Source organism: Zootoca vivipara, chromosome 4, assembly GCF_965207765.1.
Source record: "Zootoca vivipara chromosome 4, rZooViv2.hap1.1, whole genome shotgun sequence".
Taxonomy (NCBI): Eukaryota; Metazoa; Chordata; class Lepidosauria; order Squamata; family Lacertidae; genus Zootoca; species Zootoca vivipara.
The window spans coordinates 98,184,419-98,445,162 of record NC_142587.1 but is presented as its reverse complement, the minus strand read 5'-3'; the positions used below and the strand labels follow the sequence as shown (position 1 = coordinate 98,445,162).

General features: G+C 47.0%; 9 protein-coding genes and 1 long non-coding RNA gene across 25 annotated transcripts; 5 read left to right on the top strand and 5 right to left on the bottom strand.

The window, feature by feature from the left end:
• The first annotated feature begins 9,703 nt into the window (after positions 1 to 9,703).
• Positions 9,704 to 47,643, top strand: P4HA3 (prolyl 4-hydroxylase subunit alpha 3). Of its 2 annotated transcripts, XM_060274043.2 has the most exons (13): positions 9,704 to 10,334; positions 15,656 to 15,798; positions 19,932 to 20,155; positions 21,674 to 21,823; positions 24,271 to 24,322; positions 27,664 to 27,827; positions 29,472 to 29,648; positions 33,635 to 33,699; positions 37,998 to 38,157; positions 39,034 to 39,096; positions 40,263 to 40,331; positions 41,203 to 41,299; positions 46,474 to 47,643. In XM_060274043.2, the coding sequence occupies exons 1-13, from the start codon at positions 9,976 to 9,978 to the stop codon at positions 46,542 to 46,544; spliced, it is 1,794 nt and encodes a 597-aa protein (XP_060130026.2). In that variant the 5' UTR covers positions 9,704 to 9,975; the 3' UTR covers positions 46,545 to 47,643. The 2 variants fall into 2 exon arrangements, with proteins under 2 accessions (XP_060130026.2, XP_088525010.1); XM_088668884.1 differs by lacking the exons at positions 40,263 to 40,331; positions 41,203 to 41,299; positions 46,474 to 47,643 and having other exon boundaries at positions 39,034 to 39,565.
• Positions 47,644 to 57,168: 9,525 nt separating this feature from the next.
• On the bottom strand, positions 57,169 to 91,560 carry PPME1 (protein phosphatase methylesterase 1). The gene is made up of 14 exons (XM_060274048.2): positions 90,888 to 91,560; positions 87,816 to 87,909; positions 87,364 to 87,456; positions 80,786 to 80,843; positions 80,261 to 80,312; positions 76,211 to 76,365; positions 74,219 to 74,309; positions 71,893 to 71,958; positions 70,753 to 70,882; positions 68,774 to 68,903; positions 66,116 to 66,160; positions 64,332 to 64,396; positions 61,677 to 61,744; positions 57,169 to 59,842 (listed from the first exon to the last, which is right to left on the bottom strand). The coding sequence occupies exons 1-14, from the start codon at positions 91,121 to 91,123 to the stop codon at positions 59,824 to 59,826; spliced, it is 1,302 nt and encodes a 433-aa protein (XP_060130031.2). The 5' UTR covers positions 91,124 to 91,560; the 3' UTR covers positions 57,169 to 59,823.
• Positions 91,561 to 91,967: 407 nt separating this feature from the next.
• On the top strand, positions 91,968 to 145,956 carry C2CD3 (C2 domain containing 3 centriole elongation regulator). Of its 3 annotated transcripts, none has more exons than XM_035115747.3 (33): positions 91,968 to 92,121; positions 93,348 to 93,617; positions 94,390 to 94,547; positions 94,762 to 94,976; positions 96,368 to 96,606; positions 98,114 to 98,243; positions 99,073 to 99,195; positions 99,442 to 99,586; positions 101,783 to 101,943; positions 103,808 to 104,026; positions 104,427 to 104,539; positions 105,536 to 105,654; positions 107,149 to 107,271; positions 108,917 to 109,402; positions 110,349 to 110,500; positions 112,419 to 112,662; positions 113,653 to 113,836; positions 114,523 to 114,706; positions 115,190 to 115,362; positions 116,349 to 116,472; positions 116,690 to 116,958; positions 118,535 to 118,624; positions 118,771 to 119,397; positions 120,019 to 120,318; positions 122,249 to 122,387; positions 123,631 to 123,695; positions 126,270 to 126,475; positions 126,849 to 126,979; positions 128,017 to 128,178; positions 129,279 to 129,487; positions 132,233 to 133,262; positions 135,381 to 135,492; positions 144,501 to 145,956. In XM_035115747.3, the coding sequence occupies exons 1-33, from the start codon at positions 92,058 to 92,060 to the stop codon at positions 144,660 to 144,662; spliced, it is 7,128 nt and encodes a 2,375-aa protein (XP_034971638.3). In that variant the 5' UTR covers positions 91,968 to 92,057; the 3' UTR covers positions 144,663 to 145,956. The 3 variants fall into 3 exon arrangements, with proteins under 3 accessions (XP_034971638.3, XP_060130011.2, XP_060130012.2); XM_060274028.2 differs by having other exon boundaries at positions 128,014 to 128,178; XM_060274029.2 differs by lacking the exon at positions 99,073 to 99,195 and having other exon boundaries at positions 128,014 to 128,178.
• Positions 143,085 to 145,157, bottom strand: LOC148686065 (uncharacterized). Its single transcript, XR_015949808.1, has 2 exons — positions 145,000 to 145,157; positions 143,085 to 144,921 (listed from the first exon to the last, which is right to left on the bottom strand). It is a non-coding gene; the product is annotated as an uncharacterized LOC148686065 (long non-coding RNA).
• Positions 145,957 to 152,332: 6,376 nt separating the features above from the next.
• UCP3 (uncoupling protein 3) lies at positions 152,333 to 169,640 on the top strand. 2 transcript variants are annotated; one of them, XM_088668877.1, is made up of 8 exons: positions 152,333 to 152,518; positions 156,699 to 156,915; positions 159,536 to 159,746; positions 162,437 to 162,634; positions 163,493 to 163,594; positions 165,867 to 166,047; positions 168,112 to 168,595; positions 169,447 to 169,640. In XM_088668877.1, the coding sequence occupies exons 2-7, from the start codon at positions 156,790 to 156,792 to the stop codon at positions 168,224 to 168,226; spliced, it is 933 nt and encodes a 310-aa protein (XP_088525003.1). In that variant the 5' UTR covers positions 152,333 to 152,518; positions 156,699 to 156,789; the 3' UTR covers positions 168,227 to 168,595; positions 169,447 to 169,640. The 2 variants fall into 2 exon arrangements, with proteins under 2 accessions (XP_088525003.1, XP_088525004.1); XM_088668878.1 differs by lacking the exon at positions 152,333 to 152,518 and adding an exon at positions 153,480 to 153,875.
• Positions 169,641 to 177,019: 7,379 nt separating this feature from the next.
• Positions 177,020 to 198,012, top strand: LOC118085311 (dicarboxylate carrier UCP2). 2 transcript variants are annotated; one of them, XM_035115843.3, is made up of 8 exons: positions 177,020 to 177,145; positions 180,023 to 180,177; positions 186,509 to 186,740; positions 188,973 to 189,180; positions 190,683 to 190,877; positions 191,669 to 191,770; positions 193,865 to 194,045; positions 196,184 to 198,012. In XM_035115843.3, the coding sequence occupies exons 3-8, from the start codon at positions 186,615 to 186,617 to the stop codon at positions 196,296 to 196,298; spliced, it is 927 nt and encodes a 308-aa protein (XP_034971734.1). In that variant the 5' UTR covers positions 177,020 to 177,145; positions 180,023 to 180,177; positions 186,509 to 186,614; the 3' UTR covers positions 196,299 to 198,012. The 2 variants fall into 2 exon arrangements, with proteins under 2 accessions (XP_034971734.1, XP_034971733.1); XM_035115842.3 differs by having other exon boundaries at positions 186,505 to 186,740.
• A 1,456-nt stretch (positions 198,013 to 199,468) lies between these two features.
• On the bottom strand, positions 199,469 to 212,050 carry DNAJB13 (DnaJ heat shock protein family (Hsp40) member B13). 3 transcript variants are annotated; one of them, XM_060274049.2, is made up of 8 exons: positions 211,912 to 212,050; positions 210,391 to 210,494; positions 207,475 to 207,636; positions 205,055 to 205,212; positions 203,863 to 203,976; positions 202,957 to 203,070; positions 201,692 to 201,768; positions 199,469 to 199,714 (listed from the first exon to the last, which is right to left on the bottom strand). In XM_060274049.2, exons 1-8 carry the CDS (start codon positions 211,977 to 211,979, stop codon positions 199,561 to 199,563), a joined length of 951 nt encoding a protein of 316 aa, XP_060130032.1. In that variant the 5' UTR covers positions 211,980 to 212,050; the 3' UTR covers positions 199,469 to 199,560. The 3 variants fall into 3 exon arrangements, with proteins under 3 accessions (XP_060130032.1, XP_088525002.1, XP_060130033.1); XM_088668876.1 differs by lacking the exon at positions 203,863 to 203,976; XM_060274050.2 differs by lacking the exon at positions 207,475 to 207,636.
• A 3,121-nt stretch (positions 212,051 to 215,171) lies between these two features.
• PAAF1 (proteasomal ATPase associated factor 1) lies at positions 215,172 to 230,182 on the bottom strand. 6 transcript variants are annotated; one of them, XM_035115186.3, is made up of 12 exons: positions 229,915 to 230,182; positions 228,637 to 228,717; positions 227,835 to 227,938; positions 227,097 to 227,186; positions 225,737 to 225,835; positions 224,607 to 224,757; positions 222,009 to 222,203; positions 220,410 to 220,501; positions 220,041 to 220,156; positions 219,596 to 219,678; positions 218,917 to 218,999; positions 215,172 to 215,836 (listed from the first exon to the last, which is right to left on the bottom strand). In XM_035115186.3, exons 5-12 carry the CDS (start codon positions 225,770 to 225,772, stop codon positions 215,759 to 215,761), a joined length of 834 nt encoding a protein of 277 aa, XP_034971077.1. In that variant the 5' UTR covers positions 225,773 to 225,835; positions 227,097 to 227,186; positions 227,835 to 227,938; positions 228,637 to 228,717; positions 229,915 to 230,182; the 3' UTR covers positions 215,172 to 215,758. The 6 variants fall into 6 exon arrangements, with proteins under 6 accessions (XP_034971077.1, XP_034971076.1, XP_088524999.1 ...); XM_035115185.3 differs by having other exon boundaries at positions 228,677 to 228,717; XM_088668873.1 differs by having other exon boundaries at positions 228,677 to 228,717; positions 229,923 to 230,182.
• A 38-nt stretch (positions 230,183 to 230,220) lies between these two features.
• COA4 (cytochrome c oxidase assembly factor 4 homolog) lies at positions 230,221 to 232,306 on the top strand. Of its 3 annotated transcripts, none has more exons than XM_035115188.3 (2): positions 230,221 to 230,360; positions 231,805 to 232,306. In XM_035115188.3, exon 2 carries the CDS (start codon positions 231,815 to 231,817, stop codon positions 232,076 to 232,078), a length of 264 nt encoding a protein of 87 aa, XP_034971079.1. In that variant the 5' UTR covers positions 230,221 to 230,360; positions 231,805 to 231,814; the 3' UTR covers positions 232,079 to 232,306. The 3 variants fall into 3 exon arrangements, with proteins under 3 accessions (XP_034971079.1, XP_060130048.1, XP_034971080.1); XM_060274065.2 differs by lacking the exon at positions 230,221 to 230,360 and adding an exon at positions 230,367 to 230,506; XM_035115189.3 differs by lacking the exon at positions 230,221 to 230,360 and adding an exon at positions 230,408 to 230,548.
• A 728-nt stretch (positions 232,307 to 233,034) lies between these two features.
• Positions 233,035 to 260,376, bottom strand: MRPL48 (mitochondrial ribosomal protein L48). 2 transcript variants are annotated; one of them, XM_035115187.3, is made up of 8 exons: positions 260,275 to 260,376; positions 256,276 to 256,328; positions 254,393 to 254,436; positions 253,414 to 253,499; positions 250,565 to 250,737; positions 240,506 to 240,608; positions 236,695 to 236,784; positions 233,035 to 233,275 (listed from the first exon to the last, which is right to left on the bottom strand). In XM_035115187.3, the coding sequence occupies exons 1-8, from the start codon at positions 260,293 to 260,295 to the stop codon at positions 233,201 to 233,203; spliced, it is 645 nt and encodes a 214-aa protein (XP_034971078.1). In that variant the 5' UTR covers positions 260,296 to 260,376; the 3' UTR covers positions 233,035 to 233,200. The 2 variants fall into 2 exon arrangements, with proteins under 2 accessions (XP_034971078.1, XP_088525005.1); XM_088668879.1 differs by lacking the exon at positions 260,275 to 260,376 and adding an exon at positions 259,165 to 260,029.
• Between the last annotated feature and the right edge of the window lie 368 nt (positions 260,377 to 260,744).

Sequence of the window (260,744 nt, the reverse complement as noted above, 5' to 3'; positions counted from 1 at the left end):
AGACGCCAGACGAACTTCCCTGGGGAGAGCATTCTACAGACAGGGAGCCACTGCAGAGAAGGCCCCGTTCTCATGTTGCCACCCTCCCTACTGACCATTTGCAATACTGTATTAAGCCCTCGCCTGGAGCCACCTTGTGTGGCATCCCAAGGAAATATTCAGTGTAACTCAACACCATCCAATATTCTGCCCTGAGAGGTACCGCTGCTTGATGGTTGAGCCTGGCACGCAAAAGGTTGCAGGCTCGGTCCAAAACACTTTGCGTAGCAGCGCAGTGGGTCTGCCTTAAAAAAAAAAAAGCTTTGGTTCCTCCAGAAACACACACCCAAATCTCCATGCCCTGCTAATCCTCTGGCAGAAATCCTTCATGTTTCAAGGTGGGCTTTAAACATATAAACTTCTCTATTCCTTCAGGCTTATGCAGACAATTGGCAATACATCTACCGGTAGTTAGTTGTTTTCTGGTGTGTGTGTGTGTGTGTGTGTACAGGTGAAACTCGGAAAATTAGAATATCGTCAAAAAGTGCATTCATTTCAGTAATGCAACTTTTTATTTTAATTTTAATTTTTACAAATGCTTTCTTTTGGAAATTCCACAGTAATACAACAAATAGTTACAATAATACGAAAATAAACATCGCTATTACATTTCATTAATTACATTTCATTAATTACATTTCATTAATTACATTCCATTTATAATTGACCCGCCTAAAGACAAATAATTACAGTTACAACAAATAAATATCCTGCTTTGCATGTCATGCATCGATCTCATATATTGGTTTCACCTTTTAAGTTGCATTACTGAAATAAATGCACTTTTCGAAGATATTCTAATTTTCCGAGTTTCACCTGTATATGCTCTTGCATTCTATGATTTTATGCAGTGCTTTTTTTCTTTAAAAAAATGTTTAGGGGTACTCCCATTTTCCTACTCCTGTTGAAATACTGCCCCTCAATGAGGCCAAACTTAGATTCACAAAATGTTTAGGGGTTTGCGTACCCCTGCCCCCCCCCCAGAAAAAACCCACACTGGTTTTATGTAAAATTGATGGAAACGGCTCTATTTTATTATTATTGAATAGTGGCAACCCAGCCAGATGGTGGGTATAAATAAAATAATAATAAAACTTTAGTAAATATTAAGTTGTCTTCTTAATTAATTAATTAATTGAATTTGTACACTGCCCTTTATCCAACCATCCCGCGGCAGTGCACAACAGAAAGATACAAAATAGCTTGGTACAAATGCCTTGCACCGATTCGGATCGTTGCTCCATCTTTTTCAGCGTTGTCAATCCTAGCCAGGGCCAGATTTTAGGTTTGATGAGACCCTTTATATGTCCAGCCAGGCCCGTCTTCAGCATACCTGGCGCCCTGGTGCAATGGATCCCCCCGGCACCCCCCAGCCTGGCTCGCGCGGCGGAGACCTGGAAACTACAGCTAATCCAGAATGCGACAGCTAGACTGGTGACTGGGAGCAGCCACCGAGACCACATAACACTGGTCCTGAAAGACCTACATTGGCTCCCAGTACGTTTCCGAGCACAATTCAAAGTGTTGGTGCTGACCTTTAAAGCCCTAAATTTAATGATACAGTCCAGTATACCTGAAGGAGCATCTCCACCCCCATCGTTCTGCCCGGACACTGCGGTCCAGCGCCGAGGGCCTTCTGGCGGTTCCCTCCCTGCGAGAAGCGAGGTTACAGGGAACCAGGCAGAGGGCCTTCTTGGTAGTGACACCTGCCCTGTGGAACGCCCTCCCATCAGATGTCAAAGAGAAAAAGAACTGACTTTTAGAAGACATCTGAAGGCAGCCCTGTTTAGGGAAGCTTTTAATGTTTAATAGATTATTGTATTTAATGTTTTGTTGGAAGCCGCCCAGAGTGGCTGGGGTATAAATGATATATTATTATTATTATTATTATTATTATTATTATTATTATTTCAACAAGGACTATTTCTCCCATGACAAGTTGAGATATTTCCTTGCAAAACAGACCTCCGTTTGCATCTGGTCAATGGAAGATACTTACCGATGAATGCCAGTAGCGCCAGCAAGAGAAGCAGCTTTGGTCCGAACGCTTTCATGATTCTGCATAGATCGGGTGCTAATATTTCTGCCAGCTCCCGTCCACCCGTCCCGGCTGCCTGGACATTTAGCCTTTGGGGCCCCCTCTGCAAAAAGGTGGGCTTTGGCACACACTTTGGCCGCATCGTGACTCAGGCCCGGATTTAGGAATTAGCTACAGCATTGTGTACAGCCTGACCGTATGCATGTTTACTCCAAACTCAATTCTGCTGAATTCATCGGTGCCCACACCCAAGCGGGCAAGCAGAGGTCAGCCATGAAACTTACTAGATGACCCTGCAGCCAGTCGCTGCCACTCAGTTTCACCTACCTCGCAGGGTTGTTGGGAGGATATGGAGAGGGAGACCCAGGCCACCTTGAGCTCCTTGGAGCGGTGGCATACGAAACGTCATAATAAAAACACGAGGGGAACCCCAGGTTGGCAATGTCTGGTTTCAAACACTGCTGTCTGGGCATGCGCGAGCCCTTATTATAGCACAAAGCAGAAATCTAGCAAATCAGCAAAACTGTACTCTATTCACGCTTTTCTCTCCCCTTTTCTGGCCTTGGGCACATCCCATGACCTTCGTTGTAGAAAAGTCTGCTTGCCTTGTCATTGCCAGGCTTATTTGATTCATTAAGAGGGTTCGTCACCATCACCATCATCAATTTATTATTTATACCCTGCCCACCTGGTTAGGTTTCCCCAGCCACTCTGGGCGTCTCCCAACAGAATATTAAAAACATGATAAAACATCAAACATTAAAAAACTTCCCCAAACAGGGCTGCCTTCAGATGTCTTTTATCATTATACATGATAAAGCTTTCTTTAGCACCTCACCCCTTGTTTTTCCTGCAAGACCAATTGCAGTCGTTAACAGTTGTTAACAGTCATCAACAGGTTTACCACTCCTATCAGCCAATCACCCATTCCCACCACCCTTCTGAGTAATAACCCCACCCCCACCCTCTGACTATACATAAGGGTCTGGTGACTTCTTTTTCAGTGTATCTGAAGAAGTGTGCATGCACACGAAAGCTCATACCTATGACAAACTTAGTTGGTCTCTAAGGTGCTACTGGAAGGATTTTTTAAATTTTGTTTTAAAAGTAAGATAGTTGTTTATTTCCTTGACATCTGCTGGGAGGGCGTTCCACAGGGCAGAAGCCACTACCAAGAAGACCCTCTGTCTGGTTCCCTGTAACCTCCCTTCTTGCAGGGAGGGAACCGCCAGAAGACCCTCGGAGCTGGACCTCAGTGTCCGGGCAGAACAATGGGGGTGGAGACGCTCCTTCAGGTATACTGGACTGAGGCCGTTTAGGGCTTTCAAGGTTGGCACCAACACTTTGAATTGTGCTCGGAGGCGTACTGGGAGCCAGTGTAGGTCTTTCAGGACCAGTGTTATATGGTCCCGGCAGCCGTTCCCAGTCACCCATCTAGCTGCCGCAGTCTGGATTAGTTGTAGTTTACATGTCACCTTTAAAGGTAGCCCTACATAGAACACATTGCAGTAGTCCAAGCGGGAGATAACCAGAGCATGCACCACTCTGGGGAGACTGCCTGCGGTCAGAGAGCTATAAAAGAGGAGACTGAGAGGAGATATGATAGCTGTATTTAAATACAGTGGACCCTCAGGTTGCGAACTTTTGGGTTGCGAATGTGGCAAACCCGGAAGTGTATTCTTCTGGGTTTCACGGTGCGCGCATGCGCAGAGGTGCTCTGCGCACCACGCACATGCGCAGAAGTGCTCTATCGCACTGTGCACGTGCACAGAAGCAGCACCTCTGCTTACGGAATTTTCAGGGTGCAGACGAACCCCCAAAACGAATTACAGTACATTCATATCCAGAGGGTCCACTGAATCTGAAAAATATTATTATTATCAGAAGCAGTCCAACATTTTAGGAAATATTTGTTTATACTCTAAAAGGCAGCCTAGTAATTCTGATGGTGAGCAGAGATTTAGGGGACAGCGGCGGAATCTTTCACACCTCTGGAAACCCAAAGGCCCCCCCAAAATGCACATACATACATTCATCCCTGGCCTAGCAGATATGCTCTGCTTGTTATGCAAGAGCTTCCCACGAGGGGGCACCATAGGCATTCATGTTCGGATCCCAAGGATAACTGCCTGCAAAGCTCAGGGATTTTTTTGCTGAGAATTTCAGGGCATCGCCTCCATCGTTGGCACACAGGCTTCTGACGGTGTTTACCTCTCAGAAACGTAGAGCAAATGAAAGCAGCTGGCAGGATAGAATCTCCAGCAAGAAATTACTGGGTCAAACCAATGACCTATCAAGTTCTGCTCCTCCTGTTCCGGAGGGTAGGACTCGAACCCATGGCTTCAAGTTACAAGAAAGGAGATTCCAACTAAAAGTTAGGAAGAACTTTCAGATGGTAAGAGCTGTTTGACAGTGGAACGATCTCCCTCCGGAGGTGGTGGGCTCTCCTTCCTTGGAGGTTCTTAAGCAGAGGCTGGATGTCCACCTGTCACGGATGATTCAGCCGAGATTCCTGCCTTGCAGGGGGTTGGACTAGATGACCCTCGGGGTCCCTTCCAACTCCTAAGATTCTATGGTTCTAAGTCCAGAATCCTCTTCCCAAAGTGGCCAACAAGATGCCCCCAAGGGAAACCTGCAAATAGGCTTTGAGCACAACACTCTCCCCTCCTGCGGTCAGGGCCGGATTTAGGTTTGATGAGGCCCTCAGCTACTGAAGGTAATGGGGCCCTTTATATGTCCAAATGGTCGTTGCTTTTTGTGTTGAATAGATGCTATATGGTAATTTATGGACCTAATAGGTATCTAGAGCCATCTGCACCTAACAAAATATGTATTTTACCAAAGTAATTGTTGAACTGAAATACAATTAAGAAGCATATTAATAGTGAAATACAATTAAGAAGTATATTTTTTTGGGGGGGGCCAAGAGAGTGGGGCCCTAAGCTATCGTTTGTTTAGCTTATACCACTGAGCCTAGGGCTTGCCGATCAGAAGGTCGGTGGTTTGAATCCCCATGATGGGGTGAGCTCCCGTTGCTCGGTCCCAGCTCCTGCCAACCTAGCAGTCTGAAAGCACAAAGTGCAAGTAGATAACTAGGTACCGCTCTGGCGGGAAGGTAAACGGCGTTTCCGTGTGCTGCTCTGGTTCATCAGAAGCGGCTTAGTCCTGCTGGCCACATGACCTGGAAGCTGTACGCCGGCTCCCTCGGCCAATAACGCGAGATGAGCGCCACAACCCCAGAGTCGTCCATGACTGGACCTAATGGTCAGGGGTCCCTTTACCTTTAAATCCGTCACTGCCTGTGGTTTCCAGCAATTGCGATTCAGAAGCATGCACCTTGTACGCCTCCTTCCGGCAAGTGCTGCAGACAAGCTGGTGCCAAATGTCTTGCTCTGCTTTCCCTTGGACCCCCATCAGCGAGGCCGAGAGGGGGGTCTTGTCGTCTGGGCAGCCCAGGATCTCCAGACACACGGACCAGGCTGCCTTATCCACCTAGCTCCCTATTTAGGTTCCCAATTAGCTAAGTAGCGCAGAGCCCCTGTTTTTCAAAAGCCAAGCCACGGACCCCCTCCTTTCGGAAATGTTGATATCTCTGTGGTAGTTTTTGTTATGTGAATGGTGCCATGGAGACCTCCTGGGATCCACGGACCACCAATTGGGATCTACCGCTCTACACTGTTGGCAGCAGCATGCAGAATCTAAGGAGCACCTGCTGAATCCATGGCCCAATGTAGTCCAGCATCCCAGTCTCACAGAGCCTGTCGGAAACTGTCAAGGCAGAATTCGAACACGAGCCTTTCCCCCTTGCTGGTGTTTTCCAGCATAGCTCTGTTGGTAGGGCGTGAGACTCTTTTAATAATAATAATAATAATAATAATAATAATAATAATAATAATAATAAATAATAATAAATAAATAATAATAAATAAATTGAGGAACAGGTTTAAGGATTTAGATTTGGTGGACAGAGTGCCTGAAGAACTATGGATGGAGGCTCGTAACATTATACAGGAGGCAGCAACGAAAACCATCCCAAGGAAAAGGAAATGCAAGAAAGCAAAATGGCTGTCCAACGAGGCCTTACAAATAGCGGAGGAGAGGAGGCAAGCAAAATGCAAGGGAGATAGGGAAAGATACAGGAAACTGAATGCAGATTTCCAAAAAACAGCAAGGAGAGACAAGAGGGTCTTCTTAAATGAGCAATGCAAAGAAATAGAGGAAAACAATAGAATGGGGAAAACCAGAGATCTGTTCAAGAAAATTGGAGATATGAAAGGAACATTTCGTACAAAGATTACCATAATCAAGGACAAAAGTGGTAAGGACCTAACAGAAGCAGAAGACATCAAGAAGAGGTGGCAAGAATACACAGAGGAATTATACCAGAAAGATATGGAGGTCTCGTACACCCCAGGTAGTGTGGTTGCTGACCTTGAGCCAGACATCTTGGAGAGTGAAGTCAAATGGGCCTTAGAAAGCACTGCTAATAACAAGGCCAGTGGAAGTGATGATATTCCAGCTGAACTATTTAAAATTTTAAAAGATGGTGCTGTTAAGGTGCTACACCCAATATGCCAGCAAGTTTGGAAAACTCAGCAATGGCCAGAGGATTGGAGAAGATCAGTCTACATCCCAATTCCAAAGAAGGGCAGTGCCAAAGAATGCTCCAACTACCGCACAATTGCGCTCATTTCACACGCTAGCAAGGTTATGCTTAAAATTCTACAAGGCAGGCTTAGGCAGTATGTGGACCGAGAACTCCCAGAAGTGCAAGCTGGATTTCGAAAGGGCAGAGGAACCAGAGACCAAATAGCAAACATGCGCTGGATTATGGAGAAAGCTAGAGAGTTCCAGAAAAACGTCTACTTCTGCTTCATTGACTATGCAAAAGCCTTTGACTGTGTCGACCACAGCAAACTATGGCAAGTTCTTAAAGAAATGGGAGTGCCTGATCACCTCATCTGTCTCCTGAGAAATCTCTATGTGGGACAAGAAGCTACAGTTAGAACTGGATATGGAACAACTGAGTGGTTCAAAATTGGGAAAGGAGTACGACAAGGTTGTATATTGTCTCCCTGCTTATTTAACTTATATGCAGAATTCATCATGCGAAAGGCTGGACTAGATGAATCCCAAGCCAGAATTAAGATTGCCGGAAGAAATATCAACAACCTCAGATATGCAGATGACACAACCTTGATGGCAGAAAGCGAGGAGGAATTAAAGAACCTTTTAATGAGGGTGAAAGAGGAGAGCGCAAAATATGGTCTGAAGCTCAACATCAAAAAAACCAAGATCATGGCCACTGGTCCCATCACCTCCTGGCAAATAGAAGGGGAAGAAATGGAGGCAGTGAGAGATTTTACTTTCTTGGGCTCCTTGATCACTGCAGATGGTGACAGCAGTCACGAAATTAAAAGACGCCTGCTTCTTGGGAGAAAAGCAATGACAAACCTAGACAGCATCTTAAAAAGCAGAGACATCACCTTGCCGACAAAGGTCCGTATAGTTAAAGCTATGGTTTTCCCAGTAGTGATGTATGGAAGTGAGAGCTGGACCATAAAGAAGGCTGATCGCCGAAGAATTGATGCTTTTGAATTATGGTGCTGGAGGAGACTCTTGAGAGTCCCATGGACTGCAAGAAGATCAAACCTATCCATTCTTAAGGAAATCAGCCCTGAGTGCTCCCTGGAAGGACAGATCGTGAAGCTGAGGCTCCAATACTTTGGCCACCTCATGAGAAGAGAAGAATCCTTGGAAAAGACCCTGATGTTGGGAAAGATTGAGGGCACTAGGAGAAGGGGACGACAGAGGACAAGATGGTTGGACAGTGTTCTCGAAGCTACGAACATGAGTTTGACCAAATTGCGGGAGGCAGTGCAAGACAGGAGTGCCTGGCGTGCTATGGTCCATGGGGTCACGAAGAGTCGGACACGACTAAACGACTAAACAACAACAAAATAATAAATAAATAAAGTATAAGTTTTCAAATCTACAGAGAAAATACAATACAATTAATTAACCAATACACCAAATTATTTCTTGTTACTTGACTAAACCTTCCATGGTTTCCTCAAATTATCTCTTACTGCTGCATATTATAATAATTGCAATCCTTCTTCCAACCATTTTATTCTCATAACAATCTTTTACTGCCGAGCTTACTCCAAACCAACTCGCATTTTAACATGTTTACAGTATTATTATTATTTTTAAAATAATCTACAAATAGTTTCCAATCCTATTCGAGGATGGCCTCTTCTTGTTCTCTGAAGAGCATGAGACTTCAGGGTCGCGGGTTCGAGCCTCATTTTGGGCGAAAGATTTCTGCCCTGCAGGGGGTTGGACTAGATGATCCTCAGGTTCCCCCTTCCAACGCTACAATTCTGTGATTTTCTGAACTGGAATTCAGAAGCATTGCTGCTGCCTCCAGTATTGGCATCATGGCTAGGAACCAGCCATACCCTTCTCCTTCATGATTTCATGTGGGAGCCTTGAATTCATCAAGGATCAAACCTCCTGCATGCCAAGCCCTGTTTAGGGAAGCTTTATAATATTACCTGTATTATTATTACCTAGAATCATAGAATCATAGAGTTGGAAGAGACCACAAGGGCCATCCAGTCCAACCCCCTGCCAAGCAGGAAACACCATCAAAGCATTCTTGACATATGGCTGTCAAGGCTCTGCTTAAAGACCTCCAAAGAAGGAGACTGCACCACACTCCTTGGCAGCAAATTCCACTGCCGAACAGCTCTTACTGTCAGGAAGTTCTTCCTAATGTTTAGGTGGCATCTTCTTTCTTGTAGTTTGAATCCGTTGCTCCGTGTCCGCTTCTCTGGAGCAGCAGAAAACAATCTTTCTCCCTCCTCTATATGACATCCTTTTATATATTTGAACATGGCTATCATATCACCTTGGAAAATCCTTGGAAAAGACCCTGATGTTGGGAAAGATTGAGGGCACTAGGAGAAGGGGACGACAGAGGACAAGATGGTTGGACAGTGTTCTCGAAGCTACGAACATGAGTTTGACCAAACTGCGGGAGGCAGTGCAAGACAGGAGTGCCTGGCGTGCTATGGTCCATGGGGTCACGAAGAGTGGACACGACTAAACGACTAAACAATAACAACATCATATCACCCCTTAACCTTCTCTTCTCCAGGCTAAACATGCCCAGCTCCCTAAGCCGTTCCTCATAGGGCATCGTTTCCAGGCCTTTGACCATTTTGGTTGCCCTCTTCTGGACACGTTCCAGCTTGTCTGTATCCTTCTTGAACTGTGGTGCCCAGAACTAGACACAGTACTCCAGGTGAGGTCTGACCAGAGCAGAATACAGTGGTACTGTTACTTCCCTTGATCTAGATGCTATACTCCTATTGATGCAGCCCAGAATTGCATTGGCTTTTTTAGCTGCTGCATCACCCTGTTGACTCATGTCAAGTTTGTGGTCTACCTGTCTTGTTTTTGTTGTTGTTTTTGTTGTTGTTGTTTTTGTTGTTGTTAAAGCACATTCTCTGCCTCTGAACCAAGGGAGGGCTTCCCCGTCTCCCCTCCCACCCCATTTTCAATCCTGGAGTAGACAGGGAGAGAGACAAATTGCTGAGCAGCCAGCCAGCCATCCTTGCCAGAGCTTCGCAGAGGCTGGAGAGGGAGAGGAAAACGCACAGCCAGCCTTGGCTTCCAGCGGCTTTTACTGCCTCTTTCCCCATCTGGTTTCCATTCAGCTCATTCCTGCTGCTGCTGCTGCTGCGAGAAAAAGAGAGAGAGATTCAAGTCGGTGCCTTTTTGGCTTTCGCAGCTCAGGGCGAGATTCCAGAGGAGGAGGAGGTGGAGGTGGAGGAGGACCGAGGCGAGGGCGCGCAGCAACAGCGCCAAGGGATGCTGTGGTTGCGCCCATGACACCACCGACGGTCCCTGCTGGCTTCGGGAGAGGGGCTGCTGGGTGGCACTGGGGGAGCCGGCTGGGTGCAGCAGGAGGGGGGAGATTTTGGATCCCAGCCTACGGGAGAGGAAGGGAGGAAAGGAAGGCGGAGGCGAGCGACAGGGGCATTGTCCAGAAGAGCAAGGCGATGCTGTGGCTCGCAGCGGCGGCTGCAGTGGCTGCTCTCTTGGCCGGTCTCTCGCAGCGTGTCCAGGCGGAGACGTACACTTCCATGCTGAGCATCCACCAGGCGCTCAGGACCGAGAGGGAGCTCCTCCGCTTTTTGCACACCTACCTCGAAGAGGAAGCCAAGAGGCTGGAGGACCTCCGGAGGTAAGGGCCGGGGGCTCTGTTGGCGGGGATCAAGCACGGGAGGGTGGAATCGTAGAGCTGCAAGGGACCCCCAAGGGTCGTGTAGTCCGACCCCCTGCAACGCAGGGAATCGCAGCTGGATAATCCCTGCCAGGTATAGAATTATAGGGTTGGAGGGACCTCCGAGTCCATCCTCTGCAATGCAAGGATAACAGATCCCTAACAGTTACAGGTAGGTCGCCGTGTTGGTCTGACGTAGTCAAAACAAAATTTAAAAAATTCATTCCAGTAGCACCTTAGAGACCAACTAAGTTTGTCATAGGTATGAGCTTTCGTGTGCATGCACACTTCTTCAGATACCTATCTGATACCTATTCTTCAGATACCGTATCTGAAGAAGTGTGCATGCACACGAAAGCTCATACCTGTGACAAACTTAGTTGGTCTCTAAGGTGCTACTGGAAGGATTTTTTTTTTTAAGATCCCTACCAGATGGCCTTCCAACCTCTGGTTCGAAAACTCCATTCTGCTGTCAAAGAGTTCTTACTACCCTAGTGCTTAGCCAGAATCTCCTTTCTTGTCATTTGAATGAATTGGTTTGGGTCCCACCCACCCTCTGGGGCAGAAGGAAACAAGCTTGCTCCATCCTCCATGGGACAGCCCGTCAAGATATTTAAAAACGGCTGTCATATCCCCTCTCAGTCTCCTCTTTTCCAAGCTAAACATACTCAGCTCCTTCAACCGTTCCTCATACGGCCCAGTTTCCAGATTTCTGCACACCTTCCAGTCAGTCAATATAATAATAATAATAATAATAATAATAATAATAATAATAATAATATATCCCACACATCTAGCTAGGTTTCCCCAGCCACTCTGGGTGGCTCCCAACAGAATATAAAAAAACACACACGATAAAACATCAAACATTAAAAACTTCCCTAAACAGGGCTGCCTTCAGATGTCTTCTGAAAGTCAGATAGTTGTTTATTTCCTTGACATCTGATGGGAGGGCGTTCCACAGGGCGGGCGCCACCACTGAGAAGGCCCTCTGCTTGGTTCCCTGTAACTTTGCTTCTCGCAGGGAGGGAACTGCCAGAAATCCCTTGGCGCTGGACCTCAGTGTCTGGGCTGAACGATGGGGGTGGAGACGCTCCTCAGGTATACTGGGCTGAGGCCGTTTAGGGCTTTCAAGGTCAGCACCAACCCTTTGAATTGTGCTCGGAAATGTGGTACCCAGAACTGGGCACAGGACTCCAGGTGTGGTCTGGCCAAGGCAGAACAGAGTGGGACTATTATGTCCCTTGATCTGGACAATAGACTTCTGTTGATGCAGCCTAGAATAGCATTTGCTTTTGTTGCTGCTGCATCACACTGGGGACTCACATTCGGCTTGTGATCCACCAACACCCCTAGATCCTTTCCACATGTACTGCTGTCAAGTCTTATATTTGTGCACCTGGTTACTCCTGCCTAAATGCAGAACCTGACATTTGTTCCTGTTGAAATCCATTTTGCCAGTTTCGTTAGTTTTGTGTTAGTGCTATTCTGGGTGTCTGCTGTGCCCTCCGAACATCCTAGGTTCAATCCCTGCCATCTCTAGTTAAAACGGGAATGGGGAACCTCTGATTCTCCAGCCGTTGGCAAACTCCTGTTGGCACCTGCCAGCATGTCCGAAGATCTGGAGAGGGGGAGACAGAGATTTGGAGGAGCAACTGATAAAGACAAAGGAGAATGAATGGAGGTGCAAAAACTATCCACATTCATCGGCAGTATGAGGGAGCCCGATATTGACTCAAAGCAAACGTTATCCCATGATTCCCAGCACATTTTCTCACTGCTTTCCGGATCACCAAGTCTGGTATTTGGGGGATAATAATAATAATAATAATAATAATAATAATAATAATAATAATAATTTATTTATACACCGCCCTCCCCAGTCAAGACCAGGCTCAGGGCAGCTGACACCAATCAAATTACAATAAAATGTAAAAGAAAGAACAACAATTAATTAGTTACAGGTAGGTAGCCGTGTTGGTCTGAGTCGAAACAAAATAAAAAAAATAAAAAAATTCCTTCGGTAGCACCTTAAAGACCAACTAAGTTTTTGTTTTGGTATGAGCTTTCGTGTGCATGCACACTTCGTCAGATACACTGAAACAGAAGCAACAAGATCCTTATGTATATTCAGAGGGTGGGGGGTGGGAGTGATGGGAATGGGTGATGGGCTGATAGGAGTGGTAAACCTGTTGATGACTGTTAACGACTGTTAATGACTGCAATTGGTCTTGCGGGGGGGGGGGGGAAGCAAGGGCTGAGGTGCTAAGGAAAGCTTGATCATGTATAATGAGATAAGAATCCTATGTCTTTGTTCATTCCAGGTGGCTCCATGGTTTTAAGCTTGCTAATGAGTTGCAATTCATCAACTTCTCTTTCCAGTCTGTTTCTGAATTTTTTCTGTAATAAAACAGCTGCTTTGAGATCTTGTATAGAATGTCCTGGGAGATTGAAGTGTTCTCCTACTGGTTTCTCTGTCTTGTGGTTCCTGATGTCAGATTTATGTCCATTTATCCTTCATAGCTGCCAAGTTATCCCTTTTTTTAAAGGGATTTTCCATTATGCTGAATAGGCTTCCTCGTGAGAAAAGGGAAAACTTGGCAGCTATGTTATCCTTTGGCGTAGGGTTTGGCCTGTTTGTCCAATATAGAGAGCTGAAGGGCACTGTTGGCATTTGATGGCATACACAATGTTAGAAGATGAGCAATTAAATAGTCCTGAGATGGTATGTTGGATGTTGTTGGGGCCAGTAATGTGTTGTCCGGGTGTATGTGGCAGCAAAGTTGGTATCTGGGGATTATTGCAGGCTCTGGTACCAGTGTCCATGTTAAGTCTGGTGGTTGTATTATTGTGGGTGAGGAGTTGCTTAAGATTGGGCGGCTGTCTGTAGGCAATGAAAGGTCTTCCTCCCAGAGCTTGAGAAAGGGAGCTGTCATTGTTGTATCTGACGAAGTGTGCATGCACACGAAAGCTCATACCAAAATAAAAACTTATTTGGTCTTTAAGGTGCTACTGAAACAATTAATTAAAATACGAGTTAAAAGACAGTTTCAAATTTAAAATGCATCCTCGTTTTAAAGTAGCCCATAAATCGATAGCTGGTTTGTTGCACAAGAGCTCCAAAACACATTTATTTGAAGGACCTGAATTTGCCAGTATGTGATGGAATCCCACCCGAAACAACAACAGTCTGGAGGCTTCCCAGAAGGCACTCTCCCAACTATTCCTTGCTAGTTGTTTCCTACTTCCATCTTCTATGCCTTCAAAGATTGAGGGCACAAGGAGAAGGGGACGACAGAGGACGAGATGGTTGGACAGTGTTCTCGAAGCTACCAACATGAGTCTGACCAAACTGCGGGAGGCGGTGCAAGACAGGAGTGCCTGGCGTGCTATGGTCCATGGGGTCACGAAGAGTCGGACACGACTAAACAACAACATATATTTTTTTAAACCCAGATCCACCGGAACAGGTGCCCAGAATCTGCCGCTTGAGGCAGCCACCTTGCCCAGCTCCACGCCAGAACCAGCCACAAACACGTCACTTTCCAAACAGCCCCTCTTCATTTGAGGTTTTCGCTATGCAGTTTTCTGGGGATGGGTGTGGAGGGAAATCAACCCTTCTCCACCAAACTTCTGGACGGCAAAATTGGCAAGAGAACATTGCAATTGGAAACAGCATTTTGGCAAATATTCCCCTGCCCTTTTGTAGGTGTTGGCTGTGTATGCTAGAATGTGAACCAGAAGGGCTGGGGTTTTTTTGTTTGTTTGTTTCTTTTGAAAGGGAAAGGGAGTACAACCTCCCCCCACGAAAAAACCCTTACTGGGTTTTCACAAGTAAAAACATATTTGATATATATTTCCATTGGAAAAGGTTCAGAAAATTAAAATGACCCTGGGGATGAAACGATGCCCGTATGAAGAAAGTTTGCAGTATTTGGGACTTTTCAGTTTAGGAAATATAGGAAGAGCCTACTGGATCAGGCCAATAGCCCATCAAGTCCAGGATCCTGTTCTCACAGTTCGCCAACCAGAGGCTTGTGGGAAACCCGCAAGCAGGAATCGAACACAAAGGAAACTCTCCACTCCTGCAGTTTCCAGCAACTGGGATTCATCATCATCATCATCATCATCATCATCATCATCATCATCATTTATACCCCGCCCATTTGTCTGGGTTTCCCCAGCCACTCTGGGTGGCTTCAAACAAAAGATTAAAAATACATTAAAACACCAGTCATTAAAAACTTCCCTAAACAGGGCTGCCTTCAGATGTCTTCTAAAAGTCAGACAGTTGTTTATTTCCTTGACATCTGATGGAAGGGCACCACCACCGAGAAGGCCCTCTGCCTGGTTCCCTGCAACCTCACCTCTTGCTGCTTTGCAAAATGGGCAGAACTGATCTTCACTACCATTAAAGTCAGATACTGTAGTTGTTTATTCCCTTGACATCTGCTGGGAGGGCGTTCCACAGGGCGGGTGCCACCACCGAGAAGGCCCTCTGCCTGGTTCCCTGTAACTTTGCTTCTCGCAGGGAGGGAACAGCCAGAAGGCCCTCGGCGCTGGACCTCAGTGTCCGGGCAGAACGATGGGGATGGAGACGCTCCTTCAGGTATACTGGGCCGAGGCCGTTTAGGGCTTTCAAGGTCAGCACCAACACTTTGAATTGTGCTTGGAGGCGTGCTGGGAGCCAATGTAGGTCTTTCAGGACCGGTGTTATATGGTCCCGGCAGCCGCTCCCAGTCACCAGTCTGGCTGCCGTATTCTGGATTAGTTGTAGTTTCCGGGTCACCTTCAAAGGTAGCCCCACGTAGAGCGCATTGCAGTAGTCCAAGCGAGAGATAACTAGAGCATGCACCACTCTGGCAAGACAGTCTACAGGCAGGTAAGGTCTCATCCTGCGTACCAGCTGGAGCTGGTAGACAGCTGCCCTGGACACAGAATTGAGCTGGCCTCCATGGACAGCTGTGAGTCCAGACGGGACTCCCAGGCTGCACACCTGGTTCTTGAAAGCCCTGGTTTAGGGCTTTCAAGGGCAGCACCAACACTTTGAATTGTGCCTGGAAACATACTGGGAGCCAACGTAGGTCTTTCAGGACCGGTGTTATACAGTCTCAACGGCCGCTCCCAGCCACTAGTCTAGCTGCCACAACTAGACTGGTATCACTGCCCCCAACTGTGGAGGCAGAGCTGAGCCATTCTGGCTAGTATCCTTCGATAGCCCTCTCCCTCAATTTTGTCTAATTGCGAATCATGTCGTTCTTCATGCCTCCCTCCCCAACCAGATTCTACAGGAAGATCCAGGCCTTGCATCAAGGAGCGGGCAGCACCGTGGTTAACCCTTTACTGGCCTACACACTTATCAAGAGGTTGCAGTCGGACTGGCTGAACGTGGTGTACAGCACGGAAGCCAGCGAGAACGCCCAAGGTACGTTGGCTGAAGGCTGAGCATCGTGTTTAGCTGGAGGAAATTTAATAGTGATAGCAATGGCCGTTTTGGGCAGAGAAGGTTCGTTGCATCGTGGTAGGGCATCTGCTTGGCATGCAGAAGGTCCCAGGTTCAAGCCACAGTAGGGAAGCTTTTAATGTTTAATAGATTTTTTTAAATTTATTTGTAATTCTCACACATTCAGAAACAAACATTTCGACATACACACAAAATACATACTCTCAATCCAAAATTTCTCCAATACATTGCTATTACATCAATTTGCAAATCCATGAATAAACTATTACCCCCTCCCCTTCCTAATGTTTAATAGATTATTGTATTTTAATATTCTGTTGGAAGCCGCCCAGAGTAGCTGGGGAAACCCAGCCAGATGGGCGGGGTATAAATAATAAATTCATAGAATCATAGAGTTGGAAGAGACCACAAGGGCCATCCAGTCCAACCCCCTGCCAAGCAGGAAACACCATCAAAGCATTCTTGACATATGCCTGTCAAGCCTCTGCTTAAAGACCTCCAAAGAAGGAGACTCCACCACACTCCTTGGTAGCAAATTCCACTGCCGAACAGCTCTTACTGTCAGGAAGTTCCTCCTAATGTTTAGGTGGAATCTTCTTTCTTGTAGTTTTAATCCATTGCTCCGTGTCCGCTTCTCTGGAGCAGCAGAAAACAACCTTTCTCCCTCCTCTATATGACATCCTTTTATATATTTGAACATGGCTATCATATCACTCCTTAACCTTCTCTTCTCCAGGCTAAACATACCCAGCTCCCTAAGCCGTTCCTCATAAGGCATCGTTTCCAGGCCTTTGACCATTTTGGTTGCCCTCTTCTGGACACGTTCCAGCTTATCAGTATCCTTCTTGAACTGTGGTGCCCAGAACTGGGCACAGTACTCCAGGTGAGGTCTGACCAGAGCAGAATACAGTGGTACTATTACTTCCCTTGATCTAGATGCTATACTCCTATTGATGCAGCCCAGAATTGCATTGGCTTTTTTAGCTGCTGCATCACACTGCACTTACAGGCACTTCCAAAGAAAACCAGTGTCCTTTTTGTTGGGGATAATTCAGAGGGAAATTCCCAGGTGTCAGAAAAAGGTTATTTATTTATGTATGACACTACTGCGGCCCGTGTTTTGTTAGCCCCAAAATGGAAAAGGAGCGAGGTCCCAGCTAAGGAAGAATGGCAACTTAAACTGATGGAATACGCGCGGCTTGCAGATTTAACATATAGAATAAGAGAACGAGGAAGAACATACATTTAAAGAAGACTGGGGAATGTTTACTGAATATATAGGCGGAAATTGTGTCCATTTAAAAACGCTGGCAGCATTAAGATAAATTCAACCGTGCAAATAAGTTTTGATGGATGTAACGATGGAATACTGAATGGTTCAGTTAATGTAAAATATGCAGGGATGTTACGGCATGCAAAATGAACCACGGAAGAAGGGAAGTCGTTGATTTAAGGGTGTTCAAATGAATAGTTTGAAATGCAAAATAGAAAAAATAATAATAAACATTATTTATTACGAAGGCTGCTCCCTGTGTTCCTATTGTTAAGGCTAAGCGCCAGGGGGGGATCAGACAGCTGTAAGCTGTAAGCAGGAGGAGGAGAGGACGGACGTGAAACTTTTGCTGCCTGCTTTGCCTTGCTGCTGCTTCTACCTGAAGGAAGAGGACAGTTGTCTGGCCATCCCTGGAAGAGGACGTGGGGCTCCCATCCACCAACAGCTGCCCTGACCCCAGGCTTTTGGGTCAAGTGGGGAGCAGGGCTGAGCGATGTCTGGTTTTTGACCTTGTGCTACATCACCAACTAAACATCCCAATATACCGATATATCACCCTGCTTGAAATAAGGAATGGAACTATATAGAGGTGAATAGGGTAAAGTCCTGGCAACTTAGGGGCCTAAAACTGGCGCATTTCTACTTATTGTACCTTTAACATATTGTTACAACTGTTCATTTATAGGACAGAGAAACAGGGGCAGCAGGAATCAGGAGAGACGTGATAAGCACTTCACGGTTTCCCCCAAATTGTAATTTTTTATTTTTCCATTTTTTTTTTATTTTTCCAATTTTTCATTTTACAATGCTTCCACAACAAAAATTAAAACTAAACAAAAACCAACATTTTCTTCGACTCCCCCCCCCCCACTCTGCGGTTCCTTATTCTTTATCACAGTCTTACTGCATAACCTATTTATAAATTTAATATTTTTACTCTCTATAAGTTATTTTTTTACTGCTCATGTTTATGTCAATCCTGCTAAAAGTTTTTAATTGTTTACAATTTGTCTTCATATACTCAATAAATTTTCCCCATTCTGTTAGAAAAAGGCTCTCATCTTGATCTCTTATTCTTCCGGTAGGTTTCGCCATCTCTGCATATTCCATCAGTTTTAACTGCCAATCTTCTTTCATTGGGATTGTTTCTTTCCATCTTTGGGAATATACCATTTGGGCAGCCGTGGTAGCAAAAATAAATAGTTTCCCCTCCTGATCTTTGGGTACTTCTTCTCTGATTATACCTCAAAGAAAAGCTTCTGATTTTTTAACAAAAGTTATTTTCAACATTTCCCCGTAAATTCATTATCAATCATTTCCCAGAATGTTTTACTATCTTACACGACCACCTCAAATGAAAAAAGGTACCTTCCTTCTCTTTCTTTTTCCAACAGGTGTTTGATTCAGTCTTATGCATTTTAGCTAACTTGCTAGGAGTCAAACACCACATCACTATTTTTTACTTAGAACACACACACACACATCATGATTTGCGATATATCACCATGTTATGAAACGGTTACCACAATGTGGACTTCAAACCGATCTCGGATGATGTATCAATTCAGCGCCCAGCCCTAGTGGGGAGGTTAAAAGGGGTGTGTGGGGGAGAGTTGTTTATCTGCTAATTAGCAGGTGGAATTATTCCATGTTCATTATCCGAGTGCAGTTGGTATTGTTCTCAGCAGGAACGCGGGTGGCTCTGTGGTCGAAACCACTGAGCCTCTTGGGCTTGTCGATTGGAAGGTCGGCGGTTCGAATCCCCACGACGGAGTGAGCTCCCGTTGCTCTGTCCCAGCTCCTGCCAACCTAGCAGTTCGAAAGCACGCCAGTGCAAGTAGATAAATAGGTACCACTGCGGTGGGAAGGTAAATGGTGTTTCTGTGTGCTCTGGCTTCCGTCATGGTACCAGAAGCGGTTTAGTCCTGCTGGCTGCATGACCCGGAAAGCTGTCTGTGGACAAACGCCGGCTCCCTCGGCCTGAAAGCGAGATGAGCACCACAACCCCATAGTTGTTGTTGACTGGACTTTACCATACAGGGGTCCTTTACCTTTTACCTTTACCTTGATAGGGATGCGGGTGGCACTGTGGCCTAAACCACTGAGCCTCTTGGGCTTGCCGATCAGAACGTCGGTGGTTCGAATCCCTGTGACGGGGTGAGCTCCCTTCGCTCTGTGACTGTCCCAGCTCCTGCCAACCTAGCAGTTCGAAAGCACACCAAAGTGCAAGTAGATAAATAGGTACCACTGTGGGGGGAAGGTAAAACGGTGTTTCCGTGCACTCTGGTTTCTGTCACGGTGTTCGGTTGCACCAGAAGTGGTTTAGTCCTGCTGGCCACATGACCTGGAAAGCTGTCTGCTGAAAGCAAGATGAGCGCCGTAGTAGTAGTAGTAGTAGTAGAAGAAGAAGAAGAAGAAGAAGAAGAAGAAGAAGAAGAAGAAGAAGACGAGGAAGAGGAGGAGGAGGAGGAAGAAGAGGAGGAGGAGGAGGAGGAGGAGGAGTAGTTTGGATTTGATATCCCGCTTTATCACTACCCGAAGGAGTCTCAAAGCGGCTAACATTCTCCTTTCCCTTCCTCCCCCACAACAAACACTCTGTGAGGTGGGTGGGGCTGAGAGACTTCAGAGAAGTGTGACTAGCCCAAGGTCACCCAGCAGCTGCATGTGGAGGAGCGGAGACGCGAACCCGGTTCCCTAGATTACGAGTCTACCGCTCGTAGCACTACACCACACTGGCCGTAACCCCAGAGTTGTCTGTGACTGGACTTAACCATCCAGGGATCCTTCACCTTTTTTTTATAAAAAAAACTTTTGTTCTCAGCACTGAAGAATGGCTACCAGCGGCTGGAGGAGGACTTGCCCCTCTTTGAGGACCTGGAAGGAGCTGCCCGGGGGGTAATGCGCTTGCAAGATGTCTACTCCCTGAGCGTGAAGGGCTTGGCCAAAGGGAAGTTCCAGAGGGTTAGCAACGCTCCACTTCCAGACGTCTACAACCCCAGCCAGGATTTCTCACTGTCCGACGACGACTGTTTCCATATTGGCAAGGTGAGGGGGCAGGTCAGGGGTTCCCAAAGGGGGCAATAACAGACCCCCTGGAGGTCAGTGGGATTACCTGAAAGGCATGCTAAGAGGCAGAGGGCTGGCAGGGTTGTGATCAGCAAGCTATATTCTTACCTTCCAAGTCCCGGACTGCAGAATCCGGGACCAGCAGCCGTGTGACACCGGAAGTTGCATCGACGTAACTTCCGGTGTCGCTTTGCCCTTCTATGGGCACCAAAAATGGCCGCCGCCGGCTTCGAAAGTCGCTTCTACGCATGTCAGGAAGTGTGTCGATGCAACTTCCAGTGTCGCTCTGTCCATCTACGGGTACCAAAAATGGCTGCCACCGACACCGGAAGTAGCGTCTATGCACTTCCGGACATGTGTAGGTGCGACTTTTGAAGCCGGCGACGGCCATTTTTGGTGCCCATAGAAGGGCAAATCAGAAAGGAAAAAATGGCCACCGGCAGGAGAAAATAATGGAGAAAAACGGGAGACGAAGTGATACGGGGGACCACCGGGAAAAGGTAAGTAAAAACGGGGGTTTCCCAGGGAAAACGGGGTACTTGGCAGCTATGTATATTAATTGCAATTTATCCCTCCAGGCACCCAAGTGTGTAGGTTAAAAACCCCATACTTGCCAACAAATTAAAAGCGTGGGAATTAGGCTGCAAAATTAGGAATTAGCTACAAAGTAAACCGGTTCTCCTTTTTTCGCCCTGGTTAACAAAGAATCAGGCAGCAACTTGGGGATTCAGTTTAAAAAATATATTTTACAGTGGTACATTGGTTCTCAAATGTTTTTTGGAAGCTGAACGTCCGATGCTGCTGTCAGCCATTGTTTCCGGGGCACCTGCACCAATCAGAAGCTGCGCCTTGGTTTTTGAGCATTTCGGAAGTCAAATGGACTTCTGGAATGGATTAAGTTTGGTGCTTTTGTTTTTGCTATTTATTTTGCATTTTTGTTTTTGAGGGGTTTTTTTTTGGATAATTTGTTTTTGTGACTGTGTGGAACCCAGTTCAGCTACTGATTGATTGTGTGCCTGCAGAAATGGATAAAAGCCCCCCATCCAAACAATGACTATCATCGGTGCAGGTAAGAAGAAAAATACTTTTAATTTCTATCATCTACAATACTGTCTTATTTATTTCACAGTACAGTACATTGATTATTGCTTTAATTTTATGGATCAGTGGTCTCATTAGATAGTAAAATTCATGTTAAATTGCTGTTTTAGGACTTGTTTTTAAAAGTCTGGAACGGATTAATCCCTTTTGCATTACTTTCTATGGGAAAGCGCGCCTTGGTTTTGGAACGCTTTGGTTCTGGAATAGACTTCCGGAACGGATTAAGTTTGAGAACCAAGGGACCACTGTACTTACTTAGAATCTTGCATTGGTTCACAGGAACGGCAGCAGTAAAAATTATGCAGGCAAAACTCCTCATCTAGCCAGTGCTTTTGCAGGTAAAGTGGTCCCAAGTTGCTAAGGCCTTTCTCTCTTACCATTCCTGGTTTCTTCCAGGTCGCCTACGACATGGAAGATTATTATCACTCCATTCTGTGGTTGGAGGAAGCCGTGAGCCTCTTCCGCGTTTCCTACGGGAGCTGGAACACAGAGGATGAGGGGAGCCTTGAAGATGCCCTAGACCACCTGGCTTTTTCTTATTTCAAGGTAAGACGGGATGTTGCAGGAGGACACAGGGAACTGATGCCTTTACTGAGTCGGACTCTCAATCCATCTCTTCTTCTTTGGCGATCCCTCGTAGCCGAGTAAGATTGTCTTCCATAAACACGGTTTTAACAATGAGTCTGTAAGTGACTGTGGAGGCCAATTCTGGATCCGCAAGTCCTTCCACAGTGGGGACATTGGTTTCTGGGCGGGAGTTGATCACGGTGTGGATTTGCCAAGCGCGCCTTCCTCTTAGCACGTTTCTCCCTTGCGTCCTGAGTTCGAGTGTCTTCAAAGTCCATGACACCTTTGGTAAAGGCTGTTCCCCAATTGGAGTGCTCGCAGGCCAGGGTTTCCCAGTTGTCAGTGTTTATACAGTGGTACCTCGACTCATTAAGACGATCCGTTCCGCGGCCGTCTTTGTAAGTCAAGGTTTTCAGATGTTGAAGCGCCGCTACGGCGCATGCGCGAAGCGCGCTTCCACACTTCAGCGCATGCGCCGATCGCGCGCACAGCTCTGCGCAGGTGCAGAACACACACGCCCGGCGCATGCGACGAAAGAACTTCCGGGGGTTGTCGACTTCGGAAGTCGGAAGCTTCGGAAGTCGAAGCGTTCGGATGTCGAGGTATGACTGTACTACATTTTTTTAGCTTAGCCTTGAGACAGTCTTTGAACCTCTTTTGTTGACCACCGGCATTACGCTTTCCATTTTAAAGTTCGGAATAGAGTAGTTGCTTTGGAAGACGGTCATCAGGCATCCGCACAACATGACCAGTCCAACAAAGTTGATGTTGAAGAACCATTGCGTCAACACTGGTGATCTTTGCTTCTTAAAGTACACTGGCATTAGTTCGCCTGTCTTCCCAAGTGTCCATCTAGCTCAGTACTGTCTGCACAGACAGGCAGCAGCTCTCTAGGCAGGGGAGATGCCACTGCAGATTGAACATGGAGCCTGTCTCATGAAAACAGATGCTGTGACACTGAGCTACAGTCCTTCTGCGCAACTTCCGCTCGTCCAGCATAACTTTCACGCATATTCTGTGTGGGAATGTTCAGGGAGGCAGGGAGAGGATATATTGTTTATTAAGATCCTTCCTAACTTGCGTTAGCAAGTCCCTTTACTTAGAATAGTTTTACATTCCCCTTTTTAACGCACAGCGGGTAGCTGGTTGCAGGCTTGTGTAAGCCTCTCACTATCATACAATTCAGTATTGAATTGTATGTTCCTGATAAGTTCCCTTATTGTCTCTCTTAAAAAGAATAAACACACGACAATCTTATTTAAAGTATATAAAATATATTTACTCACATCATCAGTTTACAGTGGATCCCTGAAGGCAGACTTAATTACAAAGTATATACACGTGGAATGGGACACGGGTGGTGCTGTGGGTTAAAACCACAGAGCCTAGGGCTTGCCGATCAGAAGGTCGGCGGTTCGAATCCCTGCAACGGGGTGAGCTCCCGTTGCTCGATCCCAGCTCCTGCCAACCTAGCAGTTCGAAAGCACGTCAAAGTCAAGTAGATAAATAGGTAGCGCTCCAGCGGGAAGGTAAAACGGCATTTCCATGTGCTGCTCTGGTTCGCCAGAAGCGGCTTTGTCATGCTGGCCACATGACCTGGAAGCTGTACGCCGGCTCCCTCGGCCAATAAAGCGAGATGAGCGCCGCAACCCCAGAATCGGTCACGACTGGACCTAATGGTCAGGGGTCCCTTTACCTTTACCTATATACATGTGTATATATAGTCCCTTTGTCCTCTGTTGGCTGAAAGCATGAGAGATGGCTAAAAGCCGACAGAGCATCTCTAGCTAAAAAGCTGCTGTTTCTACGACGAATGGAGTCAAAGAGAGAGAGAGAGTGCTGCGTGCCTAGAGCTTTTGTTACCTGCACAGGTACGGTCACGCCCACCTCTAGTCACATGCAAAGGAAGTATGCCCCTGTCAGGAGGAAACAGGAAGTTTTCGACTGGCTGGAACAAACATCCCCTTGCATGTCCACTCTAGGAAAACAAGGAATGTTGTACTTGACTGCGACTTAAGTATCACATCCCACATTCTGCACAAGATGATTCACTCGAGGAGGTGAGGAGGGTGGGAACCTGAGAGAGAGCATTTTCTGCTGCTCCTGTAAAACTGGTGGAACTCCCTAAAGGGGGCATTCAGCTTGCCTGGCAATGGAAGACTGAATTGTTCACTTGGGACCCTGGGTGACACTTGACAGCATGCCCTGCCTCCCTATGAACCATCTTTCATCTTTCTCTCCTTAAGTCTAAAGCAGGTGTTCCTCTGAGCATGTGTAGAGTGCAACCCTCCCCATTCGCTGAGTTAGAATAGCCCCCCCCCCACAGAGAGAGACACACACACTTTACTTTCATGTCAGCTAGAGTGTCTCTCTATTTCCCCCAGAAATTTAACGTTTTGCTCTCTCCTCTCTTCATTTTTTTAAAGGCAGGAAACATCTCTCATGCCTTAAGCCTTTCCCAAGAATTTCTTCACTACGGTACGTGCTTCTTGTCCAGATCCTGTCAGACAGAAGAATGTTACTTACTTAGTCACTCCAAATATCAAGCTTTAAAGGATTAGACGCGCTACTCATAAATTGCACAATCATCAGGGGGTCTTCATAACTAGGGGGGGGGACAGTTTCTGTTCAAACCAGCCAGGACAATTTCCCCCCAGGGAGTAAGGGATTCCTGGTTGAACATGGGGAAGTAAATATCAGAGGAACATTAAAATGAGGTGGGCACGTGATGCAGCAGCTAAAAAAGCCAATGCAATTCTGGGCTGCATCAATAGGAGTATAGCATCTGGATCGAGGGAAGTAATAGTACCACTCTATTCTGCTCTGGTCAGACCTCACCTGGAATACTGTGTCCAGTTCTGGGCACCACAGTTCAAGAAGGATACTGACAAGCTGGAACGTGTCCAGAGGAGGGCAACCAAAATGGTCAAAGGCCTGGAAACGATGCCTTATGAGGAACGGCTTAGGGAGCTGGGTATGTTAAGCCTGGAGAAGAGAAGATTAAGGGGTGATATGATAGCCATGTTCAAATATATAAAAGGATGTCATACAGAGGAGGGAGAAAGGTTGTTTTCTGCTGCTCCAGAGAAGCGGACACGGAGCAATGGATTCAAGCTACAAGAAAGAAGATTCCACCTAAACATTAGGAAGAACTTCCTGACAGTAAGAGCTGTTCGGCAGTGGAATTTGCTACCAAGGAGTGTGGTGGAGCCTCCTTCTTTGGAGGTCTTTAAGCAGAGGCTTGACAGACATATGTCAGGAATGCTTTGATGGTGTTTCCTGCTTGGCAGGGGGTTGGACTGGATGGCCCTTGTGGTCTCTTCCAACTCTATGATTCTATGTCTTTTTTAAACAGCTACATTTTCACAGCTGTGAAAATGGACTTTCAGCAGATATGGTTTGTTTCCTACTGAAATTCCCTACACAACTAAGAACCCTCCATTCGAAAAAGGAGCAGTAGTCCCACATTTATTCTGGGTTACCTAACTGGAAAGTAATGCTGTCTCCTGGTATGATTTCATGTATCAGTAACGGACATTGAAATCATCTCTCTCTCTATTGCGGAGTTTCTCAAATAACTTATGATCCGTAGAATCAGAAGGTAAAGGGAGCTGGCTGCCGCGGGACCCACCTAATTCTACCTGCATATAAACCACCAGGGCTGCTAGCTTTTGAACCACAGCCTCTTAACTAACAGCCATTCAGTTAGCAGGTGATTGTGTTCAGTTTCTCGCCATGAAGCTTTTCAGGCCGAATCCAGCTGCTATTAAAAGTACAAGAGCATGAAGGACTTGCTCACAAATTTATTGACAGCTGCACGCGTTATTATAGCCAGGAAGTGGAAGGGGCAAGCAGGATATAAAATGGAAGAATGGTATAAAGAGGTGTGGGATGTAGCTATGAATGATAAATTAACAAGCGCCATTAAGGTAAGATGGGGGATATGCAGGAGAAATGATTTTGAGGCGATATGGAGGGTGCTTGTATCATTTTGTACTGTTTAAGGATCAAACCAGGCCTAGGCAAACTCCAGCCCTCTAGATGTTTGGGACTACAATTCCCATCATCCCTAGCTAACAGGACCAGTGGTCAGGGATGATGGGAATTGTAGTCCCAAACCTCTGGAGGGCCGGAGTTTGCCTATGTCTGGGTCAAACCATGGCAAGAGGTGTTGACATTTTGGGAGGTTGGATAGTTGCAACGGAATGGTCTCGGTGGTGACATTTTTATTTTATTTATTACTTTGCCAAGATAAAATAAAATAAATAATGGTGCGGGGGGTACAAGAGCAGGCCAGGACATTTTTACGGTCAGTTGGCAACCCACCCTTTGGTTTACACAAAGTGATCAAAGAACAAGAACAACTCAAACAACAACACAAAGCAACAGCTTCCCCTCCACCTTTGTTTCAATGTCTTCTTCATTCCTTATCCTGCTTCCGTACTGCTCTGCATAGGTGCCAACTCCCTGGGGCTCTGGGTGCCCAAGCACAGGGGCGTAGCAAGGGGGGAGCGGAGGAGGCGGCCCGCTTCCAGCTCCGTCTTTTGGGGGCAGCGCAAGCGGCGGCGGCGACACCCCGCTACGTAGCGCGCATGCGTCATACATAGTGACGCTGCTCATGCGCGCTACGTAGTGACGCCCCACCCCCGGTTGCATGTCATGTTTGCCGCTCCGGGTGCCCGAGCGGCTCCCTATGCCACTGCCCAAGCACCCACAAAATTCCCCATGAAGGGGCTGGGCACCCACAATTTTCTATGCCAGCGATATTCACGCTGCATGGCCCCTCATGGCCCCGGGCCCCCACAGTCGCAGGGCCAAGTTGGCACGGTCACGGGGCCAAGTTGAAAAAACTACAAAGAATTAAAACCGGGTTGCTAACTTTTCCTTACTGGCTCTGCTCCTTTGCCTTCAATGGCACCCTGGCACATGAGGCGAGCTTTCCCGGACATGGGTGACGACCGCTTCATTTCTGCATACAGTGGTACCTCGGTTTATGAACACAATTGGTTCCGGAAGTCTGTTCATAAACGGAAGCGTTCATAAACTGAAGCGAACTTTCCCATTGAAAAAGTGGATTAATCTGTTCCAGACGGTCCGCGGAGTACTTAAACTGAAGTGTTCATAAACTGAAGCGAACTTTCCCATTGAAAGTAATAGAAAGTGGATTAATCCGTTCCAGATTACTCAACCTGAAGCGTACTTAACCCAAAACATGGGTGTAATTGGTTCCGGAATTCTGTTCATAAACTGAAGCGAACTTTCCCATTGAAGGTAATGGAAAGTGAATTAATCCGTTCTAGATGGGTCTGCGGTGTTCATAAACCGAAAATTCGTAAACCGCGGTGTTCATAAACCGAGGTTCCACTGTACTAGATTGCTATTAATAATAATAATTTATTTTTTATACCACACCCATCTGGCCGGGTTCCCCCAGCCACTCTGGGCGGCTTCCAACAAAACATTAAAATACAGAAATCCATCAAACATTAAAAGCTTCCCTAAACAGGGCTGCCTTAAGATGCCTTCTAAAGGTCTGGTAATTGTTATTCTCTTTGACCTCTGGTGGGAGGGCATTCCACAGGGTGGGTGCCACTACCGAGAAGGCCCTCTGCCTGGTTCCCTGTAACTTGGCTTCTCGTAGCGAGGGAACCGCCAGAAGGCCCTCGGCACTAGATCTCAGTGTCCGGGCAGAACGATGGGGGAGGAGACGCTCCTTCAGGTATACTGGACCGAGGCCGTGTAAAGGGGCAAGGGAGCAGGGGGGGCTTTTAAAAAAGTATATCCCGGTTTGGATTCAGACAACCTGTTATCTCGACCAGATCCGAGCAACAAGAGGGTGGCGAGGAATGTCCTCAAGTACGAGAATCTGCTGCTGGTGAATCCCGAGAGTGGCGACGAAGGGGGGTCCCTGCAGAGGCCAAACGTGACCCAGCTGGAAACCAGAGATATTTATGAGAAGCTGTGCCAGACTCTTGGCTCTCAGGTGGGGCCACAGAACAGGCACGGAATCCGACCTTGGTGTTTTGTTTTTATGAAATAGTGACAGGGCTGAACTTCAGACGTCTTCTAAAAGTCAGGTAGTTCTTTATCTCCTTGACATCTGATGGGAGGGCGTTCCACAGGGCGGGCGCCACCACCGAGAAGGCCCTCTGCCTGGTTCCCTGTAACCTCGCTTCTCACAACGAGGGAACCGCCAGAAGGCCCTCGGAGCTGGATCTCAGTGTCTGGGCAGAACAATGTGGGTGGAGACGCTCCTTCAGGTATACTGGGCCGAGGCCGTTTGGGGTTTAAAGGTCAGCACCAACACTTTGAATTGTGCTCGGAGACATACTGGGAGCCAATGTAGGTCTTTCAGGACCGTTGTTATATGGTCCCGGAAGCCGCTCCCACTCACCAGTCTAGCTGCCGCATTCTGGATTAGTTGTAGTTTCCGGGTCACCTTCAAAGGTAGCCCCACGTAGAGGCGCATTGCAGTAGTCCAGGCAGGAGATAACTAGAGCATGCACCACTCTGGCAGGTCTGCGGGCAGGGAGGGTCTCAGCCGAACTACCAGATGGAGCTGATAGACAGCTGCCCCTGGACACAGAATTGACCTGTGCCTCCATGGACAGCTGCGAGTCCAAAATGACTCCCAGGCTGCGCCTCTGGTCGTTCAGGGGCACAGTTACCCCATTCAGGACCAGAGAGTGCTCCACACCTGCCCGCCCCCTGTTCCCCCCAAAAGAGTACTTCTATCTTGTCAGGATTCAACCTCAATATGTTGGCCATCATCCATCTTCATCCGCCTACAGGCACTCACACAGGACCTTCACTGCCAGGGCTGTCTTAAGCGAATCTAGCGCTGTGGCGCAAAGGTTCCTCCGGCGCCCTCTCCCTTTCCCCAAGCTGCTCTCTCTCACCCTGGCTCAGGGTCCCCAGCACCACCAGCCCAGGCTTCCCACCGCCCCTCACCAGCTGCGCGGTGTCCCACTGCCAGGTCACACCGCCGACCCCTCTCTGCCCCAGCCAGGGCGCGGGCAGCTCCCCAGCTCCCGCCACCTCCCTGGCCCGGAGGCCACATGGCCCAGCAGCCACCATCTGCACCGGAGGAAACAAACGTGAGCGTTGAATTCCGGGTCCTGCAGTGCACCGCTTGTTCCCCGGCTGGCTGACCGGTCCACCGCTGTCTCCGCCTGCGCTCCCAGTGGCCGGAAGAGCAGGAGGTGGTTGCCACGCTGCCGCCTGTGCCCCAGGAGTGGTGGTCGTGGGGTGGCGGATGTGGAGGAGACCCCCTTGGGAGCCGCTCCCGCCACCACCGCTCCCGGAGGCGACAGCGGCTTGGCGGGCAGTGGCTGAGGGGATTCCCGCGGCCAAAGAAGAGGTGGTGGTGGCGGCAGCGGAGCCATAGGGCTCAGACACCAGCTGTCTGGCGGGTACAACAGCACCCCTGGTAGCCAGGCGCCCTGACACATTGCACCACTCAGCCCAGGCCTAGAGACGGCCCTGTTCACTGCGTTCACTGGTTCTAACTACTGGGCTAGGGCCTTTCGCCTATAACTTGGTGCAATAGACATTGGTCTATTGATGGCTGGTTTGCAGGTAGGTTCCCTTGCATCACCCTCTCTCTCTCTCTCTGGTCCTCCTCCAGCCATCCCAGTATCAGCAACAACACCTCTACTGCTCCTATGAGACCAATGGGAGCCCCTTCCTCATGCTCCAGCCTCTCAAGAGGGAGATTGTCCACCGGCAGCCCCACATCGCACTCTACCACGACTTCGTCAGCGATGCCGAAGCAGAGAAGATCAAAGAGCTTGCCGCTCCCCGGGTAAGCAGCTTGGGGGTATTGGGGCGGCAGGAAATGGGGTCTTGCAGGGCCGGCCCGTCCACGAGGCAGACGGAGGCAGGCACTTCAGGCGATGGAACCGAAGGGGCAGGCCTGCTGCGGAAGCGGCTGCGGCAGTGACTTCCAGGTTCTGGCAGGACCTTGCAAAAGCCCTGAGAGATCTTGCGGGGCTCTTGCCATATCTTGCCAGAGTCTGGAAGCCATGTTATGTGGGGTCGCAGGGCAGCACCTTCCAGCTTCCTCTCAGGTGGCGAAACAGGACGGGTCACTCCTGGGCTCTCGCATCGTTGCGCACTCTCCCTGGGTCAGCCCCGATCTTGCTAAGAGGTTATCTGTCAAGCATGGAGAGCTCCCCTCCCTCTTCAGTAGCTTCACAGTTCAACGAGCAGTTGATCGATTTAAAGTCCTTTTATTACAGCATCATGTTGCAAGCACAAATACTCCTCTCTCCGCAAGGAGAGCAGTTGCCTGGTCTAAACCCTCCTTCCGACTTCTGCAGCAAGAAGGGCACCAATGGGAAGTCTCTCCCCTCCTCTGCCTCTTTTGTTCTCTGATCTGTTTGGACCTCCGAGTCCGGGGTGAGGTGGGTTCCCCCACACTCTTGATTGATGTCTCGCCCAGCTGCCCCCTCCCTTCTGGCTCCCTTGACATTATCTCGTAGCTGGGTAACTCCTCTCTGAGCTGTTCAGCTTCTGTGTCTGTCTTTATCTCTGCTTCTGGAAACACTGGAGGGGGTGGGGAGGGGGGTTGAATATTCTCCCTCCTCTTCCGAGAGGAGCTGATCTGCCTGTAACTGCATTCCCCAATCTTCAGATCGAGACCATTCCCTAACATTAATATTACAAATACCAAAAGTACATTCTAACCAGGTTAGTCTGCTGGAAAAAATTTCCCCCTCCATATTATATTATACAGTGGTACCTCGGTTTATGAACACAATTGGTTCCGGAAGTCTGTTCATAAACTGAAGCGTTCATAAACTGAAGCGAACTTTCCCATTGAAAGTAATGGAAAGTGGATTAATCCGTTTCAGACAGTCCGCGGAGTAACCGTTCATAAACTGAAGCGAACTTTTCCATTGAAAGTAATGGAAAGTGGATTAATCCGTTCCAGACGGGTCCGTGAAGTACTTAAACTGAAGCGTTCATAAACTGAAACATGGGTGTAATTGGTTCCAGAAGTCTGTTCATAAACTGAAGCGTTCATAAACTGAAGCGAACTTTCCCATTAAAAGTAATGGAAAGTGAATTAATCCGTTCCAGATGGGTCCGCGGCGTTCATAAACCGAAAATTCATAAACCGAGGTGTTCATAAACCGAGGTTCCACTGTACTAGCAAACTCTCCCCCCCAAAAGGGACCACCCCAGTTTGCATCCCCAACCCTGCTTTGAACAAGAGGGCGGAAAACTTCCTTTTTGGTTATTGGGGTTCCTTCAGCAGACGAGAAAATTAAGCTTAGAACAGGCTTCCTCAAACTTGGTCCTCCAGCTGTTTTGACCACTGGTCCTGCTAGCTAGGGATCATGGGAGTTGTAGGCCAAAAACATCTGGAGGGCCGAGTTTGAGGAAGCCTGGCTTAGAAGTTGCCACCTCGAGACAGGATCGAGGAGGAGGAGGAGGAGGCGAGCCTGCGGTTCAGCCAAAACGATTTCTTCTCCATCCAACATCCCAGCCGGTTGCCTCGGCAACCGCACAAACAGGCCCACATGGAGATTATTAACCTAATCCACGGCACGGACAGGACATCGGTTTTGTGGTTCTCCTCCTTCCCAAGCCCAGACAGCACTTGGCTCTGGCTGCCGATCCATCACATTTCCTCCTGGCAGCTTCTAGACAGCCTGGCATCTTGGCCGAGTGTGTCATCATCGCCGCGATTCTCCGGGCTAGACGCATTTCCACTGGGTGGTTTGCGCCTAACAACTGCCGAGGGCTGTTTTCCTTAACTAAATGCAAAAGGCAAAGGCAGACAATAGCTTTTCAAGGCAGCTGAAAAGCGTCTTGAGAGTGCTTCTGGTTGCCAGGAGAAACAGGTGGCTCCTTCACCTTTAACAGGTGTGGGGCCTTGTCAGAGCATCTGTTAGGAAGGCCCCCAGGTTCAATCTCCAATGGCAACTCCAGGCACAGCTATGGGGATGTTGTGGGTAGTAGGAGAGGATATATTGATTAAATATTATCCTTCCTAACTCGCGCTAGTGAGTCACACGTCTATAGCAGAGCTCATTCCCCTTTACACAGCAAGAAACTAGTTGCAGATTCGTTTGAATTTTGTTAGTTAAGCAACCCATTCTGGCATTGGGGTATATTCCTGGTAAGACCCCTGAGATTCCCTCCTAAAAGAATAAAGACACAAGAGTCTTCCTTATAAGTAATGGAAAGGTTACTCATATTCAGTAGGGTGGGTCATAAAAAATTTTCCCCCGAAAATGTTTCCTCCCTTGATCTTATAATCAAGGCATAATTTTATTAATTACACAAAATGTAAGCATTTAATACAATTTATACCAAGTAATTAAGTATAATGTGATGTTTTGACGCAACACATAATATGAGTGGCGTTTTATTGTTTACGTTTACTTGTTTAGTACACCGTTTGCTTAATTGTTCCATATACTTTTTTCAAAACCATTGGTTTTTCATGTAAATTATCAACATGTTTTATCTTAAATAAATAAATATTGCAGGAAATAATAGTATGCAGCTATTATTGCTCTACATAAAACCTAAAATTTGTTTATTAGTTCACAATTTAACATATGGGGAATTAAATGAGTCAAATTCCCTTGTTTTTATCACTCGTAGTGAGGCACAATTTCATTACAATTCTTCAGATAATCCTGCTAGTGATGTTAATTGCTTACAATAGTCTTTCAGATATCGTATAAATTTACTCCAGTCCTTTTGCAGTACTCGATCGTCCTGGTTTCGGATTTTTCCTGTCAGCTTCACCAATTCTGCAAAGTCCACCATCTTCAGCTGCCACTCTTTAATTAACTATTATTTTTTAAATACTTTAATGAGCTGTGCTTCTTTGTTTCTCAATTTGACCCTTTTACATGGTTTTGTATGTTTTATGGTATTTTATGCGTTGTGAGTTGCTGTTTCTTTTACTGATTATAGATTGGTAATTCTTTGTTGTTTAGTTATTATTTGCTGGTGTTTAATTTTACTGTTTACTATTCAGTTCTGGTGGATTGTTGAATGTTGCTTTGTTTGATATAAGCTGTTTATTTTAAAGTTATTGTGACTTTTATATCGGATCAGATAGTTGCTACTAATGTTTGATGTTTTATTATGTTTTTATGTCTCGGAAGCCACCCAGAGTGGCTTAGGGGACTCAGCCAGAGGGGCGGGGTATAAATGAAATATTATTATTATTATTATATATTTTTATAATTCAGTCAAATATCAGAAGCAAAGCCTCTCCTGCAGGGCCGTCCCTAGGCCCGGGCTAGGTGGTGCAAGGCGCCAGGGCGCCTGGCCATCAGGGGCGCAGAAGGCGCGCAGAACGCTGGTGTCTGCCTCCGCGCGCCTCTGCTGTTGAGCGGCTTCAGGCCGCTCTCCAGAGGCGCACTGGCCTGGGGCCGCCTGAACAGCTGAGAGGCGCAGCGCGGCGGCCCCAGGCTCGCGCTCCTCACACGCCTCCGGAGAGCTGCCTGAAGCCGCTCAACAGCTGAGAGGCGCGGAGGAGGCAGCCCCACGCTCACGCTCCCCGCGCGCCTCCTGAGCTTTTGAGTGGCTTCAGGCCGCTCTCCGGAGGCACACAGGGAGCGCGAGCCTGAGGCTGCCTCCTCCACGCCTCTCAGCTCCCCGCGAGCCCCTCCTGCCCGCCTCACTCACGGGGGGCGCTGGAGGGATCTTAGCACCAGGGTGCCAGATATGGTTAAGACGGCCCTGCCCTCCTGTCTCCTCTCTGCTCCAGATTTGCCACTGCAACCTCTTGCGTTTCTCTCTGTGTCCCCCCCACTCCAGTTGCAGAGGTCGGTGGTCGCCTCGGGAGAAAAGCAGCAGAAAGCAGACTACCGGATTAGCAAAAGGTAAAGTCTGTTGTCTGTTGTTAAACCACAGAGCCTAGGGCTTGCCGATCAGAAGGTCAGCCGTTCGAATCTCCCGTTGCTCGGTCCCAGCTCCTGCCCACTTAGCAGTTTGAAAGCACGTCAAAGTGCAAGTAGATAAATAGGGACTGCTACAGCGGGAAGGTAAACAGTGTTTCTGTGCGCTGCTCTGGTTGCCAGAAGCAGCTTAGTCATGCTGGCCACATGACCTGGAAGCTCTCTCCGGACAAACGCTGGCTCCTTCAGCCTTTAGAGTGAGATGAGCACCGCAACCCCAGCGTTGTCCGTGACTGTACCTAACGGTTAGGGGTCCCTTTACCTTTTAAAGTCTGTTGCTAGCCACACACAGAGATCACGGAGAGCATTGCTTGATGCGCCAACGGATGTGCAAGGAGCTGGCTTGCATGAAATTTTGGGGTGCCTCCAGGGATCCCCCATACCGCAGGGTTAATGTTTCCTACCTTCTTGTCACGTTTGCAGACTAAATAAATAAAAACATTTTATGCCCTAAATTTTCTTCAGCCCACTGTTTTTGTTAGTAAGAATGCAATATTCTTTGCTGAATAATAATAATAATAATAATAATAATAATAATAATAATAATAATAATAATGTAATTTGTCACTGAGAATCAACACACACACACACACACACACCCTACATCCCAAATAAACTTCTTACAATCCCTAGGCTTTGAAAAAACCAATCTTCTAGTTAAAATCTGCCTGCTGAGTCTCCTAAACTGTTTGCTGCAGGATCAATCCATGCAAATCTTTGCTGGTGTAGTTTATTGAAAACCATTTATAAACCACTTGGTGCTTTTAAAGAATCTTCTCTGCACTGTGCCCAATGCAAAAGATAATAAGCAATAAAACTAAAGTACAACAGTAAAATAGCGGCATAGATGCATGTTTTATATTTTATGTTTTATAGAAGAATTTTATCGTGTTGCAAACTTCCTCTATGAGTCGTGCAAACTGCTCTTCTGAATGATGCTTTTTATAGGGTAGGCTGGGCGTGAGGCTGGGGATGGGTTTACAGAACCATTGGGACAGTGGTCCAAAAAGTTTGGAGGCTGCTACTAAATGTACATGGGCTTCCCCCAAGATCCTTTTTTCTAACTGGAGAGGCTGGGGAGTGGACTGTTTGGTGAAGCATTTTTTCTGCTGCTCCAGAGAAGCGGACACAGAGCAATGGATTAAAACTTCAAGAAAGAAGATTCCACCTAAACATTAGGAAGAACTTCCTGACAGCAAGAGCTGTTCGGCAGTGGAATTTGCTACCAAGGAGTGTGGTGGAGTCTCCTTCTTTGGAGATCTTTAAGCAGAGGCTTGACAGCCATATGTCAAGAATGCTTTGATGGTGTTTCCTGCTTGGCAGGGGGTTGGACTGGATGGCCCTTGTGGTCTCTTCCAACTCTATGATTCTATGATTCTATGAAGCTGGCCCCTTCTGCATGCCAACCAGGTGCTCTGCCACTAAGCAAAGGCATTTCCCCTGGAATCTGAGCAAGCAATCTAGAGGTGAATAGGTCAGGATCAGGCCTCCCCATCTCCCTATAGTATGCTATAATCCAGGTTTCTATTCTTCTGCAAACTGCCAGAGGGCAGGATTTATAGCCAACAGCTGCGTTTATCATTCCAGGCTTCCTAGGCTGGGAAAAAATGACTTCACGAGTCTTCTTGCAACGCAGAGCTAGATATGGAATTTCCACACAAAGGATGGCGGAGACATAGGCTGCGGTTGCAGAGCAAATATTTTCCGAGATGATCTCAGCGCTGGGTTTTGCAATCTCGGTTTGAGAGACCCCCACTGACCGCCGGAATTCCATTCTCTGCAGGGTGGGGGGGCTTTGAATTATGCTTGGATGAACGAGCGATTAACTCTTCCATCACCTCTGGCCCCGCTGGGAAAAACAGAAGGAACTTGGCTTGAAACGCAGCGGTAAAATGAACAGAATCGGACGCCAGTGAAGATATTTTAAATCGATTAATACTCTGGCCTCATCTGCGCTATGCATTTAAGAGCAGCGCTGTAACACTTTAAACCAGGCACCCCCAAACTCGACCCTCCAGATGTTTGGGGACTACAATTCCCATCATCCCTGACGACTGGTCCTGTTAGCTAGGGATGATAGGAGTTGTAGTCCCAAAACATCTGGAGTTTGGGGGTGCCTGCTTTAAACAGCCGTGCCGCCCCCCCCCCCAGGAATCCTGGGAGCTGTAGTTTGTTTTGGGTTCTGAGCAGGCGCGCTGACTCCTAGGGGGCCAAGGCACTTTTGGGCCCCTCCAAGTAGTTTTGTGGGCCCCCTCGATATTCAGGGGGCGTTGGGCTCTTTGCGGCATTGCTCTCATAAGGTCACGGCATCGTGCAGCATCGCGCGGGGAAGCGGGACATTCTGGGATCAAATCAGAAACCAGAAACAGGGGGTGGGGGGCGGGACCTGCTATAAATAAGTCGTTCATTAGATCGTTATAACAAAAGGGGGGGGGGAGCTATGTAAAAATCACATAGAAAAGTTTTGTGCTCTACAGCACCACCTGGTGTCGCGTGTTTATAACACATTTAAAACGCTGGTTTGTTTGTTTTTTACTAATGTAGCTGAGTCCCAGAATAGCTTCTGTGAATCTGTGGCTGCCCCTGGAAAATAGGGACACTAGGAGGGTCTAAGATTCATTGGATTTATAGGAGATCCATCCCTGGCCCTGACCCCCCCTCCCCTCTCTCTCCCCCTCCCTCCCTCCTTCCCTCTCCCTCTCCCTCTCTCTCCCTCCCCACCCCTACCCCGCCACAACTACACTTCTTTTTTTCCTTTTTTAAAAGTCGTGGTAATTCTATTCTATTCTATTCTGACAAAGTAATAATCATACATAAATTAGAATGAAAATGTGCACCCCACCACTGGGACTATTCCATTGCGAACTATCCAGCCTCCCAAAATGCAACACCTCTTTTCATGGTTTGACTTGCCTTTCCATTTTAACAGTACAGTCGTACCTCATGTTACGTCTGCTGCGGGTTACGTCTTTTCAGGTTATGGATGTGCCGAACCCGGAAGTCCTGGAACGGGTTTACCTCTGGGTTTGGCGCGCGCGCATGCGCAGAAACACCGAATTGTGTCACGCGCGTGCGCAGACACAGCGCTTCAGGATGCGGCCTTTTCATGTTGCGAACGGGCCTCCGGAATGGATCCCGTTCGCAACTAGAGGTACCACTGTACAAATTCTACAAATATCTCCTCAAAATGCACATTCCCAGTCTTATCTTAATGGCACATGTTAATTTATCATTAATAGCTATATCTCACACCTCTTTATACCATTCTTCCATTTTATATTCTGCTTGCCCCTTCCACTTCCTAGCTATCGTAATTCGTGCAGCTGTCAATGAATTTGTGAGCAACTCCATCATAGCCTGCGAACCTTCCACCCCATCATAAATTGATAATAACGCTACCTCTGGACTTTGCTCAGCTTTCAGCCAGGGATTTCTGTTATCTCCTTAAATACCCAGAAAAATTGTACATATTTACACGACTGCGCTTCTGAGCTCAACTACAAGGCACAAATACAGGATGGGAGACACCTGGCTTGAGAGCAGTACATGTGAAAAGGATCTAGGAGTCCTGGTAGACCACAAACTTGACATGAGTCAACAGTGTGATGCAGCAGCTAAAAAAGCCAAGGGATCAAGGGAAGTAATACGGTAGTACCACTGTATTCCGCCCTGGTCATACCTCACCTGGAGTACTGTGTCCAGTTCTGGGCACCACAGTTCAAGAAGGATACTGACAAGCTGGAACGTGTCCAGAAGAGGGCAACCAAAATGGTCAAAGGCCTGGAAACGATGCCTTATGAGGAACGGCTTAGGGAGCTGGGTATGTTTAGCCTGGAGAAGAGAAGGTTAAGGGGTGATATGATAGCCATGTTCAAATATATCAAAGGATGTCATATAGAGGAGGGAGAAAGGTTGTTTTCTGCTGCTCCAGAGAAGTGGACACGGAGCAATGGATTCAAACTACAAGAAAGAAGATTCCACCTAAACATTAGGAAGAACTTCCTGACAGTAAGAGCTGTTCGACAGTGGAATTTGCTGCCAAGGAGTGTGGTGGAGTCTCCTTCTTAGGAGGTCTTTAAGCAGAGGCTTGACAGGCATATGTCAAGAATGCTTTGATGGTGTTTCCTGCTTGTCAGGGGGTTGGACTGGATGGCCCTTGTGGTCTCTTCCAACCCTATGATTCTATGATTCTAACTCTTTCCTCCTCGCTGTGACTTGTTTAGTGCCTGGCTGAAAGACAGCTTGGATCCAGCAATTGTGGCCTTAGATCGACGGGTCACGGCCCTGACCGGCCTCAACACCCAGCCCCCTTACGCAGAATACCTGCAGGTGGTAAACTATGGATTGGGTGGGCACTACGAACCCCATTTTGACCACGCGACGGTGAGTAAACCTGCTGATACAAAGTCCGGCGGGCATGAAAGCAGTTTGATATTTTCCGAGAATGAATGAATGAATGAATGAATGAATCTTTATTTGCGTCAGCCATCGGCCATAGCAATAAAACAACAATACAATAAACAAAGAATAGAAATAAAAAGTCAATTATATAAAATACATTTTAGGGTTTTGAATCAATAGTCAAAGAGTGGATCTTATTCTGAATGCCCCAGCTAAAAACCTTCCAACTTTTGCTTGATCTGCCAAGAGAAAGGGCACTGTGGCAGTGGCTGGGCGACCCGGAATGGACAATAAAAGAGGGGTGATAATCTCATTCCTCAAGTCTTTATAAAGAGTGCGAGGCAGAAGGGCATGCGCCACCAATTCGGTACTGCCAAAACATAAGTGTTTTTCATGTGGAATCTGTTGGAATCGTCCCTCAAGTCCAGCCGAGGGCAATACATTCAATCTTCCGAGAGTAAAAGCGCGCCTATATTTTAGAATTGCTAGGTTATGCAGATAGGGTGCCAGAGAGTCAAAATGGGAAGGTCTGAGATGGAACCACCTGCATTTTTCTTTGGAAGCAATCAGAGTCTTTCTCTTTTTCTAAATGTCTCTGATTATAAGCATGCATTTCCTGCCTCCCCTTGCCACGAATTGTACATATACATATATACTTGATTTCTTTACAGCATAGATTCTTAACTGAATACTTGTTTTCCCGTACAAATCTTTTTCCACCCATGAATTCCCACCAGGACAATTTCTAGTTATCCTCAGGTCTTGTGGTAAATAATCCCAGTTCTGGAAGTCCTAAAACTTGATGAATGCGACCACCTGGTGTTTCATAATCAAGGAATTCTTTCCCCCCCAATGCAGTCGAGAAAAAGCCCCCTTTACAGGATGAAATCCGGAAACCGAATTGCCACGTTGATGGTCTATGTGAGTCTTCTTCTCTTTGCTGGGATCTGTGAAGAATTTTGTGATTTTGCCAGGGAACTCTGTATATGTTTCAAGAAGGGTAGGGTGTTTTTTTGGTCTTTCCATGGCGAAATGTACAGTTCCAAGCTTCAAACAGCTGGCCCAGTATTTCTCCTCCAGCTAGATTTCTGCAGTGTAAAAGTTAGGACAAGCATGATTTCAAGATGCTTTTGCAGGAAGGAAGTGTCACTGGGGCGAAGGGTGATTTGGAGACGGAAAAACAGGGTTAAGGAGATCTCCCCTGATATTTCTAAATGCTCATCACACAAGCCAAAGCAGCTATTATGTTTAGTTTCTTTAATGGTAGTGAAGATCAGTTCTGCCCATTTTGCAATGCAGCAAGAGGTGAGGTTGCAGGGAACCAGGCAGAGGGCCTTCTCGGTGGTGGCAACGCCCTCCCATCAGATGTCAAGGAAATAAACAACTATCTGACTTTTAGAATAAAAAAATCCTTCAGTAGCACCTTAAAGACCAACTAAGTTTATATTTTGGTATGAGCTTTTGTGTGCATGCACACTTCTTCAGATAGAAGAAGTGTGAAGAAGTGTGCATGCACACGAAAGCTCATACCAAAATATAAACTTAGTTGGTCTTTAAGGTGCTACTGAAGGAATTTTTTTATTTTGCTTCGACTCAGACCAACATGGCTACCTACCTGTGACTTTTAGAAGATATCTGAAGGCAGCCCTGTTTAAGGAAGTTTTTAATGTTTGGTGTTTTCTTGTATTTTTAATATTCTGTTGAGAGCCACCCAGAGTGGCTGGGGAAACCGAGCCAGATGCGTGGGGTATTAATAATAATAATAATAATAATAATAATAATAATAATAATAATAATAATTCATTGCATGGGGCTCAAACCCACGACCCTGACATTAAGAGTCTCATGCTTTATATCCTAGGGCTGCCATACGTCTGGCAACCAACATCAGAAGTGTAGATTTTGGTGAATTTCCTTGAAAATAGCTCCAAAACTTTCTTTTTCTGTCGGGGGGGGGGAGCTCAACATGGTTCTCCCTGTCCTCTTTTAAACTCCACAACAACCTTGTGAGGTAGTTAGATAGTGGAGAACCACGTACGCCACCTTGAGCCGAAGGATAATGTTGTCTCGTTTCTTTTCCTGCTCAGCTGAGTTTGGTGGAAGCCGGAGGGTCCACAGCCTTCATCTATGCAAACCTCAGCATTCCTGTTGTCAAGGTGAGGTGTGTGTTGTGAAATGCAGAAAGATGGGTTCCCCAGGGAGTGAAAAGAGGTATCAAAGGTAACAAGAGAAAAAGAGAGGAACAAGTCATCAACTTCCTCGCACAAATAAAATACTGTACTGTAGAGGCACTTGGGGCTGAAATTTACCTGAATTTATCATCCACCCACCCTTTGGCAGCTGTGCCAAAACACCCCTTTGTGTGCAAGGGGCTGTCTTTTTTCAGCAACTGTTTTTGGGAAACTGCCCCTCTGTGCATGCTGAAAGGAACGGGATTTGTGCATTCAGCTGGGGCCTGGGTTATTTATCTGCAGACATGCCATGAAAGTTCTTGTTCATTGGGGACGCGGGTGGCGCTGTGGCCTAAACCACTGAGCCTCTTGGGCTTGCCCATCGGAAGGCTGGCGGTTCGAATCCCCACGACGGAGTGAGCTCCCGTTGCTCTGTCCCAGCTCCTGCCAACCTAGCAGTTCGAAAGCACACCAGGGCAAGTAGATAAATAGGTACCGCTGCGGCAGGAAGGTAAACGGCATTTCCATGCGCTCTGGCTTCTGTCACGGTGTCCTGTTGCGCCAGAAACGATTTAGTCCTGCTGGCCGCATGACCCGGAAAGCTGCCTGAGGACAAACGCCAGCTCCCTCAGCCTGAAAGCAAGATGAGCGCCTTTGACTGGACTTAACCGTCCGAGGGTCCTTCACCTTTACCTGTTTTCAGCACGTTTTTTCAGGGAAACCGCCCCCTGTATATGCTCAAAGGAACGGGATTTGTGCACTCAGCTGGGCGCCTGCCGCGCTGCAAAATCTGGAGCCTGGGTTATTTCTCTGCAGACACGCCATGAACATTTTTATTCTCTGGTCCCCTTTCCAGAATGCGGCTCTCTTTTGGTGGAACCTTCGCAGGAACGGGGAAGGGGACGACGACACGCTGCATGCTGGCTGCCCGGTCCTTGCCGGAGACAAATGGGGTAAGGAGCACAGCTTAGCCGTGCCATGCAATGGCACATCACTTCCTGGTGCAAGAAGGAAGGAAGCGACAGGGTTATCGCAAATACCACTGCTCTGGTAAAGAAGGCCCAGCAGAGAATATATTTCCTCAGACTTTTAAAAAAGGGCAAGCTGAGAGAGAGACTGCTGGTGTCCTTCTACCGAGGCTCCATAGAGAGCATTCTTACATACGGTATCTGTACTTGGTTTTCCAGCTGCACAGCCATGGATACATAGCTGCCAAGTCTGGGTCGTAAAGATCCGGGATCGGCAGCGCGCGCATGACCGGAAGTTGCGTGACGCAACTTCCGGTGGCGCTTTGCCCTTCTATGGGCACCAGAAAATGGTGGCGCCGGCGCCGGAAGTCGCTTCCACGCATGACCGGAAACGCGTAAAAGCGACTTCCGGCGCCGGCGCCGCCATTTTCTGATGCCCATAGAAGGGCAAGCGCTACCGGAAGTCGCGTCACGCAACTTCCGGTCATGCACGGAAGCGACTTCTGGCGCCGGCGCCGGCATTTTCTGGTGCCCATAGAAGGGCAAAGCGGCCCCAGAAAAATGGCCGCCGGGCAGAAGCCAATTAAAGGGAAAATACCAGGATTTTCCACCAAACGGGAGATCGCCGGGAAACGGTAAGAAAAAAGGGGTTTTCCCGGCGGATACGGGATACTTGGCAGCTATGTGGATAGGAAAGTGCTCCAGAAGGTCATAACCGCAGCCTGAAAGATTATCGGTCATCCTCTCTGTTATGTACTGAGCTGAATCCTAGAACAATAGGATTCAGAATCAGCAGTCTGATTGGTCCGCAGGAGCTACCCAATCCAACTCCAGGCCAATCAGGTTGCAGATTCACTTCTGCCAGCCGCCTGATTGGCTGCTCCTGCAGGCCAATCAGGTTGCGGATTCACTTCCACCTGGAGTTGGATTGGGTAGCTCCTGCGGACCAATCAGACTGCTGATTCTGAATCCTATTGTTCTAGGATTCAGCTCAGTACATAACACTCTCCCGTCTCTGGAAGAACTATAGAATTCCCGTTGCCTTAAAAAAAGCAAATAATATTTTACAAGATTCATCTTACTGTATAGTCTTTTTGCACCGTTGCCTTCGGGCAAGAGAAACAGAACAATTAAATCAAGAACAAATAGATTAAAAAACAGTTTCTATCCAAGAACTATAACCCTCTTGAATGCTGTAACGAAATAATATGATCCTGGAGAGTTGTGATGGGTGGGTGGGGGCTGTAATTGTGTTTTTGCTTAGTTTTTTATGGGATGGCATTCAATTTCGTTGTACTATGTACAATAACAATGAAGTATCTAGAATAAAAAATAAAAATTAATTCAGCCGTCAAGTTTCCACGAGGGTAGGGGGCTCACACAAAAAAGGCCTTGCCGAGGAGCTCGGTCAATTTCACTGCTGTGCCATCTAAAGCTGGGATGTGAGATTGACATGATTAAAGAATAAACAATAAATTACTATTATAGAACAATAAAGTATTGTTCTGTTGTTACACAGTTTTGCCTTCAAGCGTGGCGAGCGATGCCTAAAAAGAGGCAAATGTCCTGCTATCCAAAATGCGACTCCTGGGCAGTGTTAAGATAAATTCAACAGTGTAAATAAGTTTTGATGGATGGAATAATGGTATAGTTTTTGTAGAATATGCAGGGATTTATGATATGTCAAATGAGCCATGGAAAGAGAAGAAGGGAAGTCATTGATATCTGAAGGGTGTAAAAATGAGTACTGTACTTTAAATTGTAAAACAGAATATATATATATATATATATATATATATATATATATATATATATATATATAATGTAATGTGACCCCTGTTGCCCTCTCTTCAAAATCAGGCCAGGAGAAAACCCAGGCAGGGGGATTGCTATTATTTGCATGTGTTTGCATGGCACAGGGCAATCGTTTCCTTTTTATATAAAAAAAAATATTCTTAAAAGTCTTTATTTCAATTCTTAAAAAAACAGTAACAGAACATATAAAATCTTATCAAATAACTTGAGCCAATACTACAAACAAAAAAGAATCAAAATCAGAATTTACAAAAAAAGAAAGAAAGAAAAAAAGAGAACAGACAAATAAAATAGAAATGGACTCCCTACTGTTTATACACCGCTTCCCTTTTGGTTAACTTTCACTTATCTTGCATTATCTGAGTTGTTATAAACATACATTCTCTAAACCTCTTGCATATCTTTCAATTCAAACAGATCATCAATTCGGTATTAATGTTTTCTTTGATCCAGTGGTTCCCAACAGGTGGTCCGGGGACCCCCAGGGGTCCGCGAGCTATGCCAGAGGGGTCCGCAAAATGCTATTAGAATAAAAAAAATATTAAATATATTTTGTATGATAACAGATTTTTTTGTTTTGGCCGCTTCCTGCATGAGCAGAGTCTAGCGCAAAACTAGAATTAGATAGAGGCAGTAGTTCTGCTGTATGCCGTTAGGTGGCGCTTTACAAACACTACTGTTTTGCAAAGAGGCAGCGCGCGCATTCTACTAACGCTCACCTCCCCAAGATGCTTTGCGCGCGCCGGCTTCATTTGTGCGCTACTGCGCAGACACCCTGTCTTCTCCATTCCCCTCCCTCCTCCCTGGTGCGCGCTGCCTCTTTGCAAAACAGTAGTGTTTGTAAACAAAGCGTTTTTTGCGGAAGCTACAGTTCGCGTAGTTAAAAATGGACCGTTGGTTAAAAAGTGGTTCATCTCATTAAGAACTGAAAATTAAAACTAACTGTATACTGATGGAGTACTCTGTTGTAACTGTAAAAAATGTATAAATATAAAATATAAAAAGACTCTTAATTTGGCTCTCACTTTTTAATTTTAGGATTAGGAATTAATGGGGGTCCTTGTCACAATAGCGGCTCGATGAGGGGTCCTCGAGAAAATTTTGTTGGGAACCCCTGCTTTGATCAAATAGTCCTCAACATATTTCCATTTGATTTTACCTTTCTCCTCAGGGATATTCCTAATTGCTGCAGTCATTTTGGCTAGGTTCATAAATTCCACCAGTTTTTCCTGCCATTCAAGAACCCCCGGAATCTTTTCTCCCTTCCAATTCTGAGCAATGAGGAACCTAGCTGCTGCACAGGCAAGAAGACTATATTCTTTTCATCTTCTGGAATATTTTCCGGCACCATGCTTAACAAAAATAATTCTGGTTTCTTTTCAAACGTTATTTTTAGCATCTTTTTTGTTTTTCATAAATTGTATTCCAAAATTTATGAATTTTCACGCATTGCCACCAGCAATGATAATAGCTGCCAATTTTTTCCTGGCATTTCCAGCATTTGTTTGAATTATTTTTATATACTTTGGCAATTTTTTCTGGAGTCAGATGCTACCTCTAGACTAGCTTTAGCGTGTTCTCCTTTATCCCTGCACATGCTTTAATCTCATCCCCTCCCTCCATAATTTGTCCCACTGATTGCTAAATATAGGCCTCCCAATGTCTTAAGCCCATTTTATCATAGTGGCCTTCACTACTTCATAAATTAACTCCCACTCTTAGGGCAATCGTTTCCAGTTTGCCGATATGTGGCAAGAAAAAGCAACGAATAAATGTAATAATAATAACTTTGCCTGACTGAGCTGCAGCTGGATTTCCGACTGGGGGTGGTTATGGCAAGCAGATGATTCCCATGATAAAGCAGGTATTTTTTCCAGGAACAATTCAAAGGGCTGGTTATCTCTCTATATATAAATGGTGAAGGTCCATGTGTGTTATTCCCCACTTTTCTCCCACAAGCACTTACCCGATCGTCCTGAAATTTGGCCACAACATCAGAGTCACATGTGAGCAGGTAATCATGCACTTACACTGACCAGCTGACACACCTAACACAGGTAAAAACCTGGATTTGTGGTCAAAAAAATTGCGCCATCCAGTGGACATTCAACGAACAACGGACAAACATACTCCAGGATGGGGACAATCACAGGGATTAGCCACAGCAACGCGTGGCAGGGCCAGCTAATAACTTATAAAGCCCAATATGGCTTAGGTCCAGGTTATCTGTATTTCCCCATAAGAACCTGCCTGATTTTTGAGATCTTCAGGGATACCCTTCAGGGAAGACGGGGTCTTCTCAGCATAGCTGCCAAGTTTTCCCTTTTCTTGCGAGGAAGCCTATTCAGCATAAGGGAAAATCCCTTTAAAAAAGGGATAACTTGGCAGCTATGCTTCTCAGCTGTGACTTCTCCCAGGCAACTTTGGAACTCCCTGCCTGGAGAACTCAGACCGGCTCCCCTTCTTGCTGTCCTCCTGCTGGCAAGTGAAGACCAACAGGCTTTGGGGAACTGACTGTTTTGAATGAAAACAGTGTGGTGGGTATCATCCTAATGATAATTTTTTTATTATTTATACCCTGCCCATCTGGCTGGGTTTCCCCAGCCACTCTGGGCGGCTTCCAACAAAATATTAAAAATACAAGAAAACATCACACATTAAAAACTTCCGTAAACAGGGCTGCCTTCAGATGTCTTCTAAAAGTCAGTTGTTTATTTCCTTGACATCGGATGGGAGGGCGTTCCACAGAGAGGGCGCCACCACCGAGAAGGCCCTCTGCCTGGTTCCCTATAACCTCACTTCTCGCAGGGAGGGAACCACCAGAAGGCCCTCGGAGCTGGACCTCAGTGTCCGGCCTGGACGATGGTGGTGGAGGCGATCCTACCATGCTACTTTTATCGTATTGCTCTGTATATTTTACAATATCTCATATCTATATCTATATATAATTGCTTTTCTATTTAACTTGAAAACATCCAGCTAGAAGTAATAATAAAAACAGCCATAAGAGCAGGAAGAATAAAAGCGCAAGATAATAGAATAATAATTATAATAATTAAAAAATGCTTGAAAAGGAATGAGCGGTGTAAAATACATTCGACAGTGGAATGCAAGGTTCCTATTTGTACCAAACATATCAAATAATCATGAAAGTTGCCAAATAGACTCATATTTAATTCTTTTTTTAGTTACTGCCTTTTCCTCTCTGTGTTTTTAGCTGTTTCTGTTTTAACTGTAAGCTGCCTTTAGTAGTTCCTGTGGAGGGGAAAGGCGGGATATTATTATTATTATTATTATTATTATTATTATTATTATTATTATTAATCCCAACCTCTCTTTAATAGTGGCCAACAAGTGGTTCCATGAACACGGACAGGAATTTCGGAGGCCGTGTGGCACCAGCCCGGAAGACTAAAAAGTTCAAGTGCTCTCAGCTGGGTTTGGCGAATGCCAGAGTTTCATGGCGGGCGAAGTGTGGGGAGAGAATCTGAACTGACTCCCTAACCTAACATAGCCTAGTCTGGAAAGACCACCTTGGAGTGAAGCACGGCCAAACCACCTCTTGGCAAAGGTTTTCTCAGGCATCTGAGAAATAAAGGACTTGATGTAGGACATAGTTAAACTATGGAACTCCTGGCCACAGGGCGCAGTGATTGGCCACCAACTCGGACGGCTTTAAGAGGATGGGGCAAATTCATGGAGGAGAGGGCTGTCGGTGGTCTCTAGCCACAGTGGAACCACAGTTGCGGCTTCTGAATCCCAGTTGCTGGAAGCCACAGGAGGGGGGATAGTTGCTCTTGTATTCGAATGCTGCTTGCAGGTTCCCTATGAGGATTTGGCTGTGGCCATCTTGGCTGTGAGTCTTGGAAGACCTGCTTCCCGCCTTGCAGGGCCTGGACTGACTCCAGCTGCAAAAGCTGAGGCTGAACAAACAGGGTACTGTTTTTTTTTGTTGCCGATACAGTGGTGCCTTGGTTCTCAAACACCTTGGTGCTCAAACAACTTGGAACCCAAACACTGCAAACCCGGAAGTAAGTGTTCCAAGTTTGTGAACTTTTTCCAGAAGTTGAACATGCTCCGTTTTGGGTGCCACACTTCTGTTTTGAGGTCTGCCCGTTTTTGCTATTTATTTTGTGTTTTTGTTTTTGCAGCTTTTTTGCTTTGTTTTTGGGCTGTATGGAACCCAGTTGTTACTGATGGATTGATTGTGTGACTGCAGTACATTGTTTATTGCTTTCATTTTTATGGATCGATGGTCTCGTTAGATAGTAAAATTCATGTTCAATTGCTGTTTTAGGGGTTGTTTTTAAAAGTCTGGAACGGATTAATCCATTTTGGATTACTTTCTATCGGAAAGCGCGCCTTGGTTTTGGAACGCTTTGGTTTTGGAACGGACTTCCGGAACGGATTAAGTTTGAGAACCAATGTACCACTGTATTAACTTTTTTTGTATTTTTCTTCTTAGATCTTGTTATGATTTATGTGAAAATAGTCCCATTTGTTTTTGTATTTTTTGGATGCCTTTTATTTATTGTTCATGACAACTTTAGCGAGGTTTGTGATGGCATAAATCTTTTTGCCTCGCAAGCCACCTTGAGCTCTGGGAAGATAGCGTAAAATGAAATCATGACAGCGATGATCTGCTTGGCCACCGCGAGACTAGATCCAGCAGCCTTTTTTATATTCTCATTTTATTTAATTTGTGGCCTGTCGGGTGTGGGGCAGGGAGTATAAAGCTCTGCGGAGGAGGAGAGATGGGAGCAACCAGGCAATCTATATAGGCACACAGCCCAGGCTTGCAACCCAGAGATGTCACACTGCTGCTGCTCGCCAGAGTGGTGCATGCTCTGGTTATCTCTCGCTTGGACTACTGCAATGCGCTCTCTGTGGGGCTACCTTTGAAGGTGACTCAGAAACTGCAACTAATCCAGAATGTGGCAGCTAGACTGGTGACTGGGAGCGGCCGTCGAGACCATATAACACCAGTCCTGAAACATTGGCTCCCAGTATGTTTCCAAGCACAATTCAAAGTGTTGGTGCTGACCTTGAAAGCCCTAAACAGCCTCAGCCCAGTATACCTGCAGGAGCGTCTCAACCCCCATCGTTCAGCCCAGACACTGAGGTCCAGCGCCGAGGGCCTTCTGGCGGTTCCCTCCCTGCAAGAAGTGAGGTTACAGGGAACCAGGCAGAGGGCCTTCTCGGTGGTGGCGCCCGCCCTGTGGAACGGCCTCCCACCAGATGTCAAGGAAATAAACAACTATCCTGCTTTTAAACGACATCTGAAGGCAGCCCTGTTTAGGGAAGTTTTTGATGTTTAATGCTGTATTGCGTTTTTAATATTCGATTGGGAGCCGCCCGATAAACCGAGGTACCTCGGTTTACAAACACAATTGGTTCCGGAAGTCTGTACTTAACCTGAAGCGTACTTAACCTGAAGCGACCTTTCCCATTGAAAGTAATGGAAAGTGGATTAATCCGTTCCAGACGGTCCGTGGAGTACTTAAACTGAAGCGTACTTAACCTGAAGCGAACTTTCCCATTGAAAGTAATGGAAAGTGGATTAATCCGTTCCAGACGGTCCGCGGAGTACTTAAACTGAAAATACTCAAACCGAGGCGTACTACTTAAACCGAGGTATGACTGTATCATCATCATCATCATCATTATGCTTTTGCAATCTGAAGGTCTAGACCTTTGATTTCTTTCATGAATGGAAGCTGAAACCATGAAAACATACAGTACACATGTCCTTGCTCAGAAACTCCCCGGCGCCACAATGTGAAGTTTTTCCCGACACAGGGAAGCACTGATGGGAACAGCTTCACCGGTTGATTTCTGCCTGCTCTGCAGCTATTAAAGGCACCCAACCCGTCAAAAGGCGGAAGCTCTCCATGGCAATCAAACTGGTGCAGCATGCGTGGGGGGGGGGGGAAGAAGGCTGCTTTCTTCCCAAGGAGCTGTGGGTCCTCGTGGCCTGAGGCCAGCAGCCGAGTCAATATTTGAAAAAGTGAAATTGTGGTTAACTGGAGCAGAAACCGAGTCTGCCTGTCCTTTCAGAGAGAGCCTCCTGGGAGACAAAAGAATGATACACGGTCTCTCCATCCCACACAAGCCCCCTCTCTTTCCCTCTCCCGCCTGTATCTCACACGTCCAACCATCCCAGACATCGATGGAATTTCCCCCACTAAGAGCTTAAAAAGGTGAGTGTCTCTTTTAGAACCAAAAAAGTTGATTAAAAGTAAAAATAAACAAAACAGTTAAGGGCTTTGTTGGAGCAGACTGAGATTCATCTAGTCCAAGGCTGGGGAATATTTGGTTCTCCAAATGTTTATTATTATTATTATTATTATTATTATTATTATTATTATTATTATATTAAATTAAATTTTTATACCACCCTTCACCCAAAGATTGCAGGTGGTGCACAACATAAAAAATACAGAATGAGGATCGACAATAAAATAAAAACAAACATCGCACCCTCCCACAAGCACGTTTGAAAGGCCGTAAAATGTCGGACTACAGATCCCATCAGCCTTGACTATTGGCCGGTGCTGATGGGAGACCTGCTTTAGCTGGCCTGTCGAAGCCGTTTCCTGGGATTGTGGCCACTGCCATATGCTGACTGCTCTAAGGAGCCACAGGTGAAAGATGACAGGGAAAATGAGTGTTGGTCTGACGCAGTCAAAACAAGATAAACAAAAACCTTCCAGTAGCACCTTAGAGACCTATGCTGAGACAGACAGAAGTCTTAAAGTGTGGGAGAACTTTATTTTATTTATATGTAACATTTATTTATTGGCAACATCTTTCTTACTAGGTAACCTATTTTTGCTAACTTACGGGTAGTGTGTTTCCTTTTTTTTACCTTTGTGAAGCAATATTTAAAATTGGTGCTGAGTGCAGGGTGGGGGCCAAAGATGGACCAACTACCTCAGAAGGTGTGTGATGTGTCCCACACCAGAGCTACCCCCCCCAACACCCCAGTAGAGGAATATAAATTTTAGAATACGCAAACATCTGCAAATATCAAAGGTTTAGCAAGTACAACATCAGAGTGGGCAACAACTTTGGACCATATACCAGTTGTTGTTGTTTAGTCGCTTAGTCGTGTCCGACTCTTCGTGACCCCATGGACGCCAGGCACTCCTGTCTTCCACTGCCTCCCGCAGTTTGGTCAAACTCATGTTCGTAGCTTCGAGAACACTGTCCAACCATCTTGTCCTCTGTCGTCCCCTTCTCCTAGTGCCCTCAATCTTTCCCAACATCAGGGTCTTTTCCAGGGAGTCTTCTCTTCTCATGAGGTGGCCAAAGTATTGGAGCCTCAGCTTCAGGATCTGTCCTTCCAGTGAGCGCTCAGGGCTGATTTCCTTCAGAATGGATAGGTTTGATCTTCTTGCAGTCCATGGGACTCTCAAGAGTCTCCTCCAGCACCATAATTCAAAAGCATCAATTCTTCGGCGATCAGCCTTCTTTATGGTCCAGCTCTCACTTCCATACATAACTACTGGAAAAACCCTTGGGCAAAAAAAATGAAAGGCACAAGTACAGGATGGGTGACACTTGGCTTGAGAGCAGTACATGGGAAAAGGATCTAGGAGTCTTGGTAGACCACAAACTTGACATGAGTCAGCAGTGTGATGCAGCAGCTAAAAAAGCCAATGCAATTCTGGGCTGCATCAATAGGAGTGTAGCATCTAGATCTAGGGAAGTAATAGTACCCCTGTATTCTGCTCTGGTCAGACCTCACCTGGAGTACTGTGTCCAGTTCTGGGCACCACAGTTCAAGAAGGATACTGACAAGCTGGAACGTGTCCAGAAGAGGGCAACCAAAATGGTCAAAGGCCTGGAAACGATGCCTTATGAGGAACGGCTTAGGGAGCTGGGTATGTTTAGCCTGGAGAAGAGAAGGTTAAGGGGTGATATGATAACCATGTTCAAATATATCAAAAGATGTAATGTAAAGGAAGGAGACATCTTGGAGAGTGAAGTCAAATGGGCCTTAGAAAGCACTGCTAATAACAAGGCCAGTGGAAGTGATGATATTCCAGCTGAACTATTTAAAATTTTAAAAGATGATGCTGTTAAGGTGCTACACCCAATATGCCAGCAAGTTTGGAAAACTCAGCAATGGCCAGAGGATTGGAGAAGATCAGTCTACATCCCAATTCCAAAGAAGGGCAGTGCCAAAGAATGCTCCAACTACCGCACAATTGCCCTCATTTCACACGCTAGCAAGGTTATGCTTAAAATTCTACAAGGCAGGCTTAGGCAGTATGTGGACCGAGAACTCCCAGAAGTGCAAGCTGGATTTCGAAAGGGCAGAGGAACCAGAGACCAAATAGCAAACATGCGCTGGATTATGGAGAAAGCTAGAGAGTTCCAGAAAAACGTCTACTTCTGCTTCATTGACTATGCAAAAGCCTTTGACTGTGTCGACCACAGCAAACTATGGCAAGTTCTTAAAGAAATGGGAGTGCCTGATCACCTCATCTGTCTCCTGAGAAATCTCTATGTGGGACAAGAAGCTACAGTTAGAACTGGATATGGAACAACGGATTGGTTCAAAATTGGGAAAGGAGTACGACAAGGTTGTATATTGTCTCCCTGCTTATTTAACTTATATGCAGAATTCATCATGCGAAAGGCTGGACTAGATGAATCCCAAGCAGGAATTAAGATTGCCGGAAGAAATATCAACAACCTCAGATATGCAGATGACACAACCTTGATGGCAGAAAGTGAGGAGGAATTAAAGAACCTTTTAATGAGGGTGAAAGAGGAGAGCGCAAAATATGGTCTGAAGCTCAACATCAAAAAAACCAAGATCATGGCCACTGGTCCCATCACCTCCTGGCAAATAGAAGGGGAAGAAATGGAGGCAGTGAGAGATTTTACTTTCTTGGGCTCCTTGATCACTGCAGATGGTGACAGCAGTCACGAAATTAAAAGACGCCTGCTTCTTGGGAGAAAAGCAATGACAAACCTAGACAGCATCTTAAAAAGCAGAGACATCACCTTGCCGACAAAGGTCCGTATAGTTAAAGCTATGGTTTTCCCAGTAGTGATGTATGGAAGTGAGAGCTGGACCATCAAGAAGGCTGATCGCCGAAGAATTGATGCTTTTGAATTATGGTGCTGGAGGAGACTCTTGAGAGTCCCATGGACTGCTAGAAGATCAAACCTATCCATTCTTAAGGAAATCAGCCCTGAGTGCTCCCTGGAAGGACAGATCGTGAAGCTGAGGCTCCAATACTTTGGCCACCTCATGAGAAGAGAAGAATCCTTGGAAAAGACCCTGATGTTGGGAAAGATTGAGGGCACTAGGAGAAGGGGACGACAGAGGACAAGATGGTTGGACAGTGTTCTCGAAGCTACGAACATGAGTTTGACCAAACTACGGGAGGCAGTGGAAGACAGGAGTGCCTGGCGTGCTATGGTCCATGGGGTCACGAAGAGTCGGACACGACTAAACGACTAAACAACAACAAAGGAAGGAGAAAGGTTGTTTTCTGCTGCTCCAGAGAAGCGAACACGGAGCAATGGATTCAAACTACAAGAAAGAAGATTCCACCTAAACATTAGGAAGAACTTCCTGACAGTAAGAGCTGTTCGGCAGTGGAATTTGCTACCAAGGAGTGTGGTGGAGTCTCCTTCTTTGGAGGTCTTTAAGCAGAGGCTTGACAGGCATATGTCAAGAATGCTTTGATGGCGTTTCCTGCTTGGACTGGATGGCCCTTGTGGTCTCTTCCAATTCTATGATTCTAACCATAGCTTTAACTATACGGACGTTTGTAGGCAAGGTGATGTCTCTGCTTTTTAAGATGCTGTCTAGGTTTGTCATTGCTTTTCTCCCAAGAAGCAGGCGTCTTTTAATTTCATGACTGCTGTCACCATCTGCAGTGATCAAGGAGCCCAAGAAAGTAAAATCTCTCACTGCCTCCATTTCTTCCCCTTCCATATACCGGTATAATGATATAAATGACCATATGATACAATGACCATATAAAATTATATATATATATATAATTATATATATATAATGGGACATATCCACGTTGTATGTCTGCAATGGTGATTTAAGAAAAATACAGAAACCATCAAGATTATTAGCAAACCTGAAAACCGGAAGCAATAAAATTGCTTTTCGCCAGCTGCTTCCAAAGAGGCTCCCCTGTTTAGGGAAGGCAAAGCTGTTTACCAAGTTGTGCATTTGAGAGAACAGAAAACTGTCCTTCTTCAGCAGACCCGGGTGTCTCTGCACACTTGTGCAGTTTTTGCAAGGAGGTGTGATAAATCTCTCTGCCAAGGGAGACACACGGATCCCTATTCTGCGCCCAGATTCCCAGAGTTGTTAATTATTACTCTTTCCTTCCCCAAACAAGCAAGCGAGTTCTCAGGGAAGGCGGGGTTTGAGTACGGGGAGACAGCAATACTGACCCACCTTACAGGGTTGTTGTGGGGAGCGATAACGGATCCGACACAGTATTATGCGCTAGAAATGCTAAGCATCTTGCATTGAAATCTCCGCAGTGCGTAACTGAGAGTACATCTCTTTTATAAGAGCACATTTCATGTAAAAATAAAAGAAGCAAATGCAGGGTTCTAATTAATTGAACTTATTGTTTGCTATACACACAGCTTCCCTCCTAATGACTGGAAGGTTTTTGTACAAACATAAAAGCATGAAAATAAAAATGCACTATAATAAAAATCTATGAGAGTTACAGACAGACCCCAGCAAGACAGCAGCAAAAGCTTTGGCAAATCTACAAATTATCGGAAGGCATAAGGCTGATAAAACCTCATTTAGAAAATATGCACGAGCAGAGACGTTTCAGTGAGTCTAAGATATTGGGTGCTCCTGCCACCCAGCGGCCCCTTGCCTGTAGCGCAGAAAGAACGATAGACACATAGCATTGTAGTGTTGGAAGGGTCCCCCCCAAAGGACATCTAGCCCAACCCCCTGCAGCTCAGGAAATACAGCTAATATCACAGGTGACCACCCAACCTGTTATATAGATCTCCTGCAACGATGAAGTCTGCCACCTTCCAAGGAAGCCCGTTTTCCGCTTTCTAAATGGCTCTTGCTGTCAGAAAGTTCTTAGTCAGAAGACAAAAATATTGCCCTCCAATGAAGCTGAATGTTGGAAGCTTCAGGACAGACCAAATAAAGGCCTTCTTTATACAGCGTAGAATAAAAATGGTGGGGTTTGCTATGCAGTGCATCCGTCCTGTGTTCCTGCCTCCCTGATATTTGACCTTGAGATGCATTCGTGCCCCTGTGCTTGCCTGGACAGAGAGAACTCTCTCGGTGTGTTGTTACGCCATTCCAAAAGGGACGCGGGTGAACCTTTGAGCCTCTTAGGCTTGCCGATCAAAAGGTCAGCAGTTCGAATACCCGCAACTGAGGGCCCGTTGCTCGGTCCCAGCTCCTGCCAACCTAGCAGTTCGAAAGCACACCAGTGCAAGTAGATAAATAGGTACCACTGCGGTGGGAAGGTAAACAGCGCACACTCTGGCTTCCTTCATAGTGTCCCGTTGCGCCAGAAGCTGTTTAGTCCTGCTGGCCACATGACCCGGAAAGCTGTCTGTGGACAAACGCCAGCTCCCTTGGCCTGAAAGCGAGATGAGCACCGCAACCCCATAGTCGCCTTTGACTGGACTTAACCATCCAGGGGTCCTTTACCTTTCACCTTATGCCACCCCAAGCTCAAGAGGGGTGAGATGCCAGCAGCTTGCCCAGAGTTTGGTCCCCTTGGAATTAAGATCGGCGGAGATTTGTGGTGTCTTTAGGATACCTGGTTTTATTTATGCGTATTATAGGGTGATGACTTGAACAAATGGATGAACTTTTGCCTATTAATGACTAAAACGAGGTATATTCCATTGAAATATTTTAAAAAGTCACACATAAACAGTTTTTAATGTTTTTATATGCCGTTTTACCATTTCATAAAATTGTATTGACAATTCTATATATATTTCGTATCAAATTTGGGCACAACCCCACATTCCACAATGGGGAGCGTTCTTAGCAACATAGGGTATACAAATGTCACACCTGCGCAAGGTAAAAGCCCCTTTTTGGGACCTCAAAACTCAGCCAGCAGACCCTGCCGGACATGCTGGGAAAAGAACCTACAGGAGAGGTAGCAAAACATCGTCCTCTAGCGGTGTCTATACAGTTACTGCAGCTAAAAAAAGCTTCCTTGTGTGTTTGATGGCCCTATATAATGTTGTGTATATATGTGACTCTAAAGCTTGGGTTAAATTTCATATCTGCTTACAGTGACTTCAAAAATGGTCAAAAAACTGGTAATTTTTAAAAAATCATTTTGTGCGTGAGGTTTTTTTAAAATCAAATCTCTTTGAAAGTAAGATTTTATCTAATCTTTAATGAAAGCTCATCAAATTACGATACAGGGAAATGAGGTGGTACAAAAGTGATTACCCTAATGCGTATAAGCAGAGTATTAATTTCATCTCGGAGCATTAATACCACCAAAGATCTCGCTTCTGCATTAAATCACAGCTTTGGCTCCAGCATGGAGCAAGCAGGTCTCTCTGTCTCCAGCTTCCGTGTTTCTCAACCTTGGTGCCCTGGCTGTCACTGATCCTGCCAGCTAGGGATGATGGGAGTTGTAGTCCGACAACAGCCAGAGACCCAAGGTTGAGAAACACCGATTACTGTATTGTTGTTGTTTAGTCGTTTAGTCGTGTCCGACTCTTCGTGACCCCATGGACCATAGCACGCCAGGCACTCCTGTCTTCCACTGCCTCCCGCAGTTTGGTCAAACTCATGATCGTAGCTTCGAGAACACTGTCCAACCATCTCGTCCTCTGTCGTCCCCTTCTCCTAGTGCCCTCAATCTTTCCCAACATCAGGGTCTTTTCCAAGGATTCTTCTCTTCTCATGAGGTGGCCAAAGTATTGGAGCCTCAGCTTCACGATCTGTCCTTCCAGGGAGCACTCAGGGCTGATTTCCTTAAGAATGGATAGGTTTGATCTTCTTGCAGTCCATGGGACTCTCAAGAGCAGGCACCCCCAAACTGCGGCCCTCCAGATGTTTTGGCCTACAACTCCCATGATCCCTAGCTAACAAAACCAGTGGTTGGGGAAGATGGGAATTGTAGTCTAAAACATCTGGAGGGCCAAAGTTTGGGGATGCCTGCTCAAGAGTCTCCTCCAGCACCATAATTCAAAAGCATCAATTCTTCGGCGATCAGCCTTCTTTATGGTCCAGCTCTCACTTCCCTACATCACTACTGGGAAAACCATAGCTTTAAGTATACGGACCTTTGTCTGTATATCCCTGCGTATAAGACTACTTTTTAACCCAGGAAAATCTTCTCAAAAGTCGGGGGTCGTCTTATATGACGGGTCGTATTTCTTATACGGCGAGTATATCCCAAGCTCTGTATTTTAACTGGAAAAGTTGGGGGTCGTCTTTTACACCCAGTCATCTTATACGCAGGAATATATGGTAATTTAGGTGGTTGTGGCCTAAATGCCCACCCATTCGTTGTATGGCACTGAGCAACTTCTTTAGTTATGCTAATTGCGGTGCTTAATTGGCCAGCCAAAGCAATTAAAAGGGCTGCTTTGGCAAAGTTGCTCTTATACTAGTTTCCCAAACTTGGGTCTTCAGCTGTTTTGGGACTCCAATTCCTACCGTCCTTAGCTAGCAGCCCCAGTGGTCAGGGATGATGGAAGCTGTAGTCCGATAACAGCTGGACTTGGGAAACCTTGTGACTCATCCATTCCACCTCCAGAGAGACAGGATCCCCAAGAATTGGCAGGGACTCAGGGCATCATCCAATCTGACCCCCATCTCTGAAACCCGTAGCAATATATATTTTGCCTGAACCTTGCCTCTGTTGCCCCGCACACTTCTGCTCCTGACCCCACCCACCCCCAGGTGACCCCCCAGGTGAAAAGAGGCCCTGCGCCCTTTAACCTCTATCGCCTCGCCCATTTCCCACTATATACAAAGAACCATTAAACACACACACACAAACACACAAAGCCGAACCACGGCAGGTAGCGAAATATTTATTTTCATAAAACAAGGGTGGTCGTCATCATCGGCAGGGAGTTGACAAAAAAAAAATCTCTCCCCCCCCCCACAAAAAAATGCCAACAGTACAGTATGTGTTATTTAAAGGGGGAGAGGCTAAACGAGGACTCTAGTCTTTGTTGAACCAGATAAGGTTTGCCTCCCTCCCCAGAAAAAGGGGAAAAATTTATGCTGAAGTTTCAGAGTTTGGGGTGGGGTGGGGGAGAGTTTTTGTGGGGTGTGCGAGAGAATCTAGGGATGCTTCCCGGCCCCCAAATGTAGCAAGTGACCCACAGACAGAGTACCTAACCGAAGGGGGGTTTTCACCTGGCGACTCTGCGTTGCGTGTCGTGATAGATATATACGCATACGCCATGGGAGAGGAAGCGATCCTTTTTCAAATTGGACTCTGGTTCAAAGAAAACTGGCAAACGGAACCGGCAAACGGGCCCCTCTTTCCAAGGGCCACCGGGGCAGCTCATTCAAAAGCCAGGAGAACAGGGGGAAGGAAGAAGACCCCCCCACACACACACAACCCAATGGAAGCACCATCATCTGAGTGAGTGGGGATTATCCCCCAGAAAAAAATATGAGCTCTCCCTGCCAGAACAAAGGACGCAGCTGGGAGGGTTCCTCCTCTCCTGGCTCCACGCCCCCAGCTGGTGTTTGGAGTCTGAGTGCCATTTCTGGAGATTGGGCAGCAACTGTGCGAGTTTGGGGTTTCCCCCTCCAGCCCACTGAGCAGAGGGCAGGCAGGGGAGACCTATTGGGGGGCTCCCATCTTAGATGCGAGGGCCACTGTGGCCAAGAGGGCAAGAGAGACACTGGGAAGGGCATAAAAGAGCTGACCGCAAGGGCAGGCTGCTGCTCCAACACAGATTTATGGTTTTGGCAGGGCTGTGAATACGCATTAAATTCCCGAAACTTTCCCAACCGGAAAACATTCAGGGCAGTAATGCGCACGGTGTGTCTTCCAACATGCCTCGCTCGTCTTTCTTGTGTGAGGAAGAAGTCAGACCCCCTTCCTCAGCTGGGGACATAGGCACAAAACCAGGCACCCCCAAACTGCGGCCCTCCAGATGTTTTGGCCTACAACTCCCATGATCCCTAGCTAACAGGACCAGTGGTCGGGGAAGATGGGAATTGTAGTCCAAAACATCTGGAGGGCCGAAGTTTGGGGGTGCCTGCTCGAAACCAACCCCACCCATCGGGCAAAGGGTTCGGGGTTTTCTGGACCTGACAGGGCCCAATCCACCAGGAAGGTCTCTGGCCAACACCTCTCTGAATTGAACAGGAGCTGCACAAGGAGTTTGCAAGAGAACTTCCCAGGGCATGGCTGGGGATATTCCCCTAAGTCTCTCCTCCTTGCTTGTTGCATATTATTTCACATTGCTTCTCTTTACTTTTTTTTGCTTGTTTTTTGCAAGAGGATGGAGCACCCTGTGAAAACTATCAAGACTCCTGACACAGCCTCTATCCCGGCCTCCAAGAGTCATGGACCCCAAACCCCAATGCAAATATGCTCCTCTCTCCCCCCCAGTATTGAAAATATTGCTCGGGGGGCAACTCTCCTGTTCTCAACCGGGGCTTGGAAGTGCGAACACACAAGAAACACCTCCTCAAATACACACAGGTCTGGGCTCTAGGATGTTATCCCAACCAGAGCCCCAGAACTCACAAGGACCATAACAGTGCTTTAAATCTAGGGGTTGCTTCACTGAAATTTAGCTGAAGGTTGCACAAACCGTCATTTGCAGCCCTGAAGCAAAGGAATGACCTGCTCCCTCATTTCTGTAATCCTAAAACAACACACACACCCCATGCCCTCTTCCTGCTTGCTGCTGGTTGGCGCGACTGTGCAGCGCCGTGTGAATCTGAACCACACAATTCTGGCAGCTGTTTCAATGCCATCGGCCAGCAGAGAACATCTGGAGAACATCTGGGAACATCAGGCTTGGGGAAACCTCAGAACCCCCCCCCCCCGCTTTTCAGCCCTCTTCTGGAATCTTCACATCTGCGACCCCCCTTGGCGGACGCAGGGTGTGTCAACCAAACCGAAACCCAGCCTCTGTTTGCTGGGGAACGCAAATGCAGGAGGTCGGTCAAAGAGGCGACGGGCCCCGATGCGTTTCAGATTTCCACATATCGTGGCGGCCTGCGCTACTGAGAACTCGCCAGGAGGAAGAGGGGGTGGGAGGAACATTGGCCTAAGCAACCCGAGAATGAAAGCCCTGCTCTGGAGGAGCGAAGCGGAGAGCCCACCTCCGAGATGGCAGAATCTTGCATGCTTAAGAAAAATCAAGGGGGGGGGATGGCTTTGATGGGGTCCTTCCGGGCCAAGGATTTCCTAAAACTTCCAGGAGGCCAGGAGGGGCCGCGCAGAGAATCCTTCGCATCCACCCGTGATTTCGCAGGGAGCCAGCTTACTTCCTTCAGGGCGGCGGGAAGGAGCCCCCCCGTGATCCGGGGACGGACCAGGTTGGGGGTATGGCAGCAGAAGGTCTGGCCATTCTCGCGCCAGCTGGTCCGAGTTGACAACTGAAAGGGAAGGCCGAGGAGGAGACAGAAGACACCACAGCCCTCTGGTGCAGGTTTATTTACAAGGAGAGTCGGCGTCGGGAGGAGTGTCGGGGCATTAACAAGCAGGAAAAACACTGTGGAGGAAGAGAAGAAAAAGAGAGGTGAAATCAGAGCAGAATTACAGTGCGATGTTGCCCAAGCCAAACAGCCAGCCCTCGAGCTCTCAAGTAACGGGTCGCAGGAACCACGTAATACTGGCTCTGCGTTTGGAAGAATGAGATGGGCCAGTCCTGGTTTCGCTCAGTCGCCCATGAGCGAGAGGTGTACAAATCTGATGAAATAAATTAAATAAAGAGGGCAAAGGTGAGCACCTAGACTAGGACTTGCTAGCTGGGGCCTCCTTTGCTTGTTGGTTCCGAAGGCCAGTTGTCAAACGACAGGTGAAACTCGGAAAATTGGAATATCGTCGAAAAGTGCATTTATTTCAGTACAGTGGTACCTCGGGTTACAAACACGATCCGTTCCGGGATGCAGTTTGTAACCCGAAATGGCCGCAACCCGAAGCGCCATTTTTGCGCATGCGCAAAGTGCAATTTTCGCGCTTTGCGCATGCGCAGAACGCGCGTGCGGGGCGAAAATACCTCCGGGTTTGCGGTGTTCGTAACCCAAGGTACGACTGTAACGCAACTTAAAAGGTGAAACCAATATATGAGACAGATGCATGACATGCAAAGCAAGATATGTCAAGCCTTTATTTGTTTTAATTGCAATTATTTGTCGTTAGGCGGGTCAATTATAAATGGAATATAATTAATGAAATGTAATAGCGATGTTTATTTTTGTATCATTGTAACTATTTGTTTTATTACTGTGGAATTTCCAAAAGAAAGCATTTGTAAAAATTAAAGGAAAAACAAACAAAAAATAAGTTGGGTTACTGAAGTAAATGCACTTTTTGACGATATTCTAATTTTCCGAGTTTCACCTGTATGAAGCCCAAGAACCAGGGTGGATAAAAATCAATGGTTTTTTAAAATAAATAAATAAATAAATAAGGATTTTTTTAAAAATCTAAATCGGATTTTTAAAATAAAATGCTTTTGGAGGAAAAAATCTTTCAAAATATAGTTTTCTCTTTAAGTTACATTAAAGTCCAAAGGCTATTCACCAGGAAATGATTTTCATGTGTGCTAAAACTCTGCCTAAGTTTTTTTCTAAACAGAAATCGTTTAACCACATCAGTTAACAAACATGGATACATATGCTATAACGTTATTGTTTTAGTTAAATAAATTGCTTAAATTGATATTAAGGAAATGATTATTTTTTTCTCCTCCCAATAAAGTACAGCAGAGAAGTTGCCCAAGCAGAAACAGTAAATTCAAAATTACCTCTCCTTTGTATTTCTAATAGGTATAACCAAACCAGTAATTTTTGATATAACTGTAAAAACTACTCTGAAAAGTTATTATTCCAAAAACGAAACCTTCCCCTGGTTGTAAATATTAAAATTATACCAGCAAGAATGAGTCTTTCTGGGAAAAAAATGATTTACAAAAGAAATCAAGTCTTACTCCTGCCGCGGCAAGTCTTCTCCTGCCGCGGGCAGGAGAAAATAACAGAGAAAAACGGGAGACAAAGTGATATGGGAAAAGGTAAGTAAAAACGGGGGTTTCCTGGGGAAAACGGGGTACTTGGCAGCTATGCATCCAACCTGTTTGAAAACCTCCAATGAAGGAGATGGGGAGCAAGTTTGGGCTGGGGTGCTGGGAGGGGGGGGGGAAGAGAGAGGGGGAGATGCCCATTGGACTACCTCTCCCATTATCTGTGGCTACTGGCCACACCGTCTGGGGCTGATGGGAATTATAGTCCACTAACATCTTGGGAGGGGAGGAGCGACGCCACGCAGGCGACTTTTGTGCAAGGGAGGAGGCCGGCCTGGGGCTGCTTTTGCCCGACGAGCCTCACCATTGGAATCCACCGATGGGCTCTGTAAACCTGTGACGGATCAGGAACGTCGCGACAGCTTCGGCAACCTGGAAGAGAGCGGCCGGAGGTGTTAAAAGAGAGAGCTTCTCCCCCACGAGAACAGAAAGGCTTGCCTGCGAAGGGAGCCCTGAAAAAGCTCTGCCTCCCTGCAGACTATCGGGGCACCGCATAAATAAATTTATCGATTAATTGATTAATATTCTAGGGTCTTTTAAATGTGTTTGCAGGAGGGAGGATGCTATTGTTTTGCTGTTTTAGTTTCTGCTGTCTATGCGCTCTACGTGGGGCTACCTTTGAAGGTGACCCGGAAACTGCAATTAATCCAGAATGCGGCAGCTAGACTAGTGACTGGGAGTGGCCGCCGGGACCACATAACACCGGTCCTGAGAGATCTACACTGACTCCCAGTATGTTTCCGAGCACAATTCAAAGTGTTGGTACTGACCTTTAAAGCCCTAAACAGCCTCGGTCCTGTATAACTGAAGGAACGTCTCCACCCCCATCGTTCTGCCCGGGCACTGAGGTCCAGCACCGAGGGCCTTCTGGCGGTTCCCTCATTGCGAGAAGTGAGGTTGCAGGGAACCAGACAGAGGGCCTTCTCGGTAGTGGCACCCGCCCTGTGGAACACCCTCCCATCAGATGTCAAGGCAATAAGTAACTATTTTACTTTTAGAAGACAACTAGGGAAGTTTTTAATGTTTGATGCTGTACTGTTTTTAATATTCGGTTGGAAGCCGCCCAGAGTGGCTGGGGAAACCCAGCCAGATGGGCGGGGTATAAATAATAAATTGTTGTTGTTGTTGTTGCTGTGTTTTCATCTTGTATTTTTATCTCGTGAACCACGCGATGAAGATTGGTTTATAAATCTAAACAAACAGGCAAATATTCTGCACCCCTCCTCTTAACCCTTCCGCTTGGTGCAAACAGCGGCACATGCTCAACGGAAGCAACCGCTCAGTTGAATGGATGTGGCCTCCATTCAGAGATCGCTACAGGGCCAGGTTTAAGGTGTTGCTCTTAGCAGACAAAACCCTTAACAACCTGGGATCAGTTTACCTGCAAGATCGCCTTGCCCCATGTGCCCACCTGACTGCTTCAATCGGCGCTGCTACAGGTGTCCCATAATACCTGCTCTGTATTTGTAAGAACTCAATGTTTTGGTGCGGCTGCTCTTACACATTGGAACTCCCTGCCTTTTGATATTAGGCAGGAGCTTTCACTGTACAGACGTACCTTCGAAATCGAACGGAATCCATTCCGGAAGTCCGTTCGACTTCCAAAACGTTCAGGACCCAAGGCACGGCTTCCGATTGGCTGCAGGAAGCTCCTGCAGCCAATCGGAAACTGTGTCGGACATTCGGGTTCCAAGGAACGTTTGAAAATCAGACTCACTTCCAGTTTTCAATCGTTCGGGAGCCAAAATGTTCTGACTCCCAAGGCGTTTGAAAACCAAGGTACGACTGCACTGTTTTTGGCACCTGCTGAGAACAAGCTTATCCGGCTGCTTAGAAGGTTGACCCCAGTCGTAATAATAATTTTATAATAATATTTTATTATTTATACCCCGCCCATCTGGCTGGGTTTTGTGATCCATTAACTTTTTCCGAATGTCTTTAATTGCAATTGGCTTAGTCTAAATTAAAAACTCCACAGGTAAACTGATTGTCTCTCCACAAAGTTTAAAATGATTACAGACAACCAAAGATATGAGACTATCGGAACCGTATAGTACAGGCTTCCTCAAACTCCAGATGTTTTGAGACTACAATTCCCATCATCCCTTACCACTGGTCCTGCTAGCTAGGGATCATGGGAGTTGTGGGCCAAAAACATCTGGAGGGCCGAGTTTGAAGAAGCCAGGTATAGTAGTTGAAGGGAGTCAATCTTCTTTTGATATTTTTATTTTTTTCTCTACCTTTTCTTTTTTGTATTTTTCTTTTTATTATTCATTTTTTGGTACATGTTAGTTGAGGTCATTTATATTACTTGTATAACTGTATTCCTTTTTGTATGTATGTAATATCAAAATTAAGGGACCCAGGTGGCGCTGTGGTTAAACCACTGAGCCTAGGGCTTGCTGATCAGAAGGTCCGCGGTTCGGATCCCTGTGACGGGGTGAGCTCCTGTTGCTCGGTCCCAGCTCCTGCCCACCTAGCAGTTCGAAAGCACGTCAAAATGCAAGTAGATAAATAGGAACCGCTACAGCGGGAAGGTAAACGGCGTTTCCATGTGCTGCTCTGGTTTGCCAGAAGCGGCTTTGTCATGCTGGCCACATGACCTGGAAGCTATACGCCGGCTCCCTCGGCCAATAATGCGAGATGAGCGCGCAACCCCAGAGTCGGTCACGACTGGACCTAATGGTCAGGGGTCCCTTTACCTTTACCTAATATCAAAATTGCAAATAAAATTACCATTGCTGATATTTCTCAGGGATCATTTTACGGGTTTATCTTTTTTTTCATTACCCGCTTTGAGGTTGCTGGGGCTATTTTTTTTTTAAAAAAAACCCATTTATAAATAATAAATAAATACATTTTGGGAGGGGGAACACCAAGGGGGAGAACCGTAATTCTGGAGCCTGACATCGAGAGACACCTGCCCTCGAAGCCACAGCTGCTCCAAAAAGTCACTCACCTTGTCCGGAGCATCTTCGTGGACCGCGTGGCCGCACTGCGGAAGGACTTGCATCTGGAATTTGCCTACAAGGGGCAAGAGAGGGTGAGGCAGGACTCCCAGAATCCTTTGCTCCCGGCCTTCTGCTTTTGACTCCATGGTTCATAGGCAGGGAGCAAGTGGCAGCAGCCCAAGACATGTGTTTCCCCCCCCCTCCTGAAGCAAAGTACAAGACGCCACTCCACATTCCACATACAAAAGCTGACTGTACCAGCAGTGGACCCCACTAGCAATGGGATAGTATCTTCCACCAGCACACCCCACCACTTACCTTCCAAGTCCCGGACTGCAGAATCCGGGACCGGCAGCCGTGTGACACCGGAAGTTGCGTCGCCGTAACTGCCGGTGTTGCTTTGCCCTTCTATGGGCACCCAAAATGGCCACCGCTGGCTTCAAAAGTAGCTTCTACGCATGACCGGAAGTGCGCCGACGCAACTTCCGGTGTCGCCCCGCCCATCTATGGGCACCAAAATGGCCGACGACGACACCGGAAGTCGCACCTACGCACGTCCGGTCATGCGTAGATGCGACTTTTGAAGCCGCCGGCGGCCATTTTTTGTGCCCATAGAAGGGCAAATCAGAAAGAAAAATGGGCGCCGGCAGGAGAAAATAACGGAGAAAAACGGGAGACGAAGTGATACAGGGGGCCACCGGGAAAAGGTAAGGAAAAACGGGGGTTTCCCGGGGAAAACGGGAGACTTGGCAGCTATGCCCCACCAGCAGCTTAGCTGAGGAATCTCACTCTGCACACGAGGCGGATTGAATTCCGCAAACCCAAAAAGAAGATTGGCAAAATAAATTACTGAACTGTGCAGGACAAATCATTATGAAAAGGGGCAATTGTTTAATGCATATTTTAAAAGCTTTGTGTCTAGATTTTTACATTACACTCGTACCTCGGGTTACGAACACCTCGGGTTACGAACTCCGCAAACCCGGAAGTATTTCCGCCCCGCGTGTGTTCTGCGCATGCGCAGAAGCGGCGCGTGCGGTTTGCACATGCGCAAAGCGTGGCGCTTCGGGTTATGACCATTTCGGGTTACAAACTGCATCCCGGAACGGATCATGTTCGTAACCCGAGGTACCACTGTAGTATAACTTTTAAGTCACTTGTAATGAGATGAAGAAGTTTTTAAAACTGGATTGTTAACTATATAATATTTTATGGACAAGTATAGTAGAATGGAACGAAGAGGGGGAGTGGAGGGAAGTCGACCAAAAATTATGGTTTAATTTGGTTCTGGTTCCCCCCCCCATTTTGTTAATTTGGAAAATCAATAAAATGTTATCCCCCCTTCCCCAAAAAATCCGCAAACCCAAATGCGACAACTGTCTACATGCAAGTTACGGGGATTTGCATTTTGGGTGGGGGCAAGCACCCAGATGGAATGTCAAAGCCTACCCACAACCAATGGAAATTTCAGTGCCGCTTCCCCTCCGGCTTCTGGGATTAAATGCACTTTCAAACGTACCCAGGCAGGCTTAAGGACTAGGAACTTGTTTCGATCCTTTAAATCTCAATTAAAAAACAACAGCACTTTGGAACGACAGCCTGCGTGTAGACACACCCCAGCTTTAAGAACTCTAATCGCCAAGCAAAGGGCCGATCTATCGGAGGTCATTTTTAGGATGACATTATCCAGAACCTGCTACCACCATCCCTGCCTCCTGTTAGATCCCTCGAAAGCCAATCCCTGTGGATCCTCTTGGAAACCAATCGAAGCCCAGGACGTCAGCATATTTACCTTGCATCTGGCCAATGGTTAGATCTTTATCCAGTCTGTCAACACCTAAAAAACGATTCCAGGGCATGGGGAAAGAGAGAGAAGGACGAGAATGTTTTTTTTTTAAAAAAAGTTATTTTGCCCTGCTAGAAATCCTGCAAAGGGGGTGGGGAGGAGAAGAAAATCATAGAGTTGGAAGAGACCACAAGGGCCATCCAGTCCAACCCCCTGCCACGCAGGAAACACCATCAAAGCATTCTTGACATATGCCTGTCAAGCCTCTGCTTAAAGACCTCCAAAGAAGGAGACTCCACCACACTCCTTGGCAGCAAATTCCACTGCCGAACAGCTCTTACTGTTTGGGCGAAGCATAATCCAGAACTTGCTGGAATTGCTGTTTTATTAAGGACGGGGGGGGGACAATTGGCAGGGCTCAGGGATGTTCTCTCTGCCCATCAACTTCAAAAAAAGACGCCGTAAGCCAAATTAGAATACGCAAAACGTTTTTGTACAACCCCCCTCCTTTACAACAGCTGTGGTGGCTGATGGGAGTTGTAGTCCAAGACCAGTTAGCTTTTTTCTTTTTAGTTGTTGCTTCGTTAACAGTGTTTTATGGACAGTAACGTTTTCGCAATGACTTTTTAAAATTTATTCTACGTTATTTATGCTGCATTTGCAATGATCTGTCGTGTTCCGTCACACTATATTTATTTAATGCATGTCAGCCGCTTTGCGATTCATTTGAATAAAAAACAGCGTAGAAATAGAATAAATCAAATCTATTGGCAGAATTGGCACAGCCTTTTGTAAGAACCTGGCCGTTTACCGTGAGTCAGCACCCGAACTTTGGAACTCCCTGCCTATGGAGATCAAGCAGGAGCCCTATCTGTACTCTTTTCGGAGCCTGCTAAAAACATTAAGGCAAGCCTACCATGATGCTTCGAAACCCATGGCGATTTTATTGTTTTTCTGTGTGCTTTAAATTGCTGTAGTGATTTCCCCCCTTGATTTTCTTGTTTTATTCTTCTGGCAAACCGCTTTGATTGTGGGTTTTTCTTTTCCTTTTTAGAAAAGCGGTGTGTCAATTTTATGAAATACAGTGGGACCTCGGTTTCCAAACAGCTTAGTTCTCCATCTACTTGGAGCCCGTACACTGAAAACCTGGAAGTGAGTGTTTCGGTTTTCGAACTTTGTTTTGGAAGTCGAACATGCTCCGTTTTGTGTCCTGAGCTTCCGTTTCTAGTGTTGCGCTGCTAATTTGCGTCCTACCATTTCAACAGAAGTCTTCCATTTCTGACTGCAGTGTTCTGAGGTGATGTTTGGAGCTTATATTTCGTGCTTTTGTTTTTGCATTTTTTTGCGGTTTTGTTTGTGCGCCTTTTTTGTTTCTGCAACTGTGTGGAACCCAGTTCAGCTACTGATTGATTGATTGATTGTGCGACTTCGGAAATGGATAGAAGCAGCGAAGGCAAGAGAACCATTAACATTGTTTCTTGCTTTCATTATAGGGATCTATGGTTTTGTAAGATAGTAAAATTCATGTCAGATTTCTGTTTTAGGGTTTGTTTTTAATCGCTTTTGCATGGCTTTCTATGGCAAAGCGCAACTTAGTTTTGGAAAGCTTTGGTTTTGGAACGGACTTCCGGAACGGATTAAGTTTGAGAACCAAGGTACCACTGTAAATGCTGAATAAATAAAACAGGAGAAGAGCCAGCCATCTAGATGTGACCCTCCGAGTGCTGGCCTGAGAGCAGCCATTCCTCCCTACTCAAAAGGTGATTGGTACCTGGCTGCAAAATGCTACCTGGAAAACAAAAAAACCCTTCCTCCCTCACAGGGCAGACAAAGCCAGGGCAATCTGACCTGTGAACAACACTGCCAAGGAGACTTTCCACAAGGAATTGGGGGGCAGAGTGTCTTTGTTGCAGGAAACCAGGCAGAGGGCCTTCTCGGTGGTGGCGCCCGTCCTGTGGAACACCCTCCCATCAGATGTCAAAGAAAAAAACAGCTACCAGATTTTTAGGAGACATCTAATCGTCAAAAATCCTCCACTCCTTTTTTATTTTTTGCTTTGTTTGACCTCTAATTTTTCCAGTAATTTTAGCTAGCTGTGAATATTATTTCATTAGAATTTGCCAATCTGTTTTTTTTGACGATTATATAACTTTGATCAAAATAGCCAAATCCTGAAAGCAGATCAGAATTGAACCATGTTGAAACTTAAAGGGATAAGGAAATATTGATGCAAAATTTAAGTGTGAATTTAAATAGATGTATATAACTTACACAGGATATGATTGGAAGATTGCTTTTTTCCCCTTCTTCCCCCCCCCATTTTTTCTTTCTTTTTGCTTTTTATCTTTTTCTGTTTTACTCTTCTTTTTTGATTGTGGAATTCTTTATATGTAAAAATGAAATGTCTCAATTTCCTTCACGTTTTTGTAAATTTGTATGGTTTTTAAAGATTGACATAAATAAAAAACATAAAAAAAGATTTTTAGAAGACATCTGAAGGCAGCCCTGTTTAGGGAGGCTTTTAATGTTTAATAGATTGTTTTATTTCATTTTTCTGTGGTAAGCCGCCCAGAGTGGCTGGGGAAGCCCAGCCAGATGGGCGGGGTATAAATAATAAATTATTATTATTATTAATTGTGGGGCTTGCAGAAGAAATACACCTACCAGCCAAAAGCAGCAGCTTGGGAACAGCGCAGTTGAGGAAGAGGTTCGAGAGACCCCGGAACCAGCCATCCCAGTACGTCTCCGTTTTCGCCAGCTCAATCCGCCATGTGTATGCCACATCCTTCTTGGTCTTTTTTTCGGGAGGTGGGGGGGTGGGGTAGGGGAGAGAGAAGACGTCCGCTTTAAAATGCCAGAAAAGCAACACACAAGCGTTGGGATAGCAGTCCTACAGATCCCGGAGGACTACAATTCCCATCATCCCTGACCGTTGGGGCAAGGCTGATGGGAGATGGAGTCCGGAAGAGTGGGAAGGCCGCAATGTTTAACCCAGCCCTGAAGTATCCCAGCCCGGATCCATGGAAGCGTAAGAGGAGGGGAAGCTGGCATTAATATTATTCCAAGCACAACTCAAAGTGTTGGTGTTGACCTATAAAAGGTAAAAGGTAAAGGACTCCTGGACGGTTAAGTCCAGTCAAAGGTGGCTATGGGGTTGTGGCTCTCATCTTGCTTTCAGGCTGAAGGAGCCGGTGTTTGTCTACAGACAGCTTTCCAAGGTCATGTGGCCAGCAGGACTAAACCGCTTCTGGTGCAGCACAACACTGTGACAGAAACCAGAGCGCACGGAAATGCCGTTTACCTTCCCGCCGCAGCAGTACCTATTTATCTACTTGCACTGGTGTGCTTTCGAACTGCTAGGTTCGAACTGCTAGCTGAGACAGAGCAACAGGAGCTCACCCCGTTGCGGGGATTTGAAACTATAAACCGCTAAACCGCTTATGCATCTCCACCCCCATCGCTCAGCCCAGACACTGAGATCCAGCGCCGAGGGCCTTCTGGCGGTGCCCTCCTTGCGAGAAGCAATGTTGCAGGGAACCAGCCAGAGGGCCTTCTCAGTAGTGGCACCCACCCTGTTGAACGCCCTCCTATCAGACATCAAGGAAATAAACAACTACCGTGTTTCTCATAAAATAAGACACCGTCTTATTTTTTTTCCCTCAAAAAACCCCACGGTGGCTTATTTTCGGGGGGTGTCTTATTTTTTCGAGCAGGACCTGGCAACAGCGCGCTGCGCCGAGCCCCAACCCAGCGGGACCCGGTGAGAGCCAGCAGCACGCGCCGTGCAGGACCCGGGGAGAGCCAGGGAGCAGAAAATAAAAACAGCAAGGCTGCCCTCCCCATTTGCAGGAGCAGAAGAAACACCGTGATCCAAGGAGCACGGCCATGTTGGCGGAGCAGGAAGCAGCCGCGGAGGTGGCTGTGAGAGAAGCGGCGGCGGAGGGCCCGGCAAGAGGCGGCTGCACGGGAGCTGCTTCGGGGAGCGCATCGCAAAGAGCCTGGTGAGAGGCAGCTGCGGCTGCAGGTGAAGCCCGTGATCTCCGTGGGCAAGTGCTCTGAGCGCTGCGGCGGCGGCAAAGAGGCGCCCGATCAGCCCGCCTCTCAGCTGATCGTCAGGAAGCCTCCGCCCCCACAAAACACAGTGAGGTGGCCGCGGGGGAAGCACCGAGAGCGCCCAGTAGCGTGGCTACAGCGACAGTGATCCCAGCAGCTGCGGAGGTGGATGTGGGCACGCGCCTAGCGCCAAAGCACGGAGGCGGCCACTGCGAGTGGCATGAAAAGAAGGCTGCCAGCAAGCACGCCGTTGCCTCTTGCCGGCTCTTCCGAAGGCGCTTAAACGCCTTCATTTCCTTGCCAGACCTGGCCCCCCCACTACGGCTTATTTTGGGGGTGTGTTTTATATTTAATCAACTTGTGAAAAGCCTGCCATGTCTTATTTTGTAGGTGCGTCTTATTTTATGAGAAACACGGTATCTGACTTTTAGAAGACATCTGAAGGCAGCCCTGTTTAGGGACGTTTTTAATGTTTGATGGGATTCTCTAGATGTTGCTATACTCTGACCCCATCACCCCTGCCTGTACACCCCAACAACAGCCAGAGGCCCGCGGTTATTCTTCCAATCCTGACAAGACGCCTTCCTCACCTCTGTGTCATCATCCTTCTTCCTTTTGTTCACGGATTCTCCATTTTCGTCTTCCTCCTCCTCCTCTTCCTCCTCTATGATCCCCTCCACAATGGTTTTGTGACCCCCGGGGCTGGCGACACCTTCACACCTGGTTCGAAAGAACAACAAGGATTGATGGAGATCTGGACGACAAGACTCCCAGGTCGATTTGAAACACTCCACCTCGGCATTAACGGGAGGGGGAGAAATACCAGCGTGTTACACAGGAAACTGAAGCTATCGTACCCAATGTAGCTCCCAGAATTTTTAGTTTTGGTTTCCAGGATTCCAGGGGCAGAATGCACTGCTTCCTTCCCTCGGCGAGGATGTGGGATTTCTGTAAAACTCACTGTCTGCGAGTCCAGCGTCATGGACGCAAGACGGGGAGTCTGATCACACAAAACTGGTAAAAGCCAGTTGAGCGGGGAACCTAATAGCAGAATGCTAGAGGCAGGGGTCCCCAGACTTACCTCGCTGAGGGCCGGTGCCGCCAGCGCCGATCGTGCTGTGGGCCGGAGCACGCGCCCATGCACACACGCGATTTCCGGTGCACTTCTGGGTTGTCAGAACACCGGAAATAGCTGGCGACCTAGAAGTGGGCAGCCACGCCACACCAGTGAGAGTGGGCAGCGGGCGGTGGGGGTTGCAGGGGGCCGCATAAATGAGCCTCACGGGCCGCATCCGGCCCGCGGGCCTTAGTTTGGGAAACCCTGTGCTAGAGTAAAAAAACAACTTCAGGGAGGGTTCTAACAAGTACAGTCATACCTTGGATTTCAAACTTATTGGCTCCTGAACAAATCCGCTCCCGGAACCACAAACCCGGAAGTGAGTGTTCCGGTTTGCGAACTATTTTTGGAAGCTGAATGTCTGATGGGGCTTCCGATGGTGTCATGAAGTGCCAAAACCTTGGTTCTTTCGCAAGGCATGCTGGGAAACATTGCAAAGAACTTTGGGAAACTGTTGTGGGAATCTGCCCCTTTTACCTTACAGAAACTGGCCTGAGAACGGAATTCGCACTCCCCTATCCCTCCCTTTGACGTGAATGTTAATTGTGGATTACTGCAGCTGAAATGGGGCAGAAAGAGATGGTGAAAGGCAATTGAAGGAGGCGCAACTTACTGTTTGACTTGGCCAACCATAGAAACCCTGGCAGATTCAAGATTCCGTATCTGTCCGCTCTTTACGCTAGAGAAAGAGAAAAGGAAACAGCCATTAGATGGGGGTTAGTTACTGGCCAAAGAATCGCTTTCCCTACCGGGGGGGGGGGAGGAGAGACACCCAAAATTAAACCAATGGAAAATCTAAGGAACCAAGTTATGGATTGTTTGCAGTATCACCAGTTACATAATATGTTTAAATTAGATAGAAAGAATGGATTTTTGGACCAAAGTTCCCAATTTGAAAAAGAACTCCTGCAAAATAAGAATAAACTTTTGTCTAAAATGTATAATTTTTTTTATTGGAATGGGAAACAAAAGATGAGCTTGTTAAAAACTTCCAGTGACATACTGGGCAATAGATATAGGTCACAATTTAGATCTTAATCTCTGGGAGAAACTCAGGGAAAGCGACCAGAAATTTACAGCATGCTCTTCCTTGAAAGAGAACTACAGTGGTGCTTCGCTAGACGAATTTAATTCGTTCCACGGGTCTTTTCTTATAACGAAAAATTCGTCTAGCGAATCCCATAGGAATGCATTGGAATTTTTTTTTTTTGAATTTCAATGCATTCCTATGGGAAACCGCGATTCGCTAGACAAATTTTTCATAAAACGAATTCGTCTAGCGAGGCAACCTCCGCTCGAAAAATCCTTTCGTTAAGCGGAAATTTCGTTAAGCAGGGCATTCGTTAAGTGAGGCACCACTGCATTTGAAAATGATTCATAGATGGTACTTAACTCCGAGTAGGTTGGCTAAGATTTATAAAACAGAATCAGAAAAGTGTTGGAAGTGTAAAGAAACTTAACATGTAGAATAAGAGAGCAAGAATATACATTTAAAGAAGACTGGAAAACATTTATTGAATATCTGGAAAATAATTGTATGCAGTTGAAAACGCTAGCAGCATTAAGATAAATTCAAAAGAGTAAATAATTTTTCATGGATATAAAAGTGGAAAACTGATTTGAATGGCACCTTAGAGACCAACTAAGTTTGTCATAGGTATGAGCTTTCGTGTGCATGCACACTTCTTCAGAAACACTGAAACAGAAGTCACCAGACGAAAGCTCATACCTATGACAAACTTAGTTGGTCTCTACGGTGCTACTGGAAGGATTTTTTTAATTTTTGTTTTGACTACGTCAGACCAACACGGCTACCTACCTGTAACTGATTTGAATGGTTAGAGTAAAATACTCAGGGATGTATGATATGTAAAATGAACCATGGAAAGAGATGAAGGGAAGTTGGAGGAAGTTTGCTAAATGTTTACTTGAAATGGTAAATAGGGAATTTAATAATAATAATAATAATTTTTATTTATACCCCGCCCTCCCCAGTCAAAAACCGGGCTCAGGGCGGCTCACACCAATAAAATTACAATAAAACATAAAAAGCAATTAATTAAAATACAGATTAAAATACAGTATTAAAATTTAAAATGCAGCCTCATTTTAAGTAATCCATAAATCCAAGCCATGAGGGAGGAAAAACACAGGGGTCAGACTAAGTCCAACCCAAAGGCCAGGCGGAACAGCTCTGTCTTGCAAGCCCTGTGGAAAGATGACAAATCCCGCAGGGCCCTGGTCTCCTGTGAAAGAGTGTTTCACCAAGTTGGGGCCAATACTGAAAAGGCCCTGGCCCTAGTTGAGGCCAATCTAGCCACCTTATGGCTCGGGATCTCCAGAGTATTGTTGTTTGTGGACCTTAAGGTCCTCCGCGGGGCATACCAGGAGAGACGGTCCCATAGGTACGAGGGTCCCAAGCAGCATAGGGCTTTAAAGGTCAAAACCAGCACCTTAAACCTTATCCTGTACTCCACCGGGAGCCAGTGCAGCTGGTAAAGCACTGGATGAATGTGATCCCGCGGCCGGGACCCCGTAAGGAGCCTCGCCGCGGCATTCTGCACCCGCTGGAGTTTCTGGGTCAGCTTCAAGGGCAGCCCCGCGTAGAGCGAGTTACAATAATCAAGCCTGGAGGTGACCGTCGCATGGATCACTGTGGCCAGATCAGGGTGAGAGAGGTAAGGGACCAACTGCTTGATACGGCGGAGATGGAAAAATGCCACCTTAGCTGTGGCTGCAACCTGCGCCTCCATGGAAAGGGAGGCGTCGAAGGTTACACCCAAGCTCTTGACAGAAGGCGCTGGCACTAATTGAGCCCCTGCAAGAGATGGGAGTATATATATATATAGAGAGAGAATCATTTTCCTAGTAGAGGAGAATGTAAATGGGCTCCCTTTGTGATGGGCTGCGTAAGATGCCTGCGTAAGATTCCCCTTTACCTCCATTCGATGGCATTCTCCAGAGATTTGAATGTCTTCGGGCGACTCCGAAGGAAATTCTGCATGCTGTTGAGGGCATCCATGGCCGTGCCTACGAACAAGAAGGGGTGGTGGTGAAGCAAACCAGTGTTTCGCAGAGCATAGGATGTCCAAACCTGCATAACTGTGACTGGGATGAAATCAAGGGAGCCGATTCGTACTCCTCCTATCCTTATACCCCCCATAGCAGTTTTTCTTTTTGAATCATGAGGTCTAGAAACTTACTTAGCTTTCTTAAAGAAGGGTGGCAACTTAAGCTGACTGAATACGCACAGCTTGTGGACCTAACATATAGAAGAAGAGAACAAGAACATACGTCTAAAGAACATTGGAAAACGTTTACTGAATATATTGGAACGCTGGCAGCATTAAGACAAATTCAACAGTGTAAACAAGTTTTGATGGGTATATTAATGGAATACCGAATGGTTGAGCGCAGGCACGTCCAACCTCAAGTTGCCTACGATCTACCAACAAGTATCAAAAACTGGCAGTGATCTACCACCCTCCAAAGTCATTTAAGTTTATGAAACAAATAAATGGATCTTTATTTCACAGATACAGTAGTGATGTTTGGATATCGTTATGACAGATCCAAATAGCTACTAAATGGAGAAGTAACTAAACAAGTGAGAAAAGTCAAACTATATTTTTTATATTAGTTTGCACAGATCCGAGGAGCCAGCTTCTCTCTCTCTGTTAATTCTTTCCCTTCCAACTTGCTTCCTTCCTTCCTTTTCTCCTCCATCAAAGGGAGCTGCACTGCTGTTCCTGATTCTGATCCCCATCGGGAAAGCTAAGCTGGTTGTACATTGCTGGTTTAGTGTATGTCAGACATGTTCAACCTGTCTACCGCGATCGACAGGCAGATCGCCGGGGTGCTCAAGATCGGTCGCGGGATTACAAAAAGAGATCGCCTGTGTTCTCCTGATCGGCCGCGCCACCCCCCCCCCCGCAATGTCCCATCGCAGCCGCAGCTGAGAAAGCCTGTCTTCCCTGCAGCGGTTGCAGAGTGTTGGAAGGAGGTAGGGCGGGCGGCTGACTGTTGCATGAGCGATTTTATGCACCCTCCCTCAAAAAAGCTCAACAACTCTTGCCAATCCTGCCCCCCCCCAAAAGCTGAACAATTCTGGGCAATCCCCCCCCCCAAAAAAAGTTCGACAATGGGTAGATCACTGGCAGTTTTATTATACTGGGAGTAGATAACAGTATCAAGAGAATTGGACATGCCTAGAATCATAGAATCGTAGAGTTGGAAGAGACCACAAGGGCCATCCAGTCCAACCCCCTGCCAAGCAGGAAACACCATCAAAGCATTCTTGACATATGGCTGTCAAGCCTCTGCTTAAAGACCTCCAAAGAAGGAGACTCCACCACACTCCTTGGTAGCAAATTCCACTGTCGAACAGCTCTTACTGTCAGGAAGTTCTTCCTAATGTTTAGGTGGAATCTTCTTTCTTGTAGTTTGAATCCATTGCTCAGTGTCTGCTTCTCTGGAGCAGCAGAAAACAACCTTTCTCCCTCCTCTATATGACATCCTTTTATATATTTGAACATGGCTATCATATCACCCCTTAACCTTCTCTTCTCCAGGCTAAACCTTCTCTTCTCCTGGTGTATGTAAAATTTGCAGGGGTTTACGAAATGCAAATTGAACCACGGAAAGAGAAGGGGGGAAGTCATTGACATTTAAAGGTTGTTTAATGACTATTTTAAATTGCCAAGTAGAAAACTTAATAAAAAATAATACACAAAAAGAAGAAAAACTGCTATGGGCATGTCTGGAGGTTAGCTTTAGTGGAAATAAAAGAGAATGGGAGGCGGATGGTGTTTTCCCAGGTGGCCAGCCTATATAGAGGCAAATGCTGGCCTATTATGCCCGGCAGCGAGACTAATGGCCGAGAAAGAGGAATGGAACCAAGGGAACGAGTGCTAAGTGACGCCGACTCTTACCTTCCACTACGTCAATCACGCAGAGGCCCAGCAAACTGGGCACCAGGTTGGACGCTGCCGAGTGCACGGCAATAGCCCCGCCCATGCTGTGGCCAATCAGCATAATGGGCGGGGCGAGGTCCCCGTACATGGCTTCCACCACGCTTCCGACGTCCCTGCAAACAGAAAGGCACAAGCTGGTTGGCTCCTTCCTGCGCACGGGATAATACTTGGAATCACAGAATTGTCGAACCGGAAGGGACCCCGAGGGCCATCTAGTCCAACCCGCTGCAATGCAGGAATCTTTCGCCCAAGGCAGCGCTTGAACCCACGACCCCGAGATTAAGAGTCTCCTGCTCAACCCCCTGAGCGATCCCTTATTTACTCGCATGGGCAAGAGCTCAGAGGCGGAGCATCTGCTTGGCACACAGAAGCTCCCAGGTTTAATCCTTCGCGTCTCCCGGTAGGCGTGTCTGAAACTATGGGGAGCTGCTGCCAGTCAGTGTTGGAGACACAGAACGAGATTGGCTAACGGTTTGCTTTTGTTCTCTATCTTCCAGTGCGAGGGCAGAGGACCATGCCATGCATGTCACCTTGAGCTCCTTGGAGAAAAAGGTGGGAGCCACTGTTTCAGCTCAGCTGGTTGCAGCAAGGCACTGGCAATGCCAAGGTTGCGGGTTCGATTCCTGCCTATTCTACCTGCCTATTCTTGTACCGGTATTGCAGGGGGTTGGACTAGATGACTCTTCCAACTCTATGATTCATTCATATAAATTAGCATACAAATACAATGGTACCTTGGTTCTCAAACGCCTTGGTTCCCAAACACTGAAAACCTGGAGGTGTTCCGGTTTTTAAACGTTTTTTGGAAGCCGAACATCTGATGCGGCTGTTGGCTATTGTTTCCAGGGCGCCTGCACAAATCAGAAGCTGCGGCTTGGTTTTTGGACATTTCGAAAGTCAAACGGACTTCTGGAACGGATTAAGTTTGGTGCTTTTGTTTTTGCTATTTATTTTGCATTTTTGTTTTTGAGGCTTTTTTGGATAATTTGTTTTTGTGACTGTGTGGAAACCGGTTCAGCTACTGACTGAGTGATTATGTGACTGCAGAAATGGATAAAAGCCCCCCCCCCATCCAAACAATGACTATCACCAGTGCAGGTAAGGGGGGGGGAAACAATTTTTATTTTTATCATCTACAATATTGTCTTATTTATTTCACAATACGGTACATTTATTATTGCTTTCATTTTATGGATCAATGGTCTCATTAGATAGTAAAATTCATGTTCAATTGCTGTTTTAGGGGTTGCTTTAAAAAGTCTGGAACGGATTAATGCATTTTGCATTACTTTCTAAGGGAAAACATGCCTTGGTTTTGGAACGCTTTGGTCTTGGAACAGACTTCCGGAACGGATTAAGTTTGAGAACCAAGGTACCACTGTAATTCTTTTTTGTTTGGCTGCTTTCAAGGAGGCAGAAGCGAGGGCCTGTTTGTTGTCACCCAAAAACGACAGTCATTTTCCAAAGTCTGCACCGTATAATACTAAGGCAGAGCCTGCCAGGAGAGGCAAGCGGGGGCACCCACATTTTCTGTCCTGGGGTGCAAATTGTCCCTGAGCACCTATGCTTCCGAGGGAGAAGAGGAACCACACCAGCTTTCCCTCACATTCCTCAGGAGCTTGACACCTGTGAAAAGTTGGAAGGCGATCTCCTCGCACTTTGGTTTTGGAGCGGACTTCCAGAACAGATTAAGTTTGAGAACCAAGGTACCACTGCACAGAAAACTCCCATTTTAGGCATGATCAAGGCAGATCACTGAACCCAGAAGTGACCCAGAAACATCATAAAGACATCACTGAAACAACAATAAACGGCCGAATGGGATGTTTGCAGGCTTTTTTAAAATGGATTTCCGGTTTCATGCAAATGTGCGATGGCATGGAACGCAACCCCTGTGCCGGCTGGGAGTTACCTGTAATTCATAAAGTACTATATAAGTACAAACAATCCTCACCCATTTTGATCTTTCAAATAAGTTGGCAAAAAGCAGTATTGTCTTCCTAAAGGTAAAAAGGTAAAGGGACCCCTGACCATTAGGTCCAGTCGTGACCGACTCTGGGGTTGCGGCGCTCATCTCGCATTATTGGCTGAGGGAGCCGGCGTATAGCTTCCAGGTCATTTGCCACTTCTGGCAAAGCAGAGCAGCACACAAAAATGTTGTTTACCTTCCTGCTGGAGCGGTACCTATTTATCTACTTGCACTTTGACATGCTTTCGAACTGCTAGGTTGGCAGGAGCTGGGACCAAGCAATGGGAGCTCACCCCGTCGCAGGGATTCGAACCGCCAACCTTCTGATCAGCAAGCCCTAGGCTCAGTGGTTTAACCCACAGCGCCACCTGCGTCCCTAAAGGTAAAGCTTCCTAAAGGTAAAGGACCCCTGACAGTTAAGTCCAGTCGAGACCGACTCTGGGGTTGTGGCGCTCATCTCGCTTTATTGGCCGAGGGAGCTGGCGTACAGCTTCCGGGTCATGTGGCCAGCATGACTAAGACGCTTCTGGTGAAACCAGAGCAGCGCACGGAAATGCCGTTTACCTTCCCGCTGTAGCGGTACCTATTTATCTACTTGCACTTTGACGTGCTTTCGAACTGCTAGGTTGGCAGCAGCTAGGACCGAGCAATGGGAGCTCACCCCGTCGTGGGGATTCGAACCACCGGCCTTGCAATCGGCCAGCCCAAGAGGCTCAGTGGTTTAGACCCAGCGTGTCCCCATAAGCCTGTACCACGGTGAAGATACTGCATTGGTCTCTCTTAAACAAAACCCGCTTTGCTGTTGGAAAACAGATGCCTAGATTTAGTCCAGAAAGATGCTCGGATGAAAGGTAGGCTAGATTATTTTTATTTATTTTTTAAAAGCGAGTTAGCAACAGCAATTTGTCAAAATCTCTCGCTCCAGGCCATTATCAGGGGGAAGTCTTTACAGAATGGCTCTCTCCAAGACCCCGGCGCTGACGCACGAACGTCGCAGACTGCTGTGTTGGGCAGAGCTACTGCTTTAAGACCAAAAGGGAGCAGGTGGCTGCCGCTGGTTTCACAGATGGCTGCCCTGCAAAGTGGCAAATGTCCCTGACAGCGTGAAGGACTCTGTCACCTTCGCAAGGCAGCTATGCCAAGCTGGAGACTCAAGAAAATAAATTTGCAGGGTGGGTAAGATGACCGAATTTCAAAGAGCCTTCCCCAAGAACGGCTGGGCTACACTAAGGGCAAGGTAAGGTAAAAAGTAAAGGACCCCTGGACGATTAAGTCCAGTCAAAGGTGACTCTGGGGTTGCGGCTCTCATCTTGCTTTTAGGCTGAGGGAGCCAGCGTTTGTCCACAGACAGTTTTCCAGCTCAGGTGGCCAGCAAGACGAAACCGCTACTGGCCCACAGAAGACCGTGGCGATTGCCAGGGCGCACGGATACGCCGTTTGCCTTCCCGCCGGAGCGGTACCTATTTATTTACTTGCACTGGTGTGCTTTCAAACTGCTAGGTTGGCAGGAGCTGGGACGGAGCAAAGCGAGCTCACCCCGTCGTGGGGATTCGAACTGCCGACGTTCTGATTGGCAAGCCCAAGAGGCTCAGTGGTTAGGGCCACAGTGCCACCCACATCCCTATCATGGTAAAGGTAAAGGATCCCTGGATGGTTAAGTCCAGTCAACAACAACTATGGGGTTGTGGTGCTCATCTCGCTTTCAGGCCAAGGGAGCCGGCGATTGTCCACAGACAGCTTTCCAGGTCATGTGAGCAGCATGACTGAACCGCTTCTGGCACAACGGGACACTATGACGGAAACCAATTTATCTACTCGCACTGGCATGCTTTCAAACTGTTGGCAGACAAATGCCCAGACCAAGGATACTTTTTAGCATGGAGAGAGTTTTATCCCTTTGATGGATGCTTAAGGACCAGTCTCAGGTCTTCCAACTTCACCCTTAAGTCCTTGTCAAAATCAAGAGCACCTCGAAATGGGTTGCGTTTATACAGTTGAGAAAACCAAGCACAGCAAGGCTAGATTACGGAACAACCTACTTGGACATGGTCTCCGCGGAGAGATCATCTGGGTTCCTAACTTTCGTCTCACCTGCAAAGGAAAGATTTCTTTTACTTTATTTGTTTGACAAAATTCATATGCTACTGTATTCTAGCAAAGCCTATTTATTCTAAATGAAACCTCAAAGCGCTGCACAAAAAGGAAGGCTGATCTGAACTTTCCTGTTTAGGAAAGCATTTGACCAACTGAGCTGTTGCCAAGACCTGCTGTGCGCAATGTTAATGTCTGCTTGTTTTATTGAATTGTGCGTGCATTTTTTTTTAAGACTTCATGTGTCTTGGCAATCGCAAGAGCCTTTTGAGTGAACAGCGTTTATTCCAACGTTTTTGGAATAAAATAATTTAACCACACTAGGTGGGGCTAGATTGCTCGATATAATCTTTTAATGAATCCTTCGGAGAGAACTGCCATTTATATTTAAGGTCAGGGAGTAGAGGGGGTGGTTGGCTGTGGAGCGGGGAAAAAAAAGAGAGCCGCCTTTTATTTCTGAAAGGATTCCTTACCATGTCCTCTCAGATCCAAAGCCACGATCCGGCACTGGACACGGCTGATGATGGCAGCCTGCAAGGAAGGAAAAGATTTCATTTATCCCTTTTAACAGGGCTTATATACGGTTTAATCACCAATACCTGCAAGGCGTTTACAAAAGTACAATATGAACTATTGGGAAATAATTTATAATAAATTGAAAAAAAAATGTTTAAAAGCAACACACACACCCCCCAAAAAAACAAACCCAGAGGACTTTCTTTTGGGGATAATTCAGGTGGAAATTCCCAGGTGTCAGAAAAGGATATTAATGTATGCCACTACTGTGACCTGTGTTCTGTTAGCCCCAAAATGTAAAATGAGTGAGGTCCCAGCCAAAGAAGAAGGGCAGCTTAAACTGATGGAATATGCGCAGCTTGCAGACCTAACATAAAGAATAAGAGAACAAGAACAACATACGTTTAGAGAAGACTGGAAAATGTTTATTGAATATATTGGGGGGGGGGTTGTGTACACTCGAAAACGCTGGCAGCATTCAGATAAATTCAACAGTGTAAATAAGTTTTGATGGATGTAATATTGGAATACTGAATGGTTTATATAAAATATGCAGGGATTTATGTTATGAAAAATGAACCATGGAAAGAGGAGGAGGGAAGCATTGAAATTTTAAGGTTGCTTAAGTGAAGATTTTAAATTGAAAAACAGAAACTTTAATTTTATTTATATATAGCACAATATGAACGATCCACTCAAAATAATGATTATAAAAAGATCAGACATTACGCCGACCTTAAAAAGTCAAAATGTTAGTAAAAGTACACACACACACCCCTGCATTGCAGGGGGTGGGTCTAGATCAGGCTTCCTCAACCTCGGCCCTCCAGATGTTTTGAGACTACAATTCCCATCATCCCTGACCACTGGTCCTGCTACCTAGGGATCATGGGAGTTGTAGGCCAAAAACATCTGGAGGGCCGAGGCTGAAGAAGCCTGGTCTAGATGAAGCTTGGGGGTCCCTTCCAATTCTACAATTCTATGATACATGTTGAAGCACTTGTCAAAATTACACGCCGGGGAAACTTGCCTGAACAATAACAGATTTTTTGGCAGGTGCTGGAAACAGGAGAGCGAAGGCATGCTTAATATCAATGGGCAGGGAGTTCCGAGGATCGGTTCCTTGCAAGCGAGGAACGAGCATTGCGTGGCAACTGTCAGTTTGGGATGCGGCCAGTTTGGAAAGCCAACAGAAGCACCTCACCTCCCCCCCCCCAGAGGGAGCGTTCCGGTCCCGTCGACCGGCCGGGGGGTGGCCTCGGACAAAGAGGAGCAGCGTAAAGTAGCAAGGAGGCCACGCCAGGAATATGAAGCTAAGGGGGTTGGGGGAGAGAGTGGGAAAACAGTGGGATTGGCAGACGGCCAAGTCCCTCGCAGGGCCTCCGGTCTTTTAAGTAGTGAAGGGGGTGTGTGCAGCGGGGACAAGGCGACCCACTTAAAAAAGAAAAGGCTGAAATCGGGACAAGGTGACCCACATCCCCAGAGCAGGGAAAAAAGAGAATTCTGCAGACCCAAGCTAAAATCATTCAAGTACACATAGGAGTCCCAGCCCCTTGTGATGCGTCTCTTTCTGTTTGGAATAATTTATTCTGCAGGTTTTAACCTAGCAGTTTGAAAGCACATCAAAATGCAAGTAGATAAATAGGAACCGCTACAGCGGGAAGGTAAACAGCGTTTCCGTGTGCTGCTCTGGTTCGCCAGAAGCGGCTTTGTCATGCTGGCCACATGACCTGGAAGCTGTACGCCGGCTCCCTCGGCCAATAATGCGAGATGAGCGCGCAACCCCAGAGTTGGTCACGAGTGGACCTAATGGTGAGGGGTCCCTTCACCTTTTTATTTTTTAGCTGCTCATGCTACTCAGGGGGAGCTGTAAAAAAGGAGAATACGAAAGCACGGTTCTCAAGAGTGCTACAGACGCCACCCAGACCCCCTTGCTTCAGAGATTTCAACAGGTTCAGCCAGGATTAGACGGGCTAGAAACCTGATGAAAAATTAAATCGGAAAGCCAAGGTGCTTCCAAAACCGAATTCTGTGTTGAAGAAATTTTGTTCATCGCTATTTCCTTCCCACCTTTCCCCCCAAGGTGGCGTATGTGGGTCTTCTCCCCCTCCTCATTTAATACCCACAACAAGCCGGTGAGGTAGGTAGGCTGCAAGGCAGTGAACCAGCTCAAGGTCCCCGCCCAGTGAGCTTCACAGCCAAGTGGGGATTTGAACCCTAGTCTCTCCCAGGTTCGAATCTGACACTCTCACCAATACGCCATACCGGAAATGCCACGGTCTGCGGCTCCAGTGGAATGCCAGTAAATTTAAAGCTCCTGGTGTGAAGGCCTTAACATTTATTTTACTTATGTAAGTACTGCTTACTGCTTAACCTTTTTTTAAAACAAACAAACAAACAAACAAACAAACAAACAAACACCTATCTATGCAGTTTACATAGAGTTAAAATAAAAAATTTCCTTCCAGTAGCACCTAAGAGACCAACTAAGTTTGTCATAGGTATGAGCTTTCGTGTGCATGCACACTTCTTCATATACACTGAAAGAGAAGTCACCAGACCCTTATATATAGTGAGAGGGTGGGGAGGGGTATTCCTCAGAAGGGTGGTGGGAATGGGGGATTGGCTGATAGGTGTGGTAAACCTGTGGACGACTGTTCAACAGGTTTACCACACCTATCAGCCAGAAGACTGTTCAACAGGTGTGCATGCACACGAAAGCTCATACCAATGACAAACTTAGTTGGTCTCTAAGGTGCTACTGGAAGGAAAAAAATTTATTTAGTTTCTACATAGAGTTAAATATTCATGAGAAAACGCCAACAAATTTAACAGATTTTGGAAACAAGTAGGCACAATAAAATGGTCCAACTACCGGTATTAGGGATAAGCAGGCAGAAATAAGGGGATTGCGATCTACTGGGCGAGTGCTCAAGTAGAAATTAGGTCAAGAGGATGGTTGGGGCTGTTCCGAAAATTGCCCCTCCTGCTTTCCTGAATACTTACAAATCCAAACAACTAAACAGGAGGAAGATCTTTCTGAGGGTAGGAGCTGTTTGAAAGTGGACTCTCCTTCCTTGGAGGTTTCTAAGCAGAGGTTGGATGGCCACCTATCATGTATGATCTAGCTGAGATTCCTGCATTGCAGGGGGTTGGACTAGATGACCCTTGGGGGTCCCTTCCAACTCTACAATTCTGCAACTTTCAACTCTTGGCATTTACTGGAGACAACCACCTGCATGCCAGCTGCTCCTTAGATCTGAACAGTGATTGCAACCTTTTGTGTGCAAGATGGGAAGGGTGGAAATAGGGAAAAAGCTCCAGTCTTTCCCAAAATAGAGGGGGGGAGGGATGTGCACCAGGCACACTTATGAAAAATAAGCGCCCTGCTGCAAAGACTATGATGCTTCGCGATTTGTTCCTGCCACCTAAACAACATATGTTTGGAATCGCAGTGATTAAGCGGCACTGAGGCTCCAAGGCGGGTTTTAAAAATAGGCCTTTTGTTCCTGGAAAATCAACTGGGTGGCAAAAAACCAGGCGCACCCGGCAGCGATGGAGAATGCCCGTTGAAAAGGCTCCCAACAGCCAAGGAGACAAGGGATGCCTGCGGAGAAGAGTCTGTTTCAACAGCAATTGCGGAAGCCATTATGGTCTCCAACTTTTAAGCCAGGGATGGGGGAGTCTGTGGCCCTCTGGATGTAGATGGACTCCAACTCCCATCATCCCACAGGCCATGTTGGCCCGGGGCTGATGGGAGTTGGAGTCCCAACAGCCCCTGGAGGGATCCAGGTTCCCCCTTATTTTACTTTATTGAGCCGGAGGAATCCAAGGAAGGACAAACAGGGGGCTGTGTTGAGGGAATTTCTGCAAGCCAGTAGCGGCGAAAACCTAGGCATGTCTGCTCAGAAGAAAATCTCATGCAGGGCAATGTGGCTTGCTACCAAGGTAAGTGGACACAGGGTCGCTGCCTTAAGCCAGTTCAGAATAGCCATGCTAAATCGGATCTCCCATGCAATGTTCTGCTTCCACCAGTGGGCCAAGCAAACAAGAAGCCACCTTAAACCAAATCAGGTCATTGTTCCATTGAGATCTGTATTGTCTACCCTGGCTGGCAGCAGCTCTCTGGGGTTTAGGACAAGTCTCTCCCAGCTCTGCTAGGAGATAGAGGGGAAAGTGAGGCAATTGGTCCATTTACCCTTGACTTCCCTGACCAGGGACCCTTCTGGCTGGGGCTGATGGGAGTTGTAGTTCGAAAACAAATGAGGACACTAGCGTAGGAAAAAAACCAACCCAGGGCTAGCTTAACTGGGAACAGCAGCAGCTTATAGAATTGTAGAGTTGGAAGGTTGGAAGAAGGGCTCCCTAGGGTCATCTAGTCCAACCCCTTGCAATGCATGAATCACAGCTGCAGAATCCCTGAAAGGTGACCACCGAACCTCTGTTATCTCCCGCTTGGACTACTGCAACGAGCTCGACATGGGGCTACCTTTGAAGGTGACCCAGAAACTACAACTAATCCAGAATGCAGCAGCTAGACTGGTGACTGGGAGAGGCCGCCGAGACCACAAAACACCCTCATCGTTCAGCCCGGACACTGAGGTCCAGCGCCGAGGGTCTTCTGGCGGTTCCCTCCCTGCAAGAAGGGAGGTTACAGGGAACCAGGTAGAGGGCCTTCTCGGTAGTGGCACCCGCCTTGTGAAACGCCCTATCAGATGTCAAAGAAATAAACAACTATATGACGTTTTAACTGCTGCCATAATTGTATTGTTTATAGTTATATTGATGGTTAATTTAAATTTAATTTTATTGTGTTTCTGATTTCTTTAGTACGGTATGTGAGTCTGGTCTGGGACCGTAAGAATAAATTCAATTCAAATATATGACGTTCAGAAGGCATCTGAAGGCATCCCTGTTTTGGGGAAATTTTAATGGCTGATGTTTTAGTGCATTTTTGGCCTTCTGTTGGAGGCCGCCCAGAGTGGCTGGGGAAACCCAGTCAGATTTTTTTTTGGGGGGGTTAAGAAAAATATAGGATTATTATTATTATTATTATTATTATTATTATTATTATACCTCCAACGAAGGAGAGCCTTCCGAGGGGGCCTGTCCCACTGTCAAACAGCTCTTGCCCTCCCAAAGTTCTTCCCGGTGCTTAGTCAGAAAAAATATGTCCCTCACCACAAAGCTCAATATTGGAAGATGCAGGACAAACTGAAGAAAAGTCTTTTTCATGCAGCGCAGAGTTAAAAGGGTGGGATTTTGTGTTCCTGCCTGACTGGAAGGCTCTTGGGAGCGCAATAATGACTCTATGCTTGCCTGGACGGAGAGGGATTCGTGTGTGTGTCTCTGTATAGTGTTCTGCCCGGACACTGAGGTCCAGCGCCGAGGGCCTTTTGGCGGTTCCCTCGCTACGAGAAGCCAAGTTACAGGGAACCAGGCAGAGGGCCTTCTCGGTGGTGGCGCCCACCCTGTGGAATGCCCTCCCACCAGAGGTCAAAGAGAACAACAATGACCAGACCTTTAGAAGGCATCTCAAGGCAGCCCTGTTTAGGGAAGCTTTTAATGTTTGATAGATTTCTGTATTTTAATGTTTTGTTGGAAGCCGCCCAGAGTGGCTGGGGGATCCCGGCCAGATGGACAGGGTATAAATAATAAATTATTATTACAGTGGTACCTCTACTTACGAATAACTCTACTTACGAATGTTTCCTACTTATGAATGGAGCTCCGTCCGCCATCTTGGATGCGGTTTAGATAGGATTTTTTCTACTTACGAATTTTTAGATAGGGTTGCTTCGACTTCGGATTTTTTCTCCCAATGCATTCCTATGGGATTCAACTTACAAATTTTTTCGACTTACAAATGTGTGTTCGGAATGTATTAAATTCGTAAGTAGAGGTACCACTGTATTATTATTATTATTATTATTATTATTATTATTATTATTATTATTATTATTATTATTATTATACACCAGGCATCCCCAAACTGCAGCCCTCCAGATGTTTTGGCCTACAATTCCCATGATCCCTAGCTAACAGGACCAGTGGTCGGGGAAGATGGGAACTGTAGTCCAAAACATCTGGAGGGCCGCAGTTTGGGGATGCCTGTTATACACCAACACAATCTCAGAGTGGTAAGATTCCAGGGGGTTCAACGATCTTGCCTCCTTGGAATAAAGGTCAGCGGAGACTGTGGTGTCTTTAGGATGTATGGTTTTCTCTTCAAGCCCTATTGCCAGCCCTGCAACCAGATCTCCTTCTCACTGGAGATGCTTCTACATTCACAGCAGGTGCCCTGCTCTCCGCAGTAGCTACCACAGCCTTTAAAAACAAGGCATGCTATTGTGCTGGAAAAGCCACAACGTGCAATAATGCATTGGCTTGCGGCCATCAAGCCGCAACATGGATTCTCATCCCGAAGGAGGCTTTCCAGGTTTATTCTGTAAAGGCGCCTCGCAAGCAGAAGGGGCTCCGTAAACAACAAAGTATTAACCACAGGAAAAGACGTGCAAATCAGCTGTTCACTTACGGTAAACACAGCCCAGGAGAGGGCAGAATGGCCTCCGCCGTGTAATAGGAGTAAGACGGGACCCTCGGACCCACTCTTGTAAATTCGAAAAGTGTATGAACAGTTAAGGACATTGTAACCTTCTCAAAATAAAAAGAGGAGGACCTCTGAGTTAAGATGCAAGCTGCAACGTTGCCTGCGCCTCCCAAGAACACACTGTCACTCAGTCAACAGGACATTTTTTTTTTTTACGCCCAGAAGACTTTGGCACCGTCCTTTGGCAGTGCTGAATCAGTTCAGTGCCACCCAAAATGAGCTCAATCAGGGAAACATTTTGCAAACACCACCGCCCAAGGCCATCTGCCGAGAGGGGGAGGGCTGCAGCTTCTAAACAGGTGGCCTTATGGCTACATGCGCAACAGAGGACCCTATAAACCAGGATCTTTTTTAAACTAAGGAAGGGAAAAGGATATATCCTTGCCGGAGTCGCTATCAACTACAACATCCTCCATGGACTCGAAGTACTGGCTCCACGGGACAGCAGAATAATCGCGCTTCCTTCCAGGCCTGGAAAACAGAGACACAAATGCTTAAATATTGCACCTGGGTGGCTTAAGAAGTATTTTGCTGTGTGCAGGAGGGCCCTTCGTGCCAGGGTGTGACGACAGCTTTGTTCTTGCAATTTAAAAGGAGAAGAAAGTTACAGCCTATTCCTTTCATGACAGATTGGATTCCCCCGGGGTACCACAAAATCATCCAGGCTCCATCACTGCACATCTTTTGCCAGCAACTCAACATCTTTTTCATTTACTAAAGAAAGCTTTAGAAATCCATACTGGTGGATGGTGGAGTCAGGCAACAGAAATAACATCACAGGTTGGCATACAGACATTTCACAATCATCCTGGGACTGAGTATAAGGAAGACTAAGATCTACACCTGGCATAGGCAAGCTCAGCCCTCCAGATGTTTGGGGACTGCAATTCCCATCATCCCTGACCACTGGGTCCTGTTAGCTAGGGATCATGGGAGTTGTAGTCCCAAAACATCTGGAGCAGGCACACCCAAACTGCAGCCCTCCAGATGTTTTGGCCTACAACTCCCATGATCCCTAGCTAACAGGACCAGTGGTCGGGGAAGATGGGAATTGTAGTCCAAAACATCTGGAGGGCCAAAGTTTGCGGGTGCCTGATCTGGAGGACCGAGGTTGTCTATGCCTGATCTACATCCAGCAACCTGCAGCCTTCCAGATGTTGCCAGACTACAACCCCCATCATCCCTGGCTGCTACCCATGGTGACTAAGGTTGATGGGAGTTGGGGGTGCGTAAGAACAACATGCTGGATCTGACCAATGGCCCATCTAGTCCAACATCCTGTTGTCACAGTGGACAACCAGATGCCTGTGGAAACCTGCTATCAGGATTCGAACACAAGAGCCCTCTCCCCAAAGGGTGGAGGGATGCATCAGGGGCTGTGAAGGCCAAACACATTCCATACAAATAAGGTATTCTATCAGATTTCCGGTACACAGGGGGCTAAATCTCCTTCACTCACAACCACATATTCCAGAGCTTCACCTGAAACTACTCCAGCCAGGAAAGTGGCACTCACCTAATTTCTCCCCTACAGCAACACCAAAACAGTCTCGCCTCGAGCATTCTTTTTACCGTGCAGGCAGAAGCGGAGATTATTAGTTCAAGGCGTCCTCCGTCCTCCGAGAAGCTGCTCAGGTGTGCCAGAAGCATAGCCAGTTGTGGTGCAGAGCAAGCTTCCCCAACCTGGTGCCCTCCAGATGATTCGGACTCCCACAAGGCTGCTAGGAGTTAAGCGTCGAAAACATCTGGAGAGCACGGAAATTGGGGGAAGGCTGGTCCAGGCTGGTTAGCTGTTCTCACCGCAAAGAGGCTCTCCAAAGCCTCGGGTGGAGATCTTGGCTGGCTCTGCTGCCAGTGTTGTTGTTTTTAATTGCTTTCACTGGGGAGTGGACCTGGGATGGCGTGTTCAAGCAGCGAGCTACGGCCCCTCCCAGAGAGACGCCTCCTGCCGTCACTTTGCATCTTCCATGCACAGTGGGTTTCCTTCAGCAGTTCCCCACCCAGCCATCCCTGGCAAATGGCCAGCAAGCGCCACAATATGGTAACACCGTCCTCTCCTTTCCCCCCCTCACCCCTGCCCCCAAACGCCACCTCTTTGCAAGCTGGGTTCAATTCCCTCCTTTTTGCAAGCAGCACAACCCAGCGATCCCTCACGGCCCCCATGCATTGCTTGCGCTTGATGAACATCACCTACCTCTGATGGAATCTCATGCACCAAATTCTCCTCAGGCTCAGGCACGACCCCCCCTTCCCCCCACCCACCTCACAAATTCTCTGAGCTGGTTGCTGCCTTGAGGTTGCCCCTATTGCAATGTGATTTTTACAACATATACAATGGAGAGGTGCATTAAGCTTTCACATCACAAACGATAGCCTTGTGGTCAGGGATGGTGGGAATTGTAGTCCCAAACATCTGGAGGGCTGGAGTTTGCCTATGCCTGCAAATCCTTTGAGTAAGGGTGGAGAAATTCCAACACCCCACGCCAGAAGCAGCACTCAACCTGAGCTTTCACGTCTGGGGTGCACCCACAGCCTTCAGAGCACCTCCTTGCATGCATAAATTCAGCCCTGCTCATGAACCAACCTTGCAGAGCAGGTGAGGTTTATTTCTCGCACGCTCTCAGCCATCCAGCCTCCAATGGGGGCAGGGGCGGGAGTGGGAAACTAGGCTGGCCTACCCTGCAGGGCTGTGGCACGCAATGCATTTCAGAAAACACCGTATGAACACCGCAGCTGTTGTTATCCACCCTTTGAAAGCAGGCGTTTTACACACTTCCGCCCTGTCCTTTGGGGCGCTGGGCCCCTCATTAATGCAAACCCCTTCATATTGTTGTTGTTGTTTAGTCGTTTAGTCGTGTCCGACTCTTCGTGACCCCATGGACCAGAGCACGCCAGGCACTCCTGTCTTGCACTGCCTTCATATTACACATCACATAACCCCTATTTGCTGTTGGCATCTCTCTGACTCAGGAGACAATGGAGGAGTGTGCCTTTGGGGTTATGTCAGACGCCCATGATACACACACACACACACACACATATATATACATATACATATACATATACATATACATATACATATATATATATATATATATATATATATATATATATATATATGTATACCCACATTATAAGACACACACCCCAGGCTTCCACTGAAAGCAGAGAGCGCCCCCTGCCCCCACCTTCAGAGCCCCCACCAAACAAAAGACTCCTCCACCCACGCGTGTTCTGGAAAATACCCACCCCCACCCCCAAATAAACCCTGGGCAAACCCCTCCCCTCCCCATTCATCCTCCCCCCAAACCACGCCCCCTCCACTCAGCGCCCCCTCCCCCAGCCGCATGACGTCACACCTTTCTCTCTCTGGTCCCCCGCGTGACGTCATCACCCTCCCGCGTGACGTCACATGCCACCCCGACCCCCCCTCTCCCCCACTGGCATACCCCATGCGCATCTTGGGGAGGGCCTGGCCGCTTCCCCCGGCGGGTCCCGGCGGGCGAGGGGGCAGGCGGCCCAGCTGCAGCTCCTTCTCCAAGGCGGACATGGCGAGGGCGGCGTGGAGAAGCGAGGCGGCGAAGGGGCAGGATCCGTCCCCCGCCCTCCCAGAAGGAGCCGCCGGCCAGTCGCTCCCAGCAGCCTCTGCGCGCTCGCGCCGGAAGAACGCCGCCCCGCGCCCCATGGCGTCCTGGGAAATGGAGTTTCTAAAAATTCCAAACGGAAGCGGCCGCGGTGCACCCTGGGAGGCGCCGTTCCGTTTTAGGGAGTTGAGCGAGGCGGGGCGGCGCAGTAGAGATATTAAACCTGTAGAGTCGCTCTTTAGTTTCCATGATTTAAAATTGAAATATATTTATACAGTACTTTTTCCATTACAAATCTTCATATTCCATTGAATGCACTCATATCAATCATCGACTTCCCTTGCCCTCCCTTCCGCGGTTCCGTATATTTATCCATTGTGACTGCATATTCTAATCGCTCCATAAGTTTTATTGTTGTCCTTCCTTAATCATACCTTCATATACAACTACTGAATCGGTTCCATCCCTGCTAACGTTTCAACCTGCAAACATTTCCCACTCTTTTTTAAATACGCCACTCTTCCTGATCTCTTATTCTATAACAACAACAACAACAACAACATTAATAAGTTTATCAACAACAACAATAACATTGATATTAATATCACTATTAATTTAAAATCAATTTTTTATTCTAATAATAATGATAATTAATAAATTCGTTGAATTTGCTAAATCTGCGTATTCCACCAATTTCACCCGCCGTTCCTCTTTGCTGGCATTATTCCCTCTCTCCCTTGCTCTCCATACCTGCGCTTTTGGGTGAAGCAGAGTCGCTGCACCTCAATTGGAATGCTCCTCTAGAATTTTTTCTCTACGGTGCTAGCGAAGGTCCCGCCGAGACGCCTTTCCGTTGCGGCGCCTGCAGCCCCGCAGCGCCCTCTGGAGGTCGGAGGTCGCACCGGAGGCGGCAAACTCCCCGCCGGGCTTTCTTCCCGCCGTTGGCGCCGGTTTCCCAGAAGGCCGCGCGGTGGCAGCGGCGGCGGTGGCCGTTGCTAGGCAGCGGGAAGCGGGATCGGGGGCCTAGTCGGGAGGATGAAGCAGAGGAAGGCCAAGGCGGTTGGCCCGGCCCGGCCGGGGTCCGGCCGCAAGAAGAAAGGTGAGGAGGGGTCTCGGGGGTGTGGGGGACCCCGTAAAAGTAACGGGGCGCGGCGAGGTGTCATTAGCGACCTAGCTCGAATTGGTGGGTGAGGCGGGCAGGGAAGGAAACGGCAACCCCACGCCCGGGCTCACCACATACCTTAAATTTATTATTATTATTATTATTGTTATTGTTATTATTATCACTACACTTATATTTATACACCGACAAACTTTTTATAAAAGAATAGGGATGGTTTATTGAATATTTACAGATAAATTGCAAACACATAAAAACATTGGTAGGATTATTGTAATAACCTGCAGTTTTATATATTTAAAGTAGATAAATAAATGAGCAAATTGAATGAATTTGGATATGCAGAAGATAATAAAAAATAAATTTAAGGAACCGCAGAAAGAGGGGGAACTTTGAAATGCTAAAATGCTTGTAAAATTAATGAAATGTATAAATTTGAAAAGTATAATTAAAAACTTTTTTAAAAAGCATTGGTAGAATTAAAGCATAGGAACTTGGTTGGCTTCCTGGGTTGTTGTTGTTTTATTTTTTTGGACTTTAGTCCCTCTATTTTTATTTCTCCAGGCGCTTGTGTTCCTACAATTTCATAGTGTGTTTGTTCCTGTAAGTTCAGAAACCCTGCTGGCTCTTGCTTTTCACCTGTGTTTCATTGCAATATTATTTGCGTATGTTTTTGAATCTATATTGTAAAATGCCTTGGTGGCTCTTGTAAACAAAAGGCAGGAGGGAGAGATAGATAGATGAGATGCAAATGGAAAGAGGGCGTAATTCTGACAAAAGAGGAGTGGCAAATGAAATTGATAGAATATGTAGAAATGGTGAACCCAATGAGCAGATTAAGAGGTGAAAAGTACCATATACAGTATATGAAAAAAGATATGTAGAATATTGGGGGGGGGGACTACTGTAAACATGTTAACGGTATTAGAACAAGTTAAGCAGTATTAAAAACCTTTTGATATAAAATTGAAATAGAACGAATAGGAGAGAAAATTAAAAATGTAGAGGGGGTAGAAGTTAATACAATGAACCATGGGCCTGGGGGTGTGGGGAGAAGGGAAGTTGATGTTTTGTTGTGATTTGGATGTTATTGTGTTACTATGTAATAATTGAAAGATGATAAATAAAGTTTATTTTTTAAAAAAATAAATGAAATAGCCTGGGTTGGATAAATAGTAATGCTGTGGTCTACCTCTTCTCTACAGACGTCAGTGATATCTCCCCCTCTACAAGTTTGCCTCCTCTTGTAGAAGGACAACTGCGCTGCTTTCTGAAGCTGACCATTAGCAAAATCTTATGGGTGGTTGCCAAGCCACCTGCTTCCTTCCTTATCCGGGTGAGGTGGTGGGGAGAAACCTCGGACGGTACAGCCTTTGTTCCCCGGGATACCTCTCAGGCCGAGCCAAAAAACCTCAAAACTACGACCCGCTACCCAGTTCGGTGTGGACCAAAACAGTTTGTCTCCTATCTGACAGGTACAGCTACTTCTTTGAAGTCTGAGTGTGTGGTTTGTTAGTTCAGGGTTGGACATGCTGCTAAAGCACAAATGGAAGGCAGTGGATGTGTTTTGCCCCTTCAAGTCACGTTCCAGGGAGTCAGCTTAGAATGAGATGTAACAAACAGTGAAATTATTCTGCATTGCTGGCAGATAAGGTTCACTCTCATAATCGGTGGACAACTTCTGCTTTTTTCAGAGCCTTACAAACGTTGCTAGCTGATGGTCCCTCAGTTTGATGCCTGCATTAGAAGGATTTTATGTATTACTTTTGGTGGGAGGGAGACCCCTTCCCATTGCCCCTTTCACTTTCTCCCCATTTCAGTTACAGGTGGGTAGCCGTGTTGGTCTGAGTCGAAGCAAAATAAAAAAATTCCTTCAGTAGCACCTTAAAGACCAACTAATTTTATATTTTCGCATGCACACGAAAGCTCATACCAAAATATAAACTTAGTTGGTCTTTAAGGTGCTACTGAAGGAATTTTTTTATTTTGCTTCCCCATTTCAGGTCCTTCCATCACCCCTTGTTCCGGCCCAGCCTGGGCCACCTCCATACCAGTTTCTTATTTCCATCATGGTAATTATCCAGCCATGGCTAAGAGATGGAGGTGAGGAACTGGTTTTCACATATAGGGTAGCTTGAATAGCTCAGCCACTTGTTTCTGCATTTTGAAGTAAAAGCACACGTTGTGCTGTTTCTTCACGTTTTGTTTATTGAGCTTGTTTATTTTTGTTTGTTTTGCCTCCTACAGATATGGGTGCTCTTATCCTGGAAGTAATGGCCAAACCAGATCACCTTCCAATTGGCCGGGTGCAAATCAATGGGCTGGCACAGCTCTCTCCAAGTCACCCAATCAGCGGGTTTTTCACCATTGTCTCACCAACATCTGAGAAGATGGGAGAGCTGCAGGTAACTCTCAAACCTTTCCCTATTTAATGGTCATCCCCTCCCTATGTCGGCCATGTGCTCATGGAAAACACAAGATAAAGCTACTAATGAATTTAATAATAATAATAATAATAGTAATAATAGTAATAATAATAATAATATGTGGAGCTATTTAAAAACTCGCTTTCTAAATGCTAACTACTACTGCTGAGCCTTTTCAAACATTTTCTTTCAGGTATCGCTTGCTCTGGAACCGCTGTCTGAAACCTATGACAGCAGCAGCTCCATCCCAAACACAGACGTCAGCTTCAGTGCTGGTTTGTCAGTCCAGGGGACCAAAGAAACGGCTGACTCTAACCCGTTCCTTGCACCCTCGCAGCTTCACAGGCCGGCTAGCACGAATATTGTTGGAAGAGAGTCCGTTAGCAGTAGTAGGGCCACCACACCAAGGTGTTTTTCTCTTGGTTTATTTTTTGTTTTCCATTATGATCTCAATGAATGTTTTAAGATGAAGAGACAGATAAATACATTTGAGCTGCACATTTGTCAGGCTGGAGGCTTTTGTTTCTGTTGCGAAACCTTTTAATAGGCTTTTGTTGTTTCATCACCTGTTGTTTGCTGCCCTGGGCTCCCTTGGGATGGCAGGGATGGGGAACATGTGGCATGGGACCCTTAAAACTCCCACCAGCCCACTGGCACAGCCAAATATCGGGGATGATGGGAACTGGAGTTCAGCAACATCCAGAAGGCTTCATGGGGTCATATCAACTGCCATTTTTCTTATAAGCTCCATTCACTTTCCCATAGCACATATTCAAGGGAAAAGGAGGCATCCAAGGTCCTCTGGCTGTTCTGGGTGTGGTACCCCATCAGGTGGGTTGGGGAGCTGTCTCCAGGGCATCTTTGGCTCTCGCAGATTCCATTGCCTCTGAACCTAGAAAGGGCAGGCCCTCAAGAGACCCAGGAAAGGGTGCTGGCCACTTCGTTTTGGTTTCATTTGTAAGCGGAGAGCAGCTGGAGTTCATCTTAGAGGGAAAGAGAGGCCATATTGTCTTCAGTGGGTTCCTTGTCCTATAATCTCATATTGATGGGGAGCTGGCAACCCACTGGTCTGGGAAAAGCACTTTCCACTCAAGATTGCACACCTCCCTTGAATAACGGTATGGGAGAAGCATGGTCTAGGTTTTCCAGTGCTGGCAAGGAACCAACATGATTGTGTTCTGCATTCTCATGTATCTGGGTTGAACAGGACTATCAGCTGCTAGTAAGTCTTATGCCTGCTTAAAGTACTTTTTAAAAAATGCTAATGGGCTGAACTCTGGCTTCCATTAAGCACCCTGGGAGCTCAGTATTCCTCAGGAAAGCTTATTTTACCAGATCAGAAGCTGCATACATAGATGTTTGTTATGCATGTCAAAGCAGATTGCTGTCATTACCCGTAAGCATTTCAGGGTGGGCGGGCGTGCCAGTCTCTTCCCAGTTCATGTGAAGCCATGACTTGAACATCCTGGGTTGCAAAACGGCTCATGAGCCTGTCTCTGTGTCCCCCAGTGATGATGACCTCTGTCAGGTGATGCCGAAGGAGACTGCACACCTGAATGGAACTCAGGAGAGCATATTGCCAAATGTCTCAGTGCCCAAGTAACTCTGCAGGCCAGAATGTCCCCTAGCCCTTCACTCTGCAGTGCTCTGAAGGCAAGGGAGTGTTTTCTGTCCCCAGTATTCAGCTCTCCCTGTCAGTAATACTGGTACTTTATATGCATGCCCAGAACAGCATATGGGGCATTTTGGAAAACCATCCTTGAGTTAAATTTTGTGATGGTGCTTGTGTTTCGGAACAGGGGCAAGGACCACTTGTACTTTCAAGAGAACTCTGAGAACTTAAAAGAAGGGTTTTTTCGACCTCAGCACCACCGCCTCCAAGGGCGCAATGATTCTGTCAATGCAAATGATCCCAAGCAACAAGGGTTGTTTTCCGGTGGCTCTGATCTTGAGGCTCAAGTGAGGTTGGCTAAGGAAAGTCCCAAACCTGCCCATGTCCTTTCTTGCAACAACCCACCAACAAAAGATCTCCTTTCAGGTATGTATATAAACAGTTGGGTTTCATCTATGATGTTATCGTTTTAAAACATTCTGCCACGTTGCACTTTCTCCTATAGGAGTGGTCAAGTAATGGCTCGCCCATAAGCCAGTATGTACAGTTGTTGTTTACATTTTTAAATAATAATAATAATAATAATAATAATAATAATAATAAACATTTCAATTAAATTTTCCAATTTAAATATCTAATCCATTTTCAAATTATGCAAATATCAGATAAAAAAATTAATCGAAATCCTCTGCCAAATTATACAAATTTATCGACTTTCCATGCTTCAGACTCAGAAGGCCTAGTCCTCTTATAGTCACTGCAGTTCTTTTCAATATAGTCCAGATCTTATTCCATAATCTATTATTATCTTTCTTCTTTTTTCAAGTCACTGAGTTCTTCTGGCAAGCAAGTTTAATCAAACCATATATGATTCTGTGTGCATTTTTGCCATAATTCTCTTTTGTAAATTTGGCACTGTCTCCTCACACGCTGGTATCTTGCCAAGTCCATCCAGAAATCCTTTTCACAGCTGGCAGCCACGATCTTCAAATAAATCAGATCTTAAAGCCTCTGTGATGATTTTCTCCAAGCCGCTACTAGAAGCAGCCTTTTCAGGGGAGGTTTTACCAGGTCACAACCGTATACACACATCTAATGTCATTATTTATGGCTCCCTCCCCCTTTGACTATTGTTGTAGCCGGCTCTGTCTCCAAGATGGCAGAAGCTGTTTTTGTAACTGCGTCATATCTCAGAAATTTCTTGACAAGTTTCCAACTGCTAATGAGCTTGCTTCTCTCTGATGTCCATAAATTTAGGGAGTCTTTAGCCACATTCCAGGCAAGTCCCAAATTACAAACTTTAATTATTTATATTTTCAATCCACACAGTCTATATATTTAAAAAACTATATTATCTCAATAAATTTCCAACATTCCGATCTCGCTTGCTTTATAAATGCTGTATACGGCTCTTCTGGAGGGAGGTTTATTAAGTAAATAATAAAGCACAATTATAGAGTTCTAGCCTCCCCCCCTCCACCCCACTCTGTCACATACCATTTCTTGCCCTGGTGAAGAACATTCCTCAGTTATCTTTTGTATTCTTAGTGGCTGTGCTTTGCAGAATAAATCTATTTCCTTGTCTGAAGCATGTCCAAAACTCATATCCAATTTCTCTCTTAAGTCATGGAGCCCGGTTCGCTCGTAGAATCAGCGTCCAGGAGATCCAGACTCCCACAGGGATTTCCATCCAGTGCCCCCAGCCCCTCCTTCCTTGCGAAGTCGAAGCTGGTGGTGGGCACCTGCGGATGAGACTGTGTCTTCCCGTACCCCCCGGGAAGATTTCGGGAGGCTGCGTACTCCCATTACAGCCTCGTTAATTACCCCGTGGGGGCTGGAGAGATGTTATTGTCAGCCATCTTCTATGGCGCCCGGGTGGAAGTCTCAGTTGTTGTTTTAAGTTCATTGTTCACTCCTGTGCTCTTTCCCCCAGCCCTTTTGGATAAAGGGAACAGACTCCGAAACGCTATGGTAGTGTCTGCAATGACATCAAATCCCGATCCCGATATACAGCTTTATGAACTTCAGCCCATAAAGCAGGACGTCTCCAAACTAGTTGAAAAGTGAGTTTGGGAGAGTATGTGGGAATGTTTGTGTCGTAGATATAATGGCATCCAGGATGCTTACTAAAACCAGAATGTATCAAATCACTTTTTCAGAGTAGCTTGGGACCAACAATTCTATAGACACAGACAAAATAGTTATGGTTCTATCTCTGACATCTGCTGGATTAGGAATATGCAAGTTGCCAACCCTATATCAGAAAAAAAACCATGAAGTGTGTACTTTTACATCTCATTCCAGAGATATATGATCTAACTTTGTATGTGTGTGTGTATAGTGTGTATACTAAATTGATGGAATCAGTGGATTGGTCCATCAGTCTGTAATCATCTTTACTCATTCGGTACCCTATTTCCCGAATTCTTACTCAAATGAGTGAAAATGGAAGCCTGTTGAACTACAGAGGGGCTCAGATTGTTTTTAGTGTTTTTTTTTGCTGCAGAACCGAAACGTAGCAAAACACTACAATCCTATATATGTCTGAAGTCCAATGGGATTTATTACAGGTTAAATGTATATGGGACTGCAGCCTATAGCAGTAAAAATTGTTAAAATTCCTGGTGCCTAAATGATGCTAATGTTGGCACCAAGCAAACCTCATTGGTTTTGGTCCTTTTATCCTTGCTAATATCATACACCCCCCGCCCCTTTCCTAGTTCAGCCTTCCCCAACCTGGTGCCCTTCAGCTAAATTGGACTACAACTTCCATCATTCCTGGCCATTCACTATGACTTTAGGGGCTGATGGGAGTTGTAGTCCAAAGCATCCTGAGCGTACCGTGCCCGGGAAGTGCCTAGTTCATCTTTATTGGCATATTTTCTTACCCAGGAATCTTAAAAACCTGCACCCTGGCCTCATATCTGCCGTTGAAGAGCCTCTTCAGCCACTGCCTGATGGCTCAGAATTTGATTTAGATGCTGAAAACAGAGCAATCCAGCTCTTGCTGGGCAGGTAAGATGTGGAAATGTGTGGGGACTCCTCCAGCAGCAAGGGTCATCCTGACTACAATAGATTCCGTCTAACACAGCTAGAGACTCAGTCACATTTGTGTTCTGCACATCACCTAGCAGAGTGGTGCTGGATAAAAATCAAAAAGCTAGGACAGTGGTGAATTCAACGTTACTGTGTGCATGCGCATGCCTGTGTACGCAGCTAGATGATACGCATATTTCCTTTATTTCCTTTCTTTTCCCACAGTTCTGGTTCTTCCCCTCTGCGCTTTTTGGATGGTACAGGCTCCCCCCTGGAATGTATCTCTCCTGGGAGTGAGGTGTACGACAGTGAGCTGAACGACCCCCACTATGACCAGAGCCTGCTGGAAAACCTGTTCTACACGGCTCGAGTAAGCGCCAGAGGCGTGTAGGTGGTTTGGGCATGTTATTGTGACTAAGCTTTCCATGAGCCAAGCCAGGATTACCACAGTCAGCTTACTGGCTAGAAAACATTATTTGTACATACTCTCTTATCCTGTGTTTGAAGGAAGGGGCATTTTGCTCAGTGGTAAAACCCAGGCTTTGCCTGTGCAAGATTCTAGATTCAAACCTCTGTCATCTCTAGTTAAAAGAGTCTCAACAGGGGCCGTGAAATACTTTTCTGCCTGAGATACTAGAAGGCTGTGGTCAGTCAGTACTGGGCTAGAATGAACCAGGCAACAATTCTGCAAATCAAAGTCTGCTTTGCTTATGTCAGCATTCCCTAACCTGGCACCCACCAGGTGTTTTAGACTACAACTCCCAGCAGCCGTAGGTATTGGAAGTAGGGTTGCCAGACTCAATAGAGGACAGGACCTCTGTGCCTTTAATTGCCCTGCTCTCTTTTGAGTCTGGAAACCTTAAAGAGAAACCAGCAGACCCTTTGTTTAATTTCCAAGCAAAGGGTCTGCTGGTTTCTCTTTGGAAGTTATAGTCTAAACCAGTGTTTCCCAACCTTGGGTCCCCAGCTGTTTTTGGACTACAACTCCCATCATCCCTAGCTAGCAAAACCAGTGGTCAGGGACGATGGGAATTGTAGTATGAAAACAGCTGGAGACCCAAGGTTGAGAAACACTGGTCTAAACATTTGGGGGGGGGGCAACAGATTGGGGAAGGCTGGCTTATGGTCTTCCTCTCTTCCTCTCCTTTCATTCTGTATTACCCTCTCTTGTGCTGGGCATCGTCCAAAAGACGAGAGCTGCAGAAAGACAAAAATGTTTGTTTTAGGTGTGCAAAAGACTTAAGTGAAGTTTAAAACACTAGCCCTATCCTAGGTCAATCAGATTTATGTGGTGTCCCCCCTCCCCAGAAGATTAGCACAGCTCGTCCACAGAGTGTTCTCCTGAGAAAATAATGTTGGGTACTCACCGTGAAGATTCTTTTAGTGTGAGGCATCTGTATCACACCCTTGGCAGCTAGAGGCATCCCACATAAAAAAAAGCATTCATGTCGGAACGCATCAGATATGTCACACCTCTCATTTGTGCTGGGTCTTGCTGGAGGAGTGGATGAAGGCCGGAGATTCTGCCTCTGCCCCTTTCATTAACACTTTTCCAGGTGCTCCTCATATCTCTCTGTGTAGCTTGGCCACAAAATAGAATCATAGAGTTGGAAGAGACCACAAGGGCCACCCAGTCCAACCCCCTGCCAAGCAGGAAACACCATCAAAGCATTCCTGACAGATGGCTGTCAAGCCTCTGCTTAAAGACCAATTAGACCAATTAGAATTTGAGGAGAGATTAAAAAACTTGCCGTGTTTGGAAAAGGTTACCATCTTTAAAAAAAAAACAATTCTATGGTTCCTTTTATTAATCCAGCAACGTGCCTACTAAAACAGATCATGTATTTCAGCAACGGAGTTTGAATTTTATAATTACATTCTTTTTTTATTAACCATAAATATTTTTTATCTAATTTCCATTTTTGATAATACTGTAACACTGTATCACCTTTTCCAAAGTTTTAGCTCTGCCGAGCTTTTGACTTCCCTTCGTTCCATCACCTGGTTTTTATAAAAGGTTACTGTCACAGGGGTGTTGATGGGCTACTTCAGAGTAACGACGCCACACCGCTCTGCATTTTATCTTTTATTTGGTGCTGCGTATTTACAGTGCTAAGGGCAGTGCTATTTACAGAGACACATCTTAACCGCTTGAGTCAGAACCTCCGAATGGCGCTTGGCGCGTCTTTCTCCAACATAACAACTTGGGGAGACCCAGCCTCTTCCCCCGACGCTTCCTGCGCAATTCCGGAGTTGGGGGGATCGGTCTACCCCCCTTACTTTCCCCTTCCTGTCCCACCTGGGACGATGGCTCCGCTACCTTGCCTGAGCCTCGGACACCACTTCCTGCTTCCCCACTTGAGTCGGAACTCTCCCTGCTTTCCCCCGTGCTCGGGGATGGGCTGGACCTCAAGATGGGAGGGGCTTCGCGATATCCCTTGTCCCTCACAGTTACCATCTTTAATCTCGATATAAGGAGACCCTCCTTTTGGTAATTGAATCGTTAATTCCTGAGTGTTCTGTGACAGTTAAACGTTTTTTGCTTTTCTCAATCTTTTTTCCTTAGAAGTCCGACAGCAGCTTAAGTGACTTCCTCAGTGACGAGGAAGATGCTGTTGCTTCCGGAAAACTAAACAAGTCGCAGAACGGCAAGTGTAGGAGATCAAAAAAGGCTTCAGAGTCTAGCCCCTTGGGTCAGAAAGGGAGGACTCGAGAGACAAAACCCAGGTAAACCAGTTGCTGTGGTCTCCATTACACAGACATGAATTAAGCAGCTCAGAACTGTAATACCTTAAGGGCCGCTTCTCTCCATATGAGCCGACAAAGACTCTGTGATCACCATCCGAGGCCCTTCTTTGTGTGCCCCCTCCAAGGAAGGTCTGAAGAGCGGCAGCGCGAGAACAGGCCTTTTCTGCAGTGGCTCCCCATTTGTGAAATGCTTCGCCAGGGAGGCTTGCCTGGCACCATTGTTATACATCTTTAAGCACCAGGCAAAAACTTTGCTTTACAACCAGGCCATGGGCCTTTTAACCATCTGTGGCCTTTTTGAAGTGGGTGGGATGTTTTAAATGTATTTCTTTTTCCTTGTGGTTTTAATGCGCCTATGGGGTGGGGTAGAGGTTTCCAATCTTTTTGAGTCCACAGCTCATAGCTGCCAAGTACCCTGTATTCCCCGGGAAACCCCCGTTTTTCCTTACCATTTCCCGGCGGCCTCCCGTTTGATCTCCTCTCCCGTAAATCTCCCTTAAATCCGCTCCTGCCGGCAGCCATTTTTCTGGTGCCGGTTTGCCCATCTATGGGCACCAGAAAATGGCCGCCGCTGGCGCCGGAAATAGCTTCTACACATGCCCGATAGCCATCTTAGGGATGTCCACATGGCAGCGGCCATCTTGGAAGTGGCCGCACGGCCACCCCTAAGATGGCCGCCGCCATGCGGCTACCCCCAAGATGGGCCCCCGGACAACTTCCGGTGCCGCTGCTGCTGCTGATCCCGTATTTTTCTGCGGGAGACTTGGCAGGTATGCCACAGCTCCTTTGACCAACTGCATTCTTTCTGCGGCACCCCTGTGGAGCTCAGGAGCTCAGTTATGCCCCACCTGCCTGCCTGCAGAGCTGGCAGCCTCTCACCCCTTTTCAAACAACCTCCCTTGTGGAGTGTTCCCTCAGCTTCCTCTCCTCTCCCCTCTCCCACTCCCCGCCCCAAAGAGAGGTGCCTCCTCACACTGCCCCACAGGGGCCTGGGACTTGTCAGCCTGTTCCCAACAGCAAGGGCTGGCAGACTGACTGGCTGGGCTCCCTCACCCTCTTGCTTGCTTGCTGTGAGGTCTCCTCAGATCCTGTCAGCCAGCACACCCTGACCAGCGCCAGAGGCACCATTCGCTTGAAGCCAGGGCTGTTGCTGCAACAAACAGCCGTGCAAGCCTTTGGGAGACAGAGATGTGAGAGAGGGCATCCGCGGAGGGAGGGAAGGAAAGCGGGACAAAGGCCAGGGTTGTATGCTGTACCCCTGACCATCATTCAAGGCACCCCAGGTGCCACGGCACACTGGTTGAAAACTACTGGGGTGGAAAATTGTCCGCCTCCTTGGTTGGTTTTAAGTCCCTTTGGGTTGCCCTGGGCAAGAAAAATCACTAACAAATTTAATAAATAATAATAATAATGACATCACAACTCCTGATTTCCTCGGAACATCAATTCAGTTCAGGTGTTTTTCCCTGCACAGAATTGGTGCATTTGTATCAAATGTGTGAGTATACAAATTCATGGAGGATCAGACTATTAGTGGCTGCTCACAACAATGGCTAGGTACTATCTCCACTGTTGGAGACAGTACACAATTGAATGCCAGTTGCTGGAAATCACAGCCTCATAGGGTGCTATTGCACTCGGGTACTGCTTGCATGCCTCTTGTGAGTTGGCCACTTTGAAAACAGAGTGCTGGGCTAGTTAGGTGCCACTGGCCTGATCCAGCAGGCTCCTTTTATGTTCTTATGTGCAAGAGATGTAATAGAACAACTCCTTGGAGCACCTTTCTCTTTCCTTTTTATGAGGAAGGTTATCTTAGCCTGCTCGTTTGCGTTCCTCTTCTCAGCCATTCTCCTGCTGGGCCGCTTCCTCTTCATGAGGCTTCCATGGAATCCACAGAGGAAACACGAGCTGTCAATTTGAATCTGGACAGACTGGCAGTGCTGGGCCGGGTCCGATTAGCTAGAGCAGTCGTGGAGAGCCTAAAGGTGCCCCCTGAAAACATCACTCCAGGCAAAAAACGATCAACCGGAAAGCCGCCCAGGCCAGCGTTGGCCAAAAAGAGGTAATAATTCTTCCTTCTCACTTAGGGGTGAGGCATTTAAGCTCATCGCCTTGCTCCAATCTCAGCAGGAATCATTAGAATCGTTCATGTTATCACAAGAGCAAAGATTTGGGGATGATGTAAAATCCCTGTTGATACCAAGTCAAATCCGTTGGCCCATTTAGTTCTGTGCTGCCTCCACTAACTGGCAAATGGCTCTCCAAGATTTCAGATAGCGCGTTTCCCTGTATTTCCTGGGGATCCCAGGGGTTGAATCCAGGACTTCCTGCGTGCAAAGCTGGCACTCTCCCGCTGAGCTTGAGCTCAGTGGCTTGTGTTGATTCCCTTTCCACTTTGGCCAATTATATTTAAAGCAGTTGATTGATTCACCCAATGCGCTTTCTGTTTCTCCCATTCACAGGACATTCTTTGTCGAGTTTCACTTTCCAGTGGGAGCTTCAAAGATTGGAGCAGGGCAGGCTGCCATAACTACAGAAATAGTTCGGATAGCATCAAGTAAAATCTCAGGGGAAGGTAAGCCTTGCCTGGAGGAAAGGGGCCTTTTCTCCCATGGATGGGGCAGCTGATTGCATAGTGCCGTGCCCAACACCACTTTCTGGCCCTGTCCCATAGTCTGTCCTTTTAGGTGTTGCATCCATTTTGTCCTATGCCACACTGCACCTGGCACTTCCTCAAAATTCCAAATGTGCCCATTGACCCCAAAAGGCTGGCAGCCCCTGCTATAGGTGGAGAAAGGTGGTGGGAATTGATCTTTCTGATAAGGAAAAGCAAGCTGATCAGCTCCCCCCCCAAAAAAAACACACAACAACAACAACAACCAGAGGCAAAGGACTTTATAAGATAACTAGAAAATGAAGAGTGGCAGTCTAGTTAACTGGAATAGGATTTAGTTACTAGTAAAGAAAGGGGCCCCCTTCATGGATCACTGCCTTGTCGTGCGAAGGGGCTTGAATAACTCCAAGGAGCTATGCCGTGCAGGGCCACCCAAGACGGACAGGTCACAGCCGAGAGTTTAGACTAAATGTGATACCTGGAGAAGGAACTGGCAAACCACTCCAGTATTTTGCCAAGAAAACTCCATGGACATAAAAAAGGAGAAGCTTTGAGAAGAAAGTGAGAGTTTCCAAGGCATGCTCTGGTTCATGGGGGTCACAGGGAGTCGAACACGACTAAGATGACTAAACAAAAAAGGGGGGGGAGTGAAAGAACCTTTAGATAGTTAAGAAAAAAATATTTATTAATAAGGTTAATAAAAATGGATTTTAAATGCTGGGAGACAGCCTCATAGACTTCCTTTGGAGTATATATGTATAGGATCACACTGTAAATGCAAAAAGCCTAAATATTCTGCCAGAGGCAGTTAAATAGTTCTGTTCTTCTTTGTGCCTTTTCCCTCACAAGCCTCTGGAGACCTTTCTTCTGCCATATCCTTGAAATTTTGACTGAACATCTTTTTCTTCCCTCTTCCACCCCATCGGGCATCCAATCCCTGTCAATTTACCTTTCCAGTGGTGAAGTTTCAACAGCGGTACGTGTTCCCCGTTCACTTCAGTGGCGCAATGATAACCCACTGGTGGAACTCGGACCTTGAGTTTAACATCTACTCAAAACAAGGCACACAAAGAAAGGTATTCATTATTGTTTTTCTGGATGAAGCAGATTATCTAGACCCATTTCAACCTATCTTTAAGCCCTGCTTATGGGACTGCTGCATATTAAGATCTGCAGCTAAGGCTTCACTTTGTCCCACCAATGTTGGATGTCTGTGTGGCAGGAACCAACAAGGTGACCTTTTCACGAGCTCCACTGAGACTTTGCAACCCCTCCTTTGAGAGGTATAGCTTGGCATTCCACTGGTGGAGGAGGCCAAAAATGCTGCTGCTTCAGTTGGCTTTCAGCCTATTAATTGGGTTTAAATGGATATTTTAAACCATGTCTGCTTATAGTCAGAACCAGTCTGACACCGGTGTTACCCTCCCCTAAGGTTTTATCCTACAGATATTTAAATGAGGTTCCACTTGTAGATTCCTAATTTTAAAATTGAATTTTAACATTGTATTTAATCTGTATTTTAATTGAATTGTTTCTTTTATGCTTGTTTTTGATATTTTTGTTGTTAGCCGCCCTGAGCCTGGTCTTGACTGGGAAGGGCGGGGTATAAATAAAGTTGTTGTTGTTGTTGTTATATATACCCTTTTTAGACCTGTTTAACTTGTGTGTAATTTCTGATAAATTTTTAAATAAGTTTTGTTTCGTAATTTAATTTTTTTGTTTTACTGTTAGCCACTTAGAGCACTATTTTGTCAGAAAGTCAGGATTTTAATGTTCTTAATGCTGTATTGGCCTGAATATAAGCCTCACTTTCCCCCCAAATTGAGACCGTGAAAAGTGCGGTTTATATTTGCGACCTTACAGTATGCAGCCAGGAGCGCTGGGAAAACAGCACTAGGAGTGTGGCAAAGTGGCGCCCGCCTCGTGCATAGTCCCCCAAACTCTCCCCCAAGGCTGGTAAGCAAGATAGCAAGGAAGGGGAAAGGCCGCCGGCAACACAGCACAGCTCCCCCCTGCCCCCAAGTATGCAGCCAGGAGTAGCGAGGAATGGAGCAGCTTATATTCGGGTATTTTTTCTTTTTCCCCCCTCCAATTTTAGATGTCTGGCTTATATTTAGGTGCGGCTTATATTCGGGCCAATACGGGACATATTTTTTCTTATTGATTACTTTTCCTTGAAGACCTTAGCAGAACCCCCAGCCCCCAAACCCTACCAGAGGCTTTACGACCATGAGCACAATACAGTATAGATCAGGGGTCACCAAACTAAGGCCCGGAGGGCTGGATGCGGCCCAATCGCCTTCTAAATCCGGCCCGCGCACGGTCCGGGAATCGGCGTGTTTTTACATCAGTTGAATGTGTCCTTTTATTTTAAATGCATCTCTGGGTTATTTGTGGGGCATAGGAATTCGTTCATTTTTCTCCTTCAAAATATAGTCCGGCCCCCCACAAGGCCTGAGGGACCGTGGACCGGCCCCCTGCTAAAAAGGTTTGCTGACCCCTGGTATAGATTGAAAAGTGAAATGCACAATATTAACCCCTCCTTCCCCATTGTGTTCTCCTGTCTTCAGCCACTGTTGATAGGCTCAGCCGTTTTCCCGCTGCGAGACATAATTCAGTCTGAGCAGCTAACCGTCAGCCGTGAACTGCCTGTGAAAGAAGACGGAGGTCCAGCCCAGCTGGGGCCTTTAAAGGTATACATAACCTGCTTCTATACCGTTCTACACACAGGTAGCTTGTCTTAAGGCAACACTTAGGTCTCATACGCTCTCATTCCTAAAATTTGCCAACATCGTTGAACTATTTGGAACTGGTATTGTTGTTGTTGGGTGTTAATGGCATATCAGGATATATTCTATGCCAAGGATTTGCCTTGGCTTTGGCGCTTTAGTTAGCACTGGGTGAGCCCTTGCCCTGTAGCCTTTGGGAATTGGTTATTTTTTTACTGCGAAATCTTATCGGTAGCTTCCTTTTCTCTGCTCCTCTCAGTTTCATGACGAATACAGTGGTACCTCTGGTTGCGGACGGGATCCATTCTGGAGGTCCGGTCGGATCCCGAGGTTTCTACAACCTGAGGACCGCTTCTGCGCATGGCGAAACCCAGTAAAATACTTTGGGTTTGCCGCGTGCGCATCCTGAAGTTTACGTAACCAGAGGGAGGAGGTATGGAGGTACGCCTGTACGGCCTGAATCTGTGAGGGCGTGAATCGCCCACAGATTTGTTGCCAAAGGAGACTAAAGAATCGGCTTGTGTCATTGCCTCTTGCTTTGGCCATGGAATTTTTTTCTGGGAGGCTGCTTTCCACGTTGGAGCTCATTCAGGTCAGGTGTCAGGTTTACAGCAGGGAAGAGAGGGACCCCAGCTCATTCCGAAACAAAGGCCTTCTATATCTAGAGTAAAACAGTCACCCAATGGTGGGAATGTGTATTGAGTAGCTGTGCTGGGTGCTGTGCAGTTTTTTAGGGCCGCCGCCATTCCTGACCCTTTGCTTTCCAGGCCTGTTGAAGATGATCTTTGTTCTTTTTCTTATTTACAACTGTGAGGTCTGTTGCCTGCTAATCATGCAGATGGGGTTGGAGATGAAAGTGGGGATCGGATGGATGTCACCAAGGTGCTGGCGGTTCTCTAGGGCAGTGGGAAACAGAATGATTCCCTTGGGGGCAAGCAGATTGGGGGGTTGTTTCTCAGAATGTCTGCTGCAGAAGCTTTCCCTATTGCAGAGGATTCTGTGCCATCTGTCAAGGTCCGCACTGGCAAGGGCTGCCTGGACTCTCCCTGTACCTCTTCAAAGTGGATGGTGGAACCCAGAACAAACTCTCATTTGGCTGCACAAGGGAATGGAAGATGGGTAGGAATGGTCACAGTGTCTTTCAAGGAAGCTTGTCTCTGCTGTTACTGATTGTCTGGGTGGCCAGTGGGGAGGGGTGTCACCACACCCCAGTCCTCCCATCAGCAGTGTTGCAATGCTTACTAAGAAGGGCAAGGTGTCAGGTAGGTCAGTGCAGTGCAAGCGCGGTCGCAAGAAGGACAGATTAGCTCTGCTGCTGCACATTTGCACTGTGCCAGCCTCCCCACTGCTTTGACCCTCTCCCTCCCGGGAAGTGCAATGTTGGCACCGACTGGTTCCCCTTCCTGTTGGCACTAGTTCCCCTTCCTGTTGTGCACGCACACACACACACACAAACACACACACTGATTTTGCTATTGAGGAAGAAGCCCTACAAAGCTTCCAAGGGACATCATGGTTCACAGAAACAGAGTTTGAAAAGCACAGCTGCAGAAGGTTGTGCTCTCAACAGACAGCAGGTAACGTGTTATTTCTAACTTTCTTGTGGCAGGTATCATTGGAACTTGCAGCTGATAATAAAGATTTCTCCAGCACTAGTGCCAAGGCAGCGAATGGGGCGCCACAAGCTCCAGTTCATGCCATCAGGAGTCCCGGAGTCAAGTTTCAAGAAGTTGGCAGGAGCACCACTCCTGCTGGAAGCCCCCCAGTCTTGAAGCAAAGTAATTGCCAGCTCCCAAAGAGGAACCAAGAGTCTTCACCTGCAGTATCAGAAAGGGCCAATGTTGGCGTGAGTCAGCTACCAGTCCCCATGCCCGTCTCCCGTAACCTCCTGAACCAGCTGTGTGCATCAGAAGAAGAAGGTTTGCTATTGCACGTACTCTTGATGGTCCCAGAAGGGGAGGTCTTTGTTCCCAAAGATGCTGTATTTCATGGCTCTTGTAACGTGTATCTAAACTGCAAGCTCTTCAGCACAGAAGAAGCCACAAGGTCTTCGGTGATATGGGGGACCACACAACCTATCTTCCAGTTTTCTCAGGCAAGCTTCAGTTTTTTCATGTACGCAGTAATCCTGGTAACATTAGTGCCTCCTTAGTGTTTAACGTCAATTCCTTAAACATGTGAGGTCAGAGAACAAAATACAGGCCCAAACCTTTGTATTATGTGCCCACTGCTTTACAGCAAGAGGGCCAGTTTATGTATTCTAAGGTGTTAGGTAGTTGTCAGACTGGCCAGGAGGCAGAATGTGTTTTGCTGCCCTTCATAGTTGGCTTGGCCCCATAATTAAAGTCCCCCGGTGCATAGCAGCAAAGAACATCTCAGTCATGAGTTCTGGGCACCAGAGGTTAAGAAAGATATTGAGAAGCTGAAATGTGTGCAGAGGAAGGCAGCCAGGATGATAAAGTGTCTGGAAAACAAATCTTATGAGGATGTTGGGGATGTTTAGCCTGGAGAAGAAAAGACTGGGGGGGGGGGTATGAAGGGCTGTCATTTGGAAGATGGAGCAAGCTTGTTCAGTTAAGATTAGAATTACAAGAAATGAGATCCTGACATTAGGAAGAACTTTCTGACAGCAAGAGCTGTTTGAAAGTGGATGAGTCTCTTGCGGAAGGCGGTGGACTCCCCTTCCTTTGAGCTTCTCAAGCAGAGGTTGGATGGCCATCTCTCGAGGATTCTCCAGCTGCGATTTCTGCATTGCAGGGGTTGGACTGTGAGCATCGGGTTCCCTGCCCACTTTCATCTTTTATGGGGCAGCCCAGAACATCACTAAACAAAACTAACTTTTTAAACTCGCTTTCTTTTCCTCGCAATCAAAACTTATCAGCAAACATTTTACCTGCAACTTAATCAAACCTGGGTAAGCTTGCAAGGGGACTTAATTTTTTTTAAAAAAATATTTCTATATTTGCAAAGGCTGAAATGAAGGGCTGTGTGTGTGTGTGTGGGCCTCCGTCTCTGATCAAAGAGTCTGATCAAATCTCTAGGTAACTCCTATTTCACTGACATCAAAACATCTGGAGAGGCTGAAGAACAATGTGATGGTCATAGAAGCCTGGAACAAGGTGTGCATTCCAGGAGGAGACGCCCTGCTAGGACTGGTGAAGCTTCCACTGCATCAGTTCTACGTTTCATTCAAGTAAAAACTCATTCTTCATTTTTAAAAATTTTTTTATTTTACTGTGTTGCGGCATATTTACTCAATTTTCTCCTTTCAGTGCTCAAGGAACACTGATAATGCCCCACCACCACCACCAAGTAAGATTAGAAAACAAAAAAAATGACTTCCAGGCAGTCATTTTTAATTTCCATCCCTATCTTGGTGGCTCAAACTTGAGCTACATATGATATATTGGTGTGAGTTCATCCTGAAGTAAGCTAAGGGGCAATATACTGCCCCAAACATCCACCACCCAGTTTGATACGATAATCTTTATTGTCATTGTCCAATGCAGAACAACAAAATTGAACATCTACATCAAACTTACAACAACCATCAGCCTACTATCCAAAAAATAAATATGTGACTCGCTACCCATCCCTCCTATACATAAATAACCCCCTAAAAACTCTAATGCCCCTCCTGATTTACCCCTAAAACTCTGATGCCCCATAACTAAATACAGACCCTCCCTCACAGACTTCCTTTCGCTGCATTCACAACCAAAATCGCTATTGGATAGAAGCTATTTCTCAGGCAGCTAGTCCTGGTCTTTATGACCCTACACCTCCTTCCAGAAGGCAGAAGCTGAAAGAGATCATTTCCAGGGTGCACACTATCCAGCACAATATCTGTAGCTTTCTTAATAGCACCTGGAGGCATATATTTGATCCAAAGTGGGAAGAGCGCACCCGGTTATCCTCTCTGCAGTCTTTACGACCCTGGACAGCGCTGTTCTTTCCCCAACCGTGCAAATCCCAAGCCACACACAGAGACCATAGGTTAATACACTTTCTACAGTACAGTGGTAAAATGCCCTCAACAGGTCCTTTGAAAGATTGTTTTTCCGGAGGATTCATTTGTTTCTTTCATTTCTTATATATATATATAATCTAAACAAAAACAGAAAGAGAAAAGGGTCTTCTCTCAAAACTAGTTGTTAACCCTTGTCTCACACAGAAAGCCATGGACCCCCTTGGCCCTCACTGGGAGCTTTCCTTTCTTCTCCCATTCTCTCACCCTGGAAGGCCTTCCCTTCCCTGCCTCTCACTCACAGGGTCCTGCCACCTGCCACCTTGATGCGCATGTAATCCTTGGACTCCCGTTTCTTGCATATCTCACCCACCTTTCACCTTGAGGTTCCAGGGTGTGAGACACATAAACTGAAAACACAATCGCAGAAAGATTGAGTGGGAATTTGAGCCAAGGTTTCTCCTGTCTATCCAGGCAGGGGATGGGGGGCTGAGAGAGTCTGGGGCTCAAATGTGACCCTGCATTCCTCCTAGCCCCTTGGCACACACTCAGGAAGGCCATTGCTCCATGCCCTCCTCAAGTGCTTTCTTGACTGGCTTGGCTGCCCTTGAACTGTCATTCCATTTGCTTTGACAAATGATGGAGAGAATTTCAGCAGTGAGTAAAATTCCTCTGGCTGGAATGTGCCCTACCATACAAAAACAAGTCACAACTTCCTCCACCCACTTTTGCCTCTCGTCTCTCCTGTATGACATGCAGCCACCCTGGAAAGGTTGCCCATGGGAAAATACAACCCTAAAGCTGCAAAAGGTCCCCCTGCCCCCCCCCGGACTTATGCTCCCCCCCAGGTATCCAGCAGAATTCAGATGAGTGATGAGGCCTTGAAGGCTCACAGATCAGAGTAAGTATGTAGGTTGCTTAAGCAGATTGTCTAGGAACTGCAGCATGAACTACAGAATATAATCTCACCTGTCAAATTCATAGAAGCCCAGCTTTCCTGCATTTTAAAATGCCTAGCCTCCATGAAAACGTTGGGAAATTGGACTCTTCTGTATGTTTTAGTTAGTTAATTCACCACTTCATGCATCAACAGGAATCGCTACGTGGTTTACATAGCATGACTGTCTCCTCCCTCCCTTCCCAGGGACCCCAAGATTTCCAGCCTGCTGCTTCAGGCTCAGTATCCGGTGCTGGCTGTAGATGGCTCCATGCCCGTGGTTGACGTCTTCACCGGCAGCAAAAAGGGGAGCCTGAAGGTCATTCTGGCCATGGGCTCTGCGGAGCAGATCGCGGCCCTGCAGAGGCTCAAGAACGAGGAAGGAATGGCACCTCCTGTGGCAATGCGCCCTCCACATTCTCTGGACTCCCTTGCCATGCCTCTTCCAAAGGTATTTCCATCAAATGTATCCTTGTGTTTGCTGAGGCTGCCCAAAAACTAGCACTTTTTTCGCCTAGGGCACGCATAGGCAAACTCAGCCCTCCAAATGTTTTGGGACTACAACTCCCATCATCCCTGACCACTGGCGCTGTTAGCTAGGGATGATGGGAGTTGTAATTCCAAAACATCTGGAGGGCCGAGTTTGCCTATGCCTGGCCTAGAGACCCACCAGAGACCGCACCTGGCTGGGTCTCCAAGAGCTTTGTGCTTGGGGTGGTGATGATGGGGAAGGAGTGTAGAACATTTAAAGTGTGTGTGTCTGTGTTGTGTTTATACGTCATTTACGGTCTTACAGGTGTGGCAAAACTGCAGTATACCTGTGAGATCACTATACCCAACCACTTCAGTTTGCAGAACTGGCGCTGTTGCAAGTGCCACACAAAACCACTCCGCATTCTCTGGAACTATTTGCCTCTGGACATAAGTCAGGTGCCTGCCTATCTTTGGCACGTTGTGAAAACCTTTTTGTTCAGACAATCCTACCCAGGTGTTTAGAAAACCAAAGTGAGCTTTAATGGTTTGAAATATTGTTGTTTGTTCTTTTCATTACCTTCTTTTCGTAAGCCGCTTTGAGGTTTTGTTTTGCTTTCAGAGTCAGCTGGTGTATAATTTTTATGAAATAATTAATGATGGTGGGTTATTACCCCAACCCTAAGCAGCAAGTTGCCATCTGATTGGATTTTATTCTGATCCAGATCTGATTTTAGGATGTATTTTAATTGATTGCCTTATTTTATGTTAATGTGTTATACATTTGATGTTAGCCGCTCTGAGCCCGGTTTTGGCCGGGAAGGGCGGGGTATAAATTATTATTATTGTTGTTGTTATTATTACCTGCCCAGAACATGCTGAGGCTGGGTGTTTGTTCACTGGAGACGGGGTTTCTCTCCCCACAGGGATTCCCCTCTTTCACAGGGATTCCATTTTGTCTATTATTTAGCAGTCAGGCAGAGAAAAGGAAGGGATGCTGGAGCACGTTTTTGAGATCCACATTGAGAGCGTCAAAGGGCTCACTCCCCTCCAGTCCACGGTCTGGGGAGAGGCTGACTGTTACGTGCAGTACCACTTTCCCGTTCAGGAGTCAGACTCCGACGTACTGCGTGGGACAGAGTTCTGTGAGAACGGTAAGTGCGGTTTGCCCATCAGGATATTCTGGGTGCTCTTCTGAACTGGCTAGAGTGCCATGGTGATGGACAAATATGTATTCAAGCTTCCAAAATGAAACAAGGGCTCTCATCTATAATAGGACCAGCAGTGGCTCGCTTGCCAGGGCTTTGCTCTCACTGACGGCAACTGGTTTTACACTCAGGGCACCTGCCTCCTCTCCTGTTTGGAAGGATAAAAAGAGAGGACAGGATTGGAGCATCGAACCTCTTTCCTGGTTAGCTTGCTCATGAGAATGTTGCCAGAAAACTGAGTTATCGCCTGGTGGCCTAGGACTAGCACCTGCCTCCCCAGGGTGCAGAGCTCCCACATCCGATATACTGTACGTGTCGCTGCTCTACCCCTTCAGCTGAATGTAGAAAGTAAGTCGCCAAGAGACAGGAAGTGACAGCTGCAAGCATCCCAAACTGCCGAACGTCATTGTCAGCCCAAGTCAACGTGCCGGATGAACGAGGGCCCACAAACATGCCTGACTGAGCTTAGAAACAAGCTAGGACCCAATATGAATGCCCAAAGACAGGTCTAATGTGAATGGCGGCCATCGGAGCAGCCTTAGGTCCTCTTGGCTCGTGAGTGGGCTTGTGTCAGGGTTGGGTGGCACGTGGGTCCTTGTCCCTTGCATCACAGGTTTGCCTTACCTCCTCAGGCCTTGTGCTAAAGCCTTTCCGCTCGGCAGTCACCTTGTGCGTCCCTGACCCCAACTTTGGCGATGAGCGTCATCACTCCTTGATGGTCCCTGCTGACGTCCCTGTCCAAAGGCTGCTGCTCAGCTCTTTCTCTGCCCAGGGCATAGGAGGAGGAGCAGGGATCCAGTTTGAAATCTGGTGCAGGTATTTCTTCTGGTGTCCCTCGTCATCCCTACATAAACCCCTACATAAATGCCCCCTGCTTAGCAGCACTCGCAGCCAAGGCAAACAGCCACCTCTCATTTCTGCTGGCATCAAGCCATGGTTAGGATGACCTTGCGAAGGGTCCTCCTCGCAGCAGGGTCCAGAAGAATTGAGTCCTCCCTACTTGAGCTCTCTGCACTCTCGGAATTATCCCTTTCAGACCCATTTCTTGGACCCTGTAACAAAACCTTACGAGGCCTTTTCCCCCTGAGACCCTGGAGAGCGGCTGCCAGTCAGAGCAGGCAGCCTTGCTTTAGATGGTAGGACCTGGCTTAAGCCGGCTTCCTGTGTCTGGGGCTGTCGGGATACAGTGCATGGCTCTAGTTGGCTTGGTGGGCCACGTGATGCTGGCCTAGCAGGGCCCTCTTTGCATTCAGAAGAGTTTACCCCCTAACGTTTACTTCTGCTTCATCTCTTGTGCAGGTATTACTACCCTAACGTCCGAGACCAGATGGTAGCCAGGGGGACCTTGCCCCTGTCCCGCCTGTGTGCCATGGTGACCATGCAGTACCGAGAGGACGTGGGCATCCAGACCTTCAGCCTACCCTTAATCCCAAGGACTGAGAGTGCAGGGGAGCCCCACCCCCATTCCTCAGGTAACAGAAGACATTGACCCAGAGCAAATCCGGAGTTTCGTCAGGTTTTACTGGCGTAATCTTCCAGGACTTTAAATGAGCTTCATCTTCCTGGTGATCCTGTACTGGGAGGCTCGGTCCCATTTTACAGGTGAAAAACAGGGCAGAACTTCTTATATTAGCAGACAGGTTTGGAGATTAACAGTAAAACAGGGGTGGGGTGTAAAATAGAAAAAAAATCCTTCAGTAGGACCTTAAAGACCAACTAAGTTTTTATTTTGGTATGAGCTTTTGTGTGCATGCACACTTCTTCAGATACACTAGAAACAGAAGTGTCAGACCCCTATATATATATATATATATATATATATATATATATATATATACACACAGAGAGGGGGGGGTGGGAATGGGTGATGGGCTGATGGGAGTGGTAAACCTGAGATGGCTGTTAACGACTGCTGATTACTGCAATTAGTCCTGCAATTAGGGGTGGGGTGTGTTTGTATGTGTAAGGTAGATCAAGTGGAGGCAGGAAGGCTTCATCTTTCTCTTGACCTCCAGTTTTTTCTCACAGCAGAGACAATTTTGGTCTTATAGCTATCTGGGGAAGGGGGAAAACAGGCCCAGGGTAGAGGGGATGAGAGAATTGGTGCAAGAAGGACCAATTGGTTATACAGGCTCTCCTGAAATCCCCCCCACAGGAATTAGAAGGCAATCATGGCATTGGGGACCCTGTGTTTGCCTTGTAATACCTATCAGGTTCCTCCCTGAGGCTAAGAAAGAGCATCTTGCACCCTGTCCACCGTACCATTCTGCTTCTACTTTCCTTAGATGCTTCCCAAGTGTTAACCTTCGTGTGGTTGACTAGGAAGGACAGGAGCGTCTGTTTTCAGGGAAAGTCTTCAACTATGACTTCTTGTCACATCAGCCACGTGCAGACCTTGCCTGCAGTTTCAGCAACAGAAAGCTTAAATGTGTATTTCTTTTTCCTCCCCTTTCCCCAGGTTTTCTTGATGTGAGCGTAAAATACAGGCGCTTCCTGAAGGCGACAGAAGGCATCCTGGCAGCTCAAGCAGTTTCTATTTCGGTTCAGATACACTTTGCAGCCGGTTTGCAGGCAGCAGCCAGGTAAGTGCATAGCCACAAGAAAGTGTTGAGTGCTGCTGCCAGTCAGAGCTGACCACCCTAGGCTAGGTGGTCCACGTAGTTTGTATAAGGACAGCCATCCTGCTGTTCTGCCCCTATGGCAACACACAATCAACACAAACCCATGGGCTTGCCTGTCTAATTTTTTTGTAATCGCTCCTTATACGCATCTCTGGGATATTTTCTTCTCTTTGCTAAGAGCCGTGGCAGAAAAGAACCCTTCGCTCCAGTGCAGTGCAGAAGTTGGGGTGAATGCCTACGTCTCCGTGCATCTGCCCTTCCTCCCCGAATCTGAGAGGCGCAACACCCGAGCCGTGGCTCGCACTTTCTGCCCAGAATTCGAGCACCACACAGAGTTCCCGTGCAACCTTGTGGTCCAGAGAAGCAGTGGAGAAGCCTGTTCCCTGGGGGAGTTGTTGCAGGTTTCGGAGATAGTCTTTTCCATCTTTCACAAGAGCCTGAACTCAGGTATGTAAAATACACGGGGGGCAGCCCATACTTTTGCTGTGCATCACACCATCACTCTGAGCTGGATGGGCAAGGGGAGTGGACCCAGCGAGCTACCAACGAAGGATCCCTTAGGTTGCAAACCCACCCAACACTCCCACCTGCTCTTTTGCACAGCATCCATCAAATTTGTGCAAGAGACATTTCCAGGACTGGCACAGCAGGGGCTTAGATGGGGCTCTGGCAGCAAGCACCAGCTCTTTCTAGCCACCCAGCTGCTATATTGTACTGTTATTTTAAAGCACAGCACATTGGCTTTAAACAGTCAGCAGCTGGCAGCCTTTGGGCCGGGTCCAGTGATTGCCTTCGAGCTTATAGCCAGCAAACAGTCCATTTACTGGGGCCCCTCAATTTCCATTACAAATGGATCAATATGTGCTTCATTTCCTGGATTTGTATGTAGCCTTCCTAGACTAAATCACTTGAACTCCTTGCTTTCATGCTTTTGAGTTTGTGTTCTAATGAAACAGAGGCCATGATGGTTGTGGTGGTGATGGCATTGTTGTATTTATTTATTTATTTATTTGTTGTATTATTTATATGCCACACCAAGAATTAGGAAACAGTGGTAGATTAGCACCCAGTGACAGAACAAGGAATTACCCTTCATAGAACAGTCAACCACTGGGCATAGAGACAAAAGTAAATACTAGGAAATGGAACCCAGAAACTGACATTTCCTTCTCTAAGGGTGGGGGCCAAGGTATGGAGATACAGGGGGGAGGGGAGGGGACAACAGAGGGAAGGGTATCCTACCGAAACACAGGGATGAGCCAGGGTGGAGGGAGGAGGGGCAGGATACGTCATGGATCGGGACAAGGTTGGGGGGGGGGGATCACAGGAAAGAACCACAGCAACACGTGGCCGGGTCAGCTAGTTTCACATAAATAAGCAACTATGTCAGCTAAAGGCAAAAGGTAAAGGACCCCTGGACGATTAAGTCCAGTCAAAGGCGACTAAGGAGTTGCAGCGCTCATCTCACTTCAGGCTGAGGGAGCTGGCGTTTGTCCACAGACAGCTTTCCGGGTCATGTGGCCAGCATGACTTAAACCACTTCTGGTGCAATGGGACACCGTGATGGAAGCCACAATGCACAGAAACACTGTTTACCTTCCCACCGCAGTGGTACCTATTTATCTACTTGTGCTGGTATGCTTTCAAACTGCTAGGTTGGCAGAAGCTGGGTTAGAGCAACGGGAGCCCACCTCATTGCATGAATTTGAACTGCCGACCACAGTGGTTTAGACCACAGCGCCACCTGCGTCCCTAAGCAACTATGTATGCAGGAGAGGAAAGACAAGAAACCACATAAAAGAGGATTCAAAGAGCTCCCAGCTGTAGGAAGGACAATTTCAGCCCGCACAGATCTGATCTTATAAATCCACCATAAAATAAGGCAATTGCCTGGAGTGCAAGGATTGCTTTTCCATTGCACCTTTTCTACACTCAACCGTTTTGAATACATTCCGGATGAATGAACCATGATTTTTTTTATTTATTTCATATTTATGCTATGTCCTTCATTTTGATCTTACAGCACCATATGGAACAAAAACCCAGGCTTCGAGGGATTACCTCCTGGGAACTGCCAAGATTCCAACCAGAGACCTGTTGAACAGAAGATCAGGTAAAGATACCTATGTTTCCTTTGGTGTACATAACAGAGTTCCTTTCTGATAGGGAGTTGCTCAGTAAATGAAAATGTTCTGCTCTCCCACCCTCACTTTCCATTGAAAGGTGATAATGATACGTTTTTTGTGTGCTCTGTGAAAGGTATTCGAGGCTGGTTCCCAATAACTCTGCCAGAGGACCTGGTGCCCGCTCATTGTGCAAACATCCTGCAAACCATAGTTGGAGGCCTGGAGCTTTCTGTCACCTTCGCCCATCCTGGGGACCGGCAACGTGTCCTGGATGCGGCTAGACTTTTAGGCTGGAATTTGAAGGAAGCCAGCGCCGAGTGCCTGCAGGACGACAGTGAGAGTGAATGCCAGCATACTCCAGACACTGCAACCGTGGCCATTTCCATCCCCCGGCTGTGGCTACCAGTCCAGTGTGTGTTACTTGCAGGACAGACGCACTTAAACAAAAGCATCCATTGCTACCTCCGCTATAAGCTGTATGACCAAGAAGCCACGTGGACGTCTCTTAGGAGGCCCAAATTAGCTGAAGACCAGAAGCACGTGACCGTGAGCTTCAAGAAAAGCAAAGAAATGGATCTTCCGTTGAGCCAAGCCTTACTGTGGTACTTCAAGGAGGAGAGGCTGGAGGTCCAGGCGTGGCGAGCCTATGGGAACGAGAGCAACACCGAGAGGCCCCTGGATACCGATCGACTGATTGGGTCGGCCTACGTAGACCTTGCCGCACTCGGGGAGAGCTCAAGGGGGAAAAGGACAGTTAGTGGTATGTTCACTAGCAGGTTAAAAAAACCTTGGGCAGCTTTGGGGCTCAATCCATCAATCACCATCCAACCCGTAGTCGAAACAAAATAAAAAATTTCCTTCCAGCAGCACCTTAAAGACCAACTAAGTTTTTATTTTGGTATGAGCTTTCGTGTGCATGCACACTTCTTCAGATACACCAACCCGTAGTCTTTGCATTCTCCTTTTTAACCCCATCACCAAGCAATGATTGTAACAGCCGTGCCCCTATTGGCATATTTATGCGACGCCCACTTACCATATGGAGTTTGCTACCAACAGATGTGGTGGTTGCTGCCACTACAGATAGTTTTAGAAAAGTATGGGGACAATTTCTTGGGGGAGAGGTCTAGCGCAGGAAATAACTTCCCATGTTCAGAGTCACAAACTTCCGATCACCTGGTGCTGGGGGCCAACAGGGATGGCTGGCTGCAGCCTAGGTGGAAAGGGAAGCTGCCCACACTTTTCTGCCTGAGCAGGAGTGGGAGACAACAAATAAATGAATTAAAGCATTTTTTTTTATACCAGCAAGATCTCAGAACCAGATACTTGACCCCCAGCCTCTCTTCTGCTTCTTGAAATGTGCCTTCTCCCATCATTGCAGGTGTCTTCCCCTTGTTCCGGCGCAATTCTTCAAACTTGTTGGGAGCCGCCGTGCGAGTCCACATTGTAGTGGCTCCCAAAAGCCCCTCCAGACCTGATGTTTCTGAAGATGGTAGCAGTGGCGTCAGTGACCACGAGGAAAGACACAAGGAGCCTGAGCAAGATTTGAAACCTGATCAGACCTCCGTTGTGGAAACCCTCATCGAGAAACCATCCGAGGAGTCTCCCCACCCAGTGGGTCATGAGCAGACATTTGCCGTCAGTATCCTTGTGGAAAGGGCCATGCACTTAAGCTTAAAAGGTGAGTAAAACTCTGGGTACACCGGGGTCTATGTTGAAATCCCACAAATCTATATATGTATAAAAATGTAAAAATCGTGAAACTGCGTTTTCCACTTTTCTCCGTAACTGCTTGACCGATCGTCCTGAAATTTTGACACAACGATCCAGGCTACTCCCCGAGCGTTGTTGGAGACAAAAATGCCTCAAATCACATACCTGGGCAGGTATAGACCTGATTTTACACCAAGTCAAACAGTGCCCTCAAGTGGCGTAATACCCTCCTCCACCCCCTCCCTTCCTGTGAAATGTAAGCCACACCCACAAACCAAATGACATCATCAACCAAGCAACTGAAACCACCAAGGCGGCCATTATCAGACCCCTAGGCTCCTGTCAGGCTGCCAGGCCCCCACTAGGCCCCGGGGGGGGATACCCCACAGCAACGCACTTGAGGGCACGGCAAGGGGTTTTTACTTTAAAATTTAGCACCACTACCCCCCCAAAAAAAGACCCCCCACCAAATAACCACAAGACAAAAATAAATACCATCCTTCAAAACGTCATGAGATACGCCGGTCATGGAGGGGGGGGGGATTCCTGGGATTCATGTTCCACACTGTTTCTGTCTCTGAAACGGCATGGAGGCACTTCCCAGGGGGCGACCTTGTTGTTCTGTGGATGCACAGCAGCAGCTTTGTGCTGAACAAACTAGGTCAAGCCAATTAAATGATTGGCTAATCTCTATTCTCACAGGCTTCTTCCCATGTTTTTTGAGATAAGCAGTCCCAGGTTGGGGGGCTGGTAAGCTCTAGTCCTGCTCCAGCCATGAAAGAGATTATAGTAATCAAGGGGAGGAGCCTATTATTCGTCTGTTGTCTTGCACCAAAGAACCCTTGGTCTCTCCTTGGAAGTTCCTGAAGGCCTGTCTTGTGTATTATACTGCAAGGGTTTCTATTAAGCAAAAACAGTTCAGCTCCTGTATTAGAGATGCCTTTAACACTTCATGCTGCAGGGAGTTTGGGTCGTTGGCATGTCCGGCACTGCCTGAGTCCAAGGATCCAGCAGGAATCAAGTTTCAGAGTTACACTTTCCCCCTGCATTTCCCCCTTGCTGTAAGACAGTGGGCCTTATAAAGACCTATCACCCAGAACATTAATCATCATCATTTATTTATTTATACCCCGCCCATCTGGCTGGTTTCCCCAGTCCCTCTGGGCAGCTTACAGCATATCTAAAAACATAATAAAAGCATCAAGCATTAAAAACCTCCTGATACAGGGCTGCCTTCAGGTGTCTTCTGTAATTTTTTATCTGCTTGACATCTGAAAGGGAGGGCATTCCACAGGGAGGGTGCCACTACCAAGAGGGCCCTCTGCCTGGTTCCCTGTCACTTCGCATCTCGCAGTGAGAGAATCAGCAAAAGACCTTCGGAGAAGGACCTCAGAGTCTGGGCTGAGTGATTGAGGTGGAGATGCTCCTTCAGGTCTCCTGGGCCAAGTCCATTTAGGGCGTTAAAGGTCAGCACCAACACTTTGAATTGTGCTTGGAAATGTACTGGGAGCCAGTGAAGATCCTTTAGGACCGGTGTTATATGGTCCAGGTGGCTACTGCCAATCACTAGTCTAGCTGCTGCCAAGCCAAGCTGGGTACTGCCCAAGATTGCTTATTGTCCAAACAGGCCTGTGCATGAGCATGTGAGCAATGTGGCTTTGATGTCCTCAGCCTCCTGGTTCTCGTTTGCATTGCCAGTTGCAAGGCTGTGCTTGCCTGTCTGGCAGGCTCACAGGAACCCGTGATCATTCCCCCAAAACCATATGGAAGTGCCCTTTCCTTTGGCCTCATGGATTGTGGCTCTTCTGAGGAGAGCCTGCATTCCAAGGCACCTCCCAAAGTTTCCTCTGTTCTCATAACTGCAGACCAAACCGGCATCTGCCCATCTTGTCTTTCAGGGAGTCCTCTCACTGAACGTGGGGTCGTGTCACCCAGTAGCTACGTGTCTTTTGTCGCTGCCGATGCTGATAATCCCATTGCCACAGAAATAGTTGAAAATTCCGACTCACCTGTTTGGGACTTTCAGCAGCAGACCAGGTATGCAATGTGACCCTTTAATGGATGGGAATCTCAAAAGTCCCATCATCTGCTATGCAGACAATCAGTTGGAATAGCAGGCTTCCTACACAGGGAAGGATTTCTCCAGTCAAAGCAACAGAAATGCATGTTACACATTTGGGTTTTTTGTTTGTGTGCTTACAATCAAGCAGTACGTATGTTTTAGGAAATTACTCCATAATCCCTCAACAAGAGCACTCCTACTAGGAGGCAAAAATGCACTGCAGGTACCAATTAGGAGCAGTAGTATTTATACCACCCAACAGAATGGTGCTTTAGAGAGTAACAGCAAAAAGATAATCTTTTGCCCCAAAGAACTTGCAATTTAAATCTTTCCACAGCCATGAGAATGATAGGGAGGGGGGTAGAATAAGTTAGGTCTAGTTTTGCTCAAGGATGAGGATTAAGGAATTATAAGGGGATGTGGGTGGTACCGTGGTCTAAACCACTGGGCCTCTTGGGCTTGCCAATCGAAAAAGTCGGCAGTTCGAATCCCCACGATGGGGTGAGCTCCCGTTGCTCTGTTCCAGCTTCTGCCAACCTAGCAGTTCGAAAGCACACCAGTGCAAGTAGATAAATAGGTACCGCTGCAGCAGGAAGGTAAATGGTGTTTCTGTGCGCTCTGGTTTCCGTCACGGTGTCCCGTTGCACCAGAAGCAGTTTAGTCCTGCTGGCCACATGACCCGGAAAGCTGTCTGTGGACAAACGCCAGCTCCCTCAGCCTGAAAGCGAGATGAGCGCCGCAACCCCATAGTCAACTTTGACTGGACTTAACCGCCCAGGGGTCCTTTACCTTTACCTTATAAGCAAAAGTCAGAAGGGTCAAAATGTACACACCAGTTTTCAGGCACATGGCCCCTGCTGCTGCCACCCATGCCTACCTATTTACACATACCCCCCTATGTATTTGGGAAGCAGCTATAGCTCAGTGGTTAGAGCAGCAGCTGCCTTGCCTACGGAAGGTCCCAGCTCCAATCCCTGGCATCTCCATCCTGGGCTGCGAGAGGCTCATGCCTGAAACCCTGGAGAGCAGCTGCCAGTCAGTGTAGGCAGCACTGGGCAAGATGGGCCAATGGTCTGACTCAGTATAGGGCAGCTTGCTAAGTTCCTACATTCTCGTGCCTCAGGGAGAGTTTTCCATATGACATGTAACTTGAATTTCGGCAATGTTTCATCCGACCATGATCAAGACGCATTTCTGACTTTTTCTTCTTCTTGGCAGACTCTCCAAAGAGCTTCTGTTGGATCCTCAGCAAACTCTGGTCTTTAAAGTGTGGCACAAAGCAGGTATTATTCTCCAAATGCAGTTACCGTATAACCCCCAAACTCTATACCAAGGGGAAACTCTTAATAAAGCGCCTTATGCAGCTGAGGACCAAAAAGCCTTTTCATTTCACTTGTGTGGAGTGATGAGCTCTTTCCAACTAAACTAATGGTAAAGGGCTTAGACCTAATTTGGGAGTCCGTTTTCAAATAATAATAATAATAATAATAATAATAATAATAATACATTATTTATACCCCGCCCATCTGGCTGGGTTTCCCCAGCCACTCTGGGCGGCTTCCAACAGAATATTAAAATACAATGATCTATTAAAAATTAAAAGCTTCCCCAAACAGGGCTGCCTTCAGATGTCTTCTGAAAGTCTGGTAGTTGTTTTTCTCTTTGACATCTGGTGGGAGGGCGTTCCACAGGGCGGGTGCCACCACCGAGAAGGCCCTCTGCCTGGTTCCCTGTAACTTGGCTTCTCGCAGCGAGGGAACCGCCAGAAGGCCCTCGGCACTGGACCTCAGTGTATGTGTTCTAAGTAAGAAGGAAGTGGTGCGTGCATCCAGAAAACACAGCTATTGGATGCTTTGCATCATGCCCAGAAGCAAATAGGTATCAGGACAAGAGTGACAGGATCCTGTAAGCCAGCACCCACAGCATCCTCACTGCTGCATTCAGGACTAGTTGCTGCTTCCAAAGACTCTTCAAAGGTAGATGCAAGGATGGGATGTGTCACTCTAGTCAAGTCTGCCCTTATCAGGAATTGGCCCACCAGCCTACGTTAGGCAATGCACTCCTGGCCACAACTGCCATCCAAGAGATAGGCATGCAGGGATTTTGATCAATCACTCCCCACCAAGTTTGGATTAAATAAAACAAAGCCAAATCAAGTTTCTGGTTCTTAAGACAGTGACTCCAAATGCCCCCTTGGTATTCATGACGCAGGGTCCTCTTTATTCCCTTCATGGCTCTCCATCCTTTTCCCGTGGCCTGAATGTGTGCAACTCTTGCCCATGATTGCACCTGTTGCTGCCAGGTTCTCCCACTCCCAACAATCTCAGGTTCTGCCTCATCTCAGATATTGGGGTCCGGCAAATGCATGCAGGTCTGTACGCTTCGAGAAAAGAATTTGAACTCCCTCGGGGCTTTGCTCCAGAATGCCAAAATCCGCTTGCAGGAGATAATCCAAACAATGGTTACTTTTGTGTTTGCCAGAAGGAATGGCTGTTGCTTGTTTGCACCGGCATCCGTGCAGGAAAGGGAAAAAACAGACAGATTGTTTCAAAGGAAAACTGCAGCAAGTCTCCTTTCAATGTCCTTGAATCTTCAGAGGCCAGCTGACAATGGGCAGTGATAGAAGAACGTACAGCATACAAACAGCCCTAATTTGGGGGCTGCATTCAGACAGCCTTGGAGCCTGTTTGTTTCCTTCTCCGCATGGGGGCACTCAGGTGATTTCTTTTCCAAAGTCTTTCCCACCCAAGAGATGGTTATGTTGGATATATTTATTCACCCTTTTTATCCAGGTAGGACGCGGGTGGCGCTGTGGGTTAAACCCCAGAGCCTAGGGCTTGCCGATCGGAAGGTCAGCGGTTCAAATCCCTGCGATGGGGCGAGCTCCCGTTGTTCGGTCCCTGTTCCTGCCAACCTGGCAGTTCAAAAGCACGTCGAAGTGCAAGTAGATAAATAGGTACCGCTCTGGCGGGAAGTTAAACGGAGTTTCCATGCACTGCTCTGGTTCGCCAGAAGCGGCTTTGTCATGATGGCCACATGACCCGGAAGCTGTAGGCCAGCTCCCTCGGCCAGTAAAGCGAGATGAGCGCCGCAACCCCAGAGTCGTCCCCAACTGGACCTAACGGTCAGTCGTACCTTTACCTTTACCTTTTCCCAGGTATTTTAGAAGTGTGTTCCCCCAACACCAGTAGCAAGGCTCAGGATCATGGGGTGGTGATATTGTGCTCTTTCCTCTGGGACATGAAGGAACGCCACAGCCAGAGTCACAATGTTGGGCAGTGTGAAATTCCGCACAGGAAGATTTCAGCCGGAATGCCTTCCTCCGCAGACAGTATGTGCTTAAGGCTGTGGGTGACTGTGCAAATTGCTTTTTAGCTTAGGAAAAATTTGAGGGGGGTAGAGCATGATAGAGGTGTGTGAAATCATACACAATGTGGATAAATGTGGATAGAGGTGTTTTCTCCTGCGCGCATAATGCTGGAGTCCGGGGACATCCAATGAAGATCAGTGGTGGAAGATTCAGGAAGACTTTCTTTGCACAGTGCATCACTAAACTATGGAATTTGCAACCTAAAGACGCAGTATTGGCTACCAACTTGGATGGCTTTAAAAGCGGGTTGGACAGATTCACGGAGGAATTCAAAGTCATCAATGGCTGCTGGTCATGATGGCTGTGTACTTAACCTCAAGCGTCAGAGAAGCGTGTGACTGCACTCATGTTCCCCGTGTGAGCTTCCCAGACACACCTGGTTGGCCGCTCTGAGAACAAGAAGGCATACTGTAGCTAGTTAGGTGTGAATTTTGGCCATGTTTTCCTGGCTGACGCCTGTGTACTTTCCGCTCTGCTTTCCCTACAGATGTTGAACGGGTGATAGGATTTGCCTCTGTGGATCTCTCCCCCCTCCTTTCCGGCTTCCAGTTAGTCTGTGGCTGGTACAACATCACAGACTTCAGCGGACAGTGTCAGGGGCAGATCAAAGTCGCCGTTTCCCCCCTTGAAAATATAACTCATCTCAAAGAAGAAAGACAGGCAAGAAGCCAGACCAAAGCTTCAGGATCATCAGTATGTCCATTTCCCAGTTTCTCAGGTTTCTGACTTCTGGACTGACAGAATTACTGCAAATATTCCATATTGGCTGCTTAGGGGTCGTGGGGTGCAGCTGTCAGAAATAACACATGGCCTTTCTCACACCAACGTGACACAAGTGTTGGGCAAATATTATGAACAAATTAAAAAATCTAATCCAAGAGGCCTGTGGTAGTTTTATCTACAATCCCCTTTGATGTTCTGGCTTATTCATTCATTCTGTGAAGGAAAGCTAGAGGGGAAGCTTTCGTTCCAATGAAATTGTGGCTTCCAGAGCAGCTGCAGCTGCATGTTGCCTCAGCCCAGGAGATATTTCTTTCTTCCAGTTTCCCTCTCTCTTGTGTTGCAGATTCCAACCACCAGCTCTTTTGCCCTCCAAGCGCAGGACTTGTACACTGCATTCCCCAGCTTCTCCACAAGAGGCACCAACGAACATCTAAAGTCCCCATTGAAGGGCACTGATGCCACCAGTCTGGAGAGGTGAGAAGAACATGGGGGGCAAATGACATGCCCCCTCCCCCCAAAATGAGAGGGGGCTGTTCCAGTTATTATTTGCCAAGAATATCTTCCACGGTACAGCTGCTGCACTTCCCAAAGCACTCAAACATCACTATTTTGTTGCCTCCCACCACCCTTCGGCATATTTACGGCTCTTCTATGTGCTCCACGGGAACCTGTTGGAGAGCACCTGTAACATCACTGCTGACTGAGAACACAACTGTTCTCCAACCCCTCAGTGCCAATACTGTGTGTTTAGCTAGACATGTTTTATTTAGTGTTTTGTGGACTGTGCACTCCACATCTTCAGTGCTGGAGGGACGCTGCCCCATTATTATTTTTCTTTTAAAAAAACCTTAAATAGTTACAGTGGTACCTTGGTTCTCAAACGGCTTGGTTCACAGAACAAATCAGCTCCCGAGTGTCGTAAACCCGGATGTAAGTGTTCCAGTTTGCGAACGTTTTTTGGAAGCCAAACGTCCCACGTGGCTTCCCCTTGAATACAGGAAGCTCCTGCAGCCAATCGGAAGCCATGCCTTGGTTTTTGAACGGGTTTGGAGGTCGAACGGACTCCTGGAATGGATTAAGTTTGAGAACCAAGGTACCACCGTAATTACCTTTGCACCCACTTCCAACAGCAAGGTTCATTCCTGTGTACCATGTTCCAAAAGAATAACTAGCAAACTGGGCAGGGGCCAAAGGAGAACCACAAGGAGAAGTCAGAGATCTGGTAAGGAAAGGCTGAAAGATCTGCCTGTGTTCAGCCCTGTGTTGACATCCACATGCTGTCAAAGGAGGCCTCTCCAAGTGAAGGGGATCCTTAATGATTTTGAGCATGGAACCAGGGGGGGTGGTTTTCCCCCCAGATAAAGTATTGTGGTGTACCAGGCTGTGATTTCGTGCATAAGGTGTTTGAATCTTCAGAAATGGAGAGAAAGATGTTATTGTCCCTTGAGCAAGAGTGGCGGGAGGTGAAGCGTGGAGCAGTGAATCACTAACAGTGTTTCTTCCTTTAGCAGGACTGGGTTCTTGGGGTCCTGGATGCCCCGTCATGAAGAGCACGTGAAGAACATCCGCCGATTCCACGAGTCGCTGCAGCAGGCAGAAAGCAACACATGCCAGTTAGGAAGGCTGGATTCCCTTTCCCATTCCTCACGCACTTCCCTTCTCGGAACTCTCAGGTAAAAGGCATGTTGCAGGTGGCAGGACGGCAAAACGCTCTGTGTCAGCAGGAGCTGTGTTAGAAAAAAAATAGGCTAGCTCTTCCCTCAAACCCCTCTGCACCAAATCACAGCAAGATGCTTTGCAGGCTTGCAAAGTGGAGAGGAGGAGCTTAGGATGTTCCCTGGTTGCAGGTGGAGCTCTCCTCTGTTACTGAAAGTGCTTTTGAATTCCACATCCGGAGTGCCTGCAGCTGGATCAGGCCAGAAGTTTGTCTAGTCCCAGCCTTCTGTTTCCCACAGTGGCCAAGCAGATGCCTCTACAGGAGCCCACAAAGAGGGCACCCTTTCTGCAGCCTTTCTCCACTGTCTGATATCCAGGGGCCTCATGCCTCTGACCCCAGATCTCCCTTCAGGTGACTGGTTGTTCAGTGGCAATGAGAAGGCAGGTGGCACTCTGCTTTGGGCCCAGAGCTAATTCCCGGCATTGCAAAATGGTTCTGAGACATAGCTCTGTTGAGATCTAACTAGAATTGAGACCCAAGGGTAAAGGCGTTCGCTAAGGAAGTGGGAAATAAAATGGATTTTGACCTGCACCTGCTTATCCATTGCTGCACATAAGGCCCTTATATCATAGCTGCCAAGTCTCCCGTTTTCCCCGGGAAACCCCCGTTTTTACTTACCTTTTCCCGGTGGTCCCCCGTATCACTTCATCTCCCGTTTTTCTCCGTTATTTTCTCCTGCCGGCGGCCATTTTTTTTCCTGATATGCCCTTCTATGGGCACCAAAAATGGCCGCCGCCGGCTTAAAAAGTCGCATCTACACATGACCGGAAGTGCATAGATACAACTTCCAGTGTCGGCGGCGGCCATTTGGGTGCCCATAGATGGGTGGGGCGACACCGGAAGTTGCGTCAACGCACTTCCGGTCATGCGTAGAAGCTACTTTTGAAGCCGGTGGTGGCCATTTTGGGTGCCCATAGAAGGGCAAAGCAACACCAGAAGTTATGTCGACGCAACTTCCGGTGTCACACGGCTGCCGGTCCCGGATTCTGCAGTCCGGGACTTGGAAGGTAAGCCTTATATGATAGGGCTCTGCTTCCTCTCTGACTTCCCTTCCAGGAAAAACCTGAGTGAGCTGGATGAGATTCAGAGGTACTTCGGTCAAAAGCTCACCAGACCTCATCCCGACTTGGGTTCTCCACGGAGAAACACGGATGACCTGGGTGCCAGTCACCAAAGCCCCGCCTCCATGGAGGCAGATTCGGAAGGACGCCACCTGCTGGAGAAATCCAGTCACCTGGTTTCTCAAGTCAGCAGCCTGATTGCTGGTGAGATGTCGGAATTGGGGGTGGCAGTGGCGGGAGCACCCATTCTCAGAGCCATTCAGCCAGCGCTCCTCACAATGCCTTGGTTGGGGAGGAGGGGAGGATGCGACTTGACAGGCAGAGAGGAGGAGACCACTTCAGGCAAATGGATAAGCCTGGCAGAAGGCTCAGAGGAGGGACAGAGACAGGGAGGGCAAAGGAGTACATTGATAGATGAATCTGTGCAGGGTGAAGCTCTGCCAAGCCCAGTGAAAACGTATGGGGCACCTGGGCAGGGTGCGCAAGGTTGGTTTCAAATGAAATGGAACAGCACATGGGGAACAGGAAGCACGACTCAGCTGCTCCTCCTCCTGTCCCCATCTTCCTGCCTTATCCACTTACGTTGCCTATTTTGTTGTGTCTTCAGCTTGTAAACTGCCTTATGTATAGTGATATAGAAAGGCGGTATACAAAGTGAAACGAAAAATGAAATGGAACGTATTGTCCCATTCAGAAACAAACCTGAGAAGGTGTGTGTGGGGGAAGTTGGCAAAACCTTCCTTGCCATTTGCTACAACCACTTTGATCCCCAGACCCTTTGCTCCTGTTTCTCTGCCTTTCCACTTGTTTCTTTCTCCTCCACAATCATTGCGAGATGGCTTGGTTTTTTTTAGTTAAGTGGTCTTCTCTAAAACCCTCTCTCAAGACTGCTTCACTTGCTGATTTTTCCGAACTCAGGAATGAGCCCCTATGTTGGAACAAAGTTACACCTCAAGCAACCCTGATGCTCTTTCCCTTACTGTTTCCTGCTTTTGTTCCCACAACATGTTACCATCACATCTTGTCCCCAGATCTCTCTCTGAGGGCTTTCTTTTTCCAGTGACCTTTTTGTTTTCCTTTTAATCTTGCCCTCAACTGGATGGGTGCCAATTTTCTAATGCTCAGAGGAAATGAGGCTTCACCTAGTAACTAAACAAGATACTTTCCTCCTTCTCATTCAGTTGTGACGTAGATCAGGTGGCACAATATTGCAGGGCCATTTCCTAGGCAACCAGAGTTTGTCTTCCTCTTTTACAGAAAACGAGTGATGCTGCGCTTCATTTCCTTTTCACTGCAACATCTTGTTTTTTCTTTCTGTGCCCAGTATATGTACGTAAAGGGTTTGACTGGCTTCTTTCTTTGGACACAGCCTGCCCACTATCAGGCAAGGCACAGAGTTCATAACTGTGAAAAATAAGCCTCCCTCTCGCTCCCCAGGAGCAAGTCAACAAAAGTAGGGATTGAACTAAGTGTCATGCATTTTGTGTTGACTGGATGGTGTGGCTTAATATTCATAGGCTTAATGCAATCCAGGGAGGGCTGCAGTTCATTGGGGTGAGCCTCTGTTTTGCATGCAGGAGGTCCCAGGTTCAGTCTGCATCATCTCGAGGCAGGGCTGGGAAAAGGCTCCCTGTCTGAAATCCTGGAGTGCACCTTCCAGTAAGTGCAGACATTTCTGAGCAAGGTACTCTTATACCTTGGTTGTCAAACGCCTTGGTACTCAGACGTTTTGGTTCCCGAACGCTGCAAACCTGGAAGTGAGTTTTCCGGTTTGGTTTGCAAACGTTTTTCGGAAGCTGAACCTCTGACGTGGCTTCTGCGGCTTCCGATTGGCTGCAGAAAGCTTCTGCAGCCAATCAGAAGCCGTGCCTTGGTTTTTGAACCCTTCCAGGAGTCAATCGGACTCCCAGAACGGATTACGTTTGACAAGCAAGGTATCAGTGTAGGAAGCAGACTCCTTTGTGGCTCACTGTGTACAGACACACACACACACAAACAAACAGACAAACAGACAAGCAAACAGTTAGTGAAAGTACTGCCACTTTTGCAAGGGACTTGCCTTATTAAAGCCCCCTTCCAGAGCCCTAATGACCCTTGTTCTTCGTTGGTTCATACCTCTCAGCTGTGTATGTGGGAGAAAAGCCTGCTACATGAGGGGTAATGGAAAACAAAAATCCCTTGAAATGAAGGGCATCGGGGGGGGGGGGTTCATAGAAAGCAAAATGAAACAGTACTTGGTGAAGATTTGAAGGTCTTGGACTTCACCTGTCTGGTTAACCCCATCAACAGAGTTCAGCTCTCCTATAACAGCTCAAAAACAGATCAGCTGCAGAGACTGAAATAATGACCTTAAATAATATCCAGTGAGGGTAAAAAAAAAAATGCTAATGGTGTTAGCCATAGAGATATATGTCTATTTCTTTTTAGTATTATCCTGCTGTGAAAAAGATGGTAAAGTAATGTCAGGCGAGCCTCTCTAGGAAGAGTAGCCCAAGACTCGGTGCTCTGGAGTTGCCTCTTTTATAATCGAGAGGCATTGCCAGAAGAGTGGCTCTGCAGAAAATTGTAAGCAGGGTGTGTGCATTCCACTACTAAGGGTGGGTGAGCTCTAGCTCATGCTCCAGCTACTCAAAATTTAGGAGAGGTAAACAGTGATGTAATGCTAGTCCAAAAATGGGAGTGGGAGATGTTCTGCACCCCTGAGGCTGGATCCTGATTCACAAGCCCAGCTCCTAACTTCCAAGGAAGCCTGTGTCACACCTGCGCTGGGCTAGATGCATCACCCAGCTACACAAAAATCATTATTCCACTCCATTCCTCGTGCTTTAGCACTGCAGAAACAGCCATGGCATTATTGGCCTCTGCTTGAATACTGGAACCCTGGCCTTTTTCCCCCATTGGTGTTGGTTCATTTTTAGCAACGCCCTGAATCTGTTTTCCTTCCTACAGACCTGCAGAACAACATGGGGAAGAATGCCGAAGGATCTGTGGGTGCCTGTGTGGATGGCAGCCAGTGTTCAAGCGCTGTTGCCTCCCTCGGCAAGGGTGGTCTTCACAAGACAGAAGATGCTGCCAGGGCTGAGGTTCCCAAAGGCCACCCGAGGAGCGAACCTTCAAGTACCTGTGTCGACAAAGAGCCTTCGCTCCCTCTTGGCGAATCCCCTTACGGGGTAGGCATGCTGTTCAAATTCCTTGGCCAAGCCAATTCCCAAAGCAGCCACCCCTCACCTGCTTGCTTTACCCAGAAAGGCGAAGGCGCTGCACAGTCTCACAGTGAGGAGGAGGAAGAGGAAGAGTATGAGGAGGACGTCATAGAACCAAGAACGCTGAATGAAATCACCACCATGACGGACAGAACCAGCCCTTGGTCCAGCCTTGTCTCTGAACCAGAGCATGATCCTGCGATCATGATGGGCGCTGATCAGCTTGCAGGGACTGCTGAACCTTCGCTGAAAGAAGGCAGCGTCAGAAGCAGCCCCGTGTCCAGCCTCACCCAAGACGACCCTCAGAGCATGCCCAGCAGCGCCAGATCCAGTAACAGCCCCTTGAGAGAAGACAAAGATGACGAACATGTGAGGAGGCGGGACCTCGAGGGTAGTCTGGAAGAGCCGTTGCCGCCTGCTCCCATCTCAGCCTTGAGCCAAACAAAGGATGGGGCTGCAGAAGAAGAGCAAAGGGAAGATGGGGGAAGAGCGCAGGAAATTGGGGGCAAGATAGAGGAAGGGGAACCGTTTATTCCATGTGACGGTGGTGGTGGTGGTGATGGGGACTCTGCAGCAGCTAAGCACTGTGTTCCAGAGACGAGAGAGGGCAGGCTGGGCTTAGAGGGCGGCCCCCGAGGTGAGGAAGGAAGGCGTTTGAGCGAAGAGGCTTGCCTTGGGACGGTGGGAGCTGCACAGCATTCTGGAAGCTGCTCTGACGAGAGCCATGAAAACTCACCAGAGGAGTCGGAGAAGCCTCTGAAGCCCAGTGTAGTCCTGTATCCTTTTCCACCCGGCTAACTGAGCTAGCCCCCTGGGCTTCAAATAAACAGCGAAACTCTCCCAGGAAGTCTGTTCCTTTCTCTTGGTCCAGCTTTGGCTGTGGCCAGCGTGAACAGGCAGGTCGCGTCCAAGGCCCTCAATGCCATGCAGCCTGACGGGGGTTATCTAAGAGCAGAAGTGGCTTTTCAAAAGGAGGGGGCTGCTAGCCATGTTGCCCAGAAGTGTTGCCTCCATTCAGAAACTGCAGCTCGGTGACCAGGTTTCTTCTTTGCCGCCTAACATGCAGCCTTCACCACCACCCCTCAAAAAAAAACCTTTGTACCCTCCAGATGTCTTGGACTCCACCTCCCATCAGCCTCAGCCAGTTGAAGACATCTGGTTGGCAACAAGTTGGGGAAGGCAGAAAACAGGGCAAGCTGTGGCAGACACAGCTTCTATACATGAAAAGGTTTCACGGAGCAAAATTCGGTGTTAGGGCTGGCTGCAACCTCTGCCCCACATTAGATGGGGATCAGAATCTAGGTAGCATTTGCCCTACAGGCCCAGCTTGAAGCTTGTGCTTTAAGTTGCTGGCTAACCTTGCTTTGCCTCCTTGCAAAAAAAGCTTCGTCTGTGATCAGTCAAGAACAAGGTACAGTGATTGTTCGTTATGGGTGGCGGCGCCTGTCCGTTCCACTTACCTGTTTTTATTTTGTGTTCTCTGGGAGGAGGCGTTGCGTAACAGAAGATGATTCTTCCACCTTATATAAGTTAAATTTTAACGTTTTGTTGAAGCAGCGCCACATGTGCCCTCAGCATTGCAAGTGATAAAATAGCCCCATGCAGCCAAATGACCGCAGGATGTAACTGGATTGGGATTAGTGCATGCAACCCCGGGACATCACTCCAGTAACATTAAGATTCCCCGACAGTGAGCCTTCTCACTGCTGAGATCTTAAAGATTTCCATAACTTGCCTTCACAGGAAGCTAATGTCAAGGTGGTGCAGATTTTTGTTACCACACTGATTTCTAGCGGGGGAAATAGATTGGGATGATGATGATGCCACATTTTGGCTCTTCCTGTTAAGCCAGATTCGGCATCTAGGGGTACGCAAGATGAAGGGCCCATAGGTCAGTGGAGGAGCAACCCTCATTTCCATTTAAAATGATCTCGGACACAGAACCTGAGATAGTGAAGAAATGCTATCTGGGCAGCACACAATCCTGGCTTCTAAAGACCCAGCTTAAAGTGAGTTGCACAGAGGTCTTCACCAGAAAAATGGTTTGGAGAGGCACTGTAGATCATTGCTAGAGCACTCACTTTGCAGGTGGAAACCCCACCCCCAACTCAACCCCTGCCCTTCCAGACATAAAAAGTTTGGGGTAGCAGGCAACAGGGGGAAAACCTGGGGGGTGAACTCACCAACAGTTATACAATACAGGGGTACCTTAGTTCTTGAACTTAATCCATTTTGGGAGTCTCTCTTCGACTCCCGAAAAGGTTCGAGAACCAAGGTGTGGCTTCCGATTGACTGCAGGAGCTTCCTGCAGTCAATCGGAAGCCGCGTCGGATGTTCGGATTCCAAAAAACGTTCGCAAACTGGAACACTTCCGGGTTTGTGGCGTTGAGGAGCTGAAGCCAAGCCGTTCGAGAACCAAGGTACCACTGTACTCGGCTAGATGGGCACATAGCCTGAGCTGCTACAAGGCAGCATCTTGCTGTCTGCTAAAATTGGAGGCATAGCACTCTTGTGCGCAGAGGCAGAAGATACGTTGGCCTCTCGGGTAAGAAAGGAAGTTTAGTCTTACAAAGAGAGGTGCCAGCACTTCCCCAGGTTGTCAGAAACTGCCCAGCAGTCTGCTTGAGATGAGAGTCGCACTGTGTGTAAGAATGGCCACCCCCAGTATTGTTCTCCACCTATCCACCCCAAAAAGGGTTTTTTTTGCAGAAGGTATTGCTGTGGACATGCACACAAAGTGGACACCTTGCACCAACAGACCCAGAGCAGCAGATGCAGGAGCTACGCAGCCTCTGCCTTTTCCCAGGAGGGCTTGCAGAGGAATTTGTTCCAGTGCGGCACCAGCAGGAGTTCTAACCTGCTTCCAGAGTCTCTTCCTTAACTCTGCCTTGCAGATCTGACCCCGTGGTCGTCCCCAACTTCTTCCTTCCACCACAGCATCTGGAAGCCTCCATGCGGCTGCTCAGCATCACTTCTCCTTCTCCACCGGCTGCTGCTGCTGTTAAAGTAAGTAGAATGGCCTCTTGTGCTTTCTCCCCAGCCTTTCCTTCAAGCAGAAGCCTAGGCAGAAGGCTGAGCGATTTGTTTGTTTTCCCCTTGAATTTTATGGGATGGCCACCAGGACCATATAACACCGGTCCTGAAAGAGCTTCATTGGCTCCCGGTACGTTTCCGAGCACAATTCAAAGTGTTGGTGCTAACCTTGAAAGCCCCAAACGGCCTCGGCCCAGTATACCTGAAGGAGTGTCTCCTCCCCCATTGCTCAGCCCAGACACTGAGGTCCAGCACCGAGGGCCTTCTGGTGGTTCCCTCATTGCGAGAAGTGAGGTTACAGGGAACCAGGCAGAGGGCCTTCTTGGTGGTGGCGCCCGCCCTGTGGAACGCCTTCCCATCAGATGTCAAGGAAATAAACAACTATCTGACTTTTAGAAAACATCTGAAGGCAGCCCTGTTCAGTGAAGTTTTTTAATGACTCATGTTTTAATGTATTTTTAATCTTTTGTTGGAAACCGCCCAGAGTGGCTGGGGAAACCCAGCCAGATGGGCAGGGCATAAATAATAAATTATTACAATATTATTATTAATGTCGTTCACCTAGATATGTGGTGGCTTTACATGGAAAGGGGGTAGAGGAACCATGGCCCTGCCCCAACTAAAAAGAAAGGGGGGGGAGAGGACTTGGGTCCATTGCTGTGGTCCATAGATTATAGTGATACGAACCACGAATAGAGCCAGTTACCCACTGCCTTGTGGGATATCTTTGGGAGAAGAAAAGGCTGAGTAAACGCTACACAGATCCAGGGTGGAGACCCTGAGGCCTTGTACGCCTCCTTCTGGCAACTCCCACAGCCAACCTGGTGCCAAATGCATTGATCTGCTTTCCTTTGGACCACATCAGCAAGACAGAGGGGGGGGTCTTGTCATCAGGGCAGCCCAGGACCTCCAGACACACTGCCCAGGCTTGTACCCCAGGGAAGTCACGAAAACATTGCATGAGGCAGCAGTTAGAAGTTACTGGTCTCTGCAGCCACACCAGGCGCTGTGATTCCTCAGTGGTTTGACTTCACCCCGGAGGCGCACTACGTTGTCTCTCGAGGTGGACGGATGCCAATAACTAGGACTTTCAAGTACAATTGGGCAGGCTGGGCCTGGCAAGGGAAAGGGCTTTGCAGAGTCAGAGGCATTGGGGGGCCCACAGATAGAGTTGTGTGCACGCAGGAATACTGTCCTCACAATCCTGGAGTCTAGTGCCAGGCCCAGCATCCAGAGGATATTTCTAAGAAAGCAAGCTTTTAGCCATAAATACCTTGAAGATGGTACCCAGTGTATATATACCCGGGACACAGGTGGTGCTGTGGGTTGCACCACAGAGCCTAGGGCTTGCCGATCAGAAGGTCGGCGGTTTGAATCCCTGCGATGGGGTGAGCTCCCGTTGCTCGGTCCCAGCTCCTGCCAGCCTAGCAGTCCGAAAGCACATCAAAGTGCAAGTAGATAAATAGGTACCGGTACCGCGGGAAGGTAAACGCCGTTTCCGTGCACTGCTCTGGTTTGCCAGAAGCGGCTTTGTCATGCTGGCCACATGACCCAGAAAAACTGTGGACAAACGCCGGCTCCCTTGGCCAATAATGCGAGATGAGAGTCGGAAGCAGGGTTGAGTGGAAGAAGGATTTCCAAGAGGTGCCCCTTCCCATTAACAGAAAAAAGGAGGAGTTATTCACAGTTAGCAAATTAAGTGCAAATAGGTTGCCATTAACGGTTGTTGACCCAGGACAGTTAGGTAGAACCTTTGTGCTCAGAGGCAGCCAGTATTTCTTGAATGCCAGGTGCTGAGAAATTGCAACAGGGAGGCCTGTGGCTTTCCTTCCCCTGCTTCCTGGAGGCCTGTGACCAAACCACTAGAGGAAGCCAAATGCTGGTGGGCCCTAAATCTGATTCCGCAGGGCACTTGGTTCTTTTTGTTTTTGATTGGCATAATTTGTAAGTTGCACAAGTTGGGGTTTTTTTCTTGACCCAGAAGATTCTGTGCTGATGTGGGGTGGAGAAAGTGGGCAGAGGATGTTTAAAACTCTGTTTACGGGATCTAACACAGCAGTTCAGGACCACCACCACCCCCCAGTCCACCACCATGCTGGAAGGAATTTGGATGAGACGGAGGTCGCCAGCAGGATCTCCCCGGAGTGTTAAGGGGATGGGACTAGGCCAGCACTGGATCTGGAAGATCCTAAGACAGCTGTGCTGCCGTCATTTTGCTGCTAATGGACCTAATCCAGGCTTCTTTACCAGCCTGGATGCTGGCACAGCAAAGAGGCACTTCCTTCCCTCTTCTCTCCTCACCCCCTTTCAGTTCTAGCCGCTGCAAACTGCAATACAGTCGATACAACGGCGACTAATCCACTCCATCAAGCCCCAGCCATTGGCCAGAGATTTGGATTGTGCCCTGAATCAGCCTGTTGAGTTGTGATGGCCCTGAAAAGTGGATCTGAATTAATTCCACACAACTCACTCCTTTGCACAAATGCAGGCAGCTGTCATCACTGCTGTGGGGCGGGTTTCTGGTGTATTCACACAGGCATGAACGGGGGTTGAATCTAGAGCCGAGAGGTCTGTGGTTCAGAGATCAGTGAATGAAATGGGGGCAGGGACTTGCAGAAGCTCATGCCCTGCTGCTGAATTTTCAGGAATTGGCAGGAGACGTCGGCTTAACAAATGAGCTTACGGCTAAAAGCTGCTGAGCAAGAAGGCCGGAGATGGGCTGTTAAAGCTGAGAGAGCACTAAAAATCTTGGGAGGGATTGGTGTGCATAAATAATACATCAAAATACATTTGGTTGCTAATTTATAAGTGCACAAATGTACTTCTTGCAAACTGGTTGCTTCTAAAGGGAATGCTGGCTTCTTTGGAAGAAGTTTCCTTAAAGTGTCAGGTGTTTGGGTTTTTTATAGCCTGGTCTCTAAATGTTGTTTACACCGTCCCCATAAATCCAGGGAGCTGGTGTAAGTTTCACCAGGAAAGTTCTTGTAGTTATGATAGGTCAAAGCAAGTTTAATGGGTTCATTCCCCGCTACCCTATGGCCTATGGAGGTGAGTGGCGGGGGAACTCTATAAAGAACTTCTGCAAAAGAGGGAACATCTTGCTTGGATAAAACTGGAGGCAGAACCTTGTGAGCCTGATAAAATGAGCAGGATCTGATATTGAATGGGGCAGCCATGGAATTATCCTCAAAAGGATATATATACTCAAGTTCTAATTCCACCAGCTGGTTTAGCCAGCCACTTGAAGTTGTTCCCAGGATGTGGCTGTTGTCACATTCTGACAGCTTCTACAGTGGTGCCTTGGTTCTCAAACTTAATCCTTTCCAGAAGTCTGTTCCAAAACCAAAGCATGCTTTCCCATAGAAAGTAATGCAAAACGAATTAATACGTTCCAGACTTTTAAAACAACGCCAAAAACAGCAATTTAACATGAATTTTACTATCTATCGAGACCATTGATCCATAAAATGAAAGCAATAATCAATGTACTGTACTATAAAATAAATAATGTAGATGATAAAAATGAAAATTTAATTTTTTTTCTTCCCTGCACTGATGATAGTCATTGATTGGATGGGGGTCTTTTATCCATTTCCGCAGTCACACAATCAATAAAATCAGTAGCTGAACTGGGTTCCACACAGTCACAAAAACAAATTAACCGAAAAAGCCCCAAAAACAAAAACGCAAAATAAATAGCAAAAACAAAAGCGCCAAACGTAATCCGTTCCGGAAGTCCGCTTGACTTCCGAAATGTTCAAAAAACCAAGGTGCAGCTTCTGATTGGTGCAAGCGCCCCATGAACAATAGCCGACAACCGCATCTGACGATCGGCTTCCAAAAAACGTTCGAAAACTGGAACACTTATTTCCGGGATTTCAGAGTTTGAAAACCAAAGCATTTGAGAACCAAGGTATGAGCCATAGGTGAGAGCTGAGTGCAGAAAGGGAATTCCATAGTTAAATCATCCATCTGCTTAGCTCTAAATGCACACCCTAAACAATTGACATAGTTAAAGTCAGTTGTTTAGGGTGTGCATTTAGAGCTAAGCAGATGGGTGATTTTTTTCTACTTCTTTACCCCCACCCCATCTGATGCATTGCCCCTTATTGCTTTCTTTGCCTTGGCTCTCCCCAAGGTCTTTCCCAGCCCTGGAGATGCTGTCAGGAATTCAGCCAGGGACCTCTTGCCGTGCAAAGCAGGTTGCTCTGCAAATGGACCAACAGCCCTGACTCCCCGGGCGCTGGACCAGTTGCAAAGAGTCCTCGTGGCCCCCCAAGGTTTAAAAGCCGCGGAGTCCCTGTATGACTGTATTTGGCAGCAAGCCCTGTAGAAAAAAGGATGAGCCAGGCGCGGGAGGTGATAGCTGGTGTTTGCACACATGCCCTGAGCTGAACCTGCCCAAGCGCTTTTCCCTGGCAAGGGATGGCGTAAACACAACGTGAGCGCAAAAGGTGCCCTGAAAACTATGCAGTGAGGATGTTCTTCCCAAAAAAAGGGTGGAGTTGCTGGAAACTGAAGTTGCTGGGGAAAGCAACCATCTGGTGCCATGGCGAATTTTGGGTGATCTTCATTAGCTGGTGCCATTCACAGATGAAATGAGTGCAGAGGTTGAGCAGCAGCTGCACTGTGGGGTGAGGTGAGCTCCAGAACAAGGCAGCCGTGTCGTGTGTTCCCTGTCCCGCAAGGAAGATTTGGCCCTGCACAGATCTAATAATTATAATTATTATTATTATTTATTATTTATACGCCGCCCATCTGGCTGGGTTTCCCCAGCCACTCTGGGCGGCTTACAACAGAAAAAAAGAAATAAAATAATCTATTAAACATTAAAAGCCTCCCTAAAGAGGGTTGCCTCCAGATGTCTTCTAAAAATCCGGTAGCTGTTTTTTTTCTTTGACATCTGATGGGAGGACATTCCACAGGGAGGGCGCCACCACCGAGAAAGCCCTCGGTGGATCTTGCTGCCTGTTGCTTTGTTACTGTAGATCAGGATGCATCCAGGTTTTTTGGGGGACTACAGTTCCCATTGTCACTGGCCCTGCTAGCTAGGGGTGCTGGGAGTTGTAGTCCCCAAAAAATGGAGACCCAAATTTAGGACACCCTGCTGAAGAGCCTCGTCTGTCCACCTGGTGCCCTCCGCGTGTTTTGGACTACAACTCACATCAACTTCAGCCGGATGGGAATTGTAGTCCAAAACATCTGGAGGGCACCATGTTGCAGTGGCTGCTATAGAGCCTTCATTCTTGAACTCTTCAGCTGATCTGATTCAACTTCTTTCCCTTTGGGATAAAGCTCCTAGTTTATGCTCAGTCACTAAAAATGAAAATTATCGCACAGATGGAATCATGCAACTCTTGATTTCTGGCTTGTAAAGTTGGCTTTGCCTGGAGGCATCCGTGGTTTTATAGACCCCCCTAAATGTTGCAAGTTTAAGATGCTTTCTGCTGCAAGGGGCTTCAATTTTGGCCTTTCCCACACTTGCATTGCAAAGCTTACTCGAGAGATTCCTTGGCTGCGATTGCATTGCATGGGGTTAGACTAGATGACCCTTTGGGTCCCTTCCAACGCTCGCATTCTGTGAGTCTCCCTATTATAAAGCCCGTAGGGCTGCTATGAATTGCTGCCTTACAGCATTAGCAAACCAACACCAAACCTTGGTTATGTGAAATACATTCACAAACACACACAACGTAACCAGCTGCACATAAATGGTACTCTTCAATGTATATTACACACAATATCAAAAGTTTTTCTCATACATAATCAGCATGTAAAGATCGACAAAGTAAATAAAAGTCCCAATAAACCAGTTCTTTCATAAATTAGAGCTGTATCTAATCCCCATATGCCTCTGTGTAGTCAAAAGGCCCAAAGAGTCCCAATGGGAGCTTGCAAGCAACCACTATGTCATGATAGCTATAATCTCGATACACATTATATGTGATGCAGCAGCTAAAAAAGCCAATGCAGTTCTGGGCTGCATCAATAGGAGTATAGCATCTAGATCTAGGGAAGTAATAGTACCACTGTATTCTGCTCTGGTCAGACCTCACCTGGAGTACTGTGTCCAGTTCTGGGCACCGCAGTTCAAGAAGGATACTGACAAGCTGGAACGTGTCCAGAAGAGGGCAGCCAAAATGGTCAAAGGCCTGGAAACAATGCCTTATGAGGAACGGCTTAGGGAGCTGGGTATGTTTAGCCTGGAGAAGAGAAGGTTAAGGGGTGATATGATAGCCATGTTCCAATATGTAAAAGAATGCCATATAGAGGAGGGAGAAAGGTTGTTTTCTGCTGCTCCAGAGAAGCGGACACGGAGCAATGGATTCAAGCTACAAGAAAGAAGATTCCACCTAAACATTAGGAAGAACTTCCTGACAGTAAGAGCTGTTTGGCAGTGGAATTTGCTACCAAGGAGTGTGGTGGAGTCTCCTTCTTTGGGGGTCTTTAAGCAGAGGCTTGACAGGCATATGTCAAGAATGCTTTGATGGTGTTTCCTGCTTGGCAGGGGGTTGGACTGGATGGCCCTTGTGGTCTCTTCCAACTCTATGATTCTATGATTCCATGATTCTATGAAACATGTACCACTGATGAAGCCCAGGTGGGAGAAACAGGATGATTATTCCGGAAATCCTTGTGTTGGAACTGCAGTAAGCTCCCATTGGGACTTTTGGGGACTTTTGACTACAGTACACAGAGGCATATGTGGATTAGATACAGCTCTAATTTGGAATTGCTCAATCTCGGGTGGAACTTTGTGATGAACTGGTTTATTGGGACTTTTATTTACTTCGTCGATCTTTACATGCTGATTATGTATGAGATAAACGTATGATATTGTGTAATATACATTGAAGAGTACCATTTATGTGCAGCCGGTTACGTTGTGTGTGCGTTTGTGAATGCCTTACAGCATTAGGCAGCTGCCCGGGCTGGAGAGCAGCCAGCTGACTTATCTTTAAGTGACCCAGAAAGGAGGAGGCGAGTGTTCTTGAATACCAAGCCGGATCCCGTCAGCTCCGATCAACCTGAATTCACAGGCCTGGTGTTGAAACAGGAAACACGCTAAGCCGCTCTCAGGCATGTTAAGTTGGAAAGGTGGGCAAACCCTGTGGCAGAGGAGGCTATAGGCGACGCCCGAGTTCACATTTCTCGTTTTCTGTACCCTGGCATTGCTTGCTGGCTAAAGCTGTACAGAGGTCAGAGCCCCAGGCCGGCTGCAGCTGGCTGCAAGATCTGCAACCTCAGCGTTCTCAACTGTTGCAACAGCAACCCCTCGCCTTGGAAGATAGCGGGGAGAGCGCGAGCGAGCTGCTTGAGAGCAGCACCAACGTTTATGTGACTCAAAGTTAAGCATACAGATAGATACAGATATGTAACAGGCGTTTAAAAATGATGCAAGTGTCATCTGTTTTGGATTTTGAACTCATCCTTTTAGCAACAGCTCAGGACCGGTTGCAGTGTTCAGAATTGGTGACTAAGATCACCAAACATGGGTGCTCAAGGGCAGGAGGGGTCTTGTGGCAGAAGGGTGTGTGTGTGTGTCAATAATAATAATAATAATAATAATAATAAATTTTTTATTATTTATAAGCTGCTCGTCTGACTTATTTTAAAAAACAATAAAACACCAACATCCCTGTACAGGGCTGCCTTCGGGTGTTTTCTAAAAGTCATATAGTTGTTTACCTGACATCTGATGGGAGGGTGTTCCACAGGGCAGGCACCACCACTGAGGAGGCCCTCTGTCTGGTTCCCTGTAACTTTACTTCACGCCAGCTCCCTTGGCCTGAAGTGAGATGAGAGCTGCACCCCAGAGTTGCCTTTGACTGGACTTAACCGTCTGGGGTCCTTTACCTTTTTTTTAACCTTGCTACTTCTCGCAGTGAGGGATACGCCAGAAGGCCCTCGGAGCTGGACCTCAACGTAGTTATTTGTTCTATTGTTACTATATATATGTTGTTGTTGTTTAGTCGTTTACTCGTGTCCGACTCTTCGTGACCCCATGGACCATAGCACGCCAGGCACTCCTGTCTTGCACTGCCTCCCGCAGTTTGGTCAAACTCATGTTCGTAGCTTTGAGAACACTGTCCAACCATCTCGTCCTCTGTCGTCCCCTTCTCCTAGTGCCCTCAATCTTTCCCTACATCAGGGTCTTTTCCAAGGATTCTTCTCTTCTCATGAGGTGGCCAAAGTATTGGAGCCTCAGCTTCACGATCTGTCTTTCCAGTGAGCACTCAGGGCTGATTTCCTTAAGAATGGATAGGTTTGATCTTCTTGCAGTCCATGGGACTCTCAGGAGTCTCCTCCAGCACCATAATTCAATACACACACACACACACACAGTGGTACCTCTGGTTACAAACACTTCAGGTTACAGACTCCGCTAACCCAGAAATAGTACCTCGGGTTAAGAACTGTGCTTCAGGATGAGAACAGAAATCGTGCTTCTGCGGCGTGTTGGCAGCAGGAGGCCCCGTTAGCTAAAGTGGTAACCTCAAGTTAAGAACAGATTCAGGTTAAGAACAGACCTCTGGAACGAATTAAGTTCTTAACCAGAGGTACCACTGTATTGCCTTCATCAACATTTGCAGTCACCATTACTGACTGAGGAATGAAAAACCTCTTATTCTTCTGCACCTAGATATTGTCATTCTTGAAAATAATTTAAAAAAATATACACCCATGGGTGCTCAAACAGGACTCTTGACACCTAGGTTTCCCTGAAGGCTTGGATAAAAAGGAAGAAAGGGGCGTACGGTTTCATTTTATTCTGCGCTCAGGAGCTAAAGACTGTGGGCCACTGAAACTGGGGAGAGGGCATACCTGGAATCCCACCAGGCAGGTTGGAGGAAGGAAGGGCCAGACCAGCAGTCTTTGGAATCAGTCCCTGATGTATAAAACCTGTTCTTACGATTAACAAAGATCTGCAGTTTCTGTGTCTGCAGAGGAAGTTGGTGCAATGTCACTTTCTGTTTCAGGCTGGAAGTGGCGCCGCTGCTGCTGCTGCTGCTGCTGCCGGAAGAATCCCTAACCGAAGGCCGGCCCGTCACAACCCGAGCCTGACGCCAGACGAGCTCCCGGAAAAGGAAATGAGAAGGATCGCTCGGATATTTTCAGCCCAGTTCTCCAAAAAGCAGTAGTGGGACGAGGGGGCAGGGAGGCCCATCAGCGATGGCTCAAAGGCTGCAAAGCTTCCAAGAAAGGTGGAGGCTTCGGCTTGCTGTAAACCTCTGGCTCGTTTGGGCTGCCGTAGCAAGCATGCATCCTAAGGAGCCCCGGGAGAAAAATGATTCTTGAGGAACTGTGCCTGGCGTGAAAGCGGGAGACACGTCTGTTACTGTATACCAGAGATGCAGCCTGCCCTCTTCCTGAGCCCCGTACGAGGCCTGTCCATTCCTCCTAGAAGAACACATGGCATTAGTCAAATAAGCCAAGGAATTAGGTTACAGGTAACGGCAACGGCAGTTCCCTGCCTACCTTCTGGATCCGAGCTATGCCAAGAGCTAAAGTTCCATTCTCACTCCTTCCTGTGTTCAGCTCCTTCTCCTAGCCTGTGTTCTTACCCCAGGAGCTGTTTGCAGCAGTGCTGCTCCCCCCCCCCATACCAAGTAATGTGAGAGGCCCTGCACCATTCTGGAGATTTGCCGTGGGTGTCCTTCCTATCCTTGCACCAGACGCCCAGTTTCCCAGAGGGCAGCGCTGGCGTGGGGGAGGAGCTACGGTAAGGTCTGGGGCTGGTCAGACTTCCACCCTGGCAGCCCGAGAGGTAGCAGCTACTGTGCCACCCTTGTAGGCCTGGGATTCGTGTGGCATCTCACCTGCTTGGAGGCCACGGAATTTGCTTCGTTGTTTTCCAAACAGGACAGAAACGCCTTTCCGAGCAGAAGCAGACAGCACTTGAGAGTCTAGCGTGAGCAATGGAAGTTGCCATGTTGCGTTTCTTACCTTCGCAGTCCTTTAGAACACAGCCTGGGGTTATGGGTCTCATGTATATCTGGGTACATTTGACAGCATGCAAAAGGGCAATGCAAAGGACCCTGGGCTCAGACCAGAACCTTGCTGGAGCTGCGCTCTCCTGTTGAGTGTCATGAAACGCTCTGTGAACATGGGAGACTTGCCCAGCATAGGCCCTGCATTTGCAAACTTTGCTCAATACACCCAAAGCAGGTTGTGCACATTGTCCACCAGCATCAGAACTGTGTATATTCAAATAAAATTGTTGCACTTTTTTGTTAAAATACAGGCAATATTGGGGATACAAATCTCTTCACATATTTACATATATATATATATTTTAAGTCAGTTTTTTTTAAAAAGTATCTGCCCTAAATGGAAATCATGCTAATTTATTTGTAAAGAGTTTTTTAAAGACTTGCGAGTCTCTCTGTCTTTTTTTTTAACAATAAAACGGCATTTATATTTTTGTGACCTCAAGTGTGTTTCATCAATAAGCGATGTTTTGTGCAATAGTTCTTCATATAATGCTGGTACCGAAACCACCTAGGAAGCGCTGCAGATGTTGGAGTGAGCGGAAGGTAGATCGTTATCTGCTTAGTAGATAACTTAAGTCAGGAGTGGGAAACCTCAGGCCTGGGGGCCGAATCCAGTCCTCCAGATCTCTGCACCTGGCCCTTGAAACTCTTTCCAGGCCACACACCCCTCACTGGTCATACTTCACAACCCAGGTGTTTTTGCCTCGCTGGAAATATATCATTGAACTCTGATAATGCCTCTCACTCGCCTGAATGGGGGACAGAGAAGAGGGGTGTAGAAAATAGCCTGGCGTATAATGCTAAAATTTACAATCATTACCCACTTTTGCTTCTGGTCCGGCCGGAAGGTGTCCCTTAGAAGGTGGTCCAAAAGAGAATGTGGCCCCCAGGCTCAAAAGCTCTCTTTTCCCCTCCCCGCATTCAAGGTTATTTTCAGTCGGTCATCAAATATTTCCGACTCCCAATTCATAGAATCGTAGAGTTGGAAGGGACCACGAAGGGTCATCTCGTCCAGCCCTGCAACGCAGGAATATTTTGCCCAACATGCAGCTCGGACCCATGACTCTAGAACTGAGAGTCTTGTGCTCTGCCAACTGAGCAGCAAAAAAATGATTCTTCCCCTTCCCTTCTTCCAAACATAATGCGTAAACTAAATAAGCAGGGAAAGGGGGCTGTCGGCTCAGTTCCATTGAGGTGCTCAGAACATATCCCTGGGCTCAACATTCTGTTGGTTCCCTGTTCCATCGGAGCTTTTCATCTGGTGTGCTGAAGTTACCCTAGATGGACTACATAAGAAGAGCCGTTGCTGGATCAGGCCAATGGCCCTATCCATTCCAGAGTCCTGTTCTCAGAGCGGCCAGTCAGGTGCCTGTAGCAGAATCTGAGCTCAAGAGCATCTCTCCCCTGCCGTGGCTTGCAGCAAGGGGTATTTGGACTGTGGCCTGTTCATCTAGCAAGCTAATCCCTTTGTTAAATATTTTGACCTTGCCGGACTGAAAAGATAGATAGCTCCGTTATGATCCTTACACTCACCCAACAAGTTTTAATTTTCCACACTGCTGGACACACACACACCTGGGTGTGAGTATTTTGCTATATTTTTTAATGAGGGTGAAAGAGGAGAGTGCAAAATATGGTCTCAAGCTCATGGTCAAAATAGCTTATCTGTTCCTTTTCTCGGGAACAGTGTTGCAAGCGTGTTCCTTGGATCATGGCCCTGCCGTCAAAAGGCAGGAAGGGGCTGATCTGAGGCTCGGCTTGCCAGCCAGCTAGATTTCTGGGACATCCAGTTCAAGAGAAGGGGGCATGGCTTGTTGTGGAACTCCGTGATATTTGATAGCTTCGCAGCAAACCGGCCTTGTGTCGGATGAGGCAGCAAATTCAAATTGCTCCATTGTTTGAGCTCAAAGAGGAGGGGAGGGGAGTGAGAATGCAGGCACTTAATGTGATGTTGGACAGATGGAGGAGGTCCAAGGATGGGCAAAGTGGCACAGCTAAAGTGCCAAATATTACAGCTGCAGTTCTGAAGGGCTGGAGGTTTGCGGAGGGCAGAGAGGGAAGGATCCATCAGTATCTCTGACAAGGGGCACATTCACACAAAATGTTGCACTTTAGTCGTTTAGTCGTGTCCGACCCCATGGACCAGAGCACGCCAGGCACTCCTGTCTTGCACTGCCTCCCGCAGTTTGGTCAAACTCATGTTCGTAGCTTCGAGAACACTGTCCAACCATCTCGTCCTCTGTCGTCCCCTTCTCCTAGTGCCCTCCATCTTTCCCAACATCAGGGTCTTTTCCAGGGAGACTTCTCTTCTCATGAGGTGGCCAAAGTATTGGAGCCTCAGCTTCAGGATCTGTCCTTCCAGTGAGCACTCAGGGCTGATTTCCTTCAGAATGGATAGGTTTGATCTTCTTGCAGTCCATGGGACTCTCAAGAGTCTCCTCCAGCACCATAATTCAAAAGCATCAATTCTTCGGCAATCAGCCTTCTTTATGGTCCAGCTCTCACTTCCATACATCACTACTGGGAAAACCATAGCTTTAACTATACGGACCTTTGTCAGCAAATTGGTGCCTCTGCTTTTTAAGATGTTGTCTAGGTTTGTCATTACTTTTCTCCCAAGAAGCAGGCGTCTTTTAATTTCGTGACTGCTGTCACCATCTGCAGTGATCAAGGAGCCCAAGAAAGTAAAATCTCTCACTGCCTCCATTTCTTCCCCTTCTATTTGCCAGGAGGTGATGGGACCAGTGGCTATGATCTTGGTTTTTTTGATGTTGAGCTTTTATACATTTATTTTATACATTTTCCGATTTACATTTCACTCTTTTAAGATATCACAATTTTAAAATAAATATAAAAGGGTCAATGCAGCTATCCTTACAAGTCCTATTACAACCCTGCTAGTGTTGTTAATTTCTTGCAATGGTCTTTCAAATATGGTATATATTTACTTTGCAGTCTTTTTCGAATGCTTGATCATGCTAGTTTTGTATTCTGCCTGTCAGCTTCGCTAGTTTTGCAAAGTCCATCATCTTCATCTGCCACTCTTCTTTCGTTGGTACTTCCTGTTGCTTCCATTTTTGGGCTAAAATAATTCTTGTTGCAGTTGTTGCATACATAAACCGTTTTTTGTTTTTGTTTTTAATCTCCCTTTGGTATCTCTTCCCCCACCATACCCAATATGAAAGCTTCTGGTGTTTTAGCAAAATGATATATAATGATATATAACTCATTATATATCAGTTACAGGTAGGTAGCCGTGTTGGTCTGAGTCGAAGCAAAATAAAAAGATTCCTTCAGTAGCACCTTAAAGACCAACTATGTTTTTATTTTGGTATGAGCTTTCGTGATCAGTGTATCTGAAGAAGTGTGCATGCACACGAAAGCTCATGCCAAAATAAAAACTTAGTTGGTCTTTAAGGTGCTACTGAAGGAATTTTTTTATTTCATTATATATCATTTCCAGTAAGCTTTTACCTCTTTGCGGATCCGCCACCTGTGATAAAAACTTCCTTCATTATCCTTACATTTCCGACACTCTTCTTGTCCTACACATTTTAGCAAGTTTGGTTGGTGTTAGATACCCAAAATTGCAGCAGATTTGATCCTCGTGAGGTTGCAACCAGAGGCGGTGTAAGGGCCAGCATAACAGATCCCGGTAAATCCCCAGGGCTGTTCCACCTCCAAGCTCTGCTGTCTGTCAGAACTGAACAATGTCCCTGAACTAGCCAGGGACCCCTGAACGTTAGGTCCAGTCGCAGACGACTCTGGGGTCGTGGCGCTCATCTCGTTTTACTGTCCGAGGGAGCCGGCGTACAGCTTCCGGGTCATGTGGCCAGCATGACAAAGCCGCTTCTGGCAAACCAGAGCAGCACACAGAAACGCTGTTTACCTTCCCACTGGAGCGGTACCTGTTTATCTACTTGCGCGTTGACGTGCTTTCGAACTGCTAGGTTGGCAGGAGCTGGGACCGAGCAACGGGAGCTCACCCCGTCGCGGGGATTCAAACTGCCAACCTTCTGATCGGCAAGCCCTAGGCTCTGTGGTTTAGACCACAGCGCCACCCGCGTCCCTATGAACTAGCCATAGAATCATAGAGTTGGAAGAGACCACAAGGGCCATCCAGTCCAACCCCCTGCCGAGCAGGAACCACCATCAAAGCATTCTTGACATATGCCAGTCAAGCCTCTGCCATAAGACGTCTCAATCAGTGGCCTGCAAGCAATTTGCCCTAATTGCTAAAGAAGCTGCAGCATGTGACACCCGCCCCCCCCCAAAAAAAACACCACGTGGCACACATGAACTATTTGGTGCAAAGGGCACATCATCTCAGTTGCTCCCTGAGTCGTTCAGGTGGTTTGTCGCCGTCAGCTCAGTGCTCATTTCCCTCGCTCATTTCACCGAAGCCACTTCTCTAAATAGCAGAAGAACAGGTGGTCAGCCCTGGGCCCTGGTGAAATTCCAGGTCCTCTCGATGTTTGTCATTATCTATTTTTAATGCACCGATATCCAGACCAGACCACCAGGTCCTCAGTTTACAAGGAAACGGGGTGGGATAGGGACGTAAACTTCGGAGTCGTCAGCGAAGTTACGTAGGAGAGCTGGCCTCCCTCTGCTAAGCTTTTAACAAGTTCCCCAAGTCAAGTGAGGACATGAGATCAACGCAGGGAGGGTCGGTTGCTGCTGCTAATCTCCTCGTAAACTTTGTGCAAGCAAATCAGGAAGATTCCTCCCAAAAAAACTTGTTTATTTGGAAGAGCTTGCTAGTGTAGACTTTTGGAACTGCAGAGCAGCAAGGGCCCCATCCAGTGCCCCCTTGCAGTGCAGGGGTCACAGCTATCTGTAAAATGGGAACGACGGGGTCCTACCTCGCAAGGCTGTTGTAAGGGCTCTAAATCACTTTTTAAGCTTAAAAGCGGGGTTGTAAGCAGTAATGGGGTCCTACTCTCTCCGCAGATACATTTGCAAGCCAGGCTCCTGTGTTGGGGGCTTTTGGGGGGGGGAGGGTATACTTTTTAGTAATTTTTTTCTGTTTTACATTTTAGAATATTCATTTAAACAACCTTAAAATATCAACGGCTTCCCTCCCTCCTTCTCTTTCCATGGTTCATTTTGCATACCATAAAATCCCCGCATATTTTACATCAACTAAACCGTTCAGTTTTCCATTATTACATCCGTCAAAACTTATTTACACCAAGCATAGCCAAACTCGGCCCTCCAGATGTTTTGGGACTACAACTCCCATCATCCCTGACCACTGGTCCTGTTAGCTAGGGACGATGGGAGTTGTAGTCCCAAAACATCTGGAGGGCCGAGTTTGGGGATGCCTGGTTTACCCTGTTGAATTTATCTTAATGCTACCATCGTTTCCCCCCATATATTCAATAAACATTTTCCAATCTTCTTGAGATGTATTTTCTTCTTGTTCTCTTATTCTATATGTTAAGTCTGCAAGCTGCGCCTATTCCTTCAGTTTAAGTTGCCATTCTTCTTTGGTTGTGACCTCGCTCGTTTTCCATTTTTGGGAAACCTTTTTTGACATCTGGGAATTTCCCTCTGAATTAGCCCCAACAAAAAGGACTCTGTTTCTTTTGGGGGGGGGAGAGTACTTTTAAACTTTTTTTCCCATTCATGAAGAATTATTTCCCAATACTCTTTTTTTTACCCTTTTACAAGTCCACCACATATGATAGAACAGGCACCCCCAAACTTTGGCCCTCCAGATGTTTTGGACTACAATTTCCATCATCCCTAACCACTGGTCCTCTTAGCTAGGGATCATGGTAGTTGTAGGCCAAAACATCTCAACCTCATTGCATCTCTAATGGGACATGGTTTTTGTACCGCACCCCCCACAAATACCATTTGTGAAAGGCACAAATACAGGATGGGTGACACCTGGCTTGAGAGCAGTACATGTGAAAAGGATCTAGGAGTCTTGGTAGACCACAAACTTGACATGAGTCAGCAGTGTGATGCAGCAGCTAAAAAAGCCAATGCAATTCTGGGCTGCATCAATAGGAGTATAGCATCTAGATCAAGGGAAGTAATAGTACCACTGTATTCTGCTCTGGTCAGACCTCACCTGGAGTACTGTGTCCAGTTCTGGGCACCACAGTTCAAGAAGGATACTGACAAGCTGGAACGTGTCCAGAAAAGGGCAACAAAAATGGTCAAAGGCCTGGAAACGATGCCTTATGAGGAACGGCTTAGGGAGCTGGGTATGTTTAGCCCGGAGAAGAGAAGGTTAAGGGGTGATATGATAGCCATGTTCAAATATATAAAAGGATGTCATATGGAGGAGGGAGAAAGATTGTTTTCTGCTGCTCCAGAGAAGCGGACATGGAGCAATGGATTCAAACTTCAAGAAAGAAGATTCCACCTAAACATTAGGAAGAACTTCCTGACAGTAAGAGCTGTTTGGCAGTGGAATTTGCTGCCAAGGAGTGTGGTGGAGGTCTTTGGAGGTCTTTAAGCAGAGGCTTGACAGGCATATGTCAAGAATGCTTTGATGGTGTTTCCTGCTCGGCAGGGGGTTGGACTGGATGGCCCTTGTGGTCTCTTCCAACTCTATGATTCTATGATTCTATGATTCTACTCACAGTGGGTACCCCACCACCCCCACCACCAGGGATATTACCAAACAGAAGTAGCCCATTTCTATTTTAATTCGCATGAGGACACGGCGACTGGGCATGTGCTTATCTTGAACTGACTGACCCCAAGGAGACCCGATCTCTGTTTTCACCCGTCCGCTCCCAGCCGAAATGCCAACCGCGGCAATCCTTATAAAAGGAAAGTCTCGATGAGAAGATGCCAAACAGAGTTGCTTTGTGGCGGCGGACGCTTGAGCTGAATGGAACTTTTGCTGCGATTCCTAGGCTGTGGATCCAACCCCCTGATTTAGTAATACTTTTCTCTGCAAAATTCACATCACCACCTTTCGGCAGGAACGCCTACGGATCAAACCGCAAGGGATTCAAGCAGAAAACATCTTGGGCCAAGTAAGGTGTTGTTGTTGTTGTTGTTTTTTTTTTCTGGTTTTCTTTGCTTGCATGGAGTTGGTTGGCCGGATTCATGGCTTTTTGTTTAGCCGGAACTCGGTTTCGGCACCTCTCAGGTGGGCGCTGTTGCCATTCTAAGAGAGCAAAGGAGGCGTTCGTAGCGAGTTCCAAAACCTCTTTTTCTAGAAAAATAGCACTGGTTGGATTGAAAGGTCTTCTTTGCGAGAAGCAAAGTTACAGGGAGCCAGGCAGAGGGCCTTCTCAGTGGTGGCGCCCGCCCTGCGGAACGCCCTCCCATCAGATGTCAAAGAAATAAACAACTATTTGACTTTTAGAAAACATCTGAAGGCCGCCCTGTTTGGGAAAGTTTTTAATCACTGATGTTTTAATGTATTTTTAATCTCTTGTTGGGAGCTGCCCAGAATGGCTGGGGAAACCCAGCTAGATGGGCAGGGTATAAGTAATAAATTGTTGTTGTTGTTAGTTCTAGCACTTGAGCAGATGCCTTTGCCAACCTGGCGTCCTACAGATGTTTTGGAAGACAACCTCCCATCAGCCGCAGGCAGCTGTGCTGGGAGGCACCAGGCTGGCAAAAGTTGTGCTGGAGAATGAGAAGGGCCTTATTACGCATGCACTCGCCTTGTGGGTGATTTCAGACTCTGGACTCATAGAATCATAGAGTTGGAAGAGACCACAAGGGCCATCCAGTCCAACCCCCTGCCAAGCAGGAAACACCATCAAAGCATTCTTGACATATGCCTGTCAAGCCTCTGCTTAAAGACCTGCAAAGAAGGAGACTCCACCACACTCCTTGGCAGCAAATTCCACTGCCGAACAGCTCTTACTGTCAGGAAGTTCTTTCTAATGTTTAGGTGGAATCTTCTTTCTTGTAGCTTGAATCCATTGCTCCGTGTCCATTGCTTCTCTGGAGAAAACAACCTTTCTCCCTCCTCTATATGACATCCTTTTATATATTTGAACATGGCTATCATATCACCCCTTAACCTTCTCTTCTCCAGGCTAAACATACCCAGCTCCCTAAGCCGTTCCTCATAAGACTCATTTAGCAACAAACTATCTTTTAAGTCGTTTTAATGGGACTTTCAATGGGACTTGGCTGACATTGCAGGGGGTTGGACTAGATGTCTCCATCCTTCCATACTTCCACCTCTACACTTCCACGATTCTGATTGTCACTGGATCAGGGCCGTAGCGGACAGTTTTCTGAATAACAGGACAGTTTTTCAGGACAGTTTTCTGAATAACAGAGCATCTTTGAATTGTTCCGTGGCATCCTCCATAGCGGGACTGAGGTCACAGGATTCAGAGATCCTCTTCTTCAGAGCCGGAAGGAAAGGTAGTGGATTCACACCCCGCCTTTCCCCCTGAGGGCAGCTCATAGATAAAAACAAAAACTGCTGAAAACAGAGAGAAAAACAATAATTGAAAATCAATTAAACACCGATAGAATTAAAACAATACACATATATAAAATCTTTTAAAGCCATACCAATAAAAGCAGCATGGCACCAGCCATCTCAAAGGAGTCAGTTCCCTCCCCAAAAATGTCCTTCTTCAAGCAGCGAATGGTTAAACTGTGGAACTCCCTGCCACAGGAGGCAGTGATGGCCACCAACTTAAAAGAGGATTGGACAAATTCATGGAGGAGGAGGAGGAGAGGGCTATCGATGGCTACAAGCCCTGATGGCTTGGCTCTGCCTCCAAAGTTTGAGGCAGCGGTGCTGGAAATCACAGGAGGGGAGAGCTGCTCTTGTGCTCAGATCCTGCTTACAAGCTTCCCAGCTTCCCACTGTTAGACTAGGCTGCTGGGCTAGAGGGATCGTTGGTTTGATCCAGCAGGCCCTTCATATGTTCAAGAATTACATTCTCCTCCAAGTTCCAATGCGGTTGGAAATTCACAGCAGCCTTTAAGGAGCCACAACGCTTTAGAAAGGCACAGGGAAGTTAAGATGTCTTTAAGTCTGTCATAATTCGCTTTTTTGCAAAATGTGCTAAGCGGCTATGAAGTGGGAGCGTTGGAGAAGCAAATGTTTGGGCAGGGCCAGCTTCACTCAACTAACATTGTTAATTCCCCTAAAACGACGCCCAACTCTTGCTGCCGTCTGCAACATCCAATTTGTTTCTCTCCGAAATTCTCTTAGCACTCAGAACTGGCAAAATATTTCATTTCCCAGTCCTGGCAAGCGGTGTTAATTCTCTGTTACGTTCCAGGAATCTTCATGCAAATAGTTGCTGGCTTAAATTACTGGCCCTCAAGCTCAGGCTAGTTTCAGTAGTTTCCCATCACCCTACAAGTTCCACCCTGCCCAGAGAATACATGATTTGGCATGTGAGAAGCACATTTTGTCATAACAATTCTTCCCATCCTCCTTGTTCCCCTTCTTCCTTTCTCCAACAATAAAATAACACATTGTGATAAGACAATGATAATAATCATAATTTTATTACTTATACCCCGCCCATCTGGCTGGGTTTCCTCAGCCACTCTGGGCGGCTCCCAAAAGAATATTAAAAACACGATAAAACATCAAACATTAAAAAAATTCCCTAAACAGGGCTCCCTTCAGATGTCTCCTAAAAGCCAGATAGTTGTTTATTTCCTTGGCACCTGATGGGAGGGCATTCCACAGGGCGGGCGCCACCACCGAGAAGGCCCTCTGCCTGGTTCCCTGTAACTTGGCTTCTCGCAATGAGGGAACCGCCAGAAGGCCCTCGGAGCTGGACCTCAGTGTCCAGGCTGAATGATGGGGGTGGAGACGTTCCTTCAGGTATACAGTGGTACCTCTACTTACGAATTTAATGCGTTCTGAACGCACATTCGTAAGTTGAAAAAAATTGTAAGTCGAATCCCATAGGAATGCATTGGGAGAAAAAAATTCGTAAGTCGAAGCAACCCTATCTAAAAATTCGTAAGTAGGAAAAATCCTATCTAAACCACATCCAAGATGGCGGATGGAACTCCATTCATAAGTAGAAACATTCGTAAGTAGGGTTATTTGTAAGTAGAGGTACCACTGTACTGGTATATTGGGCAATTGACCTAGTCCTGTGGAACACGCTGCCACTAGAGATTCAGCAGGCACCTCCTGTGCCAACTTTAAAACGCCTGCAGGAAACTTTTCTATTCTGCCAGGCCTATGCAGGCAAGTAAGAGTATACACCCCACAGTGGTCTACTGGTGTCTGTTTTGGTTTTGATTTTATGTTGTTGTTATCAGGTCTATCAACAGACCAGATAGATAACTGTGGAACTTGCTGCCACAAGAAGCAGTGATGACCAAAAGCCTAGAGACAAATTCATGGCTCTCATGGCTCTCAATGGCTACTAGTCGCAGTAGCTCTGCTCTGTCCTCACAGCTGGAAGTAGCAATGCTTCTGGATCCCAGTTGCTGGAAAACACAGGAGGGGAGAAGACTCTTGTGTTCGAAGCTCACTTGTGGGTTCCCCATTGTGGCGTCTGGTTGGCAGGATGCTTGTCTAGACTGGCCATTTTCCAGATCCAGAAGTCACTTCTTAGGCTCTCAATATGTGTCGACTGTTATCCATTCAGTGATGATGATGATGTTTGTTTGTTTGTTTGTTTGTTTGTTTGTACATACCGCGCCCATCCGGCTGGGCTTCCCCAGCCATTCTGGGCGGCTCCCAACAGAACATTAAAAACACGATAAAACATCAAAAATTAAAAACTTCTCTAAACAGGGCTGCCTTCAGATGTCTTCTAAAAGTCAGACAGTTGTTGATTTCCTTGACATCTGATGGGAAGGCGTTCCACAGGGCGGGGGCCACCACCGAGAAGGCCCCCTGCCTGGTTCCCTGTAACCTCACTTCTTGCAGGGAGGGAACTGCCAGAAGGCCCTTGGAGCTGGACCTTAGTGTCCGGGCTGAACGATGGGGGTGGAGATGCTCCTTCAGGTATCCTGGGCCGTTTAGGGCAGGCATAGGCAAACTCGGCCCTCCAGATGTTTTGGGACTACAACTCCCATCATCCCTGACCACTGGCCCTGTTAGCTAGGGATGATGGGAGTTGCAGTCCCAAAACATCTGGAGGGCTGAGTTTGCCTATGCCTGGTTTAGGGCTTTCAAGGTCAGCACCAACACCTTGCATTGGACAGGACAGCGAGAAAGGACAGGATTTATGAAGATTTATTTCCCCTCCCCAGGCTCATCTATATTGCCAGGGACGGCAAAGCCTCCTTCTCGGTGTTCGCAGACATTTTCCAGGGCTGAAACGCCTCCGTCCACAGCGGCACAATGGTCGGCCTGAAGCCCACGGACATCCCCCCCTCAGCAACCGTCAAGTTTCTCAGTGCTGGGACGGCCGCCTGCATTGCTGACCTTTTCACCTTCCCCTTGGACACGGCAAAAGTCAGGCTACAGGTGAGAACCGCTAGGTTAGAGTGTTGAACTGGGACCAGGGAGCCCAGGGTTCAAATCCTCCACTCAGCCATAATGAAGCTCGCTGGGTGACCTTGGGAGCCAGTCAATGCCTCTCCGCCCAACCTCGCAGGGTAGTTGTTGTTGGGATTAAATGAGGAGAAGGGGAACTATGTGTGCCAGCTTGACCTCCTTTGGGGGGGGGGAGGTGGAATATGAGTAAAAGCAAAAAGCACTCCCAGCTGCTTAAAGTGGTATGAATGCAGACTTTTTAAAAAAATTATTTACAGTATACTTTTCAGATACCGGTATATACATTTAACTGATTTTACAACCATTTGGACATTTTAGGACGTGACTTTCTTCCCCCTCTTTCTGCAGTTCCTCAAATATATTTTTTAATATTTGCATATCCAAATTAACTTAATTTGCTCATTTATTCTTCTACTTTAAATATGAAACTGCAGGTTATTACAATAATCCTGCGAGGTTTTTTTATCTGTTTACAATTTATCTGTAAATATTCAATAAACCATTTCCATTCTTCTATAAAAAGTTTGTTATCTTATCCTTCCGGTAAGTTTCGCCATCTCTGCATATTCCATGTGTTTTTGTATCCGTTCTTCCTTTGCTGGGACTTCTGCTTCTTTCCACTTTGGGGCAAGTAGCATTCTTGCTATACATGAATAAATTTCTATACAATTTAAGTAGTTCTGTCCCTATAATTCCCAAAAGAAGAGCTTCTAGGTTTTTTTGTTTTGTTTTTTACAAAAGTTATTTTTTGAACATCCTTTTCAATTCATTATATATCATTTCCCAGTAAGCTTTAACCTTACTACAAGACAACCATATATTATAAAAGAACCTTCTTTCTCTTTACATTTCCAACACTTGTTTGATTGAGATTTATACATTTTTGCCAGTTTACTCAGTGTTAGATACCAACGATAATTTTCATATAATTTTCTCTTAGACCATGTTGGTGTTGTTGTTTAGTCGTTTAGTCGTGTCCGACTCTTTGTGACCCCATGGACCAGAGCACGCCAGGCACTCCTGTCTTCCACTGCCTCCCGCAGTTTGGTCAGACTCATGTTGGTAGCTTCGAGAACACTGTCCAACCATCTCGTCCTCTGTCGTCCCCTTCTCCTTGTGCCCTCCATCTTTCCCAACATCAGGGTCTTTTATCATGTTGGACGCCTTCCGACCTGAGGGGCTCATCTTCCAGCGTCATAACTTTTATATGCCTGTTGTCTTTGTCCATGGAGTTTTCTTGGCAGGGATACTGGAGTGGCTTGCCAGTTCCTTCTCCAGGTGGATCACGTTTAGTCAAAACTCTCCACTATGACCTGTCCATCTTGGGTGGCCCTGCACGGCATAGCTCATAGCTTCTCTGAGTTATTCAAGCCCCTTCGCCATGACAAGACAAGTGATCCATGAAGGAGCTCTTAGACCAGGGGTCAGCAACCCTTTTCAGCCGTGGGCTGGTCCACCGTCTCACAAATGCCCCACAAATAACCCAGAGATGCATTTTAAATGAAAGGATACACGCTGATTCCCAGACCGTCCGTGGGCCGGATTGAGAAGGCGATTGGGCCGCATCCGGCCTACGGGTCTTAGGTTGCCTACACCTGTCTTAGAATCATAGAGTTGGAAGAGACCACAAGGGCCGTCCAGTCCAAACCCCTGCTATGCTGTAAATTTTATATCCATATTCCACAATCGTTCCCATGCTTCCAATGTCTATATTCCTATGTCCATCGCTCTGCCCGGACACTGAAGTCCAGTGCCGAGGGCCTTCTGGCAGTTCCCTCACTGCGAGAAACAAAGCTACAGGGAACCAGGCAGAGGGCCTTCTCGGTAGTGGCACCCGCCCTGTGGAACGCCCTCCCACCAGATGTCAAAAAGAAAAACAACTACCCGACTTTTAGAGGACATCTGAAGGCAGCCCTGTTTTGGGAAGCTTTTAAGCTTTAAGAAATTACTGAGTTTTACTATTTCTGTTGGAAGCCGCCCAGAGTGGCTGGGGAAACCCAGCCAGATGGGCGGGGTACAAATAATAAATTGTTATTATTATATTACAGTGGAACCTCGGTTTATGAACACCTCGGTTTATGAATTTTCAGTTTATGAACGCCACGGACCCATCTGGAACAGATTAATTCACTTTCCATTACTTTTAATGGGAAAGTTCGCTTCAGTTTATGAACGCTTCAGTTTATGAACAGACTTCCGGAACCAATTACACCCATGCTTCAGTTTATGAACGCTTCAGTTTAAGTACTCCGTGGACCCGTCTGGAACGGATTAATCCACTTTCCATTACTTTCAATGGGAAAGTTCGCTTCAGTTTATGAACGGTTACTCCGCGGACCCGTCTGGAACGGATTAATCCACTTTCCATTACTTTCAATGGGAAAGTTCGCTTCAGTTTATGAACGCTTCAGTTTATGAACAGACTTCCGGAACCAATTGTGTTCATAAACCGAGGTACCACTGTACGACCGATATCTACTGCCCAGTGTATCACTGAGGATTTTACTTGCTCAGTGTAGACTCAATCTGTTACAAAACGGAGCTGTGCCGGGTGATGAGTGGTCGATATCTCGTCAACTTCTCCTTTCAGATCCAAGGCGAAGGCAAGGCTTCCAGGGCAATGAAGAACGTCAAGTACAAAGGGGCGTTGGGCACCATCACTACCATGGTGAGGACCGAGGGGCCGAAGAGTCTCTACAACGGCTTGGTGGCCGGCCTCCAACGCCAGATGAGCTTTGCATCCATCCGGATTGGCCTGTACGACTCGGTGAAGCAGTTCTACACCCCCAAGGGGTCAGAAAGTAAGTTCCCCGCTGCCTCCAGAGGCCCCGAGCTCTGGCAGGTGTGTCTCCTTCGGAAACACGGCAGGCTTCCAAGCTATCATGAACTATCCCATTGGCAGAACATCGGCCTGTCATCCTACGCTACACTATCAAACCTATATAGGTGCTGGCCTTTAAAGCCCTAAACGGCCTCGGTCCAGTATACCTGAAGGAGCGTCTCCACCTCCATCGTTCTGCCTGGACACTGAGGTCCAGCGCTGAGGGTCTTCTGGCGGTTCCCTCGCTGCGAGAAGCCAAGTTGCAGGGAACCAGGCAGAGGGCCTTCTCGGTGGTGGCGCCTGCCCTGTGGAACGCCCTCCCAACAGATGTCAAAAAGGAAAACAACTACCAGACTTTTAGAAGACATCTGAAGGCAGCCCTGTTCAGGGAGGCTTTTAATGTTTAATAGATTATTGTGTTTTATTCTTCTGTTGGAAGCCGCCCAGAGTGGCTGGGGAGACCCGGCCAGATGGGCGGGGTATAAATAATATGTTGTTGTTGTTGTTGTTGTTGTTGTTGTTGTTGTTGTTGTTGTTGTTGTTACGTAAACACAACTAACAATAACACCCACAACGTAACTGGCTGTGTTTAACTATATGAATTCATTATACATCGTATAAACACACCTCTTTTCACATTATCAAATTAAGTAGAAGCAATTAAAAAGACCAACATTTTGAACAGGAAATACTAATAGATCAGTTCTTATATACGTAATGTCCCAATAGAAGCTTTTTTTTGCGTTACACATACGTCTTTACGAATGCAAGTGTCAGACGCGACAACTTTAAGAAGCCGTACTTGCAGAAAATGAACTTTTTCTTTGTAATGTTCAACATATGCCTTTGCAAAGTATAGTTGTTGTACGCAGTTGCTGTATGCAGGTATCAGATGAAAGATACGAAAGGTCTTAACATACGCCTTTGCAAAATATAGTTGCTGTATGCAGGTATCAGACAAAAGAACTTAAGATTCCCGGAATAATACCTTGTTTCACCCTTCTGGGCTTCGTCAGCCATGCATACTCTAAATAATACAGATAAACACAAAATATGATATGTAGATACACAAAATATGGTATGTAGATCCAATGTTCAATATGCGTGTTATATGTTTTGTTTCCTAATTTGTTTTTTTAAAAAACCTACATTATTATGTTTATCTGTATTATTTAGAGTATGCACAGCTGACGAAGCCTGACAGAGCCAGTGTAGTGTGCTGTTTTTAAACTTTCGGACTAGGGCCTGGGTTCAAATCCCCACTCGGCCATGAAACTCACTGTGTGACCTTGGGTGCCAGTCACAGCCTCTCAGCCTGACCTACCTAGTAGGGTTGTTGTCGTGGAGATAAGCAGGGGACGCTGCCTTGATCCTGTTGGAGTAAAAAAGGTGGGATGGGAGGTAGAATAAACGAGGGTAACAAATAAATAGAATAAATGTGGCAGTTAACAGCTAGGGAAACATCATCGGGGAAATGAAATAAACTGTCTTGTGAACGTGGCCCAAATTGTATAACTGGGGGAAGAGATGGAACAAGGATATCAATCCATTATAATGACAAAAACACCCTCTGTCTCTCCGTCTGCCTCGCTCTCTCGCTTTTTTTAAAATTGTTTTTATTTGGTTTTACATATTTAAAATTATAATCACACCACAACATATCGACAGTTTAAAGATTCCTCCAAATCTCTGGACGTCCCCCAATTCCCCCCCGTGGGTTCTGTGGATAAACCTTTTCTACTGCATTTTTTTTCGATAACTCCCGCCCCCCAAAAATTTTTAACTCCCTTATACCATATTTCTCATTCCATTACTAGTGTTGTTATAGTCCTGCTAATGTTTTCAGCTGCTTGCAATGGTCTTTAAGGTAAATTACGTATTTTCCCTCCATTCCTTATTAAATAATAATAATAATAATAATAATAATAATAATAATAATAATAATTTATTATTTGTACCCCGCCCATCTGGCTGGGTTTCCCAAGCCACTCTGGGCAGCTTCCAACAAAGATTTAAAACACATTAACATGTCACACATTAAAAACTTCCCTGAACAGGGCTGCCTTCAAATGTCTTCTAAATGTCAGGTACTTATTTATCGCTTTGACATCTGATGGGAGGGCGTTCCACAGGGCGGGTGCCACTACCGAGAAGGCCCTCTGCCTCGTTCCCTGTAGTTTTGCTTCTCGCAGTGAGGGAACCACCAGAAGGCCCTCGGTGCTGGACCTCAGTGTCCGGGCAGAACGATGGGGGTGGAGACGCTCCTTCAGGTATACTGGACCGAGGCCATTTAGGGCTTTCAAGGTCAGCACCAACACTTTGAATTGTGCTCGGAAATGTACTGGGAGCCAATGTAGGTCTTTTAGGACCAGTGTTAATGGTCTCGGGGGCCGCTCCCAGTCACCAGTCTAGCTGCCGCATTCTGGATTAGTTGTAGTTTCCAGGTCACCTTCAAAGGCAGCCCCACGTAGAGCGCATTGCAGTAGTCCAAGCGGGAGATAACCAGAGCATGCGCCACTCTGGCGAGACAAAACCTATTAAAGTTTTGGTCTTCCTGGTTCCTGAACTTTCCAGCCAGTTTTGCCATTTTGGGATAGTCCACCAACTTGATTTGCCCTTCTTCTCTGGCAGGGACTTTATCTTCCACCTCTTTCTCTTTCTCTCTCTCAGGTGCCAGCATCCCCACCCGGTTACTCGCCGGTTGCACCACCGGAGCCATGGCTGTCACCTGCGCCCAGCCCACGGATGTGGTTAAGGTCCGCTTCCAAGCCCACATCAGGCTGGTTGGTGGACCGAAGAAGTACAATGGGACTGTGGACGCTTACAAGACTATCGCCCGTGAAGAAGGGGTCCGAGGACTCTGGAAAGGTGTGTTGTCTTCCGCCATTCATTCCCCTTCTGTATGATTTTTTTTATTGTGGTTGTCCTATTTATTTATTTTATTCCCTACCTGCGTCCCACCCTAAGGTCCCAGGGTGCGGGTGTCAGATGCTGCAATATGAAAATGCAAAATTATAATCGGCTCAAGCGATTTTAAAATCGGAGCCTACCGTAAAAATCTCTCATAAGTGCAGGTGGGTTCCTATGAGGCATGACACAGCGATAACAGCAAGAACCTTTATTGAACTACTGTACATTACTGGGAAATGGGGGCAAAGCAACTGCTTATATACATTCCTGAAAGCCTGGGCCACTCCATAGCTGCTTGTGGTTGTATGTTTTGTTTTTGTTTAAATGTGTTTAATTGGAAAATTTAATAAATTGTCTTTAAAAAAAAAGAATTTGACCCAGAAACAAATTGGCAGCAGTTTAAGACAGAAGTTGTGCAACCCCTTCTTTTCTGTGAACCGACCCGAGACCTCCGGGTATAGGGCAGTATATAAACTCAATTGGTCATCATCACCATCACCATCATCTCTAAATGGAACCCTAGCCAATAACCTGGCCACGGCATTTTGGACCAGTTGAAGTTCCCAAACTGTCTTCAAGGCCAGCCCCATGTAGAACACATTGCAGTAGTCCAGTCTGGAGGTTACCAAAGGAGGGGGAGCAATGGCCAAGTCTTCTCGGTCCAAGAGGGACACAAGCTGGTGAAGCAGTCAGAGCTGGAAACGGGTACTGCTAGCCACCGAGACCTCCTGGCCAGCTCCTGGAATCCAGCCAGGAGATCACAAAGTCCACAGTCTCTACCCCCGCCCCCTAACCCTTTGCTTCCGCCCACTATAGGGACTCTGCCAAACATCATCCGAAACTCCATCGTGAACTGTGGGGAGATGGTGACCTACGACCTCGTCAAGGAAACGCTCCTGAGATATCACCTGATGACAGGTAGGGAGGCCTCCTCTTCCCAGATGCTCCAGCAACCTACCTTGCGGTCTTAAAGATTATGAGTCTCCAGCCAATGAAGGAGGCAGGATTCAAAATGGCGGCTCAGTCTCTCCTCCTTTCCCCCCTGAAATATTTGTATTGGTTTTTACAGAGACAACTTTATCTCAACAACATTTATATACTCATTTCGCGAGATTCTCTGAATCTCATGACTCCCCCCCCTCCCTTTCAGGGATCCTTCTATTATTATTATTATTATTATTATTATTATTATTATTATTATTATACATATCAATACTGTACATTCTCCACAATTCCCATTTATCTAGCTTAACAATAAACTGGTTTACAAGTGCTTCTTAGAGTCCAGCTAACGTTTTGATTTGCTTCCAATAATCTCTTAGGTATGGTATAAAATTTCCCCCGTTCTTTCTTAAAGTCCTTATCTTCTTGGTTCCTAAGTCTCGCAGTTAATTTTGCCATTTTGGCATATAGCCCAGCCGTTTGGCAGCTCATTCTCTTAGCTGCTCCGCGGTACAAGCTGTCAGTAATCCAATAGCTTAATGAAACCTCCATATCCAAGACCAGTCTATCACTGAATCCCAAGTGCAAGGCACAAGCAACAGGGGCTGGCCATCACTCTCAGGCACGTTTTGAGCTTCCCAGCATTTGCTTGGCAGGCAACTGGTGGAAAAGAGGACTTGCTGCGTCACACTAAAGGAGCACCTAAGTCAGAGGAGGGGAACCTGTTCCCAACCCACCAGATGTTGCCGGCCTAAAGCTCTCATCTTTATCTCTGACCGTTAGCCATGCTGGCTGGGTTCGAGTCCCACGTTGGGCGAAAGATAGCATTGCAGGGGATTGGATTAGATGACCCCCAGGCTCCCGTCCAACCCTATGATTCTGATGATGATAATAATAATAATAATAATAATAATAATAATAATAATGTATTTATACCCCGCCCATCTGCCTGGGTTTCCCCAGCCACTCTGGGCGGCTTCCAACAGAACATTAAAATACAATAATCTATTAAACATTAAAAGCTTCCCTAAACAGGGCTGCCTTCAGCTGTCTTCTAAAAGTCTGATAGTTGTTTTTCTCTTTGACCTCTGGTGGGAGAGCGTTCCACAGGGCAGGCGCCACCACTGAGAAGGCCTTCTGCCTGGTTCTCTGCAACTTCACTTCTCGCAACAAGGGAACAGCCAGAAGGCCCTCGGCAACATCAGTGTCCGGGCAAAACGATGGGGGTGGAGACCAGGGCCATCTTAAGCATATCTGGCGCCGTGGTGCGAAGATCCCTCCGGCGCCCGCCCCCCCGTTCCACAGCGCAGCTGTCTGGCGGGCGCAGCATGGGTGCCACGGGCGCTGCACCGCAGCACCCCCCTGGCAGCCCAGCGCCCTGGCGCATTGCGCCACCCAGCCTCACCTTAGGGCCGGCCCTGGTGGAGACGCTCCTTCAGGTATACTGGACCGAGGCTTTCAAGGTCAGCACCAACACCAATACAAATAAATTAGCATTTGCAATTTCTGTTTCTCACATTTGCCCATACAGTGGTACCTCGGTTTATGAACACAATTGGTTCCGGAAGTCTGTTCATAAACTGAAGCCTTCATAAACTGAAGCGAACTTTCCCATTGAAAGTAATGGAAAGTGGATTAATCTGTTCCAGACGGTCCGCGGAGTACTTAAACTGAAGCGTTCATAAACTGAAGCGAACTTTCCCATTGAAAGTAATGGAAAGTGGATTAATCCGTTCCAGACAGGTCTGCGGAGTACTCAACCTGAAGCGTACTTAACCCAAAGCATGGGTGTAATTGGTTCCAGAAGTCTTTTCATAAACTGAAGTGAACTTTCCCATTAAAAGTAATGGAAAGTGAATTAATCCGTTCCAGATGGGTCCGCGGCGTTCATAAACCGAAAATTCATAAACCAAGGTGTTCATAAACCGAGGTTCCACTGTACATCTGACCCTCTTTTATGATGTGTGGCAAATTAGACTGAGAGAAAGAGAGAAAAGCTTGGGGTTACCCAGTGTGTGTCACAGCTGCGGGGTGGGATTTGAACCCAAGTCTCCCAGTGTACTTCATCAGACACTATAACCACTGCACCAAACTACCTCACAAGCCTAGATCTTTCAACCAGCCTTTGGCCTTGGCAGCCAACCCTCAAAACGTAGCTTCTGGAGCGGCTTTCTAAGGGAAGGAGGCTCCCAGCTTTTGAGCTGTCCCAAATCTGAACCACCTTGTGTCCGTTCCCTGCCGCCAACAGACAATTTCCCGTGCCATTTTGTTGCTGCCTTCGGAGCCGGATTCTGCGCCACCATCGTGGCATCTCCCGTGGATGTGGTCAAAACGAGATACATGAACTCCATCCCAGGACAGTACAAGAACGCTCTGAACTGTATGTTCACCATGGTGGTGAAAGAGGGACCCACAGCTTTTTATAAAGGGTAAGCAATAACACCCTAAACACCCCCTTCTGCTCTTATTAATTAAATTTATATACCGCCCTATACTCAAAGATCCCAGAGCAGTTCACTACCAGCCAGAGGGCCTTCTCGGTGGTGGCTCCCTCCCTGTGGAACGCCTTCCCATCCAATGTCAAGGAAATAAACAACTATCTGACTTTTAGAAGACATCTGAAGGCAGCCCTGTTTAGGGAAATTTTTTAATGTCTTCAATAATCTGTTGGGAGTCGCCCAGAGTAGCAGCAGAAACCCAGCCAATGAGCGGGGTATAAATAATACAAATTATTGTTATTATTACTATTATTATTATTGCCATCATCTATGCTTTTTTGGTATCAGATTCCTTATCTTAAACGCATTTTTATGCCACCTTTTAAATTGGCCTCAAAGCAGTGTACAGTTTTTTTAAAAAAAAATTAAAATAAAATCACAAAGTTTCAAAATGCAGCAATTAACTAAAAAGACTATTATTATTATTATTATTATTATTATTATTATTATTATGCCCATCTGACTGGGTTGCCCCAGCCACTCTGGGTGGCTCCCAACATAAAATACTAAAAACACAATAGGGCATCACACACGAAAAACTTCCCTATGCAGGGCTGCCGTCAGACACCTACTGAAGGTTGTATAATTGTTTATCTGTCTGGCATCTGACGGGTGGGTGTCCCACAGGGCGGGCGCCACCACTGAGAAGGCCCTCTGCCTGGCTCCCTGTAACCTCCCTTCTCACAGTAGGGGAACCGCCAGAAGGCCCTCGGAGCTGGACCTCAGTGTCCGGGCTGAACAATGGGGGTGGAGACGCTCCTTCAGGTCTACTGGGCCAAGGCCGTTTAGGGCTTTGAAGGTCAGCACCAACACTTTGAATTGCGCTCGGAAATGTACTGGGAGCCAATGTAGATCTTTCAAGACCGATGTTACGTGATCTTGGCGGCCGCTCCCAGTCACCAATCTAGCTGCCTCATTCTGGATTAGTTGCAGTTTCCAGGTCACCTTCAAAGGTAGCCCCAATTGGCCAGAAGCTTGCAGGGCTGGATTTGGCCCCCAGGCCTAAGGTTCCTGACCCCTGGCCTACACGATGCCCATGGGAGCTTCTTCCTATTCTTGTAAGCCAAAAATGGCTTATCTTCTGAGTTACGCCAACAAAACTCCGAGACAAGGAGTTAGGAGTCCATTTTTTATTATTGCAAAGCAATTGGTTACAGTCGAATCCATAGCTGCCAAGTTATCCCTTTTTTTAAGGGATTTTCCCTTATGCTGAATAGGCTTCCTCGCGAGAAAAGGGAAAACTTGGCAGCTATGGTCGAATCCTTTTGCAAAACGGCAACCTCGCCCAAAGTGGGGCAGGGGAATTGATAACAGTCCAAACAAAGGATTTCAATTTAACCAATCACAGTTATCATTACCTCATTCTAGTTTAGTATGCATGTATATCATTACCTCGTTCTGGTTTAATACGCATGTGCAATAAGCATTACTAACTAAACTTTGATTCTCACCATGATCTGTTAAATTGTGTTAGTATGCGTGTCGGGAACCTGTGTTACGTGCAGGTATTTGCACTATGTATAAACTTATGTTCTAGCTTATGAGCTGTATCTTTGCGATTTGTGTATTAGCTGTGCGGCATCTTGGTAAATCATCAGTTTCTTAAAGCATCAGGTTACCATAACTCTTCTATTATAAGCATATTCCGAGATTTATAGGGATTTACATTATCACCTTAATTGTGGCCCTTTGGACCACTGCCACACTCTGTCTTTCAAGGGAGGTAAAGGTAAAGGTAAAGGGGCCCCTGACCTTTAGGTCCAGTCGTGACCGACTCTGGGGTTGCGCGCTCATCTCGCATTATTGGCCGAGGGAGCCGGCATACAGCTTCCAGGTCATGTGGCCAGCATGACTAAGCCGCTTCTGGCGAACCAGAGCAGCGCACGGAAACACCGTTTACCTTCCCGCTTGGAGCGGTACCTATTTATCTACTTGCATTTTGACGTGCTTTCGAGAACAGCACATTGGCTAACTGAATGCCTTTGTCCTTCTCAGTTTCATACCCTCCTTCCTGCGACTGGGATCCTGGAACGTGGTGATGTTTGTGTCCTTTGAGCAGCTGAAAAGACTGGTGGTTCTGGCCAAGGTGACCTGGGAATCCCCTTTCTGAAACCAGAAGCCGTCTCCGGGAAGGAGAAGGTGGATCGCGCCAAGGACTCCCCAAGAGGAGAACACGGGAGAGGAAAACAGGAGAGAGACAGCTTTGGTCCGGGGAGCTTTTAGGAAACGCTCTTGTCACAGCAGCAAGGCGCAAATGGCAATTGTTTTAATTGCTTTGGAATGGGCTCGTGTGGCTCAGTGGCGCATAATATTCAGGCTGAGAAAAGGAGGCTTTAAAAAGGACAAATGTGTCTGTGGATTCTGATGCTGCCACCCCAGAAAAGGATTGCCGTGAGATTCTTATGCTTCCTTGCCCGGGAGGTTTATCCAGATTTGAACTGGGTGTTTCATGGCCTGGTCCAAAGGTTCTGACTGACAGGTAAATATGTAATGGGGAATATTAATAGCATTGTATTGTTTTAGGGAGAAGGACCTAATTACACAAGGAAAAAAGTGATGAGTTTAATCTTACTGCAAAGAGACATAGGTAAAGGTAAAGGGACCCCTGGCCGTTAGGTCCAATCGTGGACGACTCTGGGGTTGCAGCGCTCATCTCGCGCTATTGGCCGGCGTACAGCTTCTGGGTCATGTGGCCAGCATGACAAAGCCACTTCTGGCGAACCAGAGCAGCACACGGGTTTACCTTCCCGCCAGAGCGCTCTTTGAGGTGCTTTCGAACTGCTAGGTTGGCAGGAGGTGGGACCGAGCAATGGGAGCTCACCCCGTCGCGGGGATTCGAACCGCCGACCTTCTGATCGGCAAGCCCTAGGCTCTGTGGTTCAGCCCACAGCACCACCCGGATCCCATGCCCCTTAGTCTTTAAGGCGGTACAAAACACCTTGTTTTTGCACTCATAATGACACTGAAGAGGGAAGACCCGCAGGCAAAAATGAGGACGGGAAGAAGAAGACTTTTCTCTCCTAAAGGAAAATGTGGCTGAAGGAGTTTTAGTTCCGGGTGATGGCTAGGAAAAAGTGGACCAACAAAACTACAGTGGCTATAGATTGCAGGAAACAGGGGCCGCAACACCATCCGAGTCTACCAGCAAACGCTTCTGATAATGCAACATTTTACCGGTATTCTGCAGCCTGAAACAGGTTGGACATGAACAGACAAGGGAAGGGGGGAAGCTGTGTCTGGGGTGGGAACATTAAAGGGATATCTGTGCTTGGAGACTGCTGCAGAGCCTCCTTCCTAGAACTAACTTAAATTTCCTTCTCCTTTGCCTAGAGATGGCTTCTGCGCCTGCCCTACTGAAGCAAAGGAAAATCTGCTGGCAGATGGAACTCCTGCTGAAAATACAGATTAGATGAAGAAGAAGCAATTTCCCTCCCACCCCCCTACTCAAGAGGCAATCAAAGCTCTTCTGCCATGTTCCCATTTTTGTAGCATTCCCCCACCCCAAATAAAGCTGCTTTTTTCTATTTTGCATAACTTTCTCTTTCGGATCTACATAAGCTTCATTTAATTCAGCACAATTTGACATTTTCCAGCCAGGACTGAATGCAAAATAATTAAAAGCTATCTCTGCCTTACATCAATGCCCAGATTCTCAAAGCAATGTGGTCCCCAACTGGGGAAGGTGGGATAGTGGTGGCCTGGGTTTGTTTTTCTCAAATTCGTGACTCCAGTTGACAAAATGGTATTATTATTATTATTATTATTATTATTATTATTATTATTATTATTATTATTAGCAGTGTGGGGACTTTCAGAAGCAATTGTAATCTGGATGGTGGAGGTAGGAAGTCTGCTATTCCCAGAAAAGGAAAAATCAAAAATCCTTACTAACACCTAAAGACGCTCTATGGGACACCTGATGATAGAAATCTTCACATTTCTCCCCTCTGTGTCTACTCAGAAGTAAGCCACATTGAGTTCAGTAGCGCTGAGTAACTGTGTACAGCCGTACCTTGGTTTTTGAACAGAATGCGTTCTGGAAGTCGGCACGACTTCTGAAACATTCTGAAATCAAGGTGCAGCTTCCGATTGGCTACAGGAGCGCCCTGCAGCCAATCGGAAGTTGCGCCAGACGTCCAGCTTCCGAGGCAAAGCTCGCAAACCGGAACACCTAGTTCCAGGTTTGCGACATTCACGTTCCAAGTCGTTAGTGAACTAAGCTAATTCGAAAACCAAGGTACGACTGCACAGGTATAGGATTGCACACTGATGAATCATATAAGCATTAGTTGATTAATGCACTGGTTAATTGATCAGATTTGCATATTAATAATGATAATTTTGAAATAAGAAGCACACCACCCCAGTCTCCAAGCAACGCGGGATCCCAGGGGTTCTCGGCGCTTACTCAGGGTTCCTGTTGCCTCTGGGAACAAGTCACAATGGAGACTGCAGTGTCTTAAGAATACGTGGCTTATTTACACATATATACAATCTGAAGATGAAACATGGGTGGCCTACCTGTCATGGATGCTTTAGCTGAGATTCTGGCATCGCAGGGGGTTGGACTAGATGACATTCAGAGGTCCCTTTCAACTCTAAGTTTCTATGAAGTGACGTTACAGGGAACCAGGCAGAGGGCCTTCTCAGTGGTGGTGCCCTCCCATCAGATGTCAAGGAAATAGACAACTATCTGACTTTTAGAAGACATCTGAAGGCAGCCCTGTTTAGGGAGGTTTTTAACATTTGATGTTTTACTGTGTTTGCTGTTTTCACTTGTTGGCAGCTTCCCAGAGTGGCTGGGGCAACCAGTCAGATGGGCGGCATATAAATAATAATAATAATAATAATAATAATAATAATAATAATAATAATAATAATATGAGCCTAAACATACCCAGTTGCCGTCTCGCACAGAGCCCCTTATCTTTGTTCTCTCCAATGGCCCCTCACCCAGACCCGTCACCTCACCGGAAAGCTAGCCTGGCTTATATTTTAACCTCACACACAGCCTGCTTCCTCCCCGCTAAACTCATAACGATACTTTCTTTTAGACTACGCTCGTGTGTTTCTCGTAGCAGCATCTCAGAAGGGCTCTAAAACAGTATTTCTCATCAAAAATAAGAACATGGGTTTTGTTTTTATACAACAGCTGCTTCCTGGGGCACCTGCAGGAAGTCTGCAATCAAATTTCCAGAAGGAAATTAAACACAGTCTTAGTTAGAAGTGCTCCCCAAATCTTGCCCTACACCACCCCATTATTCTCCTGCCCCCCCCCAAAAAAATCACCTGACCCTGTAATGACCATAACACAGAAGGGTCATTCTATTCTGTCCAGCACCTTCGCCATAGGTCTTTTTTAAGGAATGCCCTGCTGAGATAATCAGCGGGATAATTAGATTTAGGCTACCAGCTACAGGGCCAAAGATGGAGATGGACAAATACATCGAATTCAGCCTGTATCTCCATTTCTCATTTTCCCACGCTTAAAATTCAGTTCTCCAGATTTCCACACCAGGTTGCAAAAAAAAAAAAGAAGTCCTCACGAAACTTCAGCATTGTAATGAGAATTTCTCCTAATATACCCCCACAGAATACACTGGTACCTCGGTTTATGAACACAATTGGTTCCGGAAGTCTGTTCATAAAATGAAGTGTTCATAAACTGAAGCGAACTTTCCCATTGAAAGTAATGGAAAGTGGATTAATCTGTTCCAGACGGTCCGTGGAGTATTTAAACTGAAGCGTTCATAAACTGAAGCGAACCTTCCCATTGAAAGTAATGGAAAGTGGATTAATCCGTTCCAGACGGGTCCGTGGAGTACTCAACCTGAAGCGTACTTAGCCCGAAGCATGGGTGTAATTGGTTCCGGAAGTCTGTTCATAAACTGAAGCGTTCATAAACTGAAGCGAACTTTTCCATTGAAAGTAATGGAAAGTGAATTAATCCATTCCAGATGGGTCCGTGGAGTTTGTAAACCGAAAATTCGTAAACCGAGGTGTTCATAAACCGAGGTTCCACTAACTCGTAGGAACACACACACACACACAGACACAGACACACACAAATACACCACTAGACTGTTAATAGCGCTTTTAATTACCATTTTAATTACCAGGTGAAAGGCTAGAAATTCAAGGGAAGGCAGGCAAGGGAGAGCCAGACAACGATCTCTCATTACGTAGGGGGAAATGAAAAGCATTTCTCATTTAGCAGGAACTTCCTGAAACATGGGTTCTTCCTAGAATGCGCTGGATGACTTGCACTAAAAGCTTTTCCGGACCATTAACTTTCTCCTTGTCAGATGAGATGCAGGAACTTTGCCAGAAAATGGGGGGGGGGAGAGAGAGAGAGAAAAGCTGGCACACCGTTCTGTAGGAGTGGGGGACAGGATCTGGCCGCCGCCGGCTGCCCACCTGTCAATCACCCGGCACCAAAACGACTGCAGGTGACCCGGATGGCCGGAAGCTGAAACCCGGCAAATCAAATGCACAGCCCACAAACTTCTTTGCAATGGGGGGGGGGGCTTTGCAGAGCCGAGCCGAGACATTTTGCCGCCTGTGGCGAAAGACAAAATGGCACACCATGTCTCCTCCATGTTTAGAAGGGGACTGGGATGAGAGCTGACTCAGGATAGCAGCAAGTCTAAGGACACCTGAGGGCTCCTGGCTAGGTTCTAAGGGGTGCAAGGCAGTCCCGCTTCTGCCCAGTGGTGTAGCAAGGTCAGGTGGTACCCGGGGCGGAAAATTTATTGCCAACCCACACTTGTTATTGTTGTTGTTTAGTCGTTTAGTCGTGTCCGACTCTTCGTGACCCCATGGACCATAGCACGCCAGGCACTCCTGTCTTGCACTGCCTCCCGCAGTTTGGTCAAACTCATGTTGGTAGCTTCGAGAACACTGTCCAACCATCTCGTCCTCTGTCGTCCCCTTCTCCTAGTGCCCTCCATCTTTCCCAACATCAGCCAACCCACACACACACACATTGAAATCCCAAGAGACTGTGATCTACCCATTGTCATTGCCAGGAGTCGTTGAGCTTTTATAAGGGGAGGGTTGGCCAAAGTTAGCTTTTGGGGGGGGGCGTTACAGGGAGCTTCTGCTTCTCTCCTTCTCTCCACCCTCTGCTTATTTGCTCGCCTGCCTCCTTTGTGTCCTCTCACTGCCTGCCTGCCCCCAGCAGCCCGGGAGCACGTACAGGGGCAGAGCTACCTGTCCCAGCGCCCGGAGCGCCGCAGGATTGGGGCAAGTGTCCCTAGCTGCCACTTCCCTAGCCGCTAGCCGCCCGCGGCAGCATCGTCTCTAGCGGCCCGCCACCCATGCTGCGAGCGTCCAGGTGCGCTGCCTGCGCAGCGAGCGGAGGGGTGGCGTGGTGATGTCACCCGCCCTCACGGCTAGCACCGCACACCGCACACCCGCCTTCCTCTGCAGGGCTGTCAAAACGAAGGGAGCTCCTCCTCTTCCCCCAACAGCTTGGAATAGGTGGGAGTCACAGGCAGGTGGCACACCAAATGCATAGCTGCCAAGTACCCCGTTTTCCCCGGGAAACCCCCGTTTTTACTTACCTTTTCCCGGTGGTCCCCCGTATCACTTCGTCTCCTGTTTCTCTCCGTTATTTTCTCCTGCCAGCGGCCATTTTTTTCTTTCCAATTTGCCCTTCTATGGGCACCAAAATTGGCCGCCGCTGGCTTCAAAAGTCGCATCTACGCATGTCCGGAAGTGCATAGTCGCGACTTCCGGTGTCGTCGTCGGCCATGTTTGGTGCCCATAGATAGGCAGAGCGACACCGGAAGTTGCGTCGACGCACTTCCTGACATGCGTACAAGCGACTTTCGAAGCCGCTTGGTGCCCATAAAAGGGCAAAGCGACACAGGACGTTACGTCAACGCAACTTCCGGTGTCACACGGCTTCCGGTCCCGGATTCTGCAGTCCAGGACTTGGAAGGTAAGGCCAAATGTCACCCCCCTAGGAGATGACACCCGGGGCGGTCTGCACCCACCACACCCACCTTGCTCTACTCCTGCTTCTGCCCCACAACAGAGGGGGAAAGTCAAGGAGGTGGTGTTCCCGCCACCTCTCAGTTCCTGCCACCTGAGGCAGTTGCCTCCATCTGCCCAACAGTCGCTCCGGTCCTGGGACCCGGCATTGATCAGCTGATGTAGCAACCGCAGAAAGACCCTTTAAAGCATTTGAACCAGATTCCTGCACCTTGTTGCCAAACGGCTTCTGCTATTTTGTGGACAGGAAGAAGGGCCAATGCATTTTATACACAGACCCAGCATTGTAGAATCGTTGGGAGAATTGCTGATGAAACAGGGCTGAGCGGGCGACGTTTTTTTGCCGGTGTGGGTGGGCGACCTTCCAGAGGCCGGATGGCCAAGATCAAAAAGTACAGTACACTGAACTGCAAATGTGACCGAGCGACAGGCAACGTTCCAGCAACATGCACGGTTGGGAGATTCCTCAACCCACACACGTCTCTGCATCCTGCGAAGCAAAAGCCACTATCTCAGCTCAAGGACACCATCCAACGCAAGAAAAGGAGCTCAGAGAAAGGGCAGGATGTTTTGGGGTTGTTGTTGCTTTAACAAAAATTATTTACTTGCTTTTTCAGATTAACATTTTACAGTCACATAGAAACAAGATTCTAAAGGATTTCCTGAACTTCTCTCCTCCCCCTTGTAATAATAAAATAATAGAATCATAGAATCATAGAGTTGGAAGAGACCGCAAGGGCCATCCAGTCCAACCCCCTGCCAACCAGGAAACACCATCAAAGCATTCTTGACATATGCCAGTCAAGCCTCTGCTTAAAGACCTCCAAAGAAGGAGACTCCACCACACTCCTTGGTAGCAAATTCCACTGCCGAACAGCTCTTACTGTCAGGAAGTTCTTCCTAATGTTTAGGTGGAATCTTCTTTCTTGTAGTTTGAATCCATTGCTCCGTGTCCGCTTCTCTGGAGCAGCAGAAAACAACCTTTCTCCCTCCTCTATATGACATCCTTTAATAATAATAATAATAATAATAATAATAATAATAATAATAATAATAATAAATTATTTATACCCTGCCCGCCAGCCACTCTGGGCGGCTCCCAACAGAATATTAAAAACTTCAAACATTAAAAGCTTCCCTAAACAGGGCTGCCTTCAGATGTCTTCTAAAAGTCAGGTCGTTGTTTATTTCCTTGACATCTGATGGGAGGGCGTTCCACAGGGCGGGCGCCACCACCGAGAAGGCCCTCTGCCTGGTGCTCAACACTTGGTATTAAACATGCCAATATCTGGTGCATGGATCTGTCCTTTTAAAAATTCACTACTGCATTTATCTCCCACCTCCTCTCCCAAAGAAGCTTGATGCAGCGATTTATCTCTCTAGCCTTATGGCAACCCTGTAAGGTAGGTTAGGCTTAGAGGGGGACTGGGCCCAGTTCACCCAGTGAGCCCCATGGCCAAGTAAGGATTGGAAGCCTCGTTTTCTAGGTTCTAAAATTCAAGACTGCAACCACTGCACCACACTACCACTGCACTCAGGGAACGAGTTTGCTGTGGGAAGGTGCATGCATTCAGCAGCAATTTGGTCCGCCTGTGGTCACAGGTGTTGGAGAGGAAAGGTCCAAAGGACTAATTCCCTGAGAAAGCATTAACGCTGTTATCAATGAAAGTTTTGCAGAGCTGCTTTCTGGCTTGTTTTGCCTCCTTGTGGCGAATTGTCGGTAATGATGATGGAAGGGAGGCTTCTCCCTGGAAAGACTTTGGTTCAAGTGAATTTCACACCAGATGGGATGGGATTGAGCTCACCTCCAGAGCCTGTCAGGATCAGTGCCAGCTTTACGTATAAGCTAAAGAAGCTATAACTTAGGGCCCCACTCTCTTGCCCCCCCCAAATGTCCAGCTGTCCTTTGTCAACAACAAATTGTCGCTGTTTTTTGTGTGTTGAATATATGATATGGTAGGGATGTGGGTGGCGCTGTGGGTTAAACCACTGAGCCTAGGGCTTGCCGATCAGAAGGTCGGCGGTTCGAATCCCAGCTCCTGCCAACCTAGCAGTTCAAAAGGACGTCAAAGTGCAAGTAGATAAATAGGGAGCGCTCTGGCGGGAAGGTAAACCCGTGTGCTGCTCTGGTTCGCCAGAAGTGGCTTTGTCATGCTGGCCACATGACCCAGAAGCTGTACGCCAGCTCCCTCGGCCAATAAAGTGAGATGAGCGCCGCAACCCCAAAGTCAGTCACGACTGGACCTAATGATAAGGGGTCCCTTTACCTTTATATGATATGGTAATTTATGGACCTAATAGGTATCTATTGGACACGATAGTCCGACAGTTGGACAGTGTTCTCGAAGCTACGAACATGAGTTTGACCAAACTGCGGGAGGCAGTGGGAGACAGGAGTGCCTGGCGTGCTCTGGTCCATGGGGTCACGAAGAGTCGGACAGAACTAAATGACTAAACAACAACAACAACAACAACAACAGGTATCTAATTCCATTTGCACATAATAAATAAGGAGCCTACACACCACAAAACACGGTTGCTGTATGTAGGATTTATTTTATTTGCTTTTTATCTCATACTTTGGAAATGTATAAGATATTAAAAAATCCAGTTGTTTTGGTTTTTTTCCCCTTTAATTTTTTGGGGGCACTCAAGAGAGTGGGGGCCTAAGCTATAGCTTGTTTAGCTTTATGCGTAAATCATGTGCGCGCCCTGGGGCTTTTCCTCCACTTGCCCCACTCCGGGGCCAAACCGGTTCCTCCTCTGCTCCCGGCGGGCTGGATCCTGCGGGCGCTTGGTGCGCGGATCGGCAAGCGGGCGGGTTGTGGGCGCGGCCAGCGGGTAGGAAGCGGAGGAGGCGGCGCCGGAGGCGGTATAAAGAGGCGGCCGGTCCTGCCTGCTCTCTGCCTTCGCTCGTCCGGCTTCTCCATCGCCCTTCCGTGCGCCTCCATCACCGCCGCGTCTGGGCGCTCGCTTCCAACCGCCGCCTCTGCTTCCCTCGCGGGTGTTTTGTTCTCCCCCTCGGTATAAGGTGAGCGAGTGGGTGGGTGGGGGTTATTTGGGTGGGGGTGGTCCCTCTATCCACTCCCATGGGTGGGGTCTCCTCTCCGGTGTCCTTTGATACCTAGGGGTGTGTTTTTCGCTCATTCATTCATTTATCTTCCTATGCGCGCACCCCAAAGCCCTTTTCTGTCACCCCACTCCTACCGCCGCCTTTATTAATTTCTGCCTGCCTCCCAGCAAGCATCTCTGTGCGCCTTTGTTAGGGGGCTGGCCTGGCCTGGCCTTCCCAAAAAGCTTTACGCATTTATCTTTATAATTATTTGTGTGTTTGCTGTAAATTGCTTTGACATTATCTGTGCAATGGAGATGCCCAAGTATTTTATATGTATACTTGTGCATCTCCATTGCACAGAAAATATCAAAGCAATTTACAGTGTGCACACAAACAATAATCACACACATAATAATGATAATGATAATTAATATTGGGTATTTATGCCACCCATCTGACGGGTTGCCCCAGCCTCTCTGGGCTGCTCTCCACAAAGTATTAAAAACACAGTGAAACATTAGCCATTAGAGATTTCCTTGAGCAGAGCTGCTTACATAAAAAACCACATAGAACTGTAAAGTTATTTGTCTATACAGTATGCACCACGGAGCTCGAGGCGGTGTACTTGGACCTCCCCTCCCTCATTTAATCCTCACAACAACCCTGTGAGGGAGAAGAAAAGGGCTGGCCCAAAGTCACCCTTCATGGCCAAAGTGGGGGATTCGAACCTGGGTCTCCCAGGTCCTAGTCTGATACTCTAACCCAGAGGTTTTCAACCATTTTGAGTCCGCGGCTCCGTTGACCAACTGTGTCCTTTCTCCGGCACCCCCGTGGGGCTCAGGAGCCCAGTTATGCCACCCCTTGCCTGCAGAGCACCCCTTTTCAAACACCCACCCTTGGAGAGGGTTCCCTCAGCCTCTTCTCCTCTCCCCTCTCCTTGGGAGTCCTCTGGGCAGCCGCAGTTGCTGCCCCTGGTCTCTGAGCTGCCCCCTCCCTGCCCCAAAGAGAGGTGCCCCCTCACTCTGCCCCATAGGGCACTGGGACTCGTCCGTTCATTCCCAAAAGCAGGGGCTGGTAGACTGGCTGGCTGGGCTTCCTTTCCCCGCTTGCTTGCTGATTCCAAGGCCCCCTCGGCTCCTGGCAACCAGCACCCCCTAGCCAGCCCCAGAGGCACCATTCAGCTGCTGAGCTTGTAGCCAGGGCTGCTGCAACAAACAGCTGTGCAAGCCTTTGGGAGGCAGAGATGCGAGAGGGCATCAGAGGAGGGAGAGAAGGAAAGAGGGATGGAGACCAGTGTTGCCCGTGGCACCCCGACCAGTTGAAAACCACTGCTCTAACCACTACACTGCACTGCTTATAGCTATCACCAAACTCCCCCCCCCCCCCCGCATATAAGGCTGCTGGGGGCAGGGCAGACTTCGGTAATGTGGCACCCTGAGCAAGGAGAAAATTTGGTGTTCCAAACTTTTGGTAGGCACCCTTATAAATATAGGTGGTGGTATTACAGACCTACCTCGGGTTACAGGCACTTCAGGTTGTGTCCTTTCGGGTTGCGCACCCGGAAGTACCCAAATGGGTGCCGGGGCTCGCACATGCGCAGAAACACTAAATCATGCGTTGTGCATGCACAGACGTGGCGCTGCGGGTTGCGAACGCGCCTCCCGCACGGATCACGTTCGGAACCCGAATGTCCACTGTATTATTATTATTATTATTATTAGTCCCCTCTGCTTGGCGCCCGGTGTGGCCAGCATTGCTGGGGCTCGAGCTCAGTTCTCCAGAACAGGGATGGCAAACCAGGGGTTCTTCAGATGTTGTGAGACCCCTGCCCCCCCCGTCCACTCTGGCCCTCCTCTCTGGTTGGGGGTCAACAGAGCTGCAATCCAAAACGTTTGGCATCTACCAGATTGTGCCAGGATGCTGTAGATTCTCCTCTAGACAGGGCTATTGTTTTTGCGAGATGGGTGTGTGTGTGTGTTATTCAATTCCCATTTAAAGGCAACTCTACCTAATTGTCATTTTCCGAAACGATCCCTGAACCAAATCGCACTCATCCTTTGGCACTTGCATCTCTCCAAAATAATTTTGGCACTCGCCCCCCTCGCCTTTCCAAATCTGTTGCTTTTTTTTTTTTTTAAAAAGCAATTGATTCTAACTTTTGTTCCTTGCAAATTACCAGATCCACCTGCAACCCTAGGGGGGAGAGAAGGGTGACCCAAAAGTTCTCTCCTTGGCTAAAAAAAAGCTACAGTTCTACCTAACTCGGAAAGCTCGCCGATTAATTTTATTTTCCGTGTTGCCCAATGGAAAGAGGCTTAGCAAAGCTTGCCGGGGCCTGTTTTGCGCCTCTTTTCATTGGGACTCATTGCAGAATATGGTCTTGTTTGGTGGAGATCTGTAAGATCTTGTTGCCTTCCTCCCTGGCGTCTTAAAGCGTGGCTAGCACAGGTGTGTGCAGGTCTTGCAAAAAGAGGATTCCCTTCCGCAAGGGCAATTACGGCGCTTCTTGCTGTTACATGTCCTCTCATTGCAAAGTTCACCTAAATGGTTTTTGATCTGGGTGCTGCCTTGCATCAGTGGACTTGAAGATGGCTCTGTTTCCCTCCCCCCCCCCCGGTGCTTCTGCAATTATTGGGTGCCAGTCTAAACTGGTTCTGCCTTTGAGGATTGCTGGACTCCAGTGAGCTGTGAATTAGAAGCTGTTGGCTTCTAATGCAAATCTGAGGTGTGGCAGGACCAGATTATAAGGGTTTAGCGTTGGCAGGCTGGCATCATTCTTATAATCCTGACAACCTCAACTTGAGCTCTTGCCCCAGTTTCTCAGACAGTTTTTCTTCTCTTCTTTTTTTGCAGGATAAATAGTATGATTATTAGGTGTCGTCTTTCAGACCGTCCTTCTATGGAAAGTAAAGGGACTCAGACTGTGGTGGTCCTGAGCAATTTCGACGAACGGGACACCTTTAGAGAATCCTGATTGACCTGCCAGCATCCTGAAATACTTGAATAAGGTAAGGATGGCTTCTTGCGAAGCTCAGGCTCAAGCTGCAGCTTTGAGAACCACTGTGGCGTAAATGTGTTGCAACAGTACACAAGTGTGGGAATATATTGCTGGGTGCAATAGTGCTCTTTTGAAACATTAGAGTTTTTGAATAAGCTTGTAAGTTTCTAGTCCTATTTGGTTGTAAAGATACAAGATGAATTTTAACAAGGAGAAATGTAAGGTACTACACTTGGGCAAAAAAATTGAAAGGCACAAATACAGGATGGGTGACACCTGGCTTGAGAGCAGTACATGTGAAAAGGATCTAGGAGTCTTGGTAGACCACAAACTTGACATGAGTCAACAGTGTGATGCAGCAGCTAAAAAAGCCAATGCAATTCTGGGCTGCATCAATAGGAGTATAGCATCTAGATCAAGGGAAGTCATAGTACCACTGTATTCTGCTCTGGTCAGACCTCACCTGGAGTACTGTGTCCAGTTCTGGGCACCACAGTTCAAGAAGGATACTGACAAACTGGAACGTGTCCAGAAGAGGGCAACCAAAATGGTCAAAGGCCTGGAAACGATGCCTTATGAGGAACGGCTTAGGGAGCTGGGTATGTTTAGCCTGGAGAAGAGAAGGTTAAGGGGTGATATGATAGCCATGTTCAAATATATAAAAGGATGTCATATAGAGGAGGGAGAAAGGTTGTTTTCTGCTGCTCCAGAGAAGTGGACACGGAGCAATGGATTCAAACTTCAAGAAAGAAGATTCCACCTAAACATTAGGAAGAACTTCCTGACAGTAAGAGCTGTTCAACAGTGGAATTTGCTACCAAGGAGTGTGGTGGAGTCTCCTTCTTTGGAGGTCTTTAAGCAGAGGCTTGACAGGCATATGTCAAGAATGCTTTGATGGTGTTTCCTGCTTGGCAGGGGGTTGGACTGGATGGCCCTTGTGGTCTCTTCCAACTCTATGATTCTATTCTATGATTATATACGCTTGAAAATACATGGAAGAAATCTCAAAAACGATAGAGGGCTTGTTTTAATGAGACGTCTTGGGGATACTTGGTATATCTTGTTGCTCACTCTGAATACCAGAAGAAAAATGATGCAGAGAGAAAAAACTTAGAATCCTCTCTCTCTGGGACTTGCCCAACTGACAATTCAGAAGTGTATGTATTATTCTGCAGTTCTATGTAGATTATTATTAATTGTATTTATACCTGACCACGCTGGTTCTCAATATATTGCACAAGTTGCAGAAATTGGTTTTGGTTCCTGAGATTTCTGAAAACAGCGTTCCTGTTTTGATTTTTAACAACAGAGTAGGCATTGAGACCCCCCGGAAGCAAATGTAGGTCTGAAAATGTACAGACAGCACCTGTTTTAATCTAGTTGGCTTCTAGCCCAGCTTCTGGAGACTTTCAGGTGGTGTGGGATGGGATTTAATTGTCCCAAAAGGACTCTCATTGCCCTGGATAACCCCTAACCTCTATTTGAAGAAGTGTGCATGCACACGAAAGCTCATACCAATGACAAACTTAGTTGGTCTCTAAGATGCTACTGGAAGGAATTTTTTTATTTTGTTTTGACTACGGCAGACCAACACAGGTAACCTACCTGTAAGGAAACATTTGCTTGCTCTTTCCATAATGTGTACAGGATGAAAGGAAAATCCGTTCAGTTTTTCCTTGGCGTCTGATCATAGAATCATAGAGTTGGAAGAGACCACAAGGGCCATCCAGTCCAACCCCCTGCCAAGCAGGAAACACCCATCAAAGCATTCTTGACATATGGCTGTCAAGCCTCTGCTTAAAGACCTCCAAAGAAGGAGACTCCACCACACTCCTTGGTAGCAAATTCCACTGCCAAACAGCTCTTACTGTCAGGAAGTTCCTCCTAATGTTTAGGTGGAATCTTCTTTCTTGTAGTTTGAATCCATTGCTCCGTGTCCGCTTCTCTGGAGCAGCAGAAAACAACCTTTCACCCTCCTCTATATGATTAGCTTGGTGTAGCTGATCTTTTTACACCTTGCTTGCAAACCATGGGGTTTTTTTTTTGTTTGCCCTCCAAAATGGTATTTCACCATAATGATACAATCTCTGCCTCTGATCGTTAAGCCCGTTTTCTTCCACCCAATTCTGCCAGGCCAAGTTCTCTTGGTCTCCCAGCAAAACACCGGCAAAACTCCCAGCAAAACACTTTTGCAAATTGACAAAGCCTCGTCAAATACTTAACAAGCAATAATTCCCCAAAACCCTCTTTGCAGTCGCTGATGGGTTTGACCATCCCTGCAAGAATATGTGCTGGAGAGGCAGTTGTAAGAAAATAAATATTTGGAGAGCCATCAGAGTACCCGTTGCAGAAGTTGTGTTTTCCCCCTAAACTTGGGCTTGCTGTCCCTCTCAGAATGTATTGATTTGCTTCCACCAAGCATACTTTTTTTTTAATCCATGGTGTTGGTATACCTCGCCGCAGAGCAGCCTTTGCCACCTGTGTGTTTGGGACTACAGCTCCCATCAGCCATAGCAAGTACGATGCATGGAGATGGAGCTGTCTGGGCTGATGGGAGTGATAATCCAAAACATCAGGATGGCACCCAAGTGCTTTCAGAGAGTTTATTTCAAGATAGCCACAACAGTGGGCTTTTATTTAAAAATCACGCACTTGCGCTGCATCATGGGATAGGGAGAACACTGGAGCCTAAGGCACCATTGTTGTACCATAAAGGTAAAGGGACCCCTGACCATTAGGTCCAGTCGTGACCGACTCTGGGGTTGCGGCGCTCATCTCACGTTATTGGCTGAGGGAGCCGGCGTAGAGCTTCCAGGTCATGTGGCCAGCATGACTAAGCCGCTTCTGGCAAACCAGAGCAGCACACTGAACTGCCGTTTACCTTCCCACCAGAGCGGTACCTATTTATCTACTTGCACTTTGACGTGCTTTCAAACTGCTAGGTTGGCAGGAGCAGGGACTGAGCAACCCTGTCGCGGGGATTTGAACCGCCGACCTTCTGATCGGCAAGCCCAAGAGGCTCAGTGGTTTAACCCACAAATCTCCATGTTCTAATTCACCTGCCTCTGTCTGTGATAGGTGCACTTTTGAGCTCAGTTCTAACTTTCTGGGGGGTTCCTGGGTGCCCCACCTATGCAATGCTGCTTGACGAGAGTGAGAGCAGTTTTGTAAAGCTATATATTCCGTTCTGTATTGCACCAGTCGGGCGATATAGAAAAACAGACAGGGAAGACAGTGGAGTGGGTGAACTGACTCCGGTTTGCCGTGGGGGAAGGCCGCTCTGTGATTTGCTTAATGGCCAAAATCTGGGGAGGGTATCCTTGTGGAGGCCGAGGGCCTCGTAACTTCCTGGGAGCCGCATGACAGCGGCAGAGGGGGAAAGCAGAAGTTGCAAGGCTGCATTTCAGTCAAGCGAAGGCTGTGGCAGAGGGAGGGTTGATGAGGGTTGAATCATAGAATCATAGAATCGGAAGAGACCACAAGGGCCATCCAGTCCAACCCCCCTGCCAAGCAGGAAACACCATCAAAGCATTCTCAGGTTGCACCCTGAGCTTCCTAGATAAAGGATAATAAAGGATAAATTGCATCCACTCCCCGGCTCTCCAATTAGTCTGCTCGGCGAGAAAGCTGTAAAATGGCATGGCTGGGCTGCCCCTGCTTCCCACGCGAAATGGGTGATTCAGCCGGGTTCCGGTTATTGCTGACTCAGTTCAGGCAGTAAATAGAAACGGGAACTTCCGTAAAGGTCACTGCAGCAGAGTCTTGTCTCCTTGCTAGCAAGCAGGCTGCTGTTGCAGCATTTTGAGGCAGCATTCAGATGCGGCTGCATTGACCCGGGTGGACTTGAGTCTTATCTGGAGATGGCTTCTTGTTATCAGATTTTCAGACCTGCGCATCAAAGGTCAGCAGGCCAAAGTTCCTTGCTTGACATGCATTTTCTTATTATTTTTTGCATATATCTCAGACGCATCTTCTTCACTCTTCACAATTAGGACGGCAGTATTTGTGTCCTGGCTGTCCGCAGAGGTGTTGGTTTGGATGCAAACCATAGTTTAGCTTTGCGGGAATGAACCCTGCCTCTCTCCCCACTCTCACTGCTGCCCCGCGGGATTGCAAGGATAGAGAGAATATATTTTTTTCCCTTCTCTCATATTAACTTGAGCTCTGTGTTTTCCAGTTAAGTGGTCAGAGGCTCGGAGAATCGCCTCGGGAGGTGCAACACATTCTGGTGGTCTTTTCCATTTTTATTTCTGAATTTTAAAAGTTAACAAATGAATACATATTTTCCAAATACACATCACATTTGACTTCCTCGCCACCCCTTCCATGGTTTCCCTTGTAATTTCTAATTTTGCTGCGTGTTATAAAAACTCTAGACCTTATATTTTCCACACTGCACTCCAACATTCCAATCCTACCTATGTTCATTCAAATCCTACCTATGTTTGAACATGTTTACAATAGTTCTTTAAACATTCAACAAAAGGTTTCCACTCCTCCTCAAAGTCGGCTGCTTCTTAATCTCTGATTTTCATAGTTAGGTTTGCCAATTTGGCACATTCTGTCAGTTTTAATTCCATTCTTTCTTCAGTGGGTATCTCCTGGTTTTTTCCCCATTTTTGCGTGTGAAGTAATCTTGCCGCTGCGGTAGCCTCCAAAAACAGTCCGGCATTCTCTGTCGCAAGATGCAGGGTTGATCACTGTCTCGTTGCCTTGGAAAGAGGATCGTGTAAATTTATGGACGGTAGGGTTATCAATGACTCCTAGACATGATGACTATGTACTGACTCAGGGCTGGGTTCAAGTTTGATGAGGCCCTAAGCTACTGTAGGTAGCGATTCCAGCTCTCCTTTGTTAACAACAAATGGTCGCTGTTGGTGCTGACCTTGAAAGCCCTAAATCAGGCATCCCCAAACTGGCCCTCCAGATGTTTTGGCCTACAACTCCCATGATCCCTCGCTAACAGGACCAGTGGTCAGGGATGATGGGAATTGTAGTCCAAAACATCTGGAGGACTGAAATTTGGGGGTGCCTGCCCTAAACGGCCTCAGCCCAGTAGACCTGAAGGAGCATTTCCACCCCCATCGTTCTGCCCGGACACTGAGGTCCAGCTCTGAGGGCCTCCTGGCGGTTCCCTCACTGAGAGAAGTGAGGTTGTAGGGAACCAGCCAGAGGGCCTTCTCGGTGGTGGCGCCCGACCTGTGGAACGCCCTCCCACCAGATGTCAAGGAAATAAACAACCACCTGACTTTTAGAAGACATCTGAAGGCAGCCCTGTTTAGGGAAGTTTTTAATGTTTGATGTTTTATTGCTTTATTATTATTTATCTACAGTATTTATCTATCTGTTGGGAGCCGCCCAGAGTGAATGGGGAAACCTAGCCAGATGGTTGGGGTATAAATAATAATTATATAATATATAATATGATATATTATTTTGGCACGCGGGTGGCTCTGTGGTCTAAACCACTGAGCCTAGGGCTTGCCGATCAGAAGGTCAGTGATTCGAAACCCCGCGACGGGGTGAGCTCCAGTTGTTCGGTGCCAGCTTCTGCCCACCTAGCAGTTCGAAAGCACGTCAAAGTGCAAGTAGATAAATGGGTACCGCTCTGGCGGGAAGGTAAACAGAGTTTCCATGCGCTGCTCTCGTTTTGCCAGAAGCTGCTTATTCATGCTGGCCACATGACCCAGAAAAACTGCAGACAAACGCCAGCTCCCTCGGCCTATAGAGCGAGATGAGCACCACAACCCCAGAGTCGTCTGCGACTGGACCTAACGGTCAGGGGTACCTTTACCTTTATATTAATATTATAATAAAATAGTATATTATATAAAAAAAATGTTGTTGTTTAGTCGTTTAGTCGTGTCTGACTCTTCGTGACCCCATGGACCATAGCACGCCAGGCACTCCTGTCTTCCACTGCCTCCCGCAGTTTGGTCAAACTCATGTTCGTAGCTTCGAGAACACTGTCCAACCATCTTGTCCTCTGTCGTCCCCTTCTCCTTGTGCCCTCCATCTTTCCCAACATCAGGGTCTTTTCCAGGGAGTCTTCTCTTCTCATGAGGTGGCCAAAGTATTGGAGCCTCAGCTTCACGATCTGTCCTTCCAGTGAGCACTCAGGGCACAAACATTAAAATACATCAAATATCACAGATTAAAAACTTCCCTAAACAGGGCTGCCTTTAGGTATTTTCTAAATGTCAGATAGTTGTTTATCTCTCTGACCTCTGATGGGAGGGTGATCCACAGGGCGAGTTTGATTATAATAATATAGTATACTATATTATTTATTCATGTTTTGCACCTGGATTTTAAGGGTGTCTTCTCTTCTCCCCAGACAGGGGCAGAGTTCATTGGTCTTGTCCACTTCCTACATCTGCACCCAGCAGCGACCCTCGCTGCTTCCTTCATCTCCTCCGAGAAAAACAGGCGTGAGGCTGGTTTAAGATGGTTGGATTCAAGCCCACCGACGTCCCTCCGACGGCTGCTGTGAAGTTCGTTGGAGCCGGGACGGCTGCCTGCATTGCAGACCTGATCACCTTTCCCCTGGACACGGCTAAAGTCAGGCTGCAGGTAAACCCCAGCAGATGCCACACACAGAGGTCGCCGTTCAGTGTCTTTCCCTACTATGCCTTTGTGGGCGGGGGGCAGCTCCCAAGTTAGGTTCAGGCACCCTGAATTAACGGTGCCCACTGTCCGCCTGCGTACAGCTGATGTTGGATTTCTGCAAAACCCATTATCGGCATAGCTGCCAAGTACCCCGTTTTCCCCGGGAAACCCCCGTTTTTACTTACCTTTTCCCGGTTGTCCCTCATATCACTTCGTCTCCCGTTTTTCCCTGTTATTTTCTCCTGCCTGTGGCCATTTTTTTTCTTTCTGATTTGCCCTTCTATGGGCACCAAAAATGGCCACCGGCAGCTTCGAAAGTCGCTTCTACGCATGTCAGGAAGTGCGTTGACGCAACTTCCGGTGTCATACGGCTGCCAGTCCCGGATTCTGCAGTCCGGGACTTGGAAGGTAAGCATTATCTGTGAGATCAGTGTCACGTACTGTACAGGTGAAATTAGAATACCGTCGAAAAGTGCATTTATTTCAGTAACACAACAGGTGAAACCAATATATGAGATAGAAGCAAGATATGTCAAGCCTTTATTTGTTGCGATTATAATTATTTGTCATTAGGCGGATCAATTATAAATGGAATGTAATTAATGAAATGTAATAGCGATGTTTATTTTTGTATTATTGTAACTATTTGTTTTATTACTGTGGAATTTCCAAAAGAAAGCATTTGTAAAAATTAAAATAAAAATAAAAAATAAAAAGTTGCATTACTGAGATAAATGCACTTTTCGACCATATTCTAATTTTCCAAGTTTCACCTGTATGTAAAACTGGTGGGAAACCAGCATAGGAGGAACTTAACACTGTCTGTGAAAAACAGATCCAGATAAGGTACAAGGAGGGCTCTGCATGTATAGTAAAAAAATAAAATAAAAATGGGTTGAGGAAGTGTTTTCAAGGACCGCAGTTGGATGGAGAGATGGGGCAATAGGGTGGCAGAAGGACATATTGGCCAGAGGATGAATAGCTAAGATGGCATATATATTATTCCAATATGTGGGATGGAACACTGAGGCAGACAAGTCACAACAGTTCCTAGAGTGTCCACTAAGAGGAACTCACTCACCTGGAGGGACACCTGACTAAGTTCAGTTCCTGTTCCTCCAGATATGCAGATGAGATGGATTAGCTGGCAGACAAAAGCCCCTAGCCCAGCAGCCATTCTCTCTCTTAGCCTTTTCTCCTTCAACGGGAACACATCTCCAGAGAATCTCCAGTTAGGATGGTTCTCCCTCTTGGCCTGCTGCCAAGAGAGAGACCAGATGGAGCCTCACTTTACTAAGTAGTCTCCAGATGTGTATATATTTGTAACTTTTCTACGTAAGCCTGCCTTTCTGAGATTATGCTGTTAACTCAGGATGTCATGTGAGTAAACTCTATCTTATTTTAATACTATTGTGTCGTGTATTTCTTTTAAGAGGGACAAGGGGGATTTGCCAGGAAGTATAATATTGAAGTCTAATATTGTTGCAGAGGTTCTAGCAAACCTAACGCTCACGCTTTGCTGCGCACAAAAGGGGAATGTCACTCTGCTGATATTGGAAGCTTGCTAGCACAAGCTTGGATAGGATCTATCTAATAATATATCCTAATCCACATCCCTAACATTCCCACACAATATAGAGTGTGTCTCAGTGGAAAGCTGTTGCAGGCTGTCTAGACTCTGCCCTGCAATGCTGAACAGAGCCTGACCAATTGGGAATTTAGCGTGCGCCTCCGTACTTGAGCCCCCAAGAGATGTTTCTCCTGCACAGCCCAGAACTGCCCTTTCCTTTGCGAAGGAGAAGCCCTGTGGCAGGCTTGTGCTAGGAAGCCCCCTCCAGGGAGTTGTATAAAACCCTGCAGGGAAATGGGTTAAGTCAGCCGGCACCCGTCATCCAGAAGTCAAGGTCAGGCAGCAACTTTGGTGTCAGAAGTTGGACGCTCGCCGCTGCACACCTACTGAAACAAGCGGCGTGTGTGAAGTTTGCTGGACTTATGTGCAGGGGATCTTCCTAGCTGGCAAAGCTCCCTTGAAGGGAAAAGCGAGTGTTTGAAGAAGGCCCCTGTGTTCCTTGTTGAACCTGGGATAAAGTAGCAGTGGACAGCCCCGGAATGTTGCTTCTGAGCTCAGGCAGGCAGGCTCCAGTTCACTCTAAGTTTCTTCATCCTGTTTCTCTCTCTCTCTCTTCTCCTGAGCAGATCCAAGGGGAGAAGAAGGTGGCTGTGGAAGCCAGGGCGGCCCAGTACAGAGGGGTCTTTGGCACCATGGCGACGATGGTGAAGAACGAGGGGCCCAGGAGCCTCTACAACGGGCTGGTGGCCGGCCTGCAGCGCCAAATGAGCTTCGCCTCTGTCCGCATCGGGCTGTACGATTCGGTGAAGCATTTCTACACCAAGGGCTCTGAGCGTAAGTGGACTTGGGCCTGTGGGGCCAAGTATCGTGGAATCGTGCAACTGTGGAGTTGGGGAGGGGGACCTCCAAGGGCCATCTAGTCCAACCCCCTGCAGTGCAGGAACCGCAGCTACGAAAATCCCTGACGGCCAGCATGGGGGCCTTCCTTTCTAACCCCAGAGACAGTGGTTCTCAAAGGGTCTGGCGGGAAGATTCAAGGACAATCAAAGAAACATTTAACCATTTCAGTGTGGTATAGTATACCCTCAGAATGTCTAAATTTCTTGCTAAGCCTCTACAAATCTGTACTATAAAACTTAAAGGGGGTATGGGGAGTAATTTATCCTTTAAAGGTCGAGAGGAAATGTAAATCATTGTTATTTTTATTGTTATTGCTATCATTTTCATGAGTATAATTATTGTTTGCTAAAACACAATAAACTGACTTAGTTATAGTATAGTGGTCCCTTGGTTCTCAAACTTAATCCGTTCCGGAAGTCCGTTCCAAAACCAAAGCGTTCCAAAACCAAGGCGCGCTTTCCCATAGAAAGTAATGCAAAATGGATTAATCTGGTCCAGACTTTTAAAAACTACCCCTAAAATAGCAACTTAACATGGATTTTACTATCTAACGAGACCACTGATCCATAAAATGAAAGCAATAAACAATGTACTGCAGTCACACAATCAATCCATCAGTAGCTGAACTGGGTTCCACAAAGTCACAAAACTAGAGCCACAAAAACGCAAAATAAATAGCAAAAACAGGCAGAGCTCAGCGTAACACTCAAAACGGAAGTGTGGCACTCAAAACGGAGCACGTTCAGCTTCCGGAAAAAGTTTGCAAACCGGAACACTTCCTTCCGGGTTTGCATTGTTTGGGTTCCAAGGCGTTTGAGAACCAAGGTACCACTGTAGTATTGTAAAAAAAAAAAAAGGATATACAACCAGAAACAGTACAGTCATACCTCGACATCCGAACGACTCGACTTCCGAAGGTTTCAACTTCCAAAGTCGACAACCCTGGAAGTCTTTTCACCGCACGTGCCCTGCGTGCGCGTTCTGCGCCTGCGCAGAAGCGGCACGCGCAGTCGACGCATGCACAGAAGTGCGAAATTGCGCTTCGTGCATGCGCAGAACAGGCACTTCGACAACCGAAGACTTCGACTTACGAAGATGGCCGCGGAATGGATCGTCTTCGTAAGTATATCCAAGCCTCTCTTCCAGAGCGTTGGCTATTCCTCTACAGTTCTCCACGGCTTTTTGCTGCAAACAGGGATTTTCAACTCTGACAAATAGGAAAGATCAGGAAACTAAGCAAGGCTTCTTTGGGCCAATAAGGAGAGGAGTTTGTTTGCCTCCAATTGGACCTAATATAAATAAGATTACCCGGCCAAAGCAAGTTCGCACCTCTCAGTGACTTTGTATACTTACGGTACACATGATAGAGGCTTGTTTATCATTCTACTGTGGGAATGAATCCTGTTCTTATGTGGTGTGTTCTCTGATTTTGGCAGATGCTGGTATTGGCAGCCGACTTCTCGCTGGCTGTACCACCGGAGCGATGGCTGTTGCCGTGGCCCAGCCCACCGATGTGGTCAAAGTGAGATTCCAAGCCCAAGCCCGGACGGAGGGCGGCCGGCGGTACCAAGGGACCCTCGATGCCTACAAGACCATCGCGAGAGAGGAAGGGTTTCGAGGCCTCTGGAAAGGTCAGTAAATTTGGGATTTGGCGAGGGGGAATATCGACGCTTCCAAAGTCCTCCAAGCCATTATTATTTGGCTTATTGCATTTATATCCCATCTTGTCCTCTGAGCAGCTCAAGGGGGTGTAACAGTTTGCCTCCTCCCCATTTCATCCGCACAACGACCCTGTGAGGTAGGCTAAGGCTACTCAGTGAGCTTTGTGGCCGAGTGGGGATTTGAACCCTGATGTCTCCCAGGTCCAAGTGCAGCACTCTGAGCCCTATATCACAGTGGCTCAATTCAGAGTTGCTAACTCATGCCTTGTTACAAAGAGAATCATAGAATCATAGAGTTGGAAGAGACCACAAGGGCCATCCAGTCCAACCCCTTGCCAAGCAGGAAACACCATCAAAGCATTCTTGACATATGCCTGTCAAGCCTCTGCTTAAAGACCTTCATTTAAAGGTAAAGGGACCCTTGACTGTTAAGTCCAGCTGCGAAAGACTCGGGGGTTGCGGCGCTCATCTCGCTTTATTGGCCGAGGGAGCCGGCGTTTGTCCACAGTCAGTTTTTCCGGGTCATGTGGCTAGCATGACTAAGCCGCTTCTGGCAAACCAGGGCAACGCACGGAAATGCCGTTTACCTTCCCGCTGGAGTGGTACCTATTTATCTACTTGCACTTTGATTATTAACTCGGCATTCCAAAAATTTTGAAATTCCAATCACGCGCCAGTCAGAATAGCAAACCCCAGCCGCAATTTTGACGACCTCCATTCGCATTAACACATCAAATATTTTTTGCTTCCGCTTTGTCTAGGTACCTCCCCTAATATAACCCGGAATGCGCTTGTGAATTGTGCTGAGCTGGTGACCTACGACCTGATCAAGGATGCTCTGCTCAAGTACAACCTCATGACAGGTGGGGACCGATGGACTCTGTTGCTTGGAGGAGCTCCTGACTTTTGAGCTGCCTGGAGTGTCCACCTCCCGGTGTCGCGCAGCCCTCTTGCGAGGTTCCTGCAAAAATCGCCCACACCTTGGTGGATCCTTGCCGCAGATCACCAAAGGGTTCTGTCCATTGAATACCCGCACGTAAAATTGCATATTGTTGCTTATCCGTTTGACATCTTCCGGGAGGGCGTTCCACAGGGTGGGCGCCACCACCGAGAAGGCCCTCCTGCCTGGTTCCCTGTAACTTCGTTTCTCGCAGTGAGGGAACCAGCAGAAGACCCTCGGAGGAGGACCTCGGTGTCCGGGCTGAGCGACAAGGGTGGAGATGCTCCTTCAGGTATACAAGGCTGAGGCCGTTTAAGGCTTTCAAGGTCAGCACCTTTAAAGCCCTAAACATGGACTGGAGGCAGGTGCATTATTTTCTGCAATAGTCAAACTCTGTAGGTTCTTACAGACAAGTGTAGATTTTTAAAGGTTTTCCATGCTGGGTTTTTTCTTCTTCTTGGCAATCACTTGTTGCCATGTCTTCCATGAACACTGTTTTAACAGTGAGTCCGTAAGTGACTGTGGAGGCCAATTCTGGATCCATATGTCCTTCCACAGTGGGGACATTGGTTTCTGGGCGGGTGTTGGTCACGGTGAGGGTTGGCCAAGCGTGCCTTCCTCTTAGCACGTTTCTCCCTTGCGTCCTGAGTTCGAGCGTCTTCAAAGTCGACACCTTTGGTAAAGGCTGTTCTCCAACTGGAGCGCTCGCAGGCCAGTCTTTCCCAGTTGTTGGTGGTTATACTACATTTTTAAAGGTTTGCCTTGAGAGAGTCTTTAAACCACCAGCATCACACTTTCCATTTTTAAGTTCAGAATAGAGTAGTTGCTTTGGAAGACGATCATCAGGCATCCGCACAACATGACCAGTCCAACGAAGTTGATGTTGAAGAATCATTGCTTCTGCACTGGTGATCTTTGCTTTTTCCAGTATTAGGCAACCTGCTCCATCAGCTTCCTTTGTTACTCTGAAGGTGGACTTGCTAAGGACTCCCAGAAGGGGGGAAGGTTGCATAACCCTCTGTATAATTATTTTTATTTTAAGCTGGCAAGTGCTTTAGGAGGCAGCCCTGCACCCTGTAGCATTTATCACAAAAGCTATGCTGAAATAATTTTTGTGCTGGCTGCGAAAGGATTCTTAGTTTTTATGTTAGGGATTCAAGACAGGACTTGCATTATTAAGCCGGTGTTGTCCATTTGCAAGCAAGTTTTGTTTTTTTATATACAGTGGAACCTTGGTTTATGAACACCTCGGTTTACAAATTTTCGGTTTACAAACGCCGTGGACCCATCTGGAACGGATTAATCCACTTTCCATTGCTTTCAATGGGAAAGTTTGCTTCAGTTTATGAACGCTTCAGTTTATGAACAGACATCCGGAACCAATTACACCCATGCTTTGGGTTAAGTACGCTTCAGGTTCAGTACTCTGCGGACCGTCTGGAACAGATTAATCCACTTTCCATTACTTTCAATGGGAAAGTTCGCTTCAGTTTATGAACGCTTTAGTTTATGAACAGACTTCCGGAACCAATTGTGTTCATAAACCGAGGTACCACTGTACATTTATCAATCAGGCGGAAGGAAAATTATTTTTTTAAAGAAGCCTTTTATTGGATGGGGGAGAGACCTAGGAAGGAAGCTGAATAAATCTGCCAGGGTGTATTTCAGGACAAAGGCCAACTTCCATGTCACGAGCTTTTGGTTACAGGTAGGTAGGTAGGTAGCCGTGTTGGTCTGGGTCGAAGTAAAATAAAAAAATTCCTTCAGTAGCACCTTAAAGACCAACTAAGTTTTTATTTTGGTATGAGCTTTCGTGTGCATGCACACGAAAGCTCATACCAAAATAAAAACTTAGTTGGTCTTTAAGGTGCTACTGAAGGAATTTTTTTATTTTACGAGCTTTTGGCTTTAGCTTTTTCGTGTTGTCCAGCCACATACTCCGCAATGGCAGTTTTGGGGGGAAGCGATTTGGTTTTCTGCCCGGCTCACGATGCCTCCCTCCTGCTTGTCCTTGCAGACAACCTCCCCTGCCACTTCACCTCTGCGTTTGGAGCCGGATTCTGCACGACTGTCATCGCCTCCCCTGTCGACGTAGTGAAGACCAGATACATGAACTCTGCCCCCGGCCAATACGGAAGTGCCGTGAAGTGTGCCCTCGCCATGCTGCGGAAGGAGGGGCCCCTCGCCTTCTACAAAGGGTGAGTCCCCATCTCCCTTGAAGGTCCCCCCCCCACGGGGCAGGAAGTTGGCAGGAGCTGGGAATTAGGGCCAGGCGACTGGGCTGTTCTCAACCATTTGGGGATGGAGACCATACCTGCCAAGTTGCTGTCAGAGAAATAAGGGACCGGGCCAGAAATAGCAGACCAGAAGTAGCGCTGCTGCCATTTTGGAACTGGGCGGAGCATGCTCAGAAGCGACTTTTGATGCTGCTCTGCCCAGTTCCAAAATGGCCGTCACACCAGAAGTCGCACTGCAGCCATTTTGGAACTGGGCAGAGCAGCATCAAAAGTCGCTTCTGAGCATGCTCCGCCCAGTTCCAAAATGGCCGCCGCGCCAGAATAAACCGGGGGAAAACAAAAAAATCAATTTTTTCAGCTAGGAACAGCTGGAGAAACTGGGATTTCCCGCGGAAAACAGGAGACTTGGCAGCCATGATGGAGACCCCCCCAACCCCACCCTGCCTTCATCCAGCCCCTGCCTGTGTGTCTTCTTCCTTGCAACCAGCCCAGGGAGTGATTCCGCCTGCAGTTTCCTCCTCCTCCTCCTCAGTCTCCATGTTTCCCTTTGTAGAATGTGGGAAACAGGAGGAGGAAGATGGGGGCAAGACAAGAATTGCCGTATTTTTCTGTGCAAAAGGTGTATTTTTGCTATTTAAAAAATAGGCAAAAATTGGGGGTTGTCTTATATTGGGGGCTGAGTGGGTGATTGGTGGCGGCGAGTGATTGACAGCAACTGAAGGGCAATTTCCTCCCCATAAGAGCTCAACAGCTCAAGCAATATTGATGTTTTAATTTTGGCTTCAAAAAATAGGGGTCATGTTATATGTGGAAAAATACGGTACAGTGGAACCTCAGAAGCCAAGATAGGACTGTAGTTGGCTCTGCCAATCATGGGCTCTAGTGCCACCTAGTGGTAGGGTACTTGCCTTCTGCCCTACCAGTGTCAATGGGCACTAGCCCATGGCTACCTGTTCCTTGGGATCCATGCTCTGTGTTTTTTCTGTTGCCTCCCAAAGATGTAGATTTCTAGGCTGCCAAAGGATGGTCGCCCTTTGAATTGGGGAGAAAGATGCTCAGTTGAGCAACTTGCCACTTTTGAGATTTGTCCCTTGGTCAAATCTTTTGTTCCAAAAGGCCTTTGGGAACTGGCCTCCTCCTCCTCCTCCTCCTATTTTAAAGGGCTTTTTATAATGCTATACTTTTTATCATCATCATCATCAGTATTCTAGTAGATTTGGGTTTTTCGTATTGTTTTAATTCTGTTAAATTGCTTTTTGGCCGTTATCTTTTATATGGTTCTTAGCTTTTTGTGTTTTATCTGCGGCATTTTAATTTGTGCAAAAGCCGCCTTGAGTCCTGGCCTGCGAAAAAGGCGGGGGTATGAATAAATATAATAATAATACGTCCATCCAGCGTTAAAGGCCAGGGTTTTAAGGCAAGGTGGAATCTGATGGCCACTGCTTGGGTTTTCAGGTGCCCCCCCCAAAAAAACCCTTGCCCTCCTCATTCACCCATTCATGTTGCTTGTGCATTTAGGCTGTCCTTTCTGGTTTGCTAAATTCCATTGTCAGCCTTCATCCGAGGCTCACAAAGCAGTTTGCAACGTAAAGGTAAAGGGACCCCTGACCATTTGGTCCAGTCGTGACCGACTCTGGGGTTGCGCGCTCATCTCGCATTATTGGCCGAGGGAGCCGGCGTACAGCTTCCAGGTCATGTAGCCAGCATGACAAAGCCACTTCTGGCGAACCAGAGCAGCACACGGAAACGCCGTTTGCCTTCCCCGCTGTAGCGGCCCCTATCTATCTACTTGCACTTTGACGTGCTTTCGAACTGATAGGTGGGCAGGAGCTGGGACCGAGCAACGGGAGCTCACCCCGTCGCAGGGATTCGAACCGTCGACCTTCTGATCAGCAAGCCCTAGGCTCTGCGGTTTAACCCACAGCGCCACCTGCGTCCCAGTTTGCAACATAAAAAACCCAAAAAATACATACCATAGTAACAAAAGCAATAACGCCCCTTGCCATCCATCAACAGGATTATCCTCTCGTTTTCCATTTGTTCTAACGCCAGCTCTGTTTTTCTCCTTTGCCTGGTCTCTCTCTCTCTCCATCTCTCAGCTTCACTCCCTCGTTTTTGCGGCTGGGATCCTGGAACGTGGTGATGTTCGTGACCTACGAGCAGCTGAAGCGAGCCATGATGGCAGCCCGCGGATCCCGGGAGGCCCCCTTCTGAGCTAGCGGGTGGGCGCATTTCACAGATCCCGCACATAAGCGCGCACAACGGATCCTCAATCTGGATCTCTCCCTCGGCAGAACCTTCTCCCTAGTCTTTTCTCCCTTATCGTTTTTTTAAAAAACTACTCCCGTCTTAGCATTTATGTGGCTTCCGTTTCATTAACAAACAGAAAGCTCCTGGCTGCTTTTAAAAAGTGATTTGTTCTTAACGTGTTATGGTCCGGTCTACCTTTCTCCTTTCAACTGCGGGACACGAGTGCTTTATTAAGCTCTGAGGAATTTAGACCACAGGGGCCCAACTTGCAAGAGGGCTCCCGTTCCCCTTTTCTATCTCTAACATCGGCACACAGGTATAAATTTGTGCTTTAGATATACCAGGCATCCCCAAACTGCGGCCCTCCATATGTTTTGGCCTACAACTCCCATGATCCCTAGCTAACAGGACCCAGTGGTCAGGGATGATTGGAATTGTAGTCCAAAACATCTGGAGGGCCGAAGTTTGGGGGTGCGTGAGATATACGATACTAGATAACGTCAGTTACCCCCATTACCTTTTTCCACAAGCAGAGGTGCTTGGAATGATTCACAAGTGACTAGTCCAGCCTTGACCCAGCCTGGCTTGGGTCCTGATGGGAGTTGTAGTCCAAAACAAATGGAGTGCACCAGGTTGGGGCAAGGCTGTGCTTGCTGCTTGTGAGTTGCTCTGACCAAGCAAGGCGAGATTCGGGCCAGATTCCTGCCTATTAATTTATAAAGTGCTGGCGATTCGCAAGCAGAGTTTGGGCTGCCTAGCAGTAGCAATCCTCCCGTGCTTTTGCATTTTAATAACTTTTTTTTCTTTAAAAAAGTGGCTTATTCCGTGCAAGGATTGCTTCGTCTTTGAGCCCCACAAGGGGAGGAAGAAACCCTCCCTGCTGTACAGTGTCTCCCCACTTTATAGGGAGTCGGCAAGGGACGTTAACTTGCATGCACACAAACAACTGCAACTGCTTTGTCCCTCTTGAGTCTAGGTCAGTTTCGGGCAAACTGGGTTTTGTTTGGAAACTGCTACGCATCTTGCAAGGCCGTCGGCATAAGCCTATAGCTCCAGTTAATTGTGCTGCTGTCCCATTGGGCAGCTTAAAGAGAGAGAAAAATAGCACACCTTTCCTAGGCTCCCCCCAAAAGTCTGGGTTTTTAAAAAAATAATTTTTAGGCTTGCCTGTTTGCGACTTGGAGAAGCCTCCTGGCCAGCGGTTCTGGAGACACAAAGGAGGCTGAGGACGCCATGCCCTTTCCCTCTCATGCTCTTTCTTGGTAGGGCGAAAGGAATGTCTCCTTGGCATCAAGCTTGGTGGCAGGAGATGCCGGCTGGTGGAGAGGGAATCTGGGGTCCTCACCCTCCGGGAAACAGGAAACCTTTTCTGGTCCCTGTCCACCACTCCAGGTGGTCCTTGCAGTCTGCATTCTGTTCCGGGAAGCGACTCTCTCCTTTAGGATTTTCTGCAGAGCTTAATAAAAGACTTTGTGTCTCGGTTAATGGTGCACAACTTTAAAAACTTTCCAAGTAGAGAAAAAAATGCATGGTGAGACTTCTCTTCTTGTGTGTTTTAACATTTCGGTGGGGCTGTTTGTGACGGTGGAAAGTGGCGGTGGATTTTATTCTCCTTTAAAAGCACATTTTGTGTTGTGCATGTCTCGTTTTTTAAAAATAAAGCTAAAGTACAAAGCTGCCCTGTGCTCGTTCCTGCAGCGTCTTTGGTTCTCCAACCCCCATCGTGGGTGCATATTGCATGATTCCACAAGGCGGCTCTAATCGACCAAGCAAATGTAGAATACCTCCACCTGGCCCCTGGACCAGGTCCTGATCTGGGAAGAAGAAGGAGTTTGGATTTGATATCCCGCTTTATCACTACCCGAAGGAGTCTCAAAGCGGCTAACAATCTCCTTTCCCTTCCTCCCCCACAACAAACACTCTGTGAGGTGAGTGGGGCTGAGAGACTTCAGAGAAGTGTGACTAGCCCAAGGTCACCCAGCAGCTGCATGTGGAGGAGCGGAGACTCGAACCCGGTTCCCCAGATTACGAGGCCACCGCTCTTAACCACTACACCACCCTGGGAAGAGATCTGCAGGTGGAAGCAACCTTCAAGTGGCGTACAGTGGTGCCTTGGTTCTCAAACTTAATCCATTCCGGAAGTCCGTTCCAAAACCAAAGCGTTCCAAAACCAAGGCGAGCTTTCCCATAGAAAGTAATGCAAAATGAATTAATACGTTCCAGACTTCTAAAACAGAAATTTAACATGCACTTTACTATCTAGCGAGACCACTGATCCATAAAATGAAAGCAATAAACAATGTACTGCAGTCGCACAAAAAGAGCTGCAAAGACAAAAACACAAAATAGCAAAAACAGACAGACCTCAGTGTAAACACTCAAAACAGAGCACATTCAACTTCTGAAAAAAGTTCGCAAACCTGAACACTTGCTTCCGGGTTTGCAGGGTTTGAGTTCCAAGTTGTTTGAGTACCAAGGCGTTTGAGAACAAAGGTACAACTGTACTGCAGATCTGTAAATACGCCTCTGCATTGTTGGCCTCAACTTGTTTAGTTGTTTAGTCGTGTCTGACTCTTCGTGACCCCATGGACCATAGCACGCCAGGCACTCCTGTCTTCCACTGCCTCCTGCAGTTTGGTCAAACTCATGTTGGTAGCTTCAAGAACACTGTTCAACCATCTCGTCCTCTGTCGTCCCCTTCTCCTTGCGCCCTCCATCTTTCCCAACATCAGGGTCTTTTCCAGGGAGTCTTCTCTTCTCATGAGGTGGCCAAAGTACTGGAGCCTCAGCTTCAGGATCTGTCCTTCCAGTGAGCACTCAGGGCTGATTTCCTTCAGAATGGATAGGTTTGATCTTCTTGCAGTCCATGGGACTCTCAAGAGTCTCCTCCAGCACCATAATTCAAAAGCATCAATTCTTCGACGATCAGCCTTCTTTATGGTCCAGCTCTCACTTCCATACATCACTACTGGGAAAACCATAGCTTTAACTATACGGACCTTTGTCGGCAAGATGATGTCTCTGCTTTTTAAGATGCTGTCTAGGTTTGTCAGCAAATGAGCTGGTTGCATCTATTTGTGGGGCTGGGGTTTTATCTCCCCAGACCAGTAGTCATAAAGAAGGGAGGACCAAAATCTGGCAAAAATTAGCTTTTATTTCTTTGAAGAAAAGGGGGTCAAGGAAAGGAACAAAGGTATGGGCTTTCAGGGGCTGGGGTTGGTGTTGCTCAGGTCAGGAGGGCGCGCCTCAACATATCCTTCTTGGCCGGGGTGAGCCTTTGGGGGAAGAGGATGTCGAAGTACATGATGAGGTCCCCCTTGCAGGTGGGGTCGCTGGCCAGGGGCATTCCCTCTCCTGGCACCACCTTGTAGTACTTGGGGCTGAAGGGAAAAGAGAGGCCGTACTCAGATTCAGCAGCTGGTGGGGGGTGGGGAGAGAAAAGGGGCCACCCCCCCAACAGAGAAATAATAATAATTTACTATTTATACCCCACCCATCTGGCTGGGTTTCCCCAGCCACTCTGGGCGGCACCCAACAGAATATTAAAAACACTATAAAACATCAAACATTAAAAGACTTCCCTAAACAGGTGTCTTCTAAAAGTCGCATCGTTGTTTATTTCCTTGACATCTGATGGGATGTCAAAAAAAATCAAGATTGCAACAAAAAAAATCAAGATTTCACACAGGGTAAGGAAAGGAAGTCCTTAGGCGTTGATTATTTCCTTGACATCTGATGGGAGGGCGTTCCACAGGGCGGGAGCCACCACCGAGAAGGCCCTCTGCCTGGTTCCCTGTAACCTCCCTTCTCACAGGGAGGGAATCGTCAGAAGGCCCTCAGAGCTGGACCTCAGTGTCCGGGCTGAACGATGGGGGTGGAGACGCTCCTTCAGGTCTACTGGACCGAGGCCGTTTAGGGCTTTCAAGGTCAGCACCAACACTTTGAATTGTACTTGGAAATGTACTGGGAGGCAATGTAGGTCTTTCAAGACCGATGTTACGTGATCTTGGCCGCTCCCAGTCACCAATCTAGCTGCCGCATTCTGGATTAATTGCACTTTCCAGGTCACCTTCAAAGGTAGCCCCACATAGCCAGAAGCTTGCAGGGCTGGATTTGGCCCCCAGGCCTAGGGTTCCTGACCCCTGGCCTACACGATGCCCATGGAAGCGTCTTCCTATGTCTTTCAAGGGAGGAGGGCAGCACATTGGCTAACTGGGTGCCTCTGTCTTCTTCAGTTTCATACCCTCCTTCCTGCGACTGGGATCCTGGAACGTGGTGATGTTTGTGTCCCTTGAGCAGCTGAAAAGACTGATGGTTCTGGCCCAGGGCTTTCAAGGTCAGCACCAACACTTTGAGTTGTGCTCAGAAACATACTGGGAATCTTCCCACCCCCTCTTTGCTGGCTGGCATGTAGCTTTGCATCGCCACCTGCAAGGCTCAGTTGTATATGGAAAGCGAGCAAATCCTAGAAACAGAGAATCGTAGAGTTTGAAGGGATCCCCCGAGGGTCATCTAGTCCAACCCCCTGCAATGCAGTAATCTCAGCTAAAGCATCCATGACGGATGGCCACCCAACCTCTGCTTAAAAACCTCCAAGGAAGGAGAGTCCACCATCTGCCGAGGGAGACCGTTCCACCATTGAACAGCTCTTACCATAATAAATTATTTATTATTATTATTATTTATTATTTATACCCCGCCCATCTGGCTGGGTTTTCCCAGCCACTCTGGGCGGCTTCCAACAGAAATATTAGAATACACTAATTTCTTAAAGATTAAAAGCTTCCCTAAACAGGGCTGCCTTCAGATGTCTTCTAAAAGTCTGGTAGTTATTTTTCTTTTTGACATCTGGTGGGAGAGCGTTCCACAGGGCGGGTGCCACCACCAAGAAGGCCCTCTGCCTGGTTCCCTGTAGCCTCGCTTCTCGCAGGGAGGGAACCGCCAGAAGGCCCTCGGCGCTGGACCTCAGTGTCCGGGCAAAGCGATGGAGGTGGAGACGCTCCTTCAGGTCTACTGGGCCGAGGCCGTTTAGGGCTTTAAAGGTCAGCACCAACACTTCTTCCTGATGTTTAGTCGAAATCTCCTTTCTTGTAACTTGAAGCCATGGGTTCGAGTCCTACCCTCCATAGCAGGGGGGGAAACCAAGCTTGTTTTAGAAAGGTCTCCCTCAAAAGGTGGTGGACTCCCCTTCCTTGGAGGTGGGGTGGCCATTCATCATGGATTCTTTATAGCTGCAATTCCTGCATTGCAGGGGGCTGGACTAGATGACCCTTGGGGAACCCTTCCAGCTCTACAACTCTTAGGGTTCCATGATTCCTCCCCTTCTGGGACAAGGACTGTTGGCCGCAGGCACTTACTGTACAATGTCGTTGAGAGGGATGTTGAGCAGCCTTTCGTCCAGGGTCTTCACATCCACGGTGCACCCGGTCAGAGCCTGCGAAGCAAAGTGCCGGAGGCTGAGGGCAGGTTATTTTACCTATCTATTAGATCTAAATATTGCCTTTCATCGTAAGATCTCAGGACGGTCCACAGAAAACCAAGCTTAAGGTAGCCTAAATTTCTGACAACTGAGGCACACTTAATTTCCGGATTACAATGGGAGTCGCACTTTATGACTCCTGCGCAGAGAAGCTTGGCTTTTGGCTTACGTCCAGCATTTTGAGGACGGCTGGCTCTGTGGAGGAGCCCATGCTCCCTGCTCCTGCGTGAGGGCTAGGCCTGCCTGGAAGCAGAACAGGGCTTCACACAGAGAAGCGACGGGAAGCCTCCTTAGAATAATAGAATCATAGAGTTGGAAGCGACCACAAGGGCCATCCAGCCAAGCAGGAAACACCATCAAAGCATTCTTGACATATGGCTGTTAAGCCTCTGCTTAAAGACCTCCAAAGGAAACTCCACCACACTTCTTGGCAGCGAATTCCACTGTCAAACAGCTCTTACTGTCAGGAAGTTCTTCCTAATGTTTAGGTGGAATCTTCTTTCTTGTACTTTGAATCCATTGCTCCGTGTCCGCTTCTCTGGAGCAGCAGAAAACAACCTTTCTCCCTCCTCTATATGACATCCTTTTATATATTTGAACATGGCTATGTCCTTGGTGGGGTGGCAACGGCTACAATCCCAAGACTGAATGGGTGCTGCAATGACACCAAGTGTGTGGACGGGAGAGGATTGGCGATGTTGACAAAAGCAGGGAGGGACACGCACCTCTTCTCGCTGCATGCAGGAAACCTCCCTAAAGCGCCCCCCCCCCCAAAGCGCTTCCCTCCATGCAGGCAGGCTGCTCTTCAAACGCGGGTCTGAAATGCCCCCTGAGACATTTCATTCCCAAGCTGCCAGAGCTCACTGGTGAGAAAGAAAGGAAATTGAGGCTGGAGCCGAGGTGTCTGCCTTCAGAAGAGGCTGCCCGCTGCCACTCTTTGCGAGTCTCTGCTCGGCAGTCTTCCGTTAGCTCGGTGTGTGTGTGTGTGTGTGTGTGTGTGTGTGTGTGTGTGTGTGTGTGTGTTACTGCATGGATCCTGAGAAGAAGGTTAGTCTGCTAGACCCAGTAACATATAGTAAGCAGAAGGGGCATTATTAGCCAACCTGGGGAGAAAAAGGGGGATAGTCTGGCTCCCTGGATTACCTTCCCCAGAGGGAGCGGGGCCACATAGATCAGGTTGTCGTCTTCTCTCTTAAATCTGGGGTGGATCTTCTCCTTGACGATGAAGATGATGTCTGCTGGGATGATGTTTGGGCCCTGGAACGAAACGCAGGAAGAAGCCCAAAGGGCGCGTGGGGTTCAGACCCAATGGTTGTCCCCGGCATCTGCAGGGAGGGCAGAAGGTAAGACCCACTGACCCCTTTGCCCACTGTGTAAGGTGGGAAGGGTGCCCACACAGGGGCAAGTCTGGCCCCAGCTCCCCACCCCAAAAAACAACCAAGCGCTGCACTGGTTGGACTTCAACCTGATGTTATAAAAACCCATGGCTCCAGTCCAGAGAAAAACCGCTCATGCTACAGCTATTGAGGTTGGTGGCAGGGGAAGCAACAACAACAACAATTTATTATTTGTACCCTGCCCATCTGGCTGGGTTTCCCCAGCCACTCTGGGCGGCTTCCAACAAAGATTAAAAATACATTAAAATGTCACACATTAAAAACTTCCCTGAACAGGGCTGCCTTCCGATGTCTTCTAAATGTGAGGTAGTTATTTATCTCTTTGACATCTGATGGGAGGGCGTTCCACAGGGCGGGCGCCACCACCGAGAAGGCCCTCTGCCTGGTTCCCTGCAACCTCACTTCTCGCAGGGAGGGAACCGCCAGAAGGCCCTCGGAGCTGGACCTCAGTGTCTGGGCTAAATGATCCGGGGTGGAGACGCTGTGAGAATTCCCTCTCATGGGGACTAACTTTAGCACAGGGTCGTGCGAGGTAACCCTCGAGTCGGAATCATTCTTCTCGTAACAGCAAATATTGAGATGCAATCGTGGGCAGGGGCGCTCCAAGATTTAAGCAGCCTCTCTCCTCCCTCGTTCCCCAAGATAGCATTACCTGGTCTCCCTCCTCTTGAAAGGTGATCTTGGTTCCTTGCTTCCACCCTGAGCGCACATCGATGGTCAGGATCTTGTCTTTGATGGTGGAAGCATGGCCGTCCTCATTCATGACCTGAAGGGTTTAGAGAGGAGTCATGGAAGTTGCTGGGTGAGTGGCCGCCGAGACCATATAACACCGGTCCTGAAAGACCTACATTGGCTCCCAGTACATTGGTGGTGGCCTTGAAAGCCCTAAACGGCCTCGGCCCAGTAGACCTGAAGGAGCGTCTCCCACGCCCTCCCACCAGATGTCAAGGAAATAACCAACGCCTAAGGAGTTTGAATCCCGACAAGACAGAAGTACTGTTTGTGGGGGACAGGAGGCGGGCAGGTGTGGAGGACTCCCTGGTCCTGAATGGGGTAACTGTGCCCCTGAAGGACCAGGTGCGCAGCCTGGGAGTCATTCTGGACTCACAGCTGTCCATGGAGGCGCAGGTCAATTCTGTGTCCAGGGCAGCTGTCTATCAGCTCCATCTGGTACGCAGGCTGAGACACTACCGGCCCGCTGACTGTCTCGCCAGAGTGGTGCATGCTCTAGTTATCTCTCGCTTGGACTACTGCAATGCGCTCTACGTGGGGCTACCTTTGAAGGTGACCCGGAAACTACAACTAACCCAGAATGCGGCAGCTAGACTGGTGACTGGGAGCGGCCGCCGAGACCACGTAACACCGGTCTAGAAAGACCTACATTGGCTCCCAGTACGTTTCCGAGCACCGTTCAAAGTGTTGGTGCTGACCTTGAAAGCCCTAAACGGCCTCGGTCCAGTATACCTGAAGGAGCGTCTCCTCCCCCATCGTTCTACCCGGACACTGAGGTCCAGCGCCGAGGGCCTTCTGGCGGTTCCCTCACTGCGAGAAGCCAAGTTACAGGGAACCAGGCAGAGGGCCTTCTCGGTAGTGGCACCCGCCCTGTGGAATGCCCTCCCACCAGAGGTCAAAGAGAACAACAACTACCAGACCTTTAGAAGGCATCTCAAGGCAGCCCTGTTTAGGGAAGCTTTTAATGTTTGATGGATTTCTGTATTTTAATATTTTGTTGGAAGCCGCCCAGAGTGGCTGGGGGAACCCGGCCAGATGGGCGGGGTATAAATAATATATTATTATTATTATTATTATTATTATTATTATTATTATTATACTTCTTTCCTTACCCTGCGTGAAATCTTGATTTTTTTGGTGCATCCGTAGAACAAGTCTTCCAGTGAAAGGTAGAGATCTCTCTCGATCGGAGGGTCCTTCTTTTTCACTCCCCTCCCACGCAGCCCCCCAAACGCCATGTTGACTTCAGCCCCTTCTGCAGTGTAGAACTCTAAGCAAGAAAAAAAATCAGTGTCGGGGGATGTGATTGTTATTTGTTTACACATCACTAACTGAAAAGGGAGGAAGATGCCTGCCTGGGTGCCACCACTAAGAAGGCCCCTATAAATACTCAGAATTGTGGCAGCTGGACAGTGTTCTCAGAGCCAGTGCAGCTGGTAAAGCACTGGATGAATATGCTTCCATGGCAAGGTCCCCGTGAGGAGCCTCGCTGCAGCATTCTATGAAGAGGTATAGAAATGAAATTAATAATAACACTGCTAATAACAAGTAGGTAGCCGTGTTGGTCTGAGTCGAAGCAAAATAAAAAAAAATCCTTCAGTAGCACCTTAAAGACCAACTAAGTTTTTATTTTGATATGAGCTTTTGTGTGCATGCACACTTCTTCAGATACACTTGAAACAGAAGAGCCAGACCCTTATGAATATTCAGAGGGTGGTGGGGGTGGGTGGGAATGGGTGATGGGCTGATAGGAGTGGTAAACCTGTTGATGGCTGTTAACGACTGCTGATGACTGCAATTGGTCCTGCGGGGGGAAAAGCAAGGGCTGAGGCGCTAAAGAAAGCTTGATCATGCATAATGAGATAAGAATCCTATGTCTTTGTTCATCCCAGGTGGCTCCATGGTTTTAAGCTTGGTAATGAGTTCCAATTCAGCAACTTCTCTTTCCAGTCTGTTTCTGAAATTTTTCTGTAATAAAACAGCTGCTTTGAGATCTGAAGAAGTGTGCATGCACACAAAAGCTCATACCAAAATAAAAACTTAGTTGGTCTTTAAGGTGCTACTGAAGGATTTTTTTATACTGCTAATAACAAGTTCTCTTCTCTTGAACAGTCTTCTCAAAGCTACGAACATGAGTTTGACCAAACTGCGGGAGGCAGTGGAAGACAGGAGTGCCTGGCGTGCTCTGGTCCACGGGGTCACGAAGAGTCGGACACGACTAAACGACTAAACAACAACAAATTATTATTATTATTTATTTATTTATTTATTTATTGTTATTTATACCCCGCCCATCTGGCTGGGTCTCCCCAGCCACTCTGGGCGGCTTCCAACAGAAAAATGAAATAAGATAATCTATTAAATATTAAAAGCCTCCCTAAACAGGGCTGCCTTCAGATGTCTTCTAAAAATCTGGTTCACTTTTAAACCCGTTCACTTTTAAACCCGGATTGTAAAATGGGTGAAATCACACTGGGAAAAACTCTGGGAGAGGGACTTGGAAGTTTACAGCATGTAATTCTTTGAAGGAGGACTACATGAACGTGATTCACAGATGGTATTTAACTCTGAGGAGGCTTGCTAAGATGTATAAGACTGGGGGAAAGTATTTTATGTTAACGGAGAAAATCTGAGGGCTCCCTTGGACAAAGCAACAAGGACACCAGCCAGTAATATCAGAGCAAAACAGCAGCCATTAGGCTTGGTCTTTATTGGGGAGTTTGGATTTGATTTCCCGCTTTATCACTACCCGTAGGAGTCTCAAAGCGGCTAACATTCTCCTTTCCCTTCCTCCCCTACAACAAACATGGGGTCACGAAGAGTCGGACACGACTAAACGACTAAACAACAACAACAATAACAAGTTCAATTGCAAAACAAACAAACAAACAAAACTGGGCACCTAGACATTCCATTGTGGCAACCGTAACCTAGGTCTAAGGTGCCATTTGGCGATGAGTTTATGTATCTGAATTTCTAACACTGCTCATAGCGAGACGGACAAAGCCTGAGTTTAGGGTGGAGAGATGTGACCTAGATAAAAAAGCGGCAAGCTGGAGAGAGAGAGAGCAAGTCGGAGCATCCTTTGAGAGTAAAGTTGGATTTCTATGGGAGAAACAAGACCTTCTTGAGATGTTGATGCTGTGAAGCCCTCCATCGTAGGCTCAGGTTGTATATGTGGTGTAAATAAATAAACCATATATCCTAAAGACGCCACAGTCTCCGCTGCCACTTATTTCCAAAAGCAAACCACAAGCCCTGGGAACCCCTGGAATCTTGCACCGATCAGAGATTGGGGTGGTGGGAAACCCCATACTTTTCTACGCCCTGAGCACCAGACAGCGCCAGGGTTCTTAACCTACTTCCCTGCAAGGATGCCAGTGGCATTTGCGAGTTGCCATCTGATTTTGCTAACCGCACCCCCTGCCCCTCACACCGTGGAAAGGGCTCTGTCTGATCTGGAAAATGCTCAAAAGCAGGGGAGATCCGAGATGCATCGAGTATCTTGACAAAATGTGGCGCTCGGGCCTACCAGCAAAGGGGTTGTCTCCTCCAAAGAATTCCCGGAAGACCTTCTCGGGGTTTCCGTGGAACACATAGCCTTCTGTCCAGGGGGTGTCCACCGTAAACTCCAAAGGGATCCCTCCTTTGAGACCTTCCTCGGCAAATTTGTCGTAAATGCCCTTCTTCAGTGCTAAGGAAGAAGGAGATACAGGTGGGGAAGGGATGGAGGCAGACAGGTTGGGGCGTGGAAGGTGGACTGCCTGGTGTTCTGATCTACAGAGAGCAGTCCTCTAGTGGAAGGACTGCCAGGTCCAATCCAGTTTTAAAGGTAAAGAAGCCCAAGAAGGAAAAGGAGGAGGGGCCTCAAAGTTTGCAGCTGGGCAGGAAACTGAGCAGGCAAACAGCTCGCCTGGTCACCGTCCTCCCCACAATGGTGAGATGTCTTTTTATGTACAGTACTCATTTCTAAATTTGCATCTACAGGTGAAACTCGGAAAATTAGAATATCGTCAAAAAGTGCATTTATTTCAGTAATGCAACTTATAAGTGAAACCAATATATGAGATAGATGCAAGACATGCAAAGCAAGATATGCCAAGCCTTTATTTGTTGTCATTGTAATTATTTTTCATTAGGCGGGTCAATTATAAATGGAATGCAATTAATGAAACGGCGATGTTTGTTTTTGTATTGTTGTAAGTATTTGTTTTATTACTGTGGAATTTCCAAAAGAAAGCATTTGTAAAAATTAAAATAAAAATAAAAAATAATAAGTTGCATTACTGAAATAAATGCACTTTTTGACAATATACTAATTTTCCGAGTTTCACCTGTATACATATAAAGTAGTTCATCTGTGTCTCTTCCTGCTTTGACGAAGCATTAAGTGCCCCCCTCCCCCCCCCCGGCCCTTTTAGGCACCAGGCATAAATGTTCCTTTTCAAAAAAAGGCCATTGGCTGATTAATATTCTACAGCCTTTCAAGTGTGTGTGTGTGTGGTATTGTTTGTTGTCAAAATGCAACATAAACCATGAGAATAGAAAATGCTACATAGAACGAGGCAGCAGATAATCAGAAGCAGCAAATTCCCAAGCAGGGAAACATTCCAAATCCAAACCCTTAAAAGGCTTCTGTGCTTTAAAAGCTAGGGAGAATTAAAAATAAATAAATTCTTCCAGCATTGGAGGGGGGAGTAGGTAACAGGCAAGCTTCCCTAGGAAGGCCACAGAGTCCCGCTCATAGCCACTTGGTGGGGGCACCTGGAGAAAGGCCCCTGGATCACGTTCGGAACCTGGGCTTCCACTGCAATAGGGAAGCCTTTTAATGTGCAACGTTTTATTATTTTCTAAATAAATTTTGGAAGCCGCCCAGAGTGGCTGGATCAGCCCAGTCAGATGGGTTGGGGTCCTAATACTAATACTAACACAGTGGCGCCTCGACTTACGAATTTAATCCGTTCTGAAGACACCTTCGTAGGTCGAAAAATTCGTAGGTCGAAAAGCGGCACTGGAAACGCGATTTCCCATAGAAATGCATTGGAAACGGAAAAATTCGCAAGTCGAAGAAACCCTATCTAAAACCGCCGCAGTTTCCGTTCGGATTCGTAAGCATGCGGCCATTTGCCCCATTCGTAAGTCGAAAAATTCGGTTGTCGAGTCGTTCGTAAGTCGAGGTACCACTGTCCTAATTTGGTTAGTCGTGTCCGACTCTTCGTGACCCCATGGACCAGAGCACGCCAGGCACTCCTGTCTTCCACTGCCTCCCGCAGTTTGCTCAAACTCATGTTCGTAGCTTCGAGAACACTGTCCAACCATCTCGTCCTCTGTTGTCCCCTTCTCCTAGTGCCCTCCATCTTTCCCAACATCAGGGTCTTTTCCAGGGAGTCTTCTCTTCTCATGAGGTGGCCAAAGTATTGGAGCCTCAGCTTCACGATCTGTCCTTCCAGTGAGCACTCAGGGCTGATTTCCTTCAGAATGGATAGGTTTGATCTTCTTGCAGTCCATGGGACTCTCAAGAGCAGGCATCCCCTCCAGATGTTTTGGCCTACAACTCCCATGATCCGTAGCTAACAGGACCAGTGGTCAGGGATTATGGGAATTGTAGTCCAAAAGGGCCTTTAACCTTACTACAAGACCACCACATATGATAAAAAGAACCTTCTTTCTCTTTACTTTTCCAACACTTGTTTGATTTAGATTTATACATTTTTGCCAGTTTACTCAGTGTCAGATACCGACGATAATTTTCATGTAATTTTCATGTTGTTGTTGTTGTTTAGTCGCTTAGTCGTGGCCGACTCTTCGTGACCCCATGGACCAGAGCACGCCAGGCACTCCTGTCTTGCACTGCCTCCCGCAGTTTGGTCAGACTCATGTTTGTAGCTTCGAGAACACTGTCCAACCATCTCGTCCTCTGTCGTCCCCTTCTCCTAGTGCCCTCCATCTTTCCCAACATCAAGGTCTTTTCCAAGGATTCTTCTCTTCTCATGAGGTGGCCAAAGTATTAATACTAATACCTATACTGTACTAATACAGTGGTACCTTGGTTTAAGTACACAATTGGTTCCGGAAGTCTGTACTTAACCTGAAGTGAACTTTCCCACTGAAAGTAATGGAAAGTGGGTTAATCCATTCCAGGCGGGTCCGCGGAGTACTTAAACTGAAAGCACTCAAACCGAAGCGTACTTAAACCGAGGTACGACTGTACTAATAATACTAATACTTGCACCCCGCCCATCTGATTGGGTTGCCCCAACCACTGTGGGCAGCTTCCAACAGAATACAAAAGAACACAACACAACATCAGATATTAAAAGCTTTCTGATAAAATAAACGGCAGCAACACATCTGTTTAGTCATTAAATACTAAGGCAATGTCTTCGTGTGACATCGGCAGAGGGCCTTTCCCAAGACACACAAATGAAGCGAATCCCCTCCTACTCACGATCACTCAGGACATCATAGGCTTCCGCAAGCTGCTTAAACTTTTCTCTGGCCCATGGCTCCTTGTTCTTATAGGGGTGGTACTTCAAGGCCAGCTTCCGATAGCTGCAAAACAGGACAGAGGGGCTGCTGCGATCACAGGGTGCAGGCGAAGCGGTCTTGTACCAACTGAGACGGCTGGCCAATGGAGCTGAGTACTGTCTACAGTGCCAGGCATGGCCAAACTTGGCCCTCCAGATGTTTTGGGACTACGACTCCCATTATCCCTGATCGCTGGTCCTGTTAGCTAGGGATGATGGGAATTGTATTCCCAAAACATCTGGAGGGCCAAGTTTGGCCATGCCTGGCACAGACAGCAAGCATCTCTCGAGGGTTTCAGGTGTGGGATATTACCAGGCTTACCTGGAGTCTCTCTCTCTCTCCCTCCCTGTAGTATGCTCCCCTGCTCCCTTAAATATATACATTTGAATTCTCTTCAGCTTTTTAGATTTTAACAGGCCTGAAAGCACTGGCCAAGGGTGTAATCCTTCCATTCAACTAAAAAAAATTACCAATCTTATTCACACTTTACACTGGCGTTGTCTCTGGGCAAGGAGATGGGGGGCATTGTCTTTTGGTTTGGGGTGCCATCAATTGCTACTCACACAAATACACACCCTCCTTTAAGACCAACTTGGTTAATTCCAACCGGGGGTCAGATCCACACACCCATCGACTTACATCTGTGAGTCAGATTCGTCTGCCGAAATGAATGTGCACAAGTGGCCAACCAGAGAACGTATACAAATTTAATTAATAATAATGATAATAATAACAATAAGATGATTATATCATTGAAAATTAGGGCTGCCATATGTCCGGGTTTTCAAAGGTGGAATTGCTCAACAACTTTCAGGTTAGGAAAAGCTCAACAACTTTCGGGGTCTCCTGGTTTTTACTTTTTGAAATATGGCAACCCTACAAAATGCCCGTATCATGCCTCAACGAGACGTTTCGATCATTAAACCTCCAGCATCTTATCAGCATCAGAAAATGCCTTCCTGCAAAGAAGTCCTGAGATCCAACAGACCCAAAACATCCGTTTTTGCTGGGGCAAAAGGAGTTTCCCGTGTGCAGCGCATTACTGTATAGCAAGTCTTGGCAATCAGTTTGTCGTCTGCTTGGAAATGGGTAACCTGATGTCATGGTGATTGACAAGGTATGTGGCCTGTGGTGGACAGGGGAAGGTAAGGATCCAGCCCACTGCTCTCAATCGGATCTGTTTCCAGAGCTGGGAGAAAAGGCTTGGGGAGGCAAGGAGAGGGGGCTGGCAGGAATCAGGGGCCAAACATCCCCTGGAAAAGCGGCATGCAATGTAAGGTACCCCTTAAAAAAAAATTATATAAAAAACTGGTATAAATAATAAGTACATCGCGCGCATAGATAGGGGAACATGTGCACGCAAACGCCACCGCGTTGATCCCGCATGTGACCCAAGTACACACGCGCAGACCCGTGTCCCGCAACCCCTGCCGGGTCTCACGCCTTCTTGATGTCCGCATCCTTGGCGCTGCGGGTGAGATCCAGGACGGCGTAGTAATCCTGACCCATCGCGGCGCAAACTCCCCGGCCAGGCCAGGCCCGGCCCGCCTGCTCTGCCCACTCGACACCGCTGCTTCTCCTGTTGCTAGGGACGCCGCCCGGCCCCGCCTCCCCCGCCGGGCGCGGTGCATGGCGGGAGTCGTAGTCCCTTGGCGCAGCCGCCCGCGTCCGGAACCCCATTCTCAGCAAGCTTTGCTATTGCTGCGCCGCCGCGCGCATTTGCTGCATGCTTGCTATTGCTGCGCCGCCGTACTCACCCACCACATGCACTTGCTGCATGCTTGCATTTCTCCGCACTGCTGCATGCTTGCAAATTTGTGCACTGCCGCGGACTTTGCGACTGCTGCTACCACACGCAACCCCCCGCGTGCATTTGCTGCACACTTGCAGTTGCTGCGCCACTGCACGCAGCCGCCACATGCACCTGCATGCTTGCATTCCCGCACTGCTGCGTGCTTGCAAATTTTTTTGCACTGCCGCGTTTTGCGATTGCCGCCGCGTGCATTTGCAATTGCTAAAACTGCCGCGTGCATTTGCAACAAATGCATGCGGCAGTACAGCAAATGCAAAGCATGCGCCCCTTCTTCCCTCGCCGACGGCGGGGCCTTTCGAGACGAGGAAGCCCCAACGGGGAAAGGCTGAGCTGGGTCCGTGGCGGGCGTTTGGCAACCCCGGCAGGCAGCTCCGCGCTTCTCCCTCTCCCAGAAGCAGCGCTGGCGACGGGAGCTGTGGCTTTCTGCGGGGCTTCTCTGTCCCGACGCGAAGGGAGAGCAAGACCCCAGCGCGCGGGGCAAAGGATGGAGGACTATAGAACTGCGGAACTCCTTCCCGCAGGAGGCAATGCTGACCACCAACCTAGCTAGAGATCTTTAAAAGATAAGTGCACCAATACGTGGAATAGAGAGCTACATCGATGTCCACAGGCCAGGATAGCTCTGCCCTCCAAAGCTGGAGGCAACAATGCTTCTTTCTAAATGCCCAGTTGCTGCAAACCACAGAAGGGGAGAGTTGCTCTTGGGCTCTGGCCCTGCTTGCTGGTTTCCCACCAAAGACATCCCTTTGGTCCCCTGTGAGAACAGGATGCTCAGCTGGACCAGATGGGCCACTGGCCTGATCCAGCAGGCTCTTCTTAAGTTTCTTTTTGAGAGCCTCCCAAAACGTTCAAGAGGATGGAGCAACAACTCCCTCTTGAGGAAAGGTTTCGGGGTTTGGGACGGTTTATAATTAAGCGAATGCATATATAAATGTCTTCCCACCATCTGCTCTTATCGAAGTTCCAGGGGAAGAGACTAAAAAGCTAAATGTCATTTCACAAGTGGAGTTAGGGACACTATTGCAGCAATAATGGCCAAAACACCGAGGGGTTTTTCTCCAGCTTACTTTTCGTACTTTTAAGAAGGGATTGGCAAATCTACATTGCTAGATAATCCCAACAGCATGTATTATGCAGCATTTTAATGTTATTTGTATCCTTGTATCCCTGATTAAAAAAATATGGGAGTGGAGTGGGTAGGATTTATGTTATTGGATGAGCATTTTAAGCTTGTTGCATTATATATTGCTTTGAATTTCCTGGTTTTAATCATTTCTATCTGTTGTATTTTATCTTGTGAAGTTGTGCCGGGGCGCTCCCACCACCCCCATACGAAGCGACTAAAGGTAAAGGTAAAGGGACCCCTGACCATTAGGTCCAGTCGTGACCGACTCTGGGGTTGCGCACTCATCTCGCATTATTGGCCGAGGGAGCCGGCGTATAGCTTCCAGGTCATGTGGCCAGCATGACAAAGCCGCTTCTGGCAAACCAGAGCAGCACATGGAAACGCCGTTTACCTTCCCGCTGTAGCGGTTCCTATTTATCTACTTGCATTTTGACGTGTTTTCGAACTGCTAGGTTGGCAGGAGCTGGGACCGAGGAACGGGAGCTCACCCCGTCACAGGGATTTGAACCGCCAACCCAGCGCCACCTGGGTCCCTTAATACGAAGCGACTAACAAATGTAATTATGAATCATCTTAATATAGCTCCGGCTCAAAGAATCAGAAGGCAGGATGCTTCTGCTTCAAGATTCTGGAGAGCTGCTTTTCAGTCTGAAAATCTTCTGATAAAGGGCAGTATATAAATTAATAAATAATAAAATAAAATCTAGCTAAATGGACAAATGTTCTGTCCCGTCTTCCAGTTCAAACACATGTACTGTACTTGATCACGTTGAAGTAACTGGACGTGAGAAGAGGCTGGTAACGTTCATGAGAGTAAAATAATCCGTGGTTAAGCTAATCGTAGGCGCACTGCAAGCCAAGCCAATTGCTATGGTTAGTGGCCCAGTGCTCAGACTCCATCTGTGTTTAATGTATGTCGGCTCAGTAGTCTGTCCGTTAGCCTGAGTCGTCTGTTGGTATTACTTGTCCGGTGTTTTACAGTGAATTGCTAGGATTTATATGGAGGAACATATATACTTTGTACTTGTATGTATCTGCGTAGATGTCTGTATCTATATCCAGAACTGTTTTACGGAGCCTTATCTTCCACAACAGTAAACCATTCGGACCTTAAGCTGCTTCCGTGTGGTGACTGGTACCGGGAGCAACTTCCACTGCCTTGGCATCTTGTATCAGATTCCCAACCGATCACTCTCTCCATCAACAAAGAAGTTACAGGAACTGATGCTGCGATTTTGTTTTTTGTTAAGTTACGGCAGGTGGGGAAGCTATGGCCCTCCAGCAAGATGTTGCTGAACTACCAACTCCCGTCGTCACTAGCAAACGTAATGGCAGATTGAAGAATTTAATTCTCATATCTTTAGCTGTTTCATTTGAATTTGAACTATTTTGTTTCTTTTATTTTGTTGTTATCTACTCTTGTCTTTTGGATAGGGCAGGGTATAAACATAGTTTAGTGAAAACAGAGTGTTTCGGTCCCGCCAGACTGCAGTAGACCCCACAAGCTGCTCTTCCTGTGTAGCTCCTGAAAAGTAATTTTTGTGCTCCGTGTTGAGGTCAGATAAGAGAGCTGAACCCTATTTTCATCTTGACAAAGATGAAAGGAGGCCTGGTGAGAGCCTCCAATGATAAAAAACAACCCTCCACAATTGGTTGTTGGGAATCAAAGATCAATGGCAAGCGAAGAACGGTAAGAGAAGAGGATTAAAAAGAAAATCAATGAGGGCTGCTCCTGAGAGAATCAACTTAATTGGGCAAATAGTTTGAGATCAAATCAGTTTTATTTTAAGATGGAAACTTACAACTAGCAGACTGCTTACTGGTGGGCGGTGAGAATTGCCACAGACGAGTAATTCTGCAAGGAGGGCATGAGATGGAAACAAAAGGTTGCTGCAGTTTGCAGCTCAAGACAAGCAGGCAAGCCTGAGCAGGTTATTCCAACGCACCCCTTTCTATTGACATCTGCTGGCCTCCCTTTTCCTCGCTCACATCAGCTCCTTCCCCCTCACTTAGGAACAACCACCAGCCCCACAGTGGATATCAAAAACACTTTTGAAAATACAAAAAGGGCACTATTGACCCAACAAACTTTCCATGCTGTTCGGCGCAGGGAAACGGCGTTAAACTTTCAGAGGTGCCGTGTTCACATCTCTTGGCAGGAAGGTTACCTACAGCTTGATCTAGGGTGCTGTCTCAACGTGGTCCCTACATCTCACACCTGCGTGTTCCATTCACGCTCCATTCATGGAAACTGGGGACACGGATGTATGACTTGTTTCAAATAGGTGTTTAAGTAATCCCTGAAGTGCATCCAGCATTCATAGCGCAGTGTTCATGGCTTTCATAAAGTCAGAGGTTTGAAAGCTGGTATCTCCTCACTATTCCATCTCTGCAACATGTGTACACCTCTTTTTCCCACGTGGCCACCTAAAAAGACGGTAACAAAAGAGGTTTCACAAGTGGTATTTTAACAATCATGTAAGAAGCTGGATTAGTTTATTCCTTAACACTGACACCTTCCCATTCTATGATCTGTATATGTGATTTTCATGTATTTTATAGAGCTTTTTGTTGATGCAAGGGCCTGGGAAGTTTGATCTTACCTGCTCTGATCTGTATTGAGTTATGGAGGTTTAAATTCTGGTGTTAATTGTTATCTCTTTGGCTTTTTACGTTCACCTAAAACAATCTCCTTTTTTATTATTCCAGTCCCAGAGTGCTAGATTGTGCCCTGTATGCTATAATAATAATAATAATAATAATAATAATAATAATAATAATAATAATAATTTTTTATTTATACCCCGCCCATCTGGCCGGGTTCCCCCAGCCACTCTGGGCGGCTTCCAACAAAACATTAAAACACAGAAATCCATCAAACATTAAAAGCTTCTCTAAACAGGGCTGCCTTGAGATGCCTTCTAAAGGTCTGGTAGTTGTTGTTCTCTTTGACCTCTGCTGTCAACATTCAGTCAATGCTTTAGAAAGAGTAAGGCAGGGACAGCTGCATTGTTTTCCAGTTATTAGGCTGTCCGTCAGCATGCTTTTTATTATGTTTTTATCACTGACATTCTGTAAAACGTTTTTAATGTTGTGCACTGCCCTGGAATCTTTTGATAAAGGGCGGCATATTGAATGAATGAAAAGATGGAGAAGAACCCCATCTTACCCTAAGGGAGGGAACTGCGGAGGGTGGAGAGAGAAAATTCCCCGGGTGTTAAGGGAAAAAATGGGCTGCTACAAGGTGTTAAGTAACAGTTGTGAAATGATAGTGGAAAATGGGGAGTGGAGTGCCGTATTTTGACACTGTTCAGAAAGAACAGGTGTGAGTTCCTACTGGTGGCAAAGATCTCTGTGTGTGTACTTGGAATAGAAGAGACACTATCAAAGAACACTTAACAACACTTATGTTAAATTACAGTAATTCCTCTGAACTGGCCACACATATTCCCATAATAAATAATATAAATAATAATAATAATAATAATAATAATAATAATAATAATAATAATATGCCCATCTGGCTGGGTTTCCCCAGCCACTCTGAGCGGCTCCCAACCGAATATTAAAAACACAATACAGCAGTAAACATTAAAAACATCCCTAAACAGGACTGCCTTCAGGTGTCTTTTAAAAGTAAGATTCAGGTAGGTAGCCGTGTTGGTCTGACGCACAAGAAATATAAAATAATAATAATAAAAAATTGTCCAGTAGCACCTTAGAGACCAACTAAGTTTGTTCTTGGTATGAGCTTTTGTGTGCATGCACATGAAAGCTCATACCAAGTACAAACTTAGTTGTTCTCTAAGGTGCTACTGGACAATTTTTTTATTTTTTATTATACATTTTTAAAAGTAAGATAGTTGCTTATTGCCTTGACATCTGACGGGAGGGTGTTCCACAGGGCGGGCGCCACTACCGAGAAGGCCCTCTGCCTGGTTCCCTGTAACTTCTCGCAGCGAGGGAACCACCAGAAGGCCCTCGGAGCTGGACCTCAGTGGGCTGAACGATGTGGGTGGAGATTCTTCTTCAGGTATAGTGGGCTGAGGCCATTTAGGGCTTTAAAGGTCAGCACCAACACTTTGAATTGTGCTTGGAAACGTACTGGGAGCCAATGCAGATCTCTCAGGACCGGTGTTACATGTATGTAACAATGGACAGTAGCTTTCTGTTACAATCACATTATTTGATTAGGTGCGTCCTCTTCTGGGGAAAGATTCCATAACTCGTGCCTCCCCTTAACTAAGTTATATACCCTCGATTGCTGCCTTACTACTGTGTAAGAGGCAAACTTACACAACTCTAATTTAGTGGTGTTTCGTGTCAGAAGGTAAAGCGGGAGTCTCTCCTGAACCATGCACTTAGGGGCGTTGGGAACATCATCTTCCCAGCCTCAGAAGATGCTCTACAATATGGGTGTAGGAACATCGGCCTACCTTACAGGATTATTCAAATATTACTGAGAATAGCATATGATAATTTTCTGACTGTAAGAGCTGTTCAACAGTGGAACAGACTCCCATGAGAGGTGGTGGGCACTCCTTCACTGGAAGTTTTTAAGCAGGGGCTGGATGGTGACAGAATCATAGAATCGTGGAGTGAGAAGGGATACCAAGGGCCATCTAGTTCAACCCCCTGCAATCCAAGAATCTCAGCTGAAGAACCCCTGGCAGATAGGTATTGAAACTCTGCATTAAAACCTCCGAGGAAGGAGAGTCAACAACCTCTTGAAAGTGACTGTCAAACAGCTCTTACTGTCAGGATATTTTTCCATATGTTTCGTTGGAATCTCCTTTCTTTTAACTTGAAGCCGTGGGTTTGAGTCCTACCCGCCAGAGCAGGAGAAAATAAGCTCGCTCCATCTTCCACATGACAGCCCTTGAGATATTTGAAAATGGTTATCATATCTCCTCTCAGTCTCTTTTCTAGGCTAAACATATTCAGCACCTTCAACCATTCCTCATAAGGCTTGGTCATCTGTCATGTATGATCTATCTGAGATTCCTGAATTGCAGGGCTTTGAACTAGATGAATCTCAGGTCCCTCCCAACTCTATAAATTCTGATTCTGAGATTCTATGAATGAGCATGTATGATAAAATAATAGTTAAATATTTTATCATAATTTTATTCCCTGAGTCTTCCTATTTCCCTTCTTCCCTGAAGTTAAGCAGCGATTTCTGTGTTTTCTCTGGGCGAAAACCCGCTTTGCCGAGACAAAGACAAAGATGGGGCTTTCCCCTTGTATGGTATCTGGACGTCACTACAGGTCTTCATATACAAAATTGGCCAGGAACAGGAACAGTTTTTTCCCTTGTGCCATTAAATTGTTAAATTTGTAGATGTGCAGCTGAAGGGGAGGTCAATTATGGGTGGGTTTCTTTGCTTATTTGTATTGTGAGTGGAACAGTGTGTGTATGTTTACATTGGAATGTAGCCGAAACAAATTCCAAGTATGTTGGAAAATGTACTTGGCCAATAATAAATTATTCTTATTCTTATTCTTACCTTGTATACGGGGTCGCAGTCTGGCCCAGTGAGCTCAGTCACATGATCGAGATCTTGCTGCATAATAAAGCAGGTTCCATCACCTGGAAAGAGATGCAGAACATGTGAATGGCAGGAAACTGCAGTTTACGTCGCAAGCCGCACATTCTACATACCAGTGTCATTATGTTGCCCACCCACCGGTGCAAGATATTGAGAAATCAAATGCGAGAAACCTGCTGGATCCTCAAGCGCAGTGCTGTACGACTTTCTGTCTATGGAGAACACAGTCAAACCTCGGTTGTCGAACGTAATCCATTTCAGAAGACAGTTCGACTTCCAAAACGTTCAACAACTGAGAATCAAAGGGCGGTCAGCAAAGTCAATGTAGAAAAAAGAAAAAAAGAAACTCTCTGGAAGCCATTTGGCTTCTGAAAAATGTTCGAAAACCGGAACATTTACTTCTGGGTTTTTAGCGCCGGGAGCCAAAATGTTCCAAACAGAGCTGTTCGGGAACCGAGGTTTGACTGTAGTGACTTTTTCTTAACAGCTGAGAACTCATGGTGCAAGAAATTCAGGAGGGTCCGTTAATGGTTCTAACAATTTGACTTCAACCCCCCCGCCAAAAGCACCCTCCTCCATTGTCTCCCAAGACAAGACGGATGCTAACTCAGTAAGCGAAAGAAAAGAGGAGCACTACCTTGGCTGGCAATAAATCCATCTCTAAAAGGGAGCAGAGAAAGAACTGGCGCTCCTGATCTATGGACAACACGAACTGGAGCCCTAGAGAGAGCAGCGGGAACCTTTATCACAAAGAGTCGCTCACATAACAAGTTTGTCAGAATTTTTCTTAAAGAGACAAATAAAATGGGGCATGTTGTATAGGGAGCATAAGAAGCTGCCTTGAATCAGAGCCAGATCACGGGGCCACCTAGCTCTATATTGCTTACACTGACTGGCAGGGACTCTCCAGGGTTTCAAGCAGGGAGTCTCTCCTACTCTTACCTGGAGATGCCACTGAGAATTGAACAAAGGGCTTTCAGTAGATGCTCTGCCACTGAGCTTACAGCCCTTCCTCAGGGACATGGGAAGCAGCAACGATGCTCCTAAGGCCATGTTAACAGCTGCCCTTCAATTCTACTCACCTGGTGTTTCGCACATCCAGCTGGTATATATTTCCGTCTTGCGTCCCGCCAAGGAGGTAGATGTTGGAGAGGAACGTACAGCAATTAAAGGCATCCGAGCCAACAAACAGAAAAACCTGAGGAGGAAACAAGCAAGAGGGAATGAAAAGGAGATTGCAATGCTGCTGCTCTGTGTGAGAGAGGGAGAGGGAGAGAGATCCAGCTAGGAAAAACGGCAGTTGAAATTTCTCTTGAAAAAAGCATGTTCCTCACTAGCCTCTTGACCAGACGAAGACCTGGCTGGGTTGTTGCATTGTGCGTCTGCCGAAAGGCTCAAAACAAATAACAGCAGAAAATGCAACATTAAACATGGTCATGGTGATATCTTACCGGCTGCCTGCTATGCAGCCCCACCCCTTGCAGCTTTTTGTCCTCTCGAGCCAACAGCAGGAGTTTCCCTTCTGTTCCGATTTCACGCTCACCTGTGTTGGAAAGAAACATGGTTAGGGTTAGCAGCTGCTCACCTTGCCGTTTGTTAAAGGCCAGAATCATGGCCAAACTAGGGGTGATGGGAGCAGCCATGTTTGCAGCTCATATGGTTGATTTTTTACATAGGGACCCTCGCCTATTTTACTTCCCTGCCATCCCAGATACAGAACCTCCCTAATCCCTGCTCCACATTGCCAGACGTGAGCCAAACTGGGAGAAATGTTCTTGAAGCAACGCTCTGCTTTTTGTGTATTTGGAACAGGACAGACACGTGAAGGACCAAACCTAGTGAGTTGAACTTGCCCCTTCAGTTCTGCTCCCTAAGCACAGTGTGTTTGTGCCCAGATGCTATGGTGAAAGATTGGCAACACATTTTTTTCAACGGCAGGGAGCAAGAATGAATGAGTGAGTGCATACATCAATGTGCATAAGGTTGTCCTTGCTCTCATTATGCTTTTTCAAACTTCATTTGATTGAATTAGTATAAAGGCTTTATTTTTAAACAAAGTTGGACCACAAACCTCTCCATAAAAAGTTAACAGGTCAACATCAATGTTACCCTTCCGCCTTATCTTTAATACATTTTAATTATTACACTTGTCATATGAAGCTCCGTTATACTGAGTTGGAAGTCTGGTCTACCAGCTTTCTCCCAGATCTGGAGCCCTCTAGATGTCTAACCGGTCGACTGCGATCGAGAGGTCGATCCCTCTCTATTGGCGGAGTGAAAAGCAATGCAAGGGAATTCCCCGACCCCCTGCTCTGCCGCTGTTTTAGTCCGACGCGTCAAATGGGTTAGAAAACGAAAGTATTTGTCAGCGCTGTGTCGTCGTTTTAGGTGAGCGATTTTCCTCTCCTAAAAAAAGTCAACAACTTTGGATTGCCCCCCCAAGAAAATGTCAATAACTTTGGCATTGCCATCCCCCATCTTAAAAAAGCTCAGCAACTTTGGCATCACCCCTGCTAAAAAAGAAAGGCCAACAACTTTGGCTTCCCAACCCCCCTTCATGGGTAGATCACTTCCAGGATTTTTATACTGGGAGTAGATTGCAGTCTCTTGTGAGTTGGACATGCCTGTTCTAGATGTTATTGAACTGCCAACCTCCTTAAGTCCAGCTCGCATGGCTGGGGCTGGTCGGAACTGTAGTCCAAAGCAGCTGGAGAGTGAGCACCAGGTTGGGAAAGTCTGACTGAGCCCAATATTGTAAACGTGGCCAATGCAGGGCCAAGCACCCATGAACTGAACCTGGCTTCTCCCGTGCTCAAAGGTCAGTAGCACTACATATGGCTATGGCTCCTCCCCTGCTGGGCTGGCCTTGCCTAACCAGCCAATACAAAACACCCTCCTCTCTCCCAGGAATTAATTACAGTCAAAATGAAACCAGGAGTTATTTCCAGGTGTGCAACTTTTCGGCATGACTTTATGAACATAAAAAGTGCCCTCGGTTTGTTTGTTTTTCCTTTAAGAAAGAGAACACTTGCCTAATGTTGTTGACTTACTAGGTGTTTTTTCCGGAGAGCCCAAGTTTAAGGTGTTGTCGGCCTCGCCCAAAGCGACACCATTGACTGGTGAGCCACAATCTGCAACAACCCCCAGGCAGGACGATGTCCCGCAGTCCCAGAGGCGGGCAGTGCCATCCCGAGAGCTTGAGACCACGTTCCTTCCTCGATCCACAATGGCTGTGTCCAGAATTCCTGCAGGACAGCAAAGGAAACGCTTGTAGGAAAACGAAAAGAAGTCTATTCACACTCTCTGACACAACTCCGCCCCGCCCCCCGGTACCATAATCCTGACCAAAGCACGCCACAAGGAAAAAGCAAGGAGTCGGCAGCTAAGACAGCCTCAGAGAACCAAAGAGAAGGTTCCAGATTTGCCAGCTCATCTAGGTGACAACCACACTGTACATTTTAAACATGTGCCTTCCCCCTAAAGAATCCTGGGAACTGCAGTTTGTTAAGGGTGCTGGGAATTGTAGCTCTGTGAGGGGTACGATACAGTTCTCAAGATACTTAGGTGGAAGCCATGTGTTTTCAATGTATGGTGTGGATGTGAGCCTAGTTTAGATAAAGATCCAGTCTAATCGCAGATATCTGGGGCCTCAAATGTCATTTTTTGTGTGCAATTGCAAAATTCCATACTGTGTTAGCACTGGCTCTAATAGATCAATAGCAAATGATTACAAGTGAACATAAGATCGTAAGAGGAGGCCTGCTGGATCAGGCCAATGGTCCATCTAGTCTAGCATCCTATTCCTACGGTGGCCAACAAAATGCCTTTGTGAAACGAGCAAGGAAGAGCATTCACTCTTTTCCAAGAATACCATTAATTCTAATAGATGTAGCTGCTGATACATTTACGTATAAAACAAAAGAAATCCAATCCTACAAATTCTTGTATCTGCTCAATTCTGCTGTGGTAAATCTCTCCAGCAAGAGACAGCTGGCTCTGATAACTGTGTACTTAAGATGAATTTGCATAATTTTGGCAATCTGTAACTTTGAGCTTTTCAGGACAGATCGGGGACAGAGGGTGGCGCTAGGGAAGGAGTTGTCGCCGCGGCACTCCTTGGTGTGTGGAGTCCCACAGGGTGCAATCCTTTCCCCGATGCTTTTCAATATCTTTATGCGCCCCCTTGCCCAGATTGTCCAGTTTTGGTCTGGGTTGTCATCAATATGCTGATGACACCCAGCTTTATCTGTTGATGGACAGTCGCCCTGACTCGGCCCCAGACACACTGACCAGATGCTTAGAAGCTGTGGCTGGATGGCTACGTGGGAGCCGGTTGAAATTAAATCCTTCGAAGACAGAAGTCCTCTGGCTGGGTCGGGATGACATGGAGTTGGGGGGCCAACACCCATCTCTTGTGGGGGCTCAATTAGTGCCAGCACCTACTGTCAAGAGCTTGGGTGTAACCTTCAACGCCTCCCTGTCCATGGAGGTGCAGGCTGCAGCCACAGCAAAAGTGGCATTTTTCCCATCTCCGCCGTATCAAGCAGTTGGTCCCTTACCTTTCTCGCTCTGATCTGGCCACAGTGATCCATGCGACCGTCACCTTCAGGCTCGATTATTGTAACTCTCTCTACACGGGGCTGACCTTGAAGCTGACCCAGAAACTCCAGCGGGTGCAGAATGCCGCGGCGAGGCTCCTTACTGGGTTCTTGCCGCAGGACCACATTCATCCAGTGCTTTACCAACTGCACTGGCTCCCGGGGGAGTACAGGGTCAGGTTTAAGGTGCTGTTTTTGACTTTTAAAGCCCTATGCGGTCTAGGACCCTTGTACCTACGGGACCGCCTCTTCTGGTATGCCCCGCGGAGGACCTTAACAACACTTTGGAGGTCCTAAGCCGCAAGGTGGTTAGATTGGTCTCAACTGGGTCCAGGGCCTTTTCAGTACCGGCCCCGACTTAGTGGAATGCTCTGTCACAAGAGACCAGGGCCCTGTGGGATTTGACATCTTTCCGCAGGCCCTGCCAGGTGGAGCTGTTCCGCCTGGCCTTTGGTTTGGACTCAGTCTGACCCTTATGTTTCCCTCCCCTTATGGTTTTGATTTATGGGCTACTACAAAAATAAGGCTGCATTTTAAATTGTATTTTAATCCTTATTTTACCCGTATTTAAATTAACTGTTTTTTCTTTATGTTTTATTGTAATTTTATTGGTGTTAGCCGCCCTGAGCCCGGTTCTGGCCGGGGAGGACGGGGTATAAATAAAATTTTATCATCATCAGAAGTTTTTGGCTGACAGGTAGCTTGTATTCACCAGGGTCCTGCCAATGCCTTTATCCCTGACCTCACATTGTGCATATGCACGAGGGGCAGGGACCATCCCATGCTCACTTCCTCCCCTCATCGTCTGGAACTGGAGAGTAGAGTGCGAGCCATCTTTATAGTTGCATTGAGCTTTGGAATTCTGCAGCTACCAGGTACAACTGCCCTCGTCCTCCAGGTTTGTTTAGGTGGTGAGCTGCAGAGGTGCTCATTACACCTTATCAGCCCAGCAACAAAAGAGAAACACCAGCCTCTTTCTCCAGCTTGGAGCTTAACTCAACTTCAGCTGCTATTACAACTGCATTTATTTCAGTTGCCAGTTTTCTGTACCTGCTTTGTGACCCTGAAATGTTACCACACATTTGGCATCTTCCGCAGACCAGATCTTTAGCCGGGCATCCATCCCCCCACTCAGGACCACAATGCCTGACGGGAAAAATCTGCAGCAATTCACATCGTAGATGTGGCCTTCCAGGCATCTCTGGAAAGACAAAAGAACTGAGTGCTAGTTAAAAACCTCATCTCATCCTCTGCCTTGTTACTTAGCAACAGCCGTCTTATTTGCCAAACACACTGGCTGGCTGCACTGCCTCCATGACATCACTGCATCCTAGATTGTCATCATCTGTTTTGTTTCTATGCAGAGATTATCTCACTGAGGTTCTGGAAGTATCCTAAAGCCATAATCAAGGGTAATTAAATCTAGGGCAGCTGCCCAAACAAGGTACATATATGCCTGAGATTTCCAGGACACAGCAGACCTATTTCTCACTAAGATGCTAAACTTGCATCCACTTGAGACTGCAGGTGGGAGCTTGATTTAAACAAAACCTACATAAACTAGCCATGTCAGAAAGAAGTGGCATAGTCTAGCCTTTCCCCCAATATACTTCTTTGTGAGATTCTACCTGCTACCTGAAACTGTAGCCCAGACAAAGGGTTAGCATCACAGTGAGAGTTGTGCCATTGTTAGTAAACTCATTATATGGAAAATAGTCAGGCGGAGGGGGGTGGATCAGAAGTAAGATAATAGTTGACACCCTGAACTCATTTCTAACCAGTCAGAGTGCTGTGACACGGAAGTCGGATGATCCTCAACATGGTGAAGGAGACCAGGCCCCAATTCCTTTATGAAAAGAAGTAGTTGGGGGTGGGGAATGGATTTCTCTACCCATTGAGAAGACAGGACATGCAGCGATAATACACTTCAGGAAAGGAAGGTTAGGTTAAATATAAGAAACAACTTCCTTGCCACAATCCACAGGCGCACACTCGCACAGGCACTTAAGATTTATCATGTTGTTTCTCTCTCTCTCTCTCTCTCTGCCAGTGATATCAAACTACCTGTAAAACTCTGGAGTTTGAACAGCAGTGTGAGGAGGGCAGGGATTAGTTCAACATTCAAGGATTTAGACTGCAGGTTTCTTAAAGGCAAATTTCAACCTCAATACAGGTCTTACTCTTATTTCTCCATTAGCAGCCTGCCAAATTTTCATAGCTCCATCAGCACTGGTTGATACTCCAAGTCCTCCGCCACTAGAAATGTCAAGGCAAGTAATCTAAGATGGAGAGGAAGAGAAAATAAATAAATGACCGCAATCTAGAAAAGTGCAATATTGATGGGCACTGGCATGTTATACAGTTCAGTCCATGTATTACTGAACAAACCACAGGCTAATGAGCTTATTGAGAAATCTCTGTTCCATATAATTAAGCAGCCAATTTGTAAAACACAGGCTATTCAAGGAGACATAAAAAAGATAAAATCAAATAGTTATACGATCAAAAAATGGTTGCCAGGTTTTTGAGTACCTCTAATATAGATGATATACAACTGTGTATAAAATAATAGGCAAAAACAAATTTGAACTTACATGGGCTTATAGGAATAATAATAATAATAATAATAATAATAATAATAATAATAATATATTATTTATACCCCGCCCATCTGGCTGGATTTCCCCAACCACTCTGCGCAGCTCCCAACAGAATAGTAAAAACACAATACAACATCAAACATTAAAAACTTCCCTAAATAGTGCTGCCTTCAGATGTCTTCTAAAAGTCAGATAGTTGTTTATTTCCTTGACATCTGATGGGAGGGCATTCCACAGGGCGGGTGCCACCACCAAGAAGGTCCTCTGCCTGGTTTCCTGTAACCTCACTTCTCGCAGTGAGGGAACCACCAGAAGGCCCTCGGAGCTGGACCTCAGTGTCCGGGCTGAACGATGGGGGTGGGGACGCTCCTTCAGGAGCAAATGATGCAACAAAATCTCAGTCCCCCTGCCCCCCTGGCACTTGACATGTCCTCCCCAGCCTTGACCACCTCCTTCCCTAGATGACTTTGAATTTCTGCTGTCACGCATCTGACAGAAGAACATACCTACCTGTGTAACATATAGACAGGTTTGTACTTGGGAGTTTAGTATTTGGTGTGGTGGGATGGATAATTGGTGTGAGAGATTGCGAAGCAGTTTGAAGAAGAGGAAATGGAACTGTGGGAAAGCCTGAGGACTTTGTGAGAGTTGCAGGTCTTCAAAGCAGGTGAACTTGTAACTTGGCTGTGGACTTTAACACAGCAAGGACTTTGAAGCAAAGAATCCTCTCTGGGCTGAGAGAGAGAAGACTTCTTGTACCATCTGGAACATGTGTGTGTGTGTGGAGTGTGGTGTACAGCTGTTTTCTGTGGCAAGCTTCCACAGCACATACACCCAGCACTGACAAGTTATCCAAGAACACTGCAACTCATTAAATTAACTGAAGCTGCATCATCATTTAAAGTCTTCTTATGAAAAACCACTTTGTAAAAATACTTACGCTTTTTTGATGGATTCTACAGAAGGTTGTGTAGGGTGCCAGAAATTTGGTGGAGGCATTTTCACGAGGACAGGAAACAAGGAGACTTTTCTGGAGTAGGTAGAACAGAAAGGAGGATATAACATATATTGGAAGCAGATTATGTACACATTGACCCAACATCACAAAACCCAATAACTTGGTACTAATATGGTGAAAACTCCAGACAATAAAGCAGGTAGCCACAATTGTTTTTGATATTTCAATTAAATATTATAGATATGAACTAAACCATTGCAGTATTGAGTAATTTTGAGTGTTGCCTTATACTGTGAGCCCCAAGAGTTTTTTTTTTAATGTTTAAGAAAATGAGCTCTAAACTGCTCTAAGGCCACCAGAGAGCATTTATTCCTCCAGTAGAAGCCCAAACCCAGAAAATATAATAATCTGAATTGGGGCTCTGACAGTCAGAAGGCACAATATAAATCCAACAAATAAAAATGTGCAGTTATGACAGAGGGCACTTCCACACAGCAGTTTCTTCTGAATTCAGTGCTGCTCATGTCATGGATGGATGTTTTGTGTAATGTGCACAGGACACCAGCCTCGTCAAAATGACATCCCATACCCCCCCCAACACCTCAATTTAATCCAGATCAAATTCAGATTATAAATCTGACATAGAAATCCATAGTTAGCTTAGTTCTTGCTATGAGCCACTAGTCTACCCTTCAACCTCAGAGACGGAACTGACAGTACCTTAGTTATTTCACTGACAACAAATCCTTCAGAGGCTACGACTTCAGGAATTCCATCTGAGCTCACCCCCTGACAAGTCAGCTTACCATACAAAGTAGGTTTTCCTACAGCATGCAAAAAACACAAACAAGACTTAAAAGGGGTTAAATACTTTAGACAGTACTTTATAAAGCTATCCTCATCTATTTGGGTTTTATTTTCATTGGAGATCTTCAACATGAGTTCTTCCTCTAGCTAAAGCCCAATGTGATCCATTTTAGTTAAAGCTTCACAAACAGTTCTCTGTCAGGTTTATTGTGCTACTCCCACTTGTAGCAGACTAACATAAACAAATAGTAATCAAATGAATCAAATAAGAGAAAATCAGAGAACAAAGCTTGTTAAACTCTAACATGCTTGTTCACCAAGAACTGACGACTAATCAGGGCCGTCTTAAGCATATCTGGCACCGTGGCGCGAAGATCCCTCTGGTGCCCCCCCTCGCCCTGTTTCCCAGCGCCCACCGTGCGGCACCTCCCTGGCGGCCCGGCACCCTGGTGCCCTGCGCCACCCAGCCTTGCCGTAGGACTGGCCCTGCGACTAATAATTCTGAAGTTTTTTGTCAGCTGGACTTTCATCTAAAAATTTATTCTGGCTGGCTTGTTTAAAAAAATAGATAAATTTGTTATTTCAGCTTCACAAGTAGCATTAGCTAGTGGAAAAACCCAAGCATATTTAACTCAGGATTTGAATATTGGAGCTTGAGCTAAAGTGTGGAGAGAGAGAAGAGAACTGGTTGGACACAAAGAGAAGGGAACTGTACATTATCACCACAAAAGGGGCAGAGGACTCTTCTTGTTCACCTGGGCTGCTGCAGCTTAGCCAAGCCTGCTCCTCATTCTTCCTGCAAAGATGAGAAACTTGTAAGTATAAAGCTGGGACAGCCAACGTGGTGCCCTTCCAAATGCTGCTAGGCTACTTCTCCCATCATGCCGTACCACTGACCTTGCTAGCTAGGGCTAATGGAAGTTGTGATCCCACAATATCAGAAGGTACCATGTTGGCTATCGCTAGCATGAAGGATCAGATGCTCATTTGGCATCAGTTTGGAGGGGATCAGAGGAAGTTGGATTTTGGGGTGTTAACTTGTAACCCGTTTCCTGTGTCAATAACTCAGTTTGTGGGGCAGCACAAGACGCAGGATTCGCAGCCCAAAACGAGCACAAAACATTGGCATCAATTTGTAGGGGATGCAAAATTTTGGGGTTATATATTAATGAAACTGAAGTAGATGGAGGTTTGAAAAGGAGCAGCTACTGAGTTCATTCAAGGCTAAAGGGGCGGGAGGGGACATTCATCAGCACCATCATTATTACCCTGTTTCTCCTATTTTAAGATGTAGTCATAAAATAAGCCATGGCAGGATTTTTAAGCATTCAAGGAATACAATATATACCCCGAAAATAAGACATAGTGATAGGTGCAGCAGCAATGCTGGCTGCGGCAGGAGGAGGATGAGGGGGGAAAATAAGACATCCCCTGAAAATAAGCCATATTGTGTTTTTTTGAGGAAAAATAAATATAAGACGGTGTCTTATTTTCGGAGAAACACGGTATTAGTGCAGGCTTAAGTATTTGGGGGAGCTGGACAAAAAAAAAAACTCCAAAATTTGGTGTGGGGAAGGAGATATGCATGTGAGGGGGCACTGAAAAGGGGGGACAAGGAGAGGGGAGAAGAGACACGTTTGAGGGGGTCAAGGGGGAAGAAGAGAGAGACAGTTTGAGGGAGCATTGAAAATGGAGGGGCAAGGGAGGAGAAAAGCAAAGTTTGAAGGGGCACTGAAAATGAGGGGCAAGGAGGGGAGAGAAGAGACAAGTTTGTGGGGGTCACTGAAAATTGGGGCGAGAAAGGGAGAAGTGGTAAGTTTGAGGAGGGACTGAAATGAGGGGGAAGAGGACGAGAAATGGGGGCGAGGGGTCAAGGGGGGAGCAGAGATTGAGGGGGGCAACTGAAAACGGGGGTGCCAGAGGATGCCGACACTTCAGGTGCCCCCTCGTGGCCGTGAGGAGGGGGCAGGCGCGGGGAGGCCCTCTCGCCCACCTCAGCACCTGGTCCCAGTCGCTCTGGATCCGCACCACCGCCGCCATCTTGCCCTGGGCCCCTCCCCGGAAAGCGCATCCCGCTGCCCTCCCCCCGGAAGGCCCGGGCGCCGCCCACCAGGGAAGCAGCTTGGCCCGCTTGGGGGGGTCCTCGGCGGGGCCCGGGAGAGGCGCGGAGGCCTCAGGGGAGCCCAAGGCCGAGGGGAGCCTGGCGGGCCTGGGAAGGAAGGCCGCCGGGCGTTGGCGGGCGGGCTTCTCTTTTTTTGCCTGCGTAGCTCGGTGGGCGGGGCGCCTGGCGCGCGCGGGAAGCTAAGCAGGCTCAGCCCCGGACAGCTTTCGGATGGGAGACCGGAGCAGCAGCAGCAGGCCGGGCGGTGACGTCATTTCCGCGTAGCTCGCGCGCGCTTGGCCTTTCCCGCAGAGCACCTCGCCAAAGACTCCTCCCGAGTAAGGTTATAGCCGTCCGGGAGTATAAGAGGAGAGGGTCCCCACCTCCTCCTGCAGATCGGGAATTGGCTAAGTTGCAGGAAGGCTATTTATAAAATAAGAGAGTTCTCCGGATGATGTAGAAAGCGGAGTCAGCCTAAGGATCAGCAAGTGAAGTTTCTTCACATCAACGTGCCGGAAAAGCTTCGGTTATTACTTTTGCCTATACATAGACTTTAGTAATCCAGGAGAATTGTCAGGAAAGTGGGGGAGAAACTCTATGGCCTTTGAATGCAAAGTGTGGCAAATTCAGTATATTGCACGTGCAAAATACACTGTGCTCCCATCTTCTTTCTCATTCCCTCCATTCATAAGGCATAGTAACCATATCCGATGCCCTTTTAAATGTGTTGTGGCAGGACGGATGATTGGTTTGTTTGTTATTTTTATTATGTATTTTGTGTTTTTTATATTGTAATTTTATGTTGTGAACTCTGCCCTGAGATCTATGGGTATAGGGGCAGGCTTCCTCAACTTCTGCCCTCCAGATGTTTTGAGACTACAATTCTCATAATCTCTAACCACTGGTCCTGCTAGCTAGGGATCATGGGAGTTGTAGGCCAAAATAATAATAATATATTTATACCCCGCCCATCTGGCTGGGTTTCCCCATCCACTCTGGGCGGCTTCTAACAGAAAAATGAAATAAAATAATCTATTGAACATTAAAAGCCTCCCTAAACAGGGCTGCCTTCAGATGTCTTCTAAAAATCTGGTAGCTGTTTTTCTCGTTGACATTTGATGGGAGGGCATTCCACAGGCCGGGCGCCACTACCGAGAAGGCCCTCAGTCTGGTTCCCTGCATCTGGAGGGCCAAGGTTGAGGAAGCCTGGGATAGGGCATAATAATAAATACCACCTAAGAGCTTTGGTTGATCTGTTTGACATCCTATACCCTTTTAAAATGTGGTTCTTCCCGGGGGGGGGAGTTATTGGGTTGCTGTTTTTATTCTGATTATATATGTTATCATTTCTGTGAACTGCCCTGAGACCTCTTGGCATAGGGCAGTATATAAACTCAATATAACAATAATAAGAGCTGACAAAGAGAAAGTAGGGCTGCAATTCAGGTAATGAAACACACGGCACATTGCTAACCATGTTTACTCATTCCAATTGAATTCAATGGGGCATATTCCCAGGTAAATGGGGTTAGGACTGCAGTCTTAATCTACTAATCATATGGCCCTTCCCTGGTTACTTTCAGAAATGTGAATAAAACTCTCTGCGTTATTTTATGTTTAAGAGGATAAGAGACATTGTACTGCTTTTATAAAATGCCCTTATCCAGCTCCAAGTCTTTGGTGGGCACTGTTCAAGCAACTGTAATGACAACCAGGCAATCTCTTTCCCTTCTCTGCTTTTTTTAAATGCGCATTTCCTTCTCTCTCTCACCCTCCCTCCAGATCCACCAGGATGTCAAGTGCCAACCCCTCAGGTCACAACTGGAACCGGAAGCCAAAAGCGGAGGAGGAAGAGGAAGATCCCTTTGACAAAATGATCTCCCGCACCGGCTGCGCCTCTTTCCACTACGCGGTGCAGGAGTGCATGGCTGAACACCAGGACTGGCGGAAGTGCCAGGAGCAGGTGCGGAGCTTCAAGGATTGCATGATGGAACACGAGAAGCAGAGGATGGCAGAGCTGCACAGGAGACAGAAACAGCAACAAACCACAAGCTGACAAGAGCCAGCTTTGCACAATGGGCAGTTCCCTTGCTTGGCTTGGTGGAAGTATTTAAATACTAGCAGCACAGCACAGAGGTTGAGTCCTGGGGAAAGGTGGTTCAAAGAGATGGGAAGTAACTGCGTGCATTACTCTTGCAGTAATCCCCTGGCTAAATTCTTCTGGGTTTTTTTAACAGAAAAAGCAAAACTTACTTTCTTGCCAAAAAATAAAAGGTGAAAATTATGTCTTTTTCATTTTCTTCATCATTTAGGGGTTTTCTAAGTTTTTGTAGAGATAGATAAGCACATCCTTATCACTCTCAATTATTTTCTGTCCCTTCTTAACTGCAGTCCTGAACCAGACTGCTTAGTTGGCATTCATGAATCCTGTCCCTGTCTCACAATGGATTTGATAATTGCTCAGGAGTCTACATTATGGTTCGACCTGATTTTTTTTTGGGGGGGGGAATAGTTTAGGGCAGGGCAGGCTGGTGTTGTATATGCACACGGAACTGCTTTTAAGACCAGTTCACAGAATGGGGACGAAATCTGCTCGAGAGCTCTATTTGTGTTGATTTCAAAATCCAGATATCTTTGAGACTACACTACTAGACATTTTGCTTTGGCGCCCACAACCCAGGTTCCAGGAGCCATTTGGGGAATTGCTTTTCTATTCCTAGTTTCTAACACTGTCAGAAGAAGCAGAATATTTCTTCACAACGGAATGGGACAGGTCCTCCACCAAACGTGAGAGCAGCAGCCCGGCTCGGGGCACATTACAGCTCAGGTCTTGATAACACCTTAATACACACACACAAACTCAATACAAGCACACACAAACTCAATAAACTGGTTGGGTCTGCCCTGTACAGAGTGCAGAAGTCTAAATTGGTACAGGTGACGCAATGAGCTTTTGCTTAACTCCAGCAGCAGAAATTGTCTCATGTTACAGCACACTGCAGAAGCACGCCATAAAGATTCCATCATTTATTACGAAAACAAAGACTCATTGTGAGCACATTGGCTTTTGCAGCAAACACAGAGGTCCACTTCCACCGTGTCGTGGAACGTTGCGAAAAGATCGACAAGGATCAGCCACAAACCCCGATGTAAAACGGGTATTTGTATTGTGCTTGACTCAGCTCATTTGAGAAAGCAGGTCCTCTAGTTCTGGACGTGCCTTCAGCCGAACCTTGAAGTCTTCTTCCGTGTGCTGTGGAGGGACAGGGAGGCAAAAACAACAATAGCAGGACGTTATAGATATTAGCAGGGACAGCTGGAGACCCCAGAAAAGTGGCTATGCTTGACGTTTGGGAAAGAGACCACAAAGGAGGAAACAAGTTCTCAGAAGTACTAACTAGAAAGGTTTGCTGTTTATCGCAACTGCCACTATTAGCTTCGAAAGGAGACAAGCAAGTGGCAAGAAGAGCTCTCAAGTGAGATGCTTACTCTTCACACACTTTCAAGGCGAACTTTTGGGGCTGAAATAAGACTGCAGACCTCTGATGTCAATGCAGGTTTGTAAAAAACTAGGGTTGCCATATTCCCCAAAGTGAAAATCTGGACATATTTGTTGAGAAATATATTTTCTGAATTTTAACTGATTTTTTTTGGGGGGGGGAATTAATCTTCCCCCTCCCCTTGCCATATGTCCGACATTGTGCCGATTTGCCGAAAATCTGCCTGGATGCCATTTTACTGCTCAATTCCTGGATGTATGGCAGCCCTAAAGTCCAACATCCTGTGCTCAAAGCATCCAACCAGATGCCTTTGGAAAACCAGCAAGCAGGATTATACACTCCTGGGGTTTCCAGCAACTGGTATTCAGAAGGATTGTTGCCTTCATCAGACTGAGGCCATTACAGCTGGTAGCTATCGATATCCCCCTCCTCCACGAATTTGTCTAATCCTCTTTCAAAGCCATGCAAGTTGGTGCCGGGAGATCCCTAGTTTAAAGCTTCTGGATAGCAGATTTCTCTCCTTGTGCCAAATCCCATTCCTTAAATTACCTTAACTCAGAGAAGCTAGGAGCTATGCTGTGGAGGGCCGCCCAAGATGGCCAGGTCATAGTGGAGAGTTTTGACTAAACGTGATCCACCTGGAGCAGGAACTGGCAAGCCACTCCAGTATCCCTGCCAATAAAACTCCATGGACAAAGACCTTAAATTTTAGAGAGGATAACTAGGGCTGCCATACGTCCTGGTTTTCCCGGAGACATCCGGGATCCCGCTCCTGAAAATGGCATCTGGGGGAATTTCCGGAACTTGGCAAAATGTCCAGGGAAACCCAGATGTATGGCAACGGAGTGATTTCTTGCGGAAATCATTCTTTCTCAGCGAGGGGCTGGCTCATGCCAGCCACCTCCCTCCCCAGTGCCCTCCAATATTTCTTTCTCTTGCACTTGTCAGCTCCCGCAGCCCCTTCCCTGCCTCCGGCAACCCTAAAGGATGAGGCGAGCGATGGAGATGTGCAATAGTGTGTGTGGGGGGGGGTGCCCCAATGGTGGCGGTGGGGGGTGTCTGAGTTTTTGCTCTTTGGAATATGACCACCCCAGTATAAGCTACAAAGAGGGCTGACTAAGCAAGGAAGAATTGCATTATTTTGCTCTCGCCGCTGTGTTTTTGCATAAAGCTGTTCACCCACTGTTTACAGTTAGCCTTTCCTTCATACTGTTTCTTAGGAAGAGGCAAGGAAACGTACACCCCCCACCAAGTAGCAATTCATCATTTGCCCCAGATCTTATTCCTGCATTGCAGGGGGTGGACTAGTTGATCCTCAAAGTCCCTTCCAGCTCTAGGATTCTATGCCCTGAAGAATATCCGCCCCCTGTTACAGGCAGCAGAATAGAACCATCCTGGGCATGCTGCCTGAACACTTCTCAGCTCAGACTTTCCTGTTGAGCAGATCTTCTCCCCAAAGTTATTAAAGGCAGCCTGCTCTTCCTGAGCCTTCATGGCTCTGCTTCAGGTTGCTGCCTGGGATTTACTCAGTAATGGGTGCCTGTTGGTGCATAAATTGGGAACGAAATGGAGGAGGAGGACGACGCGCCGTTAAGGAGCTGGGCCTCAGCGCAGAAAGGCTTTTGAGGCAAAAATGATGCTGGCGATTTTTTGGAGAGAGTGAGTAATCAATAATAATAATAAATATATAGAGAGCACAATCTCCCTGGGAAAGTTCTGCATGAGCCACATTGGAACAAGAGCAAAGCTGGTCGGTTGTCCAATGGGTCAAGGCCTCGTGCAGCCTTCCCAAGGGGCGGAGGAGGCCTTGGAAAACTGGCAATCTGGCAAAGGGTTCCTCCCACTGCATAATTCATTTTAATTTTTTTTAAATGAGCTATACTGAGAATAATACGCTGAACATCTGGACATGGGCGGCCATGTAAGATTGAGAATACATTGTAAATTCAATTATAACCTCAAATTCTGTGCTCAAAGCAAACATATGCAAATATGTGTGGTGCGTGGTAATTTGCCTACAGTGGTACCTTGGTTCTCGAACAGCCTAGTTCACGAACAACTTAGAACCCGAACGCTGCAAACGCGGAAGTGAGCGTTCCAGTTCTCGGATTTTTTGTTGGAAGTCGAACGTTTCCTGAGTCCTGAGCTTCCATTTTTAGTGTTGCGCTTCTGTTTTTAGAGAGATCGCGCCTATTGGGCGGGTGAGGAGAAGCGTCCCGGCAGGGCTCTGCAGCCCAGCCGCTAGTGGTTAAGAGCGGTAGACTCGTAATCTGGGGAACAGGGTTCGCGTCTCCGCTCCTCCACATGCAGCTGCTGGGTGACCTTGGGCTAGTCACACTTCTCTGAAGTCTCTCAGCCTCACAGAGTGTTTGTTGTGGGGGAGGAAGGGAAAGGAGATTGTTAGCCGCTTTGAGACTCCTTCGGGTAGTGATAAAGCGGGATATCAAATCCAAACTCTTCTTCTTCTGATTGGGGCGGTGGGGAGAAGTGTTTTAGGGGTAATTCTTCAACAGCCTGGAACGAATTAATCCATTCTGCATTGCTTTTTATGGGAAAACACACCTTGGTTTTGGAACGGAATGTTTTGGATTAAGTTCGAGAACCAAGGTACCACTGTATTTTGCTTGATTCTGGTCATTTCCATTACCATCGCAACCGCACCCATTTGGTTTAAACTTCCCCCTCGTTTGTTCTGGAACAAATTTCCTGTGGTGCAAAGGGACCAGGCAGTAAAGACACCAGTAAAGGTTCAAATCTGCTGTGAAGCTCGTCTCAAGAAGTCACCATTTCCACATGAGCCCTGCTGGGTCTGAGCAAAAGGTCTATCAGGTCAGGAATCTCTCCTCCTAGCAATGGGCAAGCAGGTGCTTCCGGCAACCCCACAAGCAGGGCACGGCGACAACAGCCCTCCTTGGTTATTTGTCTCCAGCACCTGGCATTCCAAGGTAAACTGCGTCTGAACAGGGAGGCTCTGTATCATGGCTGCTGAGGAGTTTATTCCAAAGAGGTGTCGAACTACCAAATTCAGGAGGGAGGGAGGGTGTGTGTGTGAGAGAGAGGGTGTGTGTGTGTGCGTGTCCTGGAGCACTTCTCAGAACTTGCTTTTTAACAATGGTTTAAAAGCCAGGAGCCACAATGCTAAAGCTGAATGCTTCAGTAAGAATCCACATACCTCTTTCACTAACAGATGGACTCCTTCCGGCTGATTATTCTGAAGGATTTCCAAGAGAATAGGAGCGAATGCAGCACTCAAACCGCTGATCTGGAGGGGAAGAGGAAAAAAGAAGCGGAATGGATCGTTATAGGGGATGGGGAAGAGACACACACACCCAAAAAAAAAACCTGGACCTATTATGTTATCAGCATACATCATTACGATCAGGTGAAAGGACACAAAGGCTTTCAGAATCATATAATAAGAAAATCAATTTTTAAAGTGTGGGAAAAGTATAAAGACTTATTAGAACAAAAAACGCCATGGTGGCTTTCCCCGTTAGAAGCAATATCTTTGAAGAAAGTGAATATGAGGACCAATTGGCCAACATATAGAGAGCTGGTTACAGGTAGGTAGCCGTGTTGGTCTGGGTCGAAGTAAAATAAAAAAATTCCTTCAGTAGCACCTTAAAGACCAACTAAGTTTTTATTTTGGTATGAGCTTTTGTGTGCATGCACACTTCTTCAGATACACTGAAATAGGAGTCCCCAGGCACTTATGTAGAGAAGGGGTGGGGAGGGGGAGGGGAGGGGGGATCACTCAGAAGGGTGGTGGAAGTGGGTGATTGACTGACTGATAGCTGTTGATGACCGAAAACGACTGCAAATGGTTTTGCATGAAAAAGCAAGGGTTGAGATGGCTGAGGATCGCTTATCATGTATAATGAGATAAGAATATCTCTGTTCAAACCAGGTCCCTCCATGGTTTTGAGCTTGGTGATAAGTTGTAATTCAGCAACTTCTCTTTCCAGTCTATTTCTGAAATTCTTTTGTAGTAAGACAGCTACTTTGAGATCTTGTATAGAATGTCCTGGGAGATTGAAGTGTTCTCCTACTGGTTTTTCTGTCTTCTGGTTCCTGATGTCAGATTTATGTCCATTTATCCTTTGGCGTAGGGTTTGGCCTGTTTGTCCAATATAGAGAGCTGAAGGGCACTGTTGGCATTTGATGGCATACACAATGTTAGAAGATGAGCAATTAAATAGTCCTGAGATGGTATGTTGGATGTTGTTGGGGCCAGTAATGATGTTGTCCGGGTGTATGTGGCAGCAAAGTTGGCACATATAGAGAGCTGTTAACCGAGGTAGAAAACCAGGTAAAATTAAAAGATTTTGAAGAGGTGAGAGAACTGGTAACAGGTTGGTTACAATATCATCAATTAAATGATTTTTAAAAAAAAATTGATAAAAAGAAAGGTTTTAGTTATGAGTTATTAAGATTTCAAAGAGAGATTTTAGAAGATAATATTAAATTATGGTTGAAAATGTATAATTTGCTCCTGGAATAGGAAACTATGAACAGGTCTGTGATGATACAATGGGCGAAAAATGTGGGACGTAATATACAAATGACAGACTGGGACAGATCTATGGAAAATAGATCTGAAATTTACGGCATGTTTTTTTATTGAAAGAAAATTATATGAAAATGATGTACCGGTGGTATTTGACCCCAGTAAAACTAGCAAAAATGTACAGAACAAGTAGCAATATATGCTGGAAATGTAAAGAAAAATAAGTTACCTTTTATCATATGTGGTGGACTAGTAATGTAACTCAAAATTCTGGGAAATGAGATATAATGAAATGAAAAAAATGTTCAAAATAACTTTTGTTTAAAAACCAGAAGCCTTTTTATTAGGAATTATAGGTACCGAGATCGCAAAGGACCAGAGGAAATTGTTCATGTAGGCTACAAGGGCCACCCGGATGTTACTAGCCCAGAGATGGAAGGAAGAGACAGTTCCAACCAAAGAATAATGGCAGATCAACTTGATGGACTATGCCAAAGTAGCAAAATCAACTGGGAAGCTCGGGAATCAAGAAGACCAGAAATTTTAAAAAGAATGGGAAATGTTTATAATGTACATACAAAATCATTGTAAACAGGTCAAAACATTAGCAGGATTTTAAATATACTTGTAACAGAATGTATAGATAACATAGGAAGATGAAAAATTGGAGAAGCACTGATATGCAGTTGAAAATAGAATTCAAAGGACCCATCGAAGGCATGGGGGGAAGTCAGGAGACTCAGTGTCATCTCGATATCTGTATTTTGTACTGTTTAATGTTATATGTTTATATTTTGGAAAATCAAATAAAAAAGATTACGGGAAAAAGAACCGATTTCCAGCAGGAACCAAAGGCACAGTGTGAAACCAGGATTCCTATGTAGGTCTGCCGCTGGTCTGAAAAGAGGTGTTTCTTTATTACTGTCATATCTAATCCTTCAAGAGGATAGATGTTTCTTCCCCCGTTTTATACATGGAGGAAAAGACTTGACCTATGCCAGCTACTGAGCTCCCCAGCGGGGTATCTCTGTTCTGGTCTCCTTTGTCCAACACTCTCTTCCAAAGGTGGGAAATTAACCTCCCCTACCCTCTACTGTGGGACGCAGGTGGCGCTGTGGGTTAAACCACAGAGCCTAGGGCTTGCTGATCAGAAGGTTGGCAGTTCGAATCCCTGCAACGGGGTGAGCTCCCGTTGCTCGGTCCCAGCTCCTGCCAACCTAGCACTTCGAAAGCACCTCAAAGTGCAAGTGGATAAATAGGTACCGCTCCGGCGGGAAGGTAAATGGTGTTTCTGTGCACTGCTCTGGTTCGCCAGAAGCGGCTTTGTCATGCTGGTCACATTACCTGGAAGCTGTACGCCGGCTCCCTCGGCCAATAACGCGAGATGAGCGCCGCAACCCCAGATTCGGTCATGACTGGACCTAACGGTCAGGGGTCCCTTTACCTTTACCCACTACTGTAATGTGTGCAGAAGAGTTCGACCAAGATGATCCAAGTAGAGCAGGGGGACTTTAAAATGACTGCATCTCTAGCACTGCCCCTGTTGTTTTTAGTGTACTCAAAAGAAGAGGGACGCGGGTGGCGTTGTGGTCTAAATCATTGAGCCTCTTGCGTTTGCCGATCGGAAGGTTGGCAGTTCGAATCCCCACGACAGAGTGAGCTCCCATTGCTCAGTCCCAGCTCCTTCCAACCTAGCAGTTCGAAAGCACACCAGTGCACGTAGATAAATAGGTACCGTTTCCATGCGCTCTGGTTTCTGTCATGGTGTTCTTTTGTGCCAAAAGCAGTTTAGTCCTGCTGGCCACATGATCCGGAAAGCTGTCTGCAGACAAACGCTGGCTCCCTCGGCCTGAAAGTGAGATGAGCGCTGCAACCCCACAGTCGCCTTTGACTGGACTTAACCATAGAGGGGTCCTTTACCTTTAGCTTTTACTCCAAAGAAGTCCCAGTAGTGGTGTATGGAAGTGAGAGCTGGACCATAAAGAAGGCTGATCGCCGAAGAATTGATGCTTTTGAATTATGGCGCTGGAGGAGACTCTTGAGAATCCCATGGATTGCAAGAAGATCAAACCTACCCATTCTGAAGGAAATCAGCCCTGAGTGCTCACTGGAAGGACAGATCCTGAAGTGGGGGCTCCAATACTTTGGCCACCTCATGAGAAGAGAAGAATCCTTGGAAAAGACCCTAGTGTTGGGAAAGATGGAGGGCACAAGGAGAAGGGGACGACAGAGGACGAGATGGTTGGACAGTGTTCTCAAAGCTACCAACATGAGTTTGACCAAACTGCGGGAGGCAGTGGAAGACAGGAGTGCCTGGCGTGCTCTGGTCCATGGGGTCATGAAAAGTCAGACACGACTAAACAACAACAACCAAAGAAGTCACAGGGAATTCAGCTGAAAGACTGCCGGGCTACATGATGTCACCATACTATTTTTTTTTAAAAAAAGAGGAAACTGGGCAGGTGAGACCTCCTACCTGAACAACACGTTGGTGGGTTGTAAGTACAGCATCCCGATTCAACTTGGAGCCTTGCTCCTGCATCAGCATCACCTCCATGGTCTTGGTGGGCATCGCATAGCTGTGGAAACAGCAGCTCAGTCATCAGCATTCCACAGGCACGAAAGGGGAGAGTGAGAGAAAGAGAGACTTTTGCACTATTCAGCAGAAAGAACCGAACTTCCAGCCCCAGGGAGCGAGGCTCCTGGGAGGGAGCCTTCATGACAAATTAGCGATGCAGACAAGATTGGCTGCCTTCTGTGATGGATCCCCCACCTCACTGCTTAAACCTCAGAGGCTCTCCCTGTGCTTCTCCACAAACGGGAGAAAAAAAAAACCTCCAGAGTCCAAACTGGACTTGTCTCCAGAGTACCTCAGGCTCTGCGTTCGAAACCTATGGCCACCAGTGGAGTCTCCCTCCCTGGGTTCCCTACAGCTACAGTGTGCCTTAGGCAACTATGTGGCTCCTTCGGCTTCGCTAACCAGCCCTTTGTATGACAGGAGAAACAGCAAACAGTTTCCTCTTCCCCAGGAAAGCTTTGTTCTCCCCTCTTTGTCACACCTCTGAAGGTACTGAGACACTGCCGAGTCAGTGAACGTTTAAGCACATTTGACTTTATTATTTAACTTATAAACATGAGTTTCTTTGGTTCTTAAAAGCACATATCTTCTTTTTATTTAACACAGTTTTCTTCATACAGCTCCTGCATCCCACTCTCTACCAACTCCCTAACTCCCAACTGCCAACTGCCTAACCACCTCTCTCTCGCTCCCACAACCCTCTCCCCCCGAATTAACTCCCTCCCATTCCTTTTAAAACCCTGGCAGTCCCGCCCCTCAGGAATGGAATGTGTCATTTATCCAGGAGGTTGGGCTTTAACTCTCTGCACCCTGGAGTTCTTTTGCCCACCAGGCCATTCCGTCACATTTTCTCCCCTCCCCCGAAAACCCTTGCGCAGGCATACTCAAAATTATCAGAGTAATGCCAAAGCAGGGAGATAGTATCTGGAAAGCTCTGGCTTACCTTCCCCCAGGTGTTCTATATACCTAAACCTGTGTTGCAACTCTCAATTCCCCTGCTAAACTTACACCTATACATGCAGTTAACCTAGACTTCAGATATACACACTTACATATGCACTATACACTTTAACATTATTCCCCAATAATACCCACCTATGTATATATAGTGTAAAATTAAACCTTTCCTTCTATTCAAAAATCAGGGTATTTCCTAAAAATTATACACTAAACATTTATGTGTCCCAACCAAAACAGAATTGATTCCATACCATCAAAAACATTTTCTACCTTCCAGCATCCTTTAAATTACATTGCTGCCTTAAAAAGATCAAGTTGTCACCTTCAACCAAAGCACAATAGATTCTCCCCCAAACGATGAAGGCACTTGTTCTCAGCAATTCTTCTTGCGACACCTAATAAATAAAAAGAAACCCTCTTCCCACCAGTCAATGATGACTTTAGAAGGAATAAGTCTCAATAAGAAGCGCATAAGAATGTCTTTAGCTGCATTAGTCAGTGGGACTCCTGACGTCTCTGCATTGGAAGAAAATCGTTGCACTTTAACAAGTCCTTTTTCCTCCTCCTGCCGCATCGCTTTTCCTTCTTTGCGCTGCACCGGCCATGCGTTGAGCAGATCTTCTGTCTCGCCCCGACGACTCTGCAGACAGTTTCAGATGGTACTGGAACATGCCTCTCGGTGCAATAGTCCGGCGCAAGCAAATCTCAAGCCGCTTTCGGGCAATCATTTTCCTGTGGGCCTCGCGCTGTTTCCAACTCCTAGCTGGAACATACTCAGCCTTAGCAGGATCACAAGATGACGAATGAGGAGCATGTTTACATATTCGAGCTGCTCCTTTGCCACACATGGGATTCCTGTTCATAATCAGGTATACAACCCCTGATGTCGAACATTGCTGTGCCCTTTGCGCCTGGCCAACAGCTTGCCTTTTAGTCTCTGTCACATAGCGATGCATCTCCAGGATGCCAGATACAACCACTGGATGTACCATGCTCTCTTCCTCCTTCCTTTCAGGCAGTAATAGATGTAACAGTGCACTGGTTTGCTGTCCATCTACCAGCTCAGAAGGGCTATAAACCTTGCCTTCCTGAACAAGTAAGTCAAAACTTAACACAGATGGTTGCCGACGTTCAGCCACCCTGTAATGCTGGTGATAAGGAAAAGGTGTCACAGATGAGGTCGGTGTTCCCTCATTCTTTTCACTAAGCTCCTTGGTTTGTAGGAAGTTATTTGCCGTCCCTACACAGCTAACTCCGCCAAGTGGCAACACCTCCTTCATACCCAAGTCGGCTATGAGCTCCTTAGGTAAGCTCTGTCTTGCTAAATCATTTCCATTGACTTTGAACACAGTCTTATCTCTGTTCTCCCTCAGAGGAATCTCCTCTGGTAATCTTAGGGCTCCGTCCCCGAGGTCTAAAATAAAACTGTTCTCCCTTTTAGAACCTCTGGTGTCTTTGTTTATAGCAGTCCAGTAAATTTGGTTTTGGACTCTCTCCTTTTGGCTTATTTCAAAATGCGCTGTTGTGGGGGCATCCTGTGCCAATTGCGGCTCTTGCAGACTGATCTTCTTTGGCATCACCGATTGCTCTTTGCTTTCCCACTCCGCTGCAGTTTTGCCTATCTCAGATTTACTAATTAGTGGTTCCTCCTTTATACAAGAAACCCTGGGCCTTTCTACTGACACCACTGTGCCGTACTGCCCTTTATCTTCTTCACACAGTCCCTTTAGAGTTTCATCTTCCCTCTGTTCTGCTAGGAACTGGGCCCTGTTGGCAGTTATGGTGGTTACAACTGACATTCTCCCCAACATTCCGTTCCCCTCAGGATCGGCTTGGGCTTCTGGTATGGCAGTTAATGGATTCCCTTTTGCTGAGGTTTGGGCTCTAGTGATAACTTGAACCTTAAATTCAGGCTTGATCACATCATTGCCTATCAGAAATGGTGTATCGATGTTATCCCAGACGCCCACTTTCCATTTTCTCCTCACGCCATTATAAACTATATCCACTTCTGCTACCGGAACCTCGAATTCAGGACCCCATATTCCCTTTAGACTAAAAGTTTGGTCTTTGAGGTACTGATCCTGTGTCACACAGTGTGATCTAACAAGACTCACTTCTGCGCCTGTGTCACGTAAACCCAAATATTCTTGATTATTTAAAATCACTGGCTCCATAAAGTCTTTATTAATCCCCTGATCAGCTCTCCAGACCTGCCTTATGTTAGCCACAGTCTCTGAGGCACTGACAGTTGATTCTGGGTTACTTTCCTGAGGTGATTTTTTTACCTCAGCTTGGGTTAGCAACTTTACTGACTTGGTAGCCGTGTTGGCATTTTGTTGTTTTGCTAATTGCGGGCATCTTGATCTTATGTGACCTTCTAATCCACAAAAATAGCAAGATATTTTTCTGACTACTGGAGTGTCTGCTTTGTCAGGAGCCCTGTCTGCTTTCTCCCCTTTTTCATAAGGCTTCATCTGCCTGTTCTTTGGCCACTGCCTTGGAATCAGCATTTCAGGACAGTCTCCTTCAATCTCATCTAATATTAAAGCCATTTTGGCCACATCCATCAGCCTTTTGTCTTTAATAAACCAGCGTAGATTCATAGGGACGTGTTTATAAAACTGTTCCACACAAATTAGCTGTTTTAATTCTTGGAAGCTTGTCACCCCGCTCCCCTGAATCCACCTGTCCAGCAAACGATCTAGCTTGCTTGCCAGCTGAGAAAATGTCTCTTTGGGACCTCTTTTTAGTTCTCTAAAGGCTTTTCGGCTTTGATCAGCAGTTAGCCCACAGCGTACTCTCACCCGCTGCTTAAATATCTCATAACTGGATAGTTCAGTATCCCTTAAGTCTGAGTATATTTCACTCAATATGCCACATATTTGAGGCCTCAGATACATCATCCAGTCCGCCTCAGCTATTTTTAATTCCTGACAAATGCGTTCGAAACTGAATAGAAAGCTTTCGGCATCATCCCCATTTACATATTTTGGGAATCTCTTGAGGTTTGCTGAGGTAACCTCCACATTTTCTCTATTTGGAGCTACCTCTCCTCTTAATTGAATCTCTTCCAAACGCATTCTCCCCAGCTGTATCTCTTTTTCCATTTGCAACCTCTGCATTCTCTCCTCAGCCGCTATCTTTTCCCTTTCGCTTTCAATTCTAGCCTTCTCCTTTTCACTTTCAATTCGAGCCATTTCAATTTTTAGTCTCATCATCTCTAATTCAGAAATTGGGCTCCCCTCAGCCCCTTCTGTCCTCTCATCCCCTTTAGCCTCTCTTGCTTTTCTTAAATGTGCCATTTTCCTTCTCTGGAAAATATCGTTTTAAAACTCCCACAAACTTCAACTATGGTTGTGGATTCAGATCACGACGCTGCCACCAAAAAATGTGATGGATCCCCCACCTCACTGCTTAAACCTCAGAGGCTCTCCCTGTGCTTCTCCACAAACGGGAGAGAAAAAAAACCTCCAGAGTCCAAACTGGACTTGTCTCCAGAGTACCTCAGGCTCTGCGTTCGAAACCTATGGCCACCAGTGGAGTCTCCCTCCCTGGGTTCCCTACAGCTACAGTGTGCCTCTCCCTTAGGCAACTATGTGGCTCCTTCGGCTTCGCTAACCAGCCCTTTGTATGACAGGAGAAACAGCAAACAGTTTCCTCTTCCCCAGGAAAGCTTTGTTCTCCCCTCTTTGTCACACCTCTGAAGGTACTGAGACACTGCCGAGTCAGTGAACGTTTAAGCACATTTGACTTTATTATTTAACTTATAAACATGAGTTTCTTTGGTTCTTAAAAGCACATATCTTCTTTTTATTTAACACAGTTTTCTTCATACAGCTCCTGCATCCCACTCTCTACCAACTCCCTAACTCCCAACTGCCAACTGCCTAACCACCTCTCTCTCGCTCCCACAACCCTCTCCCCCCGAATTAACTCCCTCCCATTCCTTTTAAAACCCTGGCAGTCCCGCCCCTCAGGAATGGAATGTGTCATTTATCCAGGAGGTTGGGCTTTAACTCTCTGCACCCTGGAGTTCTTTTGCCCACCAGGCCATTCCGTCACACCTTCGTTAAGTGGAGCGCAACCGCCTGCCTTAATGAGGCCTGTTGGCGCTAAAACTCCTACCTCTTTGCCAGCAGAAGTGGAAAATCTGCATTGAAAATGGTTTCTGCAAAAACCAGCAAGGCGTGTTTGTTTACAGGTCTCGTCCCAAAGGCTCATGGGGTGGGTGTAATGCAAGAAAAAGCAAGTACGTGCCCCATAGGTTTATTTTCAAGATAGCCAGTGTGCTGCAGGAGACACAGAGTGCTCGGTTGGGTGGTTTCATGAGACATAGCAACATCCCTGTTTGAGCTCTGAAGTTCCCTGAGTGGGCTTCAACTGGGAGAAAGTTCATTAAAATTTGAGGCCGAGAAAGCTTGATCTTTGCAATTTGCAAAAACAATGCACATTTGCATATAGTTTATAAAGTGTCTCTCTTTCTAGTAGCCCTGGAGAAGGAAAACTAAACTAAACCCAGATACCCTGAGCAACTTCCCCTCCGGTTTAAACAATCTGAACATGCTATCTCCACAGCATTAATGCCTAGGAACTTGACTTGAAGTGAAAGTTCCAATTCTAAGATGGCAAATCTCCTGCAATCTTAAAAAAATGATGTCTGGGGCTTATTTATTATTTTACAAATTTATAGACTGATTTGCAGTGTAGGGCAATCAAAGTGATGCAGAAAAAGATAAAAATAAGATGAAATACCAAAAAATTCAAATTCTATAAGCAAGCGGTACCATTTTTACCAGCTTTACAATAAAACCGTTCCTGCAGATGTATGATTACCGGTAACATGTCATAAGTGACGGGGTCACAACACAGGGAAAGCCTCCTTAAAGAAAAACATATGCAGTAGATGTCTGAACATCACAATGCTGGGCAATTGGCTGGTAACTCATTCCAAAGGGCTGGAGCTACAACACTAAAAGCCTGGTTTCGTTTACACACTAAGTGCACCTCTGGGGCATCCAGTACTCTCACAGTGCCTCCTTTGAGGAGCACAGTTGCCCAACAGAGATGTGTGAGGTGAGGTAACAACAGCACATGTACTATTCACCTGGAAAGGTCTCAAAGGAATAAACATCAATGTGCAGTTAGCTCAGGCATCCCCAAACTACGGCCCTCCATATGTTTTTGCCTACAACTCCCATGATCCCTAGCTAGCGGGACCAGTGGTCAGGGATGATGGGAATTGTAGTCCAAAACATCTGGAGGGCCGAAGTTTCCGCTGTTTGTGAACTGGAAAAAAAATGGGGGCTGTTAATGTGTGTGATCCATGCAGAAAAGCGACACCAAGCACATAATTTGAAGACATGAGACACTTCTAGCTTTCATTCTTATAGAGAGAGAAGTTTGAAAATATGTCTAGCATTCAAGAGGTAACAGATTATGAGCCCTGCCAATCTACCGGTATTATCCTCCATAAACAACCAAAACCACCACACACTGGCTGGAAAACGTAGCAAGGAATTTACTCGAAAGCTAATCTAAAGGAATGAACTTCATGGTTATTCAACTAAGCCAAATAATTAACAAAGCCATGGATAGGTCAGAGTCACAGAATTAATGCGCTGTGCAAGATAAATGTTTACGCAACTGAACCATTCAGCAACAGGCTAGATATTCAACAAGGTCCTGATGCCAACAAAAAGTTCACAAATAATCGTGGGTGGAATGATAATGGAATTCTTCAGAGGTTTAAAACAGAAACCTCCTGGATGTAATCGAAGAGGGTGGGCGAAGAATGCAGTGGTAAAACACTCACAAATCAAACACAATCAGGGGGGGGGAAAGAAACATTCCGATACGCAAAGTGTATTCTGTGCTCACAACCCACAGCACACCTTGGCATTTCACTCGATGGAGAGAGCACCAAGTTGTAACTCAGCAACAAAGCACTTGCTTCGTATGCAGAAGGTCCCAGGCTCAATTTCTGGCATCTCGAGGAAGGCCTGGGAACGTGCTTCTTCCGACACCCCTGGAGAGCTGCTGCCAATCAATGTACAAAACCCTAAGGTCTAGCTCTCTATATATAGCAGGCAGCTTCCTATGTTCCATCTCACAATCCAGCTAGCCTTCGTTCCGATTTTATCTACCACCTTTAAAAAAGCCCATTCCACACATTCCTTTAAAGATATCTTCTCGTCCTACTTTTGGGAGGTTTCTCGTTGCGGCGGAACAAAGCCAGCTTGCTGCTCTGCCCGACCTGATCAGCTCCTGGGATTTTCAAAGAGCCAAGCAGAGGGAAAAGGTCAAGCTGCAGAGGGTGAATGGAGCCTTTGTCTCTGAACCCTGGGCAGGGTAGGGGAAAAATAGGTCCATCCATACAACTGGAAGAGCTCAGGAGAGCTCAAGAGAGAGAGAGAGAGAGAGAGAGAGAGAGAAGCAGGTGCATGCTGAACAGAACCCTCGTCTTTTCTAAGATGTCCAAAATAGAGTACAATAGTGTTTTTTTAATAAAAAAAAATAACACCCAACAGATTTCAGAATACTACAATGGAAGACAATCCCCTTTCTTCCTCAAAGATAATGGACCTAGACACCACAGTACATTTGTGGAATCTGAATGCCTACTGTCAGGGGGTTGTTGCGACTACTCTAGAGTAACGACGCTCCGCATTCTTGTCTTTAGACAGTTTTATTTAGTGCAGGCTATTTACAGTGAGCTGGGTATATACAACATGTCTACTCAGTCCGATGCAGAATCCAGCATTGGACCGCCCCTGGACCTCCTCCAGCATAAGAGTCTCGGGACAGCAAATCTCTTTCCCCTCCTTCTCCTGCGTAATTCCGGAACCGGAGGGGGAAAGGGTCTACGCTCCATGTTTTCCTTCTCCCCCCTTTCCCCCTCTTTCTCTTCCTCTCTCCTGTGTAGCAAGGGCTCTCCCATGCTGCCAGAGCCCGGGCCCTCTCTCTCCACTTCCTGACTGGACTCTTGAGCGCCCTCGCTGCTTGTGGAGGAGCTGCTTCTGATGAGGGGAGGAGGATCCCTATATTCTCTTTCCCTTACAGTTTGTATCAGCAGGAAGCATCCATGCCGTGGGGGTGGGGGGGTGGAGAAAGAGGGCCAGCCTGATTGGTCAAACAGCACTCGGAAAGTAAGCACTGAAGTGGTGGGAAAGAGTGGATGGTAGGATCCCAGCAGATTTGAATCCAGTTTTGGAGGCAGCGGGGAGCGTGTGTGACTACATGCTACAGATGCAATCCGACGATGATTGTTGCATGAGAACCGACATACCGTCAGGACACATTGCAGCAGCAGGTGAAGCAGATGAAATGCATTTAGGTGGCCACCTAGACAACAAAGGTGGGGATGCCCTGCGGCATTCTGGGGTTTCAAATGACAAATCCTCTGAGAATAATTAAGATTATTCACGCTTCCAAACTCTGAACTCAGCAATTTGGCTTTTCCCATTTTGCAGTTTCCTCTTAGAAGGGGACGACAGAGGACAAGATGGTTGGACAGTGTTCTCGAAGCTACGAACATGAGTTTGACCAAACTGCGGGAGGCAGTGCAAGACAGGAGTGCCTGGCGTGCTATGGTCCATGGGGTCACGAAGAGTCGGACACGACTAAACGACTAAACAACAACTTCCCATGTATTGAAAGGCGCTAGGTTGGCAGGAGCTGGGACCGAACAACGGGAGCTCACCCCGTCACGGGGATTCGAACCGCCAACCTTCTGATTAGCAAGCCCTAGGCTCTGTGGTTTAGACCACAGCGCCACCCACATCCCTATATAAATCATATTTTGATTATGTATTTTGCGGTTTTATATTTTGATTTTATTCAGTGAAGTGCCCCGAGACCTTGGGGTATAGGGCGGTATATAAATTCAATTAATAATAATAATAATAACCCCACTTCCCGCCATCCACATGCCTCTTTTTTCCCCTTTACACTGCCATGTTTTGCACCAGCTTTCTTTCAACTAGCATCAATAGATAAAACTGGAGGTGTGGGGGAGAGAGGTAGCAGTGAGAGAAGAGAGACAGACATCCCCTCCCGTATCCTATGCCTTCCTGCAGCACTACTCAGAAGTAAATCTGACTCTGTATACAATGGGGCTTACTCTCAGGTGCATTTACATAGGATTATCATTGCTGCAGAAATTATACCTTTATACCTGACAGTAAGAGCTGTTCGACAGTGGAATTTGCTGCCAAGAAGTGTGGTGGAGCCTCCTTCTTTGGAGGTCTTTAAGCGGAGGCTTGACAGCCATATGTCAAGAATGCTTTGATGGCATTTCCTGCTTGGCATGGGGTTGGACTGGATGGCCCTTGTGGACTCTTCCAACTCTATGATTCTATGATTCTACTGTATATTGCTTTTAATTATCACCTGCCCCAGGAAGGTGACCTTTGCCAAATGAAATCGCAAGAATGCGTTGCAAGATCAGAAATACCGAATATAAAAGTGATAGGCAAGGGGTGAAGGGTGGAGACAGATGGCTGGCGACGCACAAACTACTGATGCTTCATCCAGCCCATATCACAGAAACAGCTCCCCTGCCCCTTTAAAAAAATTTTCTTGGGGGGGGGGGAGCAGGCAATCTCCTTGCTGGCTTCCTGCAGCCAATCTGAAGCCTCGCCAGCGTCACAGCCCACCCAGAAGCCGAGTCAGTGTTGCAGAAGTCAGTCCCCATGCGGCGAGGCGTCCGTAGCGCGCGGGGACTGAGTGGGCGGCAGGGTCCACAGGCTGGATTTACGAGCCTGGGGGGGGGCACACCCGGCCCCCGGGCCTTAGTTTGCCAACCCCTGCTCCAAGAAGTCATTGGACTACAACACCCACCCTTCCTGACCACTGGGCCCCAAGCTGGCTAGGGGCTGATGGGCACTGGGAATCTGGCAGGCCCCAGGCTTGGCAGCCCCCAACATTCCACCACACGAGACAAAGCGTAGATCTCTCACTGCAGATCACAGGCAGGGATCCAGCAGATATCTTTACCTCTCCTCCACTCTGATGGAGTGTCGGTTGCAGAGCTTGTGGACGTACTGCGCATAGTGCTCAACCAAGGTCATGTCGTAACCGGTCATGACGATGTTCAAGACTCCATACTCGTATTCTGTCCCAGGGTCAATCTCCTTCATTTGCAATTGGTCCCTCCTTCTCTTGGGAGCCTGAGAAGAAAGAAGCAGAATTCTCTCAAATGCAGCTGGGAGCACCCGCAAATGTAAAGCATGGCATGGAGAAAATGGATCAAGTGGAGCTTTTCTCCCTCCTAACGCTGGAATTTCCTCCAACAAAGAAGAAGAATCACTACCCTAAGGAGTCTCAAAGCGGCTAACATTCTCCTTTCCCTTCCTCCCCCACAACAAACACTCTGTGAGGTGAGTGAGGCTGGGAGACTTCAGAGAAGTGTGAGTATCCCAAGGTCACCCAGCAGCTGCATGCGGAGGAGCGGGGAATCGAACCCGGTTCACCAGATTACGAGTCCACCGCTCTTAACCACTACACCACACTGGCTCTGTGGCTGAAAGGTTCGGGGCAGATAAAAGGATGGGCTTCTTCACACAGCGCATAGTTAAACTATGGAACTCCCTCTCGCAGGAGGCAGACTTGGAAGGAAATTCATGGAGGAGAGGGCTACTGATGGCTACTACCCATAATGGCTATGCTTTGCCTCCACAGTCAGGGGCAGCAATGAATACGTGTCCAGAAGAGGGCAACCAAAATGGTCAAAGGCCTGGAAACGATGCCTTATGAGGAACGGCTTAGGGAGCTGGGTATGTTTAGCCTGGAGAAGAGAAGGTTAAGGGGTGATATGATAGCCATGTTCAAATATATAAAAGGATGTCATATAGAGGAGGGAGAAAGGTTGTTTTCTGCTGCTCCAGAGAAGCGGACACAGAGCAACGGATTCAAACTACAAGAAAGAAAATTCCACCTAAACATTAGGAAGAACTTCCTGACAGTAAGAGCTGTTCGGCAGTGGAATTTGCTGCCAAGGAGTGTGGAGGAGTCTCCTTCTTTGGAGGTCTTTAAGCAGAGGCTTGACAGCCATCTGTCAGGAATGCTTTGATGGTGTTTCCTGCTTGGCAGGGGGTTGGACTGGATGGCCCTCGCGGTCTCTTCCAACTCTACGATTCTATGATTCTATGATTCTATGAATACCAGTTGCTGGAAACCGCAGGAGGGGAGAGTGCTGCTCTTGTGCTCGAATCCTGCTTTCTGGTTTCCTACGGGCATCTGGTTGCTGGACTAGATGAACCATTGGCCTGATCCAGCAGGCTCTTCTTATGTTCAGCTGATTCCCTGTACTGGGGTCAGAGTAGGTGGGGAAGAGCCGAAATTGTCTTGGAACAATTAAAATCTTTCCCGGCTCTTGACAAGCTAGGACAAACTGCTCCTATTTCAACTTCTGCCTTCAAGACATTCTGCCCAGATGAATGATTGGTTCATTATCTTTCCAAATTGCAAAGGCCTCCCCTTTCAGTTTTCTCGTTCTCCGAAAAGTTCCAGAGTGGCTTTCCATCTCTGCTGCTGCTGCTCGGCAACGGCACACAACTCAATTTGTGCTGCTTCAAGTGTGAGCCTAACGCCCTTTTCTGCTACTGGAGGGCGTCTAGGGTGAGGCAGAAGTGCCAATCTGGAGCTGGTGCAGCAAAGGAGGAGGAAGAGAAAAAATAAACCTCGCCTGCCATCTTGGCCAGAGTGAGCAGCAAGGCTTGGGACCGTGGCAATTGTTGTATCGTTCCTTGATTGTATCTCTATGCCACTTTTCAATGAGATGAATCCCAAAGAGGTCGCCTGGGGCTTAGGATTGCTCTGCCCATATATTTTGTGTATGCAGTTTGCTACACGGATAAGAACATAACAACAACATGCTGGATCCGGCCAATGGCCCATCTAGGTAGTCCAGCATCCTGTTCTCACAGGGGCCGACCAGATGCTTGTGGGAAACCTGCAAGGGGGACAACAGCGCTCCCCCCTCCTATAGTTTCAATGAACTCAATGAAGTAAACTACTCGGCGCAGTGGGAAAACAGTGAAATGGACAAGAATAATGTATTAATAGTTCAGATTAATAAACTCCTTCCCTCCAAGGAGTGTACAAAGTGTACTACGTCCATTCTTGTCCTATAAAAAGAAACACAACAAGCTCACTAGGCTGAGAGTCCTCAAAGACCTGCTCCCTGCTGGCCTTTTCCAACCTGGCCTGGGAGGGCAGAGTCCGGACTGACTCCAGCTGCAAAAACTGAAGCTGCTGAACAGATTTGGATTTTGGTAGCTGCTGCTATTGATTTTTTTGAATCTTTACTTTTATATCTTATACTGATTTACGTGGGAACTGTTCAATGATGGCTGTGTACTTTTCGATGTGTCCCATTTCTTGTTTAGGACTGCATTTGTTAGGTTTGTAATTGTGGAAATCTTTTCATGGTGCTAGGCGCCTTGAGCATGGTTTTATCTATGGAAAGGCAGCAAACAAATTAAATGGTGGTGGTGGTGGAGGAGGATACTGTTATTTTTACATATCTTTGCCATTTGAAAAAGAAATCCTTGCATTGGTCAGTAAGTTATTATTCCTCTGAAGTAGTGCCTGCACTCTTGTCATTCCAGGCATGTGATGTTTTGTGGTCTACATCTTTTGTTTTTCCTTGTTTTTATTAATTCTTAACATCAAAATCACAAAAAATATTTTGGGAGGGAAAGAAAGGAAATACAACAGGCGCTCTTCAACTCCACCAATCCTCATCAAATGGTTTACACTGAAGGTTTTCCCACCAATCTCTGATTTTTTCTTTCTTTCAAGAAACTGCCCAATCAGCAGAGTCCAAGATCAGAGGTGCTTACCTCTTTGGGAAGCAGGTATCTGAACCGGCCAATGCGATGAGTAGGCTGGGACCTGTAGTGCCGGGGGCAGTCCAGCAGCGTGCTACCTTTGGGAAACAAAACAGGCACAGTTAGGTCCCTTCGGAAACCTTAAACCCACTTGCCAAGCGCTTTTTGAACCAAGCTCCAAGGAACCCAGCAAATTGGGCGTTCCTTGGTGAGAACATCACCACGGCAAACACGTTTTCCTGAAAGACAGTGTCAGGCGCCTTCTGTGTTGTTCACCTGTGCCACAGGGTGTCACAAGGGGGTGGCAGGAGCTGCGCAACATTGCCCAGGTCCTCACAGCCGCTGCGTTAAATAGCAAAGACACTGGACACTGGGGAGAGGTCCCAAGGACATAGAAAGAGGGAGAGTGGATGGGTATCCAAAGGCTATTTGCTTTAACAAGCCCTTGCAATCCTATCCAATGCATGTACATTCAAAACCCCAAGCTCAAGGTGATTAATCAGGGTGGATTTGATTTACTGTATTTTTCCGTGTATAAGATGAGCTTTTTTGACCCAAAAACGAGGTTCAAAATTTAGGTTCGTCTTATACATGGGTAGTGCTGAGGGGGGACGCACAGATGGTTTTTTGGCGCGAGCCCGAGATTGTAAGTGGTGATTGGCCGCTTGATTGCTGGGGGGGGGGGTGCCGAAAATCACTCACCCACCAGAACGCAGCACACAACCGCTCGCGTCTCTTACAATTGCCGCTTACAATCTCGGGCTCACACTTCGTTCCAACAGGTGAGCAATTTTCGGCATCTCCTCCCCGCCCCCAACAATCAAGCGGCCAATCGCCGCTTAAAAACTAAGGCTTGCACTTCGTTCCGGCGGGTGAGCGATTTTCGGCATTGGCTGCTTGATTGTTGGGGGGGGGGAATCCTGAAAATAAATCGTTCACCCGCCGCAACACAACACACAACCACACATGTCGCAGTCAATTCAATTCTTACCTATGGAACATACAGGATTCCTTCTGGACGTTTTTAAGGCGAGACTAAAGAAAAAGAAGAAGAATGTTCATCATTACAGGCTCTTGATGTCTCTGTCTGCAAAATGTTTTGAAACTTTTTTTCTTTTTTTTACTGTCTGTGTCCATTTTATTTTATCTTTAATAATTTTTTTATTATTTTCAATTAATTCACATTACACGTTAATTGCCATATACCTTCAACATTGCACATAACTTGAATATATTATTTCTGCAAATTCCCCACATCTAACCCTGCAACCACCTCCCCTTATACCCATGTGACTTCCTTCACCCACATGCGTGTTTCGAAACTTTCTTAAGGCTGACATTTAGCACCTTCTTAAGCATAACGACAAAACTGCATGTTAGGGAAGGGCCCACAAGGTGTTGCCTACAGATAGGATAGAGCAGGCATAGGCAACCTGCGGCCCTCCAGATGTTTTGGCCTACAACTCCCATGATCCCTAGCTAACAGGACCAGTGCTCAGGGATGATGGGAATTGTAGTCCAAAACATCTGTAGGGCTGAAGGTTGCCTATGCCTAGGATAGAGCATCTGCTTTAGACACAAAAGGTTCCTGCTTCAATCTCCAGTGTCTTGGAATGTCCCCTGCCTGCCGAAAACCCTGGAAAGCCACTGCCAGTCACTCTAGAAAATGCTGAGCTGGATGGACCACTGGCCTCACTCTGTATAAAACAGCTTCCTATGTTCCCCATTGATCAGCATGGGGGATTTTGGAGTCAGCACAGGTGGCAGATGACACAAGCAAAAAGATTCTCAGTAGGAAGTCGCTGGCCTCAAAAGCCAAGTGTACATACAGTCATATCTCGGAAGTCGAATGGAATCCGTTCCGGAAGTCCGTTCGGCTTCCAAAACGTTCGGAAACCAAAGCGTGGCTTCTGATTGGCTGCAGGAAGCTCCTGCAGCCAATCGGAAGTCGCAGAAGCCCCATCGGACATTTGGCTTCCAAAAATAGTTCGCAAACTGGAACAGTCACTTCCGGGTTTGCGGCGTGCGGGAGCCAAAATGTCCGAGAACTAAGCTGTTTGAAAACCAAGGTACGACTGTACTTAGAAGTAAGTCCCATTAATCAAAGTACCGTACTTTTCCCTGTATAAGACCACTTTTTTTTTACTGAAAAGAGTGTTCAGAATTTGGGTTTGTCCTGTACACGGATAGTGCAGTGGGGGGAGTGCAGTCGTGAGCAGGAGGTTATCAGCGGTGATTTGGTGGCTGCGGCAAGGAGTCCTGTTGATTGGCTTCCGCTGCGTCAATTGTTTGTGCGCTTGCCGGCTGCTGGTTGCGATTGGGCAGGCAGTTTATGGCTTTTTTGACGCATGAGATAGGCAGCGCTTGTCAGTACGGTGAGTGATTTTCGACATCCCCCCCCCAAAAAAGCTCAACAACTCTGTGCAACCCTTCCCAAAAAAAGGAGTTGGCCATTTCCCGCCATTTTCTTAAACTGGAGTCCCCCAAAATAGGGGGGCATCTTATACATGGGGGTGTCTAATACATGGAAAAAATATGGTATTTTAAAACTGTAGACCACACTGGATGCCTTGGAAGAAAGGTGGAATATAAATGCAATCAATCTATAAAATAAACATCAAAATGGACTTAATTCTGAGTAAACAGACAGAGGGTCGGGGCGAATCGTTTTCTCCCTTTTCCCTGGTTGTACATCTGACTGTGGAATAAAGCCCCAAATGAGGACATGAGACTGCTCCTCCAGTGTAGGCATGCCTTAAGACCAGGCCACAATCCCTGATCTCTTTTGGTTATTTTACTGCTACCACCCTACCGACAAGAATAAATTTGTTCAGGATAGGATATTATGTTTGCTTCAACGTTAATTCACCTTACCTGACAAGCACAGGCGTCTGTTTTAAAAGGGGTCCCTTTCCCAGGTAGATGGCCTAGTGGGATGGAGAGTGGGGAGAAAAAAAGAAATATACCCTTAAAATGTCAAGAAAGACGGCAGAGAGTTTTTCAGGGCATTGATGGCTCTTTGGCAATCTATTCCAACATTCACCTCCTACTTCAAAGCTCCACATTTGCAAGCCACCAGCAAACTTCTCAACCTGCTATTAGAAGCCCTAACGGCTGGTGTTCACAAAAGAACAACAGGAAGACAGATGAGTGCAACTTCTATTTTTGCATCCTCTGTCACTTGTACTTGTGTATTTCCACAGCGTAATCTTCAGGGGGATGGGGAACACGCTAGGCTGGATTTACTCTTGAAGCCACAGACTCGTCTTCAGCTCAAGATGATACACATGCACTTAAGTCAATTTATTTCAAAATCTGCCCACTGGCTTTCAATCTTTAAAAAAAAAAGGAAAGAGCAGATCTGGGAGGAAGTTCCCAAGTCTGCACCTGTCCCTCATCATACATTACATGCCAACAAACATGTCTACATACATAGTACAGAAGAGTATGCCTATTAGAGTAAAACTGTAATATTTTTTAAAAAATTCCTTCAGTAGCACCTTAAAGACCAACTAAGTTTATATTTTGGTATGAGCTTTCGTGTGCATGCACACTTCTTCAGCTTCTTCAGAAGGGTGTATCTGAAGAAGTGTGCATGCACACGAAAGCTCATACCAAAATATAAACTTAGTTGGTCTTTAAGGTGCTACTGAAGGAATTTTTTTATTTTGCTTCGACTCAGACCAACACGGCTACCTACCTGTAACTGTAATATTTTTTAAAAGCCCATTCTGCCCAGAACAACAGTTTACACTTAACTTGTTTCGATGATACGGACAGCGATAGATGAGAAGCTGGAAATCTACTACAGTATTGCTGTATAAAGAATGACACTAAGGAATGGGCAGGCTGAAATGGAAGCACAGATGCATCTACTGTAGGAAGATTTGGCCAACCTGATGCCCTCTATCAATCCTGACCATTGGCCAACCTGACTGGAGATGATGGGAGTTCTGGTGCAAAATATGAGGAAGGTGGCATGAGAAGGTTGCATGGGCCATGCAAGGGCAAATGAAAGGTGAGATTTAGGAAATGGAGGTGATAAGAGAGAGAGAGAGAGAGAGAGAGAGAGAGAGAGAGAGAGAGAGAGAGAGAATGGAGGAGTCACTCTTACTTGTTCCAAGGAGAGAGAAGAGGAAGCAGTGGATTTCCTGGTATCGCCATGACCCAAGAGCATGGATCAAGGCAACAGAGTGTACCGCAAAGGCAGGTTTGCAACAGAAAAGTGTTCCTCTGCACCAACTGGCACTGATCAGGAGCTCCCAAAAGGAGCCAATTCTATCGGGCTTGCAATCTGTGCTGAATTTTAAAGGCGCCAAAGGCAAGCCGTGCTGGCAAAGCAACATTTAAGAGCATGCTTTAAATTTAAAGCTTTCAATTGTTCCTTTGCAACCAAGGCTTTACCCATCCATACCCGGTGTTTTATGGGCTAAGTGGGCATGGCCGAGTGGGGGGTGGAACAGCCCTTATTGGACCTACCACACTTCTGCTTGTCCCATGCCTAGGAAGCATGGTCCGAGCAGTTTTGTGCTTGACTCGTGCTTTTTAGGCATGGGTCCAAGTGATTTCTCACTTGCTCCAGTCCTTTCCCAGTGAAAACCTGCTCTTTAGCTCTAAACTGGAACAAACAGCATTCCATGGAAAACCTGAATTGCCTTTTCCCCCCGACTGAGCGCTAAAGAGCAGTTTTCCCTGGGAGAAAGCAGGACAAGAGGAACTGTAGACAATCCCTAAACCAACATTCTTAGAATGCGCAAATCCTTGGGTAACTAGTTTGCCTCAAGATCCCTAGGTAGCAAGTTGCCCTTTGTTATCTATTTGCATCAGTGAATGAGGACATGTTGGTTGTGGAGACAGGCAAGCCTTTGTAGGTCACCTTTGAGTCCTGTGTTGTGTAAGCAACTTGGGTTTCTTATAAGGCTCCCAAGACAGTTCCAAAAATAGAAGAGGGAGAACACATGACTTCACGTCCCCTTGAGGTTCCTGCTAACCAGAGGAAAATAACAACAATGGAAAGGTGGCAAGGAAACAGCAGGAAAAGGTGGGGGGAGCTACCTGGGGTTAAAACAAGCAATCAAAGGAAGGATCCTATGAAGTTTGAACTTCCTAGTTTCCTGGATGGATTAAACAGCTTTGAATACCTTAGCGAGGACTCTGAAATGACCTACATAGATCAAAAAGGCTAGGCCTGCCATACGTCAGGAAAATTCCTGACATGTCCTGGTTTTAGAGTGTAAAAATGGCGTCAGGGGGATTTTGCCGAATGGCCAAATGTCAAGAGAATGTATGGCAACGCGATGGAATAATCAGTAGAAACAGCTCAAAAAGCTTTAAATCACTATTTTTGGGGTAGGTTTCCCTAAAAAAGCTCAACAATGTTATTTTTTGAAATACGGTAACCCTAAAAAAAGGCTGTACAACTGTGGTCCCTTGGAGACAAGCATTTAAAGACCTAGCTTCCTGTTGGGAGGAGAAACCTGGGACAAAAAAGGCAACCAGCATCAGGCAAATACTGGAGGAAGGAAGCATCATTAACTACAAACTCCTAAATTTGGGATCAGCTCTAAACCTTTTGTAGGGCTTTGTAGTCATAGAATTGTAGAGTTGGAAGGGACCCCGAGGGTCATCTAGTACAACCCCCTGTAATGCAAGAATGTCAGCTAAATCATCCTTGATGCCATCCAACCTCTGCTTAAAAACCTCCAAGGAAGAAGAACCCACCACCTCCCGAAGAAGTCCGTTCCACTGCTGAGCAGCTCTTACCATCAGAAAATTCTTCCTGGTGTTTAGTCAGGATCTCCGTTCTTGTAAGCCATGGGTTCAAGTCCTACCCTCCAGAGCAGGAGAAAACAAGCTTTCTCCATCTTCCATGCGCCAGTCCTTTAGATTAGAGCTTTCCAAACCCTCACGACACATTCATGTGTTGGCTGTAGTGTGTAGGTGTGTCTCACAGATGCTCCCTACGCTCTTCCCGGGGCTGGTAAGGCCTTAGTTTAGTAAACTAGTTTGCTATTAAAATTGAATTGCTGTGCCGCAAAAATGATGCCTGTCTAAAAAATGTCTCGCCAGCATGAAAGGTTTGGAAAGCTTTGCTTTAGATATCTAAAGGTGGCTAACATATCTCCACTCAGGTCTCCTCTTTTCCAGGCTAAACATACCCAACTCTATCCCAACATGACCCGGAAAAACTGCGGACAAAGGCCGGCTCCCTCGGCCTGTAAAGCGCTGCAACCCCAGAGTCGTTTGCGACTGGGCTTAACGATCAGGGGTCCTTTACCTTTTTTAACCTCCCCAAACCCTGCAAGTCAGCTCATCCCACTCAAGAGAGGATCCACGGCAAATTAAAGGGAAATTTGCAATGCAATCCTATACCTAACAAGGTGCCCCATTGAGAACATATGTGCACAGCTTAGAACAGGCATCCCCAAACTGCGGGCCTCCAGATGTTTTGGCCTACAACTCCCATGATCCCTAGCTAACAGGACCAGTGGTTGGGGAAGATGGGAATTGTAGTCCAAAACATCTGGAGGGCCGAAGTTTGGAGACGCCTGGCTTAGAATCAATGGCACTGACCGAAAAGGATTCTGGGACTGGCAGAGGGATATTGCAGGCATAGGCAAACTCGGCCCTCCAGATGTTTTGGGACTACAACTCCCATCATCCCTAGCTAACAGGATCAGTGGTCAGGGATGATGGGAGTTGTAGTCCCAAAACATCTGGAGGGCCGAGTTTGCCTATGCCTGAGCTATTGCTTTGACCAGGGAGGCTGGTAAGAATCGACGCATAAGAAAAGACTCATGGGAGTGCAGTAAGAATGTCAAAACGCCCCGTCTCTCTCCTCATCCCTCTGCCCACCCAAAAAAGCGTACGTACTCTGCCCAGAGCCGCGTTCATGCTCCCCAGCCGCTCCTAGAAACCCTCCAGGCGGTAACCACGGCGACGCAGCGGGACAAGCGCGAGTCTCTATGAGTCCACCGCCGACACACGCCCCCCCAAGCCTCTTGCGTGCAACGACAAAACGTGTCCCCCTTGCTCACCCGGCCCGTCCGCACAGGGTTCCGCCGCAATTTTGTCCTTCCAATCAAGGAGCCCGAGGCCGCGGAGCAGGCCGCCGCCACCAATCAGCGGCGGCGTCCTCCCGACGGCTGCTCCGATTGGTTAAGGACGGAGAGCCTGGAGACCGACAGAAGAAGGCGGGGTCTCATGTCTGGGTGCCTTTTAAATTCAGTTGTTTCTTTGCAAGGAAGTGTCAAGAGTTTCCCTACCGGTATTGCTAAGAAGGGCTTGTATCCGTCATTACCGAAAAAGCAAGCCTCATCAGCACCACTGAATATGTTGTTGTT

Coding starts and splice junctions, on each gene's coding strand:
- P4HA3 (XM_088668884.1), top strand. CDS start 9,976: ATGACACCACCGACGGTCCCTGCTGGCTTCGGGAGAGGGGCTGCTGGG. Junction 21,824..24,270: donor TGGCTTTTTCTTATTTCAAG/GTAAGACGGGAT, acceptor ATTTTTTTAAAG/GCAGGAAACATCTCTCATGC. Junction 24,323..27,663: donor CCAAGAATTTCTTCACTACG/GTACGTGCTTCT, acceptor TATCTCGACCAG/ATCCGAGCAACAAGAGGGTG.
- PPME1 (XM_060274048.2), bottom strand. CDS start 91,123: ATGGGGCGCGGGGCGGCGTTCTTCCGGCGCGAGCGCGCAGAGGCTGCT. Junction 74,310..76,210: donor CGTGATTGACGTAGTGGAAG/GTAAGAGTCGGC, acceptor TCTTGTTCGTAG/GCACGGCCATGGATGCCCTC. Junction 70,883..71,892: donor ATGGTTGGCCAAGTCAAACA/GTAAGTTGCGCC, acceptor CTTTCGAACCAG/GTGTGAAGGTGTCGCCAGCC.
- C2CD3 (XM_060274028.2), top strand. CDS start 92,058: ATGAAGCAGAGGAAGGCCAAGGCGGTTGGCCCGGCCCGGCCGGGGTCC. Junction 112,663..113,652: donor TTGCCATGCCTCTTCCAAAG/GTATTTCCATCA, acceptor TCTATTATTTAG/CAGTCAGGCAGAGAAAAGGA. Junction 113,837..114,522: donor GACAGAGTTCTGTGAGAACG/GTAAGTGCGGTT, acceptor TTACCTCCTCAG/GCCTTGTGCTAAAGCCTTTC.
- UCP3 (XM_088668877.1), top strand. CDS start 156,790: ATGGTCGGCCTGAAGCCCACGGACATCCCCCCCTCAGCAACCGTCAAG. Junction 156,916..159,535: donor CGGCAAAAGTCAGGCTACAG/GTGAGAACCGCT, acceptor TTCTCCTTTCAG/ATCCAAGGCGAAGGCAAGGC. Junction 163,595..165,866: donor GAGATATCACCTGATGACAG/GTAGGGAGGCCT, acceptor TGCCGCCAACAG/ACAATTTCCCGTGCCATTTT.
- LOC118085311 (XM_035115843.3), top strand. CDS start 186,615: ATGGTTGGATTCAAGCCCACCGACGTCCCTCCGACGGCTGCTGTGAAG. Junction 189,181..190,682: donor CTACACCAAGGGCTCTGAGC/GTAAGTGGACTT, acceptor TGATTTTGGCAG/ATGCTGGTATTGGCAGCCGA. Junction 190,878..191,668: donor GTTTCGAGGCCTCTGGAAAG/GTCAGTAAATTT, acceptor CGCTTTGTCTAG/GTACCTCCCCTAATATAACC.
- DNAJB13 (XM_060274049.2), bottom strand. CDS start 211,979: ATGGGTCAGGATTACTACGCCGTCCTGGATCTCACCCGCAGCGCCAAG. Junction 205,213..207,474: donor AGGAGACAACCCCTTTGCTG/GTAGGCCCGAGC, acceptor TTTCTTGCTTAG/AGTTCTACACTGCAGAAGGG. Junction 201,769..202,956: donor CCCCGCTCCCTCTGGGGAAG/GTAATCCAGGGA, acceptor TTTGCTTCGCAG/GCTCTGACCGGGTGCACCGT.
- PAAF1 (XM_035115185.3), bottom strand. CDS start 229,961: ATGGCGGCGGTGGTGCGGATCCAGAGCGACTGGGACCAGGTGCTGAG. Junction 227,187..227,834: donor TTGTCAGTGAAATAACTAAG/GTACTGTCAGTT, acceptor TACCTACTCCAG/AAAAGTCTCCTTGTTTCCTG. Junction 219,000..219,595: donor TGGATTTATTGCCAGCCAAG/GTAGTGCTCCTC, acceptor ATCTCTTTCCAG/GTGATGGAACCTGCTTTATT.
- COA4 (XM_035115188.3), top strand. CDS start 231,815: ATGTCAAGTGCCAACCCCTCAGGTCACAACTGGAACCGGAAGCCAAAA.
- MRPL48 (XM_035115187.3), bottom strand. CDS start 260,295: ATGAACGCGGCTCTGGGCAGA. Junction 253,500..254,392: donor GAATCCTGTATGTTCCATAG/GTAAGAATTGAA, acceptor TGTTTCCCAAAG/GTAGCACGCTGCTGGACTGC. Junction 233,276..236,694: donor TCCATCTGTTAGTGAAAGAG/GTATGTGGATTC, acceptor GTCCCTCCACAG/CACACGGAAGAAGACTTCAA.